Below are 255,479 nucleotides of genomic sequence, written 5' to 3' on the forward strand. Positions count from 1 at the left end.
CTGATTTTAGCTGGATCTGGTTGTATGCCGGTGCTACTGATAATATGCCCTAAAAACTTAATCTGTGGGAAACCGATCTCACGTTTTGTAGGGGAGATTGTGAAACCTGCTGTGCTTACAGCGTCTAATACCTTTTCTAACAGTTCGCAATGTTCGGTAAAAGTTGCTCCGCCTACTAAAACATCATCTATGTAACAGATGACTCCGTGCCATTTTAAATGGCTTATTATGGAGTCCATAGCTCTTTGGAATGTGGCGGGACCACCGCACAATCCAAAGGGCATTCGTAAAAACTCAAATTGACCGTCCATGGTCACGAAGGATGTTTTCGGTATGTCTTTCGGAGCCATTCTAATTTGCCAAAAACCCGCATTAAAATCGAGACTTGAAAAATATTTTGAATTTCCGAAACATGATATTGCGTCATCAATTCTTGGAAGAGGCCATAAAGGTCTGCTAGTCACAGCATTTAAACCTCGCAAGTCACAACAGAATCTGGGCGGCTTCGTCGACCCTTTACGTTTTACAAGTAACACTGGGCATGCCCAAGGAGATGTTGACGGGCGAATGACGTTCCGGTCTAACATTTCCTGTACTTGCGCGTTAATTTGTATTCTTTGTGCATAGGACACGCGGTAAGGAAGTTTTTTTACTGGCTGATTGCTTCCTGTGTCGATCTCGTGCATAATATTGCCACAATCACCGAGCGGCCTGTCCTTACTAGGAAACACTTTTCGATATTTCACATATAATCTGACTAACATATTTCGCTCTTCCGTAGATAATCCTGAATGAAACTTCATTGTTTTAATGTGTTGCATCAACTTATCTTTATCTATGCCGGGAATATCTGACGATTCTAATTTTGTTATCGGCACTTCTGCTACTGCGTCTACGGGTTCCATATGACCAATAAGTACACCTCGTTTGAGTTTAATATCTTTATCAGAAAAGTTAGTTATTAGTATGTTAATTTTTCCGTTCTCTGAGCGTACTACACGATTTGGAACTGCTACAAGATGACTATGTAATAGTAATTTGTTTTCCAATACGAGTACGTCTCCGTTGTAAATGTCAGGCGCTGAAAGTATCAATATCGTGCCGTGCTTTGCTGGCAACACTGTGGTAGATGCTAGTTTTATGCCGGCTCGATCCCATGTGATGTTTGGCACTGGTTCGGGTGAGCAAGGCATTTCCGTGTCCAGCGGTGGCGGCCATGGTGGCACGCGAGGCAGTGCTGGTGAATCTGACCTTTTGTGTGCGCCGGTGTGCGAGTCCGTCGCAGTAGATTGCAGCGGAGCTGCATGCGAATGCGCGGACTGAGAGGTGCAAACTGTCTTCTCAGCCGACGGGCTTGAAGCAATGTCAGAGTGCACTGGGGGCATGATGTGCGCCGGTGGCACGACAGGAGTAAGTGCCAGAGGCAATGGGGAAGGGACGGGCGCCGGTGGCGGTGTGGGAGAGTATGTATTGTGTACTGTACTCGTATTATCGACATGCTCATCCGCAAACAACGATAATGGTGTATTGCTTGCGGTAGACATGTTCAACACAGATACTTCACGAGGTACTGTATGTATGTCCGAGCTGATGCTATCACTTTCGGCATCCTTTTCTGTAATAGAATGATTGTGCAAGCGGTGACGGTGTGCTTTCTTGAGGTGCTGGTGGTATTGTTGTACGAAGTTTGTACGCGGTATAAAAGTGTCCGCGAACATCATGTCCTGTAGATCGGAAACTACACGTCCTCGACTGAGTAATTTGTTGACTTTGTGTTTTGCATCCTCGACTCCGAAGTATAATTTTCCAGTGCAGCTGTTTATCCACAGATTGTGCTCTTTAAGAAAATCGTTACCGAGAATAATGTCTTCGTATGGCAAGTCGCACACAATGAATATATAATGTTGTAGTGTACGATGTTCGAATGTAATAGTAATTTCACTGAAGTACGTGTTCTTAGCTTGAAACTTTTCAGAAACGGTAGCAAAACGTAATTTAGGAGCATTTTTATAAAAAGGTCGAAAATCTAAATTGAGCTGCACTGCTAAAACTTCCGATATTATGCTGCAACCTGCACCTGTGTCTATTAAAACAGATAGTTTTTTATTATTAATGTTTAGTTCGACGTAGACGGGGCTTACTGTTTGTGGCATGCTGAAGTTTGCATAAGGGCTTGACCGACTAGGTAATATCTTTATCGAATCTTTATGCATTTGGACATGGTATGTATTAATTTCGGATTTCTTAAGTACAAACGGAGGATCATACTGCTGACCATACGGACCTCCTTTACCGTAAGGTCTCATTCTTTTCCCTCGTCAGTACGCCAGTACGCGTTACCTTTTTTCGCGAGATTGTACTTTATATAATCGTCGTACTTCTCTTGTACTCGTGCTTTAATGTCTGCTGGGCACACTCGTGCGACTTTATACCGATCATCAGGATGCGAATCCTCACACTCTTTGTAAGAATGGGTAAAATCTACACAACGTGGACAAAATAATTTCCCATTCTGAAGACGGTAGCTGTCAAAGTCTATGTACTTTCTATCTATCCGTTTGTAATCCTGACCTGAGCTACGTTTACTATCATCTCGTGAACGGCTGCGGTCTGAGCGGTCTTTTGACCGGAAGCGGTCACTGCGATCAGTCGAGCTAAAGCGGCCGCTGCGTTCTTGCGCGCGCTGCGCCGGTGACCGGTAACGATCTGGCTTGGACTGTCTACGGAATTTGCTAGACTGCGGCTGCGGTGGTATCATCATCGTGATAGCTGGTAGCTATTTTGAGCGGTCACGCGACGGGCGAAATTTATTTTCGGTAATATAGTTCACCTCAATGGGGTTTGTCTCCGTACCTGCGGCCGGGCGATCCGCAATGGTTAATCTGGTCAAAATCGAGCGGAACTCACTGACTGTATGTGTTTTTGATGTTGCCAAAAATCTTTTGTACTCTGGCAAGTCAGCTATCGCACGTTGAATTTCAGCTACTTTGTATGTTTCAGGCATTAGCGGATCTATCTGCTGAAATAACAGTTCCATTTCATGAAGACACGCATTAATATCTGCACCTTTCTTATACACCTTTTTTGACAATTCCATTCTCTTAGTCAACTCATAATCTTCAGGTAAAAATCGCTTATTAAACTGTGCTTTCCATTCATCGTATGGTAATTGGGAGTTTTTCTGCCATAACGACTCAAACAAACGTCTAGGCATATCGCCTAAGTAGTTCGGTAGCATCTGTAATTTTCTACCTGCATCCCAGTTAAGTGCTGCAGCAGCACGCTCAAACAGCTGGAAAAAGTCTGTGATAATATAATCGGGCTTGTTGTTAAAGATTTCGATTTTAAAGTCCTTAGCCTGTAGTCTAGCACTGTTGTTATTCATTGTTAATGTGCGTAACAAATCTGTCAGATCAGCTGGTGGTTGTGCCCTGTCAGGAATACTGTTATGTACAGGCGCATTTAATGTATAAGTACTCGTATTTCGGTGTGTGTACTGTTAATCTGCGTCCTATTCTCTGTGTGTGTTGCCGGTTCGTGATTAATATCTGCCCTGTGGTCAATGCACATGTTGGGAGATTGGACTGTCTCTGCAGCCGGTTTAGTCTGCGCTGCACTCTTAAGGCAATCGGCTGCTACAATCAACGACAAGTTTAATAACTCGTCTGTGTTGGTCCTGCCGGCCTGCCTATGCTCAGACGTGTAGCACGTGTCGAGAGCGTGGCACAATTCTCTCATCCTCGCTGCGGCTGGGTGTGACTGGAACTTGTCCTGTATACTCTCTGGAAGAGTATACGGGAGCGGAGACTGTGAGCGGGGAATTCTCTCTGTACTGTACCCCGGCTCAGTCCATCTGACCGCTGACGGCGGGTTCTTCTCTGGCTCTGTGGCCTCTCTGGGCTGACCGACGGCCAGCTCGGGTTGCGCGGTTGAACGCTGCGCGTGAAACTGTGAATCTGAGCGCGCTGTCGCGTATGAGTTGCGGGAGGGAGAATCTGTCTGTCTGACAAGGCGTGGTAGAGGTGAAGGATCTACTGTGGAGAAAGGGATTTTATGTGTTGTCATGTATTCGGCTAATGTTTTCACGATATGGCCTTTTTTCTTAGACTGGGCAATGTTTTGGTCAAGACGCTTGCTGACTGCGAGCAGTTGAGCCTTTGTGAGAAAGCCCAACTGGTCTGTCAAAGATTCTGGCTCGGATGCCATGGATCTACTGGAGCGATACTTTTAATGTTTGGGAGAGAAATCTACATTTCTCTCTTCCTTATGTTCGGTAATGTGGCAAAACCATTTGACTGGCGCCAGGCTAATGTAAGCTGCTCATTCCCTAATATATACAGTACTTATACTGTGATACGCACAAAACGATATTGGGTGTGCCTCGTAAGAAAGAAATAATATGTATGTATTTTACAAAAAAATAATATTTATCATGCAAACTTATGTAATGTGTGTTTCGTTAATATCAATGACATGAGAAAGTTAAAACAATAATGAAGTTAGTTAGTGCAAACGACAAGATCATCGGCTTCGATAACTTTAGCCGGCTTAGGTGGAAATTTAAGTAATCAAATCCGACAAAATTGAAATTATGCTTTCACCAACTGCCGTATGGTAGTAACTTACCCATTGGTAGTCGCGGTATGCGGTAATCTTTAAGGAAAGCCGGTATTTCCGGTCCCTTATGAATGGCAAGGAAGACTTTCTGGTGGTGAGTGGAAGCGCGCGATGTGCAGGTGAGGCGCTTGACTTCCTTGGAAAGCCGTCCAGGTAATGTGGGGCGTATGATTTTGGCAAGAGAGTCGGCGCCAGATAGAATTAAACTGGTCCGAAGTCCAGGAGCGCCATGCAACAGCAGCCGGTTAAGCTGCTGTTCTAGTGGGATGGTTTATCCACCGTACCACGATGTAGCGGCTGTTAAGGCTAACTAATAATCAAAAGGCTGGCACGGTCGGCGAGATGCTGACCGGAAGGAAGATGACAATTACACAACTACCGTGTGGAAGATGAGACGATTCATCTCAACGTGATTACAAACAACAACGCAAGACGTGGCAGTTATGGCAAGATTCTTATTAGCAAGTAAACGGGGCAAGAAGGCAAAAGCAAGGTTAGCTAGCTGGCAAGAAGCAAATCCAAGAATGATTCTAGTGCGGCAAAGTAAAAGTCAAGAGCATCGAGATTGTAGCGGAAAAGCGGTAAGACAACGAGATGCTGATTTACAGGATCTTAATGAGGAAGACCAGCAATGAATGAACCAATAACTGATGTAGAAAAGCAATTAACAATCCAAACTGGCGGTACTAAGATTTTCTATCGTTACAATATGCTTTAGATGAGCTTGGGAACGGTTTCAATTCTTGGCCAGGGTCTACACCATAATCTTCGTCTGAAAACTGCTGACGCAACTTGTGATGACCTATGCATCAAACTCTTTGAATTTTTCCTGTGACTTGGGAGTTGACCACGTACAAGAATCCGGTCTCCGAAAAGTGGTGTGGAATAACATTAATTGTGCTACTGAACAGTTTAAGCAATACAGCTCGAAAAAAAGTTTTTCTGAAAGGGGAACCAACAATCATATTTGGTATCACAGAACCGGCGCCTGTGACTCTCTGATGAGTATATCAGAATGTTTTCTCAAAGCATTTGCAAGCAGTAGCTTAAAAACAGCAAGAAATTTTATAATTACAGTGATCACAGTTTGTGATCAGTGATCACATATTCCAGTTTTCTACAGTGATCCGGTGATTCACAGGATCACTGTAGTCTGTAGGTAACTGGAATATGGGAACAGCAGATTCAGTACGACGGCGTCGAAAATATGTTACGCGTTGTATTGTATATCTTACTATCAAACGTACGAGGACACTCTAAGTACATATACGTGATAGACCAAAAAACCAGCGAGAACAAATGATAACCAATCACGTGTTGTGCAGCACACCCAGCCACCAAGGGTCGGCGGTTCAAGTACTGCGTAGTAAACAGCTCGTCTTCATGGACGCGTATGCTGACTTCCAGCTCTCATTCCTTGCGTGCTATGGAACGAAGCAATTTGACCAATGTAGCAAAAGATGCAGAAAAAATCTACAAGATTTTTGATACCAAACAAGTTGCAGTTTATAGCGATTAAAACAATAGATAGCGTTTTTGAGTTTCTCGTAGACATAGCATAGGATTCTGTGTGGGGAACCCTTGATCGTGGATTCTATGCTAAGTCTACGAGAGAAAATGAAAATAGCTGTAATCTGTTTGAATCAGCGTATCTTCTCACTTATTTGGTATTAAAAATTGTGTTATTTTTTTCTGCGTCTTCTGATATATTGGCTGAATAGTCACGTTCCAGAGTGCACGAGAAATCAGCGTTGAAAGTTTGCATGATTTTCAGTCAGTCATTTTTTATGTGCTTACAAGCAACTGCAAACCTGGGTGGTTGCCCGCGTTGCATGAGCCGGGCATGGTTATCACTTATTCTCGCTTAATTTTTTGTCTATCACGTATACTTAGTGTGTCCTCGTAGGGTAGTTATTCGGCATCGCGCTTACCTTTCTTTTTGGATCGGCTAGTATGCAATGGTCATAATTCATTCGAACCGCGAATAATTATTGTAACAAATATTATAAATTAATCGTGAAACGTTCTAACTGAGAGTCTGTAATAACAAACGAAAATGCACGCATTTTGCGACAGCTGGGTCCATATTCAAGTATCACTGAAATTTTCAAGGTGGTCAAAGTTTTTGTTGTCTTGATACGGATGCTCGATCCTCCATTCTCTCCACAATGTTTCAGGATGCGAAGCTCCTTGCGCGACACTCGACAGGGACGCCATATTCATTATGACAATTGTCTTTTCCATGAATCAGTTCATGAGTATATATACTGTATGCACGTTCCTTATGACACGTTTCATTTGCATATGTGAAAAGAACTAACAATTATGTTCAATATCCGTATTAAGACGTTGTGATGTTGTGACCTTCCCGGCAGCAAAACACTTGAGTTTTAGTCTCAGCCGAACAAGATTATCAAATTTGAGTATTATCCCGAATCCTGGTATTTACGCGTACGTACAACTTGAAAGTAGATTTTGTTAGGATGGAAATATGTTTATTTTTTTATAATAATATTCGCCCGGTTCCATCGAAATCTTTGCATACTAGCCAGCCTAGCCACGAAATAAAGTATGTGCAAAAACTGCCTGACAGTAAGACGTTGAATCCGTACAAAATGGTTGACAATTTGACCGAACACTGAAGTTCTTGCAAAGAGAATACAATTTGTAAAAGGATGTTTTAATATTGCAACTCTTTAATGATTGGTGCACGCGTAGAGCATATCAACAGTATCGCAATACACTTTACATCGACTTGGGAACGTTTTCTTGGTTTTGACCTGCCTGCACAATAAAAAATTATCCGTTTGAATCATTCGTCGTAGTCACGAAGATAGTCATAATGTATCCATGTAAACAGTTCAAAGTTTTTGCAAGACTAAAAAACTGATCGCGTCCGAGCACTGGTCTTAAGAAACTGAACGAAATTAGCTTTCCAACAAGGCAACAGATGCAAGAGTTCCGGTCAACCGGGAAATCACAGAATTAATAACCGTTTGACAGATGCTAGACGTGCAAGCATTGCTCGGTGAATTACAGTTTTGTAAGGAAAAGGGAGAAACTGTTTCTGTTCCCTACTTTCTGTTGATCATTAGTCGAAAATAATGACAGGTTTGTCAGAGAGGCAACCTATCTCCTCATAGAATCCTTCGGCAAAATCTTTCAAGTAACCTGTACTTCTATGCTTTTTCCATGGCCCAGTGTCAGGCTGACACTGTCAGCTACATACATGTATATCGGCCTGAGATTATGGTGGCGCCAGTGTGGCTCCCGTGGTCGGCAGAACATTTCAGACTTTCTATGCGAGCTTAGCCCAATCTTTGCAAATGTACTCTTCCAGGCAGCGTCTCAGTCCAGCGACACAGTTAAGTCCCCTATCGGCATTACGTCATTCTACGCAGCGCTTCCGTCATGCCGAGCAACATTTACGCGATCAACAGCGTGGACGTCTTAGACGATGACGGTCAACTACGCTACGGACTCGTGGTGGATGTGACCTCGAACGGGCTCTTGATCGACTTCCTCTGCCGCGAGCAGTGGCGCGAGTTCTTCCCATTTCACCGGGTTTTCACGGTGACGGCAATAAAACACAACCAGGCGCGGAAGCGCGGAAACGAAGCGACATTATACACCCGCTCACACTGGTGCCAGGCGGCATTGCAGACGCTGGTGCGATGGCCGACTCCATCCAGTCCATGGACATGAAGGCCGGCGGAAAATGTCCATAAGAAGTACGGCGGTTTGGGACGAAACTGGATGGGCGTGGCCATCGTTCAGCCAGAAGGAATTAATCGGGATGTGGTTCACGCCGATTACTTCCGCTACGAGATCCACCGTTCAGCTTTACTGGAGCATTACAATACCGGCTTGTTTTCCTCTGAAAAGCAGTGGGCCGTAGCCGAGCCAGTCTAGGACGGGACTTTTGTTAAGCTGGGCCTTCCGTTGCCGAAAGAATACTGCTCGTTGCCGACTGTCCAGCTGCTCCAACAGCTTAATAACGCCGAATTAGCTCTACGGAACGATCTTGCCGTTCGATCTGTGGACGTCGTGGATGGATGAGTGTGTTTCATTGAGCGTCGACTGTTGGGAGACAATACCAGAGAGGATGACAACATCCGGAAAACGAAGTCGAAGGTGAGAATATTTAACTACGATTTGCAATACAATCGCCCTTCGCGAAAACACCGTCCGCCCATAAACCCAAAACTGTTCTTTTTTCGAGGTCACCATTAAGTTTACGACCAACAAAAACGTTCGAGTACTGTAGATGAACTGTACGGACAGTTCTGATTGTAAACCGGAAAAAGTGTTTGCATTGTCCGCCAGCTTTACTTCTATAGATTTTTAATGGCACTACGCAGTACGTACGTTTTGATCGCCAGTTTTCGACTCTTCAATAAGACAGCTGATTTGTCCGTCACATATGTTGCACATATTAGCTTGGTCGCACTAAGAGCGATATATGGGCTAGAAAAGGAAATAATTATTGTTCCAGTTGTTGTGTGTATCAATGTATGTATCATAATATACTTGAAGTATGTACGGTGCCGCTGTAGGAAGAGAAATACGGCTCGCTGCAGGCGCTGGAGTTATACTTCGCGTGGACCAATGTTCCTTCGCCTGGACTCACCGTCAACTGCGAGACAGTGGACGGCGTTTGTGAGCTGTCACGAGACTTGTGGCTGGCTGTGTTTTCTCATTTAAAAACGTGGACGCAGGCACAACTGCGCGTCGTCTGTTCAACATGGAACTCCTTACTTATGTCACCCATATTGACCGTCTCCAATCTCCATTCTCCTTTCGGCGCATGGCGATGGAACCGAAAACCGACTCGATTATACGGACACTTTACAGTATTCTCTACTAGCGCCCATTTTCAAGTGTCTACACGCTTCACCAAAATACATCCTTGTGACCAATACGCAAGAGGAGATTCCGGAGTGTGATTTGGCGGAAATGTGGGAGATGAGTGCGTACGCCACGCAGACGAAGCCCCGCGTCCCTCTCACATCAGTATATTTCTGCGGATTCCGATTGCCGCTGAATAATGCCACCGGCTGTGGCATGAAGCACTATGGTATTGGCTTGTCGCCGTCCACTCCCCATCTAGCTTTGACGCCCAGTCTGAACCGCATCATGCAGGCCACTCGTCGGGTGCCATGTGATGCTATCTGGTTGGTCCGATGCAGCATAAAGCTGGAATGCCGAACGCTGCATCGCAAAGGCTACATGATGCTACTGAAGCAGTCTATCGACATTCCAGTCGCCCGGATACCGTGGACCGGCGATGTCGCGAGTGCGTTGTGGGACGTGATGGAGACGGCAACGCCCGAGCTGTGCCCTGACGAATGGCAGAAGATCGACACATGGCTGGCGTCGGCACTTAACAGTACCGACATCTATCTGGATCCTAAGGCCGCGTGCAAGGTGATACGTCGTGATTTTTGAATATTTCCGGCTGTTTCTAAGAAGTCTTGTTGTGGTTGTTGCAGGCGTTCTGTGGACTGCAGCTGGCCGATCCGCGTGCAACGACGCTTCATCGCGGGAAGAAATGGTGCATCGACGGCCTCCGGGATTTGCGACTGGCGTATTACACTGCGTTTTGTCGCCATCATGGTGGAAACAGTTTTTTCAAGGCGCTAGTTTTTTAGCGCTAGCGCAACGTTTTACGTGGCGTTAGCGCTTCGATGTGTTTTGGCGTGCCGGGACTTTTGTTGCTTGCAGTTTTGATTTCGCAGCATAAAACGACATTATTCAATTGCAGCTTGTACACTTAATGTAATGCAGTCATGAAGGCTCATGCTAGGACATGATTACTATGTTAAGTGTGCGTATGATATAATATACCACTTACGCAGTAATAATATACCGGAAGCTGTTTTTGCGAGAATGCCGATGTTTGCGACCTATATGCCGGTAATAATATATATGTGACCACATACGCAGTAATAATATACCGGAAGCTGTTTTTGCGAGAATGCCGATGTTTGCGACCTACAGGTTGTTGCTAAATTGTTGCAGCTAAAGGTGTGCGAGCCATTTAAAAGGTTGAAATCGTCTGCGGATCGTCATTTAGGCGATTTAAGTAAGATAGTTTAAGAACTGATGAGTCGTAAAATTCCTGAGCGACTCATCGCAGCAAAGCCGAAGGCTCGAAGCCGTTATGTCGCTTTACAGTTACTAGAAATCTAACATGTCAAATTCTTAAAAGAAAGTTGCCTAAAATCTTAGAAACTACAAGGCCGTTCTTCCGCAGAGGCATTACAAGTGCGGACAGCTAGCCGATAAAAAGACAGAAGATCATAAAGAATTACACAATTTGCTGGTGCAAAATGCAAATACCAAGGTTAATGTAATATTAATAAATCATAGTTAGTGGAACACTTCACGGTTTTTGTAGACGTCGACGGCTGCACGCCGTCTGATAAGCTCAGCCGGACTATGTCAGCACACGTCAGGTAGCTCCGAACTGTCACAACAGCCATCCAAGAAGCAGGTACAGCGCAGTGCGCGACAGCTGCTCCAGCTACAGCGCCTGTCCGTTGTCCTCGCACCACTTCTTCCCGCCGTAATACGACGGGGGACGCGGATCGGCCGCCTGCACCGTGCACAGTACCTGTACAAAATCAAACCCATTCTACAATTACACAGCATCTTTTTACCGCAATATTCCCGATGTTTGTGAAAACAGTCGAGGGTTTGCCACGAAACGGTGGCGGAAAGAGCCGCACCGAGCGCATTTACTGCCCATAATGCTCTCGCCTGCAATAAAGCATCATACCTTGCCGATAACGCTAATATCCACGGCGTCGCTAGCCAACTTGTCGGACAGCTCCTTCAACTGTTCCCCACTCGGCGCTGATAGCGCCGTTTCCAGCGCGTTCCACAGTGTGCAGCCGAAGTTATCGCCTCTTTCACATCGAATGACGGGAACAGTGCACTCGCAGCAGCGCAGGTTGATACGACAGTCTCGCAGCTGGACGACACTGCACGCAAGACTACCCAGTGATTCAATAAAATCCGGCAGGTGGTAGTCGGGAAGAGCCCTTGGGTCTTCAAATGGCATTGGTGAGTGCCCCCCACACTTATCCTGGTAAACAGCGAGCGGGGTTCTCCGGTTAATCAGCAGGCTAGGCTGCATCCCGATCAGATGGAGGGATACCAGTCGCATTCCCGGTGTCTTTTTCATGACGTATTGCAGCATTTCCAGCACCTGGAAGATGTCTTCTGTTTGGCCGTACAACGTGGACGCTATAACGAGATGACGTGTACACGGGCGTAAGCAGTGGTAGATGGCCGCGGCCACGAAGTAGACGGGACGACGGAGAGAGTGGCGCGCAGGGCCCAGACTCCAACTCTGACTCTGGCTCTGATTCTGACCACTCAAACTCTGACTCTGACTACTCAAAGTCTGACTCTGACCGCTCAAAGTCTGACTCTGACTCTGAAGGTTTCTTAGGTTTTTTAGGTTTCTTAGGTTTCTTAGGTTTCTTAGGTTTCTTAGGTTTCTTAGGTTTCTTAGGTTTCTTAGGTTTCTTAGGTTTCTTAGGTTTCTTAGGTTTCTTAGGTTTCTTAGGTTTCTTAGGTTTCTTAGGTTTCTTAGGTTTCTTAGGTTTCTTAGGTTTTTTAGGTTTCTTAGGTTTCTTAGGTTTCTTAGGTTTCTTAGTTTTCTTAGGTTTCTTAAGTTATTCTTAGGTTATTCAGTCAGAGTCAGAGTTTGGACAGTCAGAGTCAGACCTTGAGTAGTCAGAGTCAGAGTTTGAGCGGTCAAGAGTCTGAGTCAGAGTCAGAGCTTGAGCGCGGGCCGGCGCGCAGTGCCGGTGAAACCATCATCACATTCCACGCTGCACAGACGGTACGCAAATAAGTCTGTATTAGCGTGTCCAGATGAGAAAAAACCTGCAGCCACAATTCCACCGGCAGCGCAGCTTTATCATTCACTGTGGTCTCCGGCGGTTTGGCTGACGGGTTGTAGTACTTCGTGACCCAATCTATCAGCCTCGTGTGTAGGTGGACCTTCGTCAACCAAAACGTTGCATCATAAGCTCATAGCGTACAAAATCAGGCTTAAGCCCAGTCAATATATTTGATGGGTTCTCAGTTACTCACCATGTCTGCGCGATGGCGGTAGATGTAGGACAATCGTCCATCCACGAGATGTACAAAGGACACGTACGCCATACGTTCCCAAAGGAAATAGGTACTTGAGCCAGAACCGTTCAGGCAGCTGATCCAGCCTTGCGCTTCTTCATTGGACAGCGCGCGGACTTTGTCGGGTAACTGCACAGTTCCCGTGCTGAAGGTGCCTGGTTTCACTCGCTCTGCGGGAGGGAATGCCTTTCCATAATCCCGATGCTCTCTATCGACGATTGCGAACCATCGCGATGTCACACGGCCGCCTGCCCACCGAATCCGCTCAAAGGGAACCATCTCCTCGGTAGCGGCGTCATTGGACGCCGTCAGCAGTGTGTTGCGCCACTGCACGACGGCCACATGGCAGCTCGCGTGGCGGACGCTGCTAGGGATGTCAACCAACTGCGTCGGGAACCACGTCCACGGACCGGATGGAGATTCGCGCATCAGCACTTCGATCGGGTAGGGCTGCGGCTGCACGAAGGCCGCGGCTAAATACTGTTCGTCGAACACCTCCTGGAGCGTTGCATGGTGGAACGGGACGAGCTCGCGGCGTCGATTGGGGCAGAGAAAATCCACAAAGACGCCAGTCTCTGCCACGTCCACCACGCGCCCGTAACGCGACACACCGTCCTCGCCCAAAACATTTACGCTGTTGGAGACGGCGCAGTGGTCCAGTGGAGACGGCGCAGTTGCTTGGCGAAAAGTTTCGTATACTGTTAATCAAAAGACAAGTCGATGTTAAGTGTAACCGACCAAAACGTCCGGACGACCAAGACGTCCGGCGGACGTTTTAGTCGTTAAACCGACCAAACCGTCCGGGGGCCAAAAAAACGTCCGCCGTAAATTTTGTCCACTCAAAAATTTTTGCATTCTCGATGTGACCTGAAGCTTCTGAGAGCGTCTCAGCCCGGACACTTTGGGCGGAGCACTATTTTGACCGGACACTTTGGTCGGAGCACTATTTCAGCCCGGACACTTTGGTCGGAGCATTATTTGGACCCGGACACTTTGGTCGGAGCACTATTTCGGCACGGACACTTTGGTCGGAGCACTATTTGGAGCCGGACACTTTGGTCGGAGCATTATTCGGACCCGGACTCTTTGGTCGGAGCACTATTTCAGCCCGGACACTTTGGTCAGAGCAATATTTCAGCCCGGACACTTTGGTCGGAGCATTATTTGGACCCGGACACTTTGGTCGGAGCACTATTTCAGCCCGGACACTTTGGTCGGAGCACTATTCGGACCCGGACACTTTGGTCGGAGCACTATTTCGGCACGGACACTTTGGTCGGAGCACTATTTGGAGCCGGACACTTTGGTCGGAGCATTATTCGGACCCGGACTCTTTGGTCGGAGCACTATTTCAGCCCGGACACTTTGGTCAGAGCACTATTTCAGCCCGGTCACTTTCAGCCCGGTCACTTTCAGACCAAAGTGCAGGGCTCTACTGCGCTGTTTTGACGGACCTGCAGCACAGTTGCACTGGCTGCAGGATCTTTCCTCATGAGTCTGGTGTTGCTGCGCCACGGTGCGCATTAGATTCGGCAATAAAGCCTCATCCGGGTTCACCGCTGTTCGCTGTCGAGGATACGCGTGGCGCCCATACGGCCCCGCGTTATAGAGCAGTCAACGGGAGACAGCGCACCACTAGCCGGTGCGCTTCCGCAGTGGCGCGTCTAGAACTTTTTCCACGGGTGGGCCAGCGAACCCTTTGTGAAATATTTTTATAACGTTAAACTATTTTTATCTGTTTTTGCCTTCTAAGTTGGATTTGGATTAAAAAATCACGTTAGTAAAGGTAGTTTAAGTTCTGGATTCATCTCATTGCAAACCTTAGGCAAACTTATCTCACTTTAGCGGGCGGGGTTACCGGTTCAAATCTACATTGGCTGACATTTTTCGCGCGAAGCGCAAAGCCAATGGACGATTTTGCTGAGAAAATCGCTAGAAATTCTATTAAAATAGTAGAAATAATTCAAATTTTCTTGTAGCGAAAGCTAAGATCAAGAAAGGCTGCATCATGTATAATGTTTATAGAAAATATTAATTTTCGCGCGAAGCCGGTGCACGTTTTTGCTGTGTGATTTACTAAAAATTTATGAAAAATATTTAAGGTATTACGATTTTCTTGCGCGAGCACTTTCCGGAGCTTGGTTTATTTGAATAAATTGGTAAGGTGTACACATGCGTGATGTGGAATACGATGTGCTCAGTGCTTATATTTCGAGCAGGGACTTCAAGTTGATTTACATATTATTTCATGTACGGGTACGGTAAAAAGCTATGCACTTCCGCGCCGAACGCGAAGATGACAAGTGACACTCGGTTTTAATGCAGGAATAGAAATTCAACCAAAAATAATAATTTTCTGGCTATCTTTTTTGGCCACTGTTGAAAACTGCTTAACCGACTGCCAACTGGTGTCAGTCCGCTCCGGAAAAGTAGGGAACGGTGTGCCTACTATGTAGCGTCCTTGGCAGCCGGCTTGCTGCTCACCGGCTGCTGCGGTCATCTTTCATCGGTTAAGTGTTACTGTACATTTATTGCACTTTCCTATATCCCTCACAGTCACAGCACAGAGCTTCTGCTGACACCATTTACAGTGTATTCTCAAGTTTTGTAGCTACCACGAATCTTTTACCAAGGGATCTTTTATCTTTTACCAAGGGTACATTGGAAAAATGGAAGTATATGTGTAAAATTTTCAAAGGGGGTACCGTTGTGCATTTTGAAGTACCCAAATCTGTAGTTTACGGGGGGCTTTGGCCCCGGGAGCCCCCCCCCCCTTAAACGCGCCACTGCGCTTCCGAAGGTCCTTTCCGCCGAGCATCACTCGCATTCTCACACCGTAAGCCGCCCAACACGAGTAGCGTTGTACAATAAACAAAGATAATTTCCACCTTTTAAGAATAAATTGGTTTCCAAACATTCAGCGGCCTAATTTGCCATTCGATAGACAGAATCGGAGGCCCACAGCACTGGCGCAAACACGTAAACTGACGTAGCTAACACATGTACAAGTAAACTAAACTGTATCGGCTTAAACAATGGTGGACGACAGAACAATCGAACGATAAACGTCAGTGATTTCAATGGAACACACCTCTTGCCAAGCACATCCGGACGTCAGGGACTTTCGAATTCATATAGGTAACGGGAACGCGCAGAGCACGTGCAGTGAAATACGGGACAGCTTTGACAACCACAGCTCTTCGCAACCGTCCTCACGTCACTTCTTCCCGCGACCATGTGACGAGGGAAGCGGATCAGCAGTCTACGCCGCACACAGTATTTGTTAAAACCATGACCGGCTCGGAATTGTACTGTACACTGCAGTCTGCCAACCTGCATTCTTTATTTGTCTGTACTCGCGAAGAAGCATCTTACTATCGGTTGGCATCAGTAAAAATCCGGCCTTCTCGGCCATAGAATAGGCAAGTTGGAAACAACGCTTTTCTGTAATCGCAAAATCCGAGTTGGACAGCATAAACCTAATAAACATTTAAATTCTTGTGGAAATTCCTTACAAAAAACAGCGGAAGTAACTGGGCGTTTGCGGATAGAACAGGTCGGCGGCATGGCGGCACTTGGTGCAGGTGATGACCTCACCGGTTCGAGGTTCCGATGTCCCCACTTCCACCCGACAGCCCCCAAACAAATTACTCCGTCCGGTAAGGGCTCAGAATAGTAGGCGGTCAGGTATAGTGAATGTACGGGTGAGGCACTTGCTTCGCCAGCGTTGGTCCGGCTGGATTTCGCGGTCAGGCGAGTAGTAAGCTCTGTTAACGGCGATATCCATCCAGTGTACTGCAGCGTTATCAATAGGCGACGATTACTGTACAACCGAGTGGCGACGGCGTGGGCAAGCGGGTCGGGTGCGCGGCGGCATAAGCGATATCGAGGGTGCAGGTGACGACCTCACCGGAACAAATATCCGATTCCCACTTCCGCCCGACTGCCCCCAAACAATCTGTCCGGTCCGGTAAAGGTTCCAAGCTGAGGTGGCCCGGATGGTTGAACATAACGACGATAGTTATCGCGAATAACACTGCGTAGTTATCGCGAATAACACTGCGTTTCCTTGCCGGAATGGAGGGGGAATATCATTTCATCGTCACGGGAAACCAGAAACAACCACGATAAGATATTATTCTCAATTAAATTGATATAGCGCAATGCCAGCAATTATTTGCCTGGCTGCCGCTTGTTCTTATGGTTAGGTATACTTCTGCAGTTCTACTTGAAGTACGAGTAGTGCTGTAGCCGGGATACGCTCATAGTCATTATCGTGCTGTCGGCGGGAAAGCTGAACTGAATGTCGATGGCGACGCTGCCTAACAAAATTTTATCCTTACTTCGTCAATTCGATACAAAGTGCTTTGAGATAAAGTAAAGAGAACTAGACAGTTAAAACAGAACACCCGCGCCAGCTTTTTTAACTAACATATAAGCATACGTATGTCGTTCGTAAATATTAGGTGTAAATGAATCTAATAAAGTGTCTCATATTATGCAGTCTTCTACCAGCCATTATTATGGATATTAGAGTCAGTAAAAGGGACAATTCTTCAGTGCTTCAACATCCCTGTGTGTAGTTCACTTTCCCCGTTCGAGATCCTTCTGGAAATATTGCTGGCTTCGCTTTCGGTCTTTCCGTGCTAACGAACAGCGGTGCACTTCCTTAGTTGAGTACCTGTGTAGGATTGGATACTTTGCATGCTTTGCAAGTGATTTATCTGTTTATCCGCACCGACACGTACAGTACATAGGCTATACATACATCTGTATTACTCAGTACACACCACAGATTCCTAAACCACTGATGGCCTTCAGCAGTTAAATAGTGTACGAGTGTACTGCTGTTGCCGCGCTGCGAAGTGAGCGCATTTGACCACCCACTCCATTCGGCCCTAACCTACTACAAGGTGCCAACTTCATCAACCGTTGCTGTTAAATGCCGAGTTCTCCATCTTGTAACTGGTATCATTTGCATATTTCGTATTGCGCATTGAGGGACGTTCTGCGATTTTCCACTTTTCGCCATTAGTTAGTCCTAACAGTAAGTAAGGTAAGTAATCTTATTACACGGCGGAGTGCAGTCTGCGCGCAGCTGAATAAAAATGGGCTAGAAGCATTATTGTGCAAAATTCAGCCATCGCTCTGAGTCTGATCCAATCTGTTGTCAGGAATGTCCAGAGGAATGTACACTGCTAACAGCGTGGACGTCATCGGCGCCGACGGCCTGCTACGCTACGGACGCGTGGTGGACGTGGCACCGAATGGACTGTTCATTGACTTCCTGTGCCCTGGCCGTCGCCGCGAACTGACGCCGTTCGCCAACGTCTACCTTCTCCGGGACCTCGCCACTGCCAAGACCTTCGAACCGATTGGCGGGAAACAGTTGGCCAAAGCCATTCGCCAGCCGCACACAGCTGCTCCCTGGCAGGTTCTGGCACGCGAGTCCACATCCGGCCCGTTTGCATGGTTCCCCGCGGTCCTGGTCAACACGACCCGCGGCGTTAAACATTCTCGCCTCGGCGCAGCTATCGTCCAGTACTGGAATAGCGGACCCAGCACCGAGATCGTCGAACCCCACCGTCTCCGCCGCGGTGATTGGTGGGCACTGACCAATCGGCCCGTTCCCGCGCAGATCCTCTTTCCTGGTGGCTGGAGTTACCACCACGATGCACTGAGCGCCGGTGTCCGTCCACCCACACCGGTCGTCCAAGGGATGTTTGCGAAGCGCCGTATCTGGCTTCCCGACGACGCCGTCGGTTTGTCGGCCAAACAACTGGTGGTGATTCTCGAAGACGCTCATTTGTTCGATCCTGTATTCATGGATCGGGTGACCTTTGTGGACTCTACGGATGGGCACGCGGGGTTCGTCCTGCCGTGCCCAACGAACGACAAATCGTTGCCGGTAAACTACATCGCTGTTGGTGTAGGCGATGCGCAGTGTCGTCATTTTTGAGCATTTTGCAGGATCGCATAGTGGATTATCTGCGTCATTTGGTTTTAAGCAATGTACATTCATTTTGCGAGCCCTTGCCCTCCCCTCCGCGTGTCCGGGAAGTCGAGTACGGAATGGGTTTGCTGCCGAGCGAAGTCCTCTCGGATATTTTCTCCCATTTGGACACCGTGACGCAGACAAACTTTCGCAGCGTCTGCTCTTTGTGGAACTCCCTACTTCTGTCGCCGGCAACCACATCCACGATCGTTATTCACTGCGTTCACAACGAAGGACCCGAATCCAATCAGAGCCTTTACCTTTCGACCTCTCCAATCATCAAATGCCTCCGCCCATCCACGAAACACATCATCGTCACCTCGCGGGAGCTGGTTTTCCATAGTAGCGATTTCTGGAAAGTCCTCGATGTGATCGACTGGCTGGTCAAGCAAAATCCCGGGATTCGGCTGAAATCCCTGTATTGTGTCGGTCTCGGCGGTCCCTTGGGGATTGTCAGCAAAGGCTCCACCGGATGCCCGCTCCATCGATCCCCGTCAACCTCTTCTTTAAATCGCTACGGTCTTCTGGGTGGTTTCATTGCAGCGTTGCGCAGTGTACCCTGTGACAGCATCCATCTAATCAACACCGAACTGTTCTTATACTGTTCTCCGTGGGAATCGTACGACGACTGGTTGCGCGCCGATAAGCACGCCCTTCATCTGGGTACGCTGAAGCTTACCGGTGGTGATGGTGGGGAATTCTGGGATGCACTGGAGAAAGCCTTGCCGAAGCCGACCAGCGAAGAACTGAAGAATGTGTCCCGATATCTGGTGATGGGCGCTGCCGAATACGACGATTGTTGCATGGTGAAATTAGTAAAGGTGTGTTGGAAAAAAATTTCTCTCGATAGTGTTTTTGCAGGTTTTATGTGCGACGCAGACCGCCGATCCGCGTACCTCGTTGGCGTACCGCGGGAAGCAGTGGTGCGTGGACGGAATGGAGGAAGTGCGGCTGGACCGCCTTTCGCCCATTGCTCTCCATTTCCTCACGAAACTGGCGAACGGGGAATTTTTTAAAGATCTAGGCTGAATAATGCTTCCTTTTTGCGTGCTGAAACGGTTTAGGTCCCGTTGGCGTTGTACTAAGTGTTACTATTTATCTTTTTTTCAAGGCATTTTCGCTGCCGATACGTTTTTATAGAATTAAGCGTTAGCGCTTGCAATATCTTTTGGATTCTGATCCTTACTTTCATGCCAATTACGTGTTTTCTGGTCACTGCAGTAAATCAGTGTTGACAATGAATCAGTTTCTGTTGAGAGTCACTGATTCACTGATGCCGAATCCGCTAAACTGATATGCCGCCACCGGGTCGAGACCGTTGAGTAATATCTGTACACGCGGATGAACTACACAATTAAGTCGCGGTTCCAGTTCCTGACGGGTGTCGTGTAAAGGACGAACCGACTCTACTTCGAAGATCCTCACGTGGACTACCGGCAACCTTCGGTGCAGTTTATCCACGGAGCTGCCTTTTGCGGCTGTAGACAGTTAAGAGCTTGCAGGGGGCTGCCGATGATTTGTTTCAGCTTTAGCAGATGGCTTTTGCACTGTGCGGCCGTTTTTACTGTTAGCTATGAACGTGGTACGCACTTTAACGATCGTGGTAGCGAGAGAAATAGAAAGAGAGAGAGAGAGAGAGAGTGAAATCCATATCATTCGACAAAAGCGGCTGCACGCCGCTCGTGGACCGGACGTGTGCTCGTCCGTACTGTGTGCATTCCGCGGTTTTCCGTGTGACACTGTCATACTGAAGATTGAGGAACGCTACATGCTTCCTAAAATATGGCTCGTATCAGTGCATCCCAACCTAAGAATCCATATCATTCGACAAAAGCGGCTGCACGCCGCTCGTGGACCGGACGTGTGAGCAACCTAAGAAACCTAAGAAACCTATCCAGACCAGAAAGGAACTGATCCTGCGTAGTGAGCAATGCTAGAAGTATTGCGAACTATGCTGCAACACACCACGTTCGTGAGACACACCGATCGGCGAGCCACTTTCAGCTGCCTTCATATCCGCATTTGGCACTGCCCACTCACATGGCGAGAGACAGCGGAGAGAGAACGGCTTTAGCCGACAACCAATGGCCAGCGAGAGACAGCACAGACATTAATCCGTGACGCAGCCGCAACCGCACAGGTACATCTACCGCTCACAGTGTCATAGCCAATGGGTGGCGTTTCTCATTTTAGCCTCTCAAAACATTTTCACTTAAGTAACTGCATTTCACCTGTTTCCAGTAGGAAGTGATCAGTTACTGTACTGATCAGTTTTTCAGTTTAGCACTTGTGCAGTTTAGTGTTTGCTGCTTATTCTTAATCTGGTACGCTGATCGATTTAACCCTGATCAGGTACGGGGATCGACTTCAGACTAAAGGCTTGAAATAATATAGTCTCAACGTCGACTGCAACTTTGACCTCAAGCAACTGCGCAGTCTCCACTGGATTACCGCTCAGCTCTCTGTTAACCATGCGCATACCTTGGAGTATCTGTCAAACCAACAGCGTAAATGTTCTGGGCGAGGACGGTGTGTCGCGTTACGGACGCGTGGTGGACGTGGCAGAGACTGGAGTCTTTGTGGATTTCCTCTGCCCTAACCGACGCCGCGAGCTCGTCCCGTTCCACCATGTAACGCTCCAGGAAGTGTTCGACGAACAGTATTTAACTGCGGCATTCGTGCAGCCGCAACCATACCCCATCGAAGTCCTGATGCGCGAATCTCCATCCGGTCCGTGGACGTGGTTCCGGGCGCAGTTGGTCAACATACCGAGCAGCGTCCGCCACGCGAGCTGCCATGTGGCCGTCGTGCAGTGGCGCAACACAGTGCTGGCGTCGCCGAATGATTTACCTACCGAGGAGATGATTCCTTTTGAGCGGATCCGGTGGGCGGGCGGCCGCGTGACACCGCGATGGTTCGTGAACGTCGATACAGAGCATCCCGATTATGGCAAGGCATTTCCTCCCGCAGAGGGAGTAAAACGAGGCACTTTCAGCAAGGGAGCTGTTCAGTTACCCGACAAAGTCCGCGCGATGTCCAAGAAAGAAGCTCAAGACTGGATCCACTGCTTAGACGGTTCTGATATAAGTGTTATTTCCTTTCAGAAGGTATGGCGTACGTGTCCTTTGTACATCTCGTGGATGGACGATTGTCCTACATCTACCAGCATCGCGCAAAAATGGTGAGTAGCTGAGAATCCATCAAATATATGGACTGTGCTCAAGTTTTATTTCTTATTGGTTAATGAAGAACAATCTACACTCGAAGCTGATAAGATATTTCACGGAGCACTACAGCCCGTCAGCAAAACCACAGGAGACCACAGTGAAGGAAAAAGTTGCGCTGCCGGCGGAGTTGTGGCTGCAAGTGTTTTCTCAGCTGGACACGCTAATACAGACGTATTTGCGTACCGTCTGTGCAGCGTGGAATACGCTCATAGATTCACCGGCGCTGCGTGCCAGTCTGTTGATCACAGCTGCGGGAATCTCGTGGTGGGAGAACCACCGTCGTCCCGTCTACTATGTAGCCGCGGCCATCTATCACTGCCTGGGCCCCTGTACACGGCATCTTGTTATATCGTCCACGTTGTGCGACGATACCGACGACATCTTCCAGGTGTTGGAGATGCTGCATCACGTCACGAAAAAGACACCGGGATTGCGACTGGCATCCTTCCATCTGATTGGGATGCGGCCGAGCCTGCTGGTTACCCGTCAAACCCTGCTCAGTATTTCCAAGGAGAAGTGTGCGGTGCACTCACCAGTGCCATTTGAAGACCAGAGGGCTCCGTATGTTCCAGAATACCACCTGCAGGATTTCATCGAAGCACTGGGCAGTCTCTCGTGCGGTGTCGTCCAGCTGCGAGACTGTTGTATCGACCTGCGCTGTTTCATGAAAATCAGCTACACAGTCCCCGTCGTTCGATGTGAAAGCGGCGATAATTTAGGCTGCACCCTGTGGAATGCGCTGGAGACGGTGTTCCCAGCACCGAGTGGGGAACAGTTGAAGGAGCTGTCCGAGCAGCTGGCTAGCGACGCCGTGAATATGGCCGTCATCGGCAAGGTACGATGCTCCGTTGGCGACGACGGCGATACGGATGCGTTGTGTAGTGCCAAAGTGGTTTCGTTTTCTACAGTACTTTGATTTTGTACAGCTACTGTGCACGCTGCAGTACGATGGGAAGAAGTGGTGCGTGGACAACGGGAAGGACCTGCAGCTGGAGCAGTTGTCTCGCATTGCGCTGCATGTGCTTCTTCGATTCCCATTTGGGAGGTTTGGAGCTACCTGACGTGTGTTTGCATAGTTCGGCCATGTTTTGTCAGACGCCTTGCTAGCCGTCGGCTTTTACGAAACCGTTAACTGATCCTTGAACTCGGTTTTTCGTTGTCTACATTACGGTGGTGGCTGCACCTGTAGGTGGCATTCGGGTCATTCGTGCAGCCATAAATAATTTGTTTACGTAATCTCTCTATGAGCTTGTGTCTGCTTTATCGGCTACATGTCTTCGCGCATTATTTGGTCTCTGCAGAGAACGGGTGTGTTGGTTGTTTGAATCCAGCGTTGTTTGACCAGTTATGTGTGAGGTATGGAAGAATAAAGAAAACCACAAAATATGCAGCACTTGATGAATTATATTTTAAAACCTAAAAACGCAGAAAATGGGAGCCCAACCCAAAGAGCCTAGCCGAGAAATATCTCGAAAAAATTAAAATGCAGAAAAGCACAGCTGTGCCAGCTACGTTCGGCCAGTTACAAATATTTTTGTGAGCCGTTTAGCTTTTCTTTCTGGCCGAGCAAAAATATATTTTGATGCTTAGGTATATAAACATTTAGATATCGAGAAATTAATTACTGAAAGTTCAGAAACTCTGGACCGCAGAATATTGGATTATTTGGAAGTATCGGCCCCGCGCAGCGGGGCCGAATAAAAATATATTTAGATATTTAGGTATCTAAACATTTAGATATTTTGAAAATTTAGAAACTCTGGAGCGCAAAATATTGGATGTATCGGCCCCGCACAGCGGGGCCGAGTAAAATTATATTTAGATATTTAGGTATCTGAACAGTGACAGATTGAGGTATTTCACATATCTAGATATCTTGAAAATTAATTTCGAAACTCTAGGCCGACTAGAAACATTTGCCTGACTAATCCTTTTAAACATTTTAGAAATATTTTTAGAGATGTTTCGTACTTTTTTAAAAGTAGGCACTCATTTCACTGAACAATAAAGAGGCGAATACTATATAGTACTATAGTTATTCGCATTGTTTATATGTTGCTAAGTTGCAAACCTGTATCTTTTGATCATTCCTGATGTTTCTAGAAATTTCCACATACTTAATGGCTTAAGTATTGAAAATTTAAAAACTTTTTTAAAACGTTACGAAAGACGAAACAAATTTTTTTCAAACTATGGGTGACCCCCGTACATGGATTTTAGATTTTTTAAAATATGAAATGTAAAGAAATGGAAATGTTAACTTTGAATTAGAAGATAATTTCCGGAAAAAAAGGCGTAATTGTATTATTATTTGTATATGAATCTACAAGTATCGGTCTACAAGTATCTACAAGTTGTGTTTGAGGTATGGAAGAATGAAAGAAATACAAAATATACTTCGTAGTTCGTTCAGCAATAAAATTTTTTAAGAAATATTTCAAATATAAAACCCAGCGAGGTCAGCTACGAAAATATTTTAAACGTGTAGAAATGCGGAATTTTTTCAAGCTTTCCGGTTAAATTCGACCATTTTCAGAAAACTGAGAAAGCCCCCGTAAGTTTTTCTTTTTTCATGGTTCTTTATCGCGTTTTTAATGTAACTTTATATTACCGATCTAACGAACTAAAAACTTGAGTTTTTTGGTTCCACAGATAATATTTTAACGGTGATAAAATGGATTGAGTGGGGTCATATACAGGTCGATCACACCAAGTGTGGGCAATTGCAAAAAATAAATTAAAAATATTTCTGTAAGTCGTTTTATTGCTTTTTCGGCATATTTCTAATAAAATTTTTTTGCGAATCCAGCACCATCAAAACTAATATCTTTTCATGTACTAGTAGGGAGCCGAGCAGTGTTTTTGGGGAAGGGGCACCTGTCAGTTTTTTTATGGTTATAACTACCCTTGGGAAAATCTTTGCGTTTAAGATTGCTGCGTGGAGTTTTCTGGAAGTTATTGTACAGCCCCTAAGATGTTCGTTACGCGTTATTAGCAAAATCTTGCTTGATCAGTGGTCGAGGGGATCTCGAAGCAAAGGGCATCTCCCATAGACTTGTATGGTAGAAAGCACCTACAGAGAAATGTGGTTGCCTAGCGCAAGGAGCGGGGAATCTCAAACTAATAATTTCCATGGATTAGACATGGACTACCGGAGTTAATTTTGGGGTGTCGACAAATATCTACAAGTCTACAACACAGGAAAGAAGAAAAAAAACAAAACGAATGGAGAAAAAAATTAATGAAGCGATAACTAAAAAAAGTCATGACTGCTGGAGAAAGTGGGCAGATCGGAACGTCTCGAGCCTTTTGTTTTGAAGAAAAGCTTTAAGCGGACAGTGAACACTTTCTCAATGTGGTTTTGTCAAGAATGCACACTTGAGACACTCCATGGCTGCACTGAGACGGCGGCAGTGGGGTAGCCCACCCTTTTAACGGTGCCCGCACTGATTTTGCAAAGGTCAGGCGGGTTCGGTGAAACTTGGTTCATTGCAGGCATGTTTTGCAAGAGTATTGGTTGGGCAACAGCCCAAACTTAACACTTTTGCGATAAGACTTCAACGAAAGCTCTAAACAAATTTAAATTCGGAAGACTGCAACCACGGTCTATGGGTCAAGCCCCATTTGCAAAACGGTCGGAAACAATTTCGATATCACTGGGATTCGAAACACGTTCTCAAAGGGCGATCTCAAGTGCAAAACATGTTAGACACATGCTGGAACCATGTTAAAATAGAATAATTATTTATTTGTTGACGGCTGAAATTTTTTAATTTTTTTAAAATAACTGCCCACACTTGGCGCGATCGACCTGTATCTGTACATGATGCTCATAAAATACCGTTTTTTCAGCGCAGAATTAATGGAAACTTGCGGGGAACAGTTAACGGTCGCCCAAGGTGTCCTTGCAGGCTGCATCTTTAGATAAGTAGTAATTGCAAGATTTTTTCAGCGATCAGTCAAGCTCTTCAGTATTCAATAAAATAAAATAAACATATGTTTATTAGATTTCGAGGTTAGTGAATGCCCAAGCTACCACCAGTATCACAGAGCCGCCATGTGAGTGAATACGGAAAACGGGCCGCGGGCCGGCTTTTAATTTAAAAATTACATATAAATTAGATAATTAAGGGATTTGGCCCGGTACATGGTACCAAATTCGGGTAACTACACGGGAACTTTCGCTGACGCGCAATCCTAAACACTTTTTTGCATGGCTAGGTATGCACCTAATACTTATTCATAACGGGTCTCGTACTCATACTCATAATCCTACTTCTAATTCCGAATTCATACTCATAACTGCCCTTATAATCATAATCATACTTTGGTCCTACCGGTCATCATATTAATTTATTCATAATTATTGCTCATATCTTAACCATTACTCATGCTGGTGTGTCAAAAAATGTAATATTCAATCACAACCATGTGTTCATGTAAGTCTACTCAACCGCCCGCTTTCGTCCACTCGTAAAAATTATTTCATCTGAATTAGTAGCGAAAAAATATTTATTAGAAAATGGCTTCATTACAGAATGACTTCAGTAAACTTGAACTGAGTAACGAAAGCTAAGTAATTTAATCTGCATATAAAAACTGAGCAAGAAAATCTACCATTGTCCACTTTCGTCCATTTTTTAAACTAGTGATAATGAAAGAAAACCTGAAATGTTAATGGGCTTATTACGTAGCTTCCACCAAACAAACAAAAAGTGAACGGGCCGTTAACTTTCATTTCCACAAAACTAAATTTCGACAAAAGCATGGTGCCCACTGTACATCAATGGAACACAGGAACAGTAATAACACAGTTTGCTACCCGGGACAAAAGCGAATATCAAAAAAAATTTTTTTTTAAAAATTCAAGAACGGTGCACAAGTTGCGCAACAGCTATTAAAACTAAGTGTCAATATTACGGTTTTTACGATTAATAAATAATACAATGCTTTTACTAAAAACATTAAGCGCAGTAGCGCACTGGTTTGAGTAGCGGTAAAGGTTTGAGTTATGAATATGAACAAAAATATGATAACCGGTAGGATCAAAGTATGATTACGATTATAAAAGCCTTTTTGAGTATGAATTTTGAATTAGGAATAGGGTTATGAGTATGAGGACTTGGGAGCACGCGACAGCGGAAGTTGACGTGGATACATACAAATTTGGTGCTATAAACCGGGCCAAATCCCTTAAGACCGCGAGACATTTCTAGACATTTTTAAAATTTCGAAACTCTGGAGGCTAAAAAAATTAGAGGTAACGGCCCCGCGAAATTAGAGGCACAATGGAACCAGAGCGTTACGATACAGATCCTGATGTGTCTTCAATTTGATTTCCATTCACGCGTCGCGACGCAGACACAGTTTCCCGAACTCAACTACCTGTCGAGCTTGCTCCTGCTGCTGACGCGCGTGTTCATGTAAATCCATCCGCATCAATGGGCGAGGCCCTGACGGCTGCAGTTCATCAGATCGACAAACTGCTTTGCACCGGCAATATGGCCGCAATTGATAAAGTGATGGCAGATTCCGAAGTCTGTGTTTGATGGGCTCACGTCGTATGCCGGTTTCCGATAGATACGCGTGGAATCGTGTCATTGACAAGGCCTTTCCTTTCGATAACCTTTTTACCAATGTGGTATCACCTTCTTTCGGGTCCGTGCGGGTCGAATCTGTCTTCAAAATTATTGATTCGACGAAGGAAACGGAGATGAATGCAAAAATCCGGAAGAAGTTAGGGCGTATGTACCAACTGTTCGAAGAGCACACGTACCCAACTGGTTTTGTCCAATTCGAGGGCGGATACGAACTTTACTACGATCCAGAGAATCTGCTGCTGCCAGAGACAGCCTTTATTGATTCCCCCCTTGCAATTCCCGAACTCCAGATTTCCCGTGAAATGACCGAGATGTTTTTGGAAGAAGGTGTCATGCCGAATACTGTTCCGTTTGCGAGCCTTGTCTGCATGCTCGCACGGATGTGGTTTCCCGAGCTGGGCGGATGCGATGCTTTCATTACCCTGATGTGCGACATCCGCCGTAACAAATTTATGATTGGCATTCGTAGCGTCCAGATCCTGGTCGTTGGCGAACACGTTTGTACCTTTGCAAGAATCCTTAACGACCACGGAGAGCAGTGTTATTACTTTTGGGATACCTTAAACAACCCGCCACCTCAATACCTTTATAGAGTTTTTGCGGTGTTGACCGGCCTGCCAGCGGGAACGACCATTACGATCACCCAGTTAATAGTGCAAGAGCAGCAGGCTAGCCAATGCATTCCCCTTACCAGTGCATTGCTGCTTGCATTTGCGATGGGCAACAGATGTGCGAAGGATGACTTTCACCTTGGAGTTGGTACGGGCAGAGCTGATGGAGTCTTATAGAACGAAAAAGCCTCCCAAGCTTTCTTTTGGTCCGGAAACCACTGTGCCACTGGATGAATTGACGCTAGACCACAAAGTGAAATTGCCAACAGTGTTTGCTAAGTCAGATGCGTCCAGCGTGGCTTTTGGAGTGCCCAGAAATTTCCAGTCCATTGTCCTAATGAACGAGTGCTGGCACCTGGGGATGTGCCAATTCCCCAAATCACAGTACCCAATGTTTGCCTATTTCCGTGAGAACCACCGTCTGCTGTTTACGGACAAGCTCACTCGGGCTCGGTACGTCGGAAGGGCTAGCGACGCAGTCAAAATCTTTTTGGCAGGTCACACCATTGATCGGAACTTCCAATTTATGGTTAGATACTTGTGGGACCAGCCACAGCGTCCTTTGTAGTCTAACCAGGAGAGAGTCTCCGCCACATCTTCTCCACGTAGTAGACATTCGCCTTTGCCGTCATCACCCAAAAGAACATCTGAAGATGTCGATCCTTCTGGCAAAGCGCGCAAACGGCAGCGGACTCGCGGAACTGGTGCCGCTGACGACAACTTGAATGAAGGTACTGGTGCAGAAGAGTTGAACACTGTTTCCGAAGTGGAAGAACCCGCTTCCGAGGAATATCAGCCACCCAACGACAACGTCTCTAACCAATTCGCAAATTCTCCGGTTCGCGACAAAGAGGGGGGCCAGGCGGAGTCGCTTGCACTTTCGCCGGGCGTTCCACTCACACAGCCATCTCCCGGCCTCAATTCTGGCATCCCATCGAGCAACAAATCTGGCAGTCCGCCACCCGACAACAACGTCTCTAACCAACTCGCGAATTCTCCGGTTCGCGACAATGAGGGGGGCCAGACGGAGTCGCTTGCACTTTCGCCGGGCGTTCCACCCAAACCGCCATCTCCCGGCCTCAATTCTGGCATCCCATTGAGCAACGAAACTGGCAGTCGGGACTAAACAGAAATCGGCGTTGATTTGGGTGTTTCCCACGAAATTGTTGTTGAGTCCGAAGTAGTTGCAACTCAGCCAAGCAGCCAAGTTTTTTTCGCATCTACTCAGTGAAGCGTTAAATGTTGCCAACAATGTTTGCCCGAATGACCGTTCGCTCACGAATTTACGAATCCGGGAATTCTTTAAAGCTTTTATTACATCATGGAAGGGACCTGAATATGCGAATCGTAGACATGCACCACTTGGCGGCCAGTCGCGGGCAGTGTCTGAAATTCCGGGTGCGTCTCCACGGGATTCCCAGCAAAATCGAGCGCGTTTGTTTATGCCTGGTGAGCTTCAAATTCAGTTCCGGCCAGCACCGGCTGGAGAACGATCCCCGGTATCGGAGTTACCTGATGCACATGGAGACGTGTCCAATCCAGATGCAAATCTTTCAACAGGGCGTTCCCACCAAGAAATTACGCCGGCGCAGGTTCAGTACAAGACAGGATCGCAGCCTGCGGGGTCAGATGACATTGAATGCTCTGATGATGAAAATAATGATGACGAAGGCAGTGGATCTGAAGAAAATGGTGATCTAGCGATCGACCCGAATGGAAGAAGATCAACGACCCGAATGGTACAGGTGGAAAATCAACGTCTGTTGGTGCGTAGACGTATAATGTTCGATTAGTCTTGTGGGTCTCATTTCCTTCTGACTGCGTGGTTGACACGATTCATACCGATAATCGGTCTCACCTTGAACGTAAACGAGAATCCGGTTATGATGACTATCCAGATCCGGCCGATCACCACTCAGGCCCCGTGGAACTACGGGAACCTGGCTGTCTTCCTTTTCAGTTGACATTTCGCATAGGTGGTGGTGGTGAGTTCCAGCAGGAGCCCACCAGGTCTCTGCTGGTCCCTGCTTTAATAAATTATACAAACATTTTAACCGTAACCATAAATAATACTTCTAGATTATTCAGCCTTTTGTTAATTTATTTGTTAATTGCTATACGTTTATCAGTATTAATTAGAAGTAAGATAAAAACTCCATTAAAGCAAGAACTAAACTAATGAAAAAATTAAAAACCACACCAATTCTAAAAACTTTAAATGCTTCTTTAATTGATTTGCCAGCTCCTTCTAATATTACACACTTTTGAAACTTTGGTTCAATACTTGGAACTTGTTTAACCATTCAAATCTTAAGAGGCGTTTTCTTAGCAATACATTATTCTTCCGACATTTCATTAGCCTTTTTATGTATTGACCATATTATACGAGATGTAAATTCAGGTGACAGGGACTGTGGAAGGTGACAGAGGCTGCGCGGGGCCGAGTCAAAATATTTAGAAATATTTAGAAATTCTAGAAATGTAAAAGCTTTGGAGCCGACTTTGGAAAATTTCATAGTTATTTTGAGGTATTCGAACATGTTTTAAAAACATTTTAAAGGTTTCAAGAATTTGAAAAAAGTTATATTTTTGATGGGACTGACAACTAAGATTACACACACAGATCTATAGCTTAGGTTGCTATGCTGCGAAACTTGCATTTGCTTATTCGAGACGTTTCCAGAATTTACTGGAAATTTCTATGAACTTTAAACGCTAAGTACAGAAAGTTTGAAAGGGTTTCTGAAAATGTTCCGGAAACCAGAAAATTTTTTCCAAGCTGCAGGTAGGAAGCTTTGGAAGATGTTTTATTTTATAAAATTAACAACTTAATGGAAAAATCAACGTTGAATTACGAGATAATTTCCAAAACTAGCAACCGTTAAGTACTAACAACCCTTAAGTACTACAGCTTTTAAAAAGTTTTTTAGACCTTCTCCAAAACTTAAGATTTTTCTAAAGGTGCAGGTAGAAGGGTTTTTGCGATGCTTTATTTTATAAAATTATCAACTTACTGAAAAAATCAATCTTGATTTAGGAGATAATTTCCAAAAAATAAGGACGTAAGGATATATGAATCTATTGATATAGATATACCAATGCTAAGCGCTATGATAATGCTAAGTGCAGGAAAGCAAACGTTCCGGTTTTCTTACATTGTACTCGCATTTTAATTAAGACAGAAGCACCAGAAATTCCGAAAGTCCACTCGGTTGAATTTTTGTCGGCGGGCCATGCAACAAAACTTCTTGACCAAGCTGTGAAACCGCTTTGCTCCGGTCTGCTAAGGCACGCGAACGTGCATTTTTCTACGCTGTTGTGCCACAACCGGGTCGAGTAATAAAACGCGAATGTCCACCTAAATAAGTCGCGGTCCTGGTCCCGACGGTTATTGCCGAATGGAACCACCAGCTGTCAATTGCAGATCCCGCGTGCCAGATCGACAGTCTTCGGTGTTCGTGAACAACAGGGCTGCTGTTCAAAGCGATGCATTATAGTGTTTAAACTCTCAGTTCTATTGTGAAGACTTAAAGTGAGACTTGTGAATTTCGTGGCAGTGAACAGTAATATGATTTTGGATCGATTTCATTATTTTCGGCTAATTTTATGCTAGTGCAGAGAAGGTACAGTGGGTCAAAAAATGACGATCTAAGATGTTCGTATACGGGATGAGACAAACTGTAGATAACCTTTAACGAAGTGGCTGTTTTGCCGGGCTGTGGTGTGCGGCAAATAGTCTGACGGCTGTTCAGACCACTATTGTGGGTCGGCCAACTTCGCCTTTGCCGTCCATTTGCCTTTACCGTTTTCAACTTTACCTTTGCCGGTGGAAAAGCCGTTAGCAAAACGATTTGCCGTTTCAGAACGCCGTCTCTGAATGCCTTTACCGTTTGGAATACGAATTACCATTAGCACATTGCCGTTCCCAAATTTTTTTTGTGCGGTTTCCGCACAAAAAAACGTTTTACGTATTTCTACATTACGTGTGTATGTTAAGCGCACGAAAGTTTTACAGATCTTGGTACTTTTACTACCGTATACACCACCAGAAACAATATCAGGATAACATGATTAACATCTCACTGTATTACAGTAACACTGCAGTAACAATATATGTACAGCATAAACTGGGCACTAGTAGGAAACATGATTTTGTTAAAGGTATTATTAGCACATCAAAAATGTTATACACATGTTTTAAAACTTATATTGTCAGATCGTAATCTCAAAGTTAAGAACAGCAGGAAAAAATTACCGGCAACTGGCGCAAATTATTGAGCTAATTAATCACCTGACGAATCAAATTATTAAGTTGAATGCGTTACGAACAAACTATAAAAGAGTGCGTCAACAATAAACCACGGTTCTTAGACCAAAAGACCGTTACGAAACAGTCGAACGTATTCCTTCTCGTTTGCCGCTGCCGGAAACCATTTGCAGTCATACGAGTAAAACTGCCAAGATCAGTAAAACTATGGTGCGCTTAACATACACAGGTAATGTATAAAAACGTAAAACCGGAAACCGCACAAAAGAAGTTTGGGAACGGCAATGTGTTAATGGTAATTCGTTTTTCAAACGGCAAAGGCATTTAGAGACGGCGTTCTGAAACGGCAAATTGTTTTGCTAACGGCTTTTCCACCGGCAAAGGCAAAGGTAAAGTTGAAAACGGCAAACTGAAACGGCAAAGGCAAATGGGCAAATAGGCAAAGGCGAAGTTGGCCGACCCACTATTGTTATATGACGGGAAAATAGCCATTTATTGGTGCGTAATTAGCAACTGAGACAGCACTGAATAAACCAATAAGGCCAGGAATTTTTCATAATTACCGTGCCCCACAATCTCGTAGAAAGTGCATACTGTACGTAGTTGGATCGATCTAGTGGTGTTAGATCAACATCGCATCGCAACTAGATTGCTCTCTAATTTAACAATACATGGTTCGTTTATCGATTCTACTGTTGAAACTCTTCATAACAATTTTTCACATTGTAACATTCCATATAGTCTTGTCATCGGCTTTCTGTTGATCAGCATACCCTTCGTCACGTCTTTGCAGCGTTTCTCTACTGGAATACTAACCATTACTCAAACTTATTTTAGCTGATTGTCTTGATTAAGGCTTGTGGCGCTGGCGCCGTTGATTGTCAGTGTCGTACCCTTATTGGAAGATCGTGTTGGCTTCGCTTTTTTATGAAAACTGAAAGCGGCACGATGTTATGATAATAAATTTCAAGCATAAGGTTTGTGGTGGAACAGCGCCTGATTGAGTGTCTGCTACCGGAGGACTGTCTCCGCGCGGCGATGCCTTAATACACATCCAGACAACGATGATGCAAGTTGTGGCAGATTAGTAATCTCAGACCCCAACCCTATCCCGTTTCTTGCATTGCCCTTGTCATTAAACATTCCTTGGGTTACAGTACGTTGTTGCGTTTGACCGCTTGGGAACCTGTGTCATCCCAATCAGAGCCATCTGACTGATCTGAGTAATTGTGTTAAGACAGTAAGGGCATCCACGACTGCACTGTTGCCAGTCGTGCCAATCTTTCATCCCAACAGCCGCATAATCGTGGTAAAGGCTTATTGTCACCCACTAAAACAGCGGCTAGATAGACTGGTGTTACAGTATGTACTGTCTGTTAGAATAAGCCAAGTCAAAATGACTTGCTCGAAGGAAAGGCGTGAAACAATTTACGACTTGCTAAAGAATTCTTTTGACGGCCAAAGATACATTAAAAAGAAAACAATGTTACGTTATTGGCTGCACTAACTTAACTTGCTGCCCCAAGCAATATACGTAGCCAAGCCTAACGTAGAAATCCCGAAGTGGATTTTGAGACTTTATTTACGAAACACAATTCAAGTGACTGCTAGATGACTTCCTGTGGACCAAACCAGAGTGGACCATCTAGCATTAGCAAACTTGGCGCTTATATAGTCATATTCGGATAAAAATCCCCATTAAGAAACTTCTGGAAACGTTCAAAGCCTTAGATCACTCAATAAGAACATTAAAACGACATAACAAGAGATGCAGAGAAGACTGGAAATCTTCCAATTCAGAATTACATTTTTAATTTCAACTTTGTACAAGCAAATGCCATTTACAATTTAAACTCAAATACCGAATAGCTAGAACAAATTCAAAAGCTCTTCCAGATCTTTTGAAATCTCGTCAATTCAGGTCTTAATTCTTATCAACTTATGATCAAAAATAGAAGTAACTGATATTCTCTCAGTTCTCTTTGTGGCTAATGATCTTGTTTACGCCATGCTGTATCTTAGCCATGCTCACATTTGGCTGTGTGGCTGAACGCAATACTAAGCAACCACACTAAAGAAACACAAAAACCGGGCAAGGAAGATGAAATGGCAGGATTTCCGATTTCGGCCAAACTGGATCCATGAGTCAGCCGGAAACCGGTTTGTCGATTTTTAATGTGTCGTCACTGTCGTGTTCGAAAGTTGTGAATCGTAATACTGTAATATGATGATCAGACAACTGTCAGGATGCGAAACGCAGACCCGGGAATTAATGTTCCTACGGATATGATCATTTTGCCGATCCGCGTGCGGCTGCGCAGAAGCAGTGGTGTATCGACCGCCTATGAGACTTGCGTCCCAAGAAACTCTCGCGTATTGCGTTGCGTTTTTTCTCGTCAACATGGTGGATATGGTCTTCTAGAGCGCTGAAGGCGTTAATGGAACATACGTGCTATACCGGCACAATTTCGCCGCAGCCTTTTGGGCGCCTGATATCATCGGTGCATTCTTAGCGCTAGTTCACATATGGTTACCGCTTGTTGTCAACAAATCCCTCTCATCTTTTACGCCATTTTCTTCTACTCGTTCACTTTGCAAAGGGCATCGTGAATTTGACGTCTTGGAATGTTCCATGTTTCAATTACGAACGTTCCCTTCGGTAATTTGTTTCTCGAAACTTGACCGCTTTTATTAACGTTCTACCAGTTCTTTCTGCTGTTTTCAGTATTCAGAGAAAAAGCTACATCTTCAGATTGTTGTGAACGGATAATGACAGCTCAAAAGAGGTAGTCTTAGCAGGGCGCAATCCGAAGGAAACCGAGAAACGGCTGAAAAAGGCGCCGATGGGGGAATCGAACCCCGGCTACGTCGTTAGATCTGTGTAGGCAGTACCACGGCGCAATACGTTGGAATCCTTTGAAAGATTTTGTCGCTGTACGTGAGCCGCTTCACAGTGGAATTAGAACACTGATGCTCATTTATCACAGAGATGAGAAATTTATCTACGTAAGCGTGGCAAACAATGCCGGCGTTAGGTACATTACTCTAATTACTGGAATTAAATAAATTCAGTTATAAGCTCCATCCAAAGGAGAGGCATTGTCACTACCAGCTCTGGTTAATTCCGATATACTGTCACGAGCAAGATCAATGGAAACTGATTGCTTTATCAGCAGTCAAGGTGTTTGACCTTTTGACCTTGACGCATCCGTATGCGAGGAATGCATTGCGTATCACGCATTCAAGCATCCGTAACGCTTTGTAACTCAAAAGCCATTCTAACGCTGTCTGCAATTTTAAGCATTATGAATAATTAGCTCGCTGCAAAACCCTTTTGAATATCAGTATCCAGATCCGATCGACCGTCGCAAGATACTTATATGTCGATCCTTAGAGTTCTGTGCTTCACGTCATGCCGAGCGATATCTACGCGACAAACGGTGTGGACGTCCTGGGCGATGACGGTCAGCTGTGTTATGGACACGTGGTGGACGTGGCCACCGGCGGACTCTTCATCGACTTCCTCTGTCCCGGACGCCATCGCGAGTTTACTCCATTCCACCGGGTCTCCACAGTAACAGCCATCACCTACTTACAAGCGCATGAGCGCGAAGACGATGCGGTATTCTACAACCGCTCACACTGGTCGCCCTCGGCAATGCAGATCCTGGTGCGACCGACACCATCCAGTCCATGGACCTGGGTGCCGGCGGAGAATATCCATAAGGCGTACAACGGCCTGGGAAAACTTTGGCAGAGTGTGGCTGTAGTTCGACCGTACCAAGAGGGCATTAGCATGAATATGCTTCACGGCCAACGCTTTCGCTACCGGATCGACAGCCTCGCTTCACTGAAACCTTTTCTCGATGCCGGCTCGATCCGGAATGAGTGGGCCGTGGTCGAGCCGGCGAAATCCGTCACCTTTGTCAAGCTACGCTTTCCGCTACCGAAAGAGTACGCCTCTCTTCCGACTGTCCAGCTACTACAACAGCTCAACAGTGCTAAACTACCTCTGCGGAACGATCTAGCCGTGCGCTTTGTTGACGTCGCGGATGGTTGGGTGTTGCTCATTGAACGTCGTCTGCCGGAGAACAATGCCCGAGATGAAGACGATAAAGAAGAACCGGAGTTGAAAGTAAGGCTACCTTCTTTATGCTTATGGGTAAACGTTTCACATTGGCCCGATCACAAGAACGTGAAGCGGGTCCTTGGAAACTCCGTAAGCCGATGTTTTACAACCTGATATAATAAACTCGTCTCTGAGCTTCTGACCCACCAACAATAAAAACAGGGTCCCGGCGCTTTAAAGGAAGTACCGGTAACTCGCGACACTGGCTGGCTGGCCGTGTTTGACCATTACCGGTACATGAAAAAGCTTTGTTTTTGATCGGCCTTCTGTAAACCGTACATAATCACACTGTTACACACATAATACATACAGTATGAGGATCGCTGTAACAACGTAACATCGAACATTAGTTATTACAAATTTAAAAAATTTCAAATGACTTTTTTGAAATGGGAAAAATTTTAAGATCTTGTACGGCGCAAAAACCCTTTGTTAATTTGCGCGCAATATTCTTGGAGAAGATCGGTCCAGAATGAGATTTTGGTGCACCGTACACCTGCCTGCGTGTGAGTTTTCTTGAAACCGATTACGTCCAGAACTCCTCAACCGAATCTTGCGCGTTCATACTGTTTCTACGTATACGTGTTATTCATTTAATTGCTTAATGTTATAGTAAAACAGTAAAACAATACAAAAACTGTGTTTAAAGTGCGCGACTCAGCGTGCATGTGCATGAATTTGGTACCATACTTCCCGTAATTAAACATGCTCCGATAAATTCTAAAGATTGTAGACCCTGGACCCAACGGTCTCGAATTGTGTTTGTATTGTAGACTATTCTCACATTTGCCTTTTTAGGAGGAGAAATACGGCTCGCTCCAGGCGTTGGCCTTGTACTTCGCGAGTACAACTGTTATTTCACATAGACCCAACAATAATATAGACTTTGCGGACAGCGTTAATGACCTGTCGGGGGAAGTCTGGCTGGCCGTGTTTGACCATTTAGACACCTGGACGCAGACCCAACTCCGCGCCGTCTGCTCAACCTGGGACTCCTTACTAACCTCCCCGATACTGACCGTCTCTCTTCTCCTGACATCACATGGCATGGCTACCGGTGATCCTCAACGGTTCATCCCGGAGACACTGCACTATCCGCTGGTGGCGCCCATCTTTAAGTGCCTGCGCGGATCCACAAAGCACATCATCATTGTGACCAGTTCTTGGGAGAAGATCGCGGAGTATGACATAAAAGCTATGTGGGAGATGATGGCATACATGGCGCAGACAAATCCCCGTGCCAATCTGATCTGTATCTATTTGTGCGGATTTCAACTGCCGCTGCAGTGCGCCAGTGGTTGTGGCTTTGCGCACCACGATGGTTTTACGCCGGATCCCATAAAGCATCCATACTTGATGCCCAGTCTCAACCGCATCTTGGGGGATCGGGTGCGGATCTCGTGCGACGCTCTTTGGTTGGTCCGGTGCAGCGTGGTGTTGGACGGACGGACACTTAACTACGGAGGGCGTTTCACCCGAGTAGAGCAGGAGATCAGTATTGGCGCCGCTCGCATCGGTTTGGCAGGCGATGTCGCGAGCGGGTTGTGGGGGATCATGGAGGCGGCGACGCCGGAGCTGTGCAGCGACGAGTGGCAGAAGATTGACACGTGGTTGACGACGCTGTCCAAGGATACCGAATTGTACCCGGGATCTATGGATACCAGCAGGGTGGGCGAATGTCGGAACTGTAGGGCTCACTGGCGATCTTGCTGACGACTCTTTGCTGACTGACAGAACGTTTTCTTAACAATTTGTTGAAACGACCAATCAGTCCTCTGCTGAACACAAATGATTCGCTAACGAAAACACATTAAGATAAAAAACTCTGAAAAACACCAGAAAAGGTTCTCAGAAATCTAAGCACCGTATAATTAAGCTACCGGCTATTGAAAAAGTCTTCGGCCCACGAATTCACCGGAAAGCGATTGTCGGTCATTACATTTTTGGTCGACGAATAGGGTGAATCAGCAATATGTCGGTCAGCAAATTGTCAAGAAGTTGAACACATCTCAAGGAATCGGCGTGCTATAAATGCGATTTCTGAATTTTTACTGGCAGCTTTTCTCCAGGTTTTTTTGTTGTTGTTGTAGGCCTTCTGTGGGCTGCAGCTGGCCGATCCGCGTGCGGCGGCTCCGTATCGTGGAAAGCAGTGGTGTATCGATGGCCTCGGAGATGTATGCCCCAAGAAACTCTCGCGTGTAGCGCTGCGTTTCATCGTCAACATGGTGGATATGGTGTTCTATAGACGCTATAGACGCTAATGGGATATATGTGTTATTACTGTTATACCCGCATCTATAATTTCGTCGCAGCTTTGTGGACACCTGATTTCTTTTGTGTATTTGCAGCATTTGTTCGGATTTGACCACCGCTTGTTTACCGAATTCCTCTGTTTTCTACGCTATTCTGCGCTTACCATTGACTTCGCGAGTGGCACTGTAAATTTGATTTCTCTCAGTGTTTCGGTTTCTAGAGCTGACTGCGATAACTTTATGTCTGGAAAGTTGTCCGTTTTTGCTAACCTTCTAGCAGTTATTTATTACCAACTAATTGTTTGTTTTATTCGCTATTTCCAGAAAAAAATTACTTATCTTTAGGTTGGTATGGTAACATTAAGAAAGGACGGGGTGCAGTGGCGCGTCTAAACATTTAGAAAAGGACGGCGGAGGTCGCCGAAGAAGCGAGAGAATACTCCAACCTTTGGTGTGAATTCTCTGGCCCCCCCTTCGAAACCGGCCAGATTCGCCATTGGACGGGTGAAACTGAAATCCCAGAGATCAGAAACCTATTTACGTGAGCAAGCGTGGCACACGTTGTCGAAATTGCGGCTTACTGCTACGAAGAAGATTGCACTCAGTTGATTATCTCACCGTTAACTGACCCTTTGACCTTGACGCATCCGTAACGAATGCGTTCACGCGACTTTCGTTCATACCTACACGCGATAGACTTTCGTTCATATGAATATCTATCGCGCAAGGGGCGCTCCGTATCCGGAAGTTAGGAAAAATTTTCAGTTGTTCCTAGAGCATCCGTAATACTTCGTAACACAACCAGCTTTTAAACTTTTTCGGTAATTTTAAACGCTATAAATACATATGAGAGGAGGAGTGGCTTCCCCGCACACCCGCACTGGTGCGGGTGCTAAGTTGTTTTGCTCCATCTACCAGCTCTTCGATCTGGTAGATTCTTCAGTTGCTAGCCATCGTCGTCTGAGTAACCTGCTGTCTTTAGCCCCGCAGCACTTGCTGCGGAGCTTGTAGTGTCATGTGAATGGGATAAAGTGCAGTTGATTGTCGGGTGTCTTGCGTTTCCGCATAACTCGTAGTATAACACTGCTCACTCTGCAGGATAGATTCCGTTTCTGTTCTCTGTCCGTGGATTCTTCCTAGATCCACCATCATGGTAGCAGAGCGTGTCGTTTATCCATTGGGACCATTTTAATCGTTTAAGCGGTTATAAGGATACCGCAGTAGCAGCAGCAAAGGGAACGGCTATACGGATGCCGTCATCGCGAAAAGAAGATGGATCGCGAAAAGAAGATGAACAAGGGAACGCTATACGGATGCCGTCATCGCGAAAAGAAGATGGAACGGTTATAAGGATACCGTCACAGCGATTTCCACCAGTAACGGACTGGTGTACCGTGGATATCGCACAACAAGAATGTCAGCAGCCAGCCAGCGATGACTACGCCAACTCCAGTCCACAGCAGCTCAAGGACTGCCATCCACTGAAGCCCACGAACCCTGCCACAAAGACGATGCAGTGAGTGTCTTGCAGGTCACCAGTGTCATTTTTTGCCCCAACCCCCTGCCCGATTTTGCTGGGGAAGACGACCTTTCCTGGACGGATGCAGCGGAATTTCCCCACCGAGGAAGCGTATTTTGGTGTTTGGGGGCTCAGTGTTCAAATGCCCCAAACCCCTGCCCGATTTTACTCAGAGTGACCTTTCCTGACTGAAGAAAAATGGAATGATGTCCCTAGTTCCGGGTTCGACCGTAGATTTCGTCGCAGCCAGTGCGTTGACCCAGACAAGGTTAAAAGAGGTCGAGCGGACTGGATCCAAACCGAAGCGAACCGAGCCGGGGATGAAGCGAACCGTGAACCGAGCCGAACCGGAAGTGTACCGTAAACCGATGTGAAGTAAGCCGTATGTGACGTCTTTCCAGTACCGCAGGCACTGGTGACGTCAGCGGATACAGAAATGAAACGAATCCGAAGCGAAGGTGCGAAAACAGAAACGAAAGTGTATGTCAGTTTTTTCCAGTACCGCAGGCACGGGGCCATGTCTGCAGTGTGAAGGATGCGCATCGGCTATGTGGACTGGTGAGCGGAGGTTTACAGCCCCAGCGGCCACCCAGGACTTCAACCCGGGAAGACGTGGAGGGAGTTCGCGACGCCGCGCGATACGCTCGGAGGACCTCACGTGTTCCCACCCGCAGGCATGAGGAGGAGGAGTGGCCGCACACCCGCACTGGTGCGGGTGCTAAGGCTTGTTCCATCTACCAGCTCTTCGATCTGGTAGATTCTTCAGTTGCTAGCCATCGTCTGAGTAACCTACAGCCTTGTGCCGCAGCAATTCTGCTGCGGGAGCTTCGTAGTGTCATGTGAATGGGATAAAGTGTGCAGTTGATTGTCGGGTGTCTTGCGTTTCCGCATAACTCGTAGTATACAACACTGCTCACTCTGCAGGATAGATTCCGTTTCTGTCTCTGTCCGTGGATTCTTCCTAGATCCACCATCATACATAGCCCGGGTGCAAAAAAAGTTTTGTATTTCAATATACAGATCCGTTCACCTAACGCCAGATATTCATATGTAGACCTTTGGAGTTACGAAGATTTGCTGAAAAATTCGTAACTTTTCTGAAATAATATCCCAATATTACCGTCATCTTTGCGCATTTGCTAGTCGAGCCGGAAGCAAAGTAACCACTACTGACAGAGCCGCCTTGGTAAGTTCATGACGCATGTATGGAAACGCTGACAATGGCTTATAGCCATAACCGTAACATATTATGTACTAAATATGTAGTAGTACCAAAAACAATCCGTGTTTTACGCTTCCTTTATGCACTAATCCTGTATGTTATCACAGTATTTTTGAATATTTTCGCCTCAACACTTTTAAATAAACGATCAAATTTTTTTAAATCTTTATTGGTCAAATCGAACACAAGACGTAATGTATCAAAACATAATAGAGTAATACAAGAAAGAGTTACAACAGATAAATCTCATTTAATTTATCTGCATCACCAACGGTCCCGAGTACAGATGCCGCGTTCCCTCTTTGAATTTCAAGCGACAATCGTTGTCGCAGAAATTCGTGTGAGCGAGACTCCCCGGTATGTAGCAGCAGTCTTTTGCCTAATTCTTTGACAATGGCAATAGCAGAGGGTCCCCATGGCCCCATCGTTTCAAAGGCAATGGGTGCAAAAATGTAACGGCCGACCAGATAGGAATACAATCTCGATTTCTTCTCTTCGGCTTGTACCGCTGCCGCTCCCGCACATGTGGAGGTGGCTTTGAGATGGAAACCGCGACCGTGTCTACATGTCACGTCCCAAGCAAGACAGCGCTTCCAGGCAGCCGTCGGGACGGCGAGCCGACGTGTGGGATGTTCCCCGAGGTTCCAGTTTGGCAGGCACACCAGCTGACACCAGCCCACGGCAAACGATATTGTTCAAGCCACCGTGGCGTGGATGTCTACCCGCAGAGAAGGTGCATGACAGCCCGTGATGTCCGTAGCAAATAAATTAGTAAACCGTACGATCAAATTAGTAAACCGTTCGATTTGAGGATACCTGCAAACGTGCATAGTCAGTTGTTAGTGTACAGTATACGGGCGACAACCGAGAAGGAAAAAATCCGGTAGGACTACCGACAGAAACAGAACTACGTCATCGTCCGTATTACGAAAACTGAAAAATAAGATATACAAAAGTCGTTATTTAAAGTGTTTGTTGAACCCGTTCCTTATTTAAAGTGTTCGTTCCATTTATGTTAAAAGATTGCGCGTCCTAGTTGACCTTTATGACAGCTAATTCCTGTGAGACACAACGCGCGCTTGCACCGTCTATGATAGATTGTAACCATAAAAAGCATGTCGCGAATGCCGACTGAGTTTTCTCCAAATTTTCCCTCTTTCGTTTTTTAATTTACCCTTAAAATTGGCGACTAGATCTGTTACCTACCTTTATTAATATTTTATGTTTTTCCTGTTGTACCCTGCCTTTAGGGTTTTTCTAGAGCTTTTTTAACTTCTACCACTCAGTCTTTCATTTCGTGTTGGTCGTTCTTTGCAGCATTCTTACCATGACGAGCAACATTTATGCGACAAACGGCGTGGACGTTCTCGGCGATGACGGTCAACTGCGCTACGGACGCGTGGTGGATGTGGCCACCGACGGACTGTTCATCGACTTTCTCTGCGGCAGCCATCACCGCGAATTTTCCCCTTTTCACAAGGTCTTCACGGTGACGCCCCTCCAGCACTTGCCGGTGAAGAAGCGCACAATCCACACAGCGCTGTACACGCACTCACACCGCTGCGAGACTGCGCTCCAGGTACTGGTACGGCCGTCACCATCCAGTCCGTGGACCTGGAGGCTGGCGGAGAGTATCCGCATGACGTGCGGCGGATCGGGGAAAAACTGGGATGGTGCGGCCCTCGTCCCGGCAGGTCCTGAAGGACTCAGCGCGGAGATCATGCACAGCGCACGCTTCCGCTACCGGTTCCACTCTGCAAATGCCATGTTTTCGTCTGCCAGGCATTGGACCGAGCCGGTGGAGGCCGGGACCTTTGTCAAGTTGGGGCTTCCTTTGCCGATCGAGCACCGGTCTGTGCCGGCTATCGAATTGTTGCAACAGCTTAAAAACGTCAGGCTCGCTTTGCGGGATGATCTGGCCATTCGTTGTGTGGATGTTGTGGATGGATGGTTATGGTTTATCGAACGTCGATTTCCGAAGGATCATTTCAGAGAAGAGAGTTCGAAGGTAAGAACGGCGCGCTGAGTCGACAAAAACGCTGGAGCGGCAGTTGCGACTGTTGTAATTATCCAGCTACAGTAACTAACTCGTTTTATTGGAGATGTCTTTCCAGGCTATTGGAAAATGTTTTTGGTTGATGTAGACATTTTTATGCTTTTTGTTGGTGTGGTTTTAAGAGGTAAAATTTTACGCAACCGGGAAATCGAAACTACGATAGACAATCTTAAAAGTTAAAACCGTTAAAAGAACTAGAACGTCGGCAAACCAGAAAATCGGCAGACATAAAACCTGAGGTTCCTTAGAAGGAGGAATAGGAAATAAAAAGACATTGGTGACCGGTTGTTCAAAATATATAATAAAATTGACCGGCTCTTGACAAAATTAATATCGAAGTCGAAGTACAGTTATTACTTCAAAATTCGAACCAAGGTTTCAGATATTTGTTAGGTCATTATTAACGCACACGTTTTTACAAGGACCGAAGTGAACTCGTGCGTGAGTTTGCTGTGAGTGTGTGTAATGACAATTCCTGCACTTGTCGGTGTAGGAGGAAAAATACGGGTCCTTGCAGGCGTTGGCTCTGTACTTCGCGTGTACCGCTCTTCCACGTGGACTCACCACAGACTGCGAGGTAAAGGACAGCGCTGATGGGCTCCCGCGGGATGGTTGGTTGGCCGTGTTCTCGCATTTGGAAACGTGGAAGCAAACTCAACTGCGCACCGTCTGCTCAACATGGGACTCCATGCTGACATCACCGATCCTGACTGTCACGATTCTCATTACGCCGCGTAGCACGCGAGCCAAGGAGACCAAACTCTTCAACGATACTGAACGCCAGTATACGCTGTTGGCGCCGGTCTTTAAATGCCTGCGCCCCTCCACAAAACACCTCCTGGTGGCCAATTCAAATATCCAGTTTTGGGATACCGATTTGGGGGAACTATGGGTGTTGATGGCTTACATGGCGCAGACGAATCCCCGCGTTCATCTGGCCGCCATCTATTTCTGCGGATTCCAGTTACCGCTGGCAACAGGCACCGGTTGTGGCCGAGAGCATTCCCGCAGAGGGAAGTGGTGGTGCACGCCGGGGCTGAACCGTATCCTTCGGGCCAAGCAGCGGGTACCGTGTGATGCCGTCTGGTTGGTCCGCTGCAGCGTCCAACTGAAATGCTGGGCATTCGACCGAACATTAAATCGATTCGAGGACTGCGAACACGGTTTGGAGCAAACAATTAGCATTCCTCCAACCCGATTACAGTGGACCGGCAATGCCGAGGGCGCGTTGTGGGATACCATAGAGAAGGCCATCCCGGAGTTGTGCAGTGATGAATGGCAGGCGATTAACGCGTGGTTGACAAAGTTTTCGGACGATCCCGAAGTGTATCCGAATAATACAGATGCATGCAAGGTGAGATTGAGCGGGAGGCTTCCGACTGGTTCCTCGCAGATGCTGTTAATGTTTTCGTGATTGTTGCAGGCGTTCTGTGGACTACAGATAGATGATCCGCGCGTGCCATCGCCGTATCACGGGAAGCAGTGGTGTATCGACGGTCTTAAGGGTTTGCGACCGGAGGAATTGTCTCGTATCACCCAGCGTTTCTTTGTCATCATGGTGGATAAAGTCTTTTCTCTGCGCTGCAGACGCTCCATGTACTGGGTGGGGCCATAAATTCCGAGTATTGTTTCGCAGCAGCTTTGTTAGTGCGGGAAGTGATGTGCTTTCCTTGCACTTTATTTTCTTTAAAACGAATTTGTTGTTGCTCGGGGAATTTTTTGGTAGTTTGCTATTCTGTTAGGACACTACGCGCTTGCCGCTGACTGCGGAACTGATGTTTTTATGTTACTAACGCTATTTTCGTCATTGAAGTGCGCTATCGTACTATCGCGTTGTCTCCAAGTTTCACCAACGTAGTATGCTTCTCAGCTTTCCACAATTAACGTGTACCAGTTCTGCGCTTGTTTTGTTCAGCATTCCCAAAATGCAAAAACCGAAGACCGATGTACGTGAGCGTGACCACGCTGACACGCTCAAGAACTAGATATTCTATGCATCTGCGGAATATGGCGAGTTGCACTCCATAAGGCTGAGGTTGGAAGTGAAATGAAAAGATGGTACAAAGAGGTGGTTCAAAATGACCACGAAGTATTCACGCCCGGATAGCCGGATGCAGCTTATTGCGCCCCAGTTAGAATTAACGATTTTAATCACGGGCTCGCAACAGGCAACCCAGTACTGGTAGTGTGCGAGTGTAATTGTCTACAAGTTTCGCATTGGTCGCTAGTTTCCAGTTTCATCTAGCTGGTGTACAATTGATATTATTTTGTTAACAAGTACGTACATAATTTGGTCATGTACCGCGACAATGCACTAGTTTCCGTCTATTAAATTCAGCGGTGAGCTTTAATTACTGGATGCACATCTTGGTTCCTGCATTACGCCTCAAACGCTTCTTTGGATAGGTTCAACATAAAAGTTTATTAGGTTATCTCGGCATTAACACACCCTCAGCAACCGTCGACCATGTCCAATCCCATTCACCAACCCAACAGCGTCGATATCCTGGGTTACGACGGACTGTTTCGGCACGGCCGTGTGGTGGACTTCGGGTCCCACGGGCTCTTCATTGACTTTCTCAATCCCGAGTGGCAACCCCAGTTGGTGGCCTTCGACCTAATCTCAAATCGCCTTTACCGTCAGCTATGCCTGATATGCGGCTGACCATTGCAGGTCGTTTATCGACTGCATCCGTTCCAGTGGAGGTGCTGATGCGTGAAACCCCGTCCGATCCCTGGATCTGGTTCCCTGGTGAACTGATCCACGTGTCCTGTGGCACGAAAGGATTTGCAGTCGTCGTCCAGTGGGGAAACACGCTGAATACAACAGCTGTCGTGCCCAGCTACCGTATGCGCTGGAGAGTCCCGAGTTCCTGGTACATAATGCACAATGTATCCTTTCCGGCACATCTAATGAAATCGTGCCGACACTGCCAGGATATCTGTGCTTGTATGATGTGTTTCTACGACTTGCAACATCAGCCCGAGCGCGTTACGCCGATTATGTTTGCGAAAATTGGTGTGCCGTTGCCTGAGAACTGGCGCCCGGCACCGGCTGACCAACTGGTGAAGGAGCTGAGCAACTATACTCAGAAGCTGTCGTTTATCGGTGTCGGATATGGATGTTTCTGGTACATCGGAGATGGATTTGACGTCCGTTCCACAGAGATGGTAAGAATGATCGCGAACCCAGTATTACGCAAATTTGGGCAATACTCCTTCTTCGCAGCATATGTACTGTAGCAGTTTCATCAGCAACCCAGCATTTCCGAGTGAGGCGAGGCCATACATACCTTTTTAGCGATTGCGGGTTGCAGAAAAACCGGGTGCATCGCAAATGCTACAATGAATGTGACTGAAATTTTGTAGATCCGCCAACTTAGTGCGCTGGTTAAAGTTCTTCCGAATATCGTTCGTCAGCTCGCAATATCGATCTGTGAAGAGCGGCCCGCGGAAGAAGGCAGCTGCTTCCCGGTGGAGCTGTGGCTGGAAGTGTTCTCCCATCTGGAAACAATGGAGCAGAACAAACTGCGCGGGGTGTGCGCAGCAGGGAACGCTATTCTGGCTTCCCCTTTACTGACAGCTAACCTCCTTATCATTATGGTTGAATCGGGATCCGCTGATGATCAATCGGCTTACCGTCTGGCAGCGACCCTTTTGAACTGTCTTACTGCATCAACGAGGAACGTTGTTGTGAGGGGATGCTTTGAGATGCTGCGTGTGCTGGACATGGTAGAGTACGCTGCGCGGACTAAGGGAATCCGGCTTCCGGTTCTGCATTTGATGGGCATGTGGGAGGCCCTTTTCCTTGACGTGAACGAGTGGCGTTCTTGTGCGGTGCACACAGGAAACCGGGTGCCCTTGCAGTACCCTTTGCAACGCGCGATAGACGATGAATTTTCGCTGTTTGACTTTCTGGCATTCTGCCGTCGGGTTCCTTGTGATGTCATCCATTTGGTGCGTTGTGAGCTGAGCCTTTGGTGGGGGGATGTGGATGACTACGCGCCAATGAAATATGCTGACAGCCGGCGAGTTTATACTGAAGCGGTTCGTTTAAATAACAACGACGCCTTGGAAGCGGCAGTGTGGGATGTTTTTCATGCTAAGTTCTCGGTCCTGAGCGCTGACTGTTACCCGATTCTGATGGACTGGTTAGCGAAATGCGGAGAAGAGGAGGACCAATTTATTTGCAAGGTTAGGCAAAATTGACTGCTGCTGTGTGCTGTCATTTGCGGTTTTCTGTAGCGCACACTTCTCCTCTCATCGTAATCTAACGTTCCCTGAAATGTCGCATAAATACCAAATAAAACTGTCAAAGATTTATTAAGAAAAGAAGATTTCTCTTGCAGATGTTGTGCGCTACCCAGACCGCGGATCCGTGTCCTACTTCGCATTACCGCGGCAAGAAATGGTGCGTGGACGGCCTGAAAAACCTGCAACTGGACAAGTTGAATCGCATAGCGCTGCAGTTCCTATGGAGTGTGCGGTCGCAGGACGTACCATTTAGGACGAACGAACGGTCTTAATACGTCGTGCATTCAGTCCAGTGTGCATACTTCATACTTGGTTGGTCGTATGCATTAATTAAGCTGCGTCGGCGGCTTAGCCGACGAGCAGAGTAGATTTTCCCCCTTTTTCAAAATGTCGCTTTTAGCTCATGACTGTTAGCTCTGTTGATAGTTCTGCTGCAGTAATATTTGTTTTGCCCAGGTCGGGGCATTCTGTTTATATGGTTAACCACTTAGCTTTTATTTTTTGTCGGGGTAAAGATATAATGGGAAAACTGTTGTTCCTAAATTGTTTCCAACCAATTGCGTTCCCGCTTGTCGTATCTGTAACTTTTAGTGTAATATAATTATTATAAACACGAGATACGGATACAATGTAGGACGAAATGGTCGCATAGCCCCATACCCAGCATTCTGTACGCATGCGGTGAAGTGCACTTGTACGAACCGGATATTTTGAACTTAGCCGTACAGTGGTACTGAATGTGGAGATGTTGGGTATGCGACCATTTTGTCCTAAGCTGTACGTGCTGAAGCAGGGCAAAAGATATAGGTAGCCCGCACCGGCGAACACAATCCCGCAAGGCAGACCTCGTTTTCACGCTACGCTACGTTCTTCGCAGTTTATCGCAAATCGCAATTTACTTATTTTGTACATCAATTACTTACTGCTACACAGCAATTTCGAGATTGAAATATTTTTTTGCGGATGATAGCATTGCTCACTGCGGTGTGAAGACAAAAGCAGCAGCTGCTAAGAAGCTCAACGATGCGCTGGTGACGGCAGCAAAGTGGCTTGAAGAAAACAGACTGGCAGTAAATGTGAAAATGTGCGCGGTCATGTTTATTTGTACCGAACAGAAAATCAAGGGAAGAAATCGACCCGCTGATCACGTTGAACGGTTAGACATTGACTGTAGCGCAGCACACACAACGGACCACAACGGGTCGTGGGCGCGTCGATATTTTCAAGTGGCGCCAGTGGCAGCGGCCGTGGTCCTAACAAGACCGATGCAATATGGCCACCGATGCAATATGGCCACCCAGTTCTGACGTACGGCGCTTTTAATTAGCAGCTAGTCGCCAGGTTTAACTCACTGGTGTAAGTAATTTTTTCATGTTGATGTTTAGCGCCTTTTAATTTCCTTTGCTGCCCATTTGCCGAATCAGTCTTGAACTGTAATTACTGGATGCATATCGCGGTTCCCGACGTTCTGCATTGTGTTTCAACCGTTTGTTTGGAATAAAGCCGTGGAAAGTTTTCTAGATTATTCCTCGGTATTATCAGCTTGACGGAAACTCCTCATCAACCGCCGACCATGTCTGAACCCATTCGCCAAGCCAACAGCGTCGATATCCTGCGTTACGACGGGCTGTTTCGGCACGGCCGTGTGGCGGACCTAGATTCCAGCGGGCTCTATATCGACTTCCTCAATCCCAAAAGGCAGACCAAGTTGGTCGCTTACGACCGCATCTACCAGCCGTGTTCGTGTTTAAGTTTAACGTATCCTCTGCGTACGACGTATTTCAGCGTTAAATTTTCTCTGCCTACTGCAACCGTTCCTGTGGAGGTGCTGATGCGTGAAACCCCGTCCGATCCCTGGATCTGGTTCCCGGGTGAAGTGGTTCACATGTCCTGTAGCACGGAAGGATTTGCCGTCGTCGTCCAGTGGGGGAACACGCTCAGTACAACGGCTGTCGTGCCCGGCTACCGTGTTCGCTATAGCGTGCCAGTTTCGTGGTACGCCAGTCATAATGAATCTCTTCCGGCACATCTCGAACCCCGAGATGGCTCCTCTGGTCGCTCCTACTGGACACATGAACCGGAGCGCGTTGCACCGGGGATGTTTGTGAAGCTTGGTGTGCCGTTGCCGGTGAACGGGCGCCCGATACCGCCTGATCAACTGCTGAAAGAGTTGAGCAACCACACTCGGATGCTGTCGTTTATCGGCGTGGATCATGGATGTCTGTGGTACATTGGCGAGGGGTCGTGCATCCGCTCCGCAGAGATGGTAAGAGTAATCACGATTCCGGTACTGAACGTTTTATGACAGTGTTCCCTTTCCGCCAGTATTCTTACTGATTTAATCGCAACCTACGTAGTGATTCTTCCCATACGCATGTGGCAGGCAGTCATGCGGCACGGGTGCACCGTGCACAAATCGTTTTTCTGGATGCACACTGAAATATTCGGGTGCCTAATTGAGTAGTTGTGCACATTTAGACATATTGCATTCCTATGAATACTTGGAGTAGTCTGATTTTTCGTTTTGGCGGTTACCAAAAACAGCGTCATACTGTAATACTTTGGCGTTTTTTGCATTCGGGACACTTTCACGGTATGGAATAACATACCGGACAAGGTATTCTCAGCGAGCTCATACTGTGAAAATGTCTGATAGGCTGAAACTCCGAAGTACCAAAACTGCGTTTTCTTGTTCCACTTCTTTAGAACTGATTTTATTAGCATTGCCGTCTCAGTGGACTGGTCAAAGATCTTCCCCGTATCATCCACGAGCTCGCAAAGTCGAGCTACAAAGAGTGGCCCGTGGAAGACTGCAGTTGGCTCCCGGTGGAGTTGTGGTTGGAGGTATTCTCCCACATGGAAACGCTGGAGCAGATCAAACTGCGCGGTGTCTGCGCAGCATGGAACGCTTTTCTGGATTCACCTTTGCTGACGAAGAACATCCTTATCCTTATGGTCGATTCGGAATCCGTTGATGATCAGTCCGATTACCGGCTGGCAGCGACCCTCTCTAACTGTCTGAGCACCTCGACGCGGACAGTTGTTATAGCGGTTCGCCCTAGCGCAGAACCGTCGTGTTGGACCATGATGCTGCGCGTGCTGGACCTCGTGGAGTATGTGGCGCGACCGAAAGGACTCCGGCTGCCGGTTCTCTGTTTGGTAGGCATACGTCAAACTCTAGATTTCGACCTGGAGAACTGGCACAATTGTGCGCTGCACAACCAAACCAGGAAGCCCATTCAGAGCGCGCTGCAGTACGTATTGGGCAAATTTTTGCTGTTGGACTTCCCTGGATTCTGTCGCCGTGTTCCCTGTGATGCCATCCGGTTGGCTGGCTGCACACTGCGCCTGTGCTATGGCTCAACGTATGAGTGGGATTATTTTTATGATGCCTGTGATTCTTGGGACGTCGGTGTTGACGCGGTTCGCTTTGGGAACACGGGCGGCCTGGAGGATGCCGTGTGGAATGTGTTGGACGGTAACTTCCCTGTACTGAACGCTGACTGCCTCCGGATTTTGGCGGACTGGTTGACAAAGAGCGGAGCAAGCCAAGACAAATTCATCCGCGAGGTCTGACACAGTCGGTGACCGTCTTCTGTTGTTCTAAATTCTTCTTTCCTCGTAATGTTTCGCATTTCTGTCGCAGGATAACGATTAACAGTGCCGAAGATTCGCTAGAAACATAATGATAAAGTTTCTTTTGCAGTTGTTGTGTGCCACGCAGACCGCGGATCCGCGTTCAGCATCGCATTACCGCGATAAGAAGTGGTGCGTGGACGGTCTTCAAAACGTGCGACTGGACAAGTTGACTCGCATTGCGCTGCATTTCCTATGGAGTTTGCGGGCGTCGAAATGGCCATGCTTTCGAAATGGCTTTGATTAGTGCATATGCAGCATTCTGCTATGAGTGCATACTTGCCCCAGCTTGCATACCGCTATGGCTTGTGATTTTATTAGCCATTTTAGTAATTCTGCTACAATAAATACTTTTCCCAGCGTAATATATTGCGGTCCGGTTGTGTTAGTTGCTCTTTTCTTCGTCTGGATGAAGCGATGTACTTGCCTTCTTCCCAGCTACACTGTATTTCTGTCTTTTTTTTACGCTTGCTGTTATTTCTAGTAAAGATTAAGAAAGCATTATCAGTCTGTCTCATGTGGAACAACGCGCGGTGTCCGAATCCAAATTGTGAGAATGTCCGGGATGCGAACAACGCCTACCCGGACAACTGCCGCACGCTGAGAGCGTGACAGCTCGCCCCATTTCGGGTTGGACGGTAAAAGCTTGAAGACTTTTTCACTTTGCGACATTTTGCCGCAGTACGTCTGGCTGCGGGGCAACTCGTCTTGGGCTTCTCGATTCATGCGATCAGTCGCCGGAAAACAATTCCGAATAAACATACAAACAACTGGGCCCGCTAGGTTTTCAAAGTGTTTTAGATTTGTGCAAAATTTTTTTTTAGTTCTGCAAAAATCTAAGGAATCTATACTTCCTTAGATTTCTTGAGCTTCTTAGATTTCAAAGGTTGTAAGGTTTTCTAATGCTTTTTTCATGTTGTCTTATTTTTTGCACGTTTTCATATGTTTTCTAATGCTTTCTGAACTAATCTATTAAGGGAAGTGACCCGGTACATGGTACCAAATTCGTGTACATGTACGAAAGCTTTCAATTTCGCGCACCCATACACGTTTTTGTTTCGCTATTATGCCATTCTGTAGTCAGATGATTTGTATACACCGGCGTGAAAACCGTTTGTGCGCGCAACATCCGGTTCGGGAGTTATGGCAGTAAGAAACTTCCAAAAGTTTAAATGCATTCAGGTGTACCAAAAGTCTCATTATGGACCGATCTCCTTCAAATTTTGCACGTAAATGCACCTGGCCATGAAGATCGTTTTTACACCGATACAGACTTCCACGATTTTTTTGAAATTTTAAAATGAATTTTAAAATTTTTAAAATTCATTTTACATTTAAAAATCAAAAGACGAAATCTCGTTGACATCCATGCAACTGCATGCTGAGCACAAAAATAACAGGCAAAAAAAGCATAAAAGAAACAAGATTACAAACTTACAACTGCCGGCGATGCAACGCAAAGGGGAAACATGCATTCATCCCAGGGAAAACCTTTCTTCAACAAATAACTGCACCACACAAACGTGCCACAATAATCTAAACGTAAAAGTCGCATTCAGCATGCAATAACTTATAACAGTATAAAGATTTTATAATAACGATATTTACAGTTTACAAACAAACAAACTAGCTGGAGATCCAAGCAGGCAGAAAAATGTCAGCGTGCTGTGATCCAGCGATCATCCACCGGTCCACTGTAAAAAAATTGAAAATAAATATAAATAGTGAAATTAATAAATTAATTAAATAAAAATTATTTTAATGCTGCTAAACTGACAATAATGGATGGATAGCAGATTGATAATTACGATAACATCATGTATTTATTTTATTAATTTAATTTATTTATTTATGATAATATTATTTTATTAATTTATTTTATAATAGTATATTTTCCAGATTTATTTATTGATAAGTATTTATTTCGTTGATTTATGTATAATTTCATTTAGATTTTACCGGTGTTAATATACATTAAATTTTAAAATTAATTAATTTTATCAGCTAACTATTCGACATGCGGAAATTAGGCCGTTATTTACCTGCAGCGTGTTGAGTTTGGGATTGCGCTGCACCAGCGCCAACTCCTGCGCTTCCCGCTCGCCGAAACGCGCAGCCTGCTGCACGGCCGTGGAACGGCTGGCGTGGTCGCCCACATGGCCGGCGACGTCTGCAATTTATCAACATCCAAAAGTATACACAAATCAATATGCCTGGATTGTTCGAGCAATGCTCTACCGGCATAAAATCATAAAACGAACGAAAGTGCTATGCGCCCGGAATTTTTCCGGGCGCATAGAAACTAAAATAAAATTTAAAAAAAAAATTTAAAATTAAAATAAAATTTAAAAAACAAAAAAATTAAATTTAAATTTAAAATTAAATTAAATTAAATTTAATTTAATTAAATTAAATTTAATTAAATTAAATTTAATTAAATTAAATTTAAAACTAAAATAAAATTTAAAAAACAGCAAAATAAAAACAAAGAACATAATAAACAAAAAAAATATTAAAAACAACAGATTTCTATTCTATATTTTCTATAAATGCTGCTGCTTTCAACGCCAGTAAATAATTTCACAAAAGCGAAACAGCTCAAAAAAACAGTTATTGTAAAGGGGTATAAATTTTGTCCAATTTGGAAAGCTACATCTGTTTCTACTCATTTGCAGCAGTAAACAACCGCAGTGCGAAAAAATCTTTTTTTACATTTTTCCTCAAAATTGTGTCACTATTTTTTTCCAGCAGAAAATAATTTCACAAAATCCACAAATCAGAAATTTTTTCCCACACGTGTGGAAGTTGCCTTCTTAATGCTAAATAATTCTAATTTGCAGTCGTTTATATTTTTAGAGTTTTCCCCGAGCGAAAGAATCTTATATTAACATTTTTCTACACGTTCTGTGGCTATTTTATTCGGGGGTTTTTTCCACTAGAAACATGCAGTGCGAGATACACGCGTCAACTGACCGGAAATGAGTTTGAGGGCGTTGATGCTGAGCTGCGGCGCGGGGATTTTGTCGGCCAGATCGGCGGCGGCCTTAGCCGCTTTGAAGGCGTTATCCCACTGCGCCAGGGCGGCGCAGTTGCGGGCCAGCAGCATGAGACTGTTGGCCATCATCTGGTTGAGATCCTCCGCGTTGCTCAGCTGCAGAGCGCGCTGCAACAGCACCTGTCCGTCCGCGAAACGGCTCTGCAAGACGGCCGTCCACTTTAACATTTATGCACAATTTACACCACCTTTATTCGGGATTTTCAAACGTTTAAATTACCAGCATTTACGGCGTCATTGTTAATTTTCTACTCATTTAGAAAGCGTCTGCTCTAGTTAAAAATAATAAATGGATAATTAAATACCGGTAAGTGCCAATATAAATAATGATTGTTTAAAGTGATCATTGTTTAAAAAAACCTTGAATATCATTCGTGATGAATTTATTTTAAAACCGATTTGTTTACTCTAATGGTTTTTTCATAAAAGGTCTAGCACAACACAGTTTATTATTTTCATTTCTTAACGATTAAATTGCCAGTTATTCCGCAAGTGAAATATAACTGTCCCAATTAAACACTGGTATTATTATGTGAAAATAAATTCTCAAATATTCCGAATACAGATAGTCATTAAAAAATTAATTATGACTGAATCATAATGAATTAACTGCTTGTATAATAATTGATAAATATTTCAGAAATAAAAAAAAATTATGGGGAAGGCTCCGCACACCACGTTTCACCACTAAAATCTCCGCACACCACGAAACACCACCGCCAGGCTCCGCACACCACTTTTTATCATTTTTGAATTTTTTAGAAAAAGCCACCGAAATCTCCGGACACCACCAAGGGCAGAGTGCACACCACCAGAGTCTCTGCACACCACTATTTTGAAAGAAAATTAAGCAATTGTTATTACCGGCGGAAAAAAAAACAGCTCTTTCGTCTCGCGGTCTGGCTCCTCTTTTTTGGTACCACTCGTCAGCCTCCGCTTCCGTTATAGTAAGCGATTTTTTCGGTTTTATTCGCTTGGCTACCCTGCCAGGACGGTGTTTAAGTTTTTGCACACGCTTAGCTACGAATGATGTTATTACCCACTCCCTCACGGTTTTTCCAGAAAAGGTACTCTCCTGTCGGTCAATTCCATTGAGCAGCTCGTGCGCAAACGGTAAAGCGTAAAGGGCACAATCGATTCCGTTTCCTTGGTTTTGGACAGCCTTATGGCTAACGGTAATCTGCTTTTCCGGCGGTGACTTCCCATAAAGCAGCCATATTTGTCCTTTAGTACGCCGATATTAGGCGTATATACGACCGACTACTGCATATCTTCGAAACTAAGAGCAAAATGTGGTGTCCCGAGACTATCGACGTTTCAAATATATATAGTGGTGGCGTAAAAATGGTGACCCGAGTCCCCCGAGACAAAACGTGGTGCGAATAGTGGTGTGCGCCGCCTGGTGGTGGTGAAAGGTGGTGTGCGGAGACTTTGGTGGTAAAACGTGGTGCGCGCAGCTTTCTCCAAAAATTATTTGGGCATTTGGCTTACCTCGGCGAGGGCCTTGAGCGCCTGGACGATGAAGGCCGAACAGCGCAGTCCCACATGATCCGGCGCCTGGTCGGGCAGGGAGCGTTGCGCGGCGTTGAGGAGGTCCAGCCAGCGCTGCTGCTTGTAATACAGCAGCGCCTGGTTGGCCGTCAGCAGTGCCAACATTTCCGGACTCTGGCACCACCTGACCCAGAGCAACACACCGATTAATTGATCAATTTATATTCAATTAAACATAATAATAAATTTCAAATAGTTTAAAATTTATAATAATAATTATAAGTTATAAAAATAATTTAATTTATGTATATTAAATATAAATATTTATTTTATTTATTTATTTAACTTTTTTAATTTATTTTAATGTATAATTTATATTTATAATTTTATAATTTAATTATTAATTTTATAATTTTTTAATAATTTCATAATAACCAATTAAAATGGCTCATTAAATTGCTGCGCTACATATAATTCATTTTTTAAAAAAATCACAAATTTATCGGAAATAATTTCTGTAGTTCCACTAGTCATTTACGATGCGGATCTAACCAGACACCACACAACGGAGATTAATTACCGAATTTACTCATCTATAAATTTATTATCCATCATTTACTTTTTCTTAACCGGCTATTAATACAGTTACCACAATTATTAATTCATCAACCATAATTTGGCTGTTTTTAATGTTTAGAATTTAATTATTTTTCACCAAAGTCCACCCGTAATTTACAAATGATGCATTTCTTTTTATTTATATTTTTACTTATTTATGATGCATTTATTTTTATACAATTTCTTCCTAATCGCAATTTTATTATTTTTAAAAACAATGTTATCGGTTTAGTTGTATTATGATCCGCGATGCACGTACCGATAAGCGTAGCCGAACTGCGATTCGGCCACCTCGTTGTAGCCGAACTGCAGTGCACATAAGCCCAGCAGCGTGTGCAGCTGGCAGCGCCGCGGACGCATCAACGTGGAATCTTTGCAGCTGCAAAAACAAGCCAAAAATATCAACAAAATTTATTAAAAAATTAAAACCGATTTTTGCAAATAACTGATTTTCCAAAACATAAAAATATTAAATAAATGACATACCGTTTTTCCTCAAAATATAATCCAAAGCAAAAAAATCGTAAAACATATTTTCAATACGAAAACCGTTTTTCTTCAAATAAGCAATCCAAATCAATAAAAAAACGATTCCAAAATAATACGAAAAAAGTGAAAATTTAAAAACATAAAAAAACAATTCGAGAAAATAATAATAATAAAAAAATCATTTTTTCTAGGAAGTCCCAAACAAACAGATTCCAGGAAAAAATTATAAAACGTAAACGTTTTCTCGAATAATTTTAAACAGCCAACAACGCAGCCAGTTTGCAACTTTGCAGTCATCACCATAAGAAAATCAAATTTTTACTACATACGGTACATAAAAATTAAGCAAACATGAAAATTGATAAAATCGAAAATAAGAAACGGAAAAATAAAAAGAATATAAATAAAAATAAATTACACATGCGAATAATCGCGCAAAAATCAGTCCTAACCAGAGCGTGATGTAGTCGCTGATCTGTTCCAGGGCCTGGTTGAAGCGGCCGGTGCTGAGACTGGTGGGGATGGCGTGCTGGTACATGACGCAGCGCAGTTCATCGCGCAGTGCACCGTGCTCCGTTCCCACGAGGCCGTCGAAGAAGGATTTGCAGCGGTGCACCAACCGGTCCAGTTTGTCATGGTAGCCCACCAGCGCGAAGAACTGCGCGGAAACTGTAAGCATCACAGACGGGCAATTAACCACTAGGCATTCCGTAAAAAAATAATTTTATTTTCAGTTATTTATTTATTTCCGTTTAATTCTACATACATTTATCAATTTTATTTTCAATTTCCTATCAAAATTTTATTTTCAATTTATAACTTTATTTATCGATTATTACTACAAACAACAGCGGCATTACTAAAACGGTATTCCAGAAAAACCTATTTAGGAAAACATAATTGGATTATTTAACTAAAAAATTTAATAAAAAACTTAAATACTTGTGCCGTTGTACATAAATATCAGCATTTACCGAACAGATTTATTGCAAATATTTTCATATTCTGCCAGATCTGCCTTGTTGTTAAAAAACTTGCTAAGAAAATTGTTTCTTTCAATTCTACGATAAATTATTACAAGTCACTGTAAACGTTTTCTACAATCACGTGGTGGCTTATTAATGTTTGATTTTAATTATGAAAAAACGAGAGAAAATAGTTTCTAGCGCAATAATAAAATTAACGGATTTTTTCTGCTGAAAATTGTTTAATAAATTAGATTAATGTTTAAATTAATTAGATTGATTACGGCATCAGTTATTATGAATAAATTACTATGGATTAAATAGACTGATAATTTAAATGAATAAATAAGAAAATATAATAAATAAAAATAATAATAAATGAGAATAAGCGGTAATATATGACCAGCTATTATTATGCAATATATGTGCCGGTATTTACTGGCAAAATGCAGCGCCGGAAACATGGAGCGGGGCGCCAGTGCGAACATCTGCAGGGGATGGTCGGCGGGCGGGGCCTGGGCGGCGTTCTGCGTCAGCTGGTCGAGGGCGGCCTGCAGCGGCGCCACGTAGGGCCGCACGGATTTGGCCTGGCCCATGTTGAGGCGACACAGCGCCTCCAGGGCGATCAGATAGAAGCGCAGTTCATCGCGCAGCCCCACCGACACCTGGGCGGTGGCGGCGTCCAACCGGCTGCCAATATCCGCCAGCGACGTCACCGCGGACTGGTACTGTTTGCCGCGGATGAACACCTACAAATTATTTTATTATAACAGTTTATTATTATTGATCCTATATTTCTTATTAATTATATATTATTTATTATTATGAATATTTGATATTCCGTCCTATTCTATTTAATTATTTTTCCTGTTTCTTACTACTAAAAGTAATAAAAATATTATTTAAAATTTAAAGTAGGAATAATAACTTGTTTTAGATAATTATTATATTTGGTATTCTAGGTATTTAATTTATTTTTCACTATTATTTCCTGTTTCATATTATCAAAATATTCTAGCCTCTAGGTATAATCATAAATTTATTCTTGGTATATTTAATTTGGTATTCTAATAATTTATTTATTTTTCATTATTATTTCCTATTTCAAATTATCAAAATTATTATAAAAATATTTTTAAAATAATAATAAGAATTTGTTTTTGTGTTATAAATATTTGGTATTAAATTTTGGTATTTAATCTGAATCTAGTTAATTATTTTTCGTTATTATTATTTCCTATTTCAAATTAATAAAATTGATATAAATATTTTTAAAATAATGATAATAATTTGTTTTTGATATTATAAGCGTACATGCGCGCGGGCCAGCTGGAAGAGCGTGGTCAGGTAGTCGGCCTGATGGCGGGCGGAGAACGACTCGCCCAGTGTCAAGATCTGAGTGGCCACTGCGAAACAGAATACACAAACAAATTGAACAAAATTCAACAGGGAGTGGCCCGTAAATTAAATTGCCCTCGTCCAACCTGTGTGGTCCTGGCCTTGCACGAAGACGTTCTACAAAACAAGCCAAAATCCTGCTTTAAATCACTGTGGCACCAGACAGATATGCACATGCGAAATTTCGTCTTTTTCAAGAATTGTGGCATTAAGTAAACCTGCAAGTATGTATATGCTACGCAAAAATGCACTCATCAGCAAAATACGAGAAATAACAAAAAGTAAAAACACAAGAAAATACAAATAAATTAACTGACGAAATTTGAATAAAAACTGATATCAATAATAAATTAAAATTAACAAAGCAATACAAATAAATAAAAAGATCAATAAAAACGCGAATAAAATGAAAACAAATAACACAGAAGTACTCGTATAACAGAAAGTGAAAATAAATAAAAACATCAACAAAAATCGCGAACATTAACAATTTATCTAAACAAGCGCGCAAAATTGTCACTGAAATCCAACTAAAAAGTAATTGTGAAAACAACTGATGCGCGATGAATAAATAAAAACGCAAAATATTCAAGAGAAAAATTCGGATAACAAAACCAGCGCGTAATGTACAAAAATAAAAAAAATAAATATTTCAAAGAAAATTACTCCCCTGACAAATATTTCGCAAATGAGAAGATAAGCAGAATCAAAACTCTAAAAATAGCAAAAGCAAATTACACACGTTGCAAAGGAAAATTGCCAGAAATTTCGTGTTTGTTTCTTCACTGACCGCCAGCTGGAAAATAAAATGGCACTGCCAATACGGCGAATGCTGCGACTGCTCGATGGCTGTGTGGAGGATGTCGCGGGCCTGCGCCACATCATCATGCGCCACGTAGTAATCAGCCAGGGCGGAGGACGCGTCCAGACGCGCCTCCTCCAGGGCGCTGCCGTTCTGCGCCTGCACAAATTCATATTAAATTCATTTGTGTAATTTTCCCTTTAAAAAACTGCGTCCTCTTACGTGGAGTCCCATATTCACCTGCAACAAGCCAAAACAATCCCGTTAATAAAAACATGTTAAAGTTCCTTGATTACTGCAATAAAAACGATTAAAAAATCCTAATTAAACACTAATTAAAATTGATCAAAAATGCGAAAAAGATGCAAACAATAGTGAAAGAAATAAATACAAAAAGCATTCAAAATTTCAAATGGTCGATAAAACTGTTGTAAGAAAAAGATCGGATTAAATACTCAATACTTAATATAAGAGTTAAAAACCAATAAAATTAAAGCAGATTAAACGTTTAAAACAATTTTTTCTGGGATTTGCCTAAAACACCCCCGAGGGCGTGCGCCAGGGCGATAACGGTAAGATCTCAGGGGACTCAAAACTCCCGCCTCCCTGAAGCCTTCCCCCACGGGGGCGACCAAACAACAACACGAAAACGATGTCAACGGTCGCCCCAACCCTTGACTAAGCCGCCCACGGAGGGCGGGGGTCAGCAGATTAACCCAGACTCACCGCGCTGTCCAGGTAGTACTTGGCGACGTCCTGGCTGTCGCTGTGGCGCAGCAGCAGCTTCCCGATCTCGCAGTGGATGCGCGCCGACACCACGTGGGGCACGTTGAGCGCCAGGATGGCTACCAGGCAGTGGTAGGCCCCCGCGGGCTCCCCCTGGGAGCGCAGGGACTCGGCCAGCCCCAGCAGCGCCACGTACATCTCGTACTGCTCGGCGCTGCTCCAGGCGGAGGTGGGGTCGGGGGTGGGGGTGGGGTAGTGGGAGGTGGACATTTTCCGGAGGGAACGTGGAGGATACAAAATGAAGATGACAGGATCTGGGAGTTAAAAGTTTTAACTTAAAACTTAAAAGAAGCAGCGATGGTACAAACCGTCAAACAGACTCAAACTCCACATAAAAATAATTAAGCAGCGAGGTCTCACATCGTTGGCCGCAAAATTCACGCTGCTATCGGCGCTGGCATGAAAAGGAACGTTAACATAATTTTAAACACAAAACTGTAACAAACTTTTATTATTTATATTAAATTATCAACGAGACAACGACCAACGTTGACAATGTCAAAATTTTAAATAACATGAAAAATATCATCGAAAAATAATGGAAATGCTGTTCGAGACAGTTTCGAGTGTTGTTACATACAACTTACAACTTGCAAGTGTTCTAAGTAGATGCGCGCCATGGGCGGTCGCCGTGCAATTTATTTTACCGCGAAAACAAGGTTACAAGGGGTATTTCTTTGTCCTTTCGGATGTCTTTTATAAGTTTTATTTAATCCATAATTACATTTACTTCCGCTGGACAAGTAACATCTTTTGTTTTGAGCTTTTTGAGTGACGTCGCTAATTTCTTGCAGATGCCAGCCAAATTGTCGAAATGCGCAAAGCGAAGCCATCGAAAAGTTTCATGCATGAAAACGCGCAAACTTTCATTTTCGCGCTCTTACAAAGCTTTTTTTCATTTTTTTGTGACAATCTGTAACTTATTATTTTGTAATCGGTGTAGACAGACGTGAAAACCGTTCGTACGCGCTGACAGCGCGCGACATTCCGTTCAGCAGTAAGAAACGTACAAAAATTATTGATTTGTTATGAAACAATTATCAAAAGACATACAAAAATAAATAATAAAATCAACCGTTACTGCATTTCCATTGCTCTTTTAGCCCTCAAGTCAGCCAAAATCAAAAAGCGTCTCAACAGGTTCGCCCGGTTCAAACATCAAACAATTAATGAACAAGTAAGAAAACGGGAAATGAGCAAGAACGCGTTGTCCATAGTTAGTCGACCAGCTTGTGCCCTGTTGGCAATTCTATCGCATTAAATGGGAGAGAACTTGGAAGCGGGACAGGCCACTTCAAAGATCAGTTCCGCTTCGGCTAATACGCAGTACATGAGGTACTGAACCATGCGGGACAGCCGGTTAACATCATCCAGCGGCTTCCAAAAAGTGGACTTCCGAGGATCCTTAGCATGCCGGCTGCTGACGACCTGTAAAACGTTACGTTCATTCACTTAACTGTCAACAATAACAGTGCCTGGGAGCAGATACAACCGCGCTACTGGCAATAAGAATTCGCTCCATCAGTAAAAGACAGATTCAGTGCCTTCTTTTTATCTGTCATCTAATAATCTATCTAAGGTATTACAAAAAAGGTTGTGTTCACCGAGTCTAACGACGACCAGAACGTATTTCGTTCACCCTCCACAAGTGCAGTGGATACGAGGTTCTTCTGTTGGTCATCCAGCAGCGGACAGGCTTGTTCGATCATGTCCCACCAGTCAGCGACAGTCAGACGCCGGTCGCTGTTCATCCGGGCAAACGGGATGCGGATAGTAATCAGCAGGCATCCGTCCATAGCAGACAAGAAAATCTTTACGGTTCTTTACGGTTCTTTACGGTTAGCGTACGACAGATCCTCGCCAGGGAGTCAAAGACTGTGTGAATCGTGGTAATGTAATCTTCGAAGGTATCCAGATAATGGACGCAGCTAATATCCTTTACAATCAGATGGCTGGGAAATTTCTCCGCTCCTCCTTGCATGATCTGACGGAGAAACAGTCCATCACACCAGGGCAAGCACTTCAGCCGGGTTGCCTGTCTGATATCCGCAACAGGTGAGCCCACAATGGCGACACTGCGGTTACTCCAACAATGATGCAGGCCGGCCACAGGAATATAAACGTTGTCCGGGGAAGATGAACGTGGGCGATTGGAGTTGCTCTCTGATGGGAACCGAATGTGCAGCAGACTTTTGACGGCCGCCGATGTGAGGAGGTCGTTCCAGGCAGCGCACACGGCCCGCAGCCGGCCCTGAGCAACGGTGCACAGATACTGGAACGTTTCTGTTAGGATTTTCGCGGGCAGACACTGAAGTGCGTCATATACGTCAAGGGCCGACGGTTTTTTCTGCACCGGTGACGCTGAGGAGCCGCTGCAGCACAGCTCTCCCTTCCAGCGTTTTGGCCTGGTCAGGAATTCGTGCCCGCGTCGACGCTTCCTACTGTTGATAGGAGTAGTGCTGGAATTCTCGTCCTCCAAAAGGCGGAGCACGGATTTACTCTGCAAAAGTTATTTGTCCCATTAATTTTGCTCCAAGTAACGCACGGCACAGTCTCGAGGATTTCTTACATAAAACTGCAACATTTCCTCCAACTGCCCGCGTTCCAGTTTCTCTTGTGCACCGTCGGCCAACGACACCCTCGGCGCATGAAGTCGGATGCGGTCGTATGGAACCACGGTGTTGACGTCCCCGCTAAGATAATGGATGGTGACCCAGCCGAACTGACGATAGCACCAGTCATAGACGAGGGCTGTGGCGGGGTACCACTTCCAAGGCTCCGTTGGGCTGTGTTGCATCGGCACCTCCACCGGATCGTTGCACCCTGCAACAAGTAGTTCTCTCTTTCACAAACATTTTTCCAGCTGGCGAGGCACTTTTATTTCAAGTTTACTCAGGTGCTATGTGATGCCTGTATAGAACCTATTCAATTTTACGGTATTTCGCTTGACTGCTAGGCACACTACGCCTAATTGAAATTACCGTGTTCAACAGACTTACATGTAGGCTGGAGCAGCCAGGTGAAAACCGTTTGAAAACAGCGTCTCCATCAAACGTGGTCATTCATCATAAAAACGTTCATTTCTACATAGTACGAGTACAGTAGTCTTTGAGCCGATGTGCGTATGATTGGACGACACGAATGACCACTCCCTTGAGTTAGTACTGCTTGTCTTATACCAGAATTAGGCGCATTATGGTTTTTAAATTACCTTGATTGCCGTAGAACGTGGTAAGTGGCGCTTTTGAAGTATAGAAATCAACTCGGGATAAGAAGACCTGGTCCAAAGGAACCCATTCGAGCCGTCTGCCCGCACATCGAAAATCCACGAGTACTCGGCTTGTGGAACGGGCTACTGCTTTGCCACACTGAAACGCCCCATCATCTCCAAGAACCTCCACAACGACAAAATCCTCCGCATCCTTCACCAACAATTGTTTCAGAAAGGCACACGACTTCGGCATCTTGTCGTCCAGACGGAGGTAATCACATGGAGATGTGTAACGCAGTAAATAAACGGGTAGCAGTGCTACAATTGTGACGAGATTAAAACCGGATGACAGTCTCACACTATTGAAAACGTGTATAAAAAATGCGGAGTAAGCATAAAGTTAAGCATGCTAACTGCTAACAAATAAGTACACCTGTTCTGTACCTTTCTTTTTGTAATAAAAAGTATACACAAGTCACAAGCAGTCTATTCGTCAAAGTGTGAAAGCAGCTGTAGTCTACTAGTACTGGTCGTCTTTGCACGACGTAAAATGGTGGGAAAGGTTCAACCAAAGTGAACAAGAGAAATCCCGGATGTCGATTGCCGAAGAGAAGCTACCCTTTCGCAGTTCACGTATATGCGAATAATGCAAGTGCAGAGTTCGTAGCTCGAAAGATCCTCAATTGTTTCGTTGGTTAGATCCGTAATTGGTTAGACAACCAGCCTGGTAGAAATTCCAAACATTGCATCCGTGGTTGTACTCAGTATTGGCGTACTGCGGTGAGCACCGTGCAGGTGTCGTTTGTACGACGGTTTATAATAATATTATTATAATTACACAGTCGGATGTGTACTACACAATACACACATCAACACCAGAACTTACCCAATAAGCAACACAGTACAAGTACTACAAGCAACGAGAAGTGTCGCTGCAGGACCTGCCGCGGGTGGTAAGAATGGGACATAGTGAATGTTGTTTCTTGACGCTTCCGAGTGGTCCCCGTACCCCTCGTACCACAATGCCCAAAATTACTCCACAAAACACTTATTGTTTAGTTTCTTTTTATTTACGAATATCAATAATCTAGCATCTGAACAATCGCACCGGCATGTTGCTGGTCATGGCAGAGCAGGAAAGATCACCCGGCAAACGGACCGAGGATGGTGACCCTTCCCGAGCAAGATGAGCATGTCGGCACATTACATGCCGCCATCAGCATTTGAGCGCCATATCTCATGCGTTCGCACTTGGGAGCGCAAATTACAGTGTGACCTTTCCGCAAAGCAACGTTGAAGAGTATACGAAACAAACGCTCAGGACGTTAGGAAAGACAAGAACTTATGAGCATAAAACACTGCGGTTAATTTATGTTACGAGACGAGTATCTTTTTTATCTAACTGTAATCTCATTTGTGTTTGGTGTATTGTATTTGAGTTTTATTTTTCCATTTTGTTTTCTTATTGGTATTTTTTCCTTTATTTGTTTTAATCTGCTTTGTTTTTTATTTAGTTGTATTTGATTCAACTTCTTTCGTTTAGCTTTATCAGTTTTAGTTAAGTTTTATTTGGGTTTTTGCTTCTTCTGTTTGATAGGGCTCCAGACCAGGGGCCCGTTGTGTAAAAGCGTGTTGTGTAAAAGGTGTATGGCAGAAGATGTATTAGTTTTATAAGTTGCCAGCAGAAAGCACTGTACTTCTATGTCCAATACAAGGTGATAATCACCATAGCAACCGGCTAATCTTCACTCCGGTCCAAAACATGTGCGAATTGAATTTCGTGGTAAAATGCAGAATGATCCGAATGACGAAGCCCGCAGTAAATCACCCGTGAAACCAGCGGTACCTGATTCTGTTGAGCCTCCGAGAAAAGGCAAGAAATCCCGTACCAAACCAGAATCCCACGTTATCGCTGATAATCCCCTGAATGGTAATGATCCCGTTAATCAGTCCCTTGAACCGCCCAAGAATGCGTCCAAACGGAGCTCCAGCAAAACATCCAAACGCCGCACCGAGTCCCGCGTCCAGATGGCAGCCGAGAATACGCCCACGGTCCGCGAGTCGAAGGTGGCGCCTCCTGGTTAGTTGTGCCTTTGAGTACGTAAGTGTATACTGCACGAAGCCTCGCCTATTCCTTTCACTGTTTCTTTATTTCTGTCATGATTATTCGTTTTCGCTTTTAGTAGTTATTTCCAACGGAAGATTAAGTATCCAGCCTGTCGGGTCCGAGACGGCCCCCGGGCGCCACCGTGAACTGACGGAATTGGCGGCGTCCCAGCTGGTGTCGCAGCTGTTGGGGAAACTGCAGCCGACGGAATCGCTGCCCGCCGCCAAGCGCTCCCGCGAACCCACTGTCATCCAAGCGGAGGATCTCGTCGATGACCTCGCTACAGATGTCTCCATTCCGGACGTGCCCATACAGGAAGCTTTGCGCGGAACAGCGCCGGAGCAGATCAATCCAGTTGGCGAAGAACCAAATGCGAGCGTAGCGGACGACAACCGCCCGCGGGAGCCGACGATAGTCGAGGCCGCTGATTTTATTGCCAACGTGGCTGAGATTTCCCCAAGTGCAGACCAGAGCGTTTCACGGAAGATTCACCCGCAAAGGAGCCCGTTGCGGAGAACTTCGGAGCCATCAGTTTCTAAGTCGCGGGATACACGCCCACGGGAGCCGACTATAGTTCAAGCCGACGAACTCATTACCGATATTGTTCAGAACGTAAAACCCGCGCGGACCAACTCGAATACTGCGGACGCAAATCCTGACGATAAAATGAAAGACAATCGAATTGAGGAGAGAAAAAAGTCCGTGACCTTTGACACGCGGCCGCGCGAGCTGACTGCCATGCAAGCCGAATCGCTCCTGGACAGTCTTATCTCCGATGTTGACTCGCAAGCGACGAAAGCCAAGGAGGCTGTCATCGCGGAACTGCGCGTCCGCATCAAATCCATCAATTCCGCCAGCACACCGCGGCGCAGCGAACGCACTCCTTCCGCCCAACGCTCTCGCGAACCAACTACAGTTCTAGCGGAAAATCTGGTCAGGAGCGTGGTATCCAGTGCAGACAAAACGGACAGCGAGAAATTACCAGTCAAAGCAAACAGCAACAACCCGAATGTCGATAGAAGCAGCGTCACAACGCCAGTTTCACCGAGCGAAGCTAGCGAAACGCAAACCAGAGAGCTCGCTGCGTTGAACTTCGATTCGCCGGTGGCCCCGCCTTCGTCACCGCAAAACGTCATGTCGCCTGCATCAAGTGCACCGGGACCGTTAGTTCCTGACAAGAAGAAGCGATCGGAAAGTGGGAAAGTGAAGAAGAAGCGAAAAGAATCGCGGACCGAGAAAACGAGCGTTACCGAGAAAAACTCTGAAATTCCTGCGACGACAACCGAAGTTGCCCCTGTGCCTGCCGTTATGGAAATCGGGGTTGAACAAACTACGCCGATTGAGAAACGATTTGTTCCAACGGAAGCACTGAATACTTTGGAATCTGATCAACCGCAATCCGAACCGATCGTTTCCAGTGTTTCCGGCAAAAGCCTCCACCGAAAAGTGCAGAGCTTGCGCTCGAAGTCTCGTCTAAACCTGAAAAGCGTCGGTCGACCAAAACCAGGAAGAAATCAACGGATGTCGAACGTCAGCAAGCCGAAACGGTGAAAGCTGAAAATGTCTCCCTGCCGCAACCGGTTGAGAACCGCACTGATATTGTGCCAACCGAAACAGTAGCGCCGCAGCCGCAGAATGTCACAGAAGACCGAACATCTTTGGTGGAGAACACGGTGATGGCCAAAGAGCTCGTGGAAGCGATGGAGGACACCGTCGCCAAGAAGATGTCACTGGTCCCTCAAATCCAGGAAACCAGGACCCCGGAATTTTTTCGTGGGGGGAACAAGCCGGTTTCATCGACGCCGGTTATTGCACTCGCTGATACACAGCCGAAACATCGTCGGAGAACTACTGAACACGCCCGTCCACGAAGCAGGCAAGCTACAGACGAGAAGATACCGGTAGAAGTTTTAGAAAAGACCGAAGTAAATAAAGAAACCGAAAGCAATCTTCCACTAGAAACGGTTAAGACAGAAAAGCGTAAACCGAAACGCAAATCGACGACCGACCAAGGTAAACTCATTGAGCAACCGCAAAGAAAAAGCGTACAGAAGAACCCAGAAACTCCATTAAATGAGCTCCTCGAAAAGCCTGCGTTAGACACTGGTCAACTGATTCCCGAGAAAAACGAAAGATAGTACGCCACTGAGCGAACTGATTGCCAAGAGCCTGTGGAAAATGCTCCACCGGTTGCGGAGAAAAAGGTCAAAGATACCACGCCGTTAAGCGAGCTGATTCGGCAGAGTATCGTCGAACCGGTTTTTGTGGATGAGGTCATTAAAGAAAAACCGGAGACACTGCCGGATGCAAAGAAACCGAGCGAACCGAAAAAACTGTCGATACCCACGGTCAAACCAAAGACCGATCTGCCGCTGAGCGAGCTAATTCGTAACAGCATCGTCCAACGCGCGAACGAGACCGAAGCACAACAGCAACAGTTGCCCGAAAAGCCCGAATTAGTGGTTGAGCCTGAAGAAGCGCTGATCGAGAAGAAGCGCCGGAAATCCAAAACCAGACGAAAAGAGCGAGATACGCCGGACCAGGAAACACCAGCTGAAATTATTCCAGTGACGCCGCAACTGGTACCACCCGAAAAGGACGAAGGCACCTTGGTCAAAGATCTATCCATGGAGCAGATGACAATTCAGTTAGAAAAATCCTGAATGAGAAACCGCCGACCCCGAAAATGGTGCGCCGCCGACCGACCAAGACGGAGGCAGTGCAGATCGCCGAGGTCGTAGCACAGGAGTTGGGAGTACCCTCACTTATTGTGACCCCGGAAGCTCGGACAGAAACACCGCCCCCGATCCGAAGACCGCGACCACAGCCGCCGCGAGGTCCCATGCCTCGGCGACCTCCGACGCCGGTGCACGATAACCAGAACGACAGCACCCAGACGCCGGGAGGTCTTCGCCAGCGACCTCGGCCACCGGATGCTCGTAAGCTTGTCCCCGAACCGGAAGCCGTTCCGCCTCCGATCGAAGTAGTTAAGGCACCGGAAGTGAAGGCGGAAGTTGTCGTTGCTCCGGTGGAGTCCGTTGAAGCTTCCGGCGATAAGAAAAAGAAGCACCGGAAGCACAAATCTCCGACGGACGATCAGGACGGGGAACACCACCACAAAAAGCGGAAGAAAAAAGAAAGGTAAACGCCAGAAACCCGAGACCGAAGAGGACGACAGCGTCCGGCAGGAGATCAGCACCCGGAAAGGCGACACGTTATACGGGCAGTCCGTGGGCAATTTCTTCGTACTGGAGGACGTCCTGGGGAAAGGCGGTTTCGGGGAGGCACGCCGCGGCCGCCACGTCACCTCCAGCAAAAAGTTCGCCATCAAACTGGAGCGGGTGGCCGACGCCAACGACTCCCTGGCGGAGGAGTACAAGATCTACCAAATCCTGGGCCAGCACACCGGGTTCCCGCGGTGCTACTATTTCGGCGTCGGACCGATGGAGCATAACGCTTTGGTCATGGATTTGTTGGGTCCGTCGCTGGAGGACTACTTCCGGGCCATGGACCGCAAGTGGTCGCTAAAGACTGTGTGCCTCGTGGCCATACAGGTCCTTGAGAGGATTGAGTACGTGCATTCCAAAGGGTACGTGTACAGTGATATTAAACCGGAGAATTTTCTGACCGGTTTGGCGGAGGAGCATCTCGATAATACGGTGTATTTGATTGATTTTGGACTGGCGCAGCAGTTCAAGGACAAGGATACCGGAAAGTATTGCTATGATGAGAATCTCAAGACGCATCCCATCGGCACAATGCGGTAAGGTACGCTCGACAAAATTAGTCAACTTTGGCTATATAAATCACATTTCAAAAAATCACCTACAATTATGAGATTCCATTAAATCATAAATCATTAATCATAAATAATGAGATTCCATTAAATTTACGGAATCTTATTATTAAAAACTAAATAAATTAAATCTTATTATCTTGTTTTAAAATACTAAATAAATTTTAAATTTTCTATTTGTTCATTTGATAAACAAATAGATGATTTAAAATTTAATTATTATTACAACAATTATTAAAATAATATTTAATAAATGGGCAAGTCACATTTACTTTATCAATCAACCAAAGTTAAATTAAATTACGGCATCCATATTTTTGGGCGATCCTGCAAGCACAACTGCAAACCAGAATAATATTGCTAATCATAATGATCTTATTAGTTAAATAAATTTAGAACAAACTACTCTAGTAAACAATCGAGTGGCTTAAAATGTTTGATTACTTTATTTTATTCAATTTAATAATTTTTTAATTTCTAAAAACATTCCATATTTTTATTAGCTAAAATAATCAAGTAAGAACATAAATAAACAAATAAATATAAATGTAAGTAAAAGCTCGGTATATAATTATTTCGGTGTGACCTATAGGTACATGAGCGTGCGCTCCCACGAAGGCCGCTCCCAGTCCTACCGCGACGACCTTGAGTCCATCGGCTACCTGATCATCTACTTCCTCCGCGGACGGTTGCCCTGGCAGGGCATGGGCATCAAAGACCGTCAGAAGAAAGTTAAAGCCGTCGGTCTGCGCAAGAAGACCATCCCACTGGACGAGCTGTGCGCGAACTGTCCGCCCCAACTGCAGGACTATATCAAGTACGTCCGCAGTATCCAGTTCTACGCGGAGCCCAAGTATGAGCGGCTGCGCGGATTCTTCGCCGCCGTCATGCAGGCCAACGGCTGGGTGGACGACGGCCAGCTGGACTGGATGGGGAAGAACTTCGATTTCAGTAAGAATAAGAAGTCGGACAGTGGGTTCGGGCGGCCGGGATCCGGGGAGGAGGGCGAAGCGGAAGGTACGGAAGGGGAAACAGCGGAGAAGCGGAAGAGTGTGGCGGTTAAACCCAGGCGGCCGCCCACGCCGGCGGTCACGGAGGAGGGCGAGGAACGGCCGGTGGTGCGGAAGCAGGGGATCGTTGCCGGCAAGGGTGGGCATGGATCCCACAGTGGATCCCTTGTTGGCGTTTTCTGGTAAATACGTACATTAAAACTGGGATTAAACAAACTTAAATTTTACTTAATTAAACCAAGATCAAGTGTATTACCTAACTGCATAATATAGAAACTAGGAAAGTGCACCGCTGTTGGCTTGCATTAAAAGACCGAAGCGAAACAGGAAACCAACTGTTTGCTGAATTTGTTTGCAAATTAAAACTGTTTTGAAAATGCATTTTTCATATTTATATAATGTCTTTTCTTTTTTTATTTAATATTTCTGGATGTGCTCCACCATACGTTATCTGAAATTATTAATGCGTGACCGACATGACCGACGTAACCGACAAAATTCCTGTTTTCTCGAACATAAAGGACCTTCGCTCCGCTTTGGGTCGATTAAATAAATTACTCCGCTAAAATAAGAAAACAGCAGCTCTGCAGCTCTGGTAAAATATCTGTAGCTCTGCTAAAATACGTTTTTGCTTTTCTCGCTAGAATGTTATTCGCTTTCGACGCAAAGTTTACTTGATTGCGCTTTAGGCGATAATATGTGAAGGAAAGAAATAATGTCGTAAACTACATGTTCGCTGCGCATTTAATTTAAGAGAACTTTATATTAAACCAGAACTAGCAGTGACTTCACGGATGTGTTACAACGTGGATCGATGTCTAAAGCCGTGTTTATGTGTATAGAACAGGAAAATAAAAGGAAGCTGGCGGCCGCGGCGATTAAGAAACCGGAAGCGTCGACGCACGATGATGACTATTTCGGTGGACGGGGGGAACGGGAGAGGATAGCGCCTCGGCGGCAGCGGGAAGAGCATAGTAGCTGTTATTGTTGCTGACGATGCATGGATGACTGGGCGAAATGAAGCTATTGTTGGAAACAGCAAGTAGGCACTTCGAAATGTGGATGATGTTTGCCCGTGGAGAGTACGCTGGAGGGGATTTATGCCAGACTGTCGGCGATTGCAACGGATGATTTCGATTGCGCAGTTTTCTCTTAGCGCGGCATTATAAACTGCCAGTTTCTATTGCTCGTGCTGCTTCAATTTACGCAAACCATCGCCATTCCGTTGCATGTGTTGTGCCGGCTGGACTATATTCAGTTTTCTTTTTGTGTCGGGTGAATTTTTGTTTAACGTTTCTTTATTTTGAGTGATCTGCACATTTCATTAAGAAAACGTAAGTGTTCAAACCGGTATCTGACAATACTACCGTATTTGGTACAGCGTTAAAAATGTGGGACTGGTACGGTGGTACCTATTTATTGTTCCTGCGAACAGAGTATGCGGTTTGTATAAGACGTTAATAAACTTCTATCTGAAGAAATATTAAAAGTAATACAGAAGTACCACAAGATCATTCGTCATCAGTGCCGGGATACGATCGAAGAAACACTCTTTTGTAGCACTTAAACGCACACTTGCTGTCCAAAGCATGACTGCACAGAAATCATGCAAGCTAGCAACCGCATTATGTAAAAAAGTACACGTTTTACTTTAAGCCAAACCAAATATCATGCTGATTACTGTGCTTAACAAAGTACTATGCTGAATAATTAAAGTGTTGCCCATATAAGTGCTAAAACCATGACGGATCCCTCAAATACCTCCGTGCTACGCAAAGAAATCGAGCGCCGCTCTCATCAACAAGCCAAACAAAACGAACTGGGCGTATTTCTCCCCGCGCAGCAGATTAATCGTTCAGAGGACTGGGAAGGCCTCTACCAGGTCTCCCGCGGCGAACTGCTGATAGCCGATACATGGCGGTGTGTGCGCAAGATCGCTGTGGGATCCTGCAGCGCGATCTACCTGGCCTACAGCCTCGATTACGAGAAGGTATGCGAGAACCCGCTAATTTATCGGGGTTCTCTCAACCGCTGTATAATTCAATAGGATGCGGCGGTGAAGATGTGCAGTTTCTCCCATGGAAATGATGCACTGGCTCGGGAAGCCCAGGGCATGCTAAATCTGAAGGATGGACCGGGAATACCGAGACTCTAGCTAGGCAGCTGCTTAATGATTAGCGCGAAGGTCTAGTGAATGATTTGACTGAAGGACCGTTCGATTTTGTAGCTGGTTTGGCAAAGGAGCGCAGAGGAATTTCTTGGTGATGGAATTACTGGGACCCAGTTTGCTGGATTTGTTCCACTACTGTCATGGACGATTTACTCTTAAGACCGTGTGCATGCTCGCCGTACAAGTACGTTCTGATTGCGATAGCACAATCAAAGATACAAAATTATCAAAAAATTTCAAATTAACACGAATTATCTAATAACTGGGCTTGACATTTTTTCAGATATTTGAAATCCTCGATTGGATCCATCGCACTGGCTACGTACACCGTGAAATCAACCCGCAAAATTTCTGCATCGGCAGCGGATCCGCGAGTCGTCAGGTACCCATTTCATATCCATTACATTTTTGATTTACAAAGGTAGTATATAATATTTCTAGATTTTTCTGATTGATTATGCGACACTCATCAAACACCGTGGAAAAGTGGACGTCAACGGAGCCGACTGCATTCCCAGCGTGGTGGGAACGCAGCTGAAAGGTCACGCTTTATATGACACTATTTCAAGCCATAAAGGTCTAGAACGCAGGTTGGTAGGTTGATCTCTGCTTCACGGCAACGTTTTGAGGATTTTTTTTTGCCGAAAAATAGTTATCGCGATGACGCCGAATCGAGCATGTACATGTTAATCTACTTTCTCCTGGGGGATCTTCCCTGGCGCAAAACCCCAGCTAGCAAAGAACCGAATGCTCAGCAGAGCCGCTTTGATGGAGTGCTGAGAATTAAAGAAAGTTCAGTGTTTACCGCGGTGGGTGGTAGCTGCCTGCATTAAAAAAAGTTTTGCCATGTTTTAGTTTAATTTCTATTTTTGTTTACTTATTTATTAAAAAAATATTAAACTAAAAATTGAGTTTAAAATATTAAAATCGCTCATGTCTTCGTTTTAGTTTTTTATAAAATCTTGTCTTTTACAGATTATCCCCGGCGAGATGCAAGCGGCGCTCGATCACGTTCGCGCGTTACCTTACGAAGAGCGACCAGACTATGAACTACTGATCCACCTTTTTCTCTCCATGATCAAGAATTCCGGCGCCAGTTTTGACTATAATTACGACTGGCTAAACCACACTACACCCGACGAACTTCAAGAACGTGTTCGCGAGAAACGCAAAGTTCTGTCACGCTTGATCGCACCGGACGTCGGGGCTTTCCTGGCGCTACAGACACATCGCCGGCTGCACCAGCACGACAGCATGGATGATCTCCTGCATGATGTCGAGCACCACCAAGCGCCAGCGAAGCATTAAACTGTTCGCTCATAAACAGTTTTTTTTTATTTGTAAAAAAACTTCTCAACATCCTGCAACGATAATTAGTAAAAATAACAGAACCGGCGAATCTCCCTAAAAATAGATAATCTCTGTCAAACTAACTTGTAAGAAAATTCAGAAATAAAAAAAGCCTTGGATCCGCTTTACACACACGACAGCGGGAAGCGGCCGTATTTTGCCGGCACAGTAAAAAGCGTATCACAGTGAAAATACTGTCCACAACGCGGAAATCCCGGTATCGAGGTCGTAAACCCTGCTGGCTCGTATTCAAAAAGAGCCGACAGGTGTCCTCATTCAGTTTTGTATCCCGGTGTAACAGGTGACCTATTGGATACCGACCAGTTTCGCGTGGCGCCGGCTTCTCGTAGGCAGACCGTGCTCGCCCGCATCGGCAGAATTACTCAGTTTGCGGTGGCTCTCGGTCGGATATCAGCAAATTTCGGAAGAACGCCAAGCAGCCCCACGGCGAAATCTCTGCAGCACCAATAACACATTGTTCTTAATAAAATAAAATTCTGAAGTAGTTCTGCTTCACCTCATTTTAGTTTCGCATATCTGCTTTACTGCGGATTTTTTTCGTTTAATAAGTTCGCCGAATTGTTGTTGTTTTACAAAAAGTTTTTTTAATTATTCAATGTTATGTCAATGTTTTTCAATTTTTCAATGTTCAATGTTTTTATTGTAAATTTGATAACAACTTTAGCTGATTTACTTACTTTTAGTTGGTTCAACCGGCGCTTTACACGGCTGGTCCTTGGTCACCACCGTCGTCGTGGAAAAATTGTTTCCTGGCCGCGCTAATATGACCGGCGGCAACCGGCACCGAATCCTTCCGCTGATCATCCCCGGCATCCGCCCCACCCAACATCCGCCTCGGCACCACCCCCACTTGCTGTCCATCCCCCTGCTGCACATCCACCTTCTTTTCTTTACACTTAACAAACCCGAACTCCAGGTTGACATTCTGTTCCAGCCAATCGAATGTCTTAATCGGTCCCAACCCGCCCCGCTCCGCTCCTTCAAAATACTCCGGAAGATGGCGCGATAGGCGTTACAATCCCCCGGGGACTCGAACGGGAGGGCCCGTGCTGCTTTGAGGAACTTGCAGAACCCGGGCGGCAGTCCCTCGCAGAGAACCTCGGGAGCCACACTGCCTTTCTTCGTCCCGATGCGTTTGATCCGTTTGACGGTACTCCCGTCCTGGATGCCCTGCCAGGGAGTTTTCCCTTGGCGAAGTAGATGAAGAGGAAGCTTAGGGACTCGAAATCATCGCGGTACGAGGGCTGCTTGCCCATGTGGGTGCGCAGGGACATGTAGCGTGGGGTCCCGGCAGGGGTGCGGCGTTCGTAGGGGTTCTTGGACCAGTCGCGGGCCAGCCCGAAGTCCACGACGTGGATGGTGTTCTGGCCGCGGGAACCCGGGAACCCGATGAGGAAGTTCTCGCCTTTGACGTCGCGGTACAGGATGCGCTCTTTGTGAAGGTACTCGAAGCGGTCCAGGAGCTGCAGGGCGATAAGAGACACGCAGTGGATGGTGAACATTTTGCCGCAGCGCTCGAAGAGCTCCTGAAGATTCGGGCCTATAAGGGACAATTTTCATAACTAACGGCATTTTTTCTTCAGTCGAAAGATATATCGAGCCTCGCGTATTTTTACGTAGTTTAGAGTTTATTCGGAAAATCTTTTGTTTAAAGGTCGCTAGTTGTTGCTACGCCGGACGGCAGTTAGGTACATGAAGAAATCTCAGCACTACAGGTATTTTCATAAAACAAAATGATTTAATAAATTTAAGAATTAAGTTTAAGTTTATTACGTTTTAAAAGTATGTTTTTCTGTCTACAAAATTTTCTTTAACTTAAAACTGAAATCAAAGCGTCACTATCTGAAGCTCTACCGGGAGGCGGATACTAGACAAAATGTTGTACTTTTGATATTATTAACTATTAAGTACTACAAAAAAGTCAGTTTAAAAATTATCCGTCTAAATCGCTTCCATCTAATATTTCGTTGGAATTATCCTCAAGAAGCAAGAAAAATGGAAGAATCGCTGTATTTGTTATTGTGGGCGCCGTTCGACTGGGCTCACCTAACAGTTGCATTACCAATGCTCGGAAGGGTCCGAACGTCGTCAGCGCCAGGATCACCGGGATTCCGCTGGACGCCCGCTGCAGTCTCCTCAAGAACTTAAACTCCTTATCCAGACACGGACTATTCCCAAATTTATCCAATTTCTCCAGTTTGATGGCCACATGCTGCACCTTCTCGCCTTGAGCCTGCCCGATACGGATGGTGCCGAAACTGCCGCGTCCGATCACCGCGCCGCAGATGTAGTTGCCGGCGATAGTGGCGCCCGCTAGCGACGTCTTATCCCAGTCGCGGATCTCCTTACTGATGGTCGACTGGGTGAGATCCAGGTGTTTGGGATGATTGGGCCGTTCCAGGAACCATTTGGGCGGGGTCTGCGATTCGTTGGCGGCCACGCTGGGCGTGGCTATGGTTGGAACCGAGGGGGCGCTGTGGGAGTGGTTGTGGCGGAGAGGGTCGCACCGGCGCGGTGCATCGCCGTTTCTGGTTTGACCAAGGTGGTTATTCCGCTTAAAATCCTAGTATTGGCTCATTGTTGTTCTCTCATTATGATTTTAGAATTCTTTGTTACAAACAAGGCAAAATGAAGGTTTCCTGAATTTTCTAAAGACTCGGCAGACCGATTAAAGCGCCGAAGGTAATAAAATATTTTTTTATTGAGGCAGATATAATGCATTTACGCTAAATGAAGGATTATTTCGTTTGTATTAGACGAGGTGCAGATGTCCTTGAATTTGCTGGTATCTGCTGAAGGTCAAAGAAGCGGAATTCTTTGTTTGTCTTGGCATTCTTCTGTTGGTGCAGTACTTTGTACTGCCGCAACGGAATTAAGCGCCGTAAGTTAGGTAAGTATACTGTACGGTGTGGACGGATGCATATTATAATTTCCTGCTCACGCAGCAACTAAAGGTCACCTTTGGCTGTACCTACATGTACGGTACAGCGTAAAGTGCAAACTGCATTAAGTACAGTATTCGATTTGATTGTTGACGTTTCTGAATTGGATCCTTATTCATTTCTTTGCAGAAAAATCATTAATTTGTCTACAGCATTAACGAAAAACCAAAAAATCTACAAGGAAAATGGTAAGTGCTGCAGAAACGCTCCGATAAAAAAATGGCAGCAATTTCTTAACGGGTGGCGTTCGTGGCAGGGTGAAGTGGATGAGATGTTCAAACGGATTATGACGATTAAGGGCGTGCAAGCAGCCGTGGCCATGACTGCCGATGGTACTACACAACGCATTAACGTACAAATAAATTCCATTTATTAAATTTTCCAAGATTGGTTCACGACCTCAAATAAATTAAATCAGTGAGCCGTTAACGTGATCGTTCAAATCTCTGTTTTGAACAGCTACTGGCTGGGTGTTAATTGTTGCAAAACACATGCTTTTGCAGTCTATGTGGATAATATGACCGTTATTATCAAAGCCAGGTTGTTTATACAAATGCATGAATTCTTTCTGTTAGGTATCGTTATTCGCAGCACGATGGAACAGTCGAATGCCGTACACTACGCCGCCATGTACGCCCCGCTAGTGCAGGAGAGCCGAATGGCCGTCAGCGAACTGGGCGGTAACAACGTCAAAACCATTCGTCTGCGGACCGGCAAACACGAGGTCATCATTATACCAGGTAAATGAGAAAACGTTTAGTTATCGTAACAATGTCTTATTCTTCACAATTTTTTAGGAAAGCTTTATCACTTCCTAGTAATACAGCAGCCAGATGCCTCGTTTGACGGCCCATAGATACAGCGTGACTTTTTTATCAGCAGACTGATAATAGTTTTATGCCGTGCGTAGACGTTGTTGTAACTTGTGACAGTATTAACAAGAAATAACGCAGTTTTGTGCCATTTTAAGTGGATCTATGGTTTATCTGCTTCGGCGTGCTTTTCACTGCTGAGCAGTGTGGTGTTCGGCTCCGTTTTGATGTCAACAGCGGGTGCTCCCGCCATGAAATCCGCGCCACGGCTGTGATTCATGACAGCATCCAGAATTTGCTGTTTATAAAAGAACAAATTGATCAAAATATATTATCGAACGGACAAGTGGCGAGCCGCGGTCACCTTTAGCCAAATTCCCGGGCGTTTTTCACACTTAAGCAGTTCATGGTGTTTCCGGTCATCCAGCTCCAACAGTTCGGCGTTCTTGCGTTCCAGGAATTCGCACTTCAATTTCCACTCGTTGATTTGCCGCTCCAGTTCGATATCGGATTCTTCTAGATCTTTCACCTAAAATAAACAAAAAAATCAGTGGAAATACCTTAGAACAAAACATCACAGTACTAATACCAACTTTCATTTTACGATACCGCTCTGCGATATTCATTTGGGAATTCAAATGCAATCAAGGATTTGGGTGCGCAAGAAGTTTCGATTGGTTGGCTGATTTGTAAACACCTAATACTCGACTAATCGTAAACTACCTTTCTTATTTTAACATTTTTCTTTGGACTTTCGCCGTAATAGTTCACCGAGTTATTCAGGCTGAACAAAATGCCCGTACCTGTTCTTCAGTGTCGCCTTTGCCTTCCTCAAACATCAGAGCATTGCGCACGCCGTAGGCCACGCCCCGCTCGAACAGCGTCTCATATGCCGCCATGGTCATGCGGATCTCATCGCGGATGCGCAGGAACATGAGACCGCGCTCAGGACTCTCCAGAGTAATCTCCCGAATCAACTCGTCTACAACGAAAGCCACCGTTCATTTCTTTATACTGATCGGATGACCTTAATAAAGCCATAACGAGCGCCGATTACCTGCGTCATCGACGCACCGAAGGTCTGTGAATACAAATCCCGACGGATCGGGCAGATCCCGCTATCGCGCGCTTGCAGATGTTCCAGGCGGGCATCCAATTTCTCCTGAAGATTGATGACGTCCATGCGACTGGCCGGGACGCGGGAGATTTTTTGCGTGTACTGATATCCGTTGTCGACCCATTCCCTGTTAAAAAGACAAGATTAAACAAACTGATAAAATAAAGATACTGAATTAAACGGCAAAAAATAAAGCAAGCTAAAAAATGGTAAAGACACTTTCAGCAGTTGTCAAACCTAAGAAACCAATCGAAATATTTATAAGAAGTCATTTTTAGTTAAACAAAATTTTAAAAATTAAGTACGTTTAAAAAAATGCTCCACGCAGTTCAGACAAGATTCGTTGCAATTCGATTAAAGCAGTTCGTTGCATTTGGTTTTTGTACGCTCGCAAACGCTGCTTTTTAGGAATAAATTTGACTTATTAAAAATTTCTTGTACGAACAGCGCCTCCTTATCGAGGTGAAAAAAAAGCTCAAAATGAAGAATTACCTTGGTGGCAATATTAAGTCAAGAATCGGTTCCACCGCCGCGATGTTGGTCTTGTAATTATCGCGCCGCTCTAACTTAGGCAGCACGGGCAGAAAGTAACCGAGCTCGTCGACAGGTTCGTCGGGTGCTGGTGCTGTCTTCCCGTGCTTCAGCTAGCGTGGCATCAAAGGTTACCATTAACACACGCAAGCAGCCGATGCACAAGCTAGACCTACCCCAGCGCGGGCAACATTCGGCTTCTCGATCAACACTTCGGGCGCGTCATGTTTGACCAAGTGTTCCGGAGGAACCGGTGATTTAAGCAGGCTATTAGAGTCCATTTGAGATACGGTAGATTACTGGATGTACACAAATCAATAGAGAACCAACGATTGTTTTTAATGCAAATAAGTACTGGTGCAAGGGTTTTCGTACATGTTGAATCCATAAAGTAAATTATAAGTACTTTGGCGTATATGGCTTGTTGTTGTTGTTGCATAAACATACAGCGCAGAATATAGCTTGACAGCTTCTTTTCCTGTTGCTTGGATACTAATTTACTAAAGCATACATTAGCAAAATAATAACGCTTTTGTAAGATTGTTAATGCCATTGTATCACAACGTACAGTAGTATTGATATTCACTGGAACTAGGACCCAACGTACGCTGTTGTTCTTATTGTAAAAACCTCTGCAAGCAGCAACAGCATACAGGCCAGCAAATCTTTACGGCTTAGCACACCAATAAATACTGGATCTTTAATTTTATCTGTTGTCTGGCCCGATAAAGCAATTTTGCTTCGTAAATACAAAAACCTCGTCTATGATCTGCTGTACAGTAAGCTCGCGCGGCATATGCGCCCGCGGCCGATAATAATCCCGCTCGGCGCCCACCGTCTCCCAGTCCCCGAGTGGCGGCCGCAGGTTCAGGAGAATTCCCAGGGCCTTAATGGCGTCATCCTCGGCCATCCGCTCCCCGCCGCCCTTCAGGATCTGCAACAGCTGTGCTGGTCGCACCGTGGTCCGTAGTTCTTCGAAGCCGAAACGTGCGAAGGCCTTGATTACGTCCGGGCACTGGACGCCCCACAACGGGCGATGGTTTACAAACGCTGCGTAACAAAACCGAACACAGTTTATCGTACAACGTAAAAAATCGAACACGACCAGTCAGATTCAAAATAACTACAGCAAGGAACAAGTGGATATGGAACATTCCCAATGCGCATAAACTGTCAGCACTCGCTTTCATCTGAGAGGACTCATTTGCGCCTTATGTTTAAAAACGAGGCATCAGCTTTTCTAGTTCTATATTAAAAAACCTTACTTTTTAGTACAGTTCCAACGTCCACTTCGTCCACCAGCGACCCGGTTGCCGCGAACTGGCTGTATTTGATCTCGTTGATGATGTTCTTCTGCTCCAGTTCGGATGGGTAGTAGCTCAGATAGCAAAAGAGATTGGAGAGTTCGACCAACGGTAAACGGTCGGTTACGCGACGGGTTTCGCGCGTCTCCATACCTTGACTATCAAACAACGCACTTGTTAGTCCCAGCACAAAATATGGTGAAGGATGTTTCTTACGCTTTTAGCTGGAGATAGCAAAAACACTCCTCCATATCCCGATACAATTTCCCATCTAATCCGCCTTCCAGAAGATCAAAGAATGGCATTAAACTGGTCTTCTTGCCCTCCAGACTGGCTTCGAGAACTCTGGAAATAATCAAAGGTTTTTTAGCAGAGGTACTGCAGAATGCGGGTATGCACTATGCAGCAGCTGAAGGAAACAGAAGCGTACTCTGGATGAATGGACCACATATGGACGCCAGCCTCCAGTCCACCGGCAGTGAAGACAAAGCACCCGTTGGATGTCACTTTCATACAGGTAACCTGCAAAATACAGACATTCTACACATAATTCAGGACATAAAGGTCTGTTTCCGCCGGATGTTGCTGCGGCGGCGGTGGCAGGGGATAAAAGGTGGCAGTGGCACCTGCCACTGGCAACTGCCACCGGCAGTGGCAGTTGCCACTACGCGTTCTGGCAAGCGATAAAACGTGGAAACTGGCAACTGCCTAGTGCCTACATATGGCTATACATTAATCGCTGCCACTACCTTTCCAATTCCATTGATGGCTGCAGTTTGAGTGTGGCGACATGTCACACTTCCAGTTGTCCGGGTGCGATTTCATCATAATTCTGCCGGTCGACGAAATCATTTCAATACTCCTGCACGTTTGAACTTAAGAACCCCCAGAAAATTACTAAGAGCAGTTTCTAACAGCGCTCGGAAAATCAGTGCCTGCAGATTGTTCATTCATCATATCTCCGAATACGATGAAAATGCTTTAAAGAACGAAACAGAGAAATGTATATGCCGTCGGCTACGATATCCACAGGCACGACAAGGTGCTACCGAACATTGACGGTTCTGAGCATAAGGTGCCTGTTGCGCACCCGGACGATTGGGAGTGTGACATTTTGCCGCACTCAAATTCGACGCGCGACTTTTCGCCGCGAAGACATTTCGTCGCCGGATATTCGGACGCTAGGACACTTCGGTTTGGGACTTTATACTTTGAGACATTTTACCTTTGCGACATTTTGACGCAAGACGTCTGGTCGCGGACAATTCGTCTTGGGACTTTTCGAACGATGCGACTGATTACCGCAAAATAATTAACCGCGTTTAATTCTCACTAGTTTTCTAATTTTTTTAATGTTTGTTCTTATTTTTCTTAAGTTTCTTAATATTTCTCAGATTTTCTTAGGTTGCCTTATTCCTTCTTAGGTTTTCTTTAGTTTCTTTGATTTCTTTGATTTCTTTGATTTCTTAGATTTCTAAGGTTTCTTAGGTTTCTTAGGTTTCTTAGGTTTTTCAGGTTTCTTGGGTTTCCTAGGTTTCTTTGGTTTCTCAGGTTTCTTTGGTTTCTTAGGTTCCTTAGGTTTCTTTGGTTTCCTAGGTTCCTTAGGTTTTAGGTTTTCTTAGGTTGTTCATTTGGTTTTGATTTCCAGTTTTCTCTCTGCTGACTTTTTAGTCAGCTTAGTAAATCGTTTATCTGATGGGCGAAATGTCGCTTCGTCGAGATGCCCTTGCGACGAAATTTTTTTGCGTCGAAACGGCTATGCGACGGAAAGTCTCGCGGCGTAAAGTCCTACCGACGAAATGTCCTTCGACGAAACGTCGCAAAACGAGATGGCCTTGCGGTGATATGTCTGGGACCAAAAGGCCTGCGACTTGTTGTCCGCTGCGAAATGTCAGTGCGACCGCCGTTGTTTCTAAATCGGTTGACGCCGCCGTCATGTCCCGTCCCATTCATAATTGAACAATAAGTGCTTGATTTTCTGTACAACAGCGTTCGACACAACAGTGGCTCTGGTTGAGCCTTTGATTATTTGATTTTAAATTACAAAATCTTAGATTTAGACAATTTTTCGATAATTATAAAAGCTTTTTTGAGATGTTGCTTGCACCAACAACTTCATGTGCTTGAAGCAATCCGCATCCGAGGCATTGTCATGTGGCTTAACGAAGCACACTACAAGTTCGCTGGTTTTCGTAAAGTTTATTAAACATATTTGATGTAAGCCGTGTTTATTTGGAACTGGAAGCGATACAGTTGATCATTCATTTATCCATTAGGTCCTCCCAAATTATTCGATTCGTGTAGATCGCCGTTGTTCACTGCGTGAGTACTGAACGGCCAGTTTTTGTGATTCCCTGCTTCTACCATGAGGCCCCGATAGCAGGCGCCGTTTAAAGATGATTATGACGTCGAAGATTAACGCGGTGTTTTCTGGGACACTTGGTATTTAAAAGCGTTCCTGCGCTCACGGCATTAGGAGGCGTACAGTAGGAACTGCTTTTACGATGTCACGCTTAAGTGGCAAGAGGTTAATCGTATAGAAGCGACCTACTTCATTCTGAATTTTTTAGGTACTTTACAAAAGATTATCGTTGGATGGCAGAACCATCACGTTTCGAAATTCCGGCAGTTGCCACGTTTTATCGCTTGCCAGAACGCGTAGTGGCAACTGCCACTGCCGGTGGCAGTTGCCAGTGGCAGGTGCCACTGCCACCTTTTATCCCCTGCCGGCGGCGGTACGCAAATGGCACTTAATGCGTCACATGCGGAACAAGAAAAAACGGTTTTGCCAGAGCACAAAAAGCCGGTTCGTCGTGTATCCAAACCGGATTTTAACAGTATTATAAGGAACTGAGGATTGTGGTTAGCATTTTGGTTTGGATTATTAGGATTTAGGTTCCCCGGTTCGACAAACCGAAATAAAATAATGTGCTAAATCTATTATTGCAACTTGTGCTAGCACATGCCAATTTAAACTAAAACTCAAATATCTAATAACTAGAACAAGTACATCTATGGCTAAATTATTAATAATGTACGAAACTGTAATAGCTTGTGGAATTGTGGAACACTTACACCGAGTGGATGCACGCGCCGCGAACAGTACCGATACGGATTGCCGTCCAACGGCAGCGCCATCAATCCCAGCGAATCCGCATTCCGCCAGAGAACGTACGGTGGCTGGTCGTCGCTTCGTGCCGGAAGTACCGTCATCCTGCAACAAAACCAGTGAAACACGATCAGTTTTTTTTTGTGTCATTTGATGCCCAAGGTGCTGCATGGTACCCCATAATCGGCGAACCGAATAGTGGACCGTTAACCGTCTTCCGGCACATCTTGGTAGCGATGTTCCACAGCTTCAGTTTATACTGAAAACAGTGAAATATGAATCCAGCGTTTTAAATACCAATTTTTCAGTGATTATTGGACGTTTTACTGCAGTGTTGATCATGATTTTTTTTTTATAAATATTGAACCTTATTATTGGACGTGACCAAGAAGCTCTCGTTAGGCGCCGGCGGATAGTAGGAAAACGCAAACGTCTCCGCTTCGGGATCGGTGTGTTCGCGGTACAGAATCAGGAGGTCTACGCCGTGCGACGCATCCAGGTCGTACTCTACCTAATAGACTTCAGTTTTTCCAACGATTTTTCAGGTATTGATGCGACTGTCTCTTTACCGTACAAGGCAGCTATCCACGCCCAAGCTGAACAGGCGCTCCTTATCGCAGCCGTGCTCCCGGACGAAGCTCAGCGCCAGCACCGCGCCGATATGCGCCCGCTGGCAGCCGCTGTACCGCCATGCCGGCGACCATTCTCCGGTGTTGTTGCGATACAGGCATACCACGCCCGTGTCATCCTGGAAACAAATCAGCGGGCTAATGATATTAAATTGGTCCGTTGAAGCGAGTGTAACGTACGCCAGTGGCCAGAAATAATCCGTCGTAGGAGAAGCTGATGAACATGACCTTGCCAATCGAATTACAGAAGGAACCACCTTCTTCATCGACCATATCCAGGGATTTCACGATGCGCATTTCGCCAGTAGAAAAGCCGCACGCTGTTGAAACAAATTTTGTATATCAGCAACAACAAGAAACGAAAGAAGTCCTCGTTATAACGAATCGCGAAAATATGCCCAAGGTTAGGAAAACATACTGGTATATAAGGGAAACTACAATATATGCAGAAATTCGAAAAATTGCTAACTTATTACAGTAAAGAAAATGTCTACAACAACGTCCAGCTTTCTGCTAAGAAAAACCGAATGAATGATAAAAGGAAAACCGTCGAGGCAGAAAACATAATATAAAAATATCGGAAAAATCAACGAGAATAATTACTAAGAAAATCTTACAAGCATTCAAGCTAACTAAAATGCGCAAATTATGAGAAAAAATCATCTAAATAAATAGTGCAGACCGAGACCAAATATTCTGGTACAACAGAAATATTAAGAGAGAAAATGTTATCATAAAAGCGAAAAAAACAATTTGATAAAAAATTTGAAATTTTAGGAAAAATATTAAAACAAAATAAATAAAATTCGAACGCAAATTGTAGATGCACGTATACGCGTACGAGGCAAGCGGCAACTCTTTCCCGTCGCTTTAGTAAATTTTATCACTTTCCCCGCTGCATCTTACCCGTGTGCAGGCGCTCACGTGATACTTGATTTCAGCCGTTTCACGTCTAAACTCTAAACCGGTTTGCAGCTATAGTTGATTACGCAGACTGATAAAGAATATAGCGAAGGATGGCAGGTGAGATTTTATCGCCGGCTAAGTAAGCGCTGATTACAATGGTGAATAGATACGATATCACGTGAGCGCCCGCACACGGGTAAGATGCAGCGGTGAAAGTGATAAAATTTACTAAAGCGATGGGAAAGAGTTGCCGCTTGCCTCGTACCCAAATAAACCCCGGTTGGATCGTGTTCCAAAGCCGTTATATCGTGATACATCACGCCGCTGCAGCCCGTTCGCTGGATCCGTCGGCGCACCACCACCTTCTTGTGTTTATAATCCCAGCACGTCAGGTATCCTTCCGAACAGCCAATGGTCAGCCGCGCCGCATTGGGATGCACAGCACAGCTCAGTACCGCGTTTGCCGGTTCTTCGCGGATAATGCGGGACGTGAACTGGTCGTTGCCGGTGGTAGTAATATTGGCCACACAGTTCGTGCTGGTGCCGATGAGAAAATCGGTGATGAACGTTGGTTTGTTATCGAATTTCGTTGATCTGCGGGGCGAATGCTGTCATGGATTGATTCGTACAGATTTTTGTTGGTTAGGAGAAAACTTACACTTCTTTGTGGATAGGGATCATCGGAAAGGAAATCGTGTCGATCTGTCCCAGACCAATCGCCTCACAACTACAACACATGTAAAAAACTAAATACAACAAATTAAACAAAGTACAACCAAATCCGAGTTTACAACAGGGAATTTATTTTCTACTACAAAAAACTTTTGAAAAATGAAGCTTGTTTGCATCTGCTCACGTGTAGAGTATCAGAAGATTGGAATCGTAGAATCTGATGGTACCGTTGGAATCACCAACCGCCACAATACTGTAACATAAAGCCATAACCTTATCAGCTTTTCTCTCGAGCTGCACATGTTCTGCTTACGTTTCGGAGCACGCTAGCGAGGTGACGGCGCCCCGCTCCACGGCAGCATAGGCTTTGACCACTTCGACATATTGCTCAAACGGGAGGATCTTTCGGTGCGTGACGCGCTGGCGGAACAGGACGAGCAGTCCTTTCACCGTGCCGATGATAATGTGCGTGGTGTGCGGCACGAATACCGCGCGCGTGATATCGCCAATAGGATGATAACCCGGAATCTGTGAGGATTTTTAACACATATCTCACTATAATATATTATATTCTTTTTAAATATTTTAGTTTACAGTTTACACTGTACAGTATCGGTACGAGCCAGTTAAAAAAATAGAATTCTTCCAATTGAATCACATCAAACGGTAATTCGAAAAAGGCATATTCTACAGAAATTTTTTCAATTCTAATTAGCTTTTTAACCAAAAACTTAACTTAAAACTAAACTTAAAACTAAACTTAACTAAAAACTTAACTTTTAACTTTTTTTTAGCTGTAGATTGAGTGTACAGTTAGCTGCTTACTCGAACCGAGTTTCTGTAAAACTGACCTTTCCCAAGTCGGGCATGCAGACACGCACGGCGGATTTGGATTTCGTTGGATGCTACTATCAAAAGCAAAGGCACGGGAAATTACACGCATTATAATGAGGCTGCACTGAAGAAAAACAGCCGGTCTTTTTACCCAGTGATAGAGTATCAGCCGATCCTTACTGCAGGTCATCAGCATTTCCTGATCGGACGGATTAAAGGACAGGTGCGTTTGCAAGGTTTCCCCGTTGGGCAGTTCGTAGAACACTAGTGGCTCATCGGGGACCATCGCGCTTTGCGACGGGACTAACCATTCGTAGATGGCCAGAACCTTTCAGAAAAATTATCGTGAAAGAAACAACCGAAAGGTTACAAAAGTTTCTAAAAATTATAATACTTTGATTAACATGTTTTTGGCAAAAATAAAAAAATCTTCAATTTTTTTACAAATTTTCACTGGTTTAAATTTAATTTTTTTGTATTTTGTTTTTTGTATTTTGCGATTTTAGCTAAATACGTACTTGCCGCGAACCGGTTGATAGCATTGCCAAATACCGCATCGACGGAGCGAAACACATGGACGCGATGCCGTAGGCATCTTTCCCGCATGGCGTCGAAAAGATCTTAATAGGCGAACTGCAAACTTTTTTCGTTAACGGTGGCCCAATAAATTACTGCGGTAAACGAAACTTACGCGTTCTGTTGCAGATCCCAGACGATAGCGGCATAATCCGGCCCGGTATCCCCGGCGGCCAGCCATCGCCCGTTCTTTGTCGTGGCAATACAGGTGATATGTTGATTCTGCAGGAACATTGGTTAATGCAACTAACCACAGATTTTCCGTAGCGGCAAAACCTTACCAGTCCTTCTAACAAGATTTCTGTCGGATCCACGGCTTCCCCGTTCTGCTCGTACGTGTACACGACGCCGGTGTGTCCATTGGAATAAAAGATGGAGCGCTGAGAAGGTGTGGTTAAGTTGATGAACGGTACGTGACGGTTGATGCCGAACGTCCATTGAAGTTTCTAGAAGATCACGAAAAGTGGTAAAAATTCGAGAAATAAGAATGAGCATAGTAAAACTAATATTATCAGTAAATAAAATCGAATTACTGCTAAAAAAAAGAGTTATGATAACTTGAAGGTCAACAAGGTATTGAATCTAAAAAAGTATTGTTGAAAAAGGAATTATGATAACAGTTAAAAGGTAATGGGATTATGCCATATTTAATAAGTACCAATATGCAGCAAAAATAATAGAATTATGCGAACATTAAACAAATAAATATCGAATAAATATGAACAAATTCTACACTATGTTACAAATTGCCAGTGAAAACATTGAGTATATAAATTATTATTAGAATAAATTAAAATAAAAGCGAATTAAATAAATAAATATTAAATATGTAATAATTAATAAATTTAAATCATGTAAAATAAAATTACTAAAAACTGAGTGTATCTGCAGTTATCGCTATAATTTCCCATGTATGAGTTAGCGTGGGAAAGTTGTACCGCACCAAGAACAGCAGCATGGATTTGCTAGCGTTAAACTCCTTTAGGATCTCCTCCGCCTTCCCATCCATCTGGTGGTCCCGCTCGTACTCGCCCAGCATCTCCCGGAGGGTCTCCGGAGTCACGGGATGCAGCGGATCAAAACACGGAAAATCCTCCAACAACTGCTTAGCAATCAACGCCGGATCTTCATGCAACGCAGCATACCGCGGCACCTCCGGCGACGGCGTCTTCGTCTCCTCTTTCACCACGCGCCCCGGTCTTCCTTCCTCATTAACCCGCGGCGACCCCGGGACCGTCGTCGACACCCGGTGCGCAATCTGCAGCGAGCCACGATGCAGTTTCTCCACAAAATCCGCGCCGGCTTCTAAAATCGGCGCGATATCGAAGCCGCGCGCCAGGAGATGCTGCAGCGCCTGCTCGTCAGTGTGGCTAGTGTCGATCATGGCGACGAACTCTTTGAGCAGGTGCGGATGATGACCGCCATCGGGAGGCGGTTGGCCCTGGCGTGCCGCGTCGATATGCGGCGCCATGACGCTGCTGAGCCGGTGGACTTCTTTGCGGAGATGCTGGAGTTTGGCGGTGTGGTGGGTTAGGTCCGGTTGTTTGAGGGAGGTCTTGGCGGCGTGCGGGATGTGCAGGTTGGAGCCGCGACCGCTGCGGCGCGACGGTGTTTGTCGCATTGCGGACATGGGTTGGGCCGCTGGAATCATGCGTCGTACCTACGATAATCCATCGTACGGTGTACCTACGATAATCCGTTGTACCTACGATAATCCTTTTCGCATTGACACACTTGATTATGTTATTTGTATGCACCCTATCATATTGTTGGATCAGCTAAGATGTCTAAAGAATGTTATGACCAAAAATGCACTATAATCGGATGAGATGTAATCCGCAGATACGAGAACAATTACAAAAATGCCAGAAACTAGAAAGTACGAAGGAACACTGGCTTCCGTATTGGCATAAGTTGTTTGCATGATTTTCCTTGATATTAAGGGCATTAAACTGCGCTTCTGTAAGAAGTTGCTAAGCAATTTTGTTTAGCTGGAAATCGGGATGCGTGCGAGCTGCGATCAAACTGCTAATATCAACGCCGAAATTACTCGTAATATCAACGCCGAAATTATGCTGAGTAATTTCTGCTGCTAAATGCGTACGAGTACACCAGAAACTGTAAACAGCATTTAATATCGCGACCAGTTATAACAATTTATTTAATATTATAATGTAGGAAAAGAACAACTGCCCCTCCCAGACTGCATAGCCATCATCTTCATGAGCAGAAATCCAGGAACGTGGTCGTAGAAAGACCAAGAATATTAGCCCATGCGGATCGCACGATAGCGAATGGTGACGACAGAACAAAGCCCAACGTGGGCTGTTTTCTGTTAAACCCCTCACAACTCCTCGTGCTGGTGCAACTCTTCATCTCCCGTTTCCTCCTCAGTCGGCATCAGCCCATCCTTCCCATCCCACTCCTCCCCGACCTTCACTGCCGGCAGTTGGCCTTTCAGTGGCGCCGTGGTCTCCCCGCCCATGTACAGCGCCTCCAGGAACCGGTCGATCCCGTTAAACGAGAAAGCCCCGCGGAGCGTCGCCACCCGGCTCTTCTTCGTACTGACCGCCGCCAACGCCGGATACCCCGCACCGCCCACCCCCAGCGCCGCCTCCAACTCCGGTTGGGCGCCAGCCTCCGCCCACAACCAACCCCATTGCGTCTTCTTATATTTATCCCCCAATTTCTTCAGTATCTTCAGATAATCGTTCCGGCAGGCGGCGTTGCAGTCGAGAATATGCGGCAGGAATCCGATGACGCACAGCGGGACGTTGGTGCACGCCTCATCAAACCCGGCCTGATCGGTTAACTGAGAAACGCGGGGGCGGGGATCAGCTGCGATAACTGCAGATTAACCCATTTCTGGACGTCCTCCGCTGTCATGTCGGAGAGGTCGTAGGTGATGACGTCGCTAAGGTCCTTGGATCCGGGTGGGAAGAGCTTTAAGGTCGGGAAGTTGCCGATGGAGTAAACGTTGGCGATGACTTCTTCTGCGTCACAGTCGTACGCACCCACGTTGACTTGTCCTTGAAGGTTCTTGGCGATGGTCTCGTAAACGGGAGCGAATTTGCGGCAGTATTGACACCAGGGTGCGTAAAACTCTACCAACCAGGGTTCCTCGCTGGACACCACGGTGCTGTTGAAGTTTTCGTCGGTAAGAGTAATGACGGATAAATCTCCGGATGGCGATTCCGCGTATGGTTCACCGGAAGCGTCCTCCTCGGTGTCCGATGAGGGTGTCTCGGTGGTTTTTTGCTTTTTCGCAGATTCGGCGGTACCTTCAGTCTCCTGTGTGGCTTCGTTTAGTGAATCGTCAGCTTCCGTGTCGTCTGTAGTGTCAGCGGGTTTATCTTCGTTTTCTGCTTTCGTGACCTTTTTCTTCTCTCTTCCTTCTTCCGGATCGGAATCCTCCTGAGATCGCTTCTTCGGCTTGGTTTCAGAAGGCTTCGGATCTTCTCCTTCTTTGTCGCCTGCTTCGGTTTCTGGTTTGTCAATGCTGGGCTCTTCCTGCTTGCGTTCCTTACCTCGAGGCATTTCTCGATCGTCTACTTCAGCTTTTCGTTTCTCCGTATTCTCTTTACTCACGCTTGCTTTTTTTGTCGGCTGATTGGCCCTTTTGATCGACCTTTTCGTCTTCATGTTCGACATATTCCAAAATACTAGGAACATTTTCGGTATCTGCTGATTTCTTCGCAGCTTTTGAAGGCTTGATCTTATTGGCTTTATCGCTTTCCGTAGGCTTGGCAGGCTTCGCGTTCTCACTACCGCCTTGTTTATCGGATTCGCCTGGTTTTGTTTCACTGTCCTTCCCTTGTTGTACCGCTCCCGTTTCTTCCCCAGAAGTTCTCCCCTTCGGTTCCTGGTCACTGACCTGTTTTCCCGTTTCTTCCTCGGGCGTGTCCATAATCACTCGTGGCTCCCGCTTCTTAGCGACCTTACTGCCCTCCATCAGCTCATTCAGGGCCGTCAGCGCCGCTTTCCGCAACGCCTCCATCGTCCGCATACTCTGGTACTCGGTGGGCGCCTTCTTATCCCTCCCGAAGATCTTAATCGTCGGGTAGCCACTGATACTAAACTGCTCGGCTAACGTCTTCTGATCATCACAGTTTACCACCCCGAAGTGTACCGCGCCTTTCATCTCCGTGGCGGCTTTCTTGTACTCCGGCGCCAGTTTCTGGCAATGACTACACCACGGAGCGTAGAACTCCACGAACCACACATCGCTGCTATCCAGCACCTTCTCACTAAAATTCTCATGGGTTAAAATCACCACGTCACCTGGATCGTCGTATAAAGCGAATACGGAGTTATAAGAAAAATTGCAAAAATCAAATTCCACCACGAACGTAACACCGACGCCATTTTTAATTCAACCCGTAAAATGGTAAACTCTTACGCCCACTAAAAAAAACGTCATGACAAGTACAGTAAATCAGGCGATCGAGAAAAAAATAAAAATCGATTTTCTATGTTTAACTCAGTTCTTAGCAACTACGTCGTTTCCGTCAGCTTCTGCAGCGTCTGGATCGACGCTCGTTAAGCTAATATAGCGTTCCTGCATAAACGCCACATCATTCTTCAGCAACTCCAATTTCCCTTCGAACCTTTCCATATCGGACTGCATCAGCTCTTTTTCCCGACTGACCGATTCATACCGCAAATTCCGAATCTGCCAGATTAATTTTCGAACAAACTTTCTCCTATCTTTAGCGTCCCTTCTTCCCAGATCCGCTTTCATTATCCGCATCTGCTTGATAATCTCCTCTTTCTCAAACCCGTAAAGTTCCTCAAAATTGTCTTCATTTAATCGCTGATGCTCCAATAACATCTGACAGTTTTTCTGATCGACGAAGAACTGGTTCTTCGCATAGCTTTTCAGCCGCTCGATTTCCGTATCGATGTCGTGGATGTAAAGGTCACATTTGTGTAGTACGTCATTCTGCTGATGCACGATGTTATCCAATTCTGCGTCGCATTGCTCAGCGGTGCTTTCCGCTTCCCGTAGCGCACTGCGCAGTGCCACACGCTGTTTGGCGCACTGCCCGACAATCTCCTCCGTGGTGCGCAACCTCTCCATCAACTGCCCGGTGACCTTGGCCCGCTGTTCCACCAGATCTTCGGCCACCTGCGTCTGCTGCCACAGCAAGGATTTCTCCCATTTATCGTGGCTTTTTAGATGGAGTTTGCTCATAAAAATCTGTAGTTCCTCATTGATTTGGCTGTGGTCTTCTTTGGTGTATGTGATGGGCCGGATACTAGCAATCGGGAGGTTGTGTTCGCGCGCTACCACCGCAAGGTCCCCGTCCAGCGGAGGCGTGGCGGTGGGAGGGGAGGGTATACTGCAGTGTGAGCATTTCCAGGCTTTGACCACGGCGTGCAGGCGTTCCAGACGCTCGAGGGATTCTTTGTGGAGCTGCTCGAGACGTTGGGCAGAGATGGCCGGCAGGGGCTGCAAGGTGGTCATTATTTATGGGATGGACTGTGTACTTCGCTTCATTGTAATTGCCGTACTTCTGTATGAATATACCGGAAAAGGATCCCCAAAGCGAAAACTGGTTTGCTGTTCGTCAAGACCTGCTTGGCTTTCATACAAAATTTATCGGACTGGTTTTTTAGTGACCTTGTTGGATTAAGTTAGGATAAGTTTAACATTTTTCGTATGTACGAAAGAAAAACATAGCCGGAAAAGAGGACACCACAACTGGCAGTTTATTACGGAAAATAAATATACAGAACGTTCAGTTTTTTACTGACTTATTATTATTTATTTGAATAATGAAATAATCCTATAATATATCGTGCACAACCTCGACAAATGAGACACAATAAACGCAAAAAAATGGATTATTACTGCCTCCTCGGCTGACCCGGACCCATCACTCCCACCTTCCCGGCCGACATCCGCCGGGGCCCTCCTCCCATCCCGGCCCCTCCCGCCCGCGGCAACGACGACTGCCGGATCTGCCCAGGCGCCGTTACCGCGCCCCCGGCGCCCGGTCGTGGGGGCGGTGCGTTTAGCAACGGTCCCACACTGCGGCGGCGCTGCTGCTGCCCATCCACCGGCTCCTCACCCAGCTCCGTGTTCGGTTGGGACAACCGCTGCCCACTGAAGATCATCGGTTTGTTAGACATCCTCCGCTCCACCGGTCGCCGGGGCCCCCGCGGAGGTTCGGGGTCCTCCGCCGCCGGCGATGGTGCGGCTGGAGGTTCTTTCTTCTTCTTGGGCTTCTTCTCGGTGGTCCTCCCGGCGGATGAATAATCCCCGGACGAGTAACTCCCACTGGATGACTCATCATCACTCTCACTCCCGGAATCGCTCGCATCGTCATCATCATCCCCCAGACGACTTGACGACCCGGAAACGGTCAGCTCGAAGGTTTTCCACAGCGCCGGGACCTCCCCGATCTCCCGCTTCTTCCGCATCTGGCGCAGCTGCCCGTAAATCTTAACCAGGCGTTCCTCCAGGGCGTGCAGCGACTGTTGGACAGCGTGCTCACTGCTCTCGTCCGTCTCATCCACGGGCCCTTTACTGGTTTCCGGAACCCGGCGGGTCTTGAGCAGATTCCCCAGCGCCATGACCTCGAACGGGAAATCCATGGCTATCCAGTAGGCGTCCTTCAGCGCACCCGTATCCGCCACGACGACCAACTGCACCTGATCGATGCAGGTGATGACGTTGATGGCCAACGGGATGCGCATCCCGTGCGGCGGGGGGATCCACATCAGGAGGTCCTCCAGGGTGTACCGCTGGAGGGTCAACTGCCCCTCGGGGGCGGCCAGAGTGTTGACTAGGAGCGTACACCCGCTGTACTGCCGGTGCCACATGGCCTGGAGCGTCCGGTGGGAAAGCGCCTTCTTCAGAATTTTAAACAGGAAGTCCAAAGCGACGTGGCGGTACGACGAGCGCAGTGCCTGCATCTGGTCCCGGACCCGCCACAACCGCGGCATCCCGGCTTCCTGGCTGACGGGGAGCCGGATCTTCTCCAGGACAAAGCGGTTCCCGAGGGATACGTCGTTCAGTGTCTCGCCCTTGGTGCTGCGGAGGTCCACCGGGAAACACGCCGTAATATCCGCCGGGGTGCTGATACCGTGCAGCTTACAGTACGTCCGCAGTGTGGCCGCCAACGCCGTGAATAAAAGGTCATTAAACCGGGTCCGGGTGATGGCTTTCAAGCGGTGCATCACAGAGAGATTAACTGGCTCCGACCAGAACACTTCATAGCGGCCGCTCAAATGCATCTCCGGGTATTTAATACAGTTTAAATCCGGCGTGGATTTCGACACCAGATCCGTGAAGAACATGTACCCCGCCATGAAGACCGCTTGGCAGAAATGCGACGCGTACGTCATCCCACCGAACCGCGGTTTAATGTGCTGGTACGCCTGGTCCCCGGCGTCCAACAGATCCCGGCATAAAATCTGCACCATTGACTGCCCGTCCGTAATCGCTTGGTGGTAGCGGAAAAACAGGATCCCGGATTGCTCCGGACCGAAATCCGTCCGCACGTGCATCTCCCACAGCGGTTTATCCGCTTCGAACGGCGCGGCGGTCATATTACTGACGAACTCCATCAGTTTCTCGGTGGTGTCGATCTCCGACGGGATCTGGTGGAGGTGGTTGGCGATGTCGAAGCGCGGGGAGAAGGCGAAGAGATGCCGGGATGTATTGGGGACCGAGTACAATCTCTGCCGGAACCGCATATATAAAAACGGCGGGAACCCGCGCGGGTTCTTCACATTCAGCAGGCGGTTCGTTAGGATATCCACGAAATCCTTCATGACGATCCCGTCGCCCAGTTTCATGAGGATATGGGCGACGGGCGGCGGGATCTTGGTGTCCTTTTTAACCGGTTGCCCGATCCACAGGGCATCCAGCGCGGATAGGAGGTCGCTGGTCTCCGGCTGCGGGATCTTGGCGGCGAAGAAGGCCATAACACAGCCGACGGTGTGTCCCACCAGCAGGCACAGGATGAAGCCCAGCCAGAAGGGGATGAAGAGGAGGGCGCCGATGGCGCTGCGGGCGATGGTCCCGGCATTCTCCTTGAAGAGGGAACGGAGCGGGAGACTCTGGACCGGCGGGAGGGGGTGGTTCTGGAGATGGCGGGGTTTTGCTGCTGCGGATGGAAGGCCGCGACTTTGGTCATTGTACGGCCGGAGCCATGGCCGGGATCAGCGCGATGACCTTTGTGGAGGGAGCGTTAACAGCGATCCATGGTGCTGCTGCACAATTTGAGATAATCTACCACATGCGGGAGTTTAGACGATTTTTAAACGGATTGCGGCTCACGTTACGCAGTTTTCTGTGCATGTTTTCTGGTTATATAAGTGAAGTACAGCAGTTTACTTTTTTTACCGTCACTGTTTACTGTTAATAATGCCAATGTTTACGTTATTTGTTGCTAATCTACAGTACACGGTAATAGCATTCGAACTCGTATGTGCGGACGTTGAATTCGAAAGCAAGATGCACATACAAAATATACTGTAAAATTGTACAGTGTACATTTTCAAATTGCGCCTCGATTCTTTGGGGTTTGACGGCCATAAGCTGTTGAAATAATCTCCTCGTACGCTACTTGAAAAATACAGTATAATTATAGTACCGCCAAGCAAATAATAAGAAACTTGTAAATTTAAACTTTATGGTAAGTAGGCTAATTTTTTCATAATGTTGTAGTAATTATTGCGTAAGTGGTGCGTAATTATGAAGTCACAGGCTACAGCCGAGAATTACGTAGCAGTACAGTAATTATTTTCTTCTTGATTTAAATGGCGACATATTAGTCTGTAAAATTGATAATATTACGTATTCAAGCGCTTTCTTCACAATGGCAATCCCGCATTTCACAATAGTTATCCCGCACTCTGATAATCTTTATGTTGATGTCTGAAAGCTGGTACATACTTACATTAATCTATTTATGGGCACTATTTTTGTCTACAATAATAATATTATTATTATTCAGTATCACCAAGCAGATAAAAATTTGCATAATACGGATGTATTTCTTCGATCGTCGTTAAACTTGTTCCTCCATTTTTGGCGAATAATAACATGCTGAACTGTTATTTTCATCGCAATATTTTTGTACTAATTTTTATGTATTTGCCGTATAGTACTCAGATGCCGCAACAACAGATTTTGCTGAAATTATAACCTTGACCTTGTAACGGCCACTCAATACTGACATGTCTGCACCTAGCAACGAGTAAGGACAAATGCGGATTTCAACTGACACATGTCACGTTTTTCTGCTTGCAGGCTTAACGATCCCCGCTCGAGAACCGTCAGTGCGTCGATTATTTATGTGCAGCTCCCAAGTCAGAAAAGTCTGCCCTACCCTTGTTAGAAATACCCGGCTACAGGTCTTGATGCACCTGATGCCATCTTTCGGTTCTGTAATAAAATGACCGGGTGCTGTAACGATCAGTGTTCGATATTTTCCCGCCCGCTAGAACTGCAGCGTTGATTAATCTTTGCACAGTCTTGGCATTATTAATATAGCCTTGATTGATGCTGAATGTATCCCGTACTTGTAACTCCGCCATACCGCATAGCTAGGAGAAGAAATTTTCCGCTGAACTTGCTAACTGGATGATGTTTTCTTGCAGACACACACGAGTGACAAGCTAACCATATTACGCACTCGGCAACCACATCGGCCGCTACTGTAGTCACTTTTATGTCGTTCGCACGCGTGGGACTACATGTCGCTATTTATATGTAAGTGGGAACCAAGACAGTGTCATGTATCGCACACTATTTGCCTATTATTAAATTTATGTAAGGTATTACAATTCCCGAAACCTGCATTTCGCACTCATGCAGCGCTAATCTACGAGTTGGTTTTTATACTGTTCTAATAATTTAATGCTTCTTGCAGGCTAATAGACACTCAAATGATGCCTGGCTTCATTTTCACGACAAAATATTTCACGACCTGGTTAAAGTGCGTCAAATGACATTCGCCGAGCAGGTAACTGCCGCACATTGGTCCACAGCGCATTCAGCGCACACAATTCTCAATTTTTTAACCCTTCAAGCATCACATTCTACTCGTATTTTTGTTACGACGTTGCTGCGGCGAAATATTGCAGTGTTAGCCATAAGGGAATTCAAACCAGCAACATCATAGTGCAGTAATCAATCGGTTCGTCATACTCACCACACAAAACCGTTTCATTATTATTTATTGACAAGTGAATATTAATTTAGTCGGTCACGAACAAGAAATCCTCAGGTTCTGAAGACCAAGCACGATTTTGCACAAAATCACCGAATTCAGTGTTCCGTGGTTATTTCGCAGTGAACTTTATGCATGATGCCGGTATGCATGATGCAGCTTCTGATTAATTCCGCTTGGCTGATTTGTACCCTTGCTGGTGAAGTCTGCTTTGCATGACGCTTTGATGCTGTACGGGCTGCGGACGCTTGACTGCTCAGCAACCACAGAACAAGAGACAGTCATGATTCACAGCAGTTTCTGTAAAAGTTCCGCAAAGACACGCATTTGACGCGAGGCCATAATGTTACTAAGAATCGGCGTTGCTTTATCAACTAATGTTTACCCAATGTACAAACACCACACTAGCATGACGATGGCCGGATATGAACGGGACTAATCGCCACATTACCGTGATTACTGCGCCGCCCGAAGGGCTGTCTGTTCACCACAAACATAATCACTGAAGTTGCTTTAAGTCGGCACAATCGAAGAAAATTCCGTAAGGTGGAGAAATGTCTTGTGCCGATAGTTTCTAGCTTCAGAATTAAATTTCGATGTGCGGCACGGCAGTGCAACCACCGGTATTTGCGTTGAACACCCAACAACCGAACACCACCATTGAACACCTATCAACGGCTCTACACGGGAAAACAAACAGGTACGTTGAAATTCTGTAGAGCGGTATGGCGAAGTTCGCTTTAATCCAGTGCAGAACTTACAGCTTCCAACTGCATCAATTTTGAATAAACCTTTCGTCCCCGCGTTTTCGCGCAATAACAGCAAAAGGGAGCGTTTATCGTAATTTTAAGTGTTTTTCCATCTGGTTTGCTGTCGTTGGACTGCATTACTCGCTCATCGTTAGCGTGTTAGTCGAACACGAGAATCCATTGCAAACTCGATTTCTCTGAACATTATTCGCTCTGAATGACTATACGGGCTCCCAGAATTATGTAATCATCACTGATATCTGTTGTGTCATTGTGTCCCCTGTATTATCATGCCGCTGCTTAAACTATGGAGGCTACAGTCAAAGATGATCAGCACCCATGATGTGACTAATACGGAAAGTAATCCTAATCCGCTCTCGGCATCCTTGTGTCCCTGATTGGATTTCGGCAGACTGGTTACATTCGTAACATCCATGCTGTCGGTGCCGGGTGGTAAAGGGAACTTGTAGCCCGGCGGCATCCATTCGAAAGGCGGTAGAGTCGGCACATTGCACAGGTAGTAATCACACAGACACACCCAACCGCTATGTCCAAAACGATCAACGTTCTCAAGAAGCATACAGGCTGGCGGTACCATCTTAGCGGGCAGCGTAATGCCGAAAGGCTTGCCACATCAGGAATAACTCAAATTGCCAACGAAGTCCCGGTTACGATAGTACACCGCATAGCACAACTTTGCCTGCGTTGTCTCGTTTATGTCGCAGGAATCGACACATGAGCTGTTGGCTACATCCTGATACATACATTAGTAGCAGTTCATCGACATTCCCCATGGTACCAGCGCCGCCGTGATCAGAAGAACACTGCCAATTCCCTTGGGAATAATCTTGTCAAGTACGCTCATGGAATACACTAAACTGCAGACCGTCTGATTCCTGAGAAATTTCCGCCTGATTCCAAAGTACAGTGAACATGCAAGCGCTGGTATACGACTTAATAATTAAAATGTAAACATTAAAAACTAGGTGTTATTGCAGTAATAACAAGCGTTTCTGATCTGCTGTCGATACGCCATTTTCTTTCAGCAACTCCTTGTTAGCAATAGAAATTGTAATTAAAAATAATTATGATAAAAAAAGCATTGAGTTTGGTAAAGTAGTCCGCACGAAGTGCTTTTGGTCGCATGCGTTTTTGGCAAGATTTCTGCCGTCACTAAACGAATGGGACCGGGCTGGACATCATCGAATGGAGGTGCGTACGAAGAGCAGATACGTAAATACAGTCGCAACTCTGAGAATCTCGGCGTTGTGCTGACTGGGTCACCGTGGAGTGGGTATGCTCACCGATGAGCACCGCAGCCATCTCTGTACTACGCATACGTATTACATACGGCACTCCATGCGAACAGAAGGTATTGGTATGCCAAATTGAACTAGTAATGGACTGAAACGCGAAACCATTGTCGGATTTTTACAGTTTTTTTTGTTGGTACGGTCAAGTTTTCGATCCACAAGGGCATTAATGGTTGCAGACGGTTCTGACATTGTAAAATAATTAGATATAGGTCCTCGTGGTGCTACAACAACATCACGCTTCTAAAACGTTGTTGGAAGAAAATCTCAATAAACTAGGAAAGCGATCTAGCAAATACTTGCTGGATGCGCAAGAGTCGGCGTCGCACAAGCAGTGAGCCAGTGACATTAGGACATAATCTGGAACCGGTTCGTGCGGGATGGCACAAATATACTGTGAAACCGTGGCTGTTATTCCATCGACCGAAAGTATGTTTTTGTGGTTTGTCAAGTCTGGCAGGAAAAATCACCGAGGATCTTCTTAAGCACCAGAAATTTACGTGTTGTCCTCCTGACAGCGGAACACAAATTTCTGCTGTTATAGCCAGGCTTCAGAAGAGGTGCAGAGAACCAGGTAATGCTGCCACGAACGTCCGACCCAAGTTTGCTTTTTTCGGTTCAGGTCACGCCGCATTACTCGCACAAACACTTGGCTGGCGTTCCATAACATATGCCAAGAACACTGCCCTTGCGTTTGCACCACTCATTGCAACCATTCGGGTCATCCTCCCGGCAGAACCGGTGTGGGGTGTAGTCTATTGCTGCAACAATTCTGTTCAGATTCAATGCTCTTATTTCAGTGTATTTTAATGTATTTTATCTTGCGAACCAATCCCACATCCTACATAACCATTGAAGATAATCTTATCGCAACCAATAAATCTTCATATCTGGTTTTTATTAGAAAAATACCAGAAATTACTAGAACAAAGCGATAATAAGAACACTCTTTTACGTAATGCACTTTTCTCTGTGTGATTAATCTACGTACCCATTTAGACTTTGTCATCAATATTGTACTTTTGCCAATTCATACCGGCTTGCTTTACGCTACTCACACAAATTACATCCATTTCTACTGTTCCGCTCTGCCTTATTCTTTACTTTGTCGTATAGCTAATAAACTCACTACTACTCGAATGACCTTTGGCCCGTACGTGGTATTTTTATCTGCCTGACAATGAGTATTTCGTAGCAACTTCGTACCCCTTTCTTCCTATTCGAAATTTCAGAATACGGTTATTAGAACGATTATTACTTATATGTGAAAACACAGATACAGTCATGGATCTACGTAAAAAGCGATATAACTTTCTTGAATTTATTTTTTGGTCAAAGTTGTATAAGAAGCCACTTTTTCTACACGCCATATTGATTGACATCCAAATAATAACTAAATTAAGTACTTATAACAGTTACGTACTCGGTGGAGCGGTTTCTCCTGGGATATCTGGATAATCCCGACTATAATCCCGAGTTGGGTCCGGAAAAGTAGATACCGTTGAGCACAGTAGTAGAATCCAAGTAAAGAGCTGCATGATTATGGACTTCTTCATCATAAATATTTACTGAGTTTCTGAACTGCACAGTATTTACTGGGCTTGTCTTGCTGGAGTGCAAACTGAGCCCAGCAACCGGACGCAAAATCTACCGAGCAATAATCATTAATCAATTGCTGAACATACTGATTCTTTACGCGGTCCTACAGTTTACCCTGTATGTTGTTGCGCTGCTTCGTTGTTTAAAGACTCTTATTAACAAAACTTTTATTTGAAATGCTTCACATCGCCTGTTTCTGTGCTTTATTTAGCTGCTACACCAGATTAAGTACGAAAAAAAACAGAAATAACCAATCAACTCGGCGGTTAAAAGCTTTACAGAAAATCGATCAATGAAATCGTGGACATTCTCGAGCGACCATGATGCGGACAGGATTTCAACGAACTGCTCAACTGCAAGTTTGTGAAACAATCCGCGAAGGCCGCACCATCTGTTCTATTCCATAAGAAAGCCATACAGTAATCAGCTTTCGTCTTTCTCGCTAATGTTCGACTGCTCATAAATATCATCGATCAGCGACTCGTACTTCTTGGCAATAACTGACCGGCGGACTTTCAGCGTAGGTCCTACAACAAATTTCGGCTGGTTAGAACATTTTCCATTAGGGCGGATTAATTACGCGGGCAGTTATTCCGAACTGCATGCACATTCAGTTACTGTGTTACGAATGCACTGAAGTAGAGCGTACCGAGTTCGCCACCAGGAATACTGAAATCCACCGGGAGGATGGCGAACTGATTGATCCGCTGCGCCCGACTGACGGCTTTCTCGTTGACCGCTTCCAGGGCCGTTGAGATGGCCTCGCGCAGCGGTTCGGATTTTCGCGCTTCCTCCACGGTTGTTATCGTCGCACCGCTTTTGGCTTTTATCCTGCAAATATATGCAAACTAATACCAATATATCATAATATCTTTTGAATTTACTAAGGTAAGTAATAAATAGTTAATCGAAGGTTCTCTATAACATTATTCAGAAACTATGCTGTGTTCGATTTTTCTACGTCACGCTCAGTAATGAAAGATACTATAACTCCAAAAAAATGTAAACAGTTGGAAATGATTACGGTATGTTACCAAACTGCTATTTATTTTATTAATAATATTACTATTAAATTATTATTATTATCTACTACGGTCATGTGACATTAAAAAACCAATTTATTAAAAGCTAGGTAATTTCTTAATTATTGAGCATTGTTTTTGGCTACAGTGACTTGATTATTCGGTACATACCACGCCCGTGTGGTGTCCGTCAGCATACTCAACGGTTGACCTTTCTTCAGGTCCATCTCTGACTTCAGCGTCAGCAGCACGGCAATAAAGCGCCGTTTATCGCCAATCAGCATGGCATGACTCACGATGGGTAGGTGCTCCTTGATGCGGTCCTCCACGGGAATGGGAGACACTTTCTCGCCGCCGGCCGTCACGATGACTTCCTTGATCCGTCCCGTGACAAACAGGTAGCCGTCTTCATCCAGCATTCCCATGTCGCCGGTTTTGAAGTAGCCCTGCTCGTCGAAAGCGTATTTGGTCCGCTTCTCCATTCCCAAATAGCCCATGAAAATGTGCCGCCCGTACATGCAAATCTGCAACAAAAATATCTAGCGTAATCAATCGTAGTAGAATTAATAATTATTAACCAATCTGCATTTAGAAAATTTCAGAATTGTTCACGATTTTGAAAAACCTAAGTTTGCCTTGTTATTTAAGCACTTTAAAAAATTTTGGTTATTCGTGTTGCGTGTAATAAGCAACAATAATTATTGATGGTTAGTTATTAATTTGTAACAGTTACTTTTATATTCAACAATATTATTAACCATGTTTTTACTTAGGTATTTTATATGAAAAAATGTTTACTCTTGGCAAAATTGAAGCTGCAAAAATTTAAATTCCTGACGAATGAAGAAAAACACAATAATTACTTCGCCGACGCCATCATTATTCGGTTCTTTGATCTTTGTTTTCGCTCCGGTTAATGTTTTTCCGGCAGAGCCGAGTTTGAATTCGCCGGGTAAATTCAAGGAGTGAGGCGCTGTAACGAGCCAAAGATTATTTTAACGGTTCAGACAAAAAGGCGAGATGGCACGTACCGGAAGTTTCGCTTAAGCCGTAAATGTCATAGATGGGAATATCCATCGAGAGGAAGAACTCCTGTGTTTCCGGCATCAGCGGCGCGGCACCCGAGCACGTATGCGTGCAGCGGTCTAAACCCAACCGATTACGGACAATCTTGTAGATCCAGCTGGTCCACAGCCATTCCAGGGGAGGTGCCTTTCTGACAAACAACCTTGTTAGTGCAATCGACTTTTCCCTTACAAACAGTGAGAAAATCGCGCTTCCTTGAAAAATAGGATCGCTTCGCTCGCGGGTGTGCACCAGCAGCAAAGACAGTTTAGATTTTTCTGAATTAGATTCGCTTGTTTGAAGATCTATTTGTCTGTCAAATAGAACGAGCCAGCGAAATTAATCCAGAACGAGCGAAGCAAGTTATTATTCTTTAAAGCGGCCGCAGAGTGAATAAAGCATTTAGCGTACCCGATCTGCCGATTGTGGAACGCCTGCATCCCGACCTTCTGCGCCCGCTCAAACAACACATTCAACACCGCCCGATTGGTCATCGCCGCGCGTATCTGCTCTTCCATCTTCTCCCACACCCGCGGCACCCCCACCATCGCCGTGGGCTTAGCCGTCCGCAGCGTATTGACCAGACTGTTCTTATCCTTCAGCGCATTAGGCTGGGCGAAATGCACATGCCCACCAGTGACAATCGGGAGAAACACGTCCGCCAGATAGGCAGCTACATGACTCAGCGGCAGATAACTGACGAACGTCTGCTTCCCGGTGATCTTGGCGTCGCGGATAGCAGAATTGGCCGTCCAGATCAGATTGTCGTGGCTGAGCATGGCGCCCTTGGGTACCCCCGTGGTCCCCGAGGTGAAGATGACGGTGGCGCAGGTGTTGGGGGCCATGGCGGCCTGGCGACTGTCCAGGATGGCGTCGGACACCGTCTCGCCCAGGGCCATGAACTCCTCCCAGCTGTAGATGTCGCGGACCCGGCGGTCGGGTTCCCCGGTGTACTGGATGATGGCTTTGATATCCGGGAGCTCGGAGCGGTATTTGAGGATCTTCTGCAGCTGCATGTCGTCCTCGACGACGACGATGTTGGCGCGGGCGGCTTTTAGGACGAAACGGCAGGCTTCGGGGGTGTTGGTGGTGTACACGCCCACGGATAACCCACTACCAAACCACAAAACGACAGCAAATAAAAATTCCATTATTGTAGCAATGTCGTTTTCTTCCGCGCCTGTAACTAACTCCGCATATTCTGGGTATATAAAACACTAAAAATATCTGCAACTGGTTTTTAATTTGGCATAAAATTGAGCATTAGCGTTAGGTGAGGAAATGACCTTTCTGTAATTCTAATTTTTTTTCTTTACGAAAAGTTTTAATTACTTTTTCGTATGCAACATTACAGGAAATTAAGGACAATTTCCCTTTAGCAAAAAAAAGACAGCGACAGCATCTAAATCTGTTTCCACTTCAGAGCAAAGGTCATGATAGTAAAACATGTGGACTTACCCAGCAAATATCGCTCCGAGATCAGAGATAACCCATTCGGGCGCATTAAAGCCCAGCGTGGCGACGCTATAAAATGGTTTTAATCCTAGTTTGATAAAGCCTTTGGCGGCCGTCCGCACATCTTGGATATACTCGGCATACGTCCACGTTGTCGTCGTCCCACCGCGGTACATAGTCAGGGCGGGCGACGACGCATGCTCCTCCGCTTTCTTGGCGAACCATTCCGGAACGATCAACGCTGGCTCAGCATCAGCGGCTGATCCACTGAAATCGATCAGTTTTTATACCGAATTTCCAGAAATTCATAGCGGGATAACGTAACAATGTTGTTATCAAGAAAATGGGAGAAGTTACAAGGATAACAACGAACCTGCTTAAACGGAGTTTAACAGGCACATGTGGCTCATGCGTGTACAGAACTTTTGCGGGCACGCATGTTCCAAATGCCGAACACTCGGCGTCGTTATACCGGTGGCAACTGGTCGATAAACATCGCACAAAGTCTTTCCCATGATACGCACGCAAACTGAGAACGCGGAGACGATAAGTCTGCACCGGGGCGTTATGCAAAATGCGACATATCGGAGTACCCCGCAGAAAACGATGGGTGAACATACTGAAGCATCTTCACAACAGACTGTGCAACGACGCGGCTGTCGTAAGCTGCAACTGTTCCATGACAACTGTCGATTCGATTACGATTAACGTACAGCAATTATAAACAGTAGCTGTAAATAAATGACGATCAGAGTAATTTAAAATACTTGCCAAAAAAAATGTTATTTTGATTTCAATCGTTACGATGAATCAGGCAGGTGTTTCCCATAGTTCAGCGAAATATATTACGCTTTTGGCAGAGGAACCGCTCGAGCAGGATTTAAATCTGGAAGAGAGTTTTGTCAACACGGCTCTAAAAGGAACGTGTCCGTCTGTATCGGAAGCCGTACAGCCATCCATGGCGGATATCGCACTAGAGAACCTGACGGAGCAGGTACGCGAGCTGAAAGATGTTAACGCACGTCTGATGTGCTGCATCGTAGAGAAGAACAACGAAGTCAAAGCGCTTAGGGAATCACAGCCTAAATCGGTAGGTACGTTCTTTTAGCGTGCAGTTCACTGAAAGGTAAAATTTATCAGTAATTTTATATATGTCAATATATGTATTTATATGTGATAAAAATTATTTAGCAATTTCACAAACTTCCGTTAAAATCTTGATTTTACCTTTATCATTAGATTCAAATCCATCAACATTCAACAGTATTATATTTTATCACAAAATATCTAAGTGTTGCAAAATTAGTTTCAGGATTCCTTATAATTTATTCTTACAATTTTTAAAAAATTCTTACTATTTAAAAAAAAACTGTAACTGCGAAGTGTTGGCTAAATTGTATACTGTATTTATTGCATTTCCAAAACGCAGTAACACTACCACTGATTTAGACATCTTGGCAAGCTACGGTCGTATACCGTTTTACACATTAAATTTCCATAAATTAAAGATCCCAGTGAACTCAACGCGACGGGAGCAAAGGTCGTCGAATTAGCCAAAGCCAAGCGCGATGTCACCGCGAAGTACGAAGCGGAACGTACCAAAGTTCAGAAGCTCCTTCAAGAAAAATCGGCGCTTCAAGCCCATAACGAGCAACTGGAGGAGAAGCTGCGACAATTCTCGCTGCCAAAAGTAAAGCACAACTCACGGTTATACTGGAGACTTTGCTTCCTCTTTAATTCATTTCCAGGAAGCCGTTCCGGAAAAGGTCAAAACCTCCATCAGCAGCAGCAGCAGCTCCATAGACCGGCATCATCGTCGACAGACGGCGCTGGAGAAGTGCTCCGTCGCCACACACGAAGCGACGCTGCTCAAACAGAACAACGCCAAACTGCAGCGGCTGCTGGAGCGCGAATTAGGCCCGGACGCCGATGTTAATCTCCTGCTGCGTGAGGACCATCCCACGTTCCGTGGACGCGACGAGCAGATCCAGTTACTCAAAGGCAAAGTAATTTTCCGGCATGTTTTTAAACAGTGCAGATTATCCCATAACATATACCAATTGAACGACGATGACTAGTGCCGCAGCAAATATCTGGGAAATATAACGCGAAGTATCAAGAATTATCCGAGCGCGAGAAATGTTCAGTGTAAGTTTCTCCTAATGCATCCGAAATCCTGGATGCTAATTATTTTTCAAAACAAATTTTTTCTAGATTTATGTAGTGTTTTGCAATTTTTTTAATGTAAATACGTATTTGCATTTATTTACAGCAAATCAGATCCAACTACTTTCTTTATCTTAGTTATCTGTTAATTCAACCGAACCGCTATTTCAACCGAATTATTCAACCGAATTATTTCAACCGAATTATTATTTCAACCGAATTATTTCCCGCCTGATTATATTTATTTCCAGTTAATTTGTTAAAATCCTTTAAGGAAATTACGGAGAAGAACGCCTCTCTGCAAAAGTCACTCACCGATGCGCGATCGAAGCTGACCGCGGAGAAAGCGCGCAACGAATACCTGAGCAAGGAAAACCTCCGCTTAACGCAGTTCAACAAGCACGTGGTGGAGACTTGCAAGAAGGACGCCGAGCTGATCCAGTATTTCCAGACCACCATCACCGAGCTGCGCAATGCGGTGCAGGAGACCTCGCCAATTACACTGCCATTGATTCCGCCGCTTAAAGATCCGCCGCAGAGCGCCGACCTGCAAAAGAAAATCATCGATATGGAGAAGCAGATACAGGAACTGAAGCTGACCAACCATGCCTGCATAAACTCGGTACGCAACACAAAGGTCACCACATCCTTGCCAGATATCATTGCAAAGCGCGGAGATTGTGATACCATTTCGTGTGATTCGCTGACAGAGTAGGTAAGCAGAATTCCTCAGAGCAAAATTATTAGTTGATTTGATCGGAATCTTGTTGAAGTTTACCGGAAAATTCGCTGGATGAACATGTCCCGCGTAACGCACACATGGATGCCGGTTTATTTACTCCGTTTTACGAGACTCTTCGGCTTTGCAAGGAGTACGTCGAAGTCTTGTCCGATCGGTAAGTTTATAAATTTTTTGTTGTAGCGAATTATTAAATTGTTTAAAAGTATTCTTGAAAACGGTCGTAGACTAGTAAAAGCGGAAAGCAGTTGGCAGTTCGTGACGGATGAGTTCAACATCGAACGGGAAGCCAGCAGTGTTCTGCAGCTGCAAATTCGTCATTACCAGCAGGAGCTGGAGCAGTGTAGCGTGGAGCGGCGCCGAGGATTCCGGCGGACATCAAAATCCCATGAAACTGTTCAACACGGCGTACATGTTCAATAAATGCGATGCTTTTGCGTACCGTTAGTTTTTTTTTAATTGTATTTTGTTCCGCAGAAACCTTGAATTTCATGGCTTGAATTGGCTTGAATTTCTGTAGTTCTAGCTTTCAAATGGGATATTGTGGCTGCGTATGCAGCTGTTGGGCAGCAAGAATTTCGGACCTTTTTTTGGACAGCAAAAAAATTACTAAAGTCGTATGATTTTTTACAAGGCCAATTTCGTGCGTCGCTTGTGCGCAAAACAGATTTCGGCTGAAAAACTGGTTTACATGGAGGAGCTATCGCAAACGCTTTCTAACTTTGTACAACAAAATGACCTTTTATTTTGAAGGCACGAGTTTTTGTTCTAAAAATTGTCAACATGATTCACAACGGAAACTACACCTACACCGTTACTCCGTAACAGAACAGAAAAAACGAAAGTGTAAATTCCAAGATAAAATTTTATGACAGTACAACGCTACGAATGTGGTCTTTTATCACCGGTTGGGTAGGGAAGATTTCGTCGGTGTCTGTACAGAATTTACGGGAACAGATTTAGTCGGCGTCTGCCCAGAACTTCCCGGCCTTGCGACCTCTGTTTGCGACATTCGCCCGCCGGGCCGCACAAAGAACTTGGTGATCCTGCGGAACGCTGATTGACTGGGCTTTGACTCCATATCAATCCCGACCTGATGCAAAATCGCAATGCGCTCTAGCAGCGCCAGCTCCTGCATTAAATTGTGGCGCTGGTCCTTCATCTTCTGCAGCGCTTGCACATGCTCCAAATACTCCGCCTGTTTGGTATTCAACTGCAGCATACTGTTGTTGATCTTGTCGATATTCTTCAGGACCTTGTTCAGGTTCTCACTGGTCTCCTGCGCCACCTTGCACAGCAGCTCCATGCCGAGTTCGCCAAAATCGGGTTCCTCGTTGTCCGATTCCTCATCGGTCTCTTGTTGGTCATCGATAAGGAAACGGACCAGTTTCTGACCGGCGGCTTTAATATAGGCTTTCTCCGAGTCGATCTCCACCATCAGACGCCGTAGTTGCGCGTCGAGCTGGTCGCGGAGTTCACTCTTGACAGCCAGATCGATTTCCAGGTTGTGCATGGTTTTACGGTTCTCCAGGGCTTCGGCCAGGAAGCGTTGGGCTTCGAGGCGCAGGCTGTCCTGCTCGTTTTGCAAAATAAGTTGTTTCTCGGTATCATTTTGCGGGGCGATCGGATTGCGACCAGTCAACTGGGCAAGATTTAAAGGAAAATTCATTATTGTTTATTTTGATGGATGATGTCTACTGTGCGGATTGCACCCGCTACTCTATAATATTACACCATGTTGTTGTTGTTTGCGTTGTAGCCATGGAAAACATGTGCCGCGGTACGCACATATCGTCAGATGTACAGTACTTCAAATACGTACAGTACTTCAAAATTTGAAGTACTGTACGTTTTTTAAGTACTGTACTATGTATTACGTACATACATAATAATCGACCGGAGCGTAGCGAAGGTCCTCTTAATTCAGCGCAATTGCAAAAATGTTTCTGTGTCCGTTACGAAAGGTTGTTACGAAAGGTCATTACGAAAATTTTGCACGTTGGTTAAAGTAAGTCAAACTTATTGATTATGTTAATTGTTAGGAGTTACTGGTAGTATCGTAACGAAACTGCTGCGCCAACAACAGTGCACGCTAACGTGCATTTTTCCTAGTAATAATATGTATTTCGTATACATATTATTATGTACAGTACAGTACTATTATATACAGTATACTTCAATAATTATATATGTACAGTACTTCAAATACGTATTTTTATTACTATCAATTTTTTGTTTTATTAGTGAATTTTGTTTTGGAAAAATAAAACACGTTTTATTAAAAGAATTTTTCATGATGTATACAGAGAGCAGGTATTACAAAGATTTAATTCTGTGTGACCAACAACACCGCCACAATGTTCGCAGATTCTCAATGAATCCAAATAGTTATCACCAAATAAGTTCGAGTCAAAATAGGTACCACCAAATAAGTTTTCTGCTGTTTAACCGTATTACTAGAAAGCTAACTAGAAAAGCACCGCTAGAAAAATAATTTATGGAATCAAGGCAAGAATTTGTAGACAGAGGATAAAAGGATGCATACACAAATTTAAAGGTCGCGCTATTTGATTTCGTCGATGTACGACAATCGGAAAAGCTCGCCAAAATCAGGTGCTTGCTTCTGAATTTCCAGTAGCCATCAATGCAACCCAGCGCGGAAAAACCATAACGTTTTCTTTCGACTAATCAACGGTACAATATGGACGCCGAAAACCTATCAACTACGCTCGGTTTTAAGGAGCGTGACCTTCTCCGTCACCGTCTCTCCGTCTAATAAGAACTGTGCCTTAAAATCCAAAGCTTGCGCCCCGGCCGCACCGCGGATCGTCTCCACGGCCTCCTTGCACGTGCGCTCATCGTTGCAATACAGCCGAAATATCACCGTCTGCGCCTGATTCCCATACGATTGCCAGCGATCTACCTGCTGCAAGGGTGGTGGTAATTGCATTGGCGCCATGCGGACACTCTCCAGAGGCAGAATACTAAGCAGGAACTTGGGCGCGCTTGAGTGCTTGCTGAGTCTCTCGCGGATGTACTCCTCATAGGCGGGGTTCCACATGACCACCGGCATATGGAGCTCCCATTTGTTATTGAAGGGATTATGTCGGACGCTCAGTTCTCTAACATCCAGAAATAAGGCAGGCGCATAAAAGTATCGAGTCATGGTGGATGGGAATTTCGCGGTCTTCTTCGGTTCAAAAACGTAGATGTGGTGTTTGGTATCGTTGAGGACCTTTACGAAACTGTGCACCACTTCGTATCCCTCCAGCGTGAAGAGCGATGTGGGACGGTTCTCGGCAGCAGCAGCTGCAAAAATTTAAAATCTTCTCGTCATTACACTCGTGGGTAATGTAAAACTTTCTTAATATCTCCGAGGTTATTTCAAGACCTCGTGCAAAGAAAGAATTCAAGCTGTACGCACCATGTGAAAGGGCGACGAATGCAGCGATGATAATGAAGAATGTAAGGTAAGCAGCGTCCATGCGCGTTATTAACATGGTTCTTTCGTACGATATTTTGTGGTTTAGAGAACAAATGTGTGGATAATAACTGTAAGTAATGGTGCAATCGGAAAAATATTTCCCAGGATCTCAAAAATTTTAGAAGCAACGCGACAGTGAATAGATTTCCTTTAGCTGTTTTCCTCTAGCAGAAGGGTGACAACATTTACTTTCGACGTCGACTGTAACATATTTAGCATCGCTCGTACATACTGCATTAGTACGCATAATACATACGCACAGAATTTCTGCATGTATGAAGTATGCGAGATATTCGTTTATTGAAACGGTTGCATAATACATACGCACAGAATTTCTGCATGTATGAAGTATGCGAGATATTCGTTTTATTGAAACGGTTGCATATACACGCCATTTCGGAAATATGACACCAACATGCGTATTCCCGAATAGTAAATCTCATCACCATCTTGTGGTTTAATACCATAACAGTTCACCCCGTTGACAAACGTCTCATTTATCCTGCCATCACTCGGATTCGGGATAACTTGAATGACTTCCTGTAGCAGCGATGCCTTGACTCGGTTCGGGTCGCTGATACACACTTCCGGCGCGTACGTCTCTTTTACTCCATCCGCAAAGCAGTTCCGGTTGGGATAGACTGCCGTCGCCCAAGCCGAGCCTTCGGGCTTAATGTGGCCGAGATTACACCAGTTGGCGCCGTTCACCCACGCCTGGCGCATATCGCGGGCGGTGGCCAGTCTGCTGTTGAAGGCCAGGCACATGTGGGCGGCGTGCGCCGGGTTGAACCCGGCCGATGTGACATTGGCCCGCACGAAGAACACTTCACGGACGTCCTTCCCGATCCCTAAACGACTCGTATCGTCATCCTCGGTCTCGGAGTCTTCGGTATCCTGCGTAACCGGGGTTGCTTGCCCAAGGTCCAGATTGATATTGGTCCGCATAACCGCCAGGACGGTCTGTAGCCGAATCGAACTGGTCTGGAACGTGGTGCGACTGACCAGCGACGCGAGGTTCAATCGTTTCAGACTCATAGTCTTCACTTCGAATTTTTCCCCTTGAAACTCTGAGAAATTGCGACTCTCCTCGAAATACTTGTTGAACTCTTCCTGGGCTTTAGTGTCGTTAGTCTGGGTGGACTGCGGTATGCAGGCCTTCAGCGTGCCGGATACATCACGCTCCTTATCCTTCGGTTTCGCCGTCGTGTTTGTGGGGGCGGTCGTTGTTGTCGGCGAATCCTCGTCATCCTCCTCCTCCTCTTCGGTGGTGCCGGGAGGGTGAGTCGGACGGGGCGGCCGGGTGGGAACCGGGGTGGTAGTGGTAGTGGTGGTGGTGGTCGACCGGGTGGTGGTCGTAATCGGCTTCGGTTCTAGCTGCATAACATTGGTATTGCAACCACAAATATAACAACTGCACTGGATTGGCGGGCATCCACAATCCCCAGCACCTCGCTTGCTGCGCATATGGTGGAATGGATCGCTAAATCCGACATCGGTGCCAGCGTGCCATAGCTGTTTGGACGCTTCACCTTTGCCTTTGTCTTTATCCTTGCCTTTACCTTTATCTTTGTCCTTATCTTTCCCGCTCTGGTACTTTCCCGTTAGGTTAAAGCACAGATTCGTCTCATCCTTCCTTAGGTGCGCCTCCTTTATCAGCAACTGCGATTCGCGGTCCAGCTTGGAGTACGCTTCATTCAGCCGGTAGGTTACTTTATCCGGTCGGGCATTCTCGTCCTTCCAGAATACCGAACGCCATTTGGCGGCGTCAAAGTTCTTGCTGGATTCCGTGGACAGCTCCAGTGCGCTCTCAATCAACTGCATCAGCTTGGGTGAGCTCTCCTGATCCACAAAATCCGCATCGGAAATCTCCGCCGCCAAGAGGTTAGTAGCGATTTCGGTCGTCAGCTCTTTGGCATCCGCGCCGCTCAGGTACACATCCGTCGAACCGGTAAAGCGGGTCCGCAGTTCGGAGAACAATTTTCCCGTACTGATAAACTCCACATTGACCGTCAGTCGGCGGGCGCTGCTGGTCTTCGACTGCAGATTGTAGTACATCACCAGGTCCGATAAAAAATGCTCCGGGTCACGGGTAATATCGTCCTTTAGATCCAGGCATTCGTTCTTCGTGGTGCAGAAGAATCGGAAGGGTACGTACATCGGTGCCATAGAATAAGGACGCCAGTCGTTGTCTATCTCGTAGGTTTTGCTCCAATCCGGCGAAATCAGATCAACACGCACTTCCTCAATAGGGATGATGCGTAGTTTTGGGTTCGGGACATTGAGCCGCTCCGAAATCTCTCTCCGAATGTGTGCCACGTAATCTCCATCCCACATCAGGATCGAGAATTCCACTTGGAATTTTCCAGCGAATTTATTGTTGGAGCTAACTGCCGAGGAGACATTTAGAATGGCGGCGGGAGTGTAGTAGTACAGGTCACGGCGCGCGGTTAACGGATTTTCGTTGACGGAGGGCGCGGGCTCGTAGATGAGAACCCGGAAGTTTTTGTAGGGTATGGAGAGACGCGCAGTACGCGTGGGTTCGAAGCGTCCCCAGTATATTGCAGTCGGGTCAGCGCCAGCTGAAAAAATTCACAACTGTTTCAAGAAAAACAAAACCTACAAAACCAAAAATATGTAATGAGAGAACCTTCAGCGTTAAATTTTTCCCACGCTCTTAGTTTGATAAATCTAAATGTGACCTTTTTCTCACGATAAAAAAGTACGTAAAATGAAATTCTGACGGTACCTCGAATGCTAGCACTTCTGTTGGAGTTATGCCTCGATCCTGAAAGAAAAAAAGCTTAAACAATCAGCGCATTAATTTGCTCGTTTCTTTGCAAGCATTCCCGTTAACTAGGAGTCTATGAGCAGCAACTGGAACGCAGCTCGCAATCAAAACATTAATAGGGGAGAACCTTTAACAGCGTAAAAGTCCAGCGTATATTGCACAACAAATGAGTGACAAATATTTTTGAGTTTTACCATCAGTCTGTGTTGGCGAATCGTGCTTTGTGGAGTTTAAGGCCACAATAACACTCAGTGCAATATTAACCGCCAATGAGCAAAGGAGTACCCCAGGGACGACATAATAGAAGAGAATCACCGCCGTTCTATCTGACAGAAACCGCATTACTACAACTGGGTGGAGTACCACAAGCGTTTACTGGCATTACTGGTTGCCTTCCTGTGCAGAGCTAATGTTTCCATAGATGGTAAAATTTAATTAATACTCGTACATAGAAGGAAACGTAAACACTGTCAAATACACGTACTGCACCTTGTACAGTTGAACTTGCAAACTATAGTACCGTAACAGAAGGCATGCCAAATATGCGTACAGCCTTACAAGTATTGACTGCGCCAGCGCGCAGCTGTTAGAAATTGACTAAATTAATTTGTAAAAGATAATTTTGTCTCTAATTTTGTGGTGGCAGTTTTCCCAAGCCAAATCTGACAGAGTAAGCCTTATATGACAAGGTTGGCAGTCCGAGGGGATCAGCGAGGGGACGGGTAATCCGAAGTCCATAATTAGTATATCATGGAGGCGGCTTTTGGGTGGAATTCAACCATGGTCTACACTTCAAGCGCCATTAGTGTAAGCACATCTACTGCACCAGTGCGGCGTGATATCAAAGACTAAAATGCCTGTGTTTGAACTGGAGCTAACCTAGTGACCACTTTGTAAGCACCGCATTCGTAAGCATAAGATCCTGCCTAATGCGTGCGATTTTTGAAATCTTCGATATTCTGAAAACGGATACCATAAATTTGGCTTGCAGGACCTTGTAAAGAACACTTAATTGTACTGTTTGTACAATTTATTGATGTTTTAAGGAGTGGCTGATTCAATAGGGTTCTGTTGAAGGTACAAAGTAACAAACGGAATAATAACGTGTGATGGATGTACATACAATACATTGGAATATCGTACAATGCAGGTACAGATAAGTGGCCTTCTTGTATTAGTATGCTGTTCGTCTGTTTGTGTCTTTCGAATTTATAACAAAAATCTTTATAATCGAACTCCTCTAGCTTAAGCATTTCTACGCCATGGAAACGAAAAATTGCGAACGTAAAAAACTGTTCTGTATGGTGAAAAAAACTTTGTGTGCTTCTGTAAAATGATAACCACGCATTTTCCTTTTGATTACAGTGACCTTACAACACAGTACTCTGATACGAGAACTCCACGTTGATCTTCTCAGAGAACGACCCAGAATACTATGCATAATACTGACTGTAATGTGTTGAGTTAAAGGGCAGTACGACAATGACATCGTTCTTGTACTTTAATTTCTCCCCTTTCGACGGCCGCAAACCCCAACAGTTTGCCCCGAAACGCATGGAATCCACACCCACGTCGCCACTAGATCCCACCGTCTTATACACAAAGGTCTTTCTGTGATACTTCTCCAGGCTCCCACACGTTACCGTCTGTGTTTTCAACGGCAACACGGTATTTCCGGAACCGTCCGTCTGGTAGGCGTAGCATACGCCTCCTGGGTACGCCGCCACATTTGTTGCATTAGTATGTCCCGTGAAACACCAATCGCCACCCGCCACAAACGCACTCTCCAGCTGCTCGACACTGGCCAGCACCGCGTTGAGAACCTGACAGATACTGGCGGCTTCCGCCTTCGTAAACCGGGTGTAATCGGTCTTCGCCTTCACCAGAAACACTTCGTTGCTGGACTGTTTCTTGGAAAAGATGGAGGACATGTCACCGGGTCTGACGTCGACGAGCTTGATGGCGTCCGTCAACATGGAGGTCGCCACGCTGACCCGCAGGTTTGTGGTCGACAGCTCTGTCCCCACCTTAATATTCCCCGTGTTCATGCGTTTCACGTCCATCGGTTTGGGGACGAATTTCTCGCCTTTCCACGTGCTTTTCTTCTTGGCTTCCTGCAGGAGATGATTCAGCTGATCGACTTCTTTCTGGCTCATCTGCACCTTGCTGGTATCGTAACTCGCACCCACTCCGCCGCTTGCGTCGGCGTTACCTTTTGTCTTAAAGGTCAAGCCTAACTCGAACGAGAACCCTTTCGAGGTGGAACTCTCCACCTCATTTTTGAACCGGGATTTCGATTTTTCATCGAGTTGGGAGTACACATCGTTGGTCTCCTGGGTCACGCGGTCGGGGCGGCTGTTATCATCGCTCCAGAACACCGAATTCCATGTGTTGTTATCGAAATCTTTGGTGTTATTCGAGACGAACTGAAGCGCCTTGTTAATCAACGCCATTAGTGTGGGAGCGTTCTGTTCGGCGATGTAGTCCTCGTCTTCGATCTCCACACCCTGAATATTGTTGGCAATCTCCGTAGACAGCTTGTTGGCATCGTCGGATGTTAAGTACACCGGGTTCTTCTGCGGGAGCTTTTGGTTAATGGCTGCGTACATCGACGTCTGTTGCACATGCTCCGCTTTTACCGTGATACTTTTCCCGACACTGTGCTGTCCTTCTAAACTGTACTGTACGCGCAGATTCCAAATAAACGCACTGGGTGCTTCGCGGATGTTACCAGCGATCTCGTCGCAATCTGGTTGAGTCGGGCAGATCAAGCGAAAGATCACGTACTGCGGCTGACTGGCGTACGGTATCCACCGATCGATAAACCGGTATTTTCTGTTCAAACCCACTGGTTTAATCCGGATGCTCTCCACCGGGATGATGTTCAGGAGGAAATCTGTGGCTGTGTATTGTTGACGGATCTGTCGACGGATTTGCTCTTCAAAAGCCTGATTCCACATGAGCACGTACAGGCGGATTTCATACTGTTGTGTGAAGTAATTAAAAGTGACGTTGATTCGGCTTTCATCGAGAAAAAGCGCCGGTTGGTAGTAGAAGCGTACTATAGACGCGTTTTGGATGGTACTGTTGGACTGCTTGAAAATTAAGATGTTGTGGTGGGAGTAGTCGACAGTCATGACGTAGGTGTGGGTCACTTCGTAGCGGCCCCATGTTAGGGAGGATAGAGTACTGCCTGTCGATGCGGAAGTGTTAGCTGTAGGTGCAGGTACGTTCCCCGTTTCGCCAGCTACAAAACAAAACACATTTTCTTAGCAGAAATTCTGGCAATTCTGTTTCGCACCTGTATTGTGTTTGCGCAACATTTCGTGTAGTTACTTGTGGTGAAGCACAGATTAGGTCTACCTACCTAATCGAGTTATAAATTCTTTTGAAGAGCACCACAGAAAAAAGCGAGAATTAGATTGCAAAGAAATTACGCACCACGAACGCCAGCTTTCGGAAGAGGAGGCAGGCACTTGATCAGCTCGGACTTGTTGGCTGCTCCTGTAAAAAAAATATTAGCAGTACGGAGAAAAAAAAACAACCATCCAGCACGGCGCAATATCGGTTCACTTCCATCAGATAAAATAGTAATCATGTTCATCACATGGATATTATGAGCCACTGCCAACATGATATTAAAGGAAAGCGCATTCCGGGAAAACATCCTTTTTTAAGCCTGCGTGATAAAATAAAGAAGCGGAAACTTACCTTTTGCAGCTCGGACATTCCAAATTCCATGCGTCCCAGAATATATGACTAATCCCAGAAGCACTGCATTTAAAGCTATTGCAATTGCAACAGCAATATGTGCAGGATTGAGTACAACAGACTTATTAATTTCTACCATGTAAACTGTATTACAACTCAGACGAGAATGCGAAAGAAAAATAAGAAGAAGCGTTCGGAGTACGGCATATATCGGTTTTGCAGCTCATTGGCACGATAGAATCGTAAGCCACAGTAATTCAAAGGTCAAATAAGAATCTGCAAAATAATTCCAATATTTTTCTTCCTTTATTTATTTCTATTTATTTAGTACTTCATTTTTCAGTTCACGGCACGCCACTTCCACAGTACTCACATCTAATGTACCATGGAAACTGTAGAGCGTGAGTTTATTCGCGGACTCTTCTGTAAAGGTGAACCCAAGTGCTTATCTCAGCCCGCAAACAGCGGTATTCCCTGTTATGCATAAACTACGTATTCTTCTTCGGTTAATTCGTTTTAGTTTCTCCGATGTCTCCCTGAATTCATCTGCCAAGAGAGAGTTTGCAACGCTTAGGGAGACGACCGAACATGTTTGTTTTTAGATCAGTCGCAGAACTTCTCCGCACGGCCTACCTAGACCAACGATGATGGAGTGGTTATGGAGTCCGTGGTTCATGTTATGTATGCTGGTTTTCCAAGGTTAGCCAGCTGCTTTCATAAATTGGCTAAAAGAGGATCTACTTGTTGCTTTTTGCATTACAACATAATTAGGTCGCATGTCGAACTACTTCAGGCACTACCGGTGACAAAGAACCACTGCAATGTTATTCCTGCAGCGGTACAACGGCTGAATGTCGGGACGCGCAAGAGCATGTTCTGAAAACGTGCGATCCGGCGGCAACGTCCTGCGTCAGTATGCGGCATTTCAATCAGCCGCTAAATTTTAAAACTCATGCCATTGGTACGTATTAGACCCGAAAGCATCGCCCTGCGGTCTTGAGAAGTTTTTTTTCCATAATACCAGAATCAACCAGTAGCTTTCACAATTATTTTAAGTTATGTGCTTGCAAGGTCTCTTCTGTCCACAGATTCAGTGTACTATTATCGAGATTGTGCTGGGGATTTCTTCAGTCGTGTTTGGTTAGATGCTTCCGACAGGACACGAACACTGACTGAGGCTGAAGTTCTGATGTGTGCAACCAACAAATGTAACGGGAAAAGCAAAGTCCCGGTGCAGTATGCTACGATGGCAACACCACCACCAAATACTACCACTACGACGTCATCAGGCACGACAGACAGCCGATGTCCCTAAAGGTTAAAGCAACATCAGCTGGTTTAGCCGTGTAAATAGAATGTTCTTGAATTTAAAGGACTTTCGCGGCGCTCCGGTCGATTCAGAATGTTTTGAAAAATCTGATTGTTTCAGCAAACAATTCGTCAGATTATTAAAACAGATGCAGTGGTACTCACAGTTATTATCATAAACTACAGAACAACTGCCGAGCTTGACGCAAATGAATTTACTGTCCGAAAGTTCTCGCAATGCAAAATTAGAATCAAGCAAAACTGAATGATTATAATTGGTTTTCTTGAGTGAGTTTGCCGAGAAGTGGTTGATATACTCGTACATTGTTTATTGTTTATAAAATTCGAGATATGGCTTTACAATGTTCGTGCTTTGCGTTCGAGAGGAAGAGAAATTACTCATATGCATTCATGAAGACACAGCACTTAAGTTCAGGTTTACCATAAGGAGTACGCATACCACAAACTGCAATTCAAAAGTGTGATTGAATCAGCTACCACGAGTTTTAAGGTAAAGAAGCAGATGCAAACGGCAGAACATAATTTTGCGATCTACCCAGGAAAACTTAAAACACTGAATGATTAATACGTGCGGAATTAAGCCAAGTGAGCCGTTGCATTAGTTCTCCTTATCATCTTGCCAGTTCTGTACAGGTACTCACCAATGGATCTCTAAACAGTTTACAACCCCTCTGAGAAGCAGTATCCAAATAGCAATCCGTCCCGTGCATGGTCCAGAGTATGATGACACCATCGGAGCCGGTGCTACAATGGCATTTTGGCATGATACTTATGATACAAAGAAACAAATGCATTCGAAAAATTATTTGATGAGAAGTTTACTGTTTGTGCTCGTCGATTCTGAAAAATTGTGAATGTACGAGTGAAAAAGCCAAGTTTATGAGTTTTCAGCGGAAGCGTTCAGTTTTCGGTTTTCAGCAGATTTATCAGAAACCTCGATCGCTGAGGTCCCGACTGGAACTGCGTAAAAGTAATTACCAGCAAATGTGCCTAGATACTTTCTCGTAAAGGCATTGTATCCAACAGGAGGTCCGGGAACGCCAAACCGGCATTCCACCATCCAGTCGTTAAAAATTACTTACTTATCCTGCTAATCACTGGCATGGCGTTGTAAACCGCTACGCTACTGAGCAGGATATAAAAAATGCCTACATGAATGGGGTGCCCAAAAATCAGTGGCTCTAAGCAGCCAGAAAGATATTGATAATTAGCCGGTTAAAATGCTACACAAACTTAAAATGATAAAATTGGTGTACATACTGACCAGAGTTGTTGAGCGCTGTGCAACGGCATAGGTTATTTGTTTGGTTATTACTGTCTGATGATTCAGCTGCAACTGGTCAACCGTAGTCAGCAAAAACACCGACCCGGTTATAAAAATAGTGGTTTGATAATTAAGTGGTTTGATTATGATCTGGAATACTGCGTACCAGCTTTAGGAAAGGCGTTGCACAAATTCGTATCACAGCGACATCCTGTACCATTGGCTTCCCGACCTCTAAACGGTCCACATTTCCTTTCCTTTTTATCAGCCCATGGCTCCGAACAATATTGCATGTCATACCGAAATGTACTCGCTGAAAATTAAAAGCCTCCTAACACTGCTGTTCAAATATGTAACACCAAAAAGGAGTGCATGACCATTAGCGCTAAACCGACAAGTCCACCGGAAATTAATCTGGTAGCACTCCTGTAGGCACTTTACCATCAATAACGCACAGAAGTTATTGGGAACGCTCTTACTGGTAGCCCTTTCTGTAATGCTTCGAACAGGCTTTTAGACTTCTTGAATAAATCTCGTATTTTGGGTTTCATTGTGAATGGAGTTTTCCCTGATTCGACGAGAAAAGTTTCCCGCGAGCAAAAAGTTCTGCCTAAGAAACACTTTACCATTACTATCGCTACTAGTACCAGTAGCAGTAATTAGTAAGTACTACCCAAATCAGTTTCGGAGCAGTTGATTATTTTTTTAACGAAAGGTTGACATTATTTTAGAAAGCGTGCCACATAAATTATATGAACCACAAAACAGCACCTAGAGTAGAGATCCACGTTGGGTAAGGATACGGCGATATAGCATAGGATACCGCAAGAATACAGCGATACACATTGGATACCGTAAGGATACAGGATGACACAGCGATAGAGCATCAGATACAGTAAGGATACAGCGATACAGCACTGGATACCGCAAGTATACAGAGATACAGCTTTAGATACCGGTAGAATACAGGATGATACAGCGATAGAGCATTGGATACAGTGGTGATACAGCGATACAGCATAGGATACCGTAAGAATACAGCGATACACATTGGATACCGTAAGGATACAGGATGACACAGCGATAGAGCATCAGATACAGTAAGGATACAGCGATACAGCACTGGATACCGCAAGTATACAGAGATACAGCTTTAGATACCGGTAGAATACAGGATGATACAGCGATAGAGCATTGGATACAGTGGTGATACAGCGATGGCATAGGATACCGTAAGAATACAGCGATACACATTGGATACCGTAAGGATACAGGATGACACAGCGATAGAGCATCAGATACAGTAAGGATACAGCGATACAGCACTGGATACCGCAAGTATACAGAGATACAGCTTTAGATACCGGTAGAATACAGGATGATACAGCGATAGAGCATTGGATACAGTGGTGATACAGCGATACAGCATAGGATACCGTAAGAATACAGCGATACACATTGAATACCGTAAGGATACGGCGACACGGCATAGGATACCGAATAGAGCGATACACATTGGATACCGTAAGGGTGCAGCGTTACAGCACTGGATACCGTAAGAATACAGCGATACACATCGGATACCGCATGGATACAGGGATACTTCGCTTTGACAAATTTTTTTCGAACGGTTGCACTGTACGAATCAACATTTCTAACACCTAACACACACATTTACCCGTGTTGGTCTCAGCGCATTCAATCAGCTTACATGCTACATGCTGCAGCCTACGTGACTCTAGCCGCATTTCAATCAGTCTTTAGCCTGTTCAAGTAGTCGCCCGCTAGAGTGGCTGTGAATTTGGCGGAGTGTCAGAAATATTGATTCGTACAGTGCAAAGGTTCGAAATATTGGTCAAAGCGAAGTACATCATTAGATACCGACGCATACCGTAAAGATACAGGATAATGATGCGATGCAGCATAAGATACATTGCGGACACAGCGATACAGTACATGAGTATTGCATACCGTAAGGATGCAGTACTCTAGTTAGAAATCGCAATGGCTTTTCGGGTCCTAATATCTAGAGCCGGTAGGATACTGCGCACTGGTATCCTGTCTGTACCTTGCGGCCAGACCTGTGCCCTAACTTAGAGACGGCAACGGCTGGCTTAACGGCTTATCGGCTGGCTGCGGCTGGTTAAAATGGCGAGCCGGCTCCTAAGTATCGGCTCACCCCCCTGAGCCGGCTCAAACGGCTCGGCTTCAGACGCGAGCCGGCTAAGCCGGTTCCGGCTTAGCCGATAGCTTTTTTCTGCGGGGAAAAACGCAAGCATTTCAATTGAAAGCAAAGCTTTCGTGCTTTTCCCTCTTTTTTATGAAAAAAACTGCTTTTGACCAATTTTTAGTGGAGAAAACGTAACGATCTCTTACACGAAAACTGAGTGCTTTTTCATAAGATTACCAAGTTTCAAGCATCCGAAAGAGCTAAAATTTTACTTTCTAATTTAAAGTAAAATTAGAAAGTAATATTTCTAATTTCATTTTCTAATTAGAAATTTCTCTACTTAGAAATTTCTGATTAGAAATTTCTACTAATTCCAATTAGTAAAAATTTCTCTACAATGCGCAAGCCGTTAGCCGACAGCGGCTTACGGCAGGCTGAGACTCTGAGCCGGCTCAATCGGCTCGGCAAGCATCGGCTACGGCTACAATTTGGGGTTGAGGCGGCTCAGCCGAAGCCGGCTTAGCCGCGGCTCAAACGGCTTCGGCTGAGGCCTTGCCAGACCTGCGCCCGGACTGAGGTATTCTATGGCAGTTTGGGTGGCGAAATAACCTAGGGCCGATTTGCCGCAGTTTGAAGATTAGATGTTTGAGTGAGCGTGCATTGTATTATGGAATCTCGTGAATGCCCAACTGTTATGGACTCAGCAACGGAAGTTGCAACGTGAATGCTATTGTTATGACTGCGCTATAGTTGATTGTCTGTACGCCCAGTTAAAAGTTAATATTAACATAGAATATTACCGCGTTATTTCGCAGAGATACTTTGTTCTTTTCTTTAATACCTAAAAATTCAAAATTCTTCAAATGATTTTTTAACTTTCTTCGATTTCCCAAATATCGTGTTCGATTTGTTTTGGATTTCTTAGATTTCAGGACCCCAAAGGCCCAAACATTGCAAAATACTCAACGCATAACCTGCGACCCAACTGCCATAAAAGTAAAGGGGTGCGACTGAATGCCTAAAAAGGCTAATTTGCCGACCATAATGTGACAAAATGACCACTTGCGCTTATGAAATTGAAGCCGCGGCGTGAGGTGAACCTGCTCGAACGTAAATACTGGGCTAGCAAAATCGTCTCTTAATTTCACGAAAATACAATTCTTACACAAAACAACTTCATCAGGCGAGAAGATCATGCCACTTACTTCCTGTATAAAATAACGTTACGTTTTCACAGCTGGTTATGCCTGGATTACATTCCGTGGAATTGCTGTTAAGACAGTTCGTTCTTTTGTCTTTCCATGCCTCAAAATTTGGAACGTCTCCGCTCACGTACAGGCAGTGGTAACATTTGATCGCTTCTCCTAAACATAATGCTTGCTTTATAAAGAAAGTGAAAGTCGGTGAAGGTGGGTGCCGACGCCGTGCCGTAAGCAAATTTGTCGTTAGTAACACAAACGGTGTTAAATTTGCTGTGCTGCTAGCATGCGCTTGCCGCCTTGTGCATTTGTTTTACAGGGAGGCGTTTTATTTTCAGGCGCACATACAGAGTACTCTGTATGAACTGTGAGCCCGCTGAGATTGATATACGGCAAACAGTGCCGTACTGCTTGCACCGCATAAAAGTCTGGGCAAGTACAGGCCAGCAGCTATTACGCAAAACGTTGTACAGTACGGTACTATGAATTACTCGTAGCCAAGATACAGCACCCGCATAAGTACTGTATATTACTGCAACTTATTCTGTTTTTTTCTATCTTTCAAAAAAACTCTGCTTAATGTCAGATGTGACACGGAAGCAGAGCGAAAAATGGGGGGCAAAATATGCCTTTATTGTGATAACAATAAAGCAACCACAAAACAACACAGAAATGCCAATGCGGCGTATGCTGTGGAAAAGTAGCTGCGAGCGCGCAAGTCGGTAAAAGTGTACTGATGCAGCGTGCTGCAGGTATGCAACAGCTGATGCCGTAAAGCATGGAATCGCTCGTAGGCGCTGGGCTACGCCCCCAAGAGTGCGGAAATGCGCTGATTGGTCAGCGTAGACAAAGTATACGCTGAGTGAGCAGCGTAATAGCGCGGCACGAATGGAGTAGCCGTGCGCGGGCGGGCGACAGAGCAAAGCCACAAGAGGTGTCTACCGCCTCGAGTGTGCGGTCTCTGACATGCCTCTGGGCGGGAGTGGGAGCTCCTCCTCCTCCTGCGTTTCCGACTCTGCCCCTGGCCAACCCGGTAGGGTGCCAGGATCCGATACCCGGTAGGGCCGGATGCCACTTTGTCTCCAAACCCGGTAGGGTCGGTCGCTCCAGACCCGCGGTGCAGTGCACCGAACGGCCGAAATCTGGAGTGCACTCTGGTTGCTGGGGGTTCCGGTGTGGTTGAAGGCTTGCTTTGGTCGAACAAGTAAAAAAATAAAGTTTATAAGGCTCATAGGTTAAACATTGAAATAGAAAAATCACAATTTCAGTGAGAATTAGAGTAAAGATCATAGTTAGAGATCCCAAAGCCAATTCCTTTGGTTAATGGCTAAATAAAAACATCAATTTCTTTGGTTAATAAAGTCTAGAAAAACCAGGTATGGTTAAAAAACTAGACAAAAATGGCTTATTCCGACTAGGTTTACCACAGGGCCAAGCTTGTCCACAGGGGTCCTAGTCAACGGTCCGCTGTATCCGTTAGGATTGTTCTGGTCCTGTGAATCCGGGGCGACGGTTCCCAGAGATGTCCACAGGGGTCCAGTAGAGTAAGTCCAGCGGTGCGGTATATGGAAGGCACGGTTGCATGCGCAAGGACAAGTTGTCCCCTTCCTTGTTAATGTATGGTGGACCAAGCCCGGTTGGGCGGTCCATGATGGGCCAGAGTGATGCCTCTGGACAGGAGAGGTGCCTTTGTGACCAAATTAGTGTGCTTGGACCAATTCCGTTAGGATGGCCATGCTTTGGTCTGACGTGCCTCTGTTGGACCTGACCCGTTAGGGTTGTCCCTGATGTAACGGGAGTGGGAGTCCTGTCGGAATCCTTCCCAATGGCCAAAATTAGTGCTTTGGACCAGTCCCGTTAGGGCGGTCCATTTTGGTCGGGTTTGGCCCTGCATGCCGGTTTGGTCATGCGCCTCGGGCCAAAAATCTTCTAAGTCCAGGAGGGCCATAATGGAAAAATTTTCTAAGTCCCAGGACCGAGATGATGTGATGGATCAAACCCGTTAGGGCGGTCCAAACTCGGTCTCTGACATGCTCTGGGCCGGGATACGAGGTTCCATTGTGATTTGGCTCGCCTCCGGCTGGTGTGGGACGTTGGGGTCCTGTATGTCCAGGTTTGGCCCTCGGATGTGGACTTAGTCGTTTTTTGATGAGCCACGTCGTTGGACGGGCCAAAAAACTTAGAAAATTTTCAGTGGGCCACGTCGTTGGACGGGCCAAAAGACTTAGCCGATTTTTGGTGGGCCACGTCGTTGGACGGGCCAAAAGGACTTAGTCGTTTTTTCGACGGTCCAAGGTGTATGGCGGGCCAAAAGGACTTAGTCGTTTTTTCGACGGTCCAAGGTGTATGCCGGGCCAAAAGGACTTAGTCGTTTTTTCGACGGTCCAAGGTTGATGGCGGGCCAAAGTCGGTCCGTCTCACTGGCCGTGGGCCATGAGTTGGCTACCATGTCCGATGAGTCAGGTAGGTTTCCCTGAGACCGTGGCCATAACAAAATTAAGTTGCGTCTGACGAAAACATCAGGTTGGCCTGGCCAAACTCCAATAAATTAAGTTGTGGGCGCCGGTAGGCGTTTACCACAAGGGAGTTGGTCTTCTGACTAGGAACATCCTCATTTGGCCTCGGGGCGGTGCATCTGTTGGATGAGCCTCTAGGCGGTCCATGGTGAGGATGTTGAACATGGCATGCAAAGGGTATACCACAACTTCTATGTGGCTCCCAAACTCACTTGTCCCAATGCCTGGTATGGCAATTAGACTCGTGAGCCGCATATGGTCCGTTGGACACACAGCGGGCCTGGTCCAACTTCTATGGGCCAGGACTTGATCCACGGCTTTGTCGCAACTTCTATGCGGGCCGTCGCCGCCTTGTGGGCGCTGGATCCTTTCCATGCCGGGGAACTTAGCTCGCGCCAGGTTCGGTCCGGTGGACTCCGTCGGATGGTCTGGGATGGCCGAGCCAAATTCATGGTCCCAACCGCTAAGCCAGAGCCAATCCGGGGAATCCGGTTAAGATCCAGGGATTAAGGTCCGGTGAGGTAAACGATACATGGCCGTAAGCCACGTTTGTTGGGTGAGGGCTACAACCGTTAGATTGTACCCATCATGTTGTTAAAATCCGATCCAGCCGATGCCGGTCCACTTCTAGGGCCGACGTGCAGGAATGGCTGTTAGCCTATTACTGCCCTCCTTTTCCGGCCTGGTCGCCGTCGCCTGGCCCAGGGTTGAGCGGGTCGACGACGCTTTCTTCCATGGCCGCCAGTTCCTGTTCGGTCTGGTTATCTTGTGGTTGGCTGGAGGCGCTGGTCGGCTGAGCTTCTTGGCCAGAGTTTGCGGCCTGAGTCTGGACGTGTGCGGACGATCCTGTTGAGGATCGCTGAGTACGAAACTTCGTTGGAAGTTTCCGTGTTGCCGTTCGGTTAACGAACGCTTCCGCAGCATCGTCGAAGTCCGTTGGCTGTCGGTAGCGGTAATCTTTGGCGCGGCTCCTGAAAATATTCAGGGCGCTCTGGATTTTGACTCCCGCTTCGACTTCATGAATTTGGTTCCCCAGAAGGGCCACCTGGGTCAATAGCCGGGGGACGATTTTCCCTTGCCGGTAGGCAACTTCGAGTTCCCAGTGGCAGTGTAGGTGGCCGAGTCTGGCGGCAAAGATGCGTATCATCGTGCCGTTATAAGAGTAAGTTTGTGTCTCTGGATCATCCCTGTGGTCAGCCGGTTTGCACGGGATGTCTATGGCAGCTCTGCAAGCTGCGATGATGAAACTGGCGTTTGCGTCCGGTAGGACAAACTGGGCCAGGTATTTGACGACGTCAAGTTGGTCGTCCTTAATGTGCAATTGGCACAAGTCGTTCCAGTCCGGTCTGGTGATGGGCTGTCCGAGTAAGTTTACGTCCGTAATGCTCGATAGAGCATTGTCACGGACCATAGGGTAGCCCTCACGGTTTTCTATGTGTTCCGCCATGTTGAAATCACGGGGCCACTCCTTTTTCTGCATTTCCATTTCGCGTCCGGACCGGATGACGAAAGTTTGTAGATTCTGGACCATGGCGTTGACCTGAGCCCGTCTGTCCCTCGGGTACGGGATGGCTCTCATGATGTAATCCGTCACCTCCCGGTGGGGAAGTGGTAGGATATTGATGCCTTGGTCCTCGGCATATTTATAAGGATCAAAGTCCGTAGCACTCACGCTTGCGTCTTGTCGGGCCGGTGGGTCCGATGACGGCGGTGCGGACTCTGTCTCCATCGGGATCTGGACGCTAATATTATGGGCCACCGAGCTGACATTTCGTTCTGATCGCTTGGTGGTCTGAGCGACAACCAGGCTGGACTCCGCCTCGCTCCGCTTTCCGGGTGATGTGCGCGTTCGGCGCTCCTCGGGCTGGCTACGACTTTGGCGGCCAGTTTGACCCTGGTTGCGGCTCTGAATTTGGTGGCGTAAGTCATCTGGGTTCCCCGGTAGCGGTGCCAGTGGCGCGTGTTGCTCAGTACGCGCTGGCTGGTATTGGCCTTTTAAGGCATCCAGCAATCCACCCTCCATCAGTTGCTTGGCCACCTGGTCAACCATAGCTTTGTTGATGTTTTCGAGAATCTGGTTGTATTCCATAGGTCTAGGCATCTCATATCCGTAGGATTGAGAGCCTGACGATGGCCGCTGCTGGTGTCCATGAGTTTATGGGGTGGCCGTTGGGCCACGCCCTGAGGACTGGTCAGAACCCGAGTGACGGGCTCAAGGTTCACGGTCCCGTTCCTCCTTTTTGTCTCGAGCCGATTGGCTGAGTGGAGGGATCGGAGTTCCGGTGCTGCTCCAGCCAGGTTGTCGGGCGCCACTGCGTTGCATGTAGAGATCGTAGATCTCTATCTGCTCATGGTCCCTCAGTAAGGGGAACAGATGGCTTCCATCACGGCTGGTCATGTGGCAGTATGCGTCGAAATTGCCTCTGACCACTTCTAGGTAGAAGCAGTAGGCTCGGTCATTCTCATCGCGGAAGCCCGGTCGCAGGTGGTATGCGCAGGGGAACAACTCCCGTGAGGAATTGTCCCGGCGATTAGAATGTGTCAAGTTATCGCCGCTGTTGCGTCTGCAGTCCGAGCATCGCGGTTCATACTTCTGCTGCGGTGTAAGTCCCATTCTCTGTGGTAACAGAAATGAAACTTGCAGAATGGGGTAAAGTCCGCTTTAATGGCTGGTTCCTATGATAATTACGCCCTATAATTACGTCCCTATGGTTTTACATGTGATTTGTTAACTAGGCTTTTCTTGCCCGGTGAATTATATCGGGATCCCACCCTAGACCCTATGCAAATTCTATGCCTAGGTCACTGATGGACACGCCGCTTTTTCTTGGACTTGGTTGAGGCCAAGGTGGCGGATTCGGTGGGACGAGGGCCATAGCGGTCCGGTGGGCTGTTTCTCATCCGGTACCGCTGCTGCGCTTCTGGCTCGTCAACTGTCTGTTCGAGCCATCCTTCGCGTAGCATCTTCTTGACGACGTATCGTATGTCCTCGCTGAGATAGTACAACCCGGTCGGGCGACTAGGGGGATATTCATTCCCATCAATCAGCTGGGGATCGTACGTCGAAATTTGGACGTTATATCGTCCAAGGAGTTGGTTAGCCATTTCGCCTCTTGTCAGGCCCAAGGGATGTTGCGTGGTGGTTAGGACCGCCAAGATGGCATTTCGCCATTCCCAGTAGCCTTGAGGCGCATTGTCACGTCTTTCCGGTGGGAACGTGTAAAACATCTGCATGTTAGGCAGATGGGTCCGGAGAATGGCTCCTTGTTCGTAGGCCATTCGTATATACTTCATCACCTTGGACTTGGTGACCGGTGGGCCATTCCATTTCTGGATAAGTTGGAAGGCCAGTCCTCCTGTTGCAAGGGTTGTACCCGTTTGGGACAACGCCTTTAAGGCTGCCTTAATATAGGCCCATGTCTCGTCCGTGTTGGAGATCCTCGGCTTCTTTGAAGGGTCTCCGCCGGGCCATTTTCTCGCCACTGTGGTTCTCGGTGGCGGCACATAGTCAATGCGCGGTTTGGCCGGGCATGGGTCGGGTAAAGTCCAATGGATCTCACCGTCGTTTGATTCTGGTGAGGTGGAGTCTCGCACTCTGTCCCGTTCGGGCTGTGCACCACTACCACTTGGCTCAGCGTCTTCTACGCTGGCCTGACTTTCCCGATCGGCACCTTCTGCGCCACTTTGGTCTTGACCGGCGCCTTCTGCGCCGCCCTGGTCTTCCATGTCCTTATCACCGTTAGGTGGCTGGTTTTCATCACCGGGTGGAATGTTCATGTCATGGTCCGGTGGGATGTCCATGGTAAGTTTGCTAGGGCTCTGGTCATCATCCTCGTCTGAGTCGGACCTTTGGGATTCCATGGTTTGGTCCTGGTCCGGCTCCTCTTCTTGTTCCTCCTCTGAGTCCTCCGGTTTGGAGTCCTCAGAGTCCGATACGTCTTGCCCCAGTGGCGGGTATCCTTTGTCCCCGCCAAAACCCTTAGCCTTTGTGGCCGTAGCCTTTTTGGCTGTAGTCTTTCGACTCTTTGTTGATGTGGCTGATGGGGCTGGTGAGGGAGGTCTGGACTGGCCAGCTGCGTTTGGCAGTGACACAGTGTCCCTTGGCACGGACCGGATTCCGGCCTCGCGCCTTTCTTCTTCATCTTCTTGCCGTGCAGCCCTTTCTCTTCTTGTGACCGATGGTCGAGGAGGCTTTTCGGCCGGCAAGTTCTTTGGACCGGGCAGTTTGGCCACTTGGGAGATTAAGTAAGCCTCCTTGGCTCTGCCGGTCAGCTTGTCTTTCGGCGGTCCAACCGCTTTCTTTCGGTCCGGATCCCATCTTGTCTCAACGTCATGCGAGACATACAGAGACCGTTGGGTCTTCTGTGGGATGAATCCCGGAATGGTGAAGCGTATTGGCTCCGCCCGGTGTGCGTTGGTTGTTTCCAGAGTTCCTTCTCTGACCAGCGCGATTAATTCATCGGCCAAGCTGGTATTAAGCTTGTCCAGGTTCTCCTCTCCAAGGTAATAGAGAGCGTTGAGTGTCCTGGCGATGTCGGTCAGGTTGGAACCTCTTGGATTATGCAGGTAAGCGATGGTCCTGCATATCTGATGGAAAGGGAGATCCCTGGTACGGGAAAGTCCTGCTGGCCGATGGGGCACATGCAATTCCATCATGCTGGTCCAATCGCGATGTGTGCGGGCCAAAAGCCCCATGTACAGGATGCGAGAGACCATCCGCCGCATAAAGGGTGCCGTAAGTACGCGGTCCGCCGGCGGTAGGCGAGATCTGAGGACGCAGACGAGGCATTGGTACATGTCTCGTCCTGTTGCGCGCCTCATGGCCCTGGCGGCTGCCACAGTTAACCGTATATAGTGATCCGCTGGGATCTCTATGTGTGTGGCTTCCGGTCCAGGTTGGGGTAGCTCGGCCTCATCGTCCCAGGGCGAGGGGAGCGTCACTTCTTCTGAGGCTGGTTCTGCCCTGAAGTGTGGTTCATGCTCCTCGTCCCGTTGTGGGCGATTTGGTGTAGGCTCCGCTGATTTTTCTGGACTGTCCGATAGGACTTGGACTTCTTCATCGCCTGACAGCCGTTTCTCCAGCTGGGCGATCTTGGCCTCTTTCTTTTTATCTTTGGCCGCTTGCTTCTTTTGGCGGTTTCTTTCGGCCTCTGGATTAGCCGTTGGCCGAGGTGTGGCCGCCTGACTTCCGCTCGGTTGAGGGGAATTTGGTCGAGTGGCTGGTTTGGCCCTCGGTTGTGAAGAAGTTGGACGAGAGGGTGGTTTAGCCCTCTCTGGGTTCTTGGCTTTCCTTGGCTGCTTACTCCGGTGGGAGTTAGCTGAGTGGATAACGCCTATGCCAAGTGCAAAATTTTCCAGTGTCCCTGTTGTGGGAAATGTTACTGGACGGCCAAAAAGGTATGTCGTCGATGCTGGCAGGCATGTCCGTCAGTGTTATCGGGACAGCGGCCGTTGGCCCTGTTGCGGACTGACTTTGGCTTGCCGATTCTTGTGTCGACGATGTGGCCTTCGGTGGCTCCTCCTGTTGGACCGGTTCTGGCTGTACAGCCACAGGTCCGGACGGAGAAGTGTCCATTGGTTCTGAAGCTGAGGGTTGCTGTGTCCTTGGCGGTACCACGATCAGTGGGGCGCTTGACAACAGAGCTTCAGTCATCATTGGGTCTTGCCCCGGTGGGGGGAAAGGCCTTTTGGTTGCGGCGGGCCCGATAATCTTTTACCATGCGGTAAACTAATGGCGCGAGCATCTCGGACAACATTTCGAATTCTTCCATGTTATTCTGCTCCTTCGCCTCCTGTCTCTTTGTGAGCAGGAATCGGTATCGCCGTCGCTCATTGCTGTCTGCATGGATATATAAGTGTCTCTGCTCGGTAGGAGTGAGAGCACTCATAGGCATCAGAGCCGAGTCGGCTTCCGTTTCTTGGGCCGAGACAGCAGGGGTTGTCTGCACCGTTATGCTGGCCGATTCTGCGGCTATTGGTGCAGGAGTCCTGACCGTGACCGTTACTGGCTCAAGTGATGAACCTGCAGACACCGTAGGTGCTGCGATCCGTTCCACAGTAATGGTCATGGTCTGCTGCTGAGGAGGTGTGGTGTCCATCCTCTCTTTGGTTGGGGATTTGCCTGGCCGGCTCGGTGTGAACCTGGCAGGCGCCGGTTCGATGGCCGGCATACTGGGCATTCGCGCCGTAGTTGATGTGGCGCGTCCAGGAGAAGTCATTTTTGATGGAGATCGACTACGGCGTGGCGATTCCTTCGTTAAAGGTGGCCGGACCTGACTGGTCTCATATAACGCCCTTTGGACATTTTCGTCCAAGTCTTCTTCGATCTCTGACTCTTCGCTGGATGAGACGCCCCAAAAGGCCGCTGGCATCTGAGGATGTTCATCCTCACTTTCTGCCGCTTCCGGTGGAAGTTCGTCTTCCACTGGCTGGCCTGGTCGAGGGCGCGGTTCAACTGTCCATGCCCTTGGGTTAATGTGTGGGCCACGGATATAGATGGCGTGCTCGATGATTTCGCTGGGCAGCTTGCGTTGGCGAAGGGCCTGGCTTTTGCTCCGCATGGCCATCAGTCTTCTGATGAGGATTGTCCGCTCTTGGACCATCAATTGACAACCTCGGTTGATGCGGTCAATTTCACGGTCCGTCAATGTGGGATCGCCGGCACGAATTCGCTGGCGCATGTCCTCCTCAGTCAGGTTTAAGCGAAGATCAACTTCTATGATCTCGCTAACAGCCCGGTTATGCGGGTCATCCCATGACTCTGTCTGAGCCAATCGTATACGATGCCTCGTTGGAGGTTCATCCCGCAATGGCTGGATTGTTCCTGATGGGATCTTTGGTGCTTCCGGTGGTGAAAGCACATGTCCCTGTCCAGGAAAGTTCTTCGGCGGCGACTTTTTCTTCTTGGTCGTTAGGCCACGAAGTGTCAAAGTCGGTGGTTCCGCCTTCTTTGGTTTAAGTATGGACGGGCCAGGCCTGGTAGGGCCGGGAACGTCTAAGTCCGTTGGCGGGCCACTCCACGCTGGTAGAGTGGGCCTGGTTGGACGAGTCAGTTCCAGGTTCTCTCTTGGTCCTCTCCAAGGTGGGAGTGACCGTTGTGAAGGAGGCTCTTCTGCTTCAGGAGGAGTCCTCTTCTTCTTTTTGAACCTGGGCGATTGTGGGCCGCTCGTTGTGGCAGGAGTGGCTGGTTCTGGCCGTCCTCCTGTGGATTTCCTGTCCGTTGGTCGGACAATGAGCGTGCCACCAGATGTGTCGCCTTCAATTGGCTTCAGTGTGGGCCGTGATGACGCCGTTGGCGCATCGACAGCCATTGGACTTGTCGGTTCACCAGCAGGTTGGACTGGTGTCGACTCTAGTTCAGTCGGCTTTTCCGAGGAAAGCTCAAGAGTATTATCGGGCAGGCTCACGTCCATTTCGACGTCCTGCGGTGGGACTTCTGTACTACTATCCGCTTTAGCGGGTGTGGCAGTGTCCACTGGTTGGCTTGATGTTGGACCAGGCACCGTTAGGGCCTGGGCCAACTCGGTTGGAATTGGCTGTCCAACTGATGGTGGGGCGACCGGTTCGTATGTTAGGGCCAAAGGTGCTGGCGCCGGTACTGGTGATGGTCGCCATTCATTCACTGGATCGAAGTCACTGTGGCGTGCCGTTGTTGACGGGCCAGGTCGGTGGACCTTCCAGTAATCTTCGATGAATGTACGGATCCATCTTATGGTGTGGTCGACAACAACTAACGAGTCGCCGGTAGGCATCGTGTTGTTCGGTGTAAGTTCCCTGAGCAAAGCTACCCGTTGGGATAAGCTTTGTTGCTGTTGGGTCAGCCTGACCGTTTCTGGGTCACGCGGATTAAGTTCTCTTATTCTGTTGAACAGGCCATAAACATCTTCGGCATCTTGTATCAAGTGCCTTTGGCTCAGTATTTGAGGTGCTGTCATGATAACAGGACCGGTGTCAGCATCGCGCAACCGTTGGTCCGCTGCTGCTTGGTCTTCGTCCCATTGTTGGCGTATAGTACGCTGGGGCGGTTGATTGGTTCGAGGGGCCGGTTGATTGGCTCGAGGGGCCGGTTGATTGGCGTTATCCGGCTGGTTTAACACGGAAAGTCGTCCGTGTAAGCCGGTCTAAATGGTGTGACGATGGCCCTTCCAATGAGTGCCAACCTTTCCGCAGTTTCTGGTGGCGGCGCCAGTGAGGCTGGTCTAGGTTGGACCTGTCGTTCTGGCGCGACCAAATGGTCGGGTGGGGCCATTAGCCCTGGTACTGGGGTTGGATCTGGCATGTCGAACCATTCGATGTCGCTGTCGGTTTCTGTACCCGACGGGCTGGCTGGTCGACTAAGTGCCGGTCCGGCCGCAAATCGTTCGGCCGAGATCCTCATAATTCTCGTGACGCGCATCCTCAATTCTTCCGCCGGTTGGCGTGTTGAAGATTGCGTTGGCGTCAGGAGTCCAGTTTGTCCGACGCGTGTTGGCTGCCCCGGTCGAGGTTTGGGCAACACGCGCTTAAGTGCTTCGTCAATCAGGCCAAGCTGGTACTGCCGGTTACGGAAGTCGCGCAGTGCTGGCGCGTCATTGGCCGTGTTTAATGGCTTGTCCATAAAAAAAAAAACAGCATGGCCCGTCGGATCCTGATTATGTATTCCAGGACGCGTTGGAATTCTAAGTCCAGCGCGACTTTTCTCCGTATGGTTGCGATATCGGTGCCTTTTAGGCCACTGATGGCTTTGCGGATTGCCTCCTCTAGGAGTTCCGCCGCGTGAAGTTCGCGTTCCAGAGGCGGTATGTCTGGATAAGCCCTCAGGTCGTACGGAGAAGACGCTGGTTCGCGTGGTTCCAGTCCAGTGGCCGTTAACATTGCCTCGTCGGTAGACGTAGGCTGAGCCACTGGTGGTGCGGGCGATCCCCGTCGTAGTGGTAACTACGACTGTTGGGTTCAATGGGGGCGGTGGGGCTGATGGTGCTGGTGGCGGACGCGTTGGTGCTGCGGATCCTTCGGTCCTCAGCTGGCTTTCCGTCCGATATTGTTCCAGCTGGTCCCTCAGCCTGCGAGATGCCGCCAGCAATGCCTGACCGGTTTTGTCATGCAAAGGGAATATCTCGTTCTGAGCCTGGCGGGTCGCAATTTCCTCGCTAAGTTCATGTGCGAGTCGCCGGAATTCATCTTGGTTGAGAATGGCTGTGCCGCTGGTTCCACTTCGGCTAGGCCAAGTTGGGCCGCCAATTCTGGTGGAACTTCTTCTGGCCGGTTGTAGACCGTTAATCGTCCGTCCACGAATACCCGTAATGGGTAATCCTTAGCCCGTCGGGCCGTGATATTGCCCGGCTGGGGTTTCCGGCGGCGCTGGAGTTCCGTACGCCTCCGGTCCTGCTCGTGGAGGTTCAATGGATAGATCAGACGGCGCCTGGCCCGTAGGGTCAGGTTGTGCCACGCTGAAGGTGGGCTATACGGCGGTTGGCCGTATGCTCCATATCCGCCATAAGGCGGTGGATATCCATAAGGTCCTGGCGGATACATCCACGGTGGTGGGTATCGCCATTGGTTTGGATCTGGCTGCGGCTGGTTTGAAGGTCCAGGCGCAGGATATGGTGGATATCCATAATGAGGGTTGTATAGCGGCGGAGTAATCTGTGGCCGCGGTCCAGTATGGACCGGCGTAGTCGTGACCGTTGGCCCGACTGCCGCAGTTGTAAAAACCGGCTGATTTGCCGAAGTGGTCGGTAGGCCACCATACAAGATTGGTTGAGGTGGGCCAGTACGGCCGTGAGGATAACGACGGACCGTTTGGCCCGACGTAGAGCTTGGCTGGCTGCCAGCTACTGCTGCGTTCACCAAGAGTCCAGTGACATCAGAGCGTGTCCCTGGCGGCCAAAGTTGTGGCGGAATGGCTCGAGGTGGCAGAGGCTGGTCCCGCGGTAGCGGTGTGTCGGCCCGGGGATTTGGGCCAACTGACATAGTCGCCAGCTGCTCAGCAGTTAAGTTAGCTCTGATATTGGGTACCTGGACACTCGGAGGCCGGTTAGACGACCGAGTGGAGGATCCGCCCGACCGGGATTCCGGTCGTGAATATGGGTGTGTGCGGTTACTTCGGTCGGAGTCATCAGAACGATCAGTGCGGCGGCGGCGTCCTTCCATCGTTGAATGGGGCGCTGTCACGAGATGAATCACGCGGTGTTAGACTCCTACCTACTTACTTAGTTTAACGTACGGCTAGCTACTTCTAAGCTACCACAACGAATATCCGTTATTGGACCAGATTAAGCTATTTTTAAGCTACTGGTCTTAGGTTAAGTTAGTTAGTTTTAGGTTAGTTTCGGTAGCAGATCACGGAGACGATCGTAAGATTTTATGGTTAGTTAGACTAATTCTAAGTCCACTATGTCAGATATTATTTAAGGTCATTCTGTCCAGCCTTATCAACCGTCTTGTCCAGTACATCCGGTGGGACTGTACTGGACTTGTCCGATACGTCCGGTAGGACCGTATTGGACTTCTGCTTTTTGCCCTTTGAGACTTTCTCAGATTTTTCCCGTCCTGTGGTTATGCGGGTGAGCAAGTCTTTATCCGCCTCGTCTTCAGCAACTACGTCCTCTTCTAGGACTTGCTGCGCCGTAAGGGTTGCCTTAGGCTTTTTAGGCGTCTTTGGTCTTTTGGGCTTTTCCTTAGGCGCCGGGGCCACTTTTGGCTCCTCGGTCACCGCTGGCTTGTCCGTAGCGGATGTCCTTTTTTCTGGTTCCGCCGGGGCCAAAGTCGGGTCAATGACGGCTAACGGCTGGTTTTGAAGTTTTTGAAGCGCCGGTGTCTCGAAATCCGGTTTGGCCTTTCGAGGTCGGCCTGGGCCACGTTTTATTGGTGGCTCTTGGTCTGATGTCTTTGGGTCAGATGGGCCATAGCCGGGGATTTGCAAAGTCTTTTGCTGCTCCGCCACAAGTTTCTTGGACGGGCCCTTTCCAGGCTTCTGCTTCCTCAGCAGCTCCTCCGGTTTGGTTTCGGGAGGAGCTGCCGGGGAAGCTGCATCCTTGCTTTTTCCCGGCTCTGTCTTGGTAGTGCACCTTCCTGACTCTGTACCTTCCGGTTCGGCGTCGCCGCCCTTCTTTTTAGTTGAGCGTGTGATTCTGCGAGTTGGGCCGTCCGGATTAAGGTATGGCTTTAGGCGATCGACACATACGGTGTGTTCTACACCGGTGTCCCGCTCTCGGATCCAATAAGTATTCGGCTTGGGTATGCCGATGACGATGTAGACGCCTTCGAACTTGTTTGGGTTGGTCGGGTCGTCTATCATATTCTTCAGGGTGACCAGGTCCCGCTTTTTGAACTCGGCCTGCGACTTCTTTTTATTGTAGATGGCCGCGTCCCTGAGGAATCCTTCTTCGATCCGCGTTTTCGCGATTTCATGCGCCCGGTTCAGGCGCTGCTGCATCCTCTTGACATAACGTTCGTTAGTCGTAAATGTTTCTGGGACGTTGGTCCCAGCGAGGACGTCTTGTGGTATGGTCATTTCTCGTCCATACAGCATGTGGTATGGCGAGAATCCGGTGGTTGCGTGAACGGCACGGTTCATGCCGGAAATCACGTAAGGTAGGGCCCGGTGCCAACGATGTTCGTCGCCGGCGCCGCCAAAGTTTCGAATTCCGTCCCAGATCGTTTGCATCTGGCGTTCGACTTGGCCTTGGCCCTCTGGATGATATGCGGATCCGAAGGTCTGCTTGATGCCGAAGATTTTCGCCACTTTGGCGAAGGATTTTGCCGTAAAATGCGTGCCCCGATCGGAGTGCATTGTGTGTGGCATGCCGTATTTTAATACGACTTCTTCGACAAAGAACTTCTCGAATTCCTTGGCCGAGTTTGTTTTGGTCGGCCTGGCTATGGTGAATTTCGTCATTTGGTCGACCACCACAGCAATGTACCGGTACTTCTTGGTTTGAGTCACCGGTAAGGGTCCTTTGAAGTCAGCAAAGACGCGGTACCAAGGCGCAACAGCTTCGGTCGGCTGCAGCTTACCGTAGGTAGCTCGCCGCGGTACTTTGCCAAAGATGCACGTCTGACATCGATCGATGTAGTCGTGTATATCGCAGCTCATGCGGTCCCAATAGTACCGGAGTTTGGCTGCTTCAATGGTCTTGCGGTATCCAAAATGGTTCCCTGTTTTTCCATCATGGAGGGACTGGATAATGTTTTTCCGCATAAATAGAGGGACAACGAATCTCCTTTCGAGTTTCGCATTGATTTCGGTGAGTCGGCAGAGCACACCTTTGTCCATCTGATAATATTCAGGTAATTTGGACCTCTTGTCCATTTCGCTTTGTTGTTCCAACTCGTGGATTTTCTTAGCCAGAGTTGCATCACGGTGCTGCATCCGTCGCAGTTCTTGCGCGGTGCGGTCCGTGACTTTTTCTGGACACGGTGGGACCTCGGGCTCTGGCTCTCCCGGTGTGGGTGCCAGTACATTGATGACCCGTATGTCCGCCGTGCTGAATTCGTTCCAGTCACTGATTGCGTTACAATCAGGAAGGAGAGGCTTGTCCCATTCGGTGCGGGGTCCTCGTCCGTGACTTGCAGCCTGCGCACCTTTATGATGCGTGCTGGGATCTCGTCCTTATAGTCCTCGAAATTAGGGACTTGGTCCAACTCTTCATGTGGACCTTTGTCATCGTCCCGTTCGAGTGGCCATCTGGACAATGCATCAGCATTGTCACAAAATGTGACAGGTTTGTACTCGATAGTGATGTCCCGTCCCTGTAAGGCGAGGGCCCATCGAGTAAGACGAGGATTGATGCCGGGCCGGTTAGACTCGCATCTAAGCAGGTTCGTTAGGGCTCTATGGTCCGTCCTTACTGTGAAAGGTCCGTGGTCAATGTAGTGCTTGAACTTTTGGACGGCCCATACTACGGCTAAGCATTCCCATTCGGTCACGCCGTAGTTTTTCTCAGCGCCATGTAGGACACGACTTGCGTAGGCGATTGGCCTCGAGTTCTGGCTGAGTATGGCTCGGATGCCAGCGCCACTTGCATCACATTCGATGGTGGTCTGTTTGGTCGCATCGAATTTAGCCAATATTGGGGCTTCCGTTAGGGCCTTTTTGATTTCATTGAACTCGGCGGTGTGGGCGTCAGTCCAGTCGTTCTTGACTGAACTTTCCTTTCGCAGGAGTTCGTACATTTTGGAAGTTTTCTGGGCGTAGCCCTGAATGAACTTCCGGTAATAGTTGGCGAGTCCAAGGAACGAGCGAAGTTGACGCTTGGTCTTGGGCGGTAGTTTCTCGGCGATGGCCGCTACCTTCTCGGGATCAGTATGGACACCGTCCTTGCTGAGGATGTGTCCAAGGAATTGGAGTTTTTCCATTCCGAATTCGCACTTCGACGGTTTTATCGTGAATCCGGCGTCTCTGAGGCAAAGGAGCGTATTTCTGAACGCCTTCCTAAATTCCTCGAATGTCTTGCCGAAGAATATCACGTCGTCGATGTATGCGAAGACGCCGCCTTGTTTGCGGGCCGGCGCCATAATCTTGTCCATTGTCATTTGGAATGTGGCTGGCCCATTGCAGACGCCAAACGGCATTCGTTTGAACCGGAACATCCCTTCTGGAGTCACGAAGGTAGTGTAGTCCATGGACGCTGGGTCCATAGGAATTTGCCAGAATCCGGACTGACAATCTACCTTGCCGTAATAGGCGTTGCCTGCACATTGATCCAGGAGTTCGTCTGGATTGGGCAATGGATAATTATTCTTTTTGGTCACCGAGTTCAGCTTTATGTAGTTTATGCAGAACCTGGTGCCCATGGTCCCGTCGCCGTTTTTCTTTGAAGCGAGGACCACTGGGAAACTCCACGCTGCCATGGACGGTTCAATGACGCCTTGGTCCAACATTTCTTGGACGTGCTTATTTATGAACTCTCGTCCCTTCCAACTCGTTCGGGTTGGGTTCATTTTGATTGGTGCAGCGTCGCCAACTTCTATGACGTGGGGTCACTCCTTTGACGTCGCCATAAGGCTTTTTGGACGTCGGGAATATGGCCCTGAGTTCCCATAAGTCCTGACGGAGTAGAGCAATCTGCTCCTCGGTCAGGTGGTCGCCAAAATGTGCGTTGGCGATGTGGGCGCGGATTTCGCGTTCCGTTTCTGGATCTTCCTCTCCGGTTTGGAGGGAATTGATTTTGACGTAATCGTCATCCGAGATTTCCTCGTATGGCTCCACTTGGCCCATGTTGACTCCTTTCCGGAGTATATGGGGCTCTTTGGAGTAGTTTGACACCAGCATGGTGAAACTAGTGCCATTATGCTGGACTGGTCCGTCGAGCATGGCCAGACTCCGTTTGGTGTCTTGGCTTCCGAGGTACATAAGTTTTTGTCTCGGGTCGACGGGAAAGTCGATGCTAACTTGGACCGGGGTTATGGACTCCGGTGGGAGTTCCACTTTTTCAGTTGCCCGGACCATAGCATGGTCGTTAATGGTGCGGTACCGGTTTGGATTGTTCCCTGCCACCTTTGGCCATGGTAAGGCGTCGGCATTGGGAATGAACCAATCTACATCGTCCTTCTTGATGTCCGGCTCATATATGTCACTGTAGTACATATGGCCGATCTTTGCACATTTGCGGAGGATTTGGTCTCTCAGGGACTTGTTTTGGACCTGAATCCACGCATGTTCGCCATGTCGAGTTTGGACCTCTGCTTCGATCGGTAAGACCAAGCGGTGTGGTCGTCTCAGCGATTTAAAGTGGATTGGCCGTCCCGGGTCCATAGTCCGATAGGACCGGACCTTGATCAAGCAGGTTGAGTACGCTGGTAAAGTGTACCGCTGGTGGACGAAGACAACTTCTCTCTCCTCCTTAAGGCCGTCAGTTGGACGTTCGGTCCGCAGTTTGCGGATTACCGGTGCCTCGGCTCGGAGCTGGAGAATTTCTGTGTCCTCTTCTTCATCACTTGACTCCTCCGACGATTGGTTGTCGGAGTCCGTGTCCGGTGAGTCACTTGAGCTTTGGACGTCCGAGTCGGTAGACATGGGTTTATCGTCCTGCTCAGGCTTTGGCTGGCCATTGTCCTCGTTAGAGGTTGGCACGCCGCCGGTCACTGTTGGTGGCGGTTTGGCTGTGAGATCCACTGTTTGGATCTCTGGCCTCCCGGTTGCGATTGCCTGCTTCTCAGGTTCGTCCGGTTCCGCCAAAGTGGTTGGACGGCTCCCGTTAGGGAGTGGCGAGGCTGGTCGGCCTCCTGCCCACCGTTGAGCCGAACGGGTTTGTATGGCCCGTATTACTGCTTCAACGCCGTCTCCACATAGAGGACAAGTCAGTTGGACTTCCTCCGATGAAGGGTCCTGCTCGTTCTGGCTGGTGTCCCTTCGATGGCCTCCCTGTTCTGGGTGTGGGCCGTCGTTGAAGCGCACTTTTGTCGCTATATGCGGTGCTGCTTCTGGCAATGGTTCCGGTATTGTCCTAACGTTAGTCAGGCTCAGGTCGTATTGTGGCCATATGCTGACGGTTAAGTCAGGATGTTCGGCCACTCGTCTTCGAAGTGTTATGATTTCTTCGAAGAGATCTGTGCACATCTTTTGGAGTGCTTTCGGAGCTTCCATGTGGTACTCCCTGTATTCCCACACTAGGGCTAGACGTTCGTCCTCCCAAAGAGCTCCTTCTTGGACCAAGTCATCCAGTTCTTGGGCGAATGGTCCATATTGGTCGGCTAACTGCGGCCACGTTAGTGGTGCGCCTTTTTCTTGTAGCCAACATTCTTCTAGGGCAAAGAGTCGGCCAGCGCGGTATTCCAGGAAGTTTCTCACTCCTGTTAACCAAGTCTTGTATCGCTGGACCAGGTTCTCCTTAATTTCTCTGTCAGGCACCGGCCGTTGGCCCGGTGCCTCTGGTATCGGGATAGTCTTTGCTATCCCGTGATTTGGCTTAAGTATGCCTGCACGGAATTGGGTCATGTAACGCTCAATTGCGTTATGGACGCGCAGCTCCCATATGAGGCTTTCAATGGTGTCCAGGCATTCCCTGCAGGTAGAAGGAGAACTTTTCGGGTGATCAAGCCGATTAACTCTCACTTCATCATCGGGTCCCGGTGCCTCTGGTATCGGGATAGACTTTACCGCGTCCCAAACGATTTCTTCGTTTGGCTTAAGGATGAACGTAAACTTGGAGTGGAGAAAGTCGCATCCAAGTAATACGTGCACGTCCGTTAACGTCGGTTGGACGAAGAACGTGTGGTGGCTCTTGTATCCCTGCAGTGTCACCGGTACGGTGCAGCAGTGGGAGACCACAAAGGCGGTTTGGCCGCCAACACCAAAGATTTTGGTGTTCCGTCCTAATGGCTCTGTTTTGATGCCATTGGCGGTGCAGAATTGCTGGCTGATGAGGGATGTCTCCGCTCCAGTGTCCAGCATGGCGAGCGTGTGGACTGGTCCAATGTGGACTTTGTGTGTCCATGCTCTGACGGTTTTCGGTTTGCGGTTTTCGTCCAAGCCAACTGTCACTTCGCGCATCACCGGTATAATGGGGATTAGCGACACTGGTCCTGGATCGTCAGGAGCGTAGTGAGGTGATGGAGGCTCCTGTTGGACAGAATCTTCCTGTGGTGTGTTTCCGCTACCCGTAGGGTCGAAAACATGTTTTTGGTGTTAAGGAAGGTCCGTGAGCTGGTGATGGTTCGCACCGTTGGTGTGGTGCCGAGGGCTGTCCACGGTTCTGGAGCTCACAGATCCGAGGAGTAGACGCCTCGAGAGGTTCGGTTGTCCAGTCTTTTAGGGATCCGACCTCGCTGTCCGTATCTTGTACGGAACATCCTTCCGGTGCGCTGTCGGAGGATGTGTCTGACGCCGATTGTGGATACGTCATGTTCGTGGTGCGACGTCTCGCTTTGCCACGTATTCGGTTGGCCTTTGGGTTGGTTGAGGCTCCGAGTTTTGGGGGTCGGTTTGCCTTGGGGTTAGGTGAGGCTCCGAAAATCGACTTGGTCGCCTGCAGTGCGACTGTCGGCCTGGCATCATTTTTAGAGCCAGGTGGCTTAGGCGCTGGTTTGGCGCAAAGCCTGGATCCGCTAGTGGGCTGTTGAGCCGTTTGGGTTAGTTTGGGATCCATATGGGTTAGTAACTGTACAGGCGTTATCGTTATGTCCGGCGGTTTAGGTTCCGGTCTTAGGTCAGGTGAGTTGCCGATACTCCCCGACCTTAGGCGTTTCCCGCGGTTGGGCTGGCCCGGCTAAGGCCGCCGCCGCCTTTGCCATTTGGCTTCACCAGCTGGTCCGATATGGGTGGTAACGCTGCCCTTTCATTGGCTGGCGTCTGGTATCCCTGCTTTGGACCATTCTGCCGGTTGCCGCCACCAGACCCATTTCCTGAGCCGGTGGACTGCCTTCGGCTGCCACTCCCCCCATTACCACGTTGTGGTCTGGGCTGTTTGGGTGGCACTAAGCCGAGGCGGTTAGGATTGGCTGACCCGGTAGGGTAGCCTTTCTGATAGCGATTTCGCCAATCCAAATACCATTTTCGGTTTGGATTTTCGCCATATGGCCTGTTCGCGTAGCCACAGCCCTGTTTGGGTGGTTTCCCCACAGGCAGTGGCTGCAAGTGATGTTTCCATCTTTGGCCCATCGTTCGAACATACGCTCGACTCTGTCGATGTATATGTCCTCTTGTCTGCGGGCCTCTTCGGGGCTCAGAGTCTGGCGTTGGCCACTCTGGCCTCCTGGGCTTCGGTTTTGTCCTCCGGGGCTGTTGCCGCTTTGGTTTCCGTTAAAGCTAGCGTTTTGGCCCTTGGAGAACTTGCCCTTTGGTCCTCCGCCGCTGTTGCCCTGGCTGTAACCGTAGTTGCCCTGGTTTAGGGCCTGGCCATAGCCGCCACTACCGCCGTTGGGCGGTGTGTTCCCACGTTGTGGGGAGGCTAAATTCAGGGCCGCGATGGCGGCGTATGTTGCCTCAATTTGGGCTTGTGTCGCTTGCGGAGGATAGAGTGCCGGTTGTTGTGGTACGACTTGGGCTAATGGCGTTTGTATGGCCGTTCGGATTGTTGAGTATCCGCGGCCCGCCTTCCCTTCGTACTCCGGCTTTCCCATTGTGTATTGCCGGACATAGTCCCGGAATTCTGCCGGTGACTTCGGTATCCGGATGTCTAAAGCGCGGCGCAGTTCCGTCTCTTTCACATTCTCTCGCAAGAAGTGAAGAGTCATCGTGTCGTCTAGGCCGGCGCGCGTCTGGAGAGTCAGCAGGGCATCGTAATACTGCTCTGGGGTTTCAGATCCGTGCTGGTAATACCGGTGTGTGATTTCCCCCATGGCAGTGGCCTGCTGGTTGTCATCTCCATATCGAGTGGCAAATTTTTGGAGCCACTCTTCCACTGTCCAGCCGTCCTCGTCTTCACGATTGGCTTGGCCAGTGTACCATTCCTTTACAGCGTCCAATAGGGCCATGTAAATTCGGCTCATAAAGTCCGGATCTGGTTGGTTCAGATCAGACGACTGCTTGCAGATCCGTCGGACCTGAGCGAGCCATCCTTTCACCATGGTTTTGTTACCATCAAATTTTGGCAACGCGGTGCGGACTTGAGCTCTTGCGGTAGCTTTTCCCATCTCTTTGGCCATTTCCTTAATTTGCTCTCTTGTTGAGAGAGAAGGACTGACCGGTGGCGACGGGGCAGGTGTCGGGTGTTGCTGTGGCATCTGTGGCACCTGCTGGGGTTGAGCCAACATTGGCTGTCCCGGTGTGATCTGGATGGCCCCGTTAGAGGACATCCATCCATATGCTCCATTCGGGAGCTGGACCAACATGGGCGCATTCTGGCCCTGGCCTGGTTGGGCTGCTGGTCCTGGTGGCATGACCGCTGTTGGCGGTATGCCTGGTGGTTGGGGCACGTTTTGGCCCATGGGCGTGGTTTGGCCCATTTGTGGCTGAGCTTGGCCCGTTTGGGCTGCCGCCGAGATAGGAGGGCCAAATAGGCTTAGTTGGCCTACTAGTGGTTGTGACACCGTTGGTGTACCACTTTGGCCTCCCATCTGTCCTTGTGTGGCCGATGGTCCCGAACATTGGGCTCGGCAGGCTGGTCCGGTTCGGATCCATGCCGCTGGTCTGAGCCTGGCTTGTGGCCGGATGTGGACTAAAAGTTGAAGTCCATGTTCGGGAATATTGATGGATACAAGGACGGATACTGTGGCCTTGACCCAAAATAGCTGTGGCTGGGTATCGTCTGGCTTGGGTCAAAGCCTGGCCCGCTTGACGCCGACGGATGAGTCTGCGTTGCAGGCGTCACTATGGTCGTTGGACCGATAGTGGCTGATGTGGTGACCGGGACTGGTGGTGGCGGCAGTGTTACTGTCGCCGTTGATGTTCCGCGGTCCACCGGGCTGGGAGGCGCAGGTATGGTTGGCCCCGTTGGGGGACGTCCAACCGATGGTCCTTCCACAGCCATGTTAACGTTATAGTTCTGCTGGTGATACACTGGCTCGCGGTAGAAGCGTTGGCCCTGCCGCAAAAGCCTCGTCGACTTTTCTTGTCGGCGTTGTGTATCGAGTCCGGAAAAGGTGTGATAGGACGGTGGTTCCGCGGACATCTCGGAATGTAAGTTCTCAAGATGTGATTTTTCCGCATCTAAGCAGGCGTTTTCCGTGCTTAGCCTTTCCAGGTCCTCGTTCAGCTCGGTTATGCGTTGGTGGCCGCCTGGTAGTCTTTGACCAGGCCGGCGTTATTAGCCTCTGTATGATCCGGTCATGTTGGCCCTGGATCACCTGTTTGGCTTGGTTGAAGGCCTGCTCCAATTGGACAAAGTTTTGATGTCCAATGGCGCTGTTTTGCTCAAGTTGTGCCCGAATGGTCGCTTCGGTATTGAGCTGGCTCTGGAGGGCAACAATCTGTTGCTGGAGTTGCACGTTTTGTGCTTCCTTCTGCTGAACCGTTTGGCTCATCAGTCCTCCCTGTTGAATAGTCTTCATGAGATTCTGGTGGCTCTCATAAAGAAGATTGTAGCCGTTCCGCAGGCGGTTAATTTCGTCCTGCAGGTTGGCCAAGTCGTCAGTTAGACGCTCATTTTCATTCGAGAGGCGGTCCGCCTCTGAATCGGTTTCGTCAATGGTGTCCGGGCCGCATTCAAGTCATCCTTGGCTTTGGCCAGCTCATTCCTCGTAGAGGCGAGCAGGGCTTCAAGTCCCGCCACAGCCATTTCTAGGCTGTGGATTTTCCTGCCGAGCTGGTCTCGCTCAGCGTTGGGACATGGTGACAACTTGAGCTGAGTTAGCTCAAGTTGGGTCTGGGCCAGTATGGCCGAGACACGCTTGGCCTCTGCGTCCGATTTGGACGCAAGGTCTTTGTGCTTAGAGACTTCGTCCTGCATCCAACGTTCAGATGCTAGGGCGGCTATATGTCCGCCAGCTGTTTGGTCAGGTCCGTACAGTGGTCCGAAGTTGGTCGACTTCGTCGACTCTCAGGCCAGGTTGCCTGGATCAGCTTTGGCGGGCTGACGCTGGCGCTGTGTGTGTCCCAGGTGGGCTGATTAAGGTCCATCCTGGCTGTGGCCCTGTTCAGTTGTGCCAGGTCCACAATTGGCTCTCGGTCCGGTTTGGACGGGCCAGACGCGCCGATGACGTCATTGGTCGGCGATGGCGTTGTTTGTGTAGAGCCATCGATGTCAAACATGATGGGCGACTGACTCATGGGCTGTTGGCCCTGGTCGTCTGCCTTTGGACCAGCCTTTTTGGCTTGGCCCTTGGCCTTGCGTCCACCTTTGGCCACCGTTGGTGCCTTAGGTTGGACCTGGTCCGAACCCGGTAGGGTTGGACGTGCTGTCAGATCCTGGACATCAAGGTTGGACAGGCCAAGTTGTTTGGCCTGGTCGGTATGGCGTGTCTTGTCCTCACCTGTGGCCGCCGTTGGCGCCTCAGGTTGGACTTAGCCCGGGCCAGGTATGGCCGGTTGTTGTGCCAAGTCCGAGGACACTGTTGGCTTGGGCCGTCCTATCGGCGCCAGGTTGGCCGTCCTGAGGCTGGTTGGCCTCGGAAACCATCGGATGCCTCCTGGAATGTGTCGTCCCGGGTGGCGTCAAACGTCCTTGTCTCAAGTCGACTGGCAGGATTGTTTGCCGCCTGGCTTTGGCCTCGACCGAACTCTGGCCGGCCGAGTTTGGCTCGTCTGGGTCAGAGCTGTTTGGCTTGGTGCTGCGGAACCGGTAAGGTCCTGGCTCTCGTGTAGCGTAGCTCGCAGTGCTTCTTATATTCGTTGGGTTGGCGCCGTCCATAGGACTGAGCAATCTCCGTTGGAGTTGCTCATGGCTGGTGTATGGCATCACCTTGGCCAAGGCGCTTTCGATTTGGCCCATGGTATTGGGACTTAGAAAATTTCTTTGGTCTTGGTCCGGACCGGAACGTTGGGTTTGGTCGCGTGGTCGGGGCTGGTCAGGTACGCTAGAGCTCAGGTTTAGCGTTAGCTTCCTATGGCCCTATGTTACTTACTGACCAGTGTGACGTCAGTTACGAAATGGTCTTGCAGTAAGCTCTACGTCACGAGTAGCGTGCCGTGAGCAAAATTCAAAAAAATCGAATGAGTCACTACGACGTTATAACACGGGGAAGTTTCCCACGTGTTCTGATTGGTCGAAATTTTATGGAAAATCACCACGCTGACGTCACGCGACTTTTTCGCGAAAATTCCGGCTGGACAAAATGGCGGTTGTTTTTCGCCGATAATTCGTAAAAAATTAGGAAAAATTTTCTCGAGAGTTCTGTTTAGTTTTTTTAGGACAGAATTTCACGAGGAATCCGAAAAAGCTATTTTAGAGCAAATCGGATAAGCGGTTAAAAAGTTATGAAGGGTTTTTTGATCGGGTTCTACGCGGAAACCTCGAAATTTTCGAAAGTTCTACGAAAACCTAAGCGTCACAGTCTGGTCTTACCGAGTTTTTCTCGTCCAAACTGCTGCTCCGTCGATCCCCTTCACCCTTGTCAACCGTAAGGGCCGCTAGCGCACCCGATAGGGCGTAATGGAGTTACAGGACCGTACCGAACGCAGTTTTTGCGCCGGGAGCCAAAGCTGCGGGAGGTCTACTTATAGACCTGACCCGTATCAACGCGACCCGGTAGGGCGCTTATTTGGTCAGCTGGAACGTACCCAACGCAGTTTTTGCGCGGGGAGCCAAAGCTGCGGGAGGTCCACTTATGAACCTGACCCGTATGAGTATTCCGTCGCGCTGCGGATCTCCAGTGAGATCCGTATGATGCAGGAGATGATGGTCGCGGGTTGGCTGGCCTACTTATAGGCGATCAGCGTAGTTCGACCGATATGATGCCTTCACTGGGAGATCAGAGGATTCCGGGAAGGAAAACCGAACGATACTGCTACCATGTCAGATGTGACACGGAAGCAGAGCGAAAAATGGGGGCAAAATATGCCTTTATTGTGATAACAATAAAGCAACCACAAAACAACACAGAAATGCCAATGCGGCGTATGCTGTGGAAAAGTAGCTGCGAGCGCGCAAGTCGGTAAAAGTGTACTGATGCAGCGTGCTGCAGGTATGCAACAGCTGATGCCGTAAAGCATGGAATCGCTCGTAGGCGCTGGGCTCCGCCCCCAAGAGTGCGGAAATGCGCTGATTGGTCAGCGTAGACAAAGTATACGCTGAGTGAGCAGCGTAATAGCGCGGCACGAATGGAGTAGCCGTGCGCGGGCGGGCGACAGAGCAAAGCCACAAGAGGTGTCTACCGCCTCGAGTGTGCGGTCTCTGACATTAAAATACTAACAATAGTAGTACAATGTATTGTAGTATAATTATAATTATATACAATGTATAATAATAGTACGATGTAGTACAGTGTACTCAATAGTTGAATTACTTACTCTAATAGCAGTGTGCCCTTTCAATCGTAGCAGAAATCATGTTGCAACACTGGTTCGTCAATTAGGGTGGGGCCATACCTTTGTGAAATGTCCTTAAAATAATCGTGGTCAGAAATATCGACTCCCATCGGACCATAGTTTAGGGAGATCATCCAGGGAAATATACTCGTTCAATATGGAAGTTACCGATGCTTTTACAAAACTATGGCACACTTTGCCACTTATAACGAGCCATGCATGTGATTCAAAATTGTGGCTCCTTAGCTAGATGCCCAGTGTTCTACAAATTTGTAGTAGTTGTTGTTTGTAATACCACCGCATATCTGTCGAAAGTATGCTTTTAATAATAACGTTAAACAATTCTCGATCGTTTCAAGAATGTTAATAGTTAATACTAGTACTTAATATCCAACCACAATACCACAACACTGATCCAAAAAAACATCTTGTCGTCGTGCTCCTTAAGTATTCGCAGAAATACAGCTTAATCTGTGAAAAAGAAATTCGTAAAGGAAAATATCTCTAAGCATTTAAGCCATAGTAACACAATATGAACCATAATAATTACATATTACAATTAATCTGATTACTGTAGGCAGTGCACAGTACGTTTTCAGATGGCTGCTTTAAAAGACTAATCGGAGCCTAAGAATCATAGGGCAAAACATGAATTGAATTATACCGGTCATTTGCATTTGACACAATGACTCAGTGTACGTAATTGAGCCGACTGATCCATTGCATCCAACTGCCTTATTCCTTTCTCATCTTTTCGCAAACCTTTTTGCACTTCCCAATGGGTCGGCTTGAACCAGCCTGCTACCAGTTTTCAAGCCATCCAAGTACGAGTAACCTAACAGCCAAACATCCCGCGCCTAGTCCAAAACGCAACCACACCGTCGGAACCGGCGTTATACCACCATCTGCTACAATACCAAGAAAAAGTTGTACAAAGTAATCGGATGTGGATTTGCAGCTTTATTTCTCGACTCTAAAAGACACTGAGATGGGTAGACTACTCTAAAAGACACTGACAACTTCCTAATTTCAGTTGAAAGAGCCAGTCTTCGTTCCATATAAAAAATATGGAAAACCAACATTACACAAAGCTTTAAATTTTTTAAAAATTCTTTGGAAAAAATGGGTGGAGTTGGACGATGTGCCGGAAACCCAAAACTCAAATTTGCCATTTTTTAATTCAAAATCGCCGTTATTCGACGAAGTGTTTTCATGGGCATAACTTTACTATTTCGGGTAGGGGAAACGTTTCTGATTTTTTTCCTTTCAAAAAACTGTGACCTTTACTGCACGTGTTCAGGCTAGAAGCGGTAAGCATAAAGCCCCGCACATATGATTCTTGTGCAATCAGCTAGCCGGAGCTTTAGTATTAAATTTCTTTCCGACGCTTCTGAAACTCATAAAGCTTAAACGTATTTCCATAAGAGCAATCATTTAGCTACATTTATCATCCAAATCGGCTTATCTGGTTGCAGCCTGTTTTGCAGCAAAAAACTTTCCTTAAAATAAGCGGAAAAATCTGACAAAAACGTGCAGTTTTTCGAAAAGCCACAAAATGCGGGAACTGCATAGCTCGTTCAGAGCATGCACCATGCCAAAAGCTTTTTTTCTTTGAAAAGCAGAAGATTTTGGCTAAGTAACTCAGCTGAAAAATCAGAAATATTGCTTGCTGGAAAAAAGTATCACCAGATTCACAGGTCTGCGAGCTGGGACAAAATAAATTTCCACACGTTTTTAATTAAAAACGTTATTAATGAGCATGTTTTAATATTTAGATTTAGATTTTATTGTTTCGAGTAGCTAATTACATTTCTATCGAACGACTCTAACTACTTCAGGGTAGGACAAATGGTCCGCGAGAAACCGGCCAAAATAGGAGACCGACATTTTGTTCGGCCACCCGGTACAGGCCCTTCTAACATCTCAGGGCTTAACTGCTTATTCCCACCCGAAACCACTCTTGTCATAGTCAAAACCCTGTAGTCGGATAAAATGTTCGCCGGACGCTGGTCAACGTGAGGAAAATATTGTCTAGCAGTTGGTTCGTCCAACGATGGGACACTTCACCTCTACATGCTGCACGTCGGTTGTCTTTAACGAGGCATGAACTGCATCAGTATTGCACAGGAAGTAGCATGCTACGCGGTAATCGATTAGACTTCTGCCAACAAGACCGGCAATCATAAGTGCAATACTGACCGGACTGGTTGGCCGATGCAAATGGGCAAGCTATACTTTGCTGGGTGCTGCTCTGCGTACTCGATGATTCATCTAAAATGAGGTGGTAATTCATTAGGTGATAATCAATACCAGTACACATAAAAAAGTTCTGTAATGTGAAGAAATCGGTATAACTTTTTGGAAAGGCATTGCAGAGATCCGTTTCACAGCGGCACCGTATAGCGCTGGTAGCTTCCCGGTCTTTAAATGGTTCACAGGGTTTCTCCTGTCTGTCAGCTTCTCTCTCCACTTTGGACCCACAGTACTGAGCATCATACCGAAAATTACTACCTAAAAAGTAGAAAATGACCACTCGGAATTGTCAGTGTTAAAACAGAATATAACGTAAGTTAGTTCTCGAGCGCTGGAAGTGTGAGCTTCAGCTGAAATATATCTGATGTTCCTGAATGTCAAGAAAAAATTGCACAATTACAGAGCAAAACTTGGTCAGGAAGGTCGTCTACCAAGTTTGTCTGCGTTTTCATGCGGCGATCTTGTACTAAGCATATTCCCAGAATCGAAAAACCAAGTCGAATTTTAGCCGGACAGTTTGTTTAGTACTACAATTCGAACAGAACTCTCTGGCAGAGGGGCATGCGATACCCAGTCACCAATCAAAGCGCCTGGGTGTACTTTGGATGCCGACCAAAGTATCCGCCTGGATCTACATACCAGCGCATCACAGCCAGCATAGTCATCCCATATGGAAACATTTTAAAATTCATGCACACTGCAAGTAGCGCACACGTTGCTGCATGGAACGGTGCACGTATGCATTTTCAATTGAGCTAATTGGTCACTCTCTGCTTTATCGTATTTTTTGTAACATGAACTTCAGTTTTTCTCGTGTTTTGCCAGATTTAAACCACTCGCAGGATATTCATTTTAGCAATATTGCCCGCTCAACGAGTGCCATACCAGTTAGTCCAAAAAAGGCAAATGATTTGCCACATAGTGCGATAAGGGATATTAAACAGAGTGTGGAAGTGGACAAAACTACCGGTTCCTAGGCTATCATTCCAGAAAGCTTTGTCCGAACCAGCAGAACAAACAAACGAATCGTACCACGTTGTAATTCAATATCGCAACTTACTGCCTGTGTAAAAGAGCGTTCCGTTTCGACAATGGGTTATGCCTGGTTCGCACTCAACAATTTTGCTGTTGAGACAATTCGTTTTCTTATCATTCCAAGCTTCAGCATAAGGAATGTCTGTTCCGCTCACGTAATGGCATTCGTAGCACTTAATAGCCCGTCCTACATGAGGCACATCACTTAAAGCGCTTTGCAAAACATGACTGAGAGAAAACTGGATTGCAAGAAGCTAAATTCTATTAATTACAAGTATAATTTGAGTTAAGTATTTACGATTGTATTGAAGGGCTAATTTTTCGTAAAAATCTCTGATCGGCTTAAAGTTCGTCGAACACCAGTGCTCACCAATAATAACAGAAAAAATTAGGCGGTTTTGCACACTTTGATGTGCCTACCTCCTCGAAATGCTATCGAAATCAGAATTATAGTGGCTAATAAAACTTGTTTCCAGTTCCACATTTCTAAACAGTTAGTGCGTTTGTCCTAGCAGAAGTCCATGGAATACCACAAACGATTCCTTGCAATATCACGTTTATCAGTAAATTTCACCAACAGTTCATGTATTAGTGGCTCTAAAATATTACTGGATGAGAAAGAGCCAAACACGTCGACGTAGTTCCATCACCACATCGCATGTATTTAATTAAAAGCTCATGACTTCTAGAACAAACGTAACTAAATGCAAATCCACCCTAGTGACAAGATAATCCTTGTGTAGAGTATAATCCGTGTTGATAATCTTTGTGTAGTTATTACAGTATGTCGAGTAATACAGGTTCATCCGGAAACAAGAGCAAAAGCACAAACAGGGAAATTTGTACGAGGCGCACGTGTATGTATTGTACAGTACGTATATGCACATGTAGCCGAGATGTACATGACGAGTGCCTGCGTATGTTCTCTGTATACACTTTTTTCTTGTTTCCGGACGGGCTGTAGTTACCTAACGATTTACGAGCTAATGATATTTTACTGCTTTGCTACAAAGCTGACAAAATATTCCACAACGTTAAAGTCAACCTTTTCGTCCTTTGTGCCCTTCACTCTTCAGACTTTGCATACTTTAACATGGACCCTGTACACCTGATAGTCTTCGTTGTTTTCGCAGTACCTATTGCATCGTTACGCGGTACGCACGCCTTTCTGGTTTCTAAAAGAATTTCTGACGTCGCAGCAGATTTTTTGATATTAAGCACTCAACATGGTGTTAGGAGTGTTTCTGATTTCTGTAGCAGACGAAACGGATAACGCATGCGCCATTCGTCTGACATAACTGTGCACGCTGGCGAGACATATAGTAAAGCAGAGTTTGATGAAGGCCCTCAATGATAAGAAACATAAGTATTATCTAAGCTTCCAACTGAAAGCGAGTACGAACTGCACTTCAGCAATAACTCGCTAAATTTACTTAGACGCCCTCGATCTCTTGGGCGTGAAGGACAATAATGTCATTAACACTTCGTTGACTAGCGTGGTTGCTCACACCAGAGTTGGCCTAATTAATTAGTAAATAATTGCAAAAAAATAATTGTACAGCAATTTTTGGGCTGTGAGAGCAAAAAAGCGTCTAGTTTTCGCTGATGCTGTTTTTGGCGCACTCTGTGCAGTCGGAAGTTCCAGGATAGAGATGGTGGAAGTCACCATCCCTTTGGGACATGTACGTCCAAATGTGTGAATTCAGCAACTGTCCACCGTTCAACTGCGTGAATGTATGATGTCGAGAAAATCAGGCCATGTACTGGATACTATTCTATCGATATTCTCTTTGTGATGAATTTCTGTTCTCCAATATTTCCATCTTAAGAAAACTTTTTCTCAGTTACGGTCGCATCGGTTGGTCAAACAACATTCTGTAGTGTCGGTCAAATAACAAATTGTGACGAATGCGCATTACGAATGGGTAAAAGCAGCAGTTACTATTAAAAAATTTCTCGACGTTGCAGAGGTCCAGGTTGTTGTTGTTGTTGTATTATTATACATTATACACCGTAGTTCTTCTAAGGATCATTGATACAATAAGATAGTTTAATAATATGATCAAAGTAACAAATTAAACACAGAAATGATAATAGTAGAGCTTAGTCACGGATTATTCCAAGTTAAAATCCGGTAATGAAGGAACTCGTACTGCTCTTTGGCTCGCCGTTGAGAGCGACATCAATAATGCAGTACTCTGTACACCATCAATTTTTATTGAGGGTACCTCTACGAGAAATTAATCGAACCATGGAAACGCTCGTTGCAGGTCATTTGCGGCAATCTTTTGTCAGTCAGAGTTTTTGACCTTAACTGCAGTGCGGATATCCTTATTCAAGGCACAGAATCAGGTGTTCGGTCATACTAAGCGATTACTTTCCGCTCTGCCGGTTCCTGATCCACAAAAGCAGTGAACCTGCCTACTTATTTCCCGACAGCTGCTGATCTTTATAACCGCTTGCTTTTGCTATGGCTTGGATAACCGAATTTTTGTGGAACCAACGGTTCATGTTGTGTATCTTGATAATCCAAGGTTAGTAACTCACAATACTCTGAAATTGAGAGAATATCGACAATAACAACTTTCCAGCGTTTTTGATTAGTTTTACGCACCGAGCGGACAGAAGAACAGCATCATAAATTAAGAACGTTTTTAATTTGGTCGATGCTGCGTGCACGGGGAAGCACGGGTGTTGGCTGTGTGCACGGGTGCTTGCACGGGTGCTGTCTGCATGCACGGAGTTCGGACACGGGCTTTGGCTGTGTGCACGGGTGACCTTTTTGGATCCGCACGGGTGTCAGCTGTGTGCACGGCTGTTTCACTTCATTTTACGACTCAGAGGTTTTCTACGCGGCTTGATGCAAGTGGAAATGGTGTCGGTTGCATGATTCATAAGCGGCTACCAAGTCACAAGTGTGTCCGCATTTCGCATCAGATCCTGCTCAAAAGTGGCCGTTCCAGGATCCATCCCGAAAAGAAACGCAGTAGCATTGGCAGTATTACAGAAATTCTTACGTGGCTATATTACACAGGAATGGCACAGGAATGGCATTACCTTAATACAAAAATCTTCATGGAAAAAAACACTCCAGAGATTCTCACGTCTTAATTCGACTCTACTTACGGTGACTTTCAAGTACTTCATGGTACTGCACTAACAAGTAAGTATAGATATTAACAGGCAACGTAGTAGTACTACCCTCAAGCCGCTTTACTTGTACATAGTAGCAAATTTCGCAGTACTTGCGGTAGGTATTTTCGTTGAGAAATTGTGGGTTAAGTGAGCAGGTTTTCATAAGTAGTAATTATGTAAAAAATTTATAACTAACATATACAATTAAATTTAAATTAAACAATTTAAATAATTTTCCGTGCACGCAGCCAACGCCCGTGTAGGAATCCCGTGCCCGCAGCCAACACCCGTTCCCAAACTCCGTGCACGCAGCCAACACCCGTGCGGAACCAAAAATATCACCCGTGCACGCAGCCAAAACCCGTATTTACCCGCGCACGCAGCCATAATGTTTTAATTTAGCGTGCGTCGGCAAAATTTATGCGAAAAAAAGTTGAGTCGGCCTATTTTACCTTTGCCGCCTTTGCCTTTGCCGTTCCACTTTGCCTTTTTCAACTTTACCTTTCTTTGCCTTAACTGCCCTGAAAACCTTTAACGTTTTAAAGGTTTTCAGGTTAAAACCTTTACCGTTTTAATTTACCGTCCAAAAATATCGTTCGAAAAGCCTTTGCCGTTGGTAAACCGCTGACAGAAAATTACCGACGACACTGCCGATTATAGAGTGTAGAGTTCCTGAGTTCTGACTCTTGCATTACATTTGCTCATATACAGTAATGATGGTCACTTTTATGCGCCCGGAAATTTTCCGAGGCCATAGCCAATTAACTATGCCCCCGGAAAATTTTTGTACTGAAATAATTATATTGTATGTGCATATGGGAAATTTTTCGCAACTTTATTATTACAGTCCTTTGCCACACGAAACCAAAATTACTGACACCGTATGCCGTATCCCATTTTCTTCTTCACGCCGAGGTAAAAAAAAATTTGTGCAATAATTTGCACAGCCTGTACATCAGTAATAATAATTTAGTGATACAATACCAGCGGTAATCGATTGCCGCTGACAGTTTTGTGATTACTTAGAGATTTTTTAGCATAGATTTGTAATGCTCCACAAATATCGATGTACCTACATGTTATTTTTTTTACCTAAACGTAAAGTAGAAAATGGGATACGGCAAAGCGGCTACGGTAATTTATTTTTGACAGTTATTCATCGGCAAAGACTTTTCGAACGGTATTTTAAACGGTAAATTAAAACGATAAAGGTTTTCAAGGCGGCAAAGGTAAAGGCAAAGGCAAACTGGAAAAAGGCAAAGTGAAACGGAAAAGGCAAAGGGGCGGCAAAGGTAAAGTAGGCCGACCAAACAAGTTTTACCCCAGTCAAAGTTATTGCTGCGAACAGCAACATGGATTTACTGAGAACTTTGCAGTGGTCACAATGTTTCTTCTGTCAAATTGAGTTTGCTCTGCTAGGCGCCATCCACTGCCTGAAGAAGGTGGAGGTGGACAAAAACGGCAAAGCCGAATGTTACGTTTGTTCAGGTAATGTTCACTGACAAAAAGGATCCATGTCTAAGTTAGCAACTTGCAGGCTTAAAAAGTAAAGAACTACATTCTACATGTCACCTAATAAAGTTATGTATTCTATAAGGTCTTACGGTTGTCAGTAAGTATGGCCTGAAATATGAACTTCACATGGTTATTTCACGTTTTCTTGTGAATAACATGTGAGCTTTAGAGGAGGACGATAGTTGCGCCGACTGGACGGGCGACCAAAACGGAGACACTTGCGACGAATCCACAGAGCAGGCCTGCTTCACTCAGGCTGTCGGCTTTCGTGTAGCTGGAGAAAGCCATGGTAATTGCACTTTAGTCGTATTACCGCACCTAACCAGCACTACTTCGATATGTTCTTCATTTCGAGCGATTGCACTATGCGGCCCCACATACGTGTAGACTTTCGCATGTAGGCACGTAAGTGCAGATACTAGTAGAGCAACACGCAAATGTGTGTGAAGAGTGTAAGATAATTATGTTAATACACACATGACACAGTGCAATCGTTCGAAAAGATAGCCATATCGAAATACATATGGAAGTGTCGTGAATTTATCTGATTGAATTTTTGTGGTTAGCATTCAGAGGTCACCGAAGTATTTTATCTGTTTTACAGTGCGTTGGAGGGTCAGGAGGGGCTGTGATAAGCTTCCTAAAAATGTTGCCAGTAATAACTACTCCTATGACACTGATGCTGTCATGTCCAAAACAGCATTCCAAACAAATAAGCGGCTGGATTATATTAAAGTAATCCAGATAGTTTGCGTGTTAGATCTCTGTAATGACCGCAGGTTTAAAGATACGACAGCTCCGGATAATTTATAGAATTATTAATTACAGTTGTATATTTTGTAGTACATTTTCTGAGAAATTACGATTATGTTACTTATAAATGCGGTCACAGTTTCCGCTGGATGGTACACTGTATGTACAAGCTTGTTCCATAATTTGTAACCCGTGAATTTGTATTTGTCGCTGTGCTGATGCGGTAGACATATAAGGACGATAATGTACAGTATATACTGCAGTAAGTCCAGTATAAACTATAAAGTCAACCACTTTAGCCAAGCTCGTATCTTCACGGGCTTATATCAAGATCATGTCATCCAAGATTATATCTTCACGGGCTTTTTAACATTAATGGGATCGCAAATTATTTCTAATTAACGGAACAACATGCATAATAAAGTAACCCCGCGGGCTAAATTTGAATTAAAATTTGATTAATTTTGAATTAAAATTAATGCTGTACTTGCCATGATTCTGCAGGAAACAACTCAGGAAACGGTGCACGTTATACCTGATAACTTGTCCGCGGCAAGCCAAAACAAATTCGCGAAAAAACACAACTGTTTCGTAAAAATATTCTTAAATCAGGTAATAAAGAAATTAGCAGAAAGTAAGAGCAAGCAATGGCACATATTTGTTGCGGTTGCGTCTGCGTCCGATTTAATGACTTCCAGTACGGTCTTGTTGTTACAGAGAGGGGTGTTGCAAATACAGTAAACATGTTGACATGGGCCAGGTGGGTTGCAATCGTCTTTTCGGTAACATCCTAGTGGCTTGTCGTATAAAAATCTGAAATGATTATCAAAGTCATTGAACACAAATATCACCTGGAAAGAGACAAAAAACCTATAGGAATCAGATACGCCGCACAATTAAAGGATCGGTTTGGAAATGGGTTTGTCATTTGGGTGAAAAGGCATAACCAGAACTAGGAATTTAGGTGCTCTGCTTGGGCCTGGTGCCTGACAGCCGAATTTTTCTACGGAATCAGAAACTTGGGAAGTAATCGCAGCAGCGAGTTCTAATCAAACTATTTGCAACAAGAACAAAGCAATTGTCTTCGAACAAATGTCCTTAAAAGTTAAAACCAATTGTCTTACCGCTAAATGCATTACGACGAAATCGGACGAACAGTCCGCATGGACTGTTTATGAGTAATGAGTCTAGGACTAAATTGTTCATCAATCAAATGTCCCGCGGCGACCTGTCGCTTAACCGCCTGGAATATGTAACGGCAACGTATACTTAATAAAACAGAGCGAAATACGGACACGGCTCTCAGTGTCACTTTCTACTGAGTTGTTAGGTGATTAAGCCGCCTCCCCTTTTCAGCGATGAGACCCGATACTTTCGGCCTAAATTGAATACATGAACAAAAACTTCTCCACTTGAATTTCGCACAAAAATGCGCATACGCACAAAGATCGTTTTGACATTTTTTTCCTGTTTCGAAATGAGTTTCTCGTTTTTTCCATTTTCACACCAATGTAATTATATATATACATATGCAAAATCACTTGGCTATATAAGCAACAAAACGACGCAAGAAAGTGTTCAAAGTGCGCAAAAGTGAAACTATTCGTGAATGTACATTTTTGGAAACAAGTGACGGCCAATGGTATTATTTTGACTTTTGTTTTGACTTAGTTCGTACATACGACTGTACGTACAGAGGCATATCACTGAAGGAATCGTCCTGGCATGATCTTAATAGCCGTTTCTCTAAAAAAAATTTGGATTAGTTCAAATCGTTGCCATGCTTATTACGCATGCTATTGGCACTATGTATACAGTTTCACCGAAAGAATACGGATTTGCTGCTAAGTGCCGTCATTTTCCAGACAAAGGCAAGCAAAGGTTTCCAAGCAAAGGTTTTTGGACATGCTTTATTATTTATTACTATCGAACGAACAGTAGCTTACCGAAAGTAACTGAGTTAGTAAACGTTTGCAATTAATCATGATTTCTACTTTTGCGGTCCCGACTATCCATCTACGCTGGTAGTAAATCAATTGTGCGCCTAACATTTGGTCGCGAATAAAACCAGCTCGCGCGAATATGTTCGAATAAAATTAGCTCTGAACACTCTGGGCAATAACTATTAACAGTTATTGCCCAGAGTGCTCAGAGAAATAAAATTAAACCTACGGAGAGCAATATTGCTCTCCGTAGGTTTCACTCCATGACGTACCCTACCTCTGCCTGTGCCCTATTTTCTGCAATGCTTAGTGCGATACGTTAGCACATCGGTGCAATTATTTATTTCTATGAATGACTTCTGTTTTTTCTTTTATTTTTCTGGCTTTGGCAACCACTGCCAGAATTTCGAGCGAGAGGAAAGATCGAGCGAGAAGAAACTAGCGCCAGAGAAATGTCTCTTTCCTTATTTTGTCATTGACCAATAAAGTACTACCGCCGGAAAAATTAATATATTATGTAATACTTGTACAACAAATGAAAAGACGCAGATAGTGCCTGAGTGTAGCGAATGATGATGTACGAGAGCGCTCACTTATCTGTTGTGTGTAGATATCGTTGTAGGAGAATTACACGCAGACACGGTGCGCCAGAACCTCCCTTATAGGCCTGTCTTTTCACAGTGCGCAAAAAAAATTGTAAGCGCGGTGCGCAGATAAATAAGTTCGAAAATTAATTATACATACACCAAACCAAAGTTATCACAGTTTCTTAAAATTTTAAAATGATTATCAACGGCTTCACTACATTGCCAAATCTGAAGACTATTGTAAAATGCACTGTATTTGTTCGAAAACTGATTAGCAGGAAATTAAACGGATTCCTGATTGTTAACCGTACATAACAGAAAGCTGGAGCTGGGATATGCGCTGTGTTCACGAATCACCAATCACAAATATGTAGATGGGTCACGTCAGCCACGCGCTGCAGTTGTTCTTCCGGTCTACTGGTTAGCGGACATATCTGTGTTGGTTGGCGACAAGCCGACAACAGTGTCGGTTTTTTAACTTTATTTCATTCCATGCCAGCCTCCATTTAAGGCATGCTGGCCAGTTTGGATTGCTATCCGTTAATTTCTTTGAGTTGTTAACATCATACATACGGGACCGTGGCTCGTCTGCAAATCCTGTCACAACTTCGGCGCAGTTACCCGGACAGTCCAGAATCCTGATTTCCGAAAGGGTTTTCTCAATTGGCGTGTCGGTTTTCGTTGATTTATTTAGGCAGTCAATGGGACCACCTCGAGGATTGTGATCGTAATTATTGCACCCGTAGCACTGCAGAGAGGAAACTAAAAAGAATGTGAAATTCAGTTCCATCATAAGGGTACTTGACATATTTGTAGTTCAAAAGCAGCTAACCAATCCCGCTACGGATTGCACGAATCTAACAATGCGATGCTGTGACCCATCTACATTTATTGCTTCTGATCTACGACAAACCTCTGCTGTGGTTAACCAACAGTACAAGTCCCACGAGGGCAAGAAAATTCGCGAAAAGACTAGATATAATGCTTTCCATAATGCACAAGGTACTTGCAACAGCATAAACTGGCTCAATAAAATAATGTAAATGAATTTTCAGCATCCAGAGCAATACCAAAAAAACAAAACTTATGCCACGATGCTAGGGTAAAAAATTCACGGAGAGATGGTTTAGTACTTTGAAGGGATAACAAATGCCAGTGTTAACATCATGATTATCTAAACAGTAAAAACTGGCTACGCAAAAAAGGACGCATTCAATAGCGTACACAATCGGGACTTATCGCGCGTCAAGCAAAACCCAATACTTTAACTTACTGTGTTGCAGCTATATGGGTACGAGCGTTAACACATTTAGAAGTCTTAAACGCAACGCCACAATCGGTGTAATTGACGCAGTTTCCGAACGCCTTGAAGTTGCTATGGTATCCGCAATCTCAGGCGCAAAATCTTCAGTGCCGAGGTGGTTTCTGGCATTGGTGTAAGAAGGACTGAGGCCTGAGAGCAGTGATGTTTTGCATTCTCTCCATATTCTGTCATTAGTCGTATCAACTCGTATGATTTTTTTCTTTAGTTCATGCTTTCAGCGCCGATTAAACGTAACAATATAATACGTATTAACCCGTGAAAGTTAATTGTCCTTGCAGCGGAGGCTTCCTTGCAATATGGCTACGACGATTCAGAGAGGGCTTTGCGGGAGCGGATCCGGGGGAATCTTACTGCGCCTAAACAACCAGAAATATATTATATAACTTAATATTTCAAAAAATAATCGGAAACATTTGGTTTTTGCAACAATAAATTCGGCATAATAATCCTGGACAAATCAGCTGTGCGCCGCGCTGTACATCATGTTCTTATGATTCCCAAATTCTTAAGACTTTTATTCTATTCGCTTTCTTTGGTGTCCACCTTATTGCTGTTATTACAGGGCGGAAACGTATCGTTCCCTGTCGTTTCATGGGTACGGTGTCTAGCGCCATCGTTGCTTCTTACCAGTTACTACGCTTGGTTTTTAAATTTGTTGTTGCGCATTGCGCAAAAACCATTTAGGGCAAACACCGTAATTATCGATTTTGAAGTCCTGTGTCATAAATATGTATTTGTAGTGCCTCCCATGGGGTTCTGTTTTTCGAACTGATTTTCTTGCCAAAACATCATCGCTACGAGCTGATGATTGACCCCTGAGTCTCACTGAAGCAAAGGTCAATTGTTGGAAATCACTTGTAAGAGGGAAAAAACTCTGTTGCACTTTGAATCAGCAAAAAAATGGGTGACTGAAAACTGAGATCACCGCCGCCGTAATCCTGGTCCCGATGATTAATATTGCACGAGCAAATTCGGGTTCAGTTTATTCGATCTATCAATGGCAAAAATTTGAGTCTGGCTGCCGTTAGATGGAACGCCGATGCTGTCCAGTGTTAAAATTTCGGTCGAAAACTAGGAGTGACGATAATGACTTCGGTTGCTTCTTCCGCGTTTAAATCTGAAATATTTTTATGGTGCCTATCAGGCTTGATGTCACTTTAATTAATTAGCTACTGCCTGAATAAAATTTAATGGTATCTAATGCACTTTATAGCAGCAAAAGTGGATGAACAGAAGCAGAAATCGTGGCGGTCCATAACAAGAGGCCGAAAACATGCACGACTAGAAGTTAGTACCTACCAGAGCTGGTCCGTTATGAATTTTTCGCCTCCGTTACGATACCGATCCGATAATTAAACTCTCCGATACGATTCCGATACCGCTACGATTTTTGCTCAAAATCTCCGATACGATAAATCCGACAATCCGATTTAAAAACGAAAATTTTTACGTGAAAATTTTCCGCTACGCTATAGATTTTGCCGCTCTGCCCGATAAGCAATTTTTCCGATCCGCTACGATACCATATAAAACTTTTCCGATACCGGTTTTTCCGATGAAAACATCGGAATTATCGGAGTTATCGAACATAGCGGCGCATTACAGTCTGCCGGTTGCACTAAGGTAAGCTCAGTGATTACGCTAATCGACCTTAGCGACTCATCGCTTGATCTGCGCAACGCGACGTTGTCCTGTAATTTGTTCCAATAACTGCAATATATTTTATTGATTCAGAAAACGAGAAAAATATTTTCTGTTTTTGCTGGTGGCAAAACATTGCAGTTTTCACTCACTTATCGGCTGCGTCGGGCCTGTTACGCTACAGTACCATATATCACCATTGTTCTAATCATCTGCAAATTAATGCGACTAAAAGAGACGTCTTTTGCCGTTAGCTGTCTCGTATCCGCATCGTATTTGGCATACTTTGTTGGATTCAAAGCGGTAAAGCGTTTCACGTAAGCCTGAATGTCTTGTGTTGGAACATTCCCAGGATCTTTCAGACTATATTTGAATCCATCGTCGTATGCACGGCCATTTGTTCTCCGGAGCTGTTCCGGAAGATAGCAATACTGATTTCGAGGAAATGCGATGACACCTAATCGAATTTGGTTGCCTTCGGACTGGATTTGCATCGGAGCTCCCTGGACATCCGAGCCAGCAAAACTTGCTACAATTGCCGACTGGTAGCAGGCGTCGGGCGCTTTCTTGAACATCTTCACTATATCGACGATCCTCACGGAGGGTCGGTCGTTGTCGTCTGGCCAGTACAGTGGATTTAGGGACGGATCTCTATCCGGCTTTGTGATGTTTCTTTCCGCAGAAAGAATCGCCATAAACAGATCAAATAGCCGCGGTTGCTGGCTGGCGCTAGCGATCTTTATCTGATCTAAGATCTGCCGAAACCACTCGGCGAGCTTATCTTCAGAAATATAAATCTCCTTCACTGTTCGAAATTTATTATCAATATCGCTATAGATTTCCGTGCTGCGCACATGCCGGTTACCAAACCGGATCATCTCATTTTGGCCGTAATCAACCAAGAGGCCAACTAATAGGACAATGCACGTCTTTACACCGTATGATTGCATGCTGGCCACTCTGGATAACGCAACATGTATCAGTTTTCGTAATGGTAGAACAGTCGGAGTAAGGAATTTTTATAAAATAATACGCACATTTGGTTGCGGCATCGGTATATGCAGTGAAAGGATTGTATTAAATAGTACTGTCTGTAAAAGGTCACAGATGTTGCGTACATGGCAACACACTATTTACACACAGAGGCACCTTAACTGTTTGACAGACCTATTATGTACGTAGTTACGTACTAAAACGTACTCATCTTGTAGTTGAAGCCAGGAAGATGCGCGCTGAACTGGCAGCGACCTGGGTTCGTGTTTACAGTAGCTTAATGACTGAGAGAACCCAGTTGTAATAATTTTAGCAAATTCTCGTGAACATGGCACAACGATTTCTTGCCTTTATCACTCTTCTGACAAGACGATACCTATTTGTAATTTCGTTGGTGTTTTTACTTGTTGTAATCGTGATTCTCACATATTTAATGCTCTTCAGCAGAAATGTCGAATCTGGTAAGATAAGCAACTGTTACACATTGGTTTACTTATGCATTTCATTGACGCAAACATCCCGACTGTAAATTTCAGTAAAAGGTCGCTCCGTTATTCTTTCTTATCTTCGCTAATCAATTTTTTCTAATTTCTGCGCCCGCCTGGTTGATATTTCATTTACTGTATATCCTTGCAGAAAATGAGTGCGAATGCGCGGCGACCCATCAGCGGACCACGGGCAACCAGCAATCTGCCAAAAGAGCTGACAGTAAGTCAAAGCTGCCACTCTCTTGGGACTCCGAGTATTGAACTACGATAACTGAAACGCTTGCTTCGTAGATGTTAGTCAAAACCAACTATCTGAGACCCTGCCCGTCGAAACCCCACCTGCTATACCATGGAGCAAATACGAAATCTCCCGTACAGCGTCCTTCTCATTTCCTTACAAGGACTTCCGCGTCCTCGTGTACGAACGAGGCCCAGTAGCCGTTGGGACCACCAAACCATCCGTGTATTATTTTTCCCCGGCGCTGATCCTGAACACATCCAGCGCGAATACCTCGTTTAATTGGTTTGAGCAGCGTTTTGTTGTGACCTTTTCCCTGATCATGTACAACAAGGATTACACGGACCACATCAAGGCGAAGATCTTACAGATCATGAATGTCCAAGTTAAGGATCAAAACCTGCATGTGATGCCCATCGAGGAAATGCGCCTGATTAGCTCTAACCCGGAATGGGACTCAGAGATCGAAGTGGACACGACCTGGCGATCGTACAGCAGCCAATCCGACAGCAGTGAATTTCGCATCTTCTGCAACAACGGGTTTAAGTGTCAGCGTTTAAAAGAAGGCATCGAGAAAAAAGGCAGTGAGTTTATCGGCGATATAGAAGTCCACTACGCGCTAGAATCACAGCGGAGTGCGGCGCGCCGTCTGACACTGACGGCCGAGCACATCCAAACCGGGAAGATGTTTACGGAGCTTGAGCAGCGTTATGCCGGGTACGACGAAGTGTATTTGAACGGTGAAGATTCCAAACGCATGCAGCAAGAAATCGCCAGCAATGTCATGGCAGCGGAAATTGCCGATAGTGAATACGTGAGCGGTGAGCAGTCACCGACGTTACTCAAGTTTATCGAACAGGCGCTCAGTCTGCAGGAAGTCAGTTCGGCGAAATTCACTCCGGAAATGTGGAAATCGGTGTACTGGAAGGACGAGAACTCCCGTCCGGATAAGATCACCCGGGAATACCAAAACTCTTTTGACAAGCAGGACCGCGAAACGCAGAGCCGGATTATGGATTACTTTAAGAAAGCGGAGAAGGAGAGCTGGTGCGCGAAGACGGGTGGTGGTGTCAGCGAAGTGGCTTCCGGAAACCTGAAGGTGTGCTCCGACACGAGCAGCTCATCGGCTCAGCGGAACGAGATGGAGAATTATTTGCGAAATATCAATGAAGGACGGAAAGCGACGGAAATGCAGGGCGAGAAATTTGTGCCGAAAGAAATGTCTTTGAAACGGACGAACATTGCCAAGCTGAAACAGACCAGCAGTTTGGGTACAGTTTCGGTGAGCAACTAGAAAAGAATTCAAGCGAATTTCGCTTACAAAAGCGGTCATATGCGGCGATAGGAAAAACTTTTCCGAAACGTATGGGGTACATTACGTGCATAACACATCTTATTTTAAAAGTGAATGTTATTACATTTATTATCATTCCTGTTTTTTTTATTTAGATCAAAATTTCGAAAATTATCGGTGTTATGAAGACCAACGTGAACTTCCTGGAAACCGTGGCTAATAGTTCCCAAGCAAACACCATATCGACAGCGCCACCCGCCGCAGAAGGAGCATCTGCTGGCCGGAAACCATTATCCGATATCCGAGAAGTATTTCACGTCCGCGTCGCCAGCTCCGCCATAACGTACAGGAAAGAAGAAGCAGCTAGTATTTGCCAGTCAGTTTTCAATTCGACGTTAGCGAGTTTAGCGAATATGCGCGATGCATGGCTGGACGGCGCTGACTGGTGCGAAGTGGGCCACATACTGGAAGAAAGGACCTTAGCGTATCCCGCACGCGATTGTTTGCGACCAGCGACGAGCAGCTATCGCGGGGATATTTGCTACAAAGATGTCGGGCAGATTAATAGTTATGTCGCCGCCGAATTTGGCCTAGATTATAATATGCAGCTGTCCGGGTTTAATTGCTTCGGTATTAAACCGCTGAGCGGAGGTGCGAGAATTTACGGTGGCTATGAATTACTAGTCCTGCCGTTCAACCAGAACAGAATAGGACAATATCAGCACACAATTAAATGAAAGCGAAGTACCAGATTTTTTAGAAGGTTTAACCAATGCCGTACGGCTTACTCTATAGCGAGTCAAAGTTAACCATTTAACCGGTGAAACGTGGCGTTTCAAGGCTCACCATGGGCACGCAATTTAAGCCTCATTTAAAATGCCGGGGTTGTGGCATTTAATTCGGACAGTAGATCATAGCCCACGGGGAGGAGAGATCTTGTGTCTAGCATTACAAATTACCGTAGTTATAAATGACGTCCACGATCTGCATCATTTAGTGTAATGTACTAACATTTACGAGGTAAATGTGCTGTCGTGTTTGAAGTTTACTACTGTACTTAATTTCGACAATTTAAGGTGTGTTACCGCTACTGAGTGTGTGCGCCAGGGCGCCGCAATCAGACTGCAGTTTGTCAAAACCAACCAGCCTCCAAGAAGTCGCTGAGTCGAAGCCAGTGGCTAGCTGCCACCTCTGGGATAGTGGTGGTAGCTTGGGCATTTACTAACCTACGTTGCCAGTATTTAATTAAGTACTTAAACACCCCGATAGCTAAAAGGTCACTGAAATAAATTACAAAGACCGAAAAGTTTTTAAGAAATAGTTATATTCTTTAAAATTGTTTTTATCTGGTTGGCAAGCTTAACTGCGCAAAGCTGTAAATTTCTTTTATTTTTACTTTTTCAAATGCTTCTGTAGCTGGTTCAGCTGTCTTTTTTAAGCATGTTACATTTAAAAAAGCTTGAATCTATTAAAACCTTGAAGTTTTAAAATCTATTTCATACTGTAACCCTTTAAATTTTTGTAATCTAGTTTATTGTTCCATATCTCAAACACAACTGGTCGCGCGCTAGCGCGACCGATACTTGTAAGTAGTACTTACGAAAATGCGAACGATAACATCATACTAACACAATAATGCGTATAAGGACTTGCTATTAAAAAAAGGATTCTGTCGATACTGTGTAATCGCGGACTTATCGCACGTCAAACAAAATCGTCTTTTCCAATGCTTTGCTAACAAACGAGCTTACGTTTTGTCATTTACTTATTTATTCATTTGTATGACATTTTATTGGATTAATGAATGTTCTCTTCCAACCTCCTCGTGCAATATGGAAGACATAATATCTTGTATCTTTAGGAATTTTGTTCTCCCTATGGGACTTGTATGCTTTACCGATCACAGAAAAGGTTTGCCGTAGTTCAGAAGTACGAGTGCAAATGTAGATAGGTCACAACATTGCTGTGTTAGTTTCGTGCATTCCGTAGTGGGTTTAGTCAACTCCTTATGCATAATAATGTTCAGTATGGTATAATGGAACTGAGTTTCACATTTTCTTTCTAGTTTCAGATTAGATCATTGGCTGCTGCCAATTCAGCCAATGATCTGTATGGTAGAACTGAATTAAATTTTCATTGTTTTTCAGTTTCTTCTCTTCAGGGCTATGGGTGCAATAATTACGATCACAATCCTCGCGACGCAGGTTGGGCCATTCCGTGTTCAAATAAATCAACTGCTGCGGATACGCCGATTGAGAAGACCCTTTCGGAAATCAGGGTTCTGGATTGTCCGGGTAACTGCGCCGAAGTTGTGACAGGATTTACTGACGAGCCACGGTCCCGTATGTATGGTGTTAAGGGATTTGACCCGGTACATAGTACCAAATTCGGGCACATACACGGGAACTTTCGCTGTCGTGCACTCCTAAACACGTTTTTGCATTACTTTATGACATTTTGTTGCCAAAGGATTCGTATACATAGGCGAAAAAACCGTTTTTGCGCGCAACGTCCGGTTCGGGAGTTATAAGTGAAATAAAATTCCAAAAGTTTAATCGCGCGGAGGTGTACCAAAAGTTTCATTATGAACCGATGCTCTTGAAATTTTGCACGAAAACGCACATTACTATGAAGATCGTTTTGGTACTGAACCAGCTTTCTACCATTTTTTTCAAATTTTAAATTAATTTTTAAAATTTTTGAAATTCATTTTAAAATTTGAAAAAAATGGTAGAAAGCTGGTTCGGTACCAAAACGATCTTCATAGTAATGTGCATTTTCGTGCAAAATTTGAGGAGCATCGGTTTATAATGAGACTTTTTGGTACACCTCCGCGCGTTTAAACTTTTGGAATTCTATTTTCACTAATAACTCCCGAACCGGATGTTGCGCGCACAAACGGTTTTTTCGCCTATGTATACGAATCCTTTGGCTACAAAATATCATAAAGCAATGCCAAAAAGTGTTTGGGAGTGCACGACAGCGAAAGTTGCCGTGGATGTATACAAATTCGGTGCTATGTACCGGGCCAAATCCCTTAACAACTTAAGGAAATTAACGGATAGCAATCCAAACTGGCCCGTATATGCCTAAATGCGGGGGCTTGCATGAAATAAATTAAAGTTAAAAAAACGCTGTTGTTTGCTTTTTAACGAAGTTTTATTTTTAAAATAACAGGAAATAACTGTGATGTTATCCACAAAAATAAGGTACTGCACCAATATGCTGACACAGCGCACTAAACAGTGCAGAAATTAGGTTGCGGGCACAGATAAGGTGCGTTACAAAGTAATAGCTACGAGGGCGAAAAATAGTGCACAAAGTGATTTTATATCTCATTTTATCTGACAAATCTGATTTTATCTGATTTTATCTGGCAAATCTGATTTGATATGACACATTTGATTTTATATCTGATTATCTGGACCGCAAAATTAAAAATCGTGCCTACTTGCTAAACGTTTGCTAACTTGGCTTTTTTTTCGTAAGCATGTCCAAAAACGATAGGCCTTTGCTTGAAAAATGGCAGGTGACAGCGAACCCATGTTCTTTCATTGAACGAGGCATTCAGTGGTTCTTTCAGTCCATTGTCAAGGCTTGCGTTACTGATATGGTGCTGATTTAAATTTTGAACTAATCCAATTTTTTTTAGAGAAGCGGATATTAAGGTCCTGCCAGGACGATACCTTCAGTGATATGCCTCTGTATGTATCAGCAAAGTCAAAACTGAAAGCCAAATAAATAGGCAAAAGTTAATATCAGTGACCGCCACTGACCGGTGTTTCCACATGATTGTTACCAACGTTCGTGCACATTCACGAAAACTGCAGTTTTGCGTACTCCCGATTCCCGAACACTTTCGTCGTTTTATTGCATCTAAAACGGCACAGCCAAAAGGTTTTGCACATAAACAATGGTGTGAAAACTGGAGAAACGGGCAGCTCGTTATAATACAGGAAAAAGTGCCAAAATTTTAGCTCAGTGATACAAACGACTAATTCACGTGCGACAGGCACTTAAACTGTATTTCGTCTGTGTTAACATGCTTTTATTTTCAATGACTTCGTAATGTTTTTCAGATTTTTACACGACAAGCCGCTGGGATGTTATCGAAAGGACGACTGCAACCCTCCTGGTCCATGTCAGCATGTTTATTGTATCTGCAACAGCCCTCTCTGTAACAACAAGACCGTACTGGAGGTCATTAAATCGGACGCAGACGCATCCGCAATAAATATCTGCCTTTTCTCGCTCTTACTTTTTCCTAGTGTCTTTAATAATTAATTTAAGAATATTTGTACAAAAGATTTGTGTTTTTTTGGGAATTTTTATTGGCAGGCCGCGGCAAAGTTATCTGCTATCACGTACAACGTTAGAAAATTTCAATGGTGTAGAAGGTATTGTTTTATGTCGAAAGAAAGGAATTTTATGTCGAAAGGACGCGTTTGCGCTCTCGATTAATAACGTGCTCGTCGCGGAGGGTGGTCTGGTGTCGAAATTCCTACGTCTCACACACTGGTATTGAATTCGCCGGACGAAAACAAGAGTATCGAATGGTGAAAAAACATCGCTTTTAGACACAGCAAACGGGAAATAGAATATAGAATATAGAGGTCTAATAGAGGTCTATAGAGGTCTAATATATACATAGGTCTTGAATTGAGAGGACCTTCGCTACGCCCCGGTCGATTAAGACTGACATACTAGAAAAATGCACGTTGGCGTGCATTTTTTCTAGTATGCCGGAGCGCAGCAGCTTTTCGTTTTTGCGCGTTAATTAAGTTTTAACGTGCTACCAGTAGCGCTCGTAACAGTTAACATAATCAATAATTTTAACTTAACAAGATTTTCGTAACAACCTTTCGTAAGGGACACAGAAACATTTTTGCATTGGACCTGAATTAAGAGAACCTTCGCTACGCTTCGGTCGATTATTCTTACGGTTAACAATCGCGATACCATCACAGAGTGACTAATAACTTGCGTTCTCTACTTGAAAATGCATAAGCTGAAAAAGTTCGCGACATAGGAAAACTCGAATGCTGTAGCTAGAATATGGTTCAATGTTGCTAAGCGGATTTATTTATGGCAAGGTCATCAAAAACCAAAAGAACACAATTGCTTACGGCTTACCTAATAAATGTTACGAGGAGTAAGTCGTGGTCCGAAAAAATTCTTTTTACGGTGACGGTTTATCAGCAGACGTAGATGTGCAAATGTAGCACGCCCTGTACTATTTATATCACGCTGGAACAGTACCATCGTCGACCACACAGCTAAAAGTTTCCAACAAGGCATTAAAAATGATGACACCGCCAGTGATCCACCGAATTCCATGCATCGCATTATCTGTATTAGCGTTAGCAGTGCCAATCCACGGAGGCCGTGAACAAGCCATTGCCTCCGGACTGCCGTTAATATCCATCACCAACTGGCACGGGGAAGGGTACGGTGATTTACAGATTCGGGGCGATAAAAGTGAATACACAACAGTACCCAGCCATTACTGCTACATGAGCCAGCGGAATGACCTTTGGGTATTACAGATGATCGGGTGTTGGTGGTCGGTACGCGGGATTCGATGACAGTTATTGCGCTTTCGTGGTCAAACACGAGCGCAGCGTCCCCAAAGTGGGCTCCTTGACGTTGTGTCGGTGTGATCAGATCCTGTACAATGCCAGATCCCCAAAGTTCCTATAGCGGACCCCTCCTCAACCGTGGCAGGCCACGGATTCCAACTGTTCTCCGTCAAAGACGGATGGGTGGATACGACGCTGGAGTACATTGAAAGTGAGGTCTGTGCTCCGGGTCCGTGCTGTTACGAGAACGTGACAAAAACTCCGGATTTTCCACCTGGATTCGTTCCGAATTACAGGAAGAGCGCAACAACAGGTAATGTTTTTTTGCTGTTGCGATCTTGCTGAAGATTTGTTCTGTTCCTTGCTATAATACGTTACAGCGGTTTGACTACCACTTTAATTTTGAAGTGCTCTAATTTTCTGAAGTGATGAGTTAGCCAGTACTTAGCTATTCTTGCACATAGCAAGCACAGCTGAAAACGTCAGCGCCGTTTTTCTGCAAAATTCGCAGCGAATGTAGCAGCGCCCATGCAATTGTTAGATTCCGTTAACTTCAGTTTTGTGTTTAAGGAACGACATTGTCCACGACGACAACCACAACAAGTCAAGAATCTGTGGACGAACAAAGTAAGTCTTAAATTCCTGCAATTCAACTATTCTGTATCTTTATACATACTTCACAACACGTTGATTCTTAATTCGTAATTGGTGTTTCCAGAACAAGGACTGAGCACCGGAATTATTGTTGCCATTGCCGTTGGTGGTGGAGTAGGTAACTTCTACATAAACCGATGTACACTATAGTGCTTGTGTGATCAATTGTTTTTCTGCTTAGCTTGCCTGTATATGCTGTGGAGCTGGGATCTATTACTACTACCGACGTCGAAATTTAAGCCAACCAAAAAAGAGGCCGACTTCAGCCAAAACCGAAAAAGAAAACGCCTAAACCGAATGCAATTGCGTGTCGATAAAAAACTTAGACTTGCTCGCAAAAAGTAGACAGCTATTTTACACTGCTGTCCTTCAAATTTTCTGTAATTTTAGCTTTTTTTCAAGTTCTACATCACCATTTTATTTATCTGCAATACTTATAATTGCGACAAAACATTAACCGACAAAACGAAAAATAAACCTCTTTTGGCGTATTGTACTTGTGTTTAGCAATAGCAGTTCTACTGCACGGTCCGCCCTTGACTTACAACTTATCACTGAAAGGAGAGCGTATTAAAGCTGTTCTATAATATAATTTTTTAAAAGTCTTCGCGGCAAAAATTAACGGCTCAGAAAGAAATGGAGTCCTTACAAGACGTACACTGTAATAGCCCGATGAGAGCAGGACGAGCCTTGTCGTTAGGTGTCCGTGTCCTTTCATTTTAGCGTTCCTAAGCAACACGTCGGTCAAAGAGGTTAAAAGTCCAACAGGCCGATCAGTTTTGATGCCACCAAATCCGTTCACTGTACACTTGACTGTACCGTTTACTGTCCGCTCCGTGTTGCGAAGCGGGCCTAAAATATTTTCTTAATTTTGTAAGAATACAGTCAAGAAATAATCCACTTCCTGCGTATCGGTATGGAGGACTTTGCTAGCGGTTGAATGCAACGTCAACCGTAACGACTGCCAGTGCAAGGTTTGATTATGACAATATAACGCTAAATGCAAAATATACCGATTAATTAACATGTTATCCTACTGGTAACTATCCGACGGTTTTGGCACCACCCTTAAAGTGTCCAAAAGATGTACCGCAGAATTTATCCTGTTTGCGAAAAGTAAGGTTGGAGCGTTGTGAATAGTAAAGTGTTCTTGGAAAGCCGCGTACGTATCGCTGACGATCCGGTCCATTTTGCTCATGCAGTGAATATCAGCATTCAGGAACGCGAACTAATAATTATTATTCGTTAAGATGTCGAAGTGCTGCAATATGTTTGACCAAATCCTTGCAGTGTTACCCTGAAAAGCTTCACAACCCGTTTTAGTATTTCGTTCGAAGACAAGGAAACGGCTCTGTCGTACAAGAAATTATAAATAGAATTTTGGTAGGTTGCGTGCCCCAACAGTTGGCACCGAATCCCATTTAACGCGCCCAGTTAATCTGCTGCACGGAAGAGAAATGTCTTATTATACAGTTACACTGTGCCAGATCGTCGCACGCTACCGTGCGAAGCTGAAAGAATGATGCGGTTCTTTCGTGACAGATAGGAGGCAGATTCTGTTCATCTCTTGCTGCGCCATTGCATTTTGCCATTATCAGTGTTTCCTGCGTACTGATATGACACGTTTCCGTTTTGGTAAGCTTTCATTAGCCACATCAGGCCAATGAGGCTGTACCGAAAGCAGAAAGTCTCATGTAAATTCTGCACTTCTACTGAACCACCTGGACGCATTAGTGAAACTAGAACGAGAAAAGCAAGAGCAAAACGTCGCGATCATGATGACTATGACAAAATTAATCTGTTATTGTGCTTTTATAAATGCATGCATAGTATTTATTGTACGTATCCTTACTCGCATTCAATTCAGCAGGGTATAATTATATTGCATATTAAAGTAAGTATGCATTGTGCACATGCTGTAATTTGAAGTAATACTCGTACACATTATAATAATTGTAATACACATGCACATTATAATCACACATTACTCGTACACATTATTATTAAGTATTATTATTATTCTTAAGTACAGTACATATTGTAAAACACTGGTTTTGCGCGTTCCACATGTGCGATAGAAAAGGACGCTGTTGTCACGGAGTGTTAACGTTTTCAGGAAGGGCAGTTACAATACAGTACATAAATTTTGCTCAAAACCTTACATAGTTGACGTCGGGGTAGCTTTTGCGCTATGTAAAGCAAAAGTGAAAGCTGCATTTTTGTGCTACTACTTACTTCTACGAGGTACTAATCGAGCATGAATGACGCCGAAGCTCAAAAGAAGCCATCTTTGGACGGACAGCCCAACACTGGACAGGGCCGTATCTGGGCTGTACTTGTTCTTGCTTCGCTGCTAAATTTGCTCTTCGTCGTTCTTTTGGTTTATTTTGAAACGAAGCCTTTGAAAGAACCAGTAGGTAAAGATCACAATTCGATTGTATGCATAAATACGTCTGGGCTATCAAATCCAGTATACAAGGCTGTTTGCGTGCTGCAAAACTGATAAAAAAAAATGTCGATACGGTTGCAACGAAAAGTCCTGTTGACAGTGCTTAAAACTAATTTTCCTGGTTTAATATCCTTGTTATCGCGAACTTTTAAAACGTGGCCTGTTGTTGCGAATGGAAAAATGTTTTGAATGGCTTATATCCTTTTCATAGCACCATAGCATCTTCGGTAGGACATTTGGGTTATCTGGTTTTGTGTTTGCAGAGCCAGTTAAGCAGTGCAGCGGAAATGTTACAGCTCCGGAAGGTAAGCGTGTTCGGCGCTCTCGTGGGGAAATATCAGTGACACATTCCTACGTCATGACCGTCCCGTATTACCACCACAACGTTCTGATCTACCAGCAAACCAAGGGCCCGCTCAACACCAGCACCGATGGCCGCGAGAAGTACTACTACCAACCCGCTCTCATGATGAACACCGAAAAGACCCGCGTCTCCATGAATCCGTTCACGAACCGTTACGAACTCCTGCTGCCAGTTGTTCTCTGGAACGAAGCGTACGAAGACCATATTCGCCAGCAGATTATGGATCAAACCGGGAAGAACGATTTCCTTTTGAGCGTCATTCCCATGGAAGAGGTCCGGGTGAAATCGGTCCGACCGAAACCACAAATCCAGCTGGTGACACGGTGGATGGCCTTCGCCAGTCAGCCGTCGGTGGTGACGTTCCGGATTGTTTGCAAGGACAACGAATCGTGCGTGGAACTGCTGCAGCAAATACGCAGCAGTCCACAACAGTTTGTCGGGGATTTGCGGGTCTTCTACAGTCTGGAGAGCCAAGGCAGCACCGGCAAGCGTATGACCGTCACCGCGGAGCACGTACAGCACAGCTCGATGTACGCCGCCATCAACCAGAAACTCCCCAATAAAGACCCGATTTATTTGACATCGGACGATGCGAATACGCTGCAGCGGGAGATTATGAACAACGTCCAGGCCACCGAAGTGGAAGACGAGGATTTCGTCAGCGATGCCAGCCAACCCACCTTGATGGGCTTGATCAACGAAGCGCTGGGGCTGGCGACCCGCAGTTCCAAAGATTTCGAAGAGCACATGTGGGATTCAGTGTTTTGGAACGATGACAATGCACGCCCGGATAAGGTCACCAAACGGCTGAACGATGTCGCGCGGAAGCTGGATGCGCAGTCGCGATCCAAATTGCGGACCGAGCAGGAGAAAACCCAAAAGTTTGGCGTGCAAGCTGACATCAGCGGGTCGTACAAAAAGGTCACCGTCGAAGCGGGCGCGAATTTCGGGCAGGAAGCGGTCGAGCTTACTAATAAAGAAAAAGAGGAATTGAAGAGGGCGGTCGAAGAATCGAAAGGCAAGTCCGTGGTCGAGGAGAATTATTCGTCCCGAAGGCGATGGAGTTAAAGCGTATTAACAACGGTAAAACGAGCATCGCATAAAAGCAATCATTTCAAATACATTGGCAGAGTATGGCTTTCATCATAGGAAATATTCGATCTGGCGCAGCATTAACCACCACCATCGTTCGCGTCTCCAAAGCCAAATCGCAAATAAGCGATATTATAAAGATCATTGATTTACACGGGAGAACGCGACAGCAGACCAGATCTTCGTGGCCGCGGACCGTCAGCCGGAAGTCTTTCACGTGCGCGCCAAAGAAAGCTTTATCTTGTTCACGCGTGAAGAAGCCATCGAAATTTGCCGACAGTACAGCGCGAAGCTGGCCTCCGTGGCGCAGGTGGAACGCGCCTGGGTGGAAGGAGCCGACTGGTGCTCGGCGGGCCATGCGGACGATAACCGTGTGGCCTATCCGGCGCATGTCTGCTACACGTACGCTAAGAGCTTCGACGGTAGCACGTTGCTGCCGCTACAAGAACGCTCGGCGTCGTGCAACGACGAAGAAGCCCATAAGAAATCTTTCGTCTATCAGACTAATACGAAAGACGAAGATGGCGGGTACAAGGAGTCCTGGCGCTTTGGTGTAAACTGCTGGGGTTTGAAACCCAATTCAAAAGTAAACGTACAGCATGGCGGCAGGATGCTGCAGGTGTGGTACTTTAACTCAACCCACTACAGCCAGTTCCGCGCTTGACAGCGATAGAAACCCCATAATACTCAGTAACGAAAAATCACCGGGTCGACGGTGTGTTATGTCTGTGAACATTCATCGTAGAAATCAAGACGCACCACGAATGACCAGTGTTCGATCTTTCAATAGCATATCTGACTTAGCTAGGTTTGAACTTTGCATCCGAAAGAATATACGACTTCCAAAGAAGTTACAGAGATGTTAGTTCTTACGCAAAGGTAAATAACAAACCGATAGCCGGGGCAGTTTGTGCATTCGTATATTATTGCAAAAACGAGAGTTAAAGAGCAACTGAAGGGGATCGATCCAGAAGAAGGCGTAACATCGTTCCACAGCAAATACAAGTACGATTATTGACCGTAACTCAATCAAATCCTTCAAACATCTACTTTGCAGAGGCGTAGAGGCTTCAGGTTCAAGGGGTGTTTGTCAAGTATCAAAATCTGCCAATGAGTAAGAATTACCCCGGTACCGTAACATGCACGGCTACTTGCATGTGGTGTCTCCGATTTCTAGCCTTGAAAAGAACTGAAAAGAGAGAAGACGATTTGTGAGAACCTGGCATGCGATGTGAAATCGATTAGCTGAAGCTCATCCCGAAAGTCTGTTTCCACGGTGAGTGCAACAACTCAGCAAAAGATTGTGATGTTACCAGTATGTGTACGTACGTACCTGTACTAAACCAAGTAAAATTTCGCTTTAAGGCTTTAACCAACATTTTGTTGCGCCATTACGTAAGTACTACTCCTTACTATTTGAGCTGTACTTATCAGAAGGGACGCTGTAGTAAAATAATAACATCAGAAGAATAATGAGTAACACAGAAAATCCAAAAGTCGTATTTCCTAAAGTGTACATTGCTCTTGCCATAGCTTTAACTTTAAATGGAATACTTTTACCCCTTGTAATAATCGCAGGAACAAAAGGGTTCAGGAGTCAACCTACCACAAAAGGTTAGTCCTTTTCTAATCTGGAGGTACTGACTAGCTTTGTCAGCGGTCAAAAGTAAATGTTGTTGTTCTTCTGAACTCTTACTGTATTGAACGTAATCCTTTTTTTGTAGATGCGGCCCAATCCCACCGTGGGACTGCGCAATCCCAGTGCCCGAGCCCACAGCAAAACCAAAGCTTACGCGGTACGTGCATAATATAAAGTGTGTGTTGACTGTTTAGGATAAATTATAGGATCGCTTTCCGCCACAATATTGGCCAAAGCGCCATGGAGCATTCTGTGTTCACAAAAACTGGGAGAGCCAGCGCAACGTATGTTACCCATAAATCGCTTCTTTGAGCGAAGACTTTAATTTATACCGTTTATAATTGGTGACTCAAGTGTGCGTCAGGATGGTCAGTTAAGTGCTACTCAGCCTGACTAATATCCTGGCAATTCAGAAGAAAGAGAACGATTTCCTAATACGTACAACTTCGAGCATACATAATCCTTAATTATCCAGTTATTAAAATTCGCTTTGCCTAATGGTGATAATTGGTTTTTCCTCAGCGGGCGCGTCTGGAAATGCTGTCGCAGCATCGGGCAACACGACCGGAAGCACTCTATCTGCCCTCACGTGGGGTCGCTACGAAGTGGTCCATTCCTACGTGATGGTGGTCAACTACTCGCACCACAACATCCTGATTTTCCAGCAGAATAACAACACCAAGAACGACTCCACCTTCGTGTACTACTATTACCAACCAGCTCTTTTCTTGGACCTACCTAAACTCGGCGTTATCAACAACCCCTTCACCCAGAAATACGAGCTGCATCTCTGGGTTCTGATGTGGAATCAGGCGTACGAAGAGCACATCCGTCGGAAGATCCGCGAACAAGCCCCTACCACGAACTTCGTTCTGAGCATTCTCCCGATTGAGAGTATCCGTGTCAAACCGGGCGGACTAGCCAAGCAGTATCAATTTGTGGACCGCTGGATATCCTACACATCGCAACCGCACTACGTCATCTTCCGGATAATCTGCCCGAATAACGAGACTTGCACGGAGACCGCGCAGAGGATCCGCGAAGCACCGGGTGCGTTTATTTGGGATCTTCGGGTTCAGTACAGTCTGGAAGGGCAGAGCAGTGTGGGAAAATCAATCGCTGTACGAGCCGAGCATGTCCAGCAGACGTCGCTCTATGCCGCCATCAATCAGAAGCTTCCGCAGAAGAGTCCGGTGTACCTGACTGCGGCCGATGCCAATAAACTCTCCACGGAGATCGCCAACAACATTCAAGGCGTGGAGATCGAAGATGAGGACTACATCGCCGAACAGAACGCGCCCACCTTGATGGCGCTGATCAACAAAGCCCTGCAGTTTGTCTCCAATAACACCAAGAACTTCGACAATGCCACGTGGAATTCGGTGTTCTGGTCCGATGACAACACGCGCCCCGATAAGGTCACCCAGGATGCCAACGAACTGTACTCCCAACTGGACTCCACTTCGAAGTCAAAATTCAAGCAGGAAGTTGCCAGCTCCAGCACCGAGGGATTCAACTTCAAAGTAGGCGCAACCTTTAGCGGAAAAGATTCGTCGGGCAGTGGTTCCGTGGGTGCCAATTCCGAAAACACCCAGTCAGCATTAAGTGAAAAAGAAGTGGACAAACTGAACAAACTGCTGAAGGAAGCCAAGACCAAGAGCGAATGGCAGGGAGAGAAGTTCGTCCCGAAACCAATTGAGGTCAAACGCATGAACACCGGGAATATCAAAGTCGGAACGCAACTATCGACGACACAGTTACGGGTGAAAGTCTCGACGTCCATATTGACTGACTCGATCAAGCTGGTGGATATCGAGCCGGGTGAAGTCAGCAACATCTTTACGACAAAACCAGCCGGCAAGGAAGTTTTCCTGGTGAAAGCTCAGAACGATTTCACCCGTTATAACAAGACGGAGGCCGCCAGTGTGTGTAAAACCCTGAACGCTGTACTTGCTAGTGTCGAGCAGATGCATGACGCGTACGCTGCCGGCGGAGAATGGTGCTTCACCGGGCATACGAGTACGACAAATGTAGCGGCGTATCCGGGGACTGTCTGCCATAATTACTACAAGACTATACGAAATAACGCGACTGTTTACCTCTTGCGGACGGTCGTCTGTGATGAGATGGCGCAATACAGAAAGACATTCCTCTACAAGACCGTGGGAACACAAGGATCGGTCAGTGTGGACGCGATGCGCTTTGGGGCCAACTGCTGGGGCTTACGGCCGGCGCGGGGAGAAAAACTAAAATATAAAAGCGATGCACTAACAGTAATGCCGTTCAATAAGACACATTATAGCCAATTTTATGATTAGAAACGTTTTATTTGTGACTCCATGTACAGTGTAGTAATTAGCCTTTGTTGATCGAAGCCAAAGCAAACTGTGATAAATAATAAAATATGGAAATGCCATTCGGAGCTTGGGCAAATATCACACTCTATACGAGAGAGTGAATTTCGAATCCTAACATGTGTCCTGAACTGATGTCCGAGCTGTAGAGTTGACAGGGATAGGTACTCTGGCTTACATAAGCTATAGGCGCAATCCGGCAGTAGTGCGCTATAAGTACCAGTTCAAGCTTCGGTGCAACAACATCAGCCGACAACAGTTACTGCGACAGTGCGACTTACAACCTTTACAAAGTGAAACACAAACAAAATTCAATGATAATTCCACTGATAAAGCAAACAGAACGAAATAAAATACACAGATTACTAAATAACTGGCACGTTCGTGATAGAGTCAGCTACACAGAGATGTAGCACGCGACGAACCCATTCCCACTTCCTTTGGACCGTTTTCCTCAACGGCACTTTTCAATGGTTTGCGCATTCGCTTCAGCAAGAATTTTGCTATGGGTTGATAAGCCACCCAAAACTAAGCAGCCATAGTACAGCCAACCGCACTGTGCAGTGTCCAGGACACAACGACACATGCGGAACAGGTTTTAGAATAGTATTTGCTGAAAAACAAAAAAAAATTTATTGATTTGTCCAAAACGCTTATCAGCAGGATAACGAAATAGCTGTAGAAGTTCGTTCCCGTTAGGACTGAAACCGACTGACTGTACATAGATGAAGCCGATTAAAGGAGGTTTTAAAAGTGAATCGACCGGGACCAGAGTCACCAGACCAAGTCCTGTCAGTGCACAAAACGAAAAGGTCGCCGCTCGATTTATAGCGTGTCACTAGGGCTCTTATATACCTGCTGGCTGATCCGAGACAGTTAGATGAGTTGGATTAGATGGAAAGGTTGAACCAGTTCCAGTTTTTGGGAAGGCATTGCACAGATCAGTGTTACAGCGGCATTGTGTACCAGTGGCACCCTCATTAAACCTCACACCTGCTTCACACTTCATTGCCTCCCTGTCGGAATCCTTCGACCCACACCACTGTCCGTCCAATCGAAACCCCTTTTCTAAATATAAAAAGTACGAAATGATCAGATTTCATCTCCGCATGAAAGCTACTCGAAAATAAATTAAAATCAAATCAAAGCCACGTCGTTTTTTCAGCTTTAAGTCTCTAACAAGACCTTTTCCAGCAAACCCAGTCAAAGCTTGTTTGCAGACAGATTTCAGGACAAAAACATACGTTTTTTGAATTTTTCTTCGTGGATATTCAACCTTTAGCCTTCAGGATAATCAGAACTCCACGAACCTTTCCCGCGCTCTGGATAAAACATTGTCACGTATTGACAGCTGGTTATACTCTGATCACAGTCCATAGTTTTATTGTTTAAGCAATTCGTTTTCATCTCTAGCCAAAATTCATTATCGGGAACGCTCCCACTGGCATACTGGCATTGGTAGCATTAATTTTGATCGCTGTTCCTAAACGAACACACTACTTTAGGTAAACGTTAAATGTTAACAGGATATATTTTACGAGATTGGAGGGAAATCCAGACCTACATATCTTGGTTTACAGCTTGATTTAGGTAAGCAGTAGGGCATTTCTTTGAGGGAAACGCATAAGTACATGGTGCCCACTACTCAGCCCGTAAAAAGCGAGTCTGCACTTAATCATCGCTCAAATTACGTTGCGGATACTTCTCCATGAAATATGTTACATAGCGCGCTGCTCTACCTGCGCAAACCATTGTCAGAAAAATCGTGAAATACAAGATCGACTTGCACTTCATGAGTCGTGAATACATCTGTACATGTAGCGAAAAAAGCCAAGTAACTCAATATGGGCGTTTACCAGCCCCTCTTGAGTCTAGACATCCTTCATTTTGGCCTAGAATTTTTGCTGAAATACTACAACTTATACCTCGAAACAGTCACTTTTTTAAAATACAAAGTGTATGGTAAAAGCTCGTTATTTAAGACAGTATTACTACAAGAAGTGAAAGATTGACTACTTACTGTGAACGAAGCATGATTGCGCGCAGTAATAGGATCGATTTTTTCACAGTTAAATTAAAATTTAATAAACAGCAATTCCACCATAGCAACACTGGCTGCAAATATTGCGGCAAATGAATCTCCCGAGCGCACATTCAGCAGACAAGCTGGATTTTTGTGGAATTAACAAGATAAGTACCACAGCGATAAGTCGTCTGCACCGTCTGCACCACAGAAATTAACAACATGCGACTGACAACAATGAACGTTTGTTGCAGATTTCTTGTATGAATTCCGACATTAGATAGTGCAGTTTTAAACTTACTTTATTTTTTTAAACACCACATTGCTAAATGATCGGATTACATACTCGCAACGACAGCTCTAATTCTGAACTTCCAAAGTATTTGCTATCATTCTAGACTATGAATGTAAAACTTATGCCCCGGATCGAAGGAATCTACTGTGCCCTTATTTAAACGAATTTCGGAGCCTAAATGATTATGTCAAAACAAACTGCACTCGCACAAATTATTGTGCTGAAGTGTCTTACGATCCCGATGGCGGCACAAGTAGGTACTTCGTCGTTTTAAAATATTAGAGAGACTTGCACTTTTCAAAAATTATACGATGATTTGATCTTGCGAAAAAATAAGAAACCGAAGAAGAAGAGATAACACAATTACCAACAAAACGTCACCATCACAATATTATGTAGTAATACGCTTACAGGAGAAGTCCCAAAATTTTATTTATACAGAGCGACAACCGCTCGTTGGTTAAGAGCCGCCACTATGGCGCGCATTTCTGAGCTGGTTTTGGGCGCAGTTTTAATTGCTCTAAAGTTATTTTCAAAAATTTTTGGACTTAAGTAGGCGAACGGGAAAAGTAATCCGGTTGCTTGTACGCGATTAACAGCTCCGACGTTAACAGTTAAATTTTAATAACTCATTTTACCTTTCCGTTTCCTCTGTGCGGCTATTAAACGATATCGCATTTCCCCGCTGTATCTCTAAGTCGCTAACAAAGAAATTTATGTGGCTTCTCTCGAACTTCCTCCGAAATACTCCGATTGGCAATGATCGTTATGTGAGGCTGTATTCTACAGAAAGACTAATATACAGTAGAATGTGTGTGTTTTTAGCACCAGTTTTAACAAAATCATGATCAGCATGTTTCACTGCAGAAAGGTTTGTGGGAAAGAACTGTCTTGGCGATGATGGTTTGTAAGTACTCAGGAAGTATAAATACTGTAACCCTACTCGCGTACGTCCAATGCTCTGCTGCATCTGACACACGCATTTCTAATCAATAAAGTTTTCTGTTTCAGAGCGGGAAGTCAACAGGACAAGCCTAAGCCCCGGGTGCACGATAGATGAAGGTGGCGGTGTTCGACATGTTACATGCTTGTGCAACACTGATTTATGCAACAATCGAACGCTCGCGGAACTACTTGTAGCACGGTCCGCTAATAACGCAATCTATCCATTTTTGCCAGTTTTAACTGTTACAGCTTTTTTAGCAAAGCGTCTGAGACACCGGGATTATGATACCGGTGTAGAATTACCCGAAATCTTGCGCAGAGAATTGCAAATCTGCCACGTGTACTTTCGGTTAATGTAGGTAATTATTATTATTATTGGTAATTAGTTTTGGTGAATGTTCTAAAATTAGCAAGTGTAGTCAAGGCATAAAGCCGGTTGACCGCTTGCATCAACCCAACGTTTATTTTTCCTGGTGTAATTGCCGGTTGCCTAGCAGTTGAGCGAAGCTAGTACGCGGAGGTTGACGAGCGGCTGCTTTTCTACATACAAGAGACTGCCAAACGAACTGCTAGAAAAAGCTAAACAGCTTCCCTGTTCAAAGAGCAAAGATTTATAAAGTGATCAGTGTCTATCGTTTTGTGTGCAAACCATACCGCTATCAAGGAAAGGGGGAAGAAGCGGCTGACCAGTAGAGTGAGATAGAGATTGCGTGCCATCAGCAGTCCTAAAACAAACTAGCTAACGATTGTAAGTTAGTTTAAACTTCCTGGTTTTTACTCGAAAAAAACCCACGCGCTGTCCAGACTCCAGCGCCAGATGAAATGGCCAAACCAAACTGATTTTACTTGAGGCACCTAAACGAGGTGAAGCCGAAAACTAACCATATGGGTAATCTCTGCTGTTTTGCTAACGTACAGTACTTTTCATGGAATAACAGCAAATTTTTGGCCAATCTGGACTAGACCGCTTTCACAAGCAAGTCCAATTAAAAAAAAGGCTTATTCTTCCATTTGCAGGGAAGAGATCACCTTGGTCCAGGACCGGGGTTTTTTTAAATCTCCTTATCCCTTTAACGTTTCATATGTTTTGGCCTACTTTATTGTATCCTGATATTGCCCGAAACTAGTTTTGTTAAACGGCAACACCAGCAGTTCATGCCCATCGTAATACTTTATCTCGCGGCCCAACGGCCTTATTCCGTAACAGTTTAAGCCCGATTGGGCTTCATTATACCACTGCCCAGTTTCAACACCGACGTACGAAAGAATTTCAGCGGTATCCTTATAGCACACATCCGCTCTGTACGTAGCATCGGCGCGGCCGCCCATACAGGTATTCGCGGGGTACGCTAGAGTCTGCTCCTCTGCGACATGGCCAACCACACACCAGTCGGCTCCGTGCGACCAAGCGTCGCGCATGTGGGCCAGTGTCGCCAGTTCACATCTGAAGACGTCTCGGCAGATGCCACTGGCTTGGGGTTTGGTAAAGGTCACCACAGTGTGCGTTGCCCGCACATGAAAGGCTTCCCGGATATCCGATGGCTGTTTCTTGTGAATGGTTAAGCTCCCGTCTGATGGGTTATTTGCGTCAGCGGTTTCCGTTAAACTGCCTGCGTAATTGAATCGTGTCTTCATAACGCCGATGATCTTGGAGATCCTGATCTAAAAGATACGCAAGCAAACTTTGTTTGTTACAAAATTCCTTCAAGATTCAGAAAAGCAAACGCACTAACTTTTAGGCAAAGTAATCGCAGGTACCGAGGTTTGCCGACAAAGGTCAAACAAATGAATGAAAAAGCAAGATGACGTTTACATACCGATAAAGATCCAAAATTCGTCGTCTGCTTCAACGCTGCCAAGTTGGTCCGCTTGAGCGCCAACTCCTTCGGGATAAACCGGGTACCTTTCATCTCGGTGACCTTTCTGCCTTCGTTGATGTTGCGCAGATAATTCTCCATCTCATCGCGCTGCGAGTTGGAACTGCCTTTATTCGTGCAGGCCGACACTTCCACGCCACCGGCCCCCTCGATACCAAAATTGGCGTTTCCGCATTTCTTCTCGCTCTCCTGTTTCTTAAAGTAATCCATGATGCGGTGCTGGGTCTCCTGGTCCTGCTTGTCGAATGAGTCCTGGTATTCGCGAGTGATTTTATCCGGACGGGCATTTTCTTCCTTCCAGTATACCGATTCCCACATCTTGGGCGTGAACGACGCCGACGTGGTCTCCTGGAGTTTGAGCGCTTCGCCGATAAAGTGCATGAGTGTCGGCGACTGATCGCCGCCGATGAACTCCGCATCGGCAATTTCCGCAGCCATCACATTACTGGCGATCTCCTGCTGCAGCTGCTTGGCGTCCTCGCCACTTAAATACACATCGGTTCCCTGGAATTTCTGCTGCAGTTCTGTGAAAAGCTTCCCGGTTTGCACGTGCTCCGCGGTCAGCGTAATGCGGCGGGCCGATGAGCGCTGCGACTCCAACGTGTAGTACACTTCCGCGTCGCTTAATAAATTCACTGTCCCGTTAACTAGGCCGCCTTTTAGCCGCTGACATTTCCATCCAGTCGCGCAATACACACGAAAAATCACGGTATCCGCTTGGTTGGAGTACGGACGCCATGAGTTCTCCACTTCATAGTCAGCATCCCACTCGGGATTCTCGATGGATAAACGGATGCTCTCGATGGGCATGATGCGCAGTTTCATCACAGGGTTCTCCGTAAGCTTCGTCATTTCCTGCTTAATGTGATCAAGGAACTTTTGGTTGTACATGATCGCGGAGAACTCCACAGTGAAGCGCTGCTCAAAATGGTTGAAGGAGAGATTTGTGCTGCTGGCATTAATCAAAAGTAGGGGGCGTAGTAATAGACGCCCGCTTCCGGAGTGCTGTTGGCTGTGGCGGTTTGTTCTTTCTCATAGATCAGGATCCGGTAATTTAAGTAAGGAATAGAGTATCTGGCGGTCCGCGAGATCTCGTATTTGCTCCATGTGAGAGCGGTCGGTGGGGCGGGTTCAGGATTCGTCTGTCCGTCGTCTAAGTTAGCAGAACGTAAGAAAATGCGCTCCGTAATGGTTAATATGGCACGATTACCTGCTGCTCTTTGCTGGGCTTCCCTGGCAGTTCCATTGGGCGATCGTACTGCACCGAAAACGCTGTCTGCAAAATAAAACAGCTATCTACAAAAAATGCCTTATTTTTAACCATTGCTGCTGTCGTTAAATGTTAAGTTATTGTAGAGATAATATAATTTGCTCTCATTGATAACCCTACTAAATAATGCTGTGATTAATTACAAATTTATGCTGTTTTGTCAACAAACGAAGAAAACAAGAGTACGTTCCCGCGTGACCTTTTGTTGTTAGACACAGGTTGAAACGCATTTGTCCATTTTGCACTTAGTGCGATGAAATTCCGGACTACCTCGAACAACTCAGTACTCACCATGAGGGGTGCTGCGTTCAACCGTTTCTCGAAATAGCATGACATAGACCAGGCTGGCAATAATCAGAAGCAAAACCATTAAAACGATCTGTAATACCCGTACATCGGATAAAAATCTCCACAGGCGATAGCAAACCATTTTCTGTGTAAAAAGATTTTAGATACTACAAGCTGCAGAAACTGCAGCAAAAATTGTATTTTATTGACGCATCATTAGAGTTTAGTACAAACGAATACTGCTCTAGCAAAATATTATATCACGATATCCTACGCAGTACGGTACCTGTAATCTATCGTGGCTGCTCATACAGATGTTCCTTAACAACAAAGCGCTACCAATACTGTAAGTCAATTAATTTAAAATAATACACATGCATCAAATTTAAACGCATTAAAAGTGGAAATACCCAAACTGGCCAAACACATTAGAAATTCGTTCGCTCAGTACCTCCCGACCTTTTTAACTATACTGAAATCAGCCTTTGTGCGGATGCGGTTATATATAACCATAATAATGCATAATTATGCACCCAGCAAAATCTTTCTGCAAATGTTCTAACTTAAAGATCCGTGGTTTACTGTTTTGGAAAAATTGCTTTGTCATGCTGACCTCACATCTAGAGCAGACTTCCTTAACGGGAAGAGACTGTTAACGCTGATTCCCCAGTTGTGACTAGCATAACAGTTCTCAGCGTAATGTCTATCGTAATGTCCGAGTCATTAATGTCCGAGTCCGACTAATTAATATTACTTATTAACTACATCCTTAATTTGATTTGTTACCTTGACGACACAAATATTATTTTGGTTTTTTGAGGCAGTAGTCATTGTGAGGAATACTCGGTATATTCGGGCAACAACATCAGCTACAACAAAAAAATAATAATACAGTAAGAGCTTCGAGTACAGCTGAAGGTGTTTACCTATAAGGAAGTCAGGACTGCTAATTCGGATGCTTGTAGGCGTTATCCTGACACTAGTTTTGTTACAGAAATAAACGTGTAATAATAAACAGCCAACATGATTGTGTTACTGGTTCCGCTGACTCTAATTCTGAATTGTCAAAGTATGTCGAAAACCAATCCTGCTCGAACTGCGACATATTTCTTTTTACAGACAGTGCAATACGTTTTGATTTTCTGGATTCATTGCATTTGACCTTAGGGTCAAATTTGCACCTCCTCATTGTTTTCTTCTTTCAGGGGTCGCAGCAATCCTCTGTTATGAATGTAGAACTTCTTCTCCGCCTACGCCAAATCATTTGTGCCCCAGTGAATATGATATACAAAACATAAGCGCTCTTCCCAAAACAAATTGCACCCGAACCAGTTATTGTGCTGAAGTGTCTTACGAATCACCAAGGGGCACAAGTATGTAGATAGCTTCGAAGTTCGCAATAGCTCAAAAGGTGTGTTTTACTCGCATCCTGAATTCCACTGTGGTTTCCTCAAAGTTACCGCGAAAAGCGTTCGATAATTATAGGCTACACGATACGGAAGAAAGGAGAATGTCAGTAGTTTTGGCTCTTAATGGTTCGCGGTCGTGAATAGTTGGCTAAGTCTGAATTTTTAGTCTGAGCAACATAGTTGATCCGTGGCCTGCACACTGTCGCCGCAACCACGTCGCGCCATAATTTGTTTAGTTGTACGTATCTTAGCGCTTATTCAAAATAAATAAAAGGCTGCCTGTATAGTATAGTGTACAAAGTTAAAATTAGCAATGTTCCGTTGCAGAAACGTTTGTGGGAAAGAACTGCCTGGGTGGTTATAGCCTGTAAGTACAGGTACACTCAGATTGTAGCCATCACGGTGAAGAGAGTTTTAGTACCTGTGAATGATTACGAATTTATTGTATCAAAAACTATAATTCACTGTTTCAGAGCATCCCACAGAGAAAACAATCCTAGCCCCGGCTGCGAACTAAGCCTTGGTGGCGGATCTCGATACGTTTACTGTTTATGCAATACTGATCTATGCAACAATCGAACAATACTGGAGCTAATCGCCGCACGATCCGCTTACAACAAATGCTACACCCTTTTGCCATTCTTGACGGCTACGGCAATCACTGCTCTGACTGCAGGGAAATAGGCCTACTGTAGCGTCGGGAACAAGTTAGACCACAGAGTTCGTAAATATTGCCCGTGCAGCGTGGGTATATGCAGTGCGCATTTTTCCGGTAAACGAACTCTGGTCTAACTTGCTACCGTAGCTGCAGTACTACCGCACCAAATTATTCGGAATCCTGCAGTATGGTATTAAAATATCTGTACGACACTTGTAAGTTCACCTAAATGTTCATCTGAGGCTCCCACAATTAGGAAGACTTCCTTATATGCCCCATTGACTGCTTTTAGCACCAACGCTTACGACTTTTTCAATCAAGAGATAGTACTGAAGTTCCGCATTAATGTATACTGGCAAATCTTGTCAGAAGTATTTTTCACTTTCAATGCTTAAAATTTGGGCCCCTTTTCGTTCATCAGATTTTGTTTCTGCTGAATGTAATCTTTACAAAGCTTTAGTCACGCTGCAAGCAAAGTGAAAAAGAACAATAATACCAGCCACGCTTTATAATGCAGCATTGCGGTACAGTGTATCGGTCATGCAGCATGAGTCATGATGAACTAGCAAGTTACTGTATCTTACCGATTGCATGTCTCTGTGATTACCTAGCGTACTGTATCATGATTTTTTATGTGTGTTTTATCACGGTTTACGTACGGAACTGCACCACTGTTATCAACCAAATGGCGGCCGAATCGCAACGCAACCATGGTTGGCTTATTAAAAATTTTGTTTGGATTCAAATAAGTAGGATTGCCGTGCAATACAAACTGTAAGAGTTGTCAGTGAACAACAATTAATACAATTACATTGCATATCTAGTAGGGTTTTCTTTGAGAATTTGTTTATCGTTGGCCGAAACGGATAGCCACCTCTTCTTCGGCATGTCACCGGTCACCGGTGCCGAATCTAAAAATAACGCGGCTTACCGGCAACTTCCAGTTGCACGCCCAACAGAAACGCCCAGCAGCAGCAAACGAATTTTTTTGGAATTTTGTAATAATAATATGATATATATTTCGCAGTATGGCATTAGTAATATATCGCACTGTCAGTATGATGGGGATAATTTTGAAGCTGTGAAAGCGCACTTTCATCAAAGATGACCTTATTCATCGTCTCCAGTAGATGGGCATCCTCGATCGCAGTGGCAACCAGGATGATTTAGCTGAGCGGGTGCGCAAGAATTTGCTGGAGCGGGCATCATTCAACCAGGAAGTGGACGGCAAAGCCGCAGCCTTCACCGACCTTTACACACTCTCAACCGACCGCCCGTTCGCAGGCAGCGATTTCGCATAAAGCTAGGGCGTCAAAGTTGCGCGCAAGTCGGTAGCCGGTGGTTAAATTCGGCCCTAGTGTTATTTTGCAATATTCCTCACTACGGCTCCATCGAGCCTTCCGCCCCTGCTGTGATTCCCACTGGCAGCACTACTTAAGTCGTCGTCTGTGATATTATTACACTATGTCGTTACTATGGTTGTAACTTGTACCGTTTTGCTTTAAGGCTGGAGAAAATATTTTGTAAAATCTGGTTTTTTCCAGGATTACGCGGTTTTACTTACTGCATTGTAACAACTACGGCTCTTCCCGTATCTGTAACGTGTATTGTAATAATTAACGACGTTCAAAACAAATGAGTTTGTGGCAGAGTTATCCACACAACTGTTGTTTTGGAGCTAGATTGTAGTATTTGCAATAACAACTGTCAGATAAAAAAATTAAAGCTAGTGAATGCCAACTTTTGTACTACCTGGCCGCTACATAGGTATATCGAAGCACCTGACTGCTTAAGGACGTCTCGCTAACCTTCATATTCCATGTTAAAAAATTGCTTTTGTCGAAAGAAGATGAGCTGGAAGCCGTTCGTATCAGTAACGATTATTCTGATATTATCCTACGAAGGTAAGGCAATATTCTGGTATTTTAGGATCTTTATCTTGCATTTCCTATAAGTGACAAGCTCGCATTTTTATTTGATGACTGCTAAATTGGATTTATAATAAAATTTAAATTTCCATTTGGTATAATAAGGTTCGTGTCAATTTGATGCCATGTTTTCCTTGAGATACCCAAGGTATTTAGGGACTGCGCTTAAATGCTACCATTGTGAATACGTAAGCGGAGACGTGCCGGATGACGAGTACTGGGAAGATAAGAAAACGAACTGCCTGAATAGCAAGACCATGGATTGTGATCCCAGACCGTGACAGCCCAAGTGGTTGCTGGACATTTCGTCGTGGGACATTTCGCCACACGTTTTTCGTCGCAGCGGCTAATTTGTTTTGGGATAACTCGTTTTGAAACCGTTTTATTGTGTGACACTTGGTCGCACGACTTTCGCGGAGTCGAAAAAATATCGACTGGTTTATGGCAACGAACAGTCATATGACTGTTTGCCACAAAAACGACTTGTCCTTAGACGAAATGTCCGTAAAACCAAATGTCCCGCGACGACCTGTCGCGTAGCCATCCAGACATAATTAGTTGTGTAAACGCAACGCTGTTTTACTCCCGCCGTAAGTTTCTTTTGAAAACTTGTTTCAACTCTTTCGTGTAATATGAATTTTTCGGTAGGATGATGCCTCTAAATCTTTACTTTGGGGGAATTTAATGCATTTTATGATCAAACTGTACTGCAGTACCATGGCTTGGGTTGACTGCTTTGTAAACGCTTTGGGCGCGGAACAGCATTCCATTCAGCAACAAGACACCGCTAAATTTCGCCGAGGTTAGCTAGTCACATAATATTTGGTCGCAGACACGTCGCGGCTAATTAAACTCGCCGCTCGTGTTATCGTAAGAGGAGAGGGAATTTGGGGACGGTGTAAACGTTAGGGACCAAAGAATCCGCATCAACCTATTCACTGAACTCATGAGCCTTTTGCCGGCAGATTGATCCGGCAGGCAGATTGATACAGGCAGATGTGTAAACCTTTCTGCAAACCTTCATCAATATTTCTCCCGGTAGCACCTGTGACCTTTCAGACATTCTGCCGGACTGCTAGCGGGATTCATTGACCAGATAGTGACGCTCCTATGGGTCGCTATCTTGTAGGACTATTAACTTATTAGGTGGCAAGATATTTTGTCCCGGGAAGAAAAAGTCGTATTTATACGAACGTACTGTTACGTGCTTTTTCTAAGGTGGAATACGCGGATGTAAAGTAGCTTTATTGATAGAAATAAGCCAGATGTTATTAGCTAGTTGAGCCTGATGTAAAGCTAAAGAAAGATACAGTAGCAAGCCGGTTTTATACCGAGCTGCTGGTAAGAAACTGTATAAATAGAACATTGTAGGTGGAACTAAAGTAAGTGTAACAGAAGTACATAAAAGGATACAGTACATATAAGGAGATAGTAATTATAGATATAGTGTACGTATAGTACTTATGTAATGTACTCGTAACATTCCCCTCCTTAAAACAAAATCGTCCTCGATTTTAATTAGTAATAAAAGATCAAGAATAAAAAGAAAGGTAAAAATTAATGCTGAATACGTGGGAGTCCATTGCGTTGTAGGCGGACTTCGGTTAGGGCAAGAGTTCTGATCCGGTATAACGGGTGGTCCAATTTTGGCTTCTGTTTCATGGTTTCTCACTGTTCAGGTTCCATCCTGGTTTTCTTGATTAGTTCGGGCGAAATTTTCATTTGCTCTTTGGATCGCCTCAGGGGAATAACGTGCGGCGATTGGGCGAACCAGTCGTGCTGGCAGTATTAACGTTAATACGTGGTGAATGAACACATGCTGATAAGTCGTCATTCGAGACGCGTTGGTAAAACCACATTCGCAACAATTAAAAATGGTATTGAACTGTTCGACGTTCAGAGTGTCGATATCGTGACAAATTGTTATGTCTCGGCTTTCGATGCACAGATTTAGATGAATATATTCGTAATTAGCAGTGCAGTAGATCAAAGGCGGGCTATCAAAATTAACTGGCGGCATGTTAGAAAATAAACCGAAAAATGAAAACAGATATTATTTTATCGGTATATTTACCGAGCGAATTTAAACTTTCGTATGTTAAATTGAAAAGGTTATAACAGTACTGTGCTGTCATGCGCGCTAAAATCAAAACGGAAAAAAGTAAACGAGCTCAAACTTGTTGACTTGAAAAGATTTAAATACTAGCAGCATCAGGAAATTGTGCTATAATTTACGCGTATAAGGGTGCACTAGTGAATGCAACTTTGACTGACGGTGCACTGTTGGCAATTGCTTTAAAATCTCTCAAAATTTGTGGATTGGCCAGATAAATATATATCAAATCTGATTTTTAAAGGAAAGAGAGAAATATTTTCAGAATGTTTTCAGAAGGAGGATCGCTTAACTTCGTACGACTCTAACGCACGTTACAGCTTCAGAGAATGAGGATGCCGGTTACCATATAAGGAAGCGTTTCGATCAGTATTACAGGAGGCATATACACAGGCACAGTGGTCCCACGCACTGCGCTGAGCATAAAGGGACGGCCTCAAATAAACTGAATTCAGAGATGATGTGATGCGACGGCATATAAGAGCAGAGAGCGCAAGGGAATAAAGAGCAAGATAGTAACAGACTGACAGCCTTCACGTATAGTGGATACTGCATCACTTGGACTGCGCGAGTGTACGGCATTCAAATTTCAAGAGCGATCTGTTTTTAATATTCATCTTCGTCGACGGATTACAAACTTCAATCAGTCAGCACCGCTTTGGCCAGTATAGTATAGTAAATTTTAAAAGACGTCGTACTGATGCGCAGAATTTATAGAGGAACGTTTCAAATGCAATATGCGGTTGGCTCGGTACCGGTAAGAAATATTTTTATTGACAATAATAAGTAAATAAACTGCAGTGCGGTATAGGAGACCGATAGCTGCTTGGGATAGCAATTGCTAAAGACATAAGGAAAATATTTATAAATAATTTTCGTATAGAAAACGTATGCGGCATATCTGCCTCTTAAGTACAGAGACAATGCTGTACTATTACTGTAATAAAATTTAAAGTAAATTATGCATGCTGTGCTGACAAAAACAGATAATAAGAAATGGAAGAAATACAGATCACTTCAACAGTACTTGGAAAGAACGTAAGGAAAACGATATCAAAGAACTCGACGATCGATAATCATATTCGAAGCGATAATAATAATGTTAATTAATTTGGTCTCGTAAATTCCAATTAAAGACGGTAGATATGGTATTTACGAGTGTTTACTCGCTTCTCATGCTGCCTCTTCCCTCCTTGCGGAATATTGATGTTGCGCATTAACAGAAATTAGGAATAAATCGAATGAATTATAGTAGCTGCACAACGGTTTAATTAATTATCGAAAAATTGCAGATGTTAATAAAATAAGATAAACACGGTGCACAGAATTCCGTAATACAAAATGTGATTTACGGACGATGTAACGAGGTTCGAATAAATTATTTTAGTGCTGCAGATAACGCAAAGAAAGTAAAGGAAAGATAGCGAATAATGATTTGCCATATTTAGGCAGCAGTAATTTCTTTTGAACAAAGGTGAAGAACATAATAATGCTGCTAATATTTTTTTTTTTTAAAGAGATTTTTTGTTAGACAGAATTTCCCAGCATTAAAAACCCTTGCGATATTTACCAAGGACACGGTTGCACGCAGTATATTAGAATCATCCTGGGTGGCGGCATACAGCACAAGCATACGCTGAAATTATACAAAGAATGCCGGATTTACGCAATATGTGATCCTTTCTCCTCCCTGGTATCGATAAACTCATCGGTGAAATAAAGGTCATAGGGATACACTGATAAACGAAATAACAGCTCTTCACAGTATAGAACTTTAGGAAAGGTCAGGGGCATAAAATGAATTAATTAATATAGGTGGAAAAATAAAGGTCATGGGCACTCGTGTTAGTTAGGCAAAATAACCAACAAAACCTGGAGCCACCAAGTTGTTACGTGCTTTTTCTAAGGTGGAATACGCGGATGTAAAGTAGCTTTATTGATAGAAATAAGCCAGATGTTATTAGCTAGTTGAGCCTGATGTAAAGCTAAAGAAAGATACAGTAGCAAGCCGGTTTTATACCGAGCTGCTGGTAAGAAACTGTATAAATAGAACATTGTAGGTGGAACTAAAGTAAGTGTAACAGAAGTACATAAAAGGATACAGTACATATAAGGAGATAGTAATTATAGATATAGTGTACGTATAGTACTTATGTAATGTACTCGTAACAGTACTCACACCTCTCCCGAAAAATTCCTTTTTAAAGGACCATGAATCTTGGAAGCAGTGTTAGAAGTGCCAGCGAACAAGTATACAATGGTGGTCGTGAAGCTGTCACCGCTGAACGTTATTAAGTTGTGCAATCGACAACACTCTTATTCACCAACTCTTCACGAACATATGCGCAAGCTGCACGCCAACCACCGGAGTGCCATCCATGCACCACGCGAACGGATCCACCAGGAGTCTGTCAGCAGCAAAGGTTCAACCTGATTGCAAGTTTACGACATGATCCCAACAGCCTACCAGAAATCATTAAGCCAAAAGAAGTTATGACCAATTTGGATGGTTTTTTCCGAGGTAAATCAACAACGGACACGCCTCTTGTAAAGGAGGTATATCAACGGAAAGTTTCGCGTGAAATCGTGCTGACCTTTAATTCTGCACAAGAAAGGGATAAGGCACAAGAACTATTGGCTTCCAGTGAAGTTTTACCCATTGAAAAGCTATCTGTTCCGAAGACTACTTTTCCCATTATCGTTAAAAACGTTGACGTGGAAAATTGTGAACATTTAAAGGAGGAAATAGAATTTAGAAACCCGTCTACCCGTGGTCAAATCGCTTCTGTTCGCGTTATATTCCGCAAGAGAAGCAATAATAGTATCACTTCGTACACCGGAACAGGACATATTAAGATCCATTTTACCAATGCAGACGCGCAACAGAAAGTTCTTGCAGCCAAGCGTTTATATGTATTCGCCACCTGCGGTTGGACTGAAGCGGTTAGCATCGACTCAGCTGTTTTACGATGTTATAAATGTAACAAATATGGTCACAAAGCGAGCGCATGCCAATCACTTATTCCTGTGTGTGGAAGATGCAGTGAAGCGCATTTTACTCGTGAATGCCACAAAGATTCCTCGAACTATAAATGTTCAAACTGTTCGGAGAATCACGCTGCTGGATCTACCAACTGTCGTTCGCAACAGCGGGCTGTAGAGAAGTACCGTACTAGGTTTTGACCACTCTTCTCTCAACCCTAAATATTTGACAATTACTACGCTGAAAATCTGAAACCACTTTGACCGGTCCAATATTCTACCCTGAAAACTGTTACATCTCATCCTGGAAACCATTATGAAGACTGCAATAACATTACTGCCATGAAGAAATGACCTCAACCAAGATTTGTTGGAGCAATGGTCCATTCAAGGACTACGCTGTAAAATCCTATCAACAACAACAACAACAACTCTTATTATTAAGCTACGCGTACGATAGCAACCAATTTGAAAGAAACAAATTAAAAAAAACCTGAAACATACGAAAACCTTACAAAACCGATACCGTTTGTTCTGGCCCTCGCTCATTTGGGTCTCCATACTGAAACGGTTGAAGAAAACGGGAGAAGTTTCCGCTGCTAACAGCCGATAGCAATTTTTGAAAGTATGTCGAACCTTCGAACAGATTTTTTTTTGGATCTGCCAAGTTTCATCGATTGCCAATAAGCGGCCAGTCTAAGTGGCAGCGGCCAGTGATAGGTGTTGATTCCACATTTTGTACCTTCCACTTTTTGTACCTTTTATACAGCACGTTTTTGTGCCACTTATTATCTATAGAAGTATTGTGAGTCTATACCTTTTTTAAATTTCATCTTTTATACCATGCTGCTGCGATATAACTGTACGTGTGCATTTAGTAAGTAACTTGTGCCACTTGCATTTCTCAACACTGCGATGTTTATGCGTCTCGAATATTCTCGTATCTTATCTGTATGTTACAAATCTGTGCGGTTTTTCATAACACTTTCAATGTTTCCTTGCAATTTTACCGAATCGTGTACATCCACAGGAACTTTCACTGTCACAAACTGCCAATGATATTTTGTAGCCAAAACATTTGTATACGTAGGCGTGAAAGTGCGTTTGCGCGCTACGGCCTCCGGTTGGAAAGTTATGGGTGAATCAAAATTCCAGAAAGTATAAATGCCTGCTGTTGGGGGTCTCGATCGCAACAAGAGGAAATGCCGAAGTCCCGGGTCGCTAGCTGATACACTAATAGGTTTTCTTACGTACTGGACAACAGGTACAGGTCAATAGCTCTTGCTGGTGTTTGATAGAAAAGCTAGTGTCTAAAGGAAGAAAAACTTTTAGGAGGCGAAATTTTCATCGCTTCAAAGACTTAGTAACAAATTAGTAACAAAAATATTTTTGCTGTCAAACACGAGAAAAAGAATTTGATTACCAACAATATTGTGAGTAATTTTTTCCAAAGTTTCTTCCGTGAACATTCAGTACAGCAATAAATAATTTACTGCTGTACTGAATGTTCAGGGATTCCCTGACAAAGTTTCTTCCCTGAAAGGGAAGAAACTCTGAAAAAAGTAATTCACAATACCACCAAACACTTAATTATTATGTGTGTGGTGTAAGTTAGCAACAAACAGTAACAGCAGTTATATTTCTGAATAACAGTACAGTATCAAAAGTTTTTGAGTATCATGGAAGGTACACGAAATTAAGTCCTTGATAGTTAGGCTCAATTTTCGCTAGGTTGGGACAGCAGATACCCCTTCCTTCAAAATAATGGGCTCTATAATATGCGCACCGTTCATGACTTGTATTTTCTATCTCACTTACGTAAACGGCGAGATCCGATTCACCTCTCGTCACATACGGAACACCGCAATATACAGCGATATCGACTATCGATTTCGGGACGTCGACGCCATCTACATGCCATATGAGCACTACCTCAACTGGTTCGAACAGATCATGGGCCAAATTGGAGGGGTTACGGCCAACCAGAGGAAAGAGCTGTTTGGAATGTTCGAGGGTCTTCTATCAGCTAAAAATGACACTTCAAAATTTGACGACGATCCTGGTATAAAAGACGTGCTACTGTGGCCGGACACGGTTAAGAAACCTACCGCCGTTGCAATGAATGCCACCGCAGTGTACCGCGACGCTCAAAATGATTGCGTGCGGGCAGCAATTATTGATAATTTTGAAAATCGCCCTCGTTCAGGCTGGAAAGTATGGATTAACGAAGGCAATCTCATCCGATTAGGGTTACAGTTCGCCCCAGCGACCGAGTATTGCAGTCTTTCTTTAAAGAAAGAAAAATCTGCAGGGTTAAAATACAAAGACGAAGGCTCATTCTTCTCTGGCGGACAGCACGAATCCGCTCCGCCCGAGTGGTTCAGTTTTACCACAACGCTTACCTTTAATGCAAAGGACTATATTACCTTTGTACCTACAGAATACAGGTTTGCACCGAAGCCACCGACTTTGGTTCACATGAACTTTTTATTAGTCCGAACTATGGTGACGTATGGAACTGTACCATAATTCAGCTGATGATGTCAAGTAGTTATCGTCGAAAATTGTGCCGCAGTTCGGGCAAAATCAAATAAGCCACGATAATTACAGACGCTGTGTATAAGGACGTAATGAAATATAAACTTCACACAGGTCAGTACAAGAATGGCCTACGTTCACAGTGTCGTGCGTATAAGACAAGCGAACTGGGCGCCCGACTAGTACGGACTGTTTAGTACACTTTTTTCGTAGCAGCCGCAAAAGCGAGTTTTTTTAAATCATTCATGAAAAGCGGCAATCAAAAGTACTTTTTATCAGATGATAGACAACTCTCACAACCTCAGTGGAGGCGGGGTATATCTGTAAGTACTCTCACCACCTCAGTGGAGGCGGGGTATGTCTGTAAGTATTATTGTTCGAAAATCGATCGCACTTCCGTTTAAACTTACAAAAACCCGTCTAGTGGTTCGTCAAAGAAGTCTTGGACCGGGATTGTGATTGTTCGCAATTTTTTACTCTGCAGGCTTCTTCCACAGTACGTGTTAAAGCAGTGTATCTTGATCTAAACCAGATTTGGTCAATATATACATGCCATTATTCTACGGTCAGAGCAGCTTTGCTAAAAAGAGAGGTAAAAACGGCAATAAAGGGTACAATGTGTTGTAAGATGATCGCGCAACGAGTAGCTCAGACAATGTTCGATTGTTGCACAAATCAGTATTGCACAAACAGTAGACATATCGTACGTGACCAAGATCGCTCACTTTGCATCCTGGGGTTGGATTATCCATTTCACCGTCCGCCCTACAACAGAAAATTTTGTCCATAACACCAGTGCTGATTTTTAGTGGCACCGCTGGCCTGATTGTGTGGGATTCAACGATGAATGTGCTTTGTACTTACACACCGTTCGAACCAAGGCAGTTCTTTCCCTTAAACCTTTCTGCAATGCAATCGGATTGTTTTGATTTTCGCACATCGTAAAACCCTTCTACCGAAACTGTATTTTAAATAAGGTAAGGCATCATGCAGCTTAGTAAGCAGACATTGCTGGTTGGTTTTATTAAGATCGTGGTAATAAGGTCGTGCGAATTTCGAAAAATCGGAAGTAGGTTGCACACATCAAGTGCTAATGTTGAGCCGTCAAAACGCTTAGGCCCGCGCTGAAGTTCGGACTTGGACTCCGAGTAGTAAAACTTGGGCTTCATTTTACCTGGATATAGACTTCTAAACTTGGACTTTTTAAGTTAGACTTCTGAACTCGGACTTATGTTTGTTCACTTACTGTATTTTTACCTTGTGATATTCAAAATTTTCTTTTTTTTAAGTATGCAGCATTAGAGCTTAGGCTCAGCCAGGAGGTCTGCCTAAGCGATCCAAGGTATCCCAATTAAAGTTCATTTCATTGGCAGAAAGGGTTGATAGTGTACGGTCTATGAGCAGTCTACCAAAACATTTTCTGGGAAAACTATTGGAAACCGACTGCTGATTTGAAAGGCAGCAAAACGTTACGCATCTAACCGAGTTCGATGCTTTACATTTTTTAAAAAGTACGAGTATTTGATAAGATTTCAATACTGGCATTCACACCCAATTCGGTTGGCTAACATTTTCGGGAAGGTGGGGATTTTTTAATTTTCAAAATGTATAGTTTACTTGTAGGGTACTTTCAAATTCAGTTATAGCAGATGCAAAGTTCTTTTCAACATTCCCAAGCTAGGCAGGCACCTGGTCACTCACTAGTCACTACCTACTTTCGCTTTCGGTCTGGTAGGATACTTCAGCACAATAATTTGTGCGAGTGCAGGTTGTCTTGGGAAGAGCGCTGATGTTCTGCTGTTCATTGTATTTACTGGGGCATAAATGTTGTGGCGTACTGGGCGATGATGTTGTGCATTCATAACAGACGATTGCTGCGACCCCTAAAAACAAACTAGAAGCGGCTAATATCGAAACATAATTATGAAATTATCGGCTAATATCGAAACATATAAAATCAGCCTAATACTATGGGATGACCCTACGGATGTGCATCCGTCCCTCCAAATATGTTAATTTAAAATATCTAAAATATTGAACATTCTACAGAAAAGATTTGTTAGCAGTTCCGCTTAACAACGTTCCGTGCGGGGCATACTTTGACAATGCAGAATCAAAATTATTGGTCCCAATAATCTAATCATGCTGCTTAATAATTATTACAGAAATGTTTTATGACGATCAGTGCTAAATTTCCGTACACACTAGAGCCCAAAGAGTCACAAACCAACATCAGTAAGCACTGTAAGCACTAATTTCAACTAATTCTAATTACTCCAGTAAAGATTCTCATTTATGTGTCATTATTATGCATTCTTGCTACAGTCAGTAATATTATTACAGTATTAAATTACTGTATCAAGAGTACGTACTGTACAGTGTACAGTCTGTACTCTCTGCTGAGTCTGCTCCATGTGTACAACCTTACTGCGAACTATGTTATTGTTGTTGTTGCATAAAGCCATAAACATACTGTACAACTTTACTGCGAACCTTCTCCCTGAGTTGCCCTTGGTAACGGTAGCAAACCAAACGTTATAATCATCTGGAATCAGAACTATACTTAGCCAGTGCCGCTCTACAGTAGTATAGGCTACTGGCGAAGCCTTTACTACTGTAGAGCGGCGCTGACTTAGCATGCTACTCAATCGATAATAACAACTGAGAACACCTGGGGGCAGTTTTACTAAATAAGGGTCATGTACAGTTTATTTGGAAGTTTTACATTTTGCACTCAGAAATGAAAACATGGGTGCGACTCATGTACAGCCTTACAAGTTACAGAGAACGAGAATGCTTCGGCTGTGTATTCATACACAATCCGTTAATTTAGGTCGATGCTGCATGCTCGGGAAAACATGGGAATTGCCTGCGAGCAAAATCCACACGGGTTTTGGCTGTGCTCACGAAGTTCGGACACTGGCTTTGGTTTTGGCTTTGGCTTTCTATACTGGGATGGTACCGATTAAGATACTGCAGAAATTATTCTATCTTCTTGGATTCTACGAGTACTTGTAAACAATTATAGTGGGTTTCAAGTACAGTACTTACAGTACATGCTAGTATTTCAATACATTGCCAAGTATTACTAACTTGCTAGCTTCGTATTGTATACTACAACAGTACTCTCTACAAATCTATGTGGACAAAAATTCACATACGTATGTAATTGCGTTATGTATACAAGTATGTGTTATACAGGGCAACCTCGGCCTCCGGTCTCGGTTTGCATTTTCGTCGAATTTGTAGAATTTATAAGCAAATACATAATATGTATTTACATAATAAATACAAATACATAATACATTACAAATACATAATATAGATATGTACATAATATGTACAAATATATTATTATATTTGTGGAGTTGATTTTTGGGAAGTACCGTCCCATTATAATAATTTAATAATTAAGCACGTTCTTCTTTTCTGTAGTAGGTTATGTCGCAGTGATAATGACGGCTTAATATGTAATGAATGTTCTAAAATTTTTGTAGAACACGTATGGCCTACCGAGTACGGTAGTGTTCCAGTTGAGTACCTAATGCCCATAAATATATGTCACATCGCCGTGCCAATCGCGTTTACAGCAAATTTAGAAACTAGTCCTATTATCCTAAACAAATTTCGGTAATGGTGTGAAAAATGGTGTGGCCGTTTAAGGGAAGTGGCTCGGTACAGGGTACCAAAATCGTGTATATGCACGAAATCTTTCACTTTCGCGCACTCCCAAACCTTTGTCCATTTGTTTTATCACATTCTGTAGTCAGATGATTTGTATACACAGGCGAGAAACGGTTTGGGCGCGCATCATCCGGTTCCAGAGCTATGGCTGTTAGAAAGTACCAAAAAGTTTAAATGCATTCAGGTATACCAAAAGTTTCGTTTTGACCCGATCTCCTTCAAATTTTAGATGAAAACGCACATTAGATTCTCCTTCAAATTTTAGATGAAAACGCACATTTTCTTTGCGGCGAAAAGTCGTGCGTCGAATTTAATTGCGGCGAAATGTCACACTCCCAAATGTCGGGGGCGGTTTGGGCACTTTGCGTGTATGCAACTTGCAACATTCGGTTGGACGTGTGTGGCGTGTAAGCAACATTCGGTTGGACGTGTGTGGCGCGTAAGCAACATTCGGTTGGACGTGTGTGGCGTGTAAGCAACATTCGGTTGGACTCATTTTGTCACTGTTTCGGGTGTGCGCCGTTTAATTCGCACATATCTGTGGAGCGAATGACTGGAAATGCAAACATCTGCCAAAAATGCAGCTTGCCAAAAATTCAGTCTCTAATCGACCATTTCTTGAACTGCTTCGTTTCCGAAACCACTTGTTTTTAGCGCAATCAATGATTTTAATTTGCCTTAAACAACACTATACTCGTAGTCATTAGTAATACAAAAGTACAATTGTCTGTAAAACACACTGATTGTGCACATTAATTGGCCGAATTTTCTACAGTAAACCAAAAATTCATGCTGTGTCTAAGTTGCGCAAAAGGTTCACAGTGTAAGCATTTTGGCTGCGTCTGTGTGCACGGTTGACCTTTCGGGGTCCGCATGGGTGCGGGTTGCGTGCAAGGATTTCGGGAACAGGTGTTGGTTGCGGGGACGGCTAACCATTTTTTCCATTTCTTATTTCGTTAATTTTTAGGTAATCATTTTATTAACTACTATGTAATTTGAAAACAAAACGGTTTGGTGGTTCGGGTTACAAATGATTTTCATGGTAATGCGTGTTTATGCAAAATTTGAAGAACATCCGTTGATAGAAGACTATTAGTACACCCCCCATGCGTTTAAACTTTTGGAATTTTGTCGTTTCACCCGTAGCAGTATGGTTGTGCATGGTTGTGCAAGCTTTCTGACGGGTCAGCCAGTTCGGCAGAAAGGTTAATTATATCAACGGTACCGCCGCCAGAAAGGCGGCAGTAGGAAGGTCAAAAAAACAACAATCTTTCTGCTGGAATTCGGTAGAAAGGCTGATACGGCTCCTTTGACCTTCAGCAATCAGCCTGGTTACCATTCTGCCGGTGATACGTAACGGTCTTCTAAAAGCATGCTGCCCGGTGGTATGCGCTACGAATTCTTTGATGTTGCTGTCCTTATTATTTCGCTGTGTAAAAATCCGTAGTTGTAGATTTTGGTCACTAACGAGCGGTCGGTAAATGTTCCCGGGAGGTTGGTGAAGATCTGAAACGGTAGATCATTTAGTGCATTATTATTATCATTATTATCGAACCCACAGTAGCCAAACTCCATTTGGGAGACTTTTAAGGCATGCACCCCAACTGTTGTATGTTCACAAAATTAAGAAACAATTTATGTTAGAGTTCCGCACAGCGCTGCTTTGAACTTAGAAGAGACGCTGGGAAATCTGCACTGAACTGAGTACTTATGTAAAGTGCTTGTAAATTTGTGAATTATAGGAATTCAACGCAGTTACCGTGATCATTTTGGCTTTGCAGTCGTAGTTGTTGTTACATTAGCACGCTCGGGAACAGTGTAGTTTGGAGTAGGGAAGGCCTCTCCCTTGCCGTTGCACAATGAACTATCACAAATAATAGCTTCCGCTTCGATAATGTAACGGGTACGGTCCTCAGCATCTATCCACACTCGACTGAAGTACCCTTTCCCGCAAGCTCTAGCATAGTGAACTTTGTCTGCAAAACATTGAAGTGGCACGTGTTAATTTAATAACAATTAATTTCAATATAATTCTACTAGAGTATATTTGCTGGAGAACGCACTTTTGCGGGCTATGGTAGACCGGAGCGCGGCGTGAAACATTTGATATAGTTCATTGTTGTCTTTTTAATGCTTAATTGACAAGCTGTTGCATATCAGTGCATAGTGAATAGTGTGTACGTTTAACATACAGTTTTCAGAAGTATCTTTTAAGAGGCAGAATGATTTTCTTCCTTGGTTCGTTGAAACAATTTTTTCCGCCTTTACGCCGGAAGAAGAGAAAACAGAAATATGTGCGATAGCAAGGTTGCGGAATGATGAGGCCAGTTTTGAAAAAAACTTTAGCAGCATACCACTATAGGAAGTTTTTTATAATCGCACCCGCAACCGGCTGTGACGCCCTAGTTATCACATTGCATTTTCCAAATTTAATTACAGTTTGGCTGAACCGAAGCTGTATACTATGATGGGTCGACAAGTTTACTGAGATTTTCTCCCTGTAATTTTTGCAGCCTCAAAACCTCCGCCGTAGGTTTTGGTCGTCCGAACATTTCGGCCGAATTGTAATTGTAATGTCGCACATATCAGATTGCGAAGACAATTTGTATGCCTACGGTAATATACCTTATCTCATACCTCGTGACCACTTCTTCTTGTCAAGCGGAACATTAAAATGACGAACGGTGATGCACGTCGTGGTTCCAGGTTCACAAGTCTTCTTGGTGTAGTTGTATGCTTCCTTACACTCATCTCCGGTTCCAGAGCACGAGTAGCATTCCCACGACGTTATTACACCTGAAAACTGGAGTGTGTAACCGTGTACGCATAAATTTGTATTACTTGTCAGTGTACTATCCAAGAAACGGCCGCGGCTTCGCCTCCGCGTTCTGGTGGTCCACGGTCACTTGATTTGATTTTGAATGGATATTAATTTTATGAGTATAACATCTATATTTCATTGAAAGGTGAGCGATACATCGCAAGAGCAAAAAATACAGATTTTATAGAAAAACCAATTTACAATCTTCTCGACCTCGGCAGCATTCCCTTTGGCTGTACAGACAATTTATATTTTCTTTTCCCATAAAATTTGAAATTCACAGTGTGAATGTATTGTCACTATCACTACGTCAAGTAGTTTGGTGTCCAATCACTTCACACTTTCACAGGCTATTTGCAATCGGTTCACAGTCCGGTCCTAACGGACGCTGTGCACAGGATAGTAGTGGTAACTCGTTAACTGAACATTTCTGTGCTCTAGAGAGTAACGGCAGCTCTAGCTGTCATTCGCTAACCTAACCGGATCTGTGAACCGGACAATATAGTGATATATCACGAATATGAATCATTGCCTTATCGATTTTTATAAATACATCGTGGACAGACAACCGGCAGCAATAATCGAAGCAACCGTACTGAGATTGTCCTTTGAAAAATCACGGGAAGAAGACCAAGGAAGTGGCCAAGAAGCGTTAATTAGGATGGTGTTAAGTGGTCTGAAATCCCTAAAAAGTTATCGATAAAACTTGTCCAGTGCACAAGTCTACAAACGCAAATTATTTTAGAGGCGTGCCATTTGTGTATCATAAAATGCTTGGAAGCTTACTGTTGAGTGTGATGGAAGAAGAACAAATTTGAAGAGATTTAGTTATCGCCTTTCAACTGTCGAATAGTAGAATAAGTTCTTTCTCTTTGGAGTTTGGATGGTTTTTCTACTGTCTAATAGCCGTTTAGTGATGACTGTATTTGGATAGCTAATAAAGGTCAACGTTGTCAGGTTGGTTGGGTTATCGTAGCATCTGAGTTAAAAATTTAGTAGAGGTCATTTACCACCATTAACACTCGCACAATTTCACGTTCGATTTACATCGGCTTTTCCTGTGCGCCGGCCAGGCAGCGCCAATCACGATCTCGCAATACGCCCATTTCCGGCTGTCTTACAAAATATCAAGCCACTTGCGCCTAATTTAAATTTTTAATTCCAGTTCGAGATATTTTCCAATATCTTCGGTGTATTTGAATTTTCACGTTTGGCTGATCAATACGAGTGCGATTTTAACTTTTATTACATTTCAATAAAAATTAAAAAATGTCTGGGTCGACCCATTTTTATTTCGACGTATTTTATTTCTGATGATCGTTGATCTGTGACTACAATTCGAATGCTGCAGCACGTTCAATGCACTGATTGAAACGAGTCAGCAGCCTGGCAGCCCCAGCAGTTTTCGAAGTGTGTTCCTTCTTTTGATAGCAGCTATGATGTCTTGCTATGTGGAGACTACTCCCGAATCTACAAAATAAGTTTCAGGGTCTGATGATAACTCATGGCAGTCGCAGGATAATGTGGTGAAATTTAGGTAACAACGTTCAACACAGCAGTCCAGCCTACCCAGGCTAATCCTCGAACCCAACAGAAGCATAGCTTTAAAATTGGTCGAATTCAGGCTATGGCAATCGACACTAAGAAGTAAGATGTCTTTACAAAAAAACATTGAGATACTCTCGTGAAAATCTGGAGTCAACTCAGGCAACTAAAGAACATAATCGTAACAAAGGATTCCACTGTGCTGAAAGGGCGAAGTAACCGTGATTAACGCAGTCATCCAGTTATTATCCCACACGGGGCACATCACATTATGTAGTTGTTCCGAGGTCGACCTCGCGAGCAATTAAAAATTTCCAAACGTGAAATCTTAAAACTAACTAGGGGAAGTAATGCAGCGAAATCTAAGCAAAAAATACAGAAACATAAAAAAACCGAGAACAATTAACCACTGTGGATGTGGAGTCTGTGGCAGGACAGCGATTTAGCGCGTTCAGTGACAAAACCTGTTCGGAGGGACGAATGCTGCTCGGAACAAGTGTTTTTTACAGTCACCCTCTTGTGAGACTTCCCTTCCCGTTTTCGAAGAAAATTTATGCCAGCGCTTCTGTAGGAATCAGTTTGTATCGAATTACAATTACTAACATCGTACGTCGACAGAATACGAAAACAAAATTCTGTTCTTCTGTAAATACAAAAAACATGGGTACAGTGCGATTCTACGTGGTTCCCCTTTTTGTTTTCTAACTTTTCAACGCAAACGTTTTCAAGGAATTATTTTGCGTTGTTTTGTAGCCGCTAAAATTCCCTTGGAATACATAGGTAGTTGAAGAAGGTAGGAAAAAAACTAAAGTTTCTGTAAAATTTTTAAGCATTTATTGCGCCTGTGCGGCAGTAGAAATTGTGCGAGTGTTAACCATCAGTAGTAACGTTTAAGCTTCTGACAGATAGCTCGGTTATTCGCCAGCCTAACAGGCTCAGTGGCACAGTCAATCAACGTAGCCCTCCGATTCTCCATATGTTCCATTGCATACATAATGTGCGAACAAATAAAGTGCCCCGATTTTGCAACAGCGATTTGTGCACATATGAACAAACTGCGCGCAGCGTTGAGCGGCTATCCAATGGCAGTGGACAAAGCCCGGCTGCGGCTGAAAGTATTTTCGAGTGACCTGTGCTCTGCCGCCAGTGGGCAGCCGTCTGATACAGTTTATCCATATATGCACAAACGGCTGTTGCAAAATCGGGGCATTTTGTTATGCTTTCTCATTCAGATTGTCGGCCATCGTTTTCAGCCTGCTCGTCAAGGCTTCAAGCACACGAGCTACTACGTAGTAGTACCATTGGGCTGTGGTAATAGCAACTCAAATTCAATCACGGAAAAACTCTATGCACTAGATAGTAGCGGTAGTCCGGTCGCTCGTTCACCGAACGTTATCTTGGCAGTGGAAAGTAGTGGTAGTTCATTCACCCGGTCACCTAACGGGCTCTATGCAGTGGTCAGTAGTGGTAATTCGGTCACTCGTTCACCTGTTTTTATCCAGCACACTGCTGTCATTGCGACATCCATCCTCCAAAATTATTGTCCAGGGAACAATAATTTTAAACGCACGTAGCGCTACTTTACGGAGCAATGTCCCTTAAGGTAGCGCTATGCGCGACAGACTGGTCCCCGTTTTAAGTGCCAATAAGCTCTGCATTTAAAAAAGGACGGAAGGAAGCCGTACTCCACCGCCTATGTTCCCAATGACAATCGACCTATTCTTCCAGATAACAGTCAAAAATAATATATAAAAGTACAGTAGTGCCTACCCCAAAACGAGTGGCTGATCAGCGCTAGGCATAAAAGATTAATCCAGTCCATCCAGAGCTTCGATGGAATCCTTCATAAGGAAAACCATAAACCGGTTATTCTGCATAATTGGAACATTTTTGAACTGCAAAAACTACCGTAACTGAAGGAAGTCAATCTCTGCTTTGTGTTCGTGCGAGATATACTTACCTTTTTGATTGCAGTATATCAGCGTCGTCTTATTTTAGGACTTAGCAACAACTGCCAACCGACAAGAAAAAGATTTTTCTTCCAAGTCTTAGATTATAGTGGGGTTTATGTTTACGTGCATACTCACTACAGACCGATCTGTAGTAACGCTACTGGATGGCTAAAAACGGTCAAAAATGTCCCAAAGAAAACTGCTACATATGTTGTGAAAAGTTTTCTATGACTGCTTTGTCGCTTCTGCTTGTACCGTTGTACGTACCGGCATAAAAAGGCAAATGCAAAAGGAAAAGCGAAACAGAACTCTCTTTATACTTTTGCTCCTGCTTATGTGTACGTATATATGTACTAACATATACTAACACCTAACACCGTAGAAACACGGAGAATCATTCTCAAACTGAGAATTAAAATGTCATCTTCGTTGGTACGGTTGGTGCCTCAAACTGAAGCTTATTGCAGTGGTCGTCTGTGCAAATCAACTGAACAATTTTGACATAATCGAGTAAAAAAGGCGCTTGGAAATAAGTTTTAGACAATAATTCCGGGGTATCCAGGTTGTATTCAGCATTGACTTCTCTCGATGGATTGAGGTGGCAATTGCGGTCCACAAAAGTCCTCACTATAAATTAAGCGTGAACTTGGTTTTATTTGAGGGATTTGGCCCGGTACATAGCATTAAATTCGTTTACAGAGTACTTCCAAATATTTTGTTGAATTGCTTTTTGGCATTATTTAGCCAAATGATTTGTTTACAAAGGCGTGAAATCCATTTTCGCGCGCAACCTCCGGTTCGGGAGTTATGGCTGTTAGAAAATTTAAAAAGGTTTCAGGTGTTTGAAAAGGTTAAATTCATTCAGGTGTACCAAAAGTCTCAGTATGGACCGACCCCTTTCAAAATTTGCACTTAAATGCACATAGCCACAGAGAACGTTTTTACACGGATCCAGACTTCCATAATTTTTTTCGAATTTTAAAATAAATTTTAAAATTTTTGAAATTCATTTTAAAAAAATTTGAAAAATATGCTAGATCAGTGGATCGGTGTAAGGACGATCTTCATGGTTTTGGTACACCTGAATGCATTTAAACTTTTTGGGATTTTCTAACAGTCATAACTAAACCGAACCGGATGTTGCACGCGAAAACGAACTTCACGCCTCTGTATACAAATTATTCGGCTACAAAATACCATAAAGCAATGGAAAAAAGTGTTTAATAGGGCGCGGCAGCAAAAGTTCCCGTGGATGTGTACATATTTAATTCTATGTACCAGGCCAAATCCCTTAATAATGAAAACTGAAGAAAACTGGACTTCAGTTTTCCTTGGCAAAACGTCGGCACGATAACTGGGATTTAAACGGTAGCTGGCAAAGCAGCAGGTTAGCCTTGTTGCATTGATCAGACAAAGACATCACTATGGCCAGTGTGGGAGGCTCCGGTAATAAGTTACAAGTATGCTGCTTTAATTGGCAAAACTATCGTTTTAAACGCGACTGTGACTTCCCGCATAAATGTGGAGAACGCAATGAAAATTATCGTGCAACGAACTGTGCCAAAACGGTTCCCGTGCGAGGTGCGTTAATTTAAAAACGAAGCGATTGTTTTCCCGTTTGCATTCGTTTGTGTTTAATAAAATTTCAGATTATGATGTGTGTGTTGACCATTATTTAATATTTCATTTGGGTTATTGCCGTTCTAGAGTAGCTTTGGGCGAAATTTGTTTGCGTTGTTGCGTCTACGGTTTCAGAATGGCGTGGGATTAAATTATTGTCCCGTCTACAGACCGTTCTAACTACATTGCGCCAGATCCTGTTGGCAAAACGGAACTTCGAAAGCTCTTTTCCAGGAGTCAGAAAAGCCTAGGAAGTGAAAAGGTCGGCCAAGATTACCTTTGCCTCCCGTTTTCCTTAGCCTTTTCACTTCGCCTTTTTCAACTTCACCTTTATCTTTGCCTTTTCTGCCGTGAAAACCTCACCGTCTCTTTTACCGTTCGCAAACGCGGTTTAAATAACCTTTGTGGTCGATTATCACGGTATCATGACTTAGCACCGTCAAACATTTAACCACCGTCAAAAATTTAACCATTTTCAGAATTAATTAATTTATCGTCGGTATCTAACGTTGGTTAAATTATTGCATTAACTGTTTACACACACATCAAACAATCACGGCCACTTAACGTGTTAATTGAGGTTAATGTTACGTCGGCGGTGCTTGCCTTCCCTGTCGGCCCACCATTCAGATGGGATGCCTTTCGGACGCTCTGATGGCCCAGCGGCGGCCATCAGAGCGTCCGAAAGGCATCCCGGCCCAGCGGCGGCCGCCTGCTTTGTTGCTGTTGCGTTTTGCACACGTTTGCTTCGAGCTGTTCTTGTCGTGTCTGCTTGCACGCTGGCGTCACGAGTCTTCATTTATGTATTGCTTAGTTCTTGCTCAGAACGTCGCTGATTGTGTTCTATATGAGCAACCATTGACTCGGTGTGCAACTGGTCATTAAAGGTCACTGATGTTGCATACATGGCAACTCAGTATTTACTCACACATAAACTTTAATTGTTTGATAGACAAATAAATGTACGTACTACGACGTACTCATCTTGCTATCGAAGCCAGAAAGATGTGCGATGAACTGGCAGCGACCTGGGTTTACGCTTATTTTACTGAATGAGAGAACCCAGTTGTAATAATTTTAGCAAATTCCCATGAAGATGGCACAACCGTTTCTTGCTCTTATGACTCTCCTAATGAGGCGATATCTATTTGTAATTTCTTTGGTGTTTTTACTTGTTGTAATCGTGATTCTCACTTACTTAATGCTCTTCAGTGGAAATGTCAAATCTGGTAAGACACGAACTGTACCCCGTTCAATGGAACATATATAAACACATATTTCGTTAATGGGATTATAAATTTTAATAGAAGGTCCTTTCTTATTTCCGCTGTAGTTTAGTTTGTTGTTAAATTTCTGTGACTGCCTGATTCAAATTTCATTTACTGTATACTCGTTGCAGAAAATGACTGCGAATGCGCGACGACCCAACAACGATCCGCGGGTAACCAGCAAACTGCCAAAAGAGCTGCCAGTAAGTCAAAGCTGCCACTTTCTTTGGACTAAGAGCATTCTGAACTTCGATAACTGAAACGCTTGCTTCGTAGATGTTAGTCAAAACCAACTATCTGAGACCCTGGCTGTCGGAACGCCACCTGCTTTACCGTGGAGTAAATATGAAATCTCCCGTACAGCATCCTTCTCGTTTCCTTACAAGGACTTCCGTGTTCTCGTGTACGAACGAGGCCCTGTCGCCGTCGGAACCACCGAACCATCGGTATATTACTTTTCCCCGGCGCTAATCTTGAACACATCCAGCGCGAATACCTCGTTCAATTGGTTCGAGCAGCGCTTTGTTGTGACCTTTTCGCTGATCATGTACAACAAGGAGTACACGGACCACATCAAAACAAAGATCTTGCAGATCATCAATGTCCAAGTTAAGGACCAAAACCTGCATGTGATGCCCATCGAGGAAATGCGCCTGATCAGTTCAAACCCAGAATGGGATTCCGAGATCGAAGTGGACACGACCTGGCGATCGTATAGCAGCCAATCCGACAGCAGTGAATTTCGCATTTTCTGCACTAACGGGTTCAAATGTCAGCGTTTAAAAGAAGGTATCGAAAAAAAAGGCAGTGAGTTTATTGGCGATATAGAAGTCCATTACGCGCTGGAATCACAGCGGAGTGCGGCGCGCCGCCTAACGCTGACGGCCGAGCACATCCAAACCGGGAAGATGTTTACGGAGCTAGAGCAACGTTATGCCGGGTATGACGAAGTGTATTTGAATGGGGAAGATTCCAAGCGTATGCAGCAAGAAATCGCCAGCAACGTCATGGCCGCGGAGATTGCCGATAGTGAATACGTGAGCGGTGAGCAGTCACCGACGTTACTCAAGTTTATCGAACAGGCGCTCAGTCTGCAGGAAGTCAGTTCGGCCAAGTTCACTCCGGAAATGTGGAAGTCAGTGTACTGGAAAGACGAGAACTCCCGTCCGGATAAGATCACCCGGGAATACCAGAACTCTTTTGACAAGCAGGACCGCGAAACGCAGAGCCGGATTATGGATTACTTTAAGAAAGCGGAGAAGGAGAGCTGGTGCGCGAAGACGGGTGGTGGTGTCAGCGAAGTGGCTTCCGGGAACTTGAAGGTGTGCTCCGACACGAGCAGCTCATCGGCTCAGCGAAACGAGATGGAGAATTATTTGCGAAATATCAATGAAGGACGGAAAGCAACGGAAATGCAGGGCGAGAAGTTTGTGCCGAAAGAAATGTCCTGAAACGGACGAATATTGCCAAGCTCAAACAGACCAGCAATTTTGGGTACAGTTTCGGTAAGCAGCTATAAAAGAATTTGAGGAAAGTTCACTTACAGAAGCGGTTATATGCGGCAAAAGGAAAAATTGTCCCAAAACTTATGTCGTACATTACCCATCCATGGTTCTAAAATTTGAACGCTATTACATTTTGCAACACTCTGTTTTTTGCTATTTAGATAAAAATTTCGAAAATCATCGGCGTTATGAAGACCAACGTGAACTTCCTGGAAACAGTGGTTAATACGTCTCAAACAAACACCACATCTACAACGCCGCCCATCGGAGAAGGAGCTCCCGCTGGCCGGAAACCCTTATCCGATATTCGTGAAGTATTTCACGTCCGCGTCGCCAGCTCCGCCATAACGTACAGGAAGGAAGAAGCAGCTAGTATCTGCCAGTCAGTTTTCAATGCGACGCTAGCGAGTTTAGCGAATATGCGCGATGCATGGCTAGACGGCGCTGACTGGTGCGAAGTGGGCCATATACTGGAAGAAAGGACCTTAGCGTATCCCGCACGCGATTGTTTGCGACCAGCGACGAGCAGCTATCGCGGGGATATTTGCTACAAAGATGTCGGGCAGATTAACAGTTATGTGGCTGCTGAGTTTGGCCAAGATTATAATATGCAGCTGTCCGGGTTTAATTGCTTTGGTATTAAACCGCTGAGCGGAGGTTCGAGAATTTACGGTGGCTATGAATTATTAGTCTTACCGTTCAACCAGCACAGAATAGGACAATATCAGCACACCATTAAATGAAAGCGAAGTACCAGATTGTTAAGAAGGTTTAACCAATGCCGTACGGCTTACCCTTTAGCGAGTCAAAGTTAATTTTGTGGTCCATGAAATCCGGCGTTTCAAAGCTTACCATTCGCAGGCAGTCACAGCCTCATTTAAAATGCCGGTGTTGTGGCAAGAAAAGCACTTAATTCGGACAGTAGACCACAGTCCATGGGATGAGAGATCTTGTTTCTAGGATTACAAATTACCCTCGCGACTTCAGGACGTCCACGATCTGCATCACTTTCTGTACTGTACTCATAATTGCGAGGTCAATATTGTGCTGCCGTGTTTGAGGTTAATTACAGTACTTAATTTCGACAATAATTATTTATGATGAGCTAACCACTTATGGTTAGCTGCAATAGCGTAGTACTTGATATAAGTTCTTAAGTAAATGCGAACGATAACATCATACTAACACAATAATACAAGGACTTGCTATGAAAAAACGGATTCCGTCGATACTGTGAAATCGCGGATTTATCGCGCATCAAACGAAATAATCTTTTCGTGAATGCTAATGCTTTGCTAACAACTGAGCTTTAAATTTTGTCCGTTGATACTGCTCTGCCAACTGATAATTCATTTATTTGACATTTCATTGGAAATTAATTAATGTTCTTTTGCAATCTCCTCGTGCATTATGGGAGGCATAATATCTTGTATCTTTGTGAATTTCGTTCTCCCTATTGGACTGATGTTGTCTGCCGATCTTAGAAGAGGTTTGTCGTAGATCAGAAGTGGTAAATGTAGAAAGGTCACAACAGCGCTGTGTTGGTTTCGTGCAGTCCGTATTGGAGTTGGTAAACTGCAGTTGAACTACAGTATGTTAAGTATCTGTGTGACTGTGTGATGTAACTGAATTTCTCATTTTTTAGTTTTCTCTCTGCAGTGCTACGGGTGCAATAATTACGATCACAATAGCGGTCGAGGCGGTCCCATTCCGTGTTTAAATAAATCAAAAAGTGCAGATATGCATACTGAGAAGAGCCTCGCGGAAATGAGGATTCTGGATTGTCCGGGCAACTGCGCCGAAGTTGTGACAGGATTTACAGACGAGCCAGGGTCCCGTATGTATGGTGTTAACAACCTAAAAAAAATTAACGGACAGCAATCCAAACTGGCCAGTATGCCTTAAATGCAGGCTTGCGTGGAATAAAATAAACTTAAAACATCGACGCTGTTGTTGGCTTTTTAACGAGATTTTTTAAAAATAACAGGAAATAACTCTGGTGTTATCCACAAAAATAATGTACTGCAACAATATGCTGACGCAGCACACTAAACAGTGCAGAAATTAGTTTGTAGGCAAAAATAAGGTGCGTTACAAAATAAAAGCTACGAGAGCGAAAAGTAGTGCCCAGAGTGCTCAAAACTGATTTTATCTGATTATCTGGATGGATTATCTGGACCGCAAAATTAAAAATCGTGCCCAATGCAAAACATTTGCTAACTTAGCTTTTTTTCGTAAGCATGTCCAGAAGCGGTAGTCCTTTGCTTGAAAAATGGCAAGTAACAGCGAACCCATGTTCTTTCAGTGAACAAGGCATTCAGTGGTTCTTTCAGCGCATTGCCAAGGCATGCGTTACTGTTATGGTGGTGATTTGAATTTTGAACTAATCCAATTTTTTTTTCAGAGAAGCGGATATTAAGGTCCTGCCAGGACGATAGCTTCAGTGATATGCCTCTGTATGTATCACCAAAGTCAAAACTGAAAGCCAAATAAACAGGCAAAAATTATATCAATGACCGGTATTTACGCATGATTGTTACCAACGTTCGTGCACATTCACGAAAAACTGCAGTTTTGCGCACTCCCGATTCCCGAACACTTTTGTCGTTTTACTTCATCTAAAACGACATAGCCAAAAGGTTTTGCACATATACAAAGGTGTAAAAACTGGAAAAACGGGCAGCTCGTTATAATATAGGACAAAGTGCCAAAGGTTTAGCTCAGTGATACAAACGACTAATTCACGTGCGGTTGGCACTAAAACTGTATTTCGTCTGTTTCAACATTGTTTTTATTTTCAATGACTTTGTAATGTTTTTCAGATTTTTACACGACAAGCCGCTGGGATGTTATCGAAAGGACGACTGCAACCCTCCTGGCCCATGTCAACATGTTTACTGTATTTGCAACACCCCTCTCTGTAACAACAAGACCGTACTGGAGGTCATTAAATCGGACGCAGACGCATCCGCAATAAATATGTGCCTTTTCTTGCTCTTACTTTCTGCTAATGTCTTTATTACCTGATTTAAGAATATTTTTACGAAACAGTTGTGTTTTTTCGCGAATTTGTTTTGGCTTGCCGCGGACAAGTTATCAGGTATAACGTGCACCGTTTCCTGAGTTGTTTCCTGCAGAAGCATGGCAAGTAAAGCATTAATTTTAATTCAAAATTAATCAAATTTTAATTCAAATTTAGCCCGCGGGTTACTTTACTATGCATGTTGTTCCGTTAATTAGAAATAATCTGCGATCCCATTAATATGTTGACAAAGATAAAGCCCTTGATATCCAGCGGAAACTAGTATATACTGTACTTATCGTCCTTATATATAACGCATAGCAGCAAATTATCGAAATTTCTCAGAAAATATATTACAAAATATACAACAGTAATTAATATGTGCCTTTTCTCGCTCTTACTTTTTCTTAGTGCCTTTAATAATTAATTTAAGAATATTTGAGAAAAGATTTCGGGTTTTTTGCGAATTTTATTGGCAGACCGCGACAAAGTTATCAGGTATCACGTACAACGTTAGAAAATTTCAGTGGTGTAGAAGGCATTGTTTTATGTCGAAAGGATGCGTTTGCGCTCTCGATTAGTAACGTGCTCGTTGCAGAGCGTGATCTGGTGTCAAAATTCCTATGTCTCACACATTGGTGTTGAATTTGTCGGACGAAAACAAGTATCTAATGGTAGAAAAACATCGCTTTTAGACAGAGCAAATGAGAAATTAAAATGCGCACGGAGAATTATCTAACGCCTCGGATACGAGTACTAAATAAAGCAATAAATAATTAATGCACTGCAATGTATTTATAAAATACTACGAGTTCTTCGCTGCCTCGCCACCTGTAAACCGTTACAAATTTGCACCGAGCGTGAAGTACGACATTAATTAATACTGACATATTATTATTACGGTTAACAACCACGATACCATCACAGAGTGATTAATAATTTGCGTTCTCTACCTGAAAATGCATAAGCTGAAAAAGTTCGAGACATAGGAAAACTCGAATGCTGTAGCTAGAATATGGTTCAGTGTTGCTAAGCGGATTTATTTATGGTAGCAAGGTCATCAAAAACCAAAAGAACACAATTGCTTACCTAATAAATGTTACGAGGATTAAGTGGTGGTCTGAAACAATTTTTTTAACGGTGACGGTTTATCCGAAGACGTAGATGTGCAAATGTAGCACGCCCTGTACTATTTACATCACGCTGTAACAGTACCATCGTCGACCACACAGCTCAAAGTTTCTAATAAGGCATTAAAAATGATGACACCGCCAGTGATCCACCGAATTCCATGCATCGCATTATCTGTATTAGCGTTAGCAGTGCCAATCCACGGAGGCCGTGAACAAGCCATTGCCTCCGGACTGCCGTTAATATCCATCACCAACTGGCACGGGGAAGGGTACGGTGATTTACAGATTCGGGGCGATAAAAGTGAATACACAACAGTACCCAGCCATTACTGCTACATGAGCCAGCGGAATGACCTTTGGGTATTACAGATGATCGGGTGTTGGTGGTCGGTACGCGGGGATTCGATGACAGTTATTGCGCTTTCGTGGTCAAACACGAGCGCAGCGTCCCCAAAGTGGGCTCCTTGACGTTGTGTCGGTGTGATCAGATCCTGTACAATGCCAGATCCCCCAAGGATTCCTATAGCGGACCCCCTCCTCAACCGTGGCAGGCCACGGATTCCAAGCTGTTCTCCGTCAAAGACGGATGGGTGGATACGACGCTGGAGTACATTGAAAGTGAGGTCTGTGCTCCCGGTCCGTGCTGTTACGAGAACGTGACAAAAACTCCGGATTTTCCACCTGGATTCGTTCCGAATTACAGGAAGAGCGCAACAACAGGTAATGTTTTTTTGCTGTTGCGATCTTGCTGAAGATTTGTTCTGTTCCTTGCTATAATACGTTACAGCGGTTTGACTACCACTTTAATTTTGAAGTGCTCTAATTTTCTGAAGTGATGAGTTAGCCAGTACTTAGCTATTCTTGCACATAGCAAGCACAGCTGAAAACGTCAGCGCCGTTTTTCTGCAAAAATTCGCAGCGAATGTAGCAGCGCCCATGCAATTGTTAGGATTCCGTTAACTTCAGTTTTGTGTTTAAGGAACGACATTGTCCACGACGACAACCACAACAAGTCAAGAATCTGTGGACGAACAAAGTAAGTCTTAAATTCCTGCAATTCAACTATTCTGTATCTTTATACATACTTCACAACACGTTGATTCTTAATTCGTAATTGGTGTTTCCAGAACAAGGACTGAGCACCGGAATTATTGTTGCCATTGCCGTTGGTGGTGGAGTAGGTAACTTCTACATAAACCGATGTACACTATAGTGCTTGTGTGATCAATTGTTTTTCTGCTTAGCTTGCCTGTATATGCTGTGGAGCTGGGATCTATTACTACTACCGACGTCGAAATTTAAGCCAACCAAAAAGAGGCCGACTTCAGCCAAAACCGAAAAAGAAAACGCCTAAACCGAATGCAATTGCGTGTCGATAAAAAACTTAGACTTGCTCGCAAAAAGTAGACAGCTATTTTACACTGCTGTCCTTCAAATTTTCTGTAATTTTAGCTTTTTTTCAAGTTCTACATCACCATTTTATTTATCTGCAATACTTATAATTGCGACAAAACATTAACCGACAAAACGAAAAATAAACCTCTTTTGGCGTATTGTACTTGTGTTTAGCAATAGCAGTTCTACTGCACGGTCCGCCCTTGACTTACAACTTATCACTGAAAGGAGAGCGTATTAAAGCTGTTCTATAATATAATTTTTTAAAAGTCTTCGCGGCAAAAATTAACGGCTCAGAAAGAAATGGAGTCCTTACAAGACGTACACTGTAATAGCCCGATGAGAGCAGGACGAGCCTTGTCGTTAGGTGTCCGTGTCCTTTCATTTTAGCGTTCCTAAGCAACACGTCGGTCAAAGAGGTTAAAAGTCCAACAGGCCGATCAGTTTTTGATGCCACCAAATCCGTTCACTGTACACTTGACTGTACCGTTTACTGTCCCGCTCCGTGTTGCGAAGCGGGCCTAAAAATATTTTCTTAATTTTGTAAGAATACAGTCAAGAAATAATCCACTTCCTGCGTATCGGTATGGAGGACTTTGCTAGCGGTTGAATGCAACGTCAACCGTAACGACTGCCAGTGCAAGGTTTGATTATGACAATATAACGCTAAATGCAAAATATACCGATTAATTAACATGTTATCCTACTGGTAACTATCCGACGGTTTTGGCACCACCCTTAAAGTGTCCAAAAGATGTACCGCAGAATTTATCCTGTTTGCGAAAAGTAAGGTTGGAGCGTTGTGAATAGTAAAGTGTTCTTGGAAAGCCGCGTACGTATCGCTGACGATCCGGTCCATTTTGCTCATGCAGTGAATATCAGCATTCAGGAACGCGAACTAATAATTATTATTCGTTAAGATGTCGAAGTGCTGCAATATGTTTGACCAAATCCTTGCAGTGTTACCCTGAAAAGCTTCACAACCCGTTTTAGTATTTCGTTCGAAGACAAGGAAACGGCTCTGTCGTACAAGAAATTATAAATAGAATTTTGGTAGGTTGCGTGCCCCAACAGTTGGCACCGAATCCCCATTTAACGCGCCCAGTTAATCTGCTGCACGGAAGAGAAATGTCTTATTATACAGTTACACTGTGCCAGATCGTCGCACGCTACCGTGCGAAGCTGAAAGAATGATGCGGTTCTTTCGTGACAGATAGGAGGCAGATTCTGTTCATCTCTTGCTGCGCCATTGCATTTTGCCATTATCAGTGTTTCCTGCGTACTGATATGACACGTTTCCGTTTTTGGTAAGCTTTCATTAGCCACATCAGGCCAATGAGGCTGTACCGAAAGCAGAAAGTCTCATGTAAATTCTGCACTTCTACTGAACCACCTGGACGCATTAGTGAAACTAGAACGAGAAAAGCAAGAGCAAAACGTCGCGATCATGATGACTATGACAAAATTAATCTGTTATTGTGCTTTTATAAATGCATGCATAGTATTTATTGTACGTATCCTTACTCGCATTCAATTCAGCAGGGTATAATTATATTGCATATTAAAGTAAGTATGCATTGTGCACATGCTGTAATTTGAAGTAATACTCGTACACATTATAATAATTGTAATACACATGCACATTATAATCACACATTACTCGTACACATTATTATTAAGTATTATTATTATTCTTAAGTACAGTACATATTGTAAAACACTGGTTTTGCGCGTTCCACATGTGCGATAGAAAAGGACGCTGTTGTCACGGAGTGTTAACGTTTTCAGGAAGGGCAGTTACAATACAGTACATAAATTTTGCTCAAAACCTTACATAGTTGACGTCGGGGTAGCTTTTGCGCTATGTAAAGCAAAAGTGAAAGCTGCATTTTTGTGCTACTACTTACTTCTACGAGGTACTAATCGAGCATGAATGACGCCGAAGCTCAAAAGAAGCCATCTTTGGACGGACAGCCCAACACTGGACAGGGCCGTATCTGGGCTGTACTTGTTCTTGCTTCGCTGCTAAATTTGCTCTTCGTCGTTCTTTTGGTTTATTTTGAAACGAAGCCTTTGAAAGAACCAGTAGGTAAAGATCACAATTCGATTGTATGCATAAATACGTCTGGGCTATCAAATCCAGTATACAAGGCTGTTTGCGTGCTGCAAAACTGATAAAAAAAAATGTCGATACGGTTGCAACGAAAAGTCCTGTTGACAGTGCTTAAAACTAATTTTCCTGGTTTAATATCCTTGTTATCGCGAACTTTTAAAACGTGGCCTGTTGTTGCGAATGGAAAAAATGTTTTGAATGGCTTATATCCTTTTCATAGCACCATAGCATCTTCGGTAGGACATTTGGGTTATCTGGTTTTTGTGTTTGCAGAGCCAGTTAAGCAGTGCAGCGGAAATGTTACAGCTCCAGGTAAGCTGTTTATTTTTTTAGCTTCGGTGCTCCAATTGGAATAATATTATTAATTCACCCTCTTTAATAGTTTCGAAAATTCTCGGAAGCGTCAGAGCGGGAGCAGCCAATGCGTCACAAACCAACGTACTGCCGACGGCGCTCTCGTGGGGGAAATATCAAGTGACACATTCCTACGTCATGACCGTCCCGTATTACCACCACAACGTTCTGATCTACCAGCAAACCAAGGGCCCGCTCAACACCAGCACCGATGGCCGCGAGAAGTACTACTACCAACCCGCTCTCATGATGAACACCGAAAAGACCCGCGTCTCCATGAATCCGTTCACGAACCGTTACGAACTCCTGCTGCCAGTTGTTCTCTGGAACGAAGCGTACGAAGACCATATTCGCCAGCAGATTATGGATCAAACCGGGAAGAACGATTTCCTTTTGAGCGTCATTCCCATGGAAGAGGTCCGGGTGAAATCGGTCCGACCGAAACCACAAATCCAGCTGGTGACACGGTGGATGGCCTTCGCCAGTCAGCCGTCGGTGGTGACGTTCCGGATTGTTTGCAAGGACAACGAATCGTGCGTGGAACTGCTGCAGCAAATACGCAGCAGTCCACAACAGTTTGTCGGGGATTTGCGGGTCTTCTACAGTCTGGAGAGCCAAGGCAGCACCGGCAAGCGTATGACCGTCACCGCGGAGCACGTACAGCACAGCTCGATGTACGCCGCCATCAACCAGAAACTCCCCAATAAAGACCCGATTTATTTGACATCGGACGATGCGAATACGCTGCAGCGGGAGATTATGAACAACGTCCAGGCCACCGAAGTGGAAGACGAGGATTTCGTCAGCGATGCCAGCCAACCCACCTTGATGGGCTTGATCAACGAAGCGCTGGGGCTGGCGACCCGCAGTTCCAAAGATTTCGAAGAGCACATGTGGGATTCAGTGTTTTGGAACGATGACAATGCACGCCCGGATAAGGTCACCAAACGGCTGAACGATGTCGCGCGGAAGCTGGATGCGCAGTCGCGATCCAAATTGCGGACCGAGCAGGAGAAAACCCAAAAGTTTGGCGTGCAAGCTGACATCAGCGGGTCGTACAAAAAGGTCACCGTCGAAGCGGGCGCGAATTTCGGGCAGGAAGCGGTCGAGCTTACTAATAAAGAAAAAGAGGAATTGAAGAGGGCGGTCGAAGAATCGAAAGGCAAGTCCGTGGTCGAGGGAGAATTATTCGTCCCGAAGGCGATGGAGTTAAAGCGTATTAACAACGGTAAAACGAGCATCGCATAAAAGCAATCATTTCAAATACATTGGCAGAGTATGGCTTTCATCATAGGAAATATTCGATCTGGCGCAGCATTAACCACCACCATCGTTCGCGTCTCCAAAGCCAAATCGCAAATAAGCGATATTATAAAGATCATTGATTTACACGGGGAGAACGCGACAGCAGACCAGATCTTCGTGGCCGCGGACCGTCAGCCGGAAGTCTTTCACGTGCGCGCCAAAGAAAGCTTTATCTTGTTCACGCGTGAAGAAGCCATCGAAATTTGCCGACAGTACAGCGCGAAGCTGGCCTCCGTGGCGCAGGTGGAACGCGCCTGGGTGGAAGGAGCCGACTGGTGCTCGGCGGGCCATGCGGACGATAACCGTGTGGCCTATCCGGCGCATGTCTGCTACACGTACGCTAAGAGCTTCGACGGTAGCACGTTGCTGCCGCTACAAGAACGCTCGGCGTCGTGCAACGACGAAGAAGCCCATAAGAAATCTTTCGTCTATCAGACTAATACGAAAGACGAAGATGGCGGGTACAAGGAGTCCTGGCGCTTTGGTGTAAACTGCTGGGGTTTGAAACCCAATTCAAAAGTAAACGTACAGCATGGCGGCAGGATGCTGCAGGTGTGGTACTTTAACTCAACCCACTACAGCCAGTTCCGCGCTTGACAGCGATAGAAACCCCATAATACTCAGTAACGAAAAATCACCGGGTCGACGGTGTGTTATGTCTGTGAACATTCATCGTAGAAATCAAGACGCACCACGAATGACCAGTGTTCGATCTTTCAATAGCATATCTGACTTAGCTAGGTTTGAACTTTGCATCCGAAAGAATATACGACTTCCAAAGAAGTTACAGAGATGTTAGTTCTTACGCAAAGGTAAATAACAAACCGATAGCCGGGGCAGTTTGTGCATTCGTATATTATTGCAAAAACGAGAGTTAAAGAGCAACTGAAGGGGATCGATCCAGAAGAAGGCGTAACATCGTTCCACAGCAAATACAAGTACGATTATTGACCGTAACTCAATCAAATCCTTCAAACATCTACTTTGCAGAGGCGTAGAGGCTTCAGGTTCAAGGGGTGTTTGTCAAGTATCAAAATCTGCCAATGAGTAAGAATTACCCCGGTACCGTAACATGCACGGCTACTTGCATGTGGTGTCTCCGATTTCTAGCCTTGAAAAGAACTGAAAAGAGAGAAGACGATTTGTGAGAACCTGGCATGCGATGTGAAATCGATTAGCTGAAGCTCATCCCGAAAGTCTGTTTCCACGGTGAGTGCAACAACTCAGCAAAAGATTGTGATGTTACCAGTATGTGTACGTACGTACCTGTACTAAACCAAGTAAAATTTCGCTTTAAGGCTTTAACCAACATTTTGTTGCGCCATTACGTAAGTACTACTCCTTACTATTTGAGCTGTACTTATCAGAAGGGACGCTGTAGTAAAATAATAACATCAGAAGAATAATGAGTAACACAGAAAATCCAAAAGTCGTATTTCCTAAAGTGTACATTGCTCTTGCCATAGCTTTAACTTTAAATGGAATACTTTTACCCCTTGTAATAATCGCAGGAACAAAAGGGTTCAGGAGTCAACCTACCACAAAAGGTTAGTCCTTTTCTAATCTGGAGGTACTGACTAGCTTTGTCAGCGGTCAAAAAGTAAATGTTGTTGTTCTTCTGAACTCTTACTGTATTGAACGTAATCCTTTTTTTGTAGATGCGGCCCAATCCCACCGTGGGACTGCGCAATCCCAGTGCCCGAGCCCACAGCAAAACCAAAGCTTACGCGGTACGTGCATAATATAAAGTGTGTGTTGACTGTTTAGGATAAATTATAGGATCGCTTTCCGCCACAATATTGGCCAAAGCGCCATGGAGCATTCTGTGTTCACAAAAACTGGGAGAGCCAGCGCAACGTATGTTACCCATAAATCGCTTCTTTGAGCGAAGACTTTAATTTATACCGTTTATAATTGGTGACTCAAGTGTGCGTCAGGATGGTCAGTTAAGTGCTACTCAGCCTGACTAATATCCTGGCAATTCAGAAGAAAGAGAACGATTTCCTAATACGTACAACTTCGAGCATACATAATCCTTAATTATCCAGTTATTAAAATTCGCTTTGCCTAATGGTGATAATTGGTTTTTTCCTCAGCGGGCGCGTCTGGAAATGCTGTCGCAGCATCGGGCAACACGACCGGAAGCACTCTATCTGCCCTCACGTGGGGTCGCTACGAAGTGGTCCATTCCTACGTGATGGTGGTCAACTACTCGCACCACAACATCCTGATTTTCCAGCAGAATAACAACACCAAGAACGACTCCACCTTCGTGTACTACTATTACCAACCAGCTCTTTTCTTGGACCTACCTAAACTCGGCGTTATCAACAACCCCTTCACCCAGAAATACGAGCTGCATCTCTGGGTTCTGATGTGGAATCAGGCGTACGAAGAGCACATCCGCCGGAAGATCCGAGAACAAGCTCCCACCACCAACTTCGTCTTGAGCATTCTGCCGATTGAGAGTATACGCGTCAAGCCGGGCGGACTGGCCAAGCAGTACCAGTTTGTGGACCGCTGGATCTCCTACACATCGCAACCGCACTACGTGGTTTTTCGGATAATCTGTCAGAATAACGAGACATGCACAGAGACCGCACAGAGAATCCGCGAAGCGCCGGGTGCGTTTATATGGGATCTCCGCGTGCAGTACAGTCTGGAAGGACAGACCAGTGTCGGGAAATCGATTGCTGTGCGAGCCGAGCATGTCCAGCAGACATCGCTGTATGCGGCTATCAACCAGAAGCTTCCGCAGAAGAACCCGGTGTATCTGATTTCGGCCGATGCGAATAAACTTTCCACGGAGATCGCCAATAATATTCAGGGAGTTGAAATCGAAGACGAGGACTACATCGCGGAACAGAACGCTCCTACACTGATGGCACTGATCAACAAAGCCCTGCAGTTTGTCTCCAATAACACCAAGGATTTCGATAATGCCACGTGGAATTCGGTGTTCTGGTCCGATGACAACACGCGCCCCGATAAGGTCACCCAGGATGCCAACGAACTGTACTCCCAACTGGACTCCACTTCGAAGTCAAAATTCAAGCAGGAAGTTGCCAGCTCCAGCACCGAGGGATTCAACTTCAAAGTAGGCGCAACCTTTAGCGGAAAAGATTCGTCGGGCAGTGGTTCCGTGGGTGCCAATTCCGAAAACACCCAGTCAGCATTAAGTGAAAAAGAAGTGGACAAACTGAACAAACTGCTGAAGGAAGCCAAGACCAAGAGCGAATGGCAGGGAGAGAAGTTCGTCCCGAAACCAATTGAGGTCAAACGCATGAACACCGGGAATATCAAAGTCGGAACGCAACTATCGACGACACAGTTACGGGTGAAAGTCTCGACGTCCATATTGACTGACTCGATCAAGCTGGTGGATATCGAGCCGGGTGAAGTCAGCAACATCTTTACGACAAAACCAGCTGGCAAGGAAGTTTTCCTGGTAAAAGCTCAAAACGATTTCACCCGGTATAACAAGACGGAGGCCGCCAGTGTCTGTAAAACCCTTAACGCTGTACTGGCTAGTGTCGAGCAAATGCACGATGCATACGCTGCCGGCGGAGAATGGTGCTTCACCGGGCATACGAGTACGACAAATGTAGCGGCGTACCCGGGGACTGTTTGCCATAATTACTACAAGACCACACGGAATAACGCGACGGTGTACCTTTTGCGGACGGTCGTCTGCGATGGGATGGCGCAATACAGAAAGACATTCCTCTACAAGACAGCAGGGACACAGGGATCTGTTACTGTGGACGCGATGCGGTTTGGAGCTAATTGTTGGGGTTTGCGGCCGGCACGCGGCGAGAAACTGAAATATAAAAGCGATACACTGACGGTGATGCCGTTTAATAAGACACATTATAGTCAGTTTTATGAGTAGAAACGTTTTATTTGTGACTTCCTTTGCAGTGTAGTAATTAGCCTTTTCATATTGAAGCCAAAGCGAACTGTGATATCACATAAAATATGGAAATGTCATTTTGGGTCAAATATCACACGAGATACGAGCAGCTGCAAGATCGAACTTGTGCCGAGGGAGAACTGATGCTCAAACTGTAGAATCGACAGGGAAACATTTACTGTGGTATACATAAGCTGTCCGCGCAACCCGACAGAGCAAAAGTTCCATGATCTACATTGCAACCAAACCAATTTCCAACAATTATTGCAACTCACGGGGCAGAAAGCGCAAACAAATTAAATGTATCGAGGAACAGCTTACAGATACATGATAACAAAGTAAAAAATTTACGACGAAATTCTAAAAAAATTAGCACGTGCGTGATGGAGTCGGCTGACACAGAGGTGTAAGATGCGACTAACACAATCCCGATTCCTTCATACCTTTTCATATGTAACTCTTCCAATGGTTTACGCATCCGCTTCAGCAAAAATATAGCTAGAGGCTAAAGTCAGTGCTGTAACATTATACTGCTCTCCTAAAACAACAATTTATTATTTATGATACAAATAAATCAATATCAATTCCACCCTAGTAACAATGTACTGCAAGTATAACGAAAATGTAGTAGCTCCGGAGTGCACTTTCTATAGATAGCTGCAGCTCACTGGAATGTGTGAAATAGGTCCAAATGCGGAAACGATCTGCGTCATAAATATCTACGATTAGTACAGTACGTGATAGACAACGATAAAAGCTTACTGCAGACTGCTGATTCCGCCTTTTACTGCAATTATGACCTCATTTCAAGTTTCTTAGCATCTGTACCTTGCTAAATAATCGGAATACTTGCAAAAACGGCTCTGATTTTGAATTTTCAACGTAAGTATTTACGATAATTCAGTTTGGTAACGTCACTACATACGTATGCCTATTCAGAACCTCGGAAAACACGGAAGTTCTTCTTGAGCTTATGGAGCATATTGCATATAATAACAATAATATCTACACTTTTTACACGAGCAGCCGCAGTTACCTGTTATGAATGCAGAGAGTATTCTCCTGAACAACCAAAGCTGGTATGCCCTTCATGGTACGAGACCAGGAACTTGAGCGCTTATGTCAAGACAACCTGCCCTGGCTCAAGTTATTGTGCTGAAGTGTCGTACGAAACGGATCGTGGCACAAGTAGGCAACAAACTCAAGAACATTGTAAAGTTTGCATTTTACAGTATTTAAAAGTAAATGTAATCATTCAAAATAGCTGTGTGTTTTTAGTCTTCAGAATACAAATCAGTACAGAAAAATATGAGGTAACCAAACAGGGAATGTCAGTATCACAACAGAAGTAGTTTATCCACTTTTCCACTCGCTGCATTGTTTCAATGACTGAAACCCGTTTCTGGTGGTCTCCAAGGACAGCGGCTGCCGAAGAAATTCGTCTGAGCGAATCTGTCCAGTGTGATTACGCAGTCGCTCTGGCGCATTAAACGCTGCAAATACAGCTAAGGCTGCGAATACATGTAAAGCAGAAACCTAGCGAACAAACTACCGAAACCAGAAGGAGCCAAGCACGAACCAAGTATACTAGCCTTAAATTCTGACATGTTTTCGGGAAACGGGGAAAGTACGTGAACCCGTTGACGGGCATTGGTGTCTGGAGGCGACAAGGTATTTGGGATTTTTTCCCCAGCGATCGGCAGCAGTTAATCGTTATCCCATAACGTAATAAGCAACAAGGGAGTTTAAAGCAGCAATAAAAACATAATTTGAACTTTTGTATTAAGTTAATTAAGAACAATAGATGCGCGAAAATCGCTAATTTTGAACTTTCTGACCTCTCTTAGGTTTTGCTAATTAACTAATTAGTGGATGAATAATTAAACCCAAGATAAATCAATAAGGTACCACTGACAACGCTTTATTCGAAAATGTCTAATGCGGATTCTAAAAGTTGAACCATAGATGGCCACAGTCCGTTAAAAACGTGTGTCGCCTGCCGGCACTATTGCCCATGAAGAGTTATGAATACAAGGGCGGGTGCACTTTCGACAGATACTGTACTTTTCATTACGTAACGGAATAAGTTACTGTCGGTTCGGACGCAAAACATGCGCCATGTGGTTTTGGTTGTTGAAAGCTGGCAGAAAATGGGGCTCCAGAACGGCACCCCGGGCGGTCGTCATGGCAGTCTTGATGCTTTAGTTCTGATTGTAATTCTACCGCCAGTGTATGACACTGTACGTAGCACTGTGAAATGGCAGCACACTCTGCTGCTCTCTACCTTCGATACCGAATACCGCTTGGGCAAGCAAAGCTATGGAACCGCGCAGCTTTAAAGAAACATGCGAATTTAGAGTTTTGACCAGTCTCGGGCGATTGCAAACTGTAATGACCAAATTGGTGATGTTGACCTTTGAGACAGCCTTATTTAGATTACATCCTGATCCGGCCGCTAATGTGTTAGAAAAAGTGCGAGTGACCACTAATATTTGGTTCGGCGCCAATCGCTTTTGCAGCTGGATCATTCCCGCCGCTCTCCCTATACCCACCACTGCGGCCGCACCAGGAAACGTGCAAGTCCGAATGATGCACGCAGTGTAAAGGCGGCTCGGCGTGTTCATCAAGGCAGCAAGTGCAATGTTAAATTGCACAAAGGCTGCTTCGTGAAATTCCGTATGAGAGAGTGATGAAAGTTTGCGAAGGCATATTGTCAGCATCGCTTGTTTTCTATATTTTATATATGAAGTAGTGGTCAAAATGCAAAGAAAAGGGTTTCAGCAGTTTTTAATTTTTTGCTGACCAGTGGTCAATTTGTTGACCACTGATGTACTACTGTTTTGAAGCACTTTTTTGGGGTATTTAATGAAGTAATTGATTTTACGTATTTCCTGTTTTTTTAATTATTACAAAATTAAACGTTTGTATGCAGTAGACTGTCCATGGGCATTGTTGTCAGCAGGCGACATAGTCACCACCGCTGACCGATGGGCAGCACAAGCTCACAAAAAACTCTTTCTTAACTGAATTTTTTTATCGGGAAATCCAGATTTTCAATAGGTAACTCACACTCCTTCGGGTACCGCCCGCTGGAGGGTTAACTGCACTCGCTGGTTATTTGGTGGAAAGCGGTTTGCCTGTAGCGCACAGAACTTAACTGTTCCTAGAATGGTATATGTTCCTAGAATTCCTGTTCCTGGAATGTACGTATATGGTAGCTCAAGAGTTACTTCTGCAGATTTTCTAGAAGAGAATGAAATATGCGGAAAGAAAGGCGAAGGTCACTAGATGTGTTCTAGTGACCTTACGCCGAACGTTTTAGTCAAATGTTGTAATTCAGATTTTCCGCTTTCTTCGCACCATGACCGGGTAAACGTTCCACAACAACATGTCCTCGCTTTATCTATGTGCATTTCAAGCTAACTGCCTAGCTGTATTTTTAAAAAAGGCTCTGCAGAGGTAGAGAGTTCGCATAGTCGTCCCAGTAAATTATAAGGACGTCATGAATTCAATGTGGCTCATTTAGGGCGCGGAGAGCGAACAGCTTTTTTTGCCCCCTCACAAGTCAGGCTGGTCGATCACTGCAGCGTTCTGCGGAGACTATAATTAGACCGGAAACAACGGATTTCATTGCAGCCAAAAAGCGAAAGCGGAATACTGGCCTGGTGTATCGATTGATCGAGACGTGTACTGTATGTGTGGGAGTGGGATCAACCCACTCATATTCACTTATACACGTTCTGAGTGTGTCTGGCTGGGCACGTGCTAACTGTAGAAACCGGTTTTCGCTGTTTTCGCTAAACGCATAAACCCTTTCTTGCTCATCATGTAAATTTATTCCTTTGCAGAACTTTCACGGGAAAGAACTGTCTTGGTGAATATGGTCTGTAAGTACACACAGTATACCTCTGATTGGATACGCTAAATTATTTATTGTAGGTAAAAACGAATACAGTTTGTGTTTTAGAGCATCAAGCCACCTGAAAAATCCAAAGCCCGGGTGCACTTTGGATGAAGGCAGCGGTGTTCGTCATGTTACGTGCTTGTGCAATACTGATTTATGCAACAACAGAACACTGGCAGAGCTAGTCGCTGCACGATCCGCTTACAATACTTTCTCTCCATTTTTGGCGCTTTCCGCCGTTGTGATGACCAGCCTTCGTTCGCTGTTTAAAATCCTAAAATCTCAGTGAGAACGCTAGTTGCGGAACGTGCAAAATGAAGATTAAGTTTTGTCAAAGAACAATACGATTAGTAAAACGGTTTGTAAATGTTTGTGTCCCATTCGTGCGTCCGGTGTGTGTATCCGTTAAATGATTTTTTTGCCTACTTTATTGTGTCCTGATATTGCCCGAAACTGCTCTTGTTAAACGGCAATACGAGTAGTTCATGCCCATCGTAATACTTTATCTCGCGGCCCAACGGTCTTATTCCGTAACAGTTTAAGCCCGATTGGGCCTCATCATACCACTGCCCGGTTTCAACACCAACGTACGACAGAATTTCAGCAGTGTCCCTATAGCACACATCCGCTCTGTACGTGGCATCGGCACGGCCACCCATACAGGCATGTGGGCCAGTGTCGCCAGTTCACATCTGAAGACATCCCGGCAGATGTTACTGGCTTGGGGTTTGGTAAAGGTCACCGAGGTGCGCGCTGCCCGCACGTAAAAGGCTTCCCGGATATCTGATGGCTGCTTCTTGTGAATGGTTAAGCTCCGTCTGATGGATACGTTGCGTCAGCGGTTTCCGTTAAACTGCCTGCGTAATTGAATCGCGTCTTCATAACGCCGACAATCTTGGAGATCCTGATCTAAAAAAGGCAACAAAAACTAAGTAGCTTGTTATAATTACAATTCAGTCAGGTTTCGACAACAAGCGCCGCAATACACATTTGGCTGAATGAACGCACAAATACTGAGAATTCAGACTGAAAGGTCATGCAGTTAAATTAAGAGCTGGGATGACCTTTACGTACCGATAAAGACCCGAAATTCGTCGTCTGCTTCAACGAGGCCAAGTTGGTCCGCCTGAGCGCCAGTTCCTTCGGGATAAACCGCGTACCCTTCATCTCGGTGACCTTTCGGCCTTCGTTGATATTGCGCAGATAATCCTCCATCTCGTCGCGCTGCGAGTTAGAACTGCCTTTGTTCGTGCAGGCCGACACTCCACGCCCCCGGCCCCCTCGATTCCAAAATTGGCGTTTCCGCATTTTTTCTCGCTCTCTTGTTTCTTGAAGTAATCCATGATGCGGTGCTGGGTCTCCTGGTCCTGCTTGTCAAACGAATCCTGGTATTCGCGTGTGATTTTATCGGGGCGGGCGTTCTCTTCCTTCCAGTACACCGATTCCCACATCTTTGGCGTGAACCACGCCGACGTGGTCTCTTGCAACTTGAGCGCTTCCCCGATGAAGTGCATGAGCGTCGGCGACTGGTCACCGCCGATGAACTCCGCATCGGCGATTTCCGCCGCCATCACGTTACTGGCGATCTCCTGCTGTAGCTGCTTGGCGTCTTCCCCGCTTAGATACACAACGGTTCCCTGGAATTTCTGCTGCAGTTCCGTGAAGAGCTTCCCGGTCTGCACGTGCTCCGCGGTCAGCGTGATGCGGCGGGCCGATGAGCGCTGCGACTCTGACGTATAATACACTTCCGCGTCGCTTAATAAATTCACTGTCCCGTTAACCAGACCGTCTTTCAGTCGCTGGCATTTCCATCCAGTGGCACAATACACCAGAAAAATCAGGGCATCCGCTTGGTTGGAGTACGGATGCCAAGAATTTTCCACTTCGTAGTCGGGATCCCATTCGGGATTCTCGATGGATAGGCGGATGCTTTCGATGGGCATGATGCGCAGCTTCATCACAGGCTTCTCCGTAAGCTTCGTCAGTTCCTGCTTAATGTGGTCAAGGAACTTTTGGTTGTACATGATCGCGGAGAACTCCACGGTAAGCGCTGCTCGAAATGATTGAACGAGAGATTCGTACTGCGGGCATTAATTAAAAGTAGAGGGGCGTAGTAATAGACGCCAGCTTCCGGAGTGCTGGTGGCAGTGGCGGTTCTTTCTCGTAGATCAGGATTCGGTAATTCAAGTAAGGAACAGAGTATCTGGCGGTCCGCGAGATCTCGCATTTGCTCCAAGTGAGAGCGGTCGGTGGGGCGGGTTCAGGATTCGTCTGCCCTTCACCTAAATCAGCAGAATTCAGCGTCAGAAAATACGCCATAATAATTGTATCAAATTAACCAGCTGCTCGTTGTTGGGCGTCTCTGGCAGTTCCATTGGGCGATCGCGCTGCACCAAGACTGCTGCCTGTAAAATCCCAGTTAATTGTTAAATATTTATAACTTGCTCTCATTGAAATCTCTGCAACATTATGCTGTTTTAGCAACGTTTGAAGAAAGCGCGACAAAATTCGCGCGCGACCTTTATGGTATAGTACTAAGGTGCATCTATCCGTTTTACACGTAGAGGATGAAATTCGCGACAATCACGACTACTCAGTAGTCAGTACGTACCATGAGGAGTACGAGGCAAGCGACAACTCTTTCCCATCGCTTTAGTAAATTTTATCACTTTCCCTGCTGCATCTTACCCGTGTGCAGGCGCTCACGTGATACTTGATTTTAGCCGTTTCACGTCGGTTTGCAGCTATAGTTGATTGTGCAAACTGATAAAGAATATAGAGAAGAGCATGGCAGGCCAGATTTTATCGCCGGCTCAGTAAGCGCTGATTACAATGGATACGATATCAGTATCATGAGAGCGCCTGCACACGGGTAAGATGCAGCAGGGAAAGTGATAAAATTTACTGAAGCGATGGGAAAGAGTTGCCGCTTGCCTCGTACTACGTTCTACCGTTTCTCGAAATAGCACGACGTATATCAGGACGACAATAATCAGCAGCAAAATCGTTAAAACGATCTGTAACACCCGTACATCGGATAAAAATCTCCACAGGCGATGACGAACCATTTTCTTTGGATAAAAGTATGAGATACTACAAGCTACAGAATCGGCAGCATAAATAATGAATGTGTTTTATTGGTGCATAATTAAAGACATAAAAATATGAAGAACAGTCACAATAGTGCAAAAAGAATATTATCAATAACATCATTAATAAGGTATCCTATCATGGGACACAATCGTTTTCTCTCAAGCAACTGGTGCCTTAATAACGTTTCCTAACAACAAAAACTGTACTGCTTTCTTCAGTATAAGAGCTTATGTTATCATATGAAGTATGATTAATTAAACGGCTACATTTACTATTAACGGCTTCCTGGGCATCTCTTTTCTTGGGGCCGCTCGATACCACATGCGCTGTAGCTTGACCAAAAAATATCAATAACCAGCTTAAAACGAGCAGCCATAAAGGAAACCGTCCAGTGCAAGGCCCAGAATATGATGACACCATTGGAGCAGGCCCTGGAAAATGCATGATCTATTGTGTCGCAACTAAAGCCAAGCGCATTACGAAAATTATTACTAGACAATGCTGCCTGCAGTGACCTTGTAAAAAGGTCCTTCTCGCATGCCTCGGTTTTTAATTGATTGACGCTGCTTAAGACAGCCTAAGGCACAAAAGATGGCTGGCACTTTTTATAGCCACTGCCGCCTTCTACACCCCGTGACGAAGATTTAACAGAATCAGAAAAGGGGCAAGCGGGGTGGAAGTCGGAGTTTATTACTCGCAAGCCCGGAATCACGTAGATATTGGACAGTGGAACACCGAAAGCCGTGCTATGATTTCATACTGGTGTAATTAGGATTTCGTTTTGCCTACGCGACGCGCCGCACGGCTGCCGTCCCATAGTTAAACCTGTTTACTCTGAAGCAGCGGCGCAAGCGAGCAGGTTAATAAAAAAGTCCAATTGGCAATTGGATGGGAGCTCGGTAATCTATATGCTTTCATCAGCAAGCAAGATGACAATCCTCACCCGGTATTCTGCCGTGCAAATTTCAAAATAATACTGAATTTGTCATACTGACCGGAGTTGTCGGCCGCTGCGCAAGGGAGCGGATTATTGGTTGTGTTATTGCCCTGGGTTTGGTTGTTCGTTTGATTATTGGTTTGGGAACTGCTAACGGTTGATGCGTCTGCAACAATCAAATCGTCGTCAGTGTGTACCGTGGCCGGTCAGACCACTAGCCCGATTAGGGGGAAAACGTGTACTTTTTGGAAAGGCATTGCAAAGATCCTTGGAACAACGGCATTCTGTACCAACACCACAGTTTCGAACTTCCCAGGGTTCGCACCACCTGTGATAATTGTTATACTGCTGGTCCCCACATGCCTGTTGATCAATCTGATACTGGTCCGCTGTAAGATCAAAGTATGCTTAATAAATACTGGTGTGGTCGTTTTTCAGTACGAGAAGGCACTAACAGTGCACCTCGTCCGAAATCTGTTGTGTTACGTTTAAATTTTGTTGAAGTTGAATCGCATCGAAAATACTGCCAAATCCAACTTACTGTTTGTAAAGAACACCGTTGTTTTTTTTAACAATTTGTTACTCCTGCTTCACATTCCTTGCTGTTGCTCTTCAGACAATCCGTCGTGATGTGTTGCAAGACAGGAGGAACGTCTCCGTTTGCATAACCGCATTCGTAGCATTTAATCGCTTTAACTAGACAGCAAAAGAAACATGAAAAAAAAACATACACGATTGTCAGATATGACACGGAAGCAGAGCGAGAAAATGGGGCAAATAGCCTTTATTGTGAAACAATAAAGCAACCACAAACAAACACAGAAAACCAGTGCGGTATCACTGTGGAAAGTAGCTGCCAGCGAGCTCGTAAGAATCGTGATAATGATTCAGCGTGCTGCAGGTATGCAACAGCTGATGCCGTAAAGCATGGGATCGCTCGTAAGCGCTGGGCTACGCCCCCAAGAGTGCAGAAATGCGCTGATTGGTCAGCGTAGACAAAGTATACGCTGAGTGAGCAGCGTAATAGCGCGGCACGAATGGCGTTGCCATGTGCGGGCGGGCGACAGAGCAAAGCCACAAGAGGTGTCTACCGCCTCGAGTGTGCGGTCTCTGACATGCCTCTGGGCGGGAGTGGGAGGTCCTGCAAGCACCTTCCGATTCTGCCCCTGGCTAACCCGGTAGGGTGCCAGGATCCGATACCCGGTAGGGCCGGATGCCACTTTGTCTCTAAACCCGGTAGGGTCGCTTCCTCCCAGACCCGCGGTGCAGTGCACCGAACGGCCGAAATCTGGAGTGCACTCTGGTTGCAGGGGGTTCCAGTGTGGTTTGAAGGCTTGGTTGGTCGAACAAGTACAAAAATAAAGTTTATAAGGCTCATTGGTTAAACATCGAAATAAAAGATCACAATTCCGGTGAGAATTAAAGAAAGTAAGATCATAGTTAGATATCCCAAAGCCAATTCCTTTGGTTAAATGGCTAAGTAAAAACATCAATTCTTTGGTTAATAAAGTCTAGAAAAACCAGGTATGGTTAAAAAACTAGACGCAAAATGGCTTATTCCGACTAGGTTTACCACAGGGCCAATCTTGTCCACACGGGTCCTAGTCAACGGTCCGCTTTATCCGATAGGATCAGCCTGGTCCTGTAGATCCGGGGCGACGGTTCCCAGAGATGTCCGCAGGGGTCCAGTTAAGTAAATCCAGCAGTGCGGTATATGGAAAGCACTGTTGCTTTCGCAAGGACAGGTTGTCCCCTTCCTGATTAAAGTATGGTGGACCAAGCCCGGTTGGGCGGTCCATGAGGGCCAATAAGTAAGGCCTCTGGGCAGGAGTGGTGCTCCAATGACCCAAATGGTATGCTGGACCAATTCCGTTTGGATGGCCCACATGGATCTCTAACTTGGACCGGTTTGGTCGTGCATGCCGGTTTGGTCATGCACCTCGGGACCAAAAAATTTCAAAGTTCGAGTGCACCCCGGTTGGGACATGCATCTCGGGCCAAAATCTTCTAAGTCCAGGAGGGCCACAATGGAGAAATTTCTAAGTCCCTGGACCGAAGTGGTGTGATCGACCAAACCCGTTGGGGCGGTCCAAACTCGGTCTCTGACATGCCTTGGGGGAAATCCTAGGTTCCATGGTGATGGGACTTGTCTCTGGCTAGTGCGGGACGTAGGAGTCCTGTATAACCGGCTTTGGCGCTCCGATGTGGACTTAGTCGTTTTTTGCTGAGCCACGTCGTTGGACGTGCCAAAAAACTTAGTCATTTTTCGATGGGCCAAGTCGTTGGACGGGCCAAAAGACTTAGTCATTTTTCGATGGGCAAGGTCATTGGACGGGCCAAAAAACTTAGTCGATTTTTCGACGGTCCAAGGTTGATGGCGGGCCAAATGGACTTAGCCGCTTTTTCGACGGTCCAAGGTTGATGGCGGGCCAAAGTTGCAGACTCGTTGAGTCTGGTCAGTCTCACTAGCCGTGGGCCATGAGTTTCCCTGAGACCGTGGCCATAACAAAATTAGTGACTTCTGACGAAAACATCAGATTGGCCTGGCCAAACTCCAAAAATTAAGTTGTGGGCGCCGGTAGGCGTTTACCACAAAGGAGTCGGTCTGCTGACTAGGAGCATCCTCGTTTGGCCTTTGGGCGGTGCGTCTTTTTGATGAGCCTCTGGGCGGTCCATGGTGAGGATGTTGAAAGTAGCATGCAAAGTGGGTGTACCACAACTTCAATGTGGTTCCCACACTCACTTGTCCCAGTTGCCTGGTGTGGCGACTAAACTCGTGAGCCGCATATGGTCCGTTAGGCACCTAGCGGGCCTGGTCCAATTTCTATGGGCCAGGGCTTGTCCACGGCTTGTCGGAACTTCTATGCGGGCCGTCGCCACGTTCTGGGCGCTGAATCTCTTCCGTGCCGGTGAACAAGGCTTTGTGCCAAGCTCGGTCCGGGGGACTCCTGGGACTGGGATGGCCGAACCAAATTCATGGTCCCAGCCGCTAAGCCAGAGCCTATCCGGGGAATCCGGTTAAGATCCAGGGATTTAGGTCCGGTGAGGTAGACGATACATGGCCGTAAGCCACGTTTGTTGGGCGAGGGTAACAACCGTTGGATTGTACCCATTGCTGTGTTCAAGTCTGGTTTAGCCGATGTCGGTCCATTTCTAGGGCCGACATGCAGGAATGGCCGTTGGCCTATTCCTGTCCTCTTGTCCGGCTTGGTCGCCCGCCGTCGCCCAACCCTGGGTTGAGTGGGTCAACGACGCTTTCCTCCATGGCCGCCAATTCCTGTTCAGTCAGGTTGTCCTGTGGTTGGCTGGAGGCACTGGTCGGCTGAACTTCTTGGCCAGGGTGCCCGGCCTGAGTCTGGACGTGTGCGGACGATCCTGTTGAAGATCGCTGAGTGCGAAACTTCGTTGGAAGTTTCCGCGCTGCCGTTCGGTTAACGAACGCTTCCGCACCGTCGTCGAAGTCCGTTGGATGTCGATAACGGTAGTCTTTAGCGCTGCTCCTGAAAACATTCAGGGCGCTCTGGATTTTGACTCCCGCTTCGATTTCGTGGATCTGGTTCCCAAGGAGGGCCACCTGAGTCAGTAATCGAGGAATGATCTTCCCCTGCCGGTAGGCAACTTCAAGTTCCCAGTGGCTCCGTAGGTGTCCCAGTCTGGCGGCAAAGATGCGTATCATCGTGCCGTTGTACGAGTAAGTGTACGTCCCTGGGGCCTCCTTGTGATCGGCCGGCTTGCATGGGATTTCCATGGCGGCTCGTGAAGCTGCGATTATGAAGCTGGCGTTCGCGTCCGGTAGGACGAACTGGGCCAGGTATTTGACGACGTCAAGTTGGTCGTCCTTAATGTGCAGTTGGCACAAGTCATTCCAGTCCGGTCTGGTGATAGGCTGTCCAAGTAAGTTTACGTCCGTGATGCTCGATAGAGCATTGTCACGAACCATTGGATAGCCCTCGCGGTTGTCAATGTGTTCCGCCATACTGAAAGCACGGGGCCACTCCTTTTTCTGCATTTCCATTTCAAGGCCGGACCGGATGACGAAAGTTTGAAGATTCTGGACCATGGCATTGACTTGAGCCCATTTGTCCCTGGGGTATGAGATGGCGCCCATGATGTAATCCGTCACCACCAGGTGGGGGAGTGGACGGATATTGATGCCTTGGTCCTCGGCATATTTATAGGGATCAAAGTCCGTGGCACTGACGATTACGTCTTGTCGGGCCGGTGGGTCCGATGACGGCGGTGCGGACTCAGTCTCCATCGGTATCTGGATGCTGATGTTGTGGGCCACCGAGCTGACACTTCGTTCTGGTCACTTGGTGGACTGGGCGACAACCAGGCTGGACTCTGCCACGTTCCGTTTTCCGGTGATGTGCGCGTTTGGTGTTGGCGCTCCTCGGGCTGGCTACGGCTTTGGCGGCCAGTTTGGTCCTGGTTGCGACTCTGGATCTGGTGACGTAAGTCGTCTGGGTTCCGCGGTAGCGGTGCCAGTGGCGCTTGCTGCTCAGTACGCGCTGGCTGGTATTGTCCTTTCAGAGCTTCCAACAGTCCGCCTTCCATCAGCTGCTTGGCCACCTGGTCAACCATGGCTTTGTTGATGTTTTCCAGGATCTGGTTGTATGTCATCGGTGTGGGCATCTTATATCCGTAGGATTGAGAGCCTGACGATCGCCGCTGCTGGTGTAGCTGATATAGAATCCTTGGGGCGGCCGTTGGCCCACGCCCTGAGGACTGGTCGTAGCCCGAGTTACGGGATCGACGTTCCCGGTCCCGTTCCTCCTTCCGTTTTCGAGCCGATTGGCTGAGTGGAGGGATCTGAGTTCCGGTGCTGCTCCAGCCGGGTTGTCGGGCGCCACTACGTTGCATGTAGAGATCGTAAATCTCTAACTGCTCATGGTCCCTCAGTAGGGGGAACGGATGGCGTCCATCGTGGCTGGTCATGTGACAGTAGGCGTCGAAATTGCCTCTAACCACTTCTAGGTAGAAGCAGTACGCTCTGTCAGTTTCATCTCTGAAGCCCGGCCGCAGGTGGTATGCGCATGGGAACAGTTCCCGTGGGGAGTTGTCCCGGCGGTTTGTCTGGTCTCCAGCATTGCGCCTGCAGTCCGAACATCGTGGCTCATATTTCTGCTGCGGTGTAAGTCCCATTCTCTGCGGTAACAGAAATGAAACTTGCAGAATAAGGTTAAGTCCACTTCTAGGACAGGTCCCTATAGTATTTGCGCCCTATGTTTTTACATCCCAATAAAATTACGTGTGATTTGTTAACTAGGCTTTTCTTGCCGGTGAATTATATCGGGATCACCCCCTAGACCCTATGCGAGTTCTACGCCTAGGTCACTGATGGTAAGTACGCCGCTTCTTCTTTGACTTGGTTGAGGCCAAGGAGGCGGGTCCGGTGGGACGAGGGCCATATCGTTCCGGTGGATTGTTCTTCATCCGGTACCGCTGCTGGGCTTCTGGCTCATCAACAGTTTGCTCGAGCCAGCCTTCGCGTAGCATCTTTTTGACGATGTATCGCACGTCCTCGCTGAGATGGTACAACCCGTTAGGGCGACTGGGGGGATATTCATTGCCGTCACTCAGCTGAGGGTCGTACGTCGAGAGATATACTTCGTATCGTCCAAGGAGTTGATTGGCCATCTCGCCTCTTGTCAAGCCCAAGGGATGTTGCGTGGTGGTCAGTACCGCCAAGATGGCATTCCGTTATTCCCAGTAGCCTTGAGGTGCTTCGTCACGTCTTTCCGGTGGGAACGTGTAGAACACCTGCATGTTGGGCAGATGGGTTCGAAGGATGGCTCCTTCTTCATAGGCCATTCTGATGTATTTCATCACCTTGGACTTGGTGACTGGTGGGCCATTCCATTTCTGGATGAGTTGGAAGACCAAGCCTCCTGTAGCAAGGGTTGTACCCGTTTGGGACAACGCCTTTAAGCCTGCCTTAATATATGCCCACGTCTCGTCCGTATTGGAGATCTTCGGCTTCTTTGATGGATCTCCGCCGGGCCATTTCCTCGCCACGTTGGTCCTTGGTGGCGGCACATAATTGATGCGCGGTTTGGCCGGGCATGGATCGGGTAAAGTCCACTGGATCTCACCATCATCTGATTCTGGTGAGGTGGAGTCTCGCACTCTCTCCCGTTCGGGCCATGCACCGCTTCCACTTGGCTCAGCGTATTCTACGCTGGCCTGACTTTCCGATCGGCGCCTTCTGCGCCACTTTGGTCCTGACTGGCGCCTTCTGCGCCGCCCTGGTCCTCCATGTCCTGGTCACCGTTAGGTGGCTGATTTTCATCACCGGGTGGGATTTCCATGTCATGGTCCGGTGGGACGTCCATGGTCAGTTTACCAGGGCTCTGGTCATCGTCGTCATCTGAGTCGGACTTTTGGGATTCCATGGTTTGGTCCTGGTTCGGCTCTCCTTCTTGTTCCTCCTCCGAGTCCTCCGGTTCGGAGTCCTCAGAGTCCGATACGTCTCGGCCCGGTGGCGGTCGTTTTTGTCCGCTCTTCTTCGTAGACGTGGCCTTTGTAACTGTCGTCTTTCGACTCAAAGTTGATGTGGCTGATGGAGTTGGTGAAGGAGGTCTGGACTGGCCAGCTGCGTTTGGCAGTGACACTGTGTCCCTTGGCACGGGTCGGATTCCGGCCGCGTGCATCTCTTCTTCAACTTCTTGCCGTGCAGCCTTCTCCCTTCTAGTGACCGATGGTCGAGGGGGCTTTTCAACCGGCAAGTTCTTTGGACCAGGCAGTCTTGCCTCCTGGGAGATTAAGTAGGCCTCTTTGGCTCTGCCGGTCAACTTGTCCTTTGGCGGTCCAACCGCTTTTTTCCGGTCCGTAACCCATCTTGTGTCAACATCGTGTGACACGTACAGAGACCGTTGGGTCTTCTGTGGGATGAATCCCGGAATGGTGAAGCGAATTGGTTCCGCCCTGTGTGCGTTGGTCGTTTCCAGGGTTCCTTCCCTGACCAGCGCGATAAGCTCATCAGCAAATCTGGTAGTGAGTTTGTCCAGGTTCTCCTCTCCAAGGTAATAGAAAGCGTTGCGTGTCCTGGCAATGTCGGTTAAGTTGGATCCTCTTGGGTTATGCAGGTAAGCAATGGTCCTGCATATCTGATGAAAAGGAAGGTCCCTACTACGGGAAAGTCCTGCTGGCCGATGGGACACATGTAGTTCCATCATACTGGTCCAATCGCGGTGTGTGCGGACCAGAAGTCCCATGTCCAGAATCCGGGATACCATCCGCCGCATAAAGGGTGCCGTTAGTACACGGTCCGCCGGCGGTAGGCCTTGGTACTCTTCCTTGTATTTCATACGGGACCGGAGGACGCAGACAAGGCATTGGTACATGTCTCGTCCCGTTGCGCGTCTCATGGCCCTGGCGGCTGCCACGGTTAATCGTATATAGTGATCCGCTGGGATCTCTATATGTGTGGCTTCCGGTCCAGGGTCTGGTAATTCTGCCTCATCGTCCCAGGGCGAGGGGAGCATCACTTCCTCCGACGGCGGCTCTGCCCCAAAGCGTGGTTCGTACTCCTCGTCTCGCCGTGAGCGATTTAGTGCGGGCTCTGCTGGTTTATCTGGACTGTCCGATAGGACTTGGACGTCTTCATCGCCTGACAGCCGCTTCTCGAGCTGGGTGATTTTGGCCTCTTGGCTTTTCTTGTCCTTGGCCGCTTGCTTCTTTTGGCGGTTCCTCTCGGCCTCCGGATTCTGGATTGGCCGGGGTGTGGCCGCCTGACTTCCACTCGGTTGAGGGAGTTTGGACGAGTGGCCGGTTTGGCCCTCGGTTGGGGAGAAGTAGGACGAGAGGCCGGTTTGGCCCTCTCTGGGTTCTTGGCTTTCCTTGGCTGCTTATTCCGTTGGGAATTAGCTGAGTGGATCACACCCATGCCAAGTGCCAAGTTATCCAATGTCCCGGTTATGGGGAATGTCACTGGACGGCCAAAAGGTATTTCGTCGATACTGGCAGGCATGTTCGTCAGTATTATCGGAGCAGCGGCCGTTGGCCCTGTTCCAGACTGGCTTTGGCCTGCCAAATCTTGCGCCGATGAAATGGCCTTCGGTGCCTCCTCCTGTTGGACTGGTTCTGGCTGTGGTGCTACAGCCACAGGTCCGGCCGGAGAAGTATCCATTAGCTCTGACGTCGCTGGTGTCTGCGTCTTTGGCGGTACCACAATCAGTGGGGCACTTGACGACAGGGCTTCGGTCATCATTGGGTCTTGTTCCGGTAGGGGAAAGGCCCTTTGATTGCGGCGGGTCCGATAATATTTTACCATTCGGAAAACTAATGGCGCGAGCATGTCGGATAACATGTCATATTCTTCCATGTTATTCTGCTCCTTCGCCTCCTGCCTCTTTGCTAACAGGAATCGATATCGCCGTCGCTCGTTTTGGTCTGCGTGGATGTATAGGTGTCTCTGCTTGGTAGGAGTGAGGACACTCATGGGCATCAGGGCCGTGTCAGTTTCCACTTCTTGATCCGAGACGGCCGGAGTTATCTGCACCATCAGTCTGGCCGATTCTGTGGCCACTGGTGCAGGGGTTCTGACCGTGACAGGTACTGGCTCGAGTGATGAACCTGCAGACACCGTAGGTGCTGCGATTCGTTCCACAGTAATGGTCATGGTTGGCTGCTGAGGAGGTGTGGTGTCCATCCTCTCTTTGGTCGGAGACTTGCCTGGCTGGCTCGGTGTGAACCTGGCAGGCGCCGGTTCGATGGCCGGCATGCTGAGCATTCGCGCCGGAGTTGATGTGGCGCGTCCAGGAGAAGTCCTTTTTTATGGAGATCGACTTCGGCGTGGCGATTCCTTCGTTGAAGGTGGCCGGACCTGACTGGTCTCATATAACGCTCTTTGGACATGTTCGTCCAAATCTTCTTCGTCCTCCGACTCCTCGCTGGACAAGACGCCCCAGAAGGCCGCTGGCAGTTGGGGACCTTCGTCCTCACTTTCTGCCTCCTCCAGTGGGAGTTGGTTTTCCACTGGCTGGCCTGGTCGTGGGCGCGGTTCAACTGTCCATGCCCTTGGATCAATGTGTGGGCCCCGTATATAGATGGCATGCTCTATAATTTTGCTAGGCAACTTGCGTTGGCGAAGGGCCTGGCTCTTGCTCCGCATGGCCATCAATTTTCTGATGAGGATGGTCCGCTCTTGTACCAGCAATTGACAGCCTTGGTTGATGCGGTCAATCTCATGGTCCGTTAATGCTGGGTCGCCGGCACGTAGTCGCTGGCGCATGTCCTCCTCAGTCAGATTTAAGCGAAGATCGACTTCTATGATCTCGCTCACAGCCCGATTATGCAGGTCATCCCATGACTCCGTTTGAGTCAGTCGGATGCGATGTCTCATTGGAGGTTCGTCCCGCAATGGCTGAGTTGTTCCTGACGGAATCTTTGGTGCTTCCGGTGGTGAAAGCACATGTCCCTTGCCAGGAAAGTTCTTTGGCGACGACTTCTTCTTCTTGGTCGGTAGACCATGAAGCGTCAAAGTCGGTGGTTCCGCCTTCTTCGGTTTAAGTATGGACGGGTCAGGCCTGGTAGGGCCAGGAACAACGTCTATGTCCTTTGGCGGGCCACTTCACGCTGGTAGAGTGGGCCTAGTTGGACGGGTAAGTTCCAGGTTTTCACGCGGTCCTCTCCAAGGTGGGAGTGACCGCTGCGAAGGAGGCTCCTCAGCTTCTGGGGGAGTCCTCTTCTTTTTTTTAAACCGGGGCGATTGTGGACCGCTTGTTGTGGCAGGAGTGGCTGGTTCTGGCCTTCCTCCTGTCGATTTCCTGTCCGTTGGTCGGACAATAAGGGTGCCACTAGATGTGTCGCTTTCGATTGGTTTCGGCGTGGGCTGTGATGACGCCGTTTTGCGCATCAACAGCCATTGGACTTGTCGGTTCACCAGCCGATTGGACTGGTGTCGACTCCGATTCGACCGGCTTCTCCGGCGAAAGCTCGAAGGTCTTATCAAGCAGGCTGACGTCCATTTCGACGTCCTGCGGTGGAACTTCTATACTGCTGTCCGCTGTAGCAGGTCCAGCAGTGTCCACGGGTTGGCTTGCTGTTGGACCAGGCACCGTTAGGGCCTGGGCCGGATCAGCTGGAGTTGGCTGTCCAACTGGTGCTGGGGCAACCGGTTCGTACATCAGGGCCAAAAGTGCTGGCACGGACACAGGTGATGGTCGCCACTCGTTTACTGGGTCGAAGTCACCGGGGCGTTCCGTCGTTGACGGGTCTAGTCGTTGGACCTTCCAGTAATCTTCGATGAGTTCTCGGATCCATCTTGTGGTGTGGTCCAAAACAGTTAACGATTGGCCGGTAAGCATTGTACTGTTCAGAGTGAGTTCCCGGAGTAGAGCTAACCGTTGGGTAAGGCTCTGTTGCTGTTCTGTCAGCCTCACCGTTTCTGGGTCGAATGGGCTGAGATCTTGGATCCGGTTAGTTAGGCGACGCTCAATGTCCTCGGCATCTCTAATGAGGTTTCTATTCCTTAACGCCTGAGGAATCGTCATCCTAATGGGCCTAGTGTCAGCATCGCGCAACCGCTGGTCCGCTGCTGCTTGTCCTTCGTCCCACTGTTGACGTAAAGTCCGAGGGGCCGGTTGATTGTCGTTATTCAGTTGGTTTAGTACAGGAAAGTCGTCCGAATAAACCGGTCTGCCTTCCGTAACGGTGGCCCTCGCAATGAGTTCCAACCGTTCCGCAATGTCTGGTGGCGGGGCCAGTGAGCCTGGTCTGGGGTGGACACGTCGCTCTGGCGCAACCGTGTGATCAGGCAGAGCTGTTAATCCTGGTACTGGGATTGGATCTGGCATGTCGAACCAGTCGATATCGCTGTCGGTTTCTCTATCCGACGCGCTGGCTGGTCGACTAAGTGCTGGTCCGGCTGCAAATCGTTCAGCCGAGATCCGCATGATTCTCAAAAACCGCGTCCTCAATTCTTCCGCCGGTTGGCGTGTTGAGAAAAGTGTCGGCGTGAGAAGTCCAGTTTGTCCTACGCGTGTTGGCTGCCCCGGTCGGGGTTTAGGCAACACGCGCCTAAGTGCTTCATCGATCAGGCCAAGCTGATACTGCCGGTTACGGAAGTCGCGCAATGCTGGCGCGTCATTGGCCGTGTTAAGTGGCTTGTCCATGAACCGCAGCATGGCCCGTCGAATCCTGGTTATGTATTCCAGGACGCGCTGGAATTCTAAGTCCAACACGACTTTTCTCCGTATGGTGGCGACATCAATGCCCTTCAGGCTACTAACGGCCTTGCGGATTTCCTTTTCTAGGGTTTCCGCTGCGTGGAGTTCACGTTCCAAGGGCGGTATGTCTGGGTATGCCCTTAGATCGTACGGAGAAGATGCCGGTTCTCGCGATTCCAGTACAGTGGCCGTTAACATTGCCTCGTCGGTAGACGTAGGCTGGGCCATTGGTGGCGCGGAAGGTTCCCCTGTCGTAGCGGTAACTACGACTATTGGGTTCAGTGGGGGAGGCGGTGCTGATGGTGCTGGTGGTGGACGTGTTGGTGCTGCGGATCCTTCTGTCCTTAGCTGTCTGTCTGTCCGTTGCTGTACCAGCTGATCCCTCAGCCTGCGAGATGCCGCCAGCAATGCCTGACCGGTCTGGTCATGCAATGGAAATATCTCGTGCTGAGCCTGGCGGGTCGCAATTTCCTCGCTTAGTTCATGTGCGAGGCGCCGGAACTCTTCTTGGTCGAGAAGGATGCGCTGAGCCAACTCACGGTAGTGAGGGCCGCGCCTGTCCAACTCTCGAATCATGGCCTCCAATTCTTGGATGGCGTTCTCTACATCCTTCAGATTGTCCTGAAGTTGGTAGAGTGGAGTCCGGCCGTCGGCCAAAAGTTCAGTAGGGGATTCAGTCCTCATTGGTGGGGTGGTTGAGGCCCATTGGACGTCCCCTTCATCTTCCTCTTCGTCTAGCATTGGCGACGACACAGGTTCTGTCGGTGGGACAGTCTGGTCGCGCCCGGCCAACACTGGGTTCAGTGCTGGCCCTGCCACTGGTTCCGATTCGGCGAGGCCAAGTTGGGCCGCCAATTCTGGTGGAACCTCTTCTGGCCGGTTATAAACTGTTAATCGTCCGTCCACGAATACCCGTAATGGGTAATCACATAACCCGTCGGGTCGCGATGTGCTTGGCTGGGGTTCCGGCGACGCTGGAGTTCTGTACGCCTCCGGTCCCGCTCGTGAAGGTTCGATGGACGAGTCAGACGGCGCATGGCCCGTAGGGTCAGGTTGTGCTGCTGAAGGTGGGCTATACGGCGGTTGGCCGTATGCTCCATATCCGCCATAAGGCGGTGGATATCCATAAAGTCCTGGCGGATACATCCACGGTGGTGGGTATCGCCATTGGTTTGGGTCCGGCTGCGGCTGGTTTGAAGGTCCAGGCGCAGGATACGGTGGATATCCCTAATGTGGATTGTAGTAGGGCGGCGGGGTAAACTGTGACCGCGGTCCAGTATGGACCGGCGTAGTCGTGACCGTTGGCCCGACTGCCGCAGTTGTAAAAACCGGCTGACTTGCCGAAGTGGTCGGTAGGCCACCATACAGTATTGGTTGAGGTGGGCCTGTGCGGCCATGGGGGTAATGTCGGATCATTCGGTCCGACGTAGAACTTGGCTGGCTGCCAGCTACCACTGCATTCACCTAAAGTCCGATGTCGTCAGAGAATGTCCCTGGTGGCCAAAGTTGTGGCAGGATGGCTCGAGGGGGCAGAGGCTGGGACCGCGGTAGCGGTGTGTCGGCCCGTGAACTGGGGCCGACTGACATAGTAGCCAGCTGCTCAGCGGTTAAGTTAGCTCTGATGTTCGGTACCTGTACACTCGGAGGCCGGTTAGACGACCGAGTGGAAGATCCGCCCGACCGAGATTCTGGTCGTGAGTATGGGTGTGTGCGGTTGCTGCGGTCGGAGTCGTCTAAGCGATCGGTACGTCGGCGTCCTTCCATCGTTGAATGGGGCGCTGTCACGAGACGAATCACGCTGTGTTAGACTCCTACCTACTTAGCTAATTCAGTATACGGCTAGCTACTTCTAAGCTACCATATCCGTTATCGGACCAGGTTTAGTTACTTCTAAGCTACTGGACATTTCGAATTCGGTTAGTTAATTTTAGGTTAGTTAGTTTCGGTAGCAGCTCACGATAGCGATCGTGGGATTTTAAAGTTAGTTAGACTAATTCTAAGTCTACCATGTCAGATATTATTTTAGAACGTTATTCTGTCCAGTCTTATCAACCGCCTTGTCCAGTACATCCGGTGGGACTGTACTGGACTTGTCCGATACGTCCGGTGGGACCGTATTGGACTTCTGCTTTTTGCCCTTTGAGACTTTCTCAGATTTTTCCCGTCCCGTGGTTATGCGGGTGAGTAAGTCTTTATCCGCCTCATCTTCAGCAACTACGTCCTCTTCCAGGACTTGCTGGGCCGTAAGGGTTGCCTTAGGCTTTTTAGGCGTCTTTGGTCTTTTGGGCTTCTCCTTAGGCGCCGGGGCCACCTTTGGCTCTTCGGTCGCCACTGGCTTGTCCGTAGCGGATGTCCCTTTTTCTGGTTCCGCCGGGGCCAAAGTTGGGTCAATGACGGTTAATGGCTGGTTTTGAAGCTTGGTCAGCGCCGGTGTCTCGAAATCCGTTTTGGCCTTTCGAGGTCGGCCTGGGCCACGCTTCACTGTTGTTGCTGGGTCCGAAATCTTCGGGTCAGGTGGGCCATAGCCTGGGATTATCAAAGTCTTTTGCTGCTCCGCCACAAGTTTTTTGGACGGGCCCTTTCCGGGCTTCTGCTTCTTCAGCAATTTCTCTGGGCGTGTGGGAGCTCTGCGTTTTGTCTCGGCTCTGCCATGTTATTGCACCTGTCCGACTCTGTGGGGTTGAGGTTCCGCGTCGCCGCCCTTCTTTTTGGTTGAGCGAGTTATTTTGCGACTCAGGCCTTCCGGGTTAAGGTATGGCTTCAAGCGATCGACACATACAGTGTGTTCCACGCTGGTGTCCCGCTCTCGGATCCAGTAGGTGTTCGGCTTGGGTATGCCGATGACAATGTAGACGCCTTCGTACTTGTTTGGGTTGGTCGGGTCGTCTACCATATTCTTTAGAGTGACCAAGTCCCGCTTCTTGAACTCGGCCTGCGACTTCTTTTTGTTATAAATGGCCGCATCCCTCAGGAAACCTTCTTCTATACGTGTTTTCGCTATTTCATGCGCCCGGTTCAGGCGCTGCTGCATCCTCTGGACGTAACGTTCGTTCGTCGTAAATGTTTCTGGGACGTTGGTCCCAGCCAGGACGTCTTGTGGTATGGTCATTTCTCGTCCATATAGCATGTGGTATGGCGAGAATCCAGTGGTTGCGTGGACGGCACGGTTCATGCCGGAAATCACGTAAGGTAGGGCCAGGTGCCAACGATGTTCATCGCCGGCGCCGCCAAAGTTTCGAATTCCATCCCAGATCGTTTGCATCTGCCGTTCGACTTGGCCTAGGCCCTCTGGGTGATAAGCGGATCCGAAGGTCTGCTCGATGCCGAAGATTTTCGCCACTTTGGCGAAGGATTTTGCCGTGAAATGCGTTCCCCGGTCGGAGTGCATTGTATGTGGCATGCCGTATTTTAGTACAACTTCTTCGACAAAGAACTTTTCGAATTCCTTGGCCGAGTTTGTCTTGGTCGGCCGGGCTATGGTGAATTTCGTCATTTGGTCGACCACCACAGCGATGTACCGGTACTTCTTTGTTTGGGTCACCGGTAAAGGTCCTTTAAAGTCGGCGAAGACGCGGTACCAAGGCGTAACAGCTTCGGACGGCTGCAGCTTACCGTAGGTAGCTCGCCGCGGTACTTTGCCGAAGATACACGTCTGACATCGGTCGATGTAGTCGTGTATGTCGCAGCTCATGCGGTCCCAGTAGTACCTGAGCTTGGCTGCTTCGATCGTCTTGCGGTATCCAAAATGGTTCCCTGTTTTTCCGTCATGGAGGGACTGGATAATGTTTTTCCGCATAACCATAGGGACAACGAATCTCCTTTCGAGTTTTGCATTGATTTCGGTGAGTCGGTAGAGCACACCTTTGTCCATCTGATAATGTTCAGGTAGTTTGGACCTCTTGTCCATTTCACTTTGATGTTCCATCTCATGGATTTTCTTGGCCAGAGTTGGGTCGCGATGTTGCATCCGTCGCAGTTCTTGCGCGGTGCGGTCCGTGACTTTTTTTCTGGACACGGTGAGACTACGGGGTCTGGCTCTCCCGGTGTGGGTGCCGGTACGTTGATCACCCGTATGTCCGCCGTGCTAAATTCGTTCCAGTCACTGATTGTGTTACAATCAGGCAGGAGAGGCTTGTCTCATTCATCTGCGGGGTCCTCGTCAGTTACTTGCAGCCTGCGCACCTTTATGATGCGTGCTGGGATTTAGTCTTTGTAATCCTTGAAGTTAGGGACTTGGTCCAACTCTTCATGTGGGCCTTTGTCATCGTCCCGTTCGAGTGGCCACCTGGACAATGCGTCAGCATTGTCATAGAATGTTGTACTCGACAAGCCAGGCGGCTTGTACTCGATGGTGATGTCCCGTCCCTGTAAGGCGAGGGCCCTTCGAGTAAGACGAGGATTGATGCCGGGCCGGTTAGACTCGCATCTGAGCAGGTTGGTTAGGGCTCTATGGTCCGTCCTTACTGTGAAAGGTCCGTGGTCAATGTAATGCTTGAATTTTTGGACGGCCCATACTACGGCTAGGCATTCCCATTCGGTCACGCCGTAGTTTTTCTCAACTCCATGTAGGACACGACTTGCGTAGGCAATTGGTCTCGAGTCCTGGCTGAGTATGGCTCCGATGCCAGCGCCACTTGCATCACATTCGATGGTGGTCTGCTTTGTCGCATCGAATTTGGCCAATATTGGGGCTTCCGTTAGGGCCTTTTTGATTTCGTTGAACTCAGCGGTGTGGGCATCAGTCCAGTCGTTCTTCACTGAACTTTCCTTCCGCATTAGTTCGTACATCTTGGAAGTCTTCTGGGCGTAGCCCTGGATGAACTTCCGGTAGTAATTAGCGAGTCCAAGAAACGAGCGAAGTCCAAGAAACGCTCGGTCTTGGGCGGTAGTTTTTCGGCGATGGCCGCTACCTTCTCGGGATCGGTATGGACACCGCTCTTGCTGAGGATGTGTCCAAGGAATTGGAGTTTCTCCATTCCGAATTCGCACTTCGACGGCTTTATCGTGAACCCTGAGTCTCTGAGGCAGAGAAGCGTATTTCTGAACGCTTTCCGGAATTCTTCAAAGGTTTTGCCGAAGAATATCACGTCGTCGATGTATGCGAAGACGCCGCCTTACTTTCGGGCTGGCGCCGTAATCTTGTCCATTGTCATTTGAAATGTGGCTGGACCATTGCAGACGCCAAACGGCATTTGTTTGAACCGGAACATCCCTTCTGGAGTCACGAAGGTAGTGTAGTCCATGGACGCTGGGTCCATAGGGATTTGCCAGAATCCGGACTGACAATCTACCTTGCCGTAATAGGCGTTTCCTGCGCATTGATCCAGGAGTTCGTCTGGATTGGGCAATGGGTAATTGTTCTTTTTGGTCACCGAGTTCAGCTTTATGTAGTTTATGCAGAATCTGGTGCCCATGGTCCCGTCGCCGTTTTTCTTCGAAGCGAGGACCACTGGGAAACTCCACGCTGCCATGGACGGTTCAATCACGCCTTGGTCCAACATTTCTTGGACGTGCTTATTTATGAACTCTCGTCCCTTCCAACTCGTTCGGGTTGGGTTCATTTTAATTGGTGCAGCGTCGCCAACTTCTATGACGTGGGTCACTCCTTTGACGTCACCGTAAGGCTTTTTGGACGTCGGAAATATGGCCCTGAGTTCCCATAAGTCCTGACGGAGTAGAGCGGTCTGCTCCTCGGTCAGGTGATCGCCAAAATGTGCATTGGCGATGTGGGCGCGGATTTCGCGCTCCACTTCTGGATCTTCCTCTCCGGTTTGGAGGGAATTAATTCGGGCGTATTCTTCGTCCGAGATTTCCTCGTATGGCTCCACTTGGCCCATGTTAACTTCTTTCCGGAGTATATGGGGCTCTTTGGAGTAGTTTGACACCACTATGGTAAAACTAGTGCCGTTATGCTGGACTGGTCCGTCGAGCATGGCCAGACTCCGTTTGGTGTCCTGGCTTCCGAGGTACATAAGTTTCTGTCTCGGGTCGACAGGGAAGTCAATGCTAACTTGGACCGGGGTGATGGACTCCGGTGGGAGTTCCACTTTTACGGTTGCCCGGACCATAGCATGGTCATTAATGGTGCGGTACCGGTTTGGATTATTCCCTGCCTCTTTTGGCCATGGTAGGGCGTCGGCGTTAGGAATAGACCAATCTACGCCGTCCTCCTTGATATTTGGCTCAAACAAGTCGCTGTAGTACATGTGGCCAATTCTTGCACCTTTACGGAGGACTTGGTCTCTCAGGGACTTGTTTTGGACCTGAATCCACGCATGTTCGCCATGTCGAGTTTGGACCTCCGCTTCGATCGGTAAGACCCAGCGGTGTGGTCGTCTCAGCGATTTAAAGTGGATTGGACGTCCCGGGTCCATAGTCCGATAGGACCGGACCTTAATCCAGCAAGTTGAATAAGCTGGTAAGGTGTACCGCTGGTGGACGAAGACAACTTCTCTCTCCTCCTTAAGGCAGTCAGTTGGACGTTCGGTCCGCAGTTTGCGGATTACCGGTGCCTCGGCTCGGAGTTAGAGAATTTCTGTGTCTTCTTCGTTGTCACTTGACTCCTCTGACGATTGGTTATCGGAGTCCGTGTCCGGTGAGTCACTTGAGCTTTGGACGTCCGAATCGGTAGACTCGGGTTTGTCGTCTTGCCCGGGTTTTGGTTCGCCATTGTCCTCGTTAGAGGCTGGCGGCCCGCCGGTCACTGTTAGTGCCGGTTCAGTTGTGAGATTCATTTCTTGGATCTCTGGCGTTCCGGTTGCGATTTCCTGCTTCTCAGGTTCGTCCGGTTCCGCCATAGTGGTTGGACGGTTCCCGTTAGGGAGTGGTGAGGCTGGTCGGCCTCTTGCCCACCGTTGAGCCGAACGGGTGTGTATGGCCCGTATTACCGCTTCCACATAGAGGACAAGTCAGCTGGACTTCCTCTGACGAAGGGTCCTGCTCGTTCTGGCTGGTGTACCTTTGATGGCCTCCCTGTTCTGGGTGTGGGCCATTATTGAAGCGCACTTTTGTCGCTATGTGCGGTGCTGCTTCTGGCAGTGGTTCCGCTATGGTCCTGACGTTAGTCAGGCTCAAATCGTATTTTGGCCATATGCTGACGGTTAAGCCAGGATGTTGGGCCACTTGTCTTCGAAGTATAATGATGTCATCGAAGAGATCCGTGCACATCTTTTGAAGCGCTTTCGGAGCTTCCATGTGGTACTCTCTGTATTCCCACACGAGGGTTAGACGTTCGTCCTCCCATAAGGTTCCTTCTTGGAATAAGTCGTCCAGTTCTTGGGCGAATGGTCCATATTGTTCGGCTATCTGCGGCCACGTTAGTGGTACGCCTTTTTCTTGTAGCCAGCCCTCTTCTAGGGCAAGGAGTCGGTCAGCTCGGTATTCCAGGAAATTTCTTACTCCCGTAAACCAAATTTTGTATCGCTGGACCAATTTCTCCTTAATTTCTCTACCAGGCACCGGCCCTTGACCCGGTGCCTCTGGTATCGGGATAGTCTTTACTATCCCGTGATTTGGCTTGAGTATGCCTGCACGGAATTGGGTCATGTAACGCTCGATTGCGTTATGGACGCGCAGCTACCATATGAGGCTTTCAGGGGTGTCCAGGCATTCCCAGCAGGTAGAAGGAGAAGTTTTCGGGTGATCAAGCCGATTGACTCTAACTTCATCGTCTGGTCCCGGTGCTTTAGGTATCGGGATAGACTTTACCGCGTCCCAAACGATTTCTTCGTTTGGCTTCAAGATAAACGTAAACTTAGATAGTCACAGCCAAGTAAAACATGCACGTCCGTTAACGTTGGTTGGACGAAGAACATGTGGTGGCTCTTGTATCCCTGCAGTGTCACCGGTACGGTGCAGCAGTGGGAGACCACGAAGGCGGGTTGTCCGCCGACACCAAGGATTTTGGTGTTCCGTCCTAATGGCTCCGTTTTAATGCCATTGGCGGTGCAGAAATGCTGGCTGATGAGGGATGTCTCCGCTCCGGTGTCCTGCATAGCGAGCGTGTGGGCTGGTCTAATCTGGACTTTGTGTGTCCATGCTCTTACGGTTTTCGGTTTGCGATTTTCGTCGAGACCAACTGCCACTTCTCGTATCACCGGTACAATGGGGATTAGCGACACTGGTCCTGGGTCGTCAGGAGCATACTTGGGTGCTGCTAGCTCCTGTCGGACAGACTCTTCCTGCGGTGATGTTTCCGCTACCCGTAGGGTCGAAAACATATTTTTGGTGTTCAGGAATGTCCGTGAGCTATTGATGGTTCGCACCGTTGGTGTGGTGCCGAGGGGTCGTCCACCGGTCTGGGGCCAGCAGGTGCGGGGACTTGACGCCTTAAGAGGTTCGGCTGTCCACTCTTCTAGTGATCCGACCTCACTGTCCGTACTTCTAACGGACCATCCTTTCGGTGCGCTATCGGAGGATGTGTCTGACGCCGATTTAGGGTACGTCATGTTCGTGGTGGGACGTCTCGCTTTGCCACGTGATCGGTTGGCCTGAGGGTTAACTGAGGCTCCGTAAATGGACTTGGTCGCCAGCTGGACGACTGTCGGTCTGGTCTCATTTCTAGAGCCAGAAGGTCCAGGCGTGACTTCTACACGTCCTGGCATGGCCACAATTCTAGGGCCATGTGGTTTAGTCGCTGGTTTGGCGCTAAACCTGGATCCGCCGGTGGGCTGTTGAGCGGCCGGTTTGGGATCCATGGGGGTTAGTAACTGTACAGTGGGGTTATCTTTGTCCGGCGGTTTCGGTTCCGGTCTTAGGTCGGGTGAGTTGCCGATACTCCCCGACCTTAAGCGTTTCCCGTGGTTGGGCTGGCTCGCTTAGGGCCGCCGCCATTGTTGTTGGCTTTCACCAACTGGTCCGGTATGGGTGGTAGCGCTGGCCTTTCATTGGCTGGCGTTTGGTATTCTTGCTTTGGACCATTCTGGCGGTTGCCGCCACCTGACCCATTTCTTGAGCCGGTGGATTGTCTTCGGCTGCCATTCCCCCTCATTACCACGTTGTGGTCTGGGTTGTTTGGGTGGCACTAAACCGAAGCGGTTAGGGTTTGCTGACCCGGTAGAGTAGCCCTTAGTGTAACGGCTCCGCCAATCCAAATACCACTTCCGGTTTGGATTTTCGCCGTAAGGCCTGTTGGCATAGCCACAGCCGTCGGTTGCGTGGTTTCCCCACAGGCAATTGGCTACAGGTGATAATTCCATCTTTGGCCCATCGTTCGAACATGCGCTCGACTCGGTCGATGTACATGTCCTCCTGTTTGCGGGCCTGTTCGGG

General features: G+C 46.0%; 33 protein-coding genes, 5 long non-coding RNA genes and 1 pseudogene across 59 annotated transcripts; 20 read left to right on the forward strand and 19 right to left on the reverse strand.

Moving 5' to 3' along the window:
- Positions 1-52,671: 52,671 nt before the first annotated feature.
- Positions 52,672-61,678, reverse strand: LOC129597527 (MAU2 chromatid cohesion factor homolog). Of its 2 annotated transcripts, XM_055495119.1 has the most exons (12): positions 61,081-61,678; positions 60,577-60,594; positions 60,343-60,513; positions 59,639-59,669; positions 59,469-59,560; positions 58,594-58,903; positions 57,642-57,858; positions 56,960-57,079; positions 56,083-56,266; positions 54,510-54,732; positions 53,579-53,706; positions 52,672-53,230 (listed from the first exon to the last, which is right to left on the reverse strand). In XM_055495119.1, exons 1-12 carry the CDS (start codon positions 61,348-61,350, stop codon positions 53,216-53,218), a joined length of 1,779 nt encoding a protein of 592 aa, XP_055351094.1. In that variant the 5' UTR covers positions 61,351-61,678; the 3' UTR covers positions 52,672-53,215. The 2 variants fall into 2 exon arrangements, with proteins under 2 accessions (XP_055351094.1, XP_055351095.1); XM_055495120.1 differs by lacking the exon at positions 56,960-57,079.
- Positions 61,679-62,210: 532 nt separating this feature from the next.
- LOC129597550 (uncharacterized) lies at positions 62,211-64,665 on the reverse strand. The gene is made up of 4 exons (XM_055495157.1): positions 64,352-64,665; positions 63,710-63,963; positions 62,745-63,640; positions 62,211-62,568 (listed from the first exon to the last, which is right to left on the reverse strand). Exons 1-3 carry the CDS (start codon positions 64,602-64,604, stop codon positions 62,954-62,956), a joined length of 1,194 nt encoding a protein of 397 aa, XP_055351132.1. The 5' UTR covers positions 64,605-64,665; the 3' UTR covers positions 62,211-62,568; positions 62,745-62,953.
- A 1,226-nt stretch (positions 64,666-65,891) lies between these two features.
- Positions 65,892-68,013, forward strand: LOC129597529 (probable serine/threonine-protein kinase nek3). 3 transcript variants are annotated; one of them, XM_055495124.1, is made up of 2 exons: positions 65,892-66,431; positions 66,535-68,013. In XM_055495124.1, the coding sequence occupies exons 1-2, from the start codon at positions 66,140-66,142 to the stop codon at positions 68,007-68,009; spliced, it is 1,767 nt and encodes a 588-aa protein (XP_055351099.1). In that variant the 5' UTR covers positions 65,892-66,139; the 3' UTR covers positions 68,010-68,013. The 3 variants fall into 3 exon arrangements, 2 of the variants coding, with proteins under 2 accessions (XP_055351099.1, XP_055351100.1); XM_055495125.1 differs by having other exon boundaries at positions 66,538-68,013; XR_008691590.1 differs by having other exon boundaries at positions 66,298-66,452; positions 66,535-66,664.
- Positions 68,014-69,901: 1,888 nt separating this feature from the next.
- On the forward strand, positions 69,902-72,727 carry LOC129597530 (casein kinase I-like). Its single transcript, XM_055495126.1, has 3 exons — positions 69,902-70,221; positions 70,847-71,446; positions 72,107-72,727. Coding segments are annotated over exons 1-3 (921 nt in total). The 3' UTR covers positions 72,108-72,727.
- Positions 72,728-72,915: 188 nt separating this feature from the next.
- Positions 72,916-74,883, forward strand: LOC129597556 (casein kinase I-like). The gene is made up of 7 exons (XM_055495163.1): positions 72,916-73,254; positions 73,312-73,418; positions 73,492-73,618; positions 73,718-73,816; positions 73,876-74,024; positions 74,087-74,243; positions 74,410-74,883. Exons 1-7 carry the CDS (start codon positions 73,006-73,008, stop codon positions 74,740-74,742), a joined length of 1,221 nt encoding a protein of 406 aa, XP_055351138.1. The 5' UTR covers positions 72,916-73,005; the 3' UTR covers positions 74,743-74,883.
- Positions 74,755-77,812, reverse strand: LOC129597546 (casein kinase I-like; annotated as a pseudogene).
- On the forward strand, positions 77,563-134,825 carry LOC129597563 (uncharacterized). Of its 3 annotated transcripts, none has more exons than XM_055495171.1 (5): positions 77,563-77,695; positions 77,877-77,935; positions 78,004-78,079; positions 78,323-78,487; positions 78,545-78,883. In XM_055495171.1, the coding sequence occupies exons 2-5, from the start codon at positions 77,933-77,935 to the stop codon at positions 78,601-78,603; spliced, it is 303 nt and encodes a 100-aa protein (XP_055351146.1). In that variant the 5' UTR covers positions 77,563-77,695; positions 77,877-77,932; the 3' UTR covers positions 78,604-78,883. The 3 variants fall into 3 exon arrangements, with proteins under 3 accessions (XP_055351146.1, XP_055351147.1, XP_055351145.1); XM_055495172.1 differs by lacking the exon at positions 77,563-77,695 and adding an exon at positions 77,723-77,782; XM_055495170.1 differs by lacking the exon at positions 77,563-77,695 and adding an exon at positions 134,814-134,825 and having other exon boundaries at positions 77,807-77,935; positions 78,545-78,610.
- LOC129597559 (axonemal dynein light intermediate polypeptide 1-like) lies at positions 78,431-80,619 on the reverse strand. The gene is made up of 6 exons (XM_055495165.1): positions 80,384-80,619; positions 80,169-80,320; positions 79,634-79,803; positions 79,363-79,541; positions 78,924-79,088; positions 78,431-78,857 (listed from the first exon to the last, which is right to left on the reverse strand). Exons 1-6 carry the CDS (start codon positions 80,486-80,488, stop codon positions 78,723-78,725), a joined length of 906 nt encoding a protein of 301 aa, XP_055351140.1. The 5' UTR covers positions 80,489-80,619; the 3' UTR covers positions 78,431-78,722.
- On the reverse strand, positions 80,785-90,163 carry LOC129597551 (cilia- and flagella-associated protein 251-like). Its single transcript, XM_055495158.1, has 19 exons — positions 89,181-90,163; positions 88,519-88,683; positions 88,353-88,459; positions 88,180-88,294; positions 87,813-87,989; positions 87,679-87,732; positions 87,141-87,355; positions 87,012-87,080; positions 86,814-86,882; positions 86,421-86,749; positions 85,430-85,569; positions 85,195-85,368; positions 84,988-85,131; positions 84,797-84,879; positions 84,587-84,725; positions 81,942-82,033; positions 81,728-81,856; positions 81,473-81,669; positions 80,785-81,257 (listed from the first exon to the last, which is right to left on the reverse strand). The coding sequence occupies exons 1-19, from the start codon at positions 89,886-89,888 to the stop codon at positions 80,914-80,916; spliced, it is 3,450 nt and encodes a 1,149-aa protein (XP_055351133.1). The 5' UTR covers positions 89,889-90,163; the 3' UTR covers positions 80,785-80,913.
- LOC129597547 (protein disulfide-isomerase A6 homolog) lies at positions 90,382-92,603 on the reverse strand (the record flags this gene model as incomplete). The annotated part of the gene is given in 2 exon segments (XM_055495153.1): positions 90,382-91,820; positions 91,822-92,603. Coding segments are annotated over 2 exon segments (1,557 nt in total), but the record flags the coding sequence as incomplete, so codon positions are not given.
- Positions 92,460-93,754, reverse strand: LOC129597558 (uncharacterized). Its single transcript, XM_055495164.1, has one exon. The coding sequence runs from the start codon at positions 93,702-93,704 to the stop codon at positions 92,718-92,720; it is 987 nt and encodes a 328-aa protein (XP_055351139.1). The 5' UTR covers positions 93,705-93,754; the 3' UTR covers positions 92,460-92,717.
- On the reverse strand, positions 93,930-96,393 carry LOC129597555 (uncharacterized). Its single transcript, XM_055495162.1, has one exon. The coding sequence runs from the start codon at positions 96,170-96,172 to the stop codon at positions 94,088-94,090; it is 2,085 nt and encodes a 694-aa protein (XP_055351137.1). The 5' UTR covers positions 96,173-96,393; the 3' UTR covers positions 93,930-94,087.
- LOC129597553 (long-chain-fatty-acid--CoA ligase ACSBG2-like) lies at positions 102,281-106,267 on the reverse strand. Its single transcript, XM_055495160.1, has 8 exons — positions 106,001-106,267; positions 105,631-105,894; positions 104,584-105,285; positions 104,139-104,323; positions 103,971-104,080; positions 103,279-103,631; positions 102,735-102,916; positions 102,281-102,612 (listed from the first exon to the last, which is right to left on the reverse strand). The coding sequence occupies exons 1-8, from the start codon at positions 106,243-106,245 to the stop codon at positions 102,509-102,511; spliced, it is 2,145 nt and encodes a 714-aa protein (XP_055351135.1). The 5' UTR covers positions 106,246-106,267; the 3' UTR covers positions 102,281-102,508.
- LOC129597548 (uncharacterized) lies at positions 106,394-109,217 on the forward strand. The gene is made up of 7 exons (XM_055495154.1): positions 106,394-106,721; positions 107,136-107,317; positions 107,376-107,628; positions 107,741-107,775; positions 108,068-108,504; positions 108,567-108,689; positions 108,760-109,217. The coding sequence occupies exons 1-7, from the start codon at positions 106,433-106,435 to the stop codon at positions 108,953-108,955; spliced, it is 1,515 nt and encodes a 504-aa protein (XP_055351129.1). The 5' UTR covers positions 106,394-106,432; the 3' UTR covers positions 108,956-109,217.
- Positions 110,854-112,207, reverse strand: LOC129597560 (uncharacterized). Its single transcript, XM_055495166.1, has 2 exons — positions 111,957-112,207; positions 110,854-111,841 (listed from the first exon to the last, which is right to left on the reverse strand). The coding sequence occupies exons 1-2, from the start codon at positions 112,030-112,032 to the stop codon at positions 111,252-111,254; spliced, it is 666 nt and encodes a 221-aa protein (XP_055351141.1). The 5' UTR covers positions 112,033-112,207; the 3' UTR covers positions 110,854-111,251.
- LOC129597552 (uncharacterized) lies at positions 112,370-115,388 on the reverse strand. The gene is made up of 3 exons (XM_055495159.1): positions 114,999-115,388; positions 114,763-114,801; positions 112,370-114,595 (listed from the first exon to the last, which is right to left on the reverse strand). The coding sequence occupies exons 1-3, from the start codon at positions 115,144-115,146 to the stop codon at positions 112,383-112,385; spliced, it is 2,400 nt and encodes a 799-aa protein (XP_055351134.1). The 5' UTR covers positions 115,147-115,388; the 3' UTR covers positions 112,370-112,382.
- On the reverse strand, positions 116,114-118,859 carry LOC129597554 (uncharacterized). Its single transcript, XM_055495161.1, has 3 exons — positions 118,516-118,859; positions 118,246-118,308; positions 116,114-118,051 (listed from the first exon to the last, which is right to left on the reverse strand). Exons 1-3 carry the CDS (start codon positions 118,652-118,654, stop codon positions 116,238-116,240), a joined length of 2,016 nt encoding a protein of 671 aa, XP_055351136.1. The 5' UTR covers positions 118,655-118,859; the 3' UTR covers positions 116,114-116,237.
- On the forward strand, positions 118,915-120,085 carry LOC129597562 (uncharacterized). The gene is made up of 3 exons (XM_055495169.1): positions 118,915-119,214; positions 119,309-119,476; positions 119,604-120,085. The coding sequence occupies exons 1-3, from the start codon at positions 119,160-119,162 to the stop codon at positions 119,828-119,830; spliced, it is 450 nt and encodes a 149-aa protein (XP_055351144.1). The 5' UTR covers positions 118,915-119,159; the 3' UTR covers positions 119,831-120,085.
- On the reverse strand, positions 124,484-154,024 carry LOC129597561 (uncharacterized). 2 transcript variants are annotated; one of them, XR_008691591.1, is made up of 6 exons: positions 153,527-154,024; positions 153,132-153,293; positions 152,174-152,329; positions 152,018-152,089; positions 149,879-150,726; positions 124,484-124,642 (listed from the first exon to the last, which is right to left on the reverse strand). XR_008691591.1 is itself a non-coding variant. In XM_055495168.1 (5 exons), the coding sequence occupies exons 1-5, from the start codon at positions 153,588-153,590 to the stop codon at positions 150,620-150,622; spliced, it is 561 nt and encodes a 186-aa protein (XP_055351143.1). In that variant the 5' UTR covers positions 153,591-154,024; the 3' UTR covers positions 149,864-150,619. The 2 variants fall into 2 exon arrangements, 1 of the variants encoding a protein (XP_055351143.1); XM_055495168.1 differs by lacking the exon at positions 124,484-124,642 and having other exon boundaries at positions 149,864-150,726.
- A 1,310-nt stretch (positions 154,025-155,334) lies between these two features.
- On the forward strand, positions 155,335-158,794 carry LOC129597526 (uncharacterized). The gene is made up of 4 exons (XM_055495118.1): positions 155,335-155,640; positions 157,661-157,729; positions 157,926-158,045; positions 158,361-158,794. Exons 1-4 carry the CDS (start codon positions 155,577-155,579, stop codon positions 158,567-158,569), a joined length of 462 nt encoding a protein of 153 aa, XP_055351093.1. The 5' UTR covers positions 155,335-155,576; the 3' UTR covers positions 158,570-158,794.
- LOC129597525 (uncharacterized) lies at positions 158,772-162,689 on the reverse strand. Its single transcript, XM_055495117.1, has 4 exons — positions 161,953-162,689; positions 161,661-161,801; positions 160,204-160,255; positions 158,772-159,322 (listed from the first exon to the last, which is right to left on the reverse strand). The coding sequence occupies exons 1-4, from the start codon at positions 162,095-162,097 to the stop codon at positions 159,118-159,120; spliced, it is 543 nt and encodes a 180-aa protein (XP_055351092.1). The 5' UTR covers positions 162,098-162,689; the 3' UTR covers positions 158,772-159,117.
- A 2,499-nt stretch (positions 162,690-165,188) lies between these two features.
- Positions 165,189-167,756, forward strand: LOC129597503 (uncharacterized). Of its 2 annotated transcripts, none has more exons than XR_008691577.1 (4): positions 165,189-165,458; positions 165,634-165,705; positions 165,777-167,086; positions 167,173-167,313. XR_008691577.1 is itself a non-coding variant. In XM_055495080.1 (4 exons), the coding sequence occupies exons 1-4, from the start codon at positions 165,326-165,328 to the stop codon at positions 167,752-167,754; spliced, it is 2,016 nt and encodes a 671-aa protein (XP_055351055.1). In that variant the 5' UTR covers positions 165,189-165,325; the 3' UTR covers positions 167,755-167,756. The 2 variants fall into 2 exon arrangements, 1 of the variants encoding a protein (XP_055351055.1); XM_055495080.1 differs by having other exon boundaries at positions 165,777-167,005; positions 167,173-167,756.
- A 622-nt stretch (positions 167,757-168,378) lies between these two features.
- Positions 168,379-171,496, forward strand: LOC129597508 (uncharacterized). 7 transcript variants are annotated; one of them, XR_008691580.1, is made up of 5 exons: positions 168,379-168,602; positions 168,879-168,946; positions 169,165-169,359; positions 170,670-170,721; positions 171,097-171,496. XR_008691580.1 is itself a non-coding variant. In XM_055495087.1 (5 exons), the coding sequence occupies exons 2-5, from the start codon at positions 168,895-168,897 to the stop codon at positions 171,299-171,301; spliced, it is 486 nt and encodes a 161-aa protein (XP_055351062.1). In that variant the 5' UTR covers positions 168,379-168,602; positions 168,879-168,894; the 3' UTR covers positions 171,302-171,496. The 7 variants fall into 7 exon arrangements, 3 of the variants coding, with proteins under 3 accessions (XP_055351062.1, XP_055351061.1, XP_055351060.1); XR_008691581.1 differs by having other exon boundaries at positions 168,879-168,928; positions 169,179-169,359; XM_055495087.1 differs by having other exon boundaries at positions 168,879-168,928.
- Positions 171,497-172,530: 1,034 nt separating this feature from the next.
- LOC129597549 (uncharacterized) lies at positions 172,531-173,737 on the forward strand. The gene is made up of 5 exons (XM_055495155.1): positions 172,531-172,584; positions 172,699-172,909; positions 173,167-173,223; positions 173,315-173,368; positions 173,432-173,737. Exons 1-5 carry the CDS (start codon positions 172,531-172,533, stop codon positions 173,593-173,595), a joined length of 540 nt encoding a protein of 179 aa, XP_055351130.1. The 3' UTR covers positions 173,596-173,737.
- Positions 173,738-176,044: 2,307 nt separating this feature from the next.
- Positions 176,045-177,953, forward strand: LOC129597507 (uncharacterized). The gene is made up of 2 exons (XM_055495084.1): positions 176,045-177,146; positions 177,213-177,953. Exon 1 carries the CDS (start codon positions 176,058-176,060, stop codon positions 177,129-177,131), a length of 1,074 nt encoding a protein of 357 aa, XP_055351059.1. The 5' UTR covers positions 176,045-176,057; the 3' UTR covers positions 177,132-177,146; positions 177,213-177,953.
- A 570-nt stretch (positions 177,954-178,523) lies between these two features.
- LOC129597506 (uncharacterized) lies at positions 178,524-181,216 on the forward strand. The gene is made up of 4 exons (XM_055495083.1): positions 178,524-178,550; positions 178,734-178,769; positions 178,880-178,951; positions 179,317-181,216. Exon 4 carries the CDS (start codon positions 179,418-179,420, stop codon positions 181,110-181,112), a length of 1,695 nt encoding a protein of 564 aa, XP_055351058.1. The 5' UTR covers positions 178,524-178,550; positions 178,734-178,769; positions 178,880-178,951; positions 179,317-179,417; the 3' UTR covers positions 181,113-181,216.
- A 2,106-nt stretch (positions 181,217-183,322) lies between these two features.
- LOC129597514 (uncharacterized) lies at positions 183,323-185,000 on the forward strand. The gene is made up of 3 exons (XR_008691588.1): positions 183,323-183,719; positions 184,334-184,373; positions 184,478-185,000. It is a non-coding gene; the product is annotated as an uncharacterized LOC129597514 (long non-coding RNA).
- Positions 185,001-185,494: 494 nt separating this feature from the next.
- On the reverse strand, positions 185,495-188,125 carry LOC129597504 (uncharacterized). The gene is made up of 4 exons (XM_055495081.1): positions 187,850-188,125; positions 187,499-187,564; positions 186,229-187,441; positions 185,495-186,073 (listed from the first exon to the last, which is right to left on the reverse strand). Exons 3-4 carry the CDS (start codon positions 187,177-187,179, stop codon positions 185,504-185,506), a joined length of 1,521 nt encoding a protein of 506 aa, XP_055351056.1. The 5' UTR covers positions 187,180-187,441; positions 187,499-187,564; positions 187,850-188,125; the 3' UTR covers positions 185,495-185,503.
- A 587-nt stretch (positions 188,126-188,712) lies between these two features.
- Positions 188,713-192,782, forward strand: LOC129597512 (uncharacterized). Its single transcript, XR_008691584.1, has 6 exons — positions 188,713-188,915; positions 189,052-189,219; positions 189,583-189,622; positions 189,729-189,975; positions 191,041-191,817; positions 191,998-192,782. It is a non-coding gene; the product is annotated as an uncharacterized LOC129597512 (long non-coding RNA).
- A 7,128-nt stretch (positions 192,783-199,910) lies between these two features.
- On the reverse strand, positions 199,911-201,786 carry LOC129597511 (uncharacterized). Of its 3 annotated transcripts, none has more exons than XR_008691583.1 (4): positions 201,573-201,786; positions 201,190-201,368; positions 200,339-200,378; positions 199,911-200,239 (listed from the first exon to the last, which is right to left on the reverse strand). XR_008691583.1 is itself a non-coding variant. In XM_055495090.1 (4 exons), exons 1-4 carry the CDS (start codon positions 201,616-201,618, stop codon positions 200,196-200,198), a joined length of 294 nt encoding a protein of 97 aa, XP_055351065.1. In that variant the 5' UTR covers positions 201,619-201,785; the 3' UTR covers positions 199,912-200,195. The 3 variants fall into 3 exon arrangements, 2 of the variants coding, with proteins under 2 accessions (XP_055351065.1, XP_055351064.1); XM_055495090.1 differs by having other exon boundaries at positions 199,912-200,239; positions 200,343-200,378; positions 201,190-201,357; positions 201,573-201,785; XM_055495089.1 differs by having other exon boundaries at positions 199,914-200,239; positions 201,190-201,357; positions 201,573-201,784.
- Positions 201,787-203,841: 2,055 nt separating this feature from the next.
- LOC129597513 (uncharacterized) lies at positions 203,842-209,639 on the reverse strand. Of its 2 annotated transcripts, XR_008691587.1 has the most exons (5): positions 209,485-209,639; positions 209,295-209,419; positions 205,796-205,954; positions 204,918-205,134; positions 203,842-204,664 (listed from the first exon to the last, which is right to left on the reverse strand). It is a non-coding gene; the product is annotated as an uncharacterized LOC129597513 (long non-coding RNA). The 2 variants fall into 2 exon arrangements; XR_008691586.1 differs by lacking the exon at positions 209,485-209,639 and having other exon boundaries at positions 209,295-209,463.
- A 2,282-nt stretch (positions 209,640-211,921) lies between these two features.
- Positions 211,922-213,863, forward strand: LOC129597505 (uncharacterized). Its single transcript, XM_055495082.1, has 3 exons — positions 211,922-212,325; positions 212,496-212,567; positions 212,641-213,863. Exons 1-3 carry the CDS (start codon positions 212,187-212,189, stop codon positions 213,813-213,815), a joined length of 1,386 nt encoding a protein of 461 aa, XP_055351057.1. The 5' UTR covers positions 211,922-212,186; the 3' UTR covers positions 213,816-213,863.
- Positions 213,864-214,897: 1,034 nt separating this feature from the next.
- Positions 214,898-217,126, forward strand: LOC129597510 (uncharacterized). Its single transcript, XM_055495088.1, has 4 exons — positions 214,898-215,358; positions 215,515-215,706; positions 216,274-216,325; positions 216,692-217,126. Exons 1-4 carry the CDS (start codon positions 215,280-215,282, stop codon positions 216,894-216,896), a joined length of 528 nt encoding a protein of 175 aa, XP_055351063.1. The 5' UTR covers positions 214,898-215,279; the 3' UTR covers positions 216,897-217,126.
- An 824-nt stretch (positions 217,127-217,950) lies between these two features.
- LOC129597528 (uncharacterized) lies at positions 217,951-219,577 on the forward strand. Of its 3 annotated transcripts, none has more exons than XM_055495122.1 (5): positions 217,951-218,325; positions 218,394-218,744; positions 219,004-219,060; positions 219,152-219,201; positions 219,269-219,577. In XM_055495122.1, the coding sequence occupies exons 1-5, from the start codon at positions 218,151-218,153 to the stop codon at positions 219,401-219,403; spliced, it is 768 nt and encodes a 255-aa protein (XP_055351097.1). In that variant the 5' UTR covers positions 217,951-218,150; the 3' UTR covers positions 219,404-219,577. The 3 variants fall into 3 exon arrangements, 2 of the variants coding, with proteins under 2 accessions (XP_055351097.1, XP_055351098.1); XM_055495123.1 differs by having other exon boundaries at positions 217,952-218,325; positions 219,152-219,205; XR_008691589.1 differs by having other exon boundaries at positions 217,956-218,293; positions 219,152-219,205.
- Positions 219,578-221,184: 1,607 nt separating this feature from the next.
- Positions 221,185-223,953, forward strand: LOC129597565 (uncharacterized). Of its 2 annotated transcripts, XM_055495174.1 has the most exons (5): positions 221,185-221,508; positions 221,806-221,844; positions 221,915-223,114; positions 223,181-223,743; positions 223,933-223,953. In XM_055495174.1, the coding sequence occupies exons 1-5, from the start codon at positions 221,349-221,351 to the stop codon at positions 223,936-223,938; spliced, it is 1,968 nt and encodes a 655-aa protein (XP_055351149.1). In that variant the 5' UTR covers positions 221,185-221,348; the 3' UTR covers positions 223,939-223,953. The 2 variants fall into 2 exon arrangements, with proteins under 2 accessions (XP_055351149.1, XP_055351148.1); XM_055495173.1 differs by lacking the exon at positions 223,933-223,953 and having other exon boundaries at positions 223,181-223,922.
- Positions 223,954-224,375: 422 nt separating this feature from the next.
- On the forward strand, positions 224,376-227,185 carry LOC129597566 (uncharacterized). Its single transcript, XM_055495175.1, has 4 exons — positions 224,376-224,400; positions 224,703-224,738; positions 224,850-224,921; positions 225,288-227,185. The coding sequence occupies exon 4, from the start codon at positions 225,389-225,391 to the stop codon at positions 227,081-227,083; it is 1,695 nt and encodes a 564-aa protein (XP_055351150.1). The 5' UTR covers positions 224,376-224,400; positions 224,703-224,738; positions 224,850-224,921; positions 225,288-225,388; the 3' UTR covers positions 227,084-227,185.
- Positions 227,186-227,216: 31 nt separating this feature from the next.
- On the reverse strand, positions 227,217-228,463 carry LOC129597570 (uncharacterized). Its single transcript, XR_008691594.1, has 3 exons — positions 228,141-228,463; positions 227,773-227,823; positions 227,217-227,642 (listed from the first exon to the last, which is right to left on the reverse strand). It is a non-coding gene; the product is annotated as an uncharacterized LOC129597570 (long non-coding RNA).
- Positions 227,740-231,461, forward strand: LOC129597569 (uncharacterized). Of its 2 annotated transcripts, XR_008691593.1 has the most exons (5): positions 227,740-227,986; positions 228,156-228,292; positions 230,631-230,796; positions 230,953-230,991; positions 231,072-231,461. It is a non-coding gene; the product is annotated as an uncharacterized LOC129597569 (long non-coding RNA). The 2 variants fall into 2 exon arrangements; XR_008691592.1 differs by lacking the exon at positions 230,631-230,796.
- A 12-nt stretch (positions 231,462-231,473) lies between these two features.
- On the reverse strand, positions 231,474-234,240 carry LOC129597568 (uncharacterized). 2 transcript variants are annotated; one of them, XM_055495176.1, is made up of 4 exons: positions 234,041-234,240; positions 233,348-233,413; positions 232,083-233,290; positions 231,474-231,917 (listed from the first exon to the last, which is right to left on the reverse strand). In XM_055495176.1, exon 3 carries the CDS (start codon positions 233,030-233,032, stop codon positions 232,172-232,174), a length of 861 nt encoding a protein of 286 aa, XP_055351151.1. In that variant the 5' UTR covers positions 233,033-233,290; positions 233,348-233,413; positions 234,041-234,240; the 3' UTR covers positions 231,474-231,917; positions 232,083-232,171. The 2 variants fall into 2 exon arrangements, with proteins under 2 accessions (XP_055351151.1, XP_055351152.1); XM_055495177.1 differs by having other exon boundaries at positions 233,960-234,240.
- Positions 234,241-255,479: the final 21,239 nt, after the last annotated feature.

This window comes from Paramacrobiotus metropolitanus, unplaced genomic scaffold, assembly GCF_019649055.1.
Source record: "Paramacrobiotus metropolitanus isolate TYO unplaced genomic scaffold, Prichtersi_v1.0 Parri_scaffold0000106, whole genome shotgun sequence".
NCBI classification, from domain to species: Eukaryota; Metazoa; Tardigrada; class Eutardigrada; order Parachela; family Macrobiotidae; genus Paramacrobiotus; species Paramacrobiotus metropolitanus.

Excerpts from the sequence above, each read along its gene's own strand:
- LOC129597527 (XM_055495119.1), bottom strand. The coding sequence starts at position 61,350 with ATGTCCACCTCCCACTACCCCACCCCCACCCCCGACCCCACCTCCGCC. Across the intron at positions 57,859-58,593 it reads TCCGGCGCTGCATTTTGCCA|TTTCCGCGCAGTTCTTCGCG; the intron begins GTAAATACCGGC and ends TGATGCTTACAG. Across the intron at positions 54,733-56,082 it reads CGCTCAAGGCCCTCGCCGAG|AGCCGTTTCGCGGACGGACA; the intron begins GTAAGCCAAATG and ends GCCGTCTTGCAG.
- LOC129597550 (XM_055495157.1), bottom strand. The coding sequence starts at position 64,604 with ATGCCGAAGTCGTGTGCCTTTCTGAAACAATTGTTGGTGAAGGATGCG. Across the intron at positions 63,964-64,351 it reads CACGTTCTACGGCAATCAAG|GGTGCAACGATCCGGTGGAG; the intron begins GTAATTTAAAAA and ends TACTTGTTGCAG. Across the intron at positions 63,641-63,709 it reads AGGAAATGTTGCAGTTTTAT|AGTAAATCCGTGCTCCGCCT; the intron begins GTAAGAAATCCT and ends TAACTTTTGCAG.
- LOC129597529 (XM_055495124.1), top strand. The coding sequence starts at position 66,140 with ATGCAGAATGATCCGAATGACGAAGCCCGCAGTAAATCACCCGTGAAA. Across the intron at positions 66,432-66,534 it reads GTCGAAGGTGGCGCCTCCTG|TAGTTATTTCCAACGGAAGA; the intron begins GTTAGTTGTGCC and ends TTTCGCTTTTAG.
- LOC129597530 (XM_055495126.1), top strand. The coding sequence starts at position 69,902 with ATGGAGCATAACGCTTTGGTCATGGATTTGTTGGGTCCGTCGCTGGAG. Across the intron at positions 70,222-70,846 it reads CATCCCATCGGCACAATGCG|GTACATGAGCGTGCGCTCCC; the intron begins GTAAGGTACGCT and ends TGTGACCTATAG.
- LOC129597556 (XM_055495163.1), top strand. The coding sequence starts at position 73,006 with ATGACGGATCCCTCAAATACCTCCGTGCTACGCAAAGAAATCGAGCGC. Across the intron at positions 73,817-73,875 it reads GCGGATCCGCGAGTCGTCAG|ATTTTTCTGATTGATTATGC; the intron begins GTACCCATTTCA and ends TAATATTTCTAG. Across the intron at positions 74,244-74,409 it reads AAAGTTCAGTGTTTACCGCG|ATTATCCCCGGCGAGATGCA; the intron begins GTGGGTGGTAGC and ends TGTCTTTTACAG.
- LOC129597563 (XM_055495171.1), top strand. Across the intron at positions 78,080-78,322 it reads CGTGGCCATGACTGCCGATG|GTATCGTTATTCGCAGCACG; the intron begins GTACTACACAAC and ends TCTTTCTGTTAG. Across the intron at positions 78,488-78,544 it reads CGAGGTCATCATTATACCAG|GAAAGCTTTATCACTTCCTA; the intron begins GTAAATGAGAAA and ends ACAATTTTTTAG.
- LOC129597559 (XM_055495165.1), bottom strand. The coding sequence starts at position 80,488 with ATGGACTCTAATAGCCTGCTTAAATCACCGGTTCCTCCGGAACACTTG. Across the intron at positions 80,321-80,383 it reads CGAATGTTGCCCGCGCTGGG|CTGAAGCACGGGAAGACAGC; the intron begins GTAGGTCTAGCT and ends ATGCCACGCTAG. Across the intron at positions 79,804-80,168 it reads GACTTAATATTGCCACCAAG|GGAATGGGTCGACAACGGAT; the intron begins GTAATTCTTCAT and ends TCTTTTTAACAG.
- LOC129597551 (XM_055495158.1), bottom strand. The coding sequence starts at position 89,888 with ATGATTCCAGCGGCCCAACCCATGTCCGCAATGCGACAAACACCGTCG. Across the intron at positions 87,990-88,179 it reads TATCAACCGGTTCGCGGCAA|GTTCTGGCCATCTACGAATG; the intron begins GTACGTATTTAG and ends TTTTTCTGAAAG. Across the intron at positions 85,570-86,420 it reads TCCAACCGGGGTTTATTTGG|CGTGCGGCTTTTCTACTGGC; the intron begins GTACGAGGCAAG and ends TTGTTTCAACAG.
- LOC129597558 (XM_055495164.1), bottom strand. The coding sequence starts at position 93,704 with ATGACCACCTTGCAGCCCCTGCCGGCCATCTCTGCCCAACGTCTCGAG.
- LOC129597555 (XM_055495162.1), bottom strand. The coding sequence starts at position 96,172 with ATGGCCTTCTTCGCCGCCAAGATCCCGCAGCCGGAGACCAGCGACCTC.
- LOC129597553 (XM_055495160.1), bottom strand. The coding sequence starts at position 106,245 with ATGTTCACCCATCGTTTTCTGCGGGGTACTCCGATATGTCGCATTTTG. Across the intron at positions 104,081-104,138 it reads CGGCTTAAGCGAAACTTCCG|CGCCTCACTCCTTGAATTTA; the intron begins GTACGTGCCATC and ends GGCTCGTTACAG. Across the intron at positions 102,613-102,734 it reads TATTCCTGGTGGCGAACTCG|GACCTACGCTGAAAGTCCGC; the intron begins GTACGCTCTACT and ends AATTTGTTGTAG.
- LOC129597548 (XM_055495154.1), top strand. The coding sequence starts at position 106,433 with ATGAATCAGGCAGGTGTTTCCCATAGTTCAGCGAAATATATTACGCTT. Across the intron at positions 107,318-107,375 it reads GACAATTCTCGCTGCCAAAA|GAAGCCGTTCCGGAAAAGGT; the intron begins GTAAAGCACAAC and ends ATTCATTTCCAG. Across the intron at positions 108,690-108,759 it reads GTCGAAGTCTTGTCCGATCG|ACTAGTAAAAGCGGAAAGCA; the intron begins GTAAGTTTATAA and ends AAACGGTCGTAG.
- LOC129597560 (XM_055495166.1), bottom strand. The coding sequence starts at position 112,032 with ATGTTAATAACGCGCATGGACGCTGCTTACCTTACATTCTTCATTATC. Across the intron at positions 111,842-111,956 it reads ATTCGTCGCCCTTTCACATG|CTGCTGCTGCCGAGAACCGT; the intron begins GTGCGTACAGCT and ends AAATTTTTGCAG.
- LOC129597552 (XM_055495159.1), bottom strand. The coding sequence starts at position 115,146 with ATGCGGTTTCTGTCAGATAGAACGGCGGTGATTCTCTTCTATTATGTC. Across the intron at positions 114,802-114,998 it reads TTCGCCAACACAGACTGATG|GATCGAGGCATAACTCCAAC; the intron begins GTAAAACTCAAA and ends TTTTTCTTTCAG. Across the intron at positions 114,596-114,762 it reads CAGAAGTGCTAGCATTCGAG|CTGGCGCTGACCCGACTGCA; the intron begins GTACCGTCAGAA and ends GAATTTTTTCAG.
- LOC129597554 (XM_055495161.1), bottom strand. The coding sequence starts at position 118,654 with ATGGTAGAAATTAATAAGTCTGTTGTACTCAATCCTGCACATATTGCT. Across the intron at positions 118,309-118,515 it reads GAATGTCCGAGCTGCAAAAG|GAGCAGCCAACAAGTCCGAG; the intron begins GTAAGTTTCCGC and ends TTTTTTTTACAG. Across the intron at positions 118,052-118,245 it reads TCCGAAAGCTGGCGTTCGTG|CTGGCGAAACGGGGAACGTA; the intron begins GTGCGTAATTTC and ends TTTGTTTTGTAG.
- LOC129597562 (XM_055495169.1), top strand. The coding sequence starts at position 119,160 with ATGATGGAGTGGTTATGGAGTCCGTGGTTCATGTTATGTATGCTGGTT. Across the intron at positions 119,215-119,308 it reads ATGTATGCTGGTTTTCCAAG|GCACTACCGGTGACAAAGAA; the intron begins GTTAGCCAGCTG and ends GAACTACTTCAG. Across the intron at positions 119,477-119,603 it reads TTTTAAAACTCATGCCATTG|ATTCAGTGTACTATTATCGA; the intron begins GTACGTATTAGA and ends TTCTGTCCACAG.
- LOC129597561 (XM_055495168.1), bottom strand. The coding sequence starts at position 153,590 with ATGTGGAACTGGAAACAAGTTTTATTAGCCACTATAATTCTGATTTCG. Across the intron at positions 152,330-153,131 it reads AACGCTCTTTTACACAGGCA|GTAGTAATTTTCGGTATGAT; the intron begins GTAAGTTGCGAT and ends TCTACTTTTTAG. Across the intron at positions 150,727-152,017 it reads TGCATCGGCCAACCAGTCCG|CAGATGGTGGTATAACGCCG; the intron begins GTCAGTATTGCA and ends TTGGTATTGTAG.
- LOC129597526 (XM_055495118.1), top strand. The coding sequence starts at position 155,577 with ATGGCTTGGATAACCGAATTTTTGTGGAACCAACGGTTCATGTTGTGT. Across the intron at positions 157,730-157,925 it reads CGAATGTTACGTTTGTTCAG|AGGAGGACGATAGTTGCGCC; the intron begins GTAATGTTCACT and ends TGTGAGCTTTAG. Across the intron at positions 158,046-158,360 it reads TGTAGCTGGAGAAAGCCATG|TGCGTTGGAGGGTCAGGAGG; the intron begins GTAATTGCACTT and ends TCTGTTTTACAG.
- LOC129597525 (XM_055495117.1), bottom strand. The coding sequence starts at position 162,097 with ATGCTGAAAATTCATTTACATTATTTTATTGAGCCAGTTTATGCTGTT. Across the intron at positions 160,256-161,660 it reads CAGGATTCTGGACTGTCCGG|AGAAACGGCTATTAAGATCA; the intron begins GTAACTGCGCCG and ends AATTTTTTTTAG. Across the intron at positions 159,323-160,203 it reads TCCTTCAGTGATATGCCTCT|ATTTTTATACGACAAGCCAC; the intron begins GTACGTACAGTC and ends TAATCATTTCAG.
- LOC129597503 (XM_055495080.1), top strand. The coding sequence starts at position 165,326 with ATGGCACAACGATTTCTTGCCTTTATCACTCTTCTGACAAGACGATAC. Across the intron at positions 165,459-165,633 it reads CAGCAGAAATGTCGAATCTG|AAAATGAGTGCGAATGCGCG; the intron begins GTAAGATAAGCA and ends ATATCCTTGCAG. Across the intron at positions 167,006-167,172 it reads GCAGTTTGGGTACAGTTTCG|ATCAAAATTTCGAAAATTAT; the intron begins GTGAGCAACTAG and ends TTTTTTATTTAG.
- LOC129597508 (XM_055495085.1), top strand. The coding sequence starts at position 168,799 with ATGACATTTTATTGGATTAATGAATGTTCTCTTCCAACCTCCTCGTGC. Across the intron at positions 168,929-169,164 it reads CTTTACCGATCACAGAAAAG|TTTCTTCTCTTCAGGGCTAT; the intron begins GTTTGCCGTAGT and ends ATTGTTTTTCAG. Across the intron at positions 170,722-171,096 it reads ACCTTCAGTGATATGCCTCT|ATTTTTACACGACAAGCCGC; the intron begins GTATGTATCAGC and ends AATGTTTTTCAG.
- LOC129597549 (XM_055495155.1), top strand. The coding sequence starts at position 172,531 with ATGAGCCAGCGGAATGACCTTTGGGTATTACAGATGATCGGGTGTTGG. Across the intron at positions 172,910-173,166 it reads CAGGAAGAGCGCAACAACAG|GAACGACATTGTCCACGACG; the intron begins GTAATGTTTTTT and ends TTTGTGTTTAAG. Across the intron at positions 173,224-173,314 it reads AGAATCTGTGGACGAACAAA|AACAAGGACTGAGCACCGGA; the intron begins GTAAGTCTTAAA and ends TGGTGTTTCCAG.
- LOC129597507 (XM_055495084.1), top strand. The coding sequence starts at position 176,058 with ATGACCGTCCCGTATTACCACCACAACGTTCTGATCTACCAGCAAACC.
- LOC129597506 (XM_055495083.1), top strand. The coding sequence starts at position 179,418 with ATGGTGGTCAACTACTCGCACCACAACATCCTGATTTTCCAGCAGAAT.
- LOC129597504 (XM_055495081.1), bottom strand. The coding sequence starts at position 187,179 with ATGTACAACCAAAAGTTCCTTGATCACATTAAGCAGGAAATGACGAAG. Across the intron at positions 186,074-186,228 it reads CGAATTTTGGATCTTTATCG|ATCAGGATCTCCAAGATCAT; the intron begins GTATGTAAACGT and ends CGTATCTTTTAG.
- LOC129597511 (XM_055495089.1), bottom strand. The coding sequence starts at position 201,618 with ATGATTAGATTATTGGGACCAATAATTTTGATTCTGCATTGTCAAA. Across the intron at positions 201,358-201,572 it reads TTTGATTCTGCATTGTCAAA|GGGTCGCAGCAATCGTCTGT; the intron begins GTATGCCCCGCA and ends GTTTGTTTTTAG. Across the intron at positions 200,240-200,338 it reads TGCCTTGGTTCGAACGGTGT|GGCGGACGGTGAAATGGATA; the intron begins GTAAGTACAAAG and ends TTTCTGTTGTAG.
- LOC129597505 (XM_055495082.1), top strand. The coding sequence starts at position 212,187 with ATGAAGATGGCACAACCGTTTCTTGCTCTTATGACTCTCCTAATGAGG. Across the intron at positions 212,326-212,495 it reads CAGTGGAAATGTCAAATCTG|AAAATGACTGCGAATGCGCG; the intron begins GTAAGACACGAA and ends TACTCGTTGCAG. Across the intron at positions 212,568-212,640 it reads AACTGCCAAAAGAGCTGCCA|ATGTTAGTCAAAACCAACTA; the intron begins GTAAGTCAAAGC and ends CTTGCTTCGTAG.
- LOC129597510 (XM_055495088.1), top strand. The coding sequence starts at position 215,280 with ATGGGAGGCATAATATCTTGTATCTTTGTGAATTTCGTTCTCCCTATT. Across the intron at positions 215,707-216,273 it reads TACAGACGAGCCAGGGTCCC|AGAAGCGGATATTAAGGTCC; the intron begins GTATGTATGGTG and ends TTTTTTTTTCAG. Across the intron at positions 216,326-216,691 it reads AGCTTCAGTGATATGCCTCT|ATTTTTACACGACAAGCCGC; the intron begins GTATGTATCACC and ends AATGTTTTTCAG.
- LOC129597528 (XM_055495122.1), top strand. The coding sequence starts at position 218,151 with ATGATGACACCGCCAGTGATCCACCGAATTCCATGCATCGCATTATCT. Across the intron at positions 218,745-219,003 it reads CAGGAAGAGCGCAACAACAG|GAACGACATTGTCCACGACG; the intron begins GTAATGTTTTTT and ends TTTGTGTTTAAG. Across the intron at positions 219,061-219,151 it reads AGAATCTGTGGACGAACAAA|AACAAGGACTGAGCACCGGA; the intron begins GTAAGTCTTAAA and ends TGGTGTTTCCAG.
- LOC129597565 (XM_055495173.1), top strand. The coding sequence starts at position 221,349 with ATGAATGACGCCGAAGCTCAAAAGAAGCCATCTTTGGACGGACAGCCC. Across the intron at positions 221,509-221,805 it reads GCCTTTGAAAGAACCAGTAG|AGCCAGTTAAGCAGTGCAGC; the intron begins GTAAAGATCACA and ends TTGTGTTTGCAG. Across the intron at positions 223,115-223,180 it reads GTTAAAGCGTATTAACAACG|GAAATATTCGATCTGGCGCA; the intron begins GTAAAACGAGCA and ends CTTTCATCATAG.
- LOC129597566 (XM_055495175.1), top strand. The coding sequence starts at position 225,389 with ATGGTGGTCAACTACTCGCACCACAACATCCTGATTTTCCAGCAGAAT.
- LOC129597568 (XM_055495176.1), bottom strand. The coding sequence starts at position 233,032 with ATGTACAACCAAAAGTTCCTTGACCACATTAAGCAGGAACTGACGAAG.